The sequence below is a fragment of the Bicyclus anynana genome, chromosome 11 (genome assembly GCF_947172395.1).
Source record: "Bicyclus anynana chromosome 11, ilBicAnyn1.1, whole genome shotgun sequence".
NCBI classification, from domain to species: Eukaryota; Metazoa; Arthropoda; class Insecta; order Lepidoptera; family Nymphalidae; genus Bicyclus; species Bicyclus anynana.
The window spans coordinates 9989010-10277367 of NC_069093.1; the positions used below are offsets into that span (position 1 = coordinate 9989010).

Consider the following 288358-nt stretch of genomic DNA (forward strand, 5'->3'; position numbering starts at 1 on the left):
ATTGAGACACGTGATACTTAATTTTTTAAAATGCACACAACTGAAAAGTCGGACCGGATTCGAACCCACACTCTCCGGAATCGGAGGCAGAGGTCATATCCACTGGGTCATATAACGGCTCTATAAACAGTTTATTACCACCAAATTCAGTGTCAGAGGTCAAATTCACAGACGTTGCGTTTTATAAACTATGTAAAAGATCTATAAAATCGGCCACCTTTTCACTTTATAGCACATCGAGCGCCAAAAGTTCAGGTAGTAAAACTCGGCTCTTTCTTTATAGCATGGACCAGAACCGGGTCTACGAGCCATAAACTCCAGTGAAAGGCATCTAAGAAATCTGTCAAATCGTTAACCATGTCGTTACCGGTCTGTACTTGGTGAGTTTTACAAGACATTAAGAGCTTCCAAGCGGCAATTGATAAAGGACGTAATTGTTATCAATGAAACTGAAAATAAACAGCAATGGGGTTCGACCTTCGCGCTAGGTTACTGTTGTGCCCATTGCTAAGACAGTCTTTCCGACTAATTGGAGGGGAAAAGGAATGTTGGTCATACCTATTTAAAAACCTACCGACAAAGACGTACCGCCAAGCGATTTAGCGATCCGGTACGATGTCGTGTAGAAACCGAAAAGGGGTGTGGATTTTCATCCTCCTCCTAACAAGTTAGCCCGCTTCCATCTTAGACCGCATCATCACTTACCTTCAGGTGACAATGTAGTCAAGGGCTAACTTGTAAAAAATGAAAAAAAAAAGAAGATAATATATATTCTTCTTTATGATGTTTTTCCTTCACCGTTTGAGACACGTGACATTTGATTTCTAAAATGCACACAACTGAAAAGTTGAAGGTGCATGCCCCGGACCGGATTCGAACCCACACCCTCCGGAATCGGAGGCAGAAGTCTATTGGCCTAACCCCTTTCATTCTGAAAGGAGATTCAGCTCAGCAGTGAGCCGAATATGGGTTGCTAACAAAACAATTCTTTATGATAATCTGACAGGGTAGATAACATTACATTATTCTGTTATCTAGTTTTTATAAGTTCAATTCCCGCGTGAAAAAAAAATTGTTGTCATGCCCAAGCTTTTCGCTTAGTTGAAAAGGAAAGCGGAATAGTTTTCATATTTAAAAAAATACACAGCTAATATACTTTTTAACTTTTAAATGTTGATATGAAACTTTATTTGAAATCTAGCGACAAAATCTAGATTTGTGACAGTGAAAGATTAATAATATAATCCATAATCACTTAGTGCTTTACTCTCACTAATATACTTTCTCGTTACACAACCATTCAAAGGCTAAGTGGATGTATCAGTTTAGAAAGTAAATACTTTGATGCGCTAAACGGTATGATGGCAGCCTCCCACTGAGTTATTGAATAATATTTGTGGAGTTAATAGGCTGTATTAAACTAATAGAGCCTCCATTACATCTACACACTGTGCATATTTAATAATATTTAACAGTGCCAAGGGCATTATGCAAATATCCTACTAATAATATTATACACTTGAAAGTTTGTATGATTACTCTTTAACGTCAAAATTAGTAAACTGATTTGAATGAAATTTAAAACCAAAATAGATAATTCCCTGAATTAACACATAAGTTACTCTTTATCCCGAAAAAATCCATGGTTTCCCGAGATTTGCGTAAAACTGATGCGTATGAATGTTTGTTACTCTTTAGCGGTAGCGGTTAACTGAAATTTGTAATGGAGATAGATTATGACCTGAATAAATACACAGGCTAATTTTTATCCCGTAAAGATCGAATTACTTGAAGGTAAATACTTATTTTTTGCGCGTAACACCGCGGGGCGCAGCTAGTAGCTTATAGAACAATAGCCTGCAATAGATATATACTTGTACCTCATTTTATGAAGTACTAACGGACGCCCGTGACTTTGTCCGAGTGGAATTCAGTTTTTCACAAATCCCGTGTGCACCGTGGATTTTTCCGGGATGAAAACAATCGATTACAATTACAATAATACATGATGAAAATATACTTTGTTATGTCTATTTAATATTCAACTCTAATGAGCGCTGTGTTGTGATGAGTAATTGATTACTCATTCGTAACCTTTACACTTATTGCATAAAATTGTCGGCAATTCGCCCATCAATCACTGGCTGGGCCAGACACGAAATAACATGACCGTGACCATACCACGTAACGTAATGCATTTAAAAGCTTCGTGTTCAAAGCTTATTGCTATAACCTAACGTAAGCATAATTATGTGACCTACTGAATGTAAACATTTTAGTTGTTCAACGTACGTAGAGAGTATTTTGTCGGACTTGGGTGACGTTGTCGCATGGGTTCGTCGGCTTTTCGATGATGATAGCAAAATAAATAAATCATTAAATAATCATGAACAGGTTTGCTTATTGAGTATGCTTGTCGATCAGCATTGCTATTCTTTATTCCCTTCACCTTCATCTCTCCCTGTCTAACACGACAGAGAGCGATATATACAAATTAGCATGGAATTGGAACGTTTGCTTTGAGCGTGCTTATTCAGGAGCATACTTAAATAAAAATAGCATGCGTATTGCTAGCAAATGTAAACTGATGATAAGCATGCTCGTTTTTATCATGCTATTTTAGAGCATGTGTAACAACAGCCTTAACTGTCTCTTTACTCACTAACTCTGTTCTCATTCTCATTAACTGTGACAACTCTAACATACGGAACAAAAGTTACAACTATGCAAGAGCATTATAATGGATGTACAAGTCAAGCTACGAGACTTCGCACATCTTTAATAGACACGATGGTTGGATAATATAGACTTAGCTAAACCCACGGGGAAATATTCTTTATAGCGTAATTCGCATTCACTCGCGTAATGGTGCAAAGTAGCTTTCTCCCCCACGCCATTGTGCGTGGATATTAAATGTGCATTATAGTTATAGTGTTGAAGCTTTACGAGGGTGAGGTCGTGTCTCTAAAGCCTCGGACACACTGAGGCTTTTGCGCTTGATTTCATTGTAATTCTAAAGATGTGATTCTAATGGAGAACTTTCTGCCTCATTTGATAAAACCTAAGTTTTCTGACTTGAAGTTACTTTAAATTTGTGTTATCGTGTTTAATTGAAATCGAAAGAACAATGAACAAATAAAATTATCGATCTTAAAAGAATTTTATGTCGTCGTCGTTATCAACCCATATACGGCTCACTGCTGAGCTCGAGTCTCCTCTCAGAATGAGAGGGGTTAGGCCAATAGTCCACCACGCTGGCCCAATGCGGATTGGCAGAATTCACACACGCAGAGAATCAAGAAAATTCTCTGGTATGCAGGTTTCCTCACGAAGAAACTCAACAGTGTTGCTCTATTCAAAAAAATCATACAATATTATAATTTACAATTGATGACAACATTACAATTTCTTATAGATTTGCTTTCTGTGTGAAGGTGGAAGCTGATCCAACGGCTTCCAAGCATCTTTATCATTAAGGAACTCATCAGTGGTGTAGTAACCGCGACTAAGTAAATGTTTTTAACACATTGCTTAAAGCTATGCATGGCATGGCAGGTCCATCATAGTCTTGGGGATCTTGTTATATCTATTTACAGAGTATAGATGACATACATACAAATGCTTCACATTCTTGGAATTCCGAATACAAGCAGTTAGGTAGATATTAAAACGAAAAGAAACCGACAAAATACAGTAGTAAGGATGCATCATCGTTGGTTTTGTCTCGCATTAACCGGATTCTACTAATGTTGTTAAAGATGAGTCAATAAATATACCTAACAGCAAAATAATGGCCGTAATAAACTCCGTTCGACCTTGCCATCCACTCCCAAGCCGACACCGGTTATTCTCCACATAACAAACTTAATTCTTTATTGTAATCACTAAGGCATTTTATTCTTATTTCAGTTTCAATGCAAAACCTCAATAGCTCAATAGGAAAACGGTCGGACTCATCACCGAGGGGTGGTGGTTCAATCCCCACCCCGTTGGACTATTATCGTAGGTTGTTGGAGGGAAATGGAAATATTGGTCATATTTAAACGATATTAACAAACAATATCATTGACCCCTGGCTTATATTTAGGCTGGTGGGAGACTTCGGCCGTGGCTAGTTACCGCCTTACCGGTAAAAATGTACCGCCAAGCGATTTAGCGTTCCGGTACGATGTCGTGTAGAAACCGAAACAAGATGCGGATTTTCATCCAACTCCTAATAAGTTAGCTCGCTTCTATCTTAGACAGCAGCATTACATACCATCAGGTGAGATTGTAGTCAAAGGCTAATTTGTAAGGAATAAAAAATACCTCAAAGAAATGACATGTGCTTATAGAGATTTAACGTCATTCTTATTCAATATACTATAAATATTACTTTTTATAATGTTAAGCAAATTGCACCTGTAAGAAATTAAGAGGCACATTAACTCGTTAAAAATATAATGGTTTTTATTACACAATATTTTATATACTCGTACCTATCACAATTAATAAAAACATACTAACTGGCGTTTGGTGTAATCCTCCGAAAGACACTAACTTAGAAAATAACCTAGCATACAACGGAAAACTATCGCCTATCAACAAAGCAAGTTATCGATTAAGTTTTAAACAAAAACCAGAAATAAAGGTTCATTGTCTTTCGATATAGTTGAACCTATTCTGTGCTCTAAGACTTTATAATAGTGTCTGTGACAACAGTTATAAAAGTTGACCTACATTAATGTTAGCTAGTTTTTGTTTACCCTTATACAGTTAAAACCAGGTACTATTAGGCACTACACAAACGTAAAAGGAAAAGGAAATTCAATAACCGACAAAATACTGTTTATTGTAAGAGGTTAAATGTTTTTTTTATTTGAAACGTATGGGAACACAAGAAATTCTAATAAATTAGCACATTATTAAAATAATCATTAATAGCTTGACAATATTCTAAGCTTTAACGCCCTATAGCTCTAATAGCTATAGAATCTAAAATCCGGAAGTTGCTAGGTTCAATTACCGTTGTAATAATTAACGTATAACGGACATAATAATAAATTAATTTTTAAATAAATTAATAAATTAATTAAGTAAATTTCTATAATTATAGTGTATTATAGACAATGTAATTTAGTTATAAGATTATTTTCAAAATTTGCATGCTATTTTGTAGCAAATTGTATGCCAACATTTATATCAAGATCTGTGTTTAACAATTTGCAAATAAAAAATTATGAATTATGAATTATGAATTGTGTGTGATTATGTATTAATAGCCATGTCTTTTAAATATGACCGATAATCCGATTTCGAACTAGCCCGCTTCCATCTTAGATTGCATCATCACTTACCATCAGACGAGATTGTAGTCATGGGCTGACTTGTAAAGAATAAAAAAAAACCGGCCTCTTTACCTCTAAGCTATAGATGCTTAAATTATGAGTTTGAGTTTAATACAAAAATTGCCTACCTTGCTTGCTTGCATAGGATTCAATACTTACAATACCTTACAATAATGAATAATGACGCATCGGAAGGTTAGAAAATATTAAGTTTTACAAAAATAAAAACAAAATCTCATTGTTGTGTATAAGCCTTTTGAACATTTGCATTTTGCGCTGCAGTGTTATATAGTTGGTCGCCGCGCTTTTTTGGCATTTGACCAACTTGCCAAACACCAAAAAGTTCAACTAAATCGGCGTAGTTACAAGACCTTTTTGCCGTAATAATTGTTTGCATTCGTCACGGCACGGTCGTGCGGAAGAAAGTCGCACGTGAATCGTGGTAAGCTTCGCGTATAGACCGATAGCCTGTGATAGCCAGACCTATTTTATGAAGGCTTGTCAGCTTTCATCATTTAGGCTTAAAGTTTGTTAGCTTATGATTAGTTATACTCATTATCAACCCATATTCGGCTTACTGCTGAGCTCGAATCTCCTCTCAGAATGAGAGGGGTTAGGCCAATAGTCCACCACGCTGGCCCAATGCGCGTTAGTAGACTTCACACACGCAGAGAATTCAGAAAATTCTCTGATATGCAGGTTTCCTCACGATGTTTTTCTTTCACCGTTTGAGACACGTGATATTTAATTTCTTAAAATGCATGCCTCGGACCGGATTCGAACGTACACCCTCCGAATCCAAGCCCGAGGTCATATCCACTAGGCTATCACAGCGCGGAACATTGAGTGTCTAGTCTGGACTCTTGAAATCTGATATCTTCCAAAGCCACCACAGTCCAAACTGCATAAATGGTTTCTGTACTTACTTATAGTATGAGCATGACATTTTGTCAGCCTACATAAAATGTGGTATGTCAGGCAACTACAGGCTCTCGTTCCAGTAGAGAAAACGCAATAGCCGCGGTCAGTTACCAATATCCGTGTCAGTGGCACCCTTCCTTGGCAATAAAATTAGAACATTGATTTATTTCGATACTTTCAATAGCTTACGATGCTGACATTAAACTTTTAGGCCGGTCAAAGACGACAAAAAAATCGCTAAATTACCAAACGTGATGTAACTCTGATGTTTTAGTATTTGGTTTGATGTTTGGAATATCGTGTTAACGTGATGTTTGGAAGTCTCTACAAAAGGCCAATGTAATGCAGTGGACATTCATCGGCTGATATGATATAATAAAAAAAAATTAACCGACTTCAAATACGGACTTAACTAAAAAACGAAAAATAGCATACTATGTTTTTTATATAATATTGTGTTCTAATTGTTGATCAGTTTGAGGGCGGTGCTAAACCAGTGTTGTGTTAATTTAAGCCTAGATTAGAATTAATATCATTATGGAAAATCAATTGAAACGTAGTTATATCGAATAGATACCTAATTGCAATAAAACCATCACTTTCAAACTTTGGTAAAGTTTAAAATATTAGTGCAACCAACATCATCATCATCATCATCATCATCATATCAGCCGATGGACGTCCACTGCAGGACATAGGCCTTTTGTAGGGACTTCCAAACATCACGATACTGAGCCACCTGCATCCAGCGAATCCCTGCGACTCGCTTGATGTCGTCAGTCCACCTGGTGGGGGGTCGGCCAACACTGCGCTTACTAGTGCGTGGTCGCCATTCCATCACTCTGGGATCCCAACGTCCATCGGCTCTTCGAACTATGTGCCTAGGCTCGGAGAGCCTATAAATTAAAATATACAAATCATATAATAGTAATATTATTATCATTTGGGAACCGCAAAATTAATGAATCCCCAGAGGCTTTAAAAATCATTATCATTTGAATACAATAATTGTTATCAACCAGTTTTTAAAATGGTATTCATTAATTTAGTTTAATATAAACAAAATAATGAAAAGATTATTTTGTAAATTAACAAAAATAATTTCGTTAATTTACAGATCATAATGACAAATTCCGTTGCATACAATTAGCAATTATTACGAATAAATTAAATTATGTAACGAGTAAATAGTCAAAACGAGTATTTAGTGTTAATTAACGGTTATTTATTGGATATTTATTAATATTTACCAGATACTTAATAGGTGCAATATAAAATCCGATAAATCGCAATTAATTACGGTTATGTTCTATTTTTAAAAAACAGAGATTCGTAATTAAAAACATGTTCGTTCGCTTCCGGGAACAATCAGTTGTGAAGGTCAATCAAATTTATTAAGTTGAACGTCTACGTTCAATCTTTTGTAACGGTACACACAGAATTCCGGTACGCCTCCTAACGGTTTGTCCTGTCTCTAAATTCAAAATTCAAAATTCAAAATTCATTTATTTCAAGTAGGCTCAGTTTACAAGCACTTTTGACACGTCAGTTGACTATTTGTAAAGATTCTACCACCGGTTCGGAAGGCAGGTTCTGCTGAGAAGATACCGGCAAGAAACTCAACAGTTGCTCTTTTGAAAAAGTCATACAGTATTACAATTTACATTTGATAACAATTAAATTACAATTTCTTATAGTTTTATTTCCTGTGTGAAGGTGGAAGCTGATCCAATGGCCTCCAAGCACCTTTGTACCTTTGTTACCACGCTACTAAATTTTTATAAATTTACTAAGTCGAGGTTACTACACAATTGTTGAATGCCTAAATGAAAAACATGCCATTGGATCATCGCCCACCTTCACACACGAAATAAAAATAAAAGGAATTGTAATGATTTTAACCATTGTAAATTATAATAAAGTATTTTTTTTAAAGAGCAACTGCTGATTTTCTTGCCAGCTCTTCTCAGCAGAATCTGCCTTCCGAATAGGTGGTAGGTTTACAAATTGTCAAAACCTAACGTTTCAAAAGTGCTTTTATACTAAGTCTTCTTAAAATATTTTTTTTTTTTTAAACTTGCCGAAATAATAGGTAAATTATGAAAAGTTATGAAATTTTCTTAAAAACACCAGAGCTTACAGCAGAAAAGACCGAATAATTAGATGTTCATAAAAACCACGATCCGTTCCCCAATTACATAAACCTTAGCCGTCATTTTCACCGGGAAATTGCTATCCACCGCAAGCAGCCCTTATTTAGTGATAACGAAGAAAAGTGGAAACCATTTTTCGCGTATTAGCCCCCTCTGAGATGTTTCATCGAAATTATATACAGTTTATTTTTGGCTAGACCATAACTCAGCAACTTTGCAATCAATTCGTGTTGAAGGGAATACATGAGTATAATGACCACTCGGAAAAACACCAATTCTATATAATTATTATAAGCTATTTATTAAAAAATAGAATATTTGTTTTTTTTTAATATGACTAATATTTCCGTTCCCCTCCAACAGAAAAAACTGTATTAGGAGTGGGTACGACAAAGGTACAGCAAGCAGAGATCGAACCTATGACCTCGTGGCGTGAGTACGGCCCTTTTGCCGTGAGCTATTGGGGTTGGGGCTTTATCAATAACTTCGGTTGAGGAAGCTCTTTCTTCACACATTTTTTTCAAAACACACTATTTCTAGTTTTATTTATGCTTGCTTAGAAAAGCTCTTACTTTTGACGCAAAAATAAATTAAAACTAATAAAATTAATTAAATAAAAAATAATATTAAAACGAATAATACTTATACCGAGTAATTAAAATATGATTATAGGATTTCTACTCAATAATTAGAATTAATCTTAAAACTGTTTCTTAAATAATTTTAATATCATAATACATCTACTCGTATTATTTGGTGAGTGTCTTAGAAATATAATAATGTTAGTGACTGTATTTATTTAATTCAATTTAATTAAATGACAAGGAAAATAGACAAAAAGAGTGCGTAGCTAAATGTGCAGAATTTTTTCGAAATTCTTTGTTTCATCAGAGGAAATCTACGTAAACGCTACCTGCTTTTATCTAAATATATAAAGAAAAGAATTTTCAAAATCGGTCCATAAATGACGGATTTATCGCTGGACATACATAAAAAAAAACATCGTAGAACCTCCTCCTTTTTGGAAGTCGGTTAAAAAGTACTGTTTATTTATACTTTACTTTTTAAACACATAAATAATTAAAAGCATTGTTTGTTTAAGTTTGAAGGGTGTTGGGATAAGGTACTGTAATACAATTAAAATAATGTAAAATCAAGTTTTATTACAGTTATTAATTAATATTTAAGTAATTCCAAATGGATTGCTGGCATAATGCCACCCAAGCGTGCCCTTGTTGCATAAAATTATAATGGAATCTTCGTACTTAAGGTACATTCATATTTTCGTAACATTTGAACAAAAAACAAATATGTAGATATATAACTCATTCTTGGTATTACAATTTCATTAAGTAATAATTTCTGAACGTTTCATAGTGTTTTGTACCTCTGCAATGCAATTTAAAACATATTGAGGTTGAAATATTTAGGAGTACGGAGCGTGAAGAGTTTCTTAATAAAGACTTACGATTAATTGCTCACTCACATTTATATTCCACATTCTATAATAATTTAATGAATATACAAACTATACTAACAATACCCCCGCATTTCATATAAAGTTTCAACAATTAACTACCGGTTGCAAGAATTTAGCAAGAAAACTATAGAAGCGTTAATATTTAGAAATATTGAGTAAGTCACAGAAAGTGCTCTGAAAATAAAAATAAGAATAAAAAATTTTTGTAAATAAAATAATGTCATACATCGTTACTAAAAGTATAAATTAATTATATCACAATGTATTATGTCCTCAACATGCAATATTGTCTTGATCATGACTCAATTGTTTCATTATATCATTCGAGTGTTCCATTGTATTTTAATTAACAAGATAATTTACATTTTTTAAACTTGTAACAATAATAGGTCATGTTGATTGAATTGATTCAGTCGACTGCATAAAAATACATTCATCGAGTCAAAGCATCTGACTCATATAATGTATTCAATATCTATACGAAACTACAGTGACTGCACCGTCGCCTCCTGGCATTCATACATTATTATGCGACTAGACGACTAGAGTCTTGACGTCATGAAAAGTGATTGAAATTGACATCTTGTGTGCGCTTATTCACATATAGACTAGACTTATTCAATAATATAAAAACACAAAATAAATCAAATCAATTGGAAAATGTCATCTACCTAATGTTTGATACCCACCAGTAAGCATCGGAGGACATTTGTTATATGTCAACTAGCATACGTCAAAGATAATGAAGCCTGCAAGTGCTGTGAGGACCGTATTTTGTTTTCAGTTTTGAACTCAGAAAAAAATGCAGATTTCGATTATGCATGTTGCCAGGTTTGTTGGTTCATTCTTTTGTTATACCCTACCTCCTTCGGTGTCGAGGGTAAGGAGTGAGTGAAGTGGATCCGTATCAGTTTTATGAATTGTTTCGTTAATCCAATTTTTTATCACTATTTAAAAAACCACAAGAAAGTTAAAAACAAGCATTTTTTAAAAACGTATCACTTTGAAACTACTGGATGAATTCAACTGAACTTTGACAGGATTTGAATTCATGTTGGTCGAAGCTTTTCGCTATAAGACCGAAATTATTAACTGATAGAACTATCGGAACAATAATAGTTGAAACAATATTTATTATTACGAATCTAAGAGCTCGTGAACTTAAGTCAGACATTGCCGGCAGTTGATAACAAGCCATCCCTCATTGCATCGTGGTGAGTGTACCCTCCTCAACCTCTCAATAAAAAAGTGGGCTTTTTAAAATAGGCTGGTTATAATGAAAATGATGACCTATGGTTCCGAGACTTGGTCGCTAACTATGGGCCTCATAAGAAGGCTCAGAGTCACACAGCAGGCGATGGAACGAGCTACGTTAGGAGTATCTCTGTGTGATCGAATCAGAAATGAGAAGATCCGCAGAAGAACCAAAGTCACCGACATAGCGAAGCTGAAGTGGCAATGGGCGGGGCACATAGTTCGAAGAGCCGATGGACTTTGGGGTTCCAAAGTGCTGGCGACCCCGCACTAAAAAGCGAAGTGTTGGTCGACCGCCCACCAGGTGAACTGACGACATCAAGCGAGTTGCAGGGATTCGCTGGATGCAGGTGGCTCAGTATCGTGATATTTGGAAGCCCCCACAAGAGGTCTATATCCTGCAGTGGACGTCCATCGGCTGACATGATGATGATGATAATGAAAATGACTTTGTATAGGAAGCTTAGATATTACTTGATACTTGACGAATAAGAACATGTAACTTAAAACTTCGGTAGGTCGCTGCCGTTGGCCCCATAGAATTTCTGTAAGTGGACCTTAATAACCGAACCAAACTAAGTTAGAGAAATTTGGTTATATTCAAAGTTGTGTCATCGAATCCCATTAGACCGTCTTATAATTGAATCGTCGTATTCAACGTTCAATCAGTTATAGAATAGCCGCTGAATATTGTCAGTATGGCAACAAATGTGATTGATTAACGGAAAATTATTCCGCCTATACGATAATTGACTGCGGTCTACAGTTGCTTCCAAAATCATTTACATGCTTTTGATTTCTAATTGTAATCAACACGTCATATAATTGAAATTAAACTGTCTGTCTGAAAAGGAGATTTAAACCCACGTCTTACTAGTCACGGGCATAAGTTAGTTATTTCTGCATATCGTCTCCAAAGAGTTAAAAATCTTTTGTGGGTTTGGGTGTACTCTTCTATAACAAGATCCCCAAGACTGTGATGGACTTGCCAATGCACAACTTTAAGCAATGTGTTAAAAAACATTTACTTAGTCGAGGTTACTACACTATTGATGAGTTCCTTAACGACAAAGGTGCTTGGAGGCCATTGGATCAGCTTCCACCTTCACACAGGAAATAAAACTATAAGAAATTGTAATTTAATTGTTATCAAATGTAAATTGTAATACTGTATGCCTTTTTCAAAAGAGCAACTGTTGAGTTTCTTGCCGGTATCTTCTCAGCAGAACCTGCCTTCCGAACCGGTGGTAGAATCTTTACAAATAGTCATCTGACGTGTCAAAAGTGCTTGTAAACTGAGCCTACTTGAAATAAATGAATTTTGAATTTGAATTTGAATTTAATTTCAAAATAACTGTGTTTTCTCAAGTTCTGTCAACAACAGGATACGACATAAACAATTTTTTTTATTTTTAATTTTTTGTCTGTCTATCAGACTGTTGTCTGGGCTGCACTGATTTGAATGGGCATTTAACTCGAAAATATAAATAGGTTATCGAACAACACAACATAACAAAAAGAGTGTCGGTCACTATAACATTACAGAATCCTGTAAAAGGATGAAGTTGCATTTTCCTTTTCACACCAACTTGTATTAATTTGAGCTGTCATTCACAATTTCAGCCAAATCGGTTCTGTACTTGAAGCATAAAGGAGAAACAAACACACAAACTTTCATCTATAATTTTGTAACGAAGTTGTATAACATAGTAGTTACTATAACACAACTGAGTTCTATAAGAGTATGAAGTTACATTTTCCTTTTCGCAACAGCTTGGGTTAATTTGCGTTTAAAATTTCAGCCAAATTAATTTAATACTTGCAGCGTGAAGGACAAACAAACCCACACACACACAAACTTTCGTCTTTTTAAGTTTTGTAACGAGAGCCGTGATAGCCCAATCGATACGTATGTAGGTTCGAATCCGGTCCGGGGCATGCACCTCCAACTTTTCAGTTTTGTGCATTTTAAGAAATTAAATATCACGTGTCTCAAACGGTGAAGGAAAAACGTCGTGAGGAAACCTGCTTATCAGAGAATTTTCTTATTCTTTGCGTGTGTGAAGTCTGCCAATCCGCATTGGGCCAGCGTGGTGGAGACTATTGGCCTAACTCCTCTCATTGTGATAGGAGACTCGAGCTTATCAGTGAGCCGAATATAAGTTGTTTATGATGATGAACGAAGTTGTAACATAGTGGTCACTAAAACACAACTAAGTTCTATAAGAAGATTTTCCTTTTCGCAATAGCTAGTGTTAATTTGCGATATCATTTAAATATCAGCCAAATTAGTTTAATACTTGCAGCGTGAAGGACAAACAAACCCACACACAAACTTTCATCTTTATAAGTTTGTAACGAAGTTGTATAACGGAGTGGTCACTATAACACAACTGAATCCTATAAAAGGATGAAGTTACATTTTCCTTTTCGCACAGCTTGTGTAAGTTTGCGCTATCATTAATCTCATCGCAGCCGACTCACGCCGCGGGTTGTGTTGGGTACCGCCGGGGGTTAAACAGTTTTCCACTTTTCCGGAAAAAAAAACATAACAAAGAATTTCGATAACACCATATAAAGACATAACAGTTTTTAAGAAAGCCTTCGAGTTTTGAACCCAAATAGCGCAACGGCTAAAAGGTGAATTGGATTTTTTTCTATTACTATACTATCTATACTCTATACTAATATATAAAGCTGAAGAGTTTGTTTGTTTGATTAAACGCGCTAATCTCAGGAATTACTCATTGGATTTGAACAACTCTTTCAGTGTTAGATAGCCCATTTATCGAGGAAGGCCATAGGCTATATATTATCCCCGTATCCCCTACGGGAACGAGAACACCGCGGGTGAAACTACTTACTAGTTGTACTATATACAAGAAGAGTGCAAACCACAGTTGCTTTTTAAGTTGGGGAGAAAGAGAGGTATGAGAAAGAGACAATGGTAGTCACATTGTCATTTAATTTTATTTTTGGGAGAAAAAATAAAAATGGATATATAAATTGTTACAATATTGTTATATTTTGTATATATAAACCGGTGTCTAGTCGTGATAATTTTCTGAAAAGTTAGTAATAGATAGCAACATTTTGTATACTATTTGTCACAGTTAATGCACAAGTCGACTTTTTTTTTATTCTTTACAAGTTAGCCCTTGACTACAATCTCACCTGATGGTAAGTGATGATGCAGTCTAAGATGGAAGCGGACTAACTTGTTAACTTGTTAGGAGGAGGATGAAAATCCACACCCCTTTTCGGTTTCTACACGACATCGTACCGGAACGCTAAATCGCTTGGCGGTACGTCTTTGTCGGTAGGGTGGTAACTAGCCACGGCCGAAGCCTCCCACCAGCCAGACCTGGACCAATCAAGAAAATCCCAATCGGCCCAGCCGGGGATCGAACCCAGGCCCTCCGTTTTGTAAATCCACCGCGCATACCACTGCGCCACGGAGGCCGTCGAAACTTAAAATAAACAAGATGTTAACCGATTGTCAACTGTCACATTAAATAGCAGCTTTTATACAAGTATTTCCGTAGTCATTTAATGCTAATCATTTTAAATAATCAGCACTCAAAAACATCTTGCCTTTGTAGACGAATAAAACAACTCAGAATATAAAGAATTTGTTTGTTTAAGCTAAAGCCTCCGTCATTAATCTTATCTTACGAGCTAAGCTACGGAAGGTAAGGTGTTACCGGAAATCTTCTCCAGATTTTGTTCCCAAAGCCCGGCGCAGTCTATGGTAATTTATATTTCATTCATTTCACGGGCCCCGAAATTTTATTACTGCACCTTGCCAGATAAAAGGAAATACTCTCGCCAGAATTTATGGAATATTGTGATTTGATAGCTTAAAAAATATCATATTTTTGGAGTACATTTACACTACCGTTTTTACTTTTTGTATAATTATAATAAAATAATTGAAATCGAGTATTTGTACATCAATCAGTTTAGTATTTCATTGCCTGTCTGTCTGTTCGTTTAGGTATGCATAATTCAGAAACATTGACAATATATTCATATGATTTTCACAAGCAACTTAATTAAGCTAAGCCCAAACTTATTTATTATAACTTTACAAATAAAAACAGATTTGTGAGTCGCAAGTTTTCGCTCTTTTGTTCTTATAAGGATATATTAATTTATATCCTTATAAGAACAAAAAGATATATTAATTTAAGAGGATAGTAATTTAAGATAGATTAAGTTGTTTATTTTGTTTATTTTTTTTACAGAACCTAAGTTTTTAAATATTGTTAAAATTATGTCTTATTGGTACCTAAGAGAAATCAGATTTTAAAATCTCTCACTAAAATACTCTCCACTAGGCCTTACATTTTCTACGACCAATATCCGGTACTTATACGACTAAAAACCCCTCAGCCTAGTTTAAAAGTCGACCTTATCGTTATCTGATGTATCAGAAATGGTCTCAAATTCTCATGTTGGCAGGCACGTGTAACGTATATCGATTGTAATCGCTACCTCATTATTGAATACAATATACGATATGAATCAAAAAGTAATAAGCAAAAAATGCTATCACCTGCTTACAATTTCATCTGAAGTGGGCAACGCGAATAGGGATGTTACCATGTTTTATTTCGTATAAATCGTAATCTTCGACTTTTAAATCCTGTTTTCGACTTGGCGCTAGGTAATCAGTAATCGGTAATCGGTAATCAACCAAAACCTAACGGTTTAATTCTGATCTTCATTATGCAAACATGCATAGTTTTTTTTTTGTAGTTTTAACAAAGATATAGTGTATTATCATGTTTTCCTTTTAAACTTGATCGTAACACAATCTGATTTATTACACAATTGATAATAATATTTTAAAATTTATTTAATAGTTATAAGGATTAAAAAAAGCTTTTTCTTCATCATCTAACTATTATCACCTTCATGCCAGCTTCCTCGTCTATTGGAAAAGGGATTTGAAGATGCCACCACGCTGTTTTAATGTGGGTTAATTTAAGGTGATACTGATTCCGTTGAGATTACTATCAAATGTTTGAAATATTTACAGAAACTAATGATTCTAAACGGCACGGGAGGTTTATACCCCAGCATTCCAGCTCCGGGCTGTTACTGTGAATTTTTTAATAGAAAAAATGACAAAATTTAATATCCTGAACCAGAACTCGTACTCGATATAATTTTGGAATTTCAAGTACAATTTCACTAACAAACTGAAGAAAAATCTCTTAAATCCGACTACAATTCAAATGAATCTAATCTAATGATAACATCACTAGTCTGAAGCCGACAGCACTTGATTATATCTAAAGAGGGCGTACATTGGATATCGAATAAAAACAAATCACATTTCTTCATATGAAATAGAGCCTCAATAAAAGCGTGCTCATTGAAACATAATATTCCATACAGAACAACGGGATACGTTCCATGAATTTATATTTTAATTTGCACAAAGAATTTGGATTTATTAATTGGCAATTATTTTATTAATAAAAAATATATGGAAAGCCTATTATTTAGTGATATATGAAATGCCTCCACTGAATTTTAGTTCAATTTGAAAATAAAACGATTTATATCAGTGGATAACGTTATTTCAATCATACTTTTATTATTTACTATTTTGGTATTCAGTGTCGCCAGCTTTTTGCCACTAAAAATGATTTTTTTTTGCACTTATTTATTTTTATACAGTTTTTTGTTTAAATTTTATAACAAAACAACACGCGAACCATATTATTATACAAAATATTTATTTATTTTTGTGTGTGATGGATTTATTTGTATCGGTCTGTGCATGGATTGAATTAGTTTTCTATTTTTTATAAATTTATGGCATATGATAGGAATGATGATGATGACGATAGAATACTAAAACGTCTGCCGGTTCATAGTAAACTATTCATTTAAATATTCGTATTAATATAGGATTCTAAGCTTTACAGAATACTCTTAAACTAAATTGTCATCAGTTCAAGTCATAATGTTTTTACTTTGACTAAAATTAAAGTTACAGTCAAAGCTACCACACCGCATTCTGACAACTTTTATATTATGAATCTGTTGTAATTAACTTACCTCATTCAGCCTCTATCGGCCTCTGCGCAATAAAGGGGGATGTAAAATTATGGTAATTGAAGCCTTCGGTTAGGGCTGCGAGCTTATTCTTAAAGCAAACCCATCAACCACATTCCAGAACTACGCAAAGTTTCCGTTGATAGGTACCCATAATAATAATCAATTAAAGTTTATGATTCTGGTCTCAGACCTGCTATTATACATAGGACCTGCCTCGCTAGACGTTACTTTGCTGTCAAAGTCAAAGTATGATCAACGATCTAATGCGATTATAAAAACTGTCTCTGTGGTATCGATGTTTCATAGTTGTAATCGTCTTCGTCGGTTAAAGAGCTACAAGATTTGGGCTCTTAAAACCTGCTATCTTCTACAGTAGGAGCACAGACTGACAAACTTTCAGCATTCATTTCTATGAATGTCATTTCTATGAATTCATTTCCATGATTGTCATTTCTATGAATTCATTTCTATGTATAAATCAGGTGTATCTGTATCACAGGAATGAACTATGTCGATTAATCAAAGTCAGGTCACATAATTTGTATTAAAGATTCTTAGACATTATCGATAATCATTTTGCAATCGTTTAATATCTGACATTTAATACATAAGGGTTACCCAAGGTTCAATATTTGGTCCTTATCTATTACTAATATGTATATATGATTTAACAATATCTCATACGTATGTATGTGTAGTGGTAGCTAATAATGAAAATTTTTATAACACTACGCAAATAGATGTAGCAATAATGGATATTTCATGATATGAAAAATTGTAAGATGCTCCACTAATCAACGGTGTCGCTGACACTAAATAAAATCCATAAAATCGCGCAAAATTGATTACCAAACAAGACTTTGATTTACCAAAGCAAATCCAATCTTGTTTTGTAATCTTTACAAAGACAAAGCTTGCGATCACAATCTAAGCCATTGTATTTAAGATAAAATTTCATTTATATAAAAATTTTGGAAGAATTTTTTTAAACAAAATGGAAAAAGAAAATAATTAAAAAAGTCTACCAAGAATGTACCTAATCTTTTTGAGTTGTTAGTATTCATTATAATAAATGAATATTATTTTAGTACCTACTGTATGCTGAACGAAATAATGTTTCATTATCAAATGAAAATATAATTTGTAATGAAACAAACTATATTTTTGTTCCAAACCTAAGTACTGAAATTGTTTTACTCGTCATTTGAACTTTTTGAAGAAATGATCCTAAAAGAAACCTTTATCATACGCTATTCTAAAACACACATCGATATTGTTTTTAACAAAATAATGAGATCTCATTTAGAGCACAAATGTTATATAAAACGTGGTTACAAAATAAAAAGTTAAAAGCTCACATTAAAGTGAGCTAAGCGGCAATAAAACTGTTTTGCTGTTTTTAAAATCACGATGCGACGTAACAATGTAAGTTGAGCGGCGACCTAATGATATTTCATTTTTACATTTTTTGCTCATGAATACTTGAGCCGGCTCCCCCGTTTTGAGCCAAAATATATAGCTTGCTAAAAAGCAATTTGCATTCATCACTTCTATACCAATCTCTTTATGTTTTGAACAACTTTCGTTTTTATTTAAATGAATATTTACATAAAATATCGATTAGAAACTCAAATTTTCATTAGATTTATGAGTTTTAAATATTACTTATTGATAACCACTCACCGTAAAAGGAAGTAATCAGAGTCAAGCCTCAATAATCAAGACACAGTTTCATTACAAAACTGCGCTGATATCGAAACAAGTCCAAAGTAAGTTCAATTTCACTTTTCAGCTGGACCGTGCCACTTAGTCACCCGATTTAACACCCAAAGTAAAGTCCTTACACAATTCTGTTATCGCGAGTCAATCGTTCGGTTTCACTTTCTTTGGAGTATCGTAATCAGTCACGTATCGGAAATGGCTGCCGGCTCCCCAATTTCCGAGCGCGATGTTCGCAAAACTTCTGCCGAAGTGGAAATGCGCGAAACGGGGACGAGGACTCCCTACGGCGCGCTCGCCGCCCGACTGCCGAACAGCGACTGTTCGCTGTGATAACGACACTTCTTGCGAGTGAACCTGCGAAGCGAACCTCTGTATAGCGCACAAGCCTCTCTCTCGCCGCCCCGTCTACGCACCGAACCTATCTCTGCCGGGATCCGCTTAACCCGATCTCGACCCTTTGATCACCGGGACAAGACACAAACTCGATCACGACACGCTCGCTCGAACTCGTCTCGTTCACATCGCGTAACGAGTTTACGGTACGTAAATCGTAGTAAATTTGTTTTTCGGTCCGGCCACAGTAATCCAGTTCTTGACTCCGGGACTCAGAACGCTTTTTTCCGGTTCGTTTCCCGTTAAATAGAGCCTTCTTTTTGTGCGACCGCCGCCCGGCAACCTATGTAGGGAACTCGAAATAACCGCTATGGACAAGATGCCAACTTTCTAAACTAAACCTATAAGAGCACACTATTGGGACGGTGAATTACGTTATTTTTATTGGGAAGTCACAATAGTCCGAGCAGTAATAAAGCATTTAGATGATTGGACATTGTGGGCCGACGTGGTGTAATTTGATGTTTTTGCATGACTCGGTTGTCGCATATAATGGTTATTACAGTCGCGGTTGTGCCTTTGGTGTCAATTATCGGCCTGCGGTCGAAGCCTCACAGCGACGAACGTAAATTGGATACCAGTCACTCAGCTGGATTATACCTTGCGAAGGCTGTTGAGTATTATATAAGAAATGTAATGTGAACATATTTCCGTTTCTAAAAATATGTTTATAAATAGGTCACAAGTAAGATCGCAGTCGCTGGGAGATACAGAACAGTAGCAATGAAACTCGAACTATTCCCATAAGATATAGCGGTTGTACGTCGCGGATAACAAATATTGAAAACCGTAAACCCTTCTCCATCCCGTGACGATCCCGAACTGGGTCACCAAGCATGATCGTAAAGTAAAGGAATTTCCACATATAAGTAGAAATAGAAAGGAAAAAGGTCTGTTTTAGTGGCTATCATGAATACTTTGTTATGGCCTACATTAGACCCAGAAAGGTATCTGCCAATGCCTTATGGAGGCAACGTATTTACTCGTAGTTTTGAGATCAAATATTCATCTTATCGCAATGTCCAAATGGCCTATTAACTAATTTCATCTTGTCTGCCTATTAAAATGAACATCGCCATCAACATCCAAAAACCCCATTTAACAAAAATCACAATGTCAACTGAGCAATGTCTACCTGCTCTATGATATCCGCTAAGGTAGCCAGTAAGCAGCGGATGACATTTATTACCTGTCTTAGTCTTGATCAATTAGCATTATATGAATAAATAACACGAAATCAAGTGACTTAAGAATTAATAACAACAGCTAGTTAAGTTAGTAAATTGGCCTGCAGATCCTAAGAGCTAAAAATGACTTTATGTATTTACTAGCAGACAGCCCGCGGTTTCACCCTCGTAGTGAGCCTCGTAGAATACGTATACCCTACCCTGCCCTGTGTTACTATGTTTTTAATGGTAAAAATCGTGTTTGTGAGTTTACTGCTGTTTGATACTGATATTATCGCATTAACGTAAACGTGAATTTCTAAGGAATTGAAACAGCGCCATCTAGCGGCACTTCTGCACAACTGTTTAAATTCCATATAAATTCGCGTTTACGTCAACGCTATAGTAACAGTATGAAGATATTGAAAACTCCCACTATGCACTCAGTTCCTGAAAAATCTCATCGTCGTCTTGCTTTGTGGCCGATACGAAGCTTCTTTACTTCCGTTTAAAAGGATATTTTCTGTTAGAGTTTGTTCTAGAAGACCAGCAGACCACCCATACTGCAGACGAAAACATTTATTAAAGCGAAATCATCACTTGAGGAAAAATAGTAACTTGAGAAGGAAGCCAGTTGAGTGCATGTCGAGAGTCACACTCGACATTTTTTTTTACGTTGGTTTCCCACAGATAACCTCCAGAAATCCATTTGTATTACCCGTAAAGACGCGTTAAATATGGATCGGATACGGAACCTTCATATGAACGCGATTTTGTAGTAAGCTTAACTTTTTTGTATTTTTGTACACGATGCTTTTCCTTCACTGTTTGTGACACATGATATTTAATTTCTTGAAAAATTTTAATAAAAAAATACAACCGACTTTAAAATTATAAAAATGTGTTTACTAAACTAAAAAGTGAAAAATAACATCGTATGTGCTACCTTCTCAGTTTGCTCAGTGCGATCAGTTTGAAGGCGGTACCAAATGATGTGTTAATTAAAGCCGTTTCTGAAAGAATTGTCTGAAAATCCTAAATCTTTATGATTTAAACGGCTTGAATTAATACATCATTTTTTATGATCATCACTATAATTGAAATAATACACAACATACATAAAAAAAGATTCTGATAAATATGATAACCTCCTCCTTTTTTGAAGTCGGTTCAAAATGCACTTAACTAAAAAGTTGGAGGTGCATGCCCCGGACCGGATTCAAACCTGCGCCCTTCGAATCAAAGGCAGAGGTCATAACCACTGGGCCATCAATGATATTCTATATATATTTGAAGTCTGCCAATCCGCATTGGGTGGACTGTTAGCATAACCCCTCTCATTCTGAGAGGAGACTCGTGATCAACAATAAGCCGAATATGGGTTAATTCATGATTGATGTTAATGGGTTAGTTAATGATGATGATGATGATGATGATGATGATGATGATGCTGAAGAAAATTATTTACTGGAAATCATATTTTTTACTAGGTTAGCACTCGATATTGGAACCTTTGTTACAAAACTATTAAGTACCAAAAGTTTCTTGATCGTATCACCTCATCCCTCACTTCCTCAATTATAGTATAGCTATAGGGTATAGCTGACAGTACCCACTAATACTATTATCATCTACAACACCAATTAATTACTTTATAAATAACTATCTATGTTAATCCTTCGTAATTAAAAATCATTTAACACTCTTCCTTACTAGTGAAAGGCTTGTATTGGCCTATAGCCTAATGTGTTAGTTTAGAAGTCAAAATGTATGGAATTTCTATCCATATGAGCTCTCGAGATTTTATATAACAAAGGCTTCGGAATTAACTCATCGCTGTAAACACAGCCTTGCAAAAAGATATCGCTAGTGTCCTTAGAGACGTGACTAGTTCAAACCACTCTGAATTTGGTGACTTTGGGACCTAACAATATCGGTGCGAGACTCGTAACATTATAACTTCAAAAGTTCAATCTATAACAGTGTGATGCTATTTGTTAAAGATACTTCGAGCATACAATGTCACTTTGTAATAGTAGGGGAGCCCGGGGTGCAAAATTTGTAGTTACTAAAGCGTCATTGTCGATCAAAATCGATTAAATTTGGTAGATTAGATGATAGAAAGAATAATTGGTTATATAGTTTTTTCGCTTTCAGCGGTGGGGAAAAAAACTACAAACTATAAAGAAAATTTTTATTACTTCGGATAACAGAAATCATCAGAATAACACGAGCGATTATTCAGGCGATTAGTTTATTCAATATAAGTAAAAAATTAAGTGCGCTCGTGGCTCGTTAACAGAAATATAAGGGTTTTATTTTGTAACTTTAGAAACTTCCTATTTCTTTACGTTACGCTCAAATCATCAGATTTTGGAAATGCACAACTTTTAACTATCAACTTGCTTAGCTATCGATGTTCTGGTTGAGTATTTCTGAAGTTAGTTTTTTTTTGGTTGCCCTAAGGGCTCATACTTGGTGGAAGTACTCAACAACGTACAAGGTATACTCCCTTATGTTCATCTGCCGCGCATAAGTAACTCCAAAAATCCCCTCTTCGGCTCCCCTACTATATTGAAGTCAAACATGTAACTACAGAAGCAAAATTTTATAGACACGTAGGTTTTATTAACGATCGATTGAGTCTACATTGGTAACAAGATTCTTAGCAGCTTTTTACGCTATACCATTTTACAAACAGAAGTCTCGCGGTATCGCCATCGTGACGTCACTGTAGGAATCTATACTTCTATACTAATATTGTAAGCTGAAAAGTTTGTTTGTTTGAACGCGCTAATCGTAGGAACTACTGGTCCGATTTGAAAAATTCTTTCACTGTTAGATAGCCCATTTATCGATAAATTAACTCTATATAATATTATACCCGTATTCTTACTGGAACGGGAACCACGTGGATGAAACCGCGCGGCGTCATCTAGTACAGGGATAAAATGTAGCTTATTACACACAAAAATAACATACCTTTCTATTAATTTCAAAATCTGTTCAGCAGATTCAGAGATTACCGCCTACAACTGCACAAACTCTGAAACCTTTTTTATAATATTATACTTTTTTTGACTGAGACACAAATTTCATGTATTATTGCTGTAGGTAGTATGTTCAAAGCCTCAGAAAACAGCCAGACTTAAAGCAATACAAAAAAGATCATTTCCTAAATTGACTCAACAGGAAATCGACTTCCAGCGCTGCGTCTGGGAAGTCGTCAAGGCATAAAAGAAATAAAAAATTGTCGCAACTATACACATAAGTATTATATAGTAGGTACTTAGTAACTCAATTTAATATTAAATAGCCTAAAATACGATAAAGAAGTATTCAACTTATTAGTTCCATTCCAATTCATTATATTATTTACTAGCTGATGCCACGTGGTTTCACCCACGTGGTTCTCGTTCCCATAGGAATACTAGGATAATATATAGTTTATAGCCTTCGTCGATAAATGGACTATCAAACTCTGAAAGAATTTTTCAAATCCGATCACTAGTTCCTGAGATAAGCGCTTTCAAACAAACAAACTCTTCAGCTTTATAATATTAGTATATATAGGTATACAGAACAATAAAGTGTCTACAAATCTCACTGCATTTACAAAGAGGATTATGTAATTCGAAATGCAAGGTTTCAGTAGGAATAACTTAATTATTTACATTGTTATTTACTTAGGTTTCAGTACAACTTAGTTGCTTAGTATTCCGTTAATTTCACATTTAGGTAAATAGGTCTTTCTTTCTCTCATTGTAGTCCTTTAAAAAGTAAGTTACCCTGAAAAAGTAAAACTTTATCCAAGACACAAAAAGATAATCTATACTTATAATACCTCTGTAGAGAAAAGAGTCAATTCTGTACATGAATATATTTAATGTTTATTTCCAAAATAACTATCAGGGGGGGATTAGTGATCGATATTGATGCCAAAAATGCAATCAGTAAAATTTTTGTCTGTCTGTATGTTCGTTATAGAAACAAAAGTACTCGACGGATTTTAACGAAACTTGGTACAATTATTCATCATACTCCTGGGCAGGTTTTAGTATACTTTTCATCACGCTACGATCAATAGAAGCAGAGCAGTTAAGGCAATTGGGAAAACGGGAGAAATTACTCCATTTTTACAGCGATACTACTGTAAGGGCTGGATTAAAGAGGTCTAAGGGCGGACGAAGTCGCGGGCGTCCGCTAGTAGAAAATACGTTTAAATACGCTAACCAAATATCTCAGATAATTAAAAAAATGTAGAAAGAAACGAAAGAAAATAAGTTTATTCATTTTTAGTGTCACAAACAATACATCCTACCTAAGATATTATATGACTGTGACACCAAACAGAAAGGTTTTATCGCCCAGCATTAGCCGTTCATCGCAGAAAAGCGCCTAGCGCTGATTTTCAGCTGTGACCCGGGTGACGTCACTGTCAGTTACAACCTACTAATTAATATACTTTTAATACATTCAAGTAAAAAGATAATAAAAAAAATGTCGTGTTCAAGTATCATTAGATTCATTTGTGGAAGTGACTGTTATGAAGACCGGCCACGTTATAATATCCGGCCCCGTCCGACGCATTCACAGTAATACTGAGAAATTTATTGTTATTGTTGTCATCCTTGTCGACTCGCTGTGGTTTAGCACAAAACAAGGAGCAAGATCGCGTACTGAGGGCTTTATTGTTCTAATGGGGAATATAAAAATCCAAACAAACGGCACGCTTTTAAAATCATGTTGGCGCTGGTTTTAAAAGTGAATTTAAAAATAATATCCTATTATGTTCATTTGGAATTACTTTTATATTTAACCCCCGTCGTAAAAAAGGGGTGTTATGTGACGATGACTGTCTTTTTTTATTCTTTACAAGTTAGCCCTTGGCTAAAATCTCACCTGATGGTAAGTCTAAAATGGTAATCTAAAATGAAACTTGTTAGAGGACGAAAATCCACACCCCTTTCGGTTTCTTCACGACATCGTACTGGAAGTCGTGATAGCCCAGTGGATATGACCTCTGCCTCCGATTTCGGAGGGTGTGGGTTCGAATCCGGTACAGGGCATGGACCTCCAACTTTTCAGTTGTATGCATTTTAAGAAATTAAATATCACGTGTCTCAAACGGTGAAGGAAAACATCGTGAGGAAACCTGCATACCAGAGAATTATCTTAATTCTCTGCGTGTGTAAAGTCTGCCTATCCGCATTGGGCCAGCGTGGTGGACTATTGGCCTAACCCCTCTCATTCTGAGAGGAGACTCGAGCTCAGCAGTTAGCCGAATATGGGTAGATGACGACATCTTTGCCGGTAGGGTGGTAACTATAGCCACGGCCGAAGCCAGACCTGCACCAAATAGGAAAACCTCAGACACTCAGCCGGGGATCGAACCCAGGACCTCTGTCTTGTAAATCCACCGCACATACCACTGCGCCACGGAGGTCGTCTGTGTGCATCGTAGATTTTAAACGGATGGACCGATTCCGTTTTCTTTTTTATTTGATATTTACAGTGGTTCTTAGCTATGTTTGGTTAATATCGGTCCAGCAGTGTACGAGTGTATTTTCCAAAATGATGTTGGTAAAGCATGTTTGGCGTATGATAAGGTACTCGATTAAGTGCTTAACATGTGCCGATTATTACTTATCATAAAATGGCAATTAATTGATAACTTCAACCTGGATGCTGCAGACGCCCCCAGTTTCACCCACGTAGTTCCCTTTCCCATAAGAATACGGTGATAAAATAAAGCCTATACTTACAAATAACGTGCTTTCTAATAATAAAATAATTTTCAAAATCGGTCCACTAGATCCAGAGATTACCTACCCCCTGCAATATCACAAACTTTACCTCTTTTATATAAGTATACACTTTCAATCACTCGATTCAGCTCGTACTGACTCAACTTATTTAAAGCAAGACAAAAGGAACCATAAATGAACCAAAATGTTCGAGTCATGAAATTCAAATTTCAAAGCCAGAGACGAGAATTTTTAGGACAGTTGCTACAGACTTCAGAGGGTTTAGCGCGACGTTCATGAATCAATCAGTTCAGACATTTTCAATTTTCAAGCCCTTTTTCTTTTATTTACTTGGGTAATTGTATATAAGGTTAATACTTACTTATTATATAATCAAAATATTAATGTATATTACAAAACCGCAAGACTGCCAATCCGCATTGGGCCAGCGTGGTGGACTATTGGCCTAACCTCTCCAATTTTGAGAGGAGACTTGTGTTCAGTAGTGAGCCGAATAGGGGTTGATAATGATGATAATGATCATAAAACAAAAAAGCTCTTCAACCCGTCTGTCTGTCTGTTCGCGATAAACTCAAAGACCAATTAAACCAAGAAACGGATTTTTATGCGGTTCCCGCATAGAGATAATTAATTATAGAAGTTTTCGGTATAGGTATTCGGTATATGTTAAATTGATGTGTAAATTAGTTAAAACATGTTGGAAGTCTCGGAAAAAGTCAAGCCGCCTGGGAGCTTTCATTGAAAACGATGCAAAATCCCTTGGAGATATACCTACCTACTCGAAACAAAAACATGCAAGCATAGGATATTCCTCTTTTGTATATTTACAAAAACATCCCGCGATATATATCTTTTTACGGATATTTCAAATAAATAGGTATGTACTTATTTTAACATCGATTTTCTCGCGGATGAATTCGCATGTCTCTGCTAGTTTCTATGAAATTAAAATGTCATTAATTTTGTTGAAACTAGCAGATTATGGTAGGTAGAATTATGGTTTATGTGTTGGTGGGTAGTTATTTTTAAGTATATATAATGTATATTATTACTTATACACAACTACAGTTGTCCTAATAAGTTCCTAAGCCTAAGAAGAGATCGCTACTAAGCGATAAGGCCGCCTTTTGTATTCTACTTCTTCTTATGTTTCTGTTTTGCTTGTTTTTTTAAATTATTGTGGTGACCAAATAAAGAGTATTAAATAAAAAAATTAATTAGAATAGAAAGTTTTGCGTATGTTACATAAGTAAAATTTTATTTAAAACAATTTAATTAACATGAAAAAATAACATAACCGTGCCTAATGAGCGCAATTAAACTCTTATTGCATTATAATAATACGGAAAAGATTAACAAAAGCGATAGTCCAGCGAGTCAGGCAACAATATTATTGAAGAAGTCAATTCAATTTCTTTATTCAATAATCTTTTTACATTCAGCTTATTCGTGCTCACTTATTATTCTTGTACTCGTATCTTCCCATTTGAATTTTTAGGTAATTTTATCTAATGTAGATGTCGATTTCTATTTTCTAATCGACTGGAGAAGCCAAAATCAAGAGTAATAATTTTAGCAGTCATTAAGTACTCGTGATATTTAATTTCGTGTCTCAAACGGTGAAGGAAAAACATCGTGAGGAAACCTGCATACCAGAGAATTTTCTTAATTCTCTGCGTGTGTGGCAATAGTCGCAAATTTCGAGAATCCAAGGATTTTTTCGGGATAAAAAGTAACCTACGAGTATGTGTTCATCCAGAGTAAATATATTTCCATTCCAAATTTCAGCCAAATCGCTTCTGTAGTAGCGACGTTAAAGAGTAACAAATATTCAAACAAAAATCCACACAAACTTTCGCGTTTATAATATTAATAAGATGGAAAACTATTTACACGGGTAACGGGGTCGATCAACCCCGTACCGCATCCTATTTGCGGTGCGGCTACTAAAAACATACACTTACGGGGTCGAAAGACCACGAAGAGCCATATATATTGAAGCCAAATAACAGAAAAATCAGTGCCGCAGCGAACATGTTATTATTAGAAACCGTACCTAGTAGGTACGTAGACTTACGAGCCAATAAATAAACCGGCGATAGAGATTGATTAGTAGCATAGTAGCACTATACGCACATAATGAGCCTGCCCGGGAGGACCATCCACTTTTACGAGCCTGTTATTTTTTATGGTGACAGCAGTCTGCACGCCATGGACATGATTGGCGACAGTTTAATAAAGTTCAATGTGAATTTGGAAGCTCGGATAGGGTAACACGTGTTTCGTGATGGGGGCGCGTGGTTTAGCGGCGTTTTGACACCCTCTTTGGCGTAGGTGTTTCTGATTGGTCCTATATTCGATTCTTTTGTCAAAATAGGCTCGGATCGGGCAGGATTACTGCTTGTTATTTATTTTTAATATCTATTTTTGTTTTATTAGTCGCAAGAATTCGCTGGATGCAGGTGGCTCAGTATCGTGATGTTTGGAAGGCCTATGTCCTGCAGTGGACGTCCATCGGCTGATATGATGTTGACGATGATTTTTTGTGTATCAGGTATATACCTACGTATTAGTGTGTAATTATTCGTATTTATGTATATATCATTAATAAATAATACTTTATTTGCACACCACAAAGACAAAAACAAGTTAAATAAAAATATCATCAACAGAAGATTCATCAGCATACAAAAGACGGCCTTATCGCTAAGTAGAGATTTCTTTCAGGTGACCTATTCACTATTTTGGACATTATTAGCAAACTATTAAAATAACTGTTACTTATAAATTTACAATACTAATGATATCCACCAGTAGGTACTTACGAGTAGAATTTCTTTTTTTTTTTTTATAACTATGAGTTAGCCCTTGACTACAATTACACCTGACGGTAAATGAAGATGTAGTCTTAGATGGAAGCGGGCTAACTTGTTAGGAGGAGAATGAAAATCCACACCCCTTTCGGTTTCTACACGGCATCGTACCGGAACGCTAAATCGCTTGGCGGTACGTCTTTGCCGGTAGGGTGGTAACTAGCCACGGCCGAAGCCTCCCACCAGCCAGACCTGGACCAATTAAGAAAATCTCAATCTGCCCAGCAGGGGATCGAACCCAGGACCTCCGTTTTATAAATCTACCGTGCATTCCACTGCGCCACGGAGGCCGTCTATCTCAATTGCGTATATTATAATGTAAATAGATAATTATACAACTAGCTGACGCCGCGCGGTTTCACCCGCGTGGTTCCCGTTCCCTTAGTAATATGGAGAAAATATATAGCCTATAGCCTTCCGCTATAAATGGGCTATCTAACACTGAAAAAATTTTTCAAATCGGACCAGTAGTTCCTGAGATTAGTGCGTTCAATCATACAAATAAACAAACTCTTCATCTTTATAATATTATTATAGATATATTGTAACAGTGTTGTTAGAACAATAGACTTATAAATAATTGTTATTGCTAACATACTATGGTCATTTGTTTGTACAGGCTTACACACCTTTAAAAACTTTTAGAATAATGGCAGGAAAAACAATTTGGACATAATTTTCAAAGTAACAAACTATTATTAACTTGAGACATGTAGGTACCAACCTACCACTGCTAAGCACCCGTTTGTTGCAAGCATTTATGATAATGGTTAAGGAACCTACGGTACTTACACAATCAGAAAAAAAAACTCGATAAAATGAGGTAAGTCTGCATAATATCGTCGTCGTCGTCGTTATCAACCCATATACGGCTCACTGCTGAGTTCGAGTCTCCTCTCAAAATGAGAGGGGTCAGGCCAATAGTCCACCACGCAGGCCCAATGCGGATTGGCAGACTTCACACACGCAGAGAATTAAGAAATTCTCTGGTGTGCAGGTTTCCTCACGATGTTTTCCTTCACCGTTTGAGACACGTGATATTTAATTTCTTAAAATGCACATAACTAAAAAGTTGGAGGTGCATGCCCCGGACCAGATTCGAACCCATACCCTCCGGAATTCTCTCCGGAAAGGTCATATCCACTGGGCTATCACGGCTCTCATAATATCGCAGGCTCATAATAAAAGCTCGAAAGTCGCAACTGGATGTCAATTCGGGACCAAAACTTCGAACTGCGTAACATGTGTTCGGTGATGGGGATTCAAATTCGGAAACAATTTCACGTCTAAAAGCTTTGTGTGCGAGCTTTTGTTTTATTCATATTTTTTGACGATCAAATTGTAACGATTTGTTTTTATCAAGTTTTTATAAAGTATGCTCGTTGTTTTTGTATGTACCCCAGATCACAGATAATGTGGTTTTAAAAAGGACACATTTTTGTACAAGGATTTACTCTTTGAGTGTGTGTTTTATACATCGTTGCTTCATTTTATTACATTGTATGTACAATTAAGTCGCGATTTTATTGCAGTTTTCAGCAATAGATAGAGTGATTCAAATGAATAGTTATGTAGGTATATGTATAAAAGATACATGTACCTACATATTAATGAAAATATATTGGAGAATTAAAAAGCGTAAGCACAGGAACTGCCGGGCCGTACATTCCGTGTCGGTTGTTAGCGATCGACAGAACATCAAGCTATCCTGCCCCCCTAGCTAAATGGCACGTCGATTCTCTTTCTACGATCGCTAACGCTTCGAAAACTATATTAGTGTATGGGAATGACATTTGCTATCGACAGGTCACGTGATCAAGGTCTGTCATTCCCATACATTTTTTTTTAGTTTTCGAAGCGCTAGCGATCGTAGAAAGAGAATCGACGTGCCACTTGGCTAGGGGGGCTATAGTAAAGACTAATCACAATATTAGTATCTACCCTATAGAACCCGTGCGAAGCCGGGGCTATGGTTTTTAATAAATAGGCGAAAGGAAGGTATATTTCCTTAGCAACATTTTTATTTGCTTTAACGTCTATAAGAGATAGTAATCACAAAGATTTTCTGATGTTCTTGAAACCGTATTGTTATTGCGTTCTATCACCAAATACATCCAGCTAACGAGCGACGTTTTTCCTTTACCTTTTGAAACACGTGATATTTAATTTCTTAAAATGTTGAAAAGTTGGAGGCGCATGCCATGGACCGGATTCGAACCTACGCCCTATAATCTCTGGATCTACTTAACCGATTTTGAAATTTCTTTTACCAATAGAAAGCCACATAATTGATGAGTGTCAAAGGCTCATATTTTATCACGGGAACAAAAATTACGCATGTGAAACTGCGGGGCGTCGGCGAATCTACTATGTTAAGATTTACTAATCAAAGTAACCACAGAGTGTTAAAATCAAAATCAAAATCATTTATTTCAAGTAGGCTCAGTTTACAAGCAGTTTTGACACGTCAGTTGACTATTTGTAAAGATTCTACCACCGGTTCGGAAGGCAGGTTCTGCTGAGAAGAAACCAGCAAGAAACTCAACAGTTGCTCATTTTAAAAATCCTAAAGTATTATAATTTAAAATTGATGATAACATTACAATTTCTTATAGTTTTACTTTTTGTGTGAAGGTGGAAGCTGATCCAATGGCCTCCAAGAGCTTTTATCTTTAAGGAACTCATCAATGTTGTAGTAACCTCGAGTAAGTAAAGTAAAAATAGTTTTAGTGACGAGTTTTTTTAAAACAGAACCCTGAAATAGACATTTGAAAGTTCCCAGCCAGTCGCAATGGAGGGAAAACTTCCGTTTGGCACGAAATCTACTTCAATCGTAACATTTATGTTGGCCGGGTTATCAGGCCTCGACATGCACGTAACCTTCTGCCTAATGACAATGTAGTGGGTGTATATTCGAGCCTTTATTTTTTATGCCTCTGAAATCTGTATTTTTATTGTCAGGGAAAGTTTTGACGTCGGGCTTTTATCGGTTACCGATTAGCGTTGCGTTATTTCATCAGATAGATCCTTTTCAGTAAAAAGTTGAATAATAAAATATTATTTTATTGGTGTTTATGCGAATATGAATTGTTAAACTTTGTAGCACGCGAAGTTGTAGGGGGTAATCTGTGAATCTACTGAAACGATTTTGAAAATTATTTTACAAATAGTAAGCCAATTTATTTGTGACTATAATATGGCATGGAAACAGGAACTAAACCGATACGCCTCTGCTAGTATTTTATACGTATTTGCAAACAACTGAATGGATATTTGCCTATTCAGAATACTATACAATTTTTGTAAACAATTATTATTTTACGTGAATCATCAAATCCATCATACAAACTCTTACAAGCAAGCTTTGATCTCTTTTTTCTCAGGTTTATTAAAGAAAATTAGCCATGTTTTTTAATAAATATGCCAATTACTCTACTTTCTTTTTAACTATGTTAAGACATTATGCCAGGAGTACATAAGAACAACTATAAATGATAAGAACTTGGGACTTATTTATTCAACCGTTGAGCTATTGAAGTTTTTTTAATTTTTTTTTTTTTTTTCTGTACAAGTTAGCCCTTGACTACAATCTCACCTGATGGTAAGTGATGATGCAGTCTAAGATGGAAGCGGGCTAACTTGTTAGGAGGAGGATGAAAATCCACACTCCTTTCGGTTTCTACACGACATCGTACCGGAACGCTAAATCGCTTGGCGGTAAGTCTTTGTCGGTAGGGTGGTAACTAGCCACAGCCGAAGCCTCCCACCAGCCAGACCTGGACAAATTAAGAAAACCTCAATCAGCCCAGCCGGGGATCGAACCCAGGACCTCCGTCTTGTAAGTCCACTGCGCATACCACTGCGCCACGGAGACCGTCAAAATACCTCATTTTATTACCGTCATGCCAAGTAGGTCTACAAAACAAAGCCATACAAATTCGCTTATAAGTATTATTTTCGCCATTAAACAGGCGACAGTGGCCAGTGATCCCATTTTAAGCAATTAACCCAAATGTTTGCTTTTTTCCAGCTTCAGTTAAGCCGCGTTACGTAAGAGCGGCTGAAGGACAAAGCTTGTATTGTAGCGGCGAACAATGGCGTCGGCGATCATACCGTTCAATAGACGCCATGTTACGAGTATGCATTATTCATGTGGTGCAGACTTTTCCAAGAAATCCACAATTTCTCCGGCGAAAATACTGACTACCGACTGTTTATTTTACAATGGGTCTATCAACTTTTAATGGAGACTTCAATTTTGGTGCATATCATTTTTGTTAATTAGTTTATACATATCTTAAAACATACCTACTATACTTAAGCCTTTCTTGATGAGTACTGTTTACCAACAAACAAATTAAAAATGAGGGTATAAATCACTAGTCATTTCACACCTAATAGTTATTATAATTATTTTGTTCTTAAATTAATGACTATTGATTAATAAGCTTAGAACAATTAGATATGGTTATATATTTTATATAACATTTTACAAACAAACAATACATCATTTAAAATAAATAAGTTATGAAATTACATGCATTTTCTACCTTCATTTCTAATTTCTTTGTTGGTAAACAGCATTCATCAAGGCTGTATGTAGTATAGAGCTATTTTTGACCGAGTTTGTCTAGGGAAGTTAAAGTTATCATTAAGCGTATTTCTTAACCAAGTAAATACTTCTTAGGGCTTAAGTAAATTCCATTACCCATTGAAATTTAGTTTGAACTTTACTGCTAATTTATAACTAGTTTGAGGCGAAAATAATAAGTTATTGGCCTCGAAAACTGCCGTGCCTCATTGAGTACATAAGCCATCGATGTCGATCATTATACATCAAAAAATAATCATAACTGGAAACCTCCTGTTCTTGTGTTGGAATCGTTGGTTCTTGCGTTGGACTTCTGTAGATAATACAGATGGACCCGATGATACCCGTGACGCTGATAAATTAAAAAACCTTAGCCTAGTGAATATGACCTCTGCCTCCGACTCCGGAGGATGTGCGTTCGAATCCGGTCCGAAGCATGCAGCTCCAACTTTTCAGTTGTTTGCATTATATGAAATTACTAGCGGACCCGTCAAGCTTCGCTTTGACTTATGTGCACTTCGTCCCTATCCCTACACTACATTACTCAACCCCTACCCTTCCACTACCCTTACCCTACCCCTACTCTACCCCAACCCTACTCCTACCCCTACTTAAAACTCAAACGTTTATATGGGAAATAGAAAAGGGTTGATTTTATGATTTTCCCAGCAATTATTCTAATTTTTCTCACCTTTTAAACCTTCCCTATACCTCCACGAACATTTCAAGACCAAGATAAGATAAATCTGTTCAGCCGTTCTCGAGTTTTAGCGAGACTAACGAACAGCAATTCATTTATATATATATATAGATAGATATCACGTGTCTCAAACGGTGAAGGAATACCATCGTGAGGAAACCAGAGAATTTTCCAGAGGAGGCATACCAGAGAATTTTCTTAATTCTCTGCGTGTGTGAAGTCTGCCAATGCGCATTAGGCCAACGTGGTGGACTATTGGCCCTCTCATTCTAAGAGGAGACTCGTGGTCAGCAGTGAGCCGAATATGAGTTGATAATGGTTATGATGGTGAAGCTTAAAATGTGTATGATCCCGACGCATAATGCATCTTTTTCTACCATTTGAGTTTGAAAAGCAAGTGATTTTACTACTTCCAGACATGAAACCATAATTTAACTGGCATCTCTAGTAACACTACTCTCCCATTTCCCACAAAAGGACAGAGCGGGTTTATTTACAGACGTCTCTTAATTAGTTTCCGTAAACGCAATTTCATAAATCACGGCGTCCCGTCTTCTTATAAATATTTTTCTTAAAATACTCGTGTATCTTACAATTTTAGGTAAAATACTTCTAGAAAATTCTATTGAAATCATTTAGAAAAGAGAAGTACTAACATTGACCTCACAAGTAACATTTTCTACAAAAAAAAACTTCTTAATTAACATCAAAAACTTGCCATAAATAAAGCTACATTTATTTGAAAACATTTTTAAAAGTATAAGATGCTGGGAAAGAAAACAAAAATAAAGCTCGTGAATTTTAAATTATGGTAAGGGTTGTCAAAACAATTAGTGATCCACTCAATATTTTCGCCATTAATTTTTGGGAAGGGTTTGGGCAATTAGCTCAACAACGATTGGCGAAATGAAGGGTTCCCGTTTAAAGAACCTATAAGAAGAATAATTTGAATTCGTATTAAGATCGTGAAATGTAGCGTGATAAAAACTACTGAACCTTTTTCATCATAGAATACTTATTAGGGAGTTGTTGTTATTCAAAAAAGTTACAGTTTGAGATAGGAAAGACGGCGGAATTGGTAGCTTTATTTATGTCCTTTGGTAGTTACTCGTAGCACATGTTTTTACGTAGGTACATATAATAATTATATGTATACCTACACTACCTTATCACAGCATATCCACATTATGATAATATTCGTAGTCCGCAGCGTATCCACTACTTAATATCGCAATTGTATACGGCTCATACGTGATAGCCCAGTGAGACGTGAAAGCCCAGTGGATGTGACCTCTGCCTTCGATTCGGAGGGCGTAGGTTTGAAACCGGTCCGGGGCATACATCTGCAAAATTTCAGTCATGTACATTTTAAGAAATTAAATATCACGTGTCCCAAACGGTGAGGAAAAACATCCTGAGGAGACCTGCATACTTGAAAATTTTCTTAATTTTCTATGTGTGTAAAGTCTGTTAATCCGCATTGGGCCACCGTTGTGGACTATTGTCCTAACCCATCTCATTCTGAAAAGAGACTCGAGCTCAAGAGTGATCCGAATATGGGTTGATAATGATGAAGTCCCATGAATGTATTTAATACAATAATTAATAATATTTCAATAATTAATAATAATAACTGTTTAGTTAAAAAAAATCATTAGAAACTAGCAAACACCCCGCGGTTTTAACCGCGTAGTTCTCGTATTCCCATAATAGGTACAAAGATAAAATTTGCCTGTGTTACTCGCTGAAGATATAGGTATATACCTTTCTAATAAGGTTTGTTTTTAAATCGGTCGAGTAGTTTTAACTTATATTGTAACAAACAAACAAAAATCAAATGTTATCTCTTTGTAATTTTAGTTTAGGTAGATAAAACATTTAACTTATGATGTAACAGTTATTTGTCTGCGTAACTCTAAAGGATGGTGTAGGAAAAATTCTTCCATAAACAGGCCAGGCTGCACCGGGCAATTTTCCCGGAGCGGATATTATTAGGGGAAGATCCTCCCCTTCTTCCATGCAATTGTTATTTTGTCGCCCGACTTGCTTTTTGAACTCGCCGATCGATGACAAAATAATTCAGATAGTTGTTGGACAAGCCTACGAATAAATAACGCTGAGAGTGTAAGTTAAGTTGTATGTATGTATATACATGTTATGTATTTACATACATACAACTATTGTCTGTACGTATATACATATTATGTGGATGTAACTATATATTTTATACATTCGATGAACTCTAACATAAATACGAAGAATCATTGTTTACCAGATTTCCCATTTTTTTTACTTGTTGGATTTTTAACTATTTTAATTAAAAACTTAATATTTCTTTGCTACAATACGTTTGATCTTCAGCATAATACAAAACGATGGTATTGTGCTATAAGTACTAGCGGGCAACAGCGACTCCGTCCGCCAATAGACCTCCTAAATCCGGCCCTTTCGCAAAAACCGTTCTTAGCGGACCTCTACTATCTATAAACTACCTCCCTGCCAAATTTCATCTATGTACGTCAAGCGGTTTTCGAGATTTCGTGATTTCGCATTTATATATTCACGTTGGGAAAACGAAAAAAAGTAGAAATATTAAGTTTTTAAGTGATTTATATCTAATAACAGTCAGTTTTATCATCTAAAATGTATACTTAATTGAAAATTAAAGGTAAAGTGTGATAGTTCAAACCACATCGTCAGCTTTAGCGTATTCTGTGTTCTGTAGGCTCAAACGCTTAAAATTAGTAAGATACACATTTAGGCAAATATTTGGCAGTTATAAATTAACTAGCGAAAGCCCGCGACTACGTCCGCGTGGAATTCAGTTTTTCGCAAATCTCGCAAAAACCATGGATTTTTTCGGTATAAAAAGTAGCCTATGTGTTAATCCAGTGTGTCATCTATCTTTGTTTTAAATTTTATCAAATCGGTTCAGTAGTTGCGGCGTTAAAGAGTAACATACATCCATACAAACTTACGCGTTTATAATATTAGATGGATAGGATAGTAGCAAGCCGCACGCGTTGATGTCATTCTAGGTAGTTGTTTCTAAAATATAATGTTCTCCTACTTTATGTGAACATTTAGAAGTACGTAACTGAAAATTTAATAATATCAGTATTCTAAATAATACAGACAGCAGTCTGAGAAGCCCACAATAATACTGCGAGCGCACAATTTATGGGGACGTTGTCTTTCCTCCTCCCCAAACTTCACTCGCATGTTGCTTTTATTCCTGCCATAAAATTTAATCAATGTTCATTGTCTTGGAAATGTGACATCTTCACTTTTTAGCAACACGTATAATTTTTTTTTTAAATAAAGAAAATATTTAAATGAAATAATATACTGACATGTCATAAACATGGTTGTGGGTTAAAAGGAATGGCTCACAGTGGAAAAACCACAGAAGTTTAAATTCTATTTCTGTGGAAAAACTATAGATAACTAATCGCATCAATACTTCGCGAGGTTTGCAAGGAACACGTTGAACCTATGCACAGTGGCGTGCAAAGGGTTTCTAACCAGGGTAGACATTAAACGGACAAATTGTACAAAATAGAAAATTCCTTCTTCATTGCAGGTTCGCAATGAGTCCTCAGGATAAGTAATGCATTATTGCATCTATGAAGTGCATGCCACTGACAATGCACTACTTGCAGCCTTGAACTTTAGAAACAAATGTTAAACCTCTTTAGGCAGTAGGTAATTTCACTGAAAGTGGTTCATATACTTTTAACCGGAATACAGCAATAGCTTGACAAATATTAATAAAAAAATAATTAGTTTTACTTTATGATATGGCTACCAAAAATACTTAGAGTCATTACGGTGTCAACTTTAATGTTATAAGATGGTTTCTCTAACTAGGCTAAACAAACATTAATTGTCTTATTGAAGTAAACAAAATTATATTTCACAGTTATTTCGATCAACGCGAAAAATTCACTTGTGTAAAATTCGAAATTGAAATAGCTCTGTTTTGACAAAATTACAGGTATTGATTTCGAAAACAGTCATCAATAGAGTTCCGCAGAAGAATTATAATTATATTGCTAATTGCAATACCAACTTATTTCTGGTAGCCATAACTCTAAGTTATCGTTACCAAAAATACTTATGAGTCATTACAGCGTCAACTTTAATGTTAGATTTAAGAAGAATTGTCTTATTGAAGTACACATACATAATAATTATATTTCACAGTTATTTCGATCAACGACGAAAATTTCACTTGTGTAAAATTCGAAATTGAAATAGCTCTGTTGTGACAAAATTGACCAGCTATATTACAGGTATTGATTGCAAAAACAGTCGTCAATAGAGTTCCGCAGAAGAATTCTAATTTCCTTGCATAGGGAAAGGTTCAAATAATATTATACATTATTCCGTCTCCAGCGCGGGCTGAATAAGATTTCGTTATTGACTTAGTATTAGCAATTGTCCTTTTTACAGCAGTTTAGCTTAAAAATACTTAAGGCGCCCATTGGTGGAATAAAATACAAAATTGAAACATGACTGCTAATTATGTTTATTAATAATGTTTATTAATAATGCTGTTTATTAGATACAGTCATCGATTTCTTTTATCTGTTGACACCATTATTCAATTTTTAACTTTATGACGGCCTCCGTGGCGCAGTGGTGAGCGCGGTGGATTTACAAGACGGAGGTCCTGGGTTTGATCCCCAGGTGGGCCCATTGAGGTTTCCTTAATTGGTCCAGGTCTGGCTGGTGGAAGGCTTCGGCCGTGGCTAGTTACCACCCTACCGACAAAGACGTACCACTAAGCGATTTAGCGTTCCGGTACGATGTCGTGTAGAAACCGAAAGGAGTGTGGATTTCATCCTTCTCCTAACAAGTTAGCCCGCTTCCATCTTAGATTGCATCATCACTTACCATTGAGAGAGATTGTAGTCAAGGGCTAATTTGTAATGAATAAAAAAAAATCTAATTGTTCTAAGCTTATTAATCAAATTTATTTTCATTAATTTAAGTATAAGTTGATTTTTATTATTATTTGGTGTGAAATGACTAGTGATTTATAACCTCACTAGCTGACGCCGCGCGATTTCACCCGCGTGGTTCTTGTCCCCTTAAGAATATGGGAATAATATATAGCCTAAAGCCTTCCTCGGTAAATGAGCTATCTAACACTGAAAGATTTTTTCAAATGGGAACAGTAGTTCCTGAGATTACCGCGTTCAACCAAACAAACTCTTCAGCTTTATAATATTAGTATAGATTTTTAATTTGTTTGTTGGTAAACAGTACTCATCAAGAAAGACTGTAGTATAAGCAAATTAATTGCGATCCCCGGTGATTGTAGGAACCCATTAGGAACCCTAAAATGAATCTTGAACAAAACAAAGATAGCTTTCAGTTATTATTTGCTACTGGGGCCATTCACCCCAACGGCCTCCCTCCCTCTTACAGCCTAAACATATTTACATGGCTACTTGCTTTTTAGGGTTCCATACAAAGGGAGAGCAAATAAATTCTTTCGACGAGACATTGCTTGCTAAGGAACTGAATAATTTTTCAAATTTATAATAGGTACTGTAGTGTTTGCACACACTCTCTGGGTGATCGGTTGATCACTCGGGTTATCACATCCAGTTGGTTGAACACTGTATCTACTTAGTACCTCGTGGTACGTACTGCTGTAGCACCAAAGTGCAACTAACTCCCACTCTTGTCCGAGGCTTGAATTTATAGACTTATCTATTGACAGTCTAGGCTGTTGACATATACTACAGGTACCTATTACACAGTTACCTAAATGTTGTAACTATTTTACATTCCTATTATAAACTCCAGTTTTTAAAATACACAGTGACTAGTTATTATGTTTATATTTATATGTACCTACCTATAAGTACATATAATAGGAATAAGTGTTTATGTGAATTTCATAAAAATAATGGCTTGGTTAAGCTAAAAAGCTATGGCTATCTGGCTTACTTACGACATATTATTGGTTGTAGATACTTACCTAAGTTTTTGTACTTTATAGGTAGGCACATCAAAAATTCCGAGTTGAGTCATCACCATCATTATTATCAACCCATATTTGGCTCGAGTCTCCTCTCAGAATAAGAGTGGTTAGGTCATCACGCTGGCACAATGCGGGTTGGCAGACTTCACACACGCAGAGAATTAAGAAAATTCTCAGGTATGCAGGTTTCACGATGTTTTTCCTTCACCGTTTGAGACGCGTGATATTTAATTTCTAAAAACGCACTCAACTGAAAAGTTGGAGGTCCATGCCCTGGACCGGATTCGAACCTACACCCTCCGGAATCGGAGGCAGAGGTCATATCCAATTTAGGCAATCACGGCCGAGTGGAGTAAATAACTACTAATAAAAATAATAACAATCTATCATGTCGCGCAATCATATAGATACAACATAGTGAACAATGGCGTAACCCTTCTTATTTTTAAAAAAAACTCTGGTTCAGCTCCTTATTTAGTTTTTAATTGGCATATTATAACGTCTGCGAAATCGAGTTCCACAGCTCGAGACTATCCAAAAAGCAATCTACAGTATTGTCGTTACTACACTGTATTAGATTAGACATTATTCCCAAGGGACGGAAACTAAAACAAACTGAGAACAAAACCCTTGTCTGCTGAGTTAAAACTGTTTACTTCTCTCGTCTTAACAATATGACACAAAACTACACTTCAAGAACTACCTAACAGAAATTCAATTTGCAAATGGAAGGCTGGGAGAGTATTACTAACATTCGTTGTAATATGAGACAAGTATTTCTGATCACTAATTGAGTGGACCCCAATATTCTTTTATTATGTTGTCACAAGGGATATTCTGAAACACATCTTATACCGCGTAGTAGCATATATCTGTTGCGAACATTCGCATCAGCATCCGCAAATGCGGAAATTCCGCATAGATTCGGACATCGCGCGGCGATTGGCGCGTTCCGGTCGCACGTAACAATAACCAATGGGAGCGAAGAAAATAGTGACAAGTTTCGACACGTTCATTGGTGCATCATTTGTTTCTTGTGAATAAATCATTACGTGTTTGTTTCCACTGTGGACTACTTATCGTATAAATATATACATATTTAAAATGTTGTTATGATACAGTGATCATTGTGTGTACCTAAATAAAGAGTTTGATGTTTGATTTGATTACAATAAAAAATGTTAATAATTAAGTCACCATTGTTTTAATTATTCATTAATAGACTTTATTTACACAATTTATTAAACATTCGCATCCGCATTCGCATCCACGGATGTGAAAAAATCAGCATCCGCAACGTCCCTAATCTAAATATCATCCATCAACATAGAACTAGTAGGTAGATGAATAACGTAGAATAATTCAATAACGTGGCTTCAACTTACGAGATTCTATGTTCAAGTAAAAGTTCTATAGTAAATGTCTTTCTATCGTCAAACCAGCCCCTGTAACCAAGTGGCACGTCGATTCTCTTTCTACGATCGCAAACGCTTCGAAAACTAGAAAATGTATGGGAATGACAGATCTTGATCACGTGATCTGTCGATAGCAAATGTCATTCCCATACATTTTTTTAGTTTTCGAAGCGTTTGCGATCGTAAAAAGAGAACACGTCTCTGTAATGTAACGACACCTAAAACAACAGATTAAGTCCTTCATACACCTGTAACACTTCTTATTTATGTAACAGAAGACGTATTACAATCAATCACGTCGGATTTAATACGAGCATTAAACGCAAGATCATTAATTAGACAGATGTAATATTCCGAGAGCTAGTAACCATTTTTGAGTAAGTATTTAAGGCAAACTTATCATGTACGTCTTTTATACCACCCAACACAGAAGGGCATAGATAACAATTAAATAGAAAAAGCCTCTAGGATATTTTGGCAAACAATCTACAAGGATTATTTTCTACAAAAAAAAAATATTATTATAAAAACAAAAAACCCGACTGCCTAAGCGTAATGAACTGAAAATAGGAGTTGGAGTAAGGTAGGAGTAATCTGTTTTGATAATTTGTGTTAAAACAGTAACACGTACATACTTTATAATATATATATATATTTTTTATTTTTTTTGAAGTGGTCTTTTTACGACCTTTCATATGATACCCATATTGTTAGGATAAGATTAAAAAAGCTTACCCACACCCACCTATTTTTCATTTACAGGCGCCATTTTGAAATTTTATATAGCCTATGTCACTACCACATTTCTGACGAACTCAATGACACCCCAAATGTCAAAATCCGTCCACCCGTTTGGGCTGTAGGGCGTGCCAAAGAAATGGACATACATACACACATACATACGCTCGAAAAACATTACCCTCTCCAGTCTCCAGTTCTGTATTAGAGTGCTATAGTAAAGGTACCTAAGGACAAAGGACATCTCCATTCAACTCGCTTCAAATGCCTACCTAAAATCGTCCACCAGCTCTCAGACCATAACGGCACGGTACAGATGTTTCTCTTGCCCCAACCACTATGGGAAAGTGATTCGAGGTCTAAATTGCCATCTGAGCCGTGACTATCGCTCAGCTATCTCCGTGATGCGACGAACTACGAAGTTTCTTCATCCGTTTCGCAAGCCTCTCAAAGTTTATGCTTTAGGTTACTTCGGTTATAACGTTGTTAAATTCGAGTTGAATTGGAAATTTATCGCTTTTGGTATGTAAGTTGCTAAGCATTAGGAACTGCGATTAGTGGATGACCGCGGCTTTATTTGAGTGGATTTTAAATAGTATTTTTTTTTAATAATAATCTTTACGAGTCTGGGTTCTAGCCCTTTTAAAATAGTAAACTTTGTAACTACAAAGAGTAGACACAAGTTTTATGCCAATTAACAAATCCCGATAAGGTTTAATCGGATCGTCATAATGAAGGAAAATAATTATTGCACTCAAGGCTTTTTCTACAATACAAATAAAATATCGTATATAAAAATAGCATCATATTACATTGGTAATTTAATCAGCAATGTTTTACAATAATCAGATCTATCAATAATATTAATTACAGCGGCTACAGCATTGATTAAAGTGATTCAAGAAAGAAAAATTAAAAATATCCAAAAAAAAAATATAACTTGGTCAGCCTAAGGATATCTTCAAAACTATTCTAATTAGTTTTAATAATTAAGTTGTGTATCTGCCATTAGCGTTTTATCCATTGATAACGGGACACCCTGTACTATACATAAGTATTTAATATAAGTAAAAATCATTGAAGTAAACACAAAATTGAACATTTGTGCGCTCAGAGGAGTAGCTGAATTTGGATCACTTTTTACAGTGTTTTTTTAAGCACATAACATATATTTTAAAGCATAAAATCGTATGGATGAATCTAAAATTATTAATATATGTGAAATTAGAACTTTACATGTTGATATAATTATTATTCAGGAAAATATACCTGTTAGGTACAAGGAAAAATACGGTCAGCATTACAGATAAATGCAAAAACAATAATTTTCCTTGACTTCTAATCATACAAATGCATGCCCATAATCAAACACAGAGTCCTCGACTTCTCTAAGCGACGTTCGAAGTCTCTCTAGATTAGAATAATATGATGGGAAAAACAAAAGTTCTATACTAATAATATAAAGCTGAAGAGTTTGTTTGTTTGAACGCGCTAATCTCAGGAACTACTGGTCCAATATACAAATTCTCTCAATGTTAGATAGCCCATTTATCGAGGAAGGCTATAGGCTATATATTATCCCCCTATTCTTACGGGAACGGAAACCACGTGGGCGAAACCGTGCGGCGTCAGCTAGTCCTTCTATATTATTTGCTTACACGTGTTATATTAGGTACGATAGAGGTATTTACTTGCATAAATATGTAGTATTCGATCAAACAATAAAAATGTCATAAATAAAATTAAATTACGACTTCCTCTAATAAAATTGAAGCCGTAAAACTAAATTAGGGCGTAAACCGTAAAGCCGCGGTTTGACACGGATTGAAGAGATGCCGTACAATAATATCGTACAATATAATCCAATTTATAACATATAAGTAAACATACCCAAAATACACGCGCGTAAATTAGAACTAGAAACCGTAAAAGATTTAATTTGAGGTAAATACGGAGTTAACAAACCAGAAGCTGAAATAATTATGACGATTGGAAAGAGAAACCATTTACGAGTAATCTAGGTACGTACGAGTAGGTATTCGATGCAAAAACCATTTAAAAAATAATGAACTGTTGAAACAAAGGGATTTATTTTCAATAATGATATACCTACTTAAAAAACAATAACAATAAGTATTTAGTAACTAATTAGTATATTAAATACGCAGGCGAATACTGAGTAATTAATTGTTTGTTTAGATAAGTATAATATTTAACTCCAATATAATAAGTAAGAGCATTGAACTTTCTAAGTATATAGGTAAGTACTTAATAACAAAAAAATAAACATATTTCAACAAAAATATCCAACCTATTTAGATATTTCGTGCAAGAAAGTTTGCTGACCGCTAACTAATCAACAACAATAATTTCTGTTTGTTTTTCTTTGTTCTAGATACTGACGTGATTAACCTTCGACATGCGCGGTCAGCCGTCGTCCCGCCCCTCGTATCGTGCGGTCAGTCAATTACACGGCGTATGGGCAACACACGTTCAACTCATGCACTAGTTACTTGATGTAACATAACTTCGATACTTCAGTTGACGCGCATCGCTCGCTCTAATAGCGCGCATCGCAAAAAACAAGTGAAAATGGTTGCCATCCGTGCTACGTGCATCATACTCTGTTCGCTAGCGATTGTTAACGCAGACTTATTGAGCCCGCTCTCCGACGCCTTCATAGAAATCATCAACTCTAGACAATCGACATGGAAGGCCGGAAGAAACTTCCCGTTGGACATGTCTTTGCGTGCGATCAAGAAAATGATGGGCGCCATACCAGACAGTGACGTGTTGAACTTGCACAGCGTCTATCACGACCAGGATTTTATAGATAGCTTACCAGAAAGTTTCGATCCCAGAGACAAATGGCCGAGTTGTCCAACTTTAAACGAAATCCGAGACCAAGGATCCTGCGGGAGCTGCTGGGCGTTTGGAGCAGTCGAAGCAATGACTGATCGCTACTGTATCTACTCGAATGGTACGAAGCATTTCCACTTCTCCGCAGAAGATTTACTTAGTTGCTGTCCAGTTTGTGGCCTCGGATGCAACGGTGGGATGCCAACATTAGCTTGGGAGTATTGGAAACATTTCGGCATAGTATCAGGAGGGAGCTACAACTCTTCGCAAGGATGTTTACCTTACCAAATAGCACCGTGCGAACACCACGTGCCTGGAAACAGGATGCCGTGCAGCGGTGACACGGGCACACCAAAATGCTACAGAAAATGCCGCGACGGTTTTCCGTCCACGTACAAAGACGACAAAAAATACGGCAAACACGTGTTCAGCGTTAGAGGTGGAGAACAGCATATTAAGGCGGAACTCTTCAAAAATGGCCCCGTTGAAGGCGCATTCACAGTGTACGCCGATTTGTTAGCTTACAAAAGCGGTGTGTACAAACATGTGGCAGGCGACGAACTTGGCGGTCACGCTATCAAGATTATGGGCTGGGGGGTCGAGAATGGCAACAAATACTGGCTCATTGCGAACTCGTGGAACTCAGACTGGGGAGACAATGGCTTCTTCAAAATACTTCGCGGCGAAGATCACTGCGGCATAGAAAGTTCGATTGTTGCTGGCGAACCGTTATTATAGATTTTCTTTTGCAGGTACATTTATAACGAGTTAAATATATATTAAGTAACCAAAGTGTAACGTACTTTCATCGAATAGAACAAATAAGTTTATTTATTTTGTAGTTTTATTCAAAATATTAATGTCAATGACCTCCTTAAACCTACACCCGTGTCACAAATTCCGGAATCTGCTTGGAGGTTTTTTTCTGCCACACGATAGACCCGGCACCTGCAATGTGAATCCATGGAATGGTAGGATATTCGCCTCAGTCTGTACCTATTCGTCTAGTATTGGTAGGTACAATGTTTTTTTCTATTTTTTTTCTAATAGTATTCGTACCGTATAAGTACATCAAAATGTAATTCCTAAATAGGTTAGCCTTTGAATATAATATCACCTAATGGCAAGTGATGATGCAATCTGAAAGTTGGAAGCGGGCTAACTTGTTAAAGGGAGGATGAAAATCCACACCCCTTTTGGTTTCTGCACGACATCGTACCTACTGGAACGCTAATCGCTTGGCGTTACGCCTTTGCCGGTATGGTAGTAACTAGCCACGTGAAACCAAACTAGGTAGGTAGGTAAGTATATGTCCAGCTTTATTGTATTTATTTATTTTTATGTGCGTACTAGCCATCGCCCCGCGGTTTCACCCGCGTAGTTCCCGTTCCCGTAAGAATACATAGATAAAATATAGCCCAATTTTCAAAATCGGTTCAGTAAATTCAGAGACTACCCCCTACAAGTTACAACACTAAAAACTTGCTTACGAGTACCACTTTATAATATAGACTAGTAGTTCCTGAGATTAGCGCGTTCAATCAAACAAACAAACTCTTCAGCTTTATAATATTAGTATAGATTATGCACATTGCCTACGTACATAGTGATGTTATTTGTTATTTTAATAAAAATAAAATTTCCTTGTATTACTAATGGTTAATATTAATTAGAGTCACGGTAATACGTAGGTACCTATAGGTAGGTAGTAACAATGTCTAGTTACATATGATTGTATACGACGGAAGATCCCACTATCCCACGAAATGATGTTTTTCTTTCACGCTGAAACTACTGAACTAATTTTGCAGAAATTTCAAATTGGTCGTTCTCGCGGGATTTCGGTAAAACTTATTTCACGCAAAAAAGAAGAAAAGAAAGATAGGTAGATGAATATTATACACGGTCTATGTGACATATCGATCGATCCTAAGCGAAAATGATAAAATTTTAAACCGCTCACAAAATGTAAACTTTCCATATAAAACAGTCAACGACTAATCATTAAAGTTACTCGAAGATCCTTATTTATTGTCTGTGCTTAAAATTAAACAGCGAATCATTACGCCCCGCGGAGACCCAACGTCATAAAAGATGATGAGGCGATTTTCCACTAACGGACACGATACGATTTTTGACGAAATCCGTGGCGTACTGGTATGCGCGGTGGATTTACAAGACGGAGGTCCTGGCTTCGATCCCCAGCTGGGCCGGTTGAGGATTCTTAATTGTTCCAGGTCTGGCTGGTGGGAGGCTTTGGCCGTGGTTAGTTACCACCCTACCGACAAAGACGTACCTCCAAGCGATTCGAGTAAAAAACGTGGGATAGTTAATTAAGTTAGATAATGGTAAAATCTTTACCATAATATCACATCTTAGAATAATTAGTAGGATGAACATCCACACCCCTTTCAATTTCTACACGACATCGTACCGGAACGCTAAATCGCTTGGCAGTACGTCTTTGTCGGTAGGGTGGTAACTAGCCACGGCCGAAGCCTCCCACCAGCCAGACCTGGAACAATTAAGAAAACCTCAACCGGCCCAGCTGGGTATCGAATCCCAGGACTTCCGTCTTGTAAGTCCACACCACTGCGCCACGGAGGCCGTCAAAAACGTGGCTTTATCTACAGAATACGAAAAATGCGGTGGTTAATTTGATATGATTGATAAAGACCAATTTAGTGAATAGGCCAACTGGCCGTGTAATCGGCCGTTAAAATGTACTGATAACAATATCCTATTAAATATTTACAAAGCGGGAAACAGTACGAAAAAAATCGCTTGTTCCATCAAAACCTGTATGACTTGCATAATTAAAAAGAATCTCTCTGTGTATGTAATTCAGTGACAGCGTATTCATACCGCTGGGAGAGGCTCTTTGCCACAGTGCCGTGAGCGTGACCTACAATGCTGCTCTTATGGCGGTAGTTAGAACGTTGGCACACCTACGAGCGAGACCATAGCTGTTCGCATTGTATGACATATAAAACAAGCGAAAATGTTACCGTATGTGAGCAAAAACAACATAAAATAGGGATGATGACAGTTTTTTAAATTGTATACAAATTAAGAGTATGCTAATAGTAAAGCAATTTTGTAAAAGTAACAGGGTATCAGCGATCATTACTTTCAGAGCTACAGGGATTTAAAGGGTCAGATTTGCGGCGATGCCGCGGATCCCTGAAAAACGCCTCATACAAAATGGTACGAACTAATGACGTCGTAGGCCCTTAATGATCGTTAGATTTGTATGGGCATTTAAACAAAATTATTAATATTTTTGTTATTTCTGCGTTTATGTTTATAGTTCACATATTCAAAAATGTTACATTTAATGTAAGGAAGCTAAAACTGTATGAATTTTCATCTAATTACAATAAAAGATTTTTAATAGATTTTGAAATTTTATAATCTTATTTATTTTGCAAATATCCAAACAATCTTTGCTTTTTATATATAAATTAGTTAACTATGACCTTATTTACCCGAATGTATCATAAAAATCAATATATTCTAACCTAGTCATCATCCCCATTGCAAAAAGTCACAACTCAAAAAGTAAAAAAGAAGTATAACTGTTAGGTGTAAAGTGTAGCAAGTACCTACATAATTACTAAATTTTTTTTCGGATAGCATGGGTACGGTGACAGTCGCCTGTATGACGTTCATAATACGTACATAAACTTTGAAGAGAGAAACGAACTGTCGCCCGCACCATTCTACATGAAACGAACTGTAGCAGATACCAACTAACTACTGCCACAGTCACAGTGACTTTAGCTCTTTTCTTTATTTAATTCAAGCAGTTCATTTCAACGAAATTACGTTAAGAGTGTTGAATCCTGTTCATTAAAACATTGACAAAGATTGGACCTAATGTGAATAAAATGATGAGTAGGTATGGAAGTATTAACTATTAGTAAGTAAGTAAAGTATCTAAGTATTAAAAATTAACTAATGTTAGCCACTCACCATCCAATAAGTTCTCAAGCCTGCAGCGCTAACGGCAGGACATCCTATAAAACTCATCGTGCCATGCTCAATGCACATCGGGACCAACACGCGATTAGTTTATCGGATGTCTCGTCGATAGCGCTGCAGGCAAGTGAACTTATCAGATGGTGAGTGGCTAGCATAAGAATTTTTATTATGAATAGGTACCTATGGCATGACTACAGCCTAATACCTACCTACTAATTACAAGTTATGCACTATAGGCAAGCCAGTCCTCACCAGCGCCTACGGCGATAACGACATCGAATGGAGTGTGGGGGTTAGAAAGTTTTTACGGAAAGTCCTTAATTTTTCTAGATACATTTGTAAATGTAAAATGATAAGTGGAATATTTATTAGGTATGAGTTATAAAACTTGCAAAATAGAATGTGAAAGGGAAAGTTGACATAGATTTTTACGCGGACAGAGTCGCGGGTGTCCGCTAGTAGCTTATAAACTACGAACAAGCTAGCTTCGCTTCTGCATCGCATTCCATAGAACGATCTACTTACAAGTCATGGCAAAATTAAAGTGCTTCCGCCGCTGTGAAATCGACACGGTGTGCCAACGCTTAATACACTTTTCTGCATTTTGTATTTTGTTTTACATAGAACGTTTCTGGTCTTACGGTTGAATAATGTTAATTAATTTTTCAAGACAATCCAGTTTTGTGACGAACCTATAGGTATGATATAACGTGTCAATCAATAAGAAGGTAAATCAGGGTAGGGTTGTACCTGAGATTTTCTTAATTGGTGCAGGTCTGGCTGGTGGGAGGCTTCGGCCGTGGCTAGTTACCACCCTACCGGCAAAGACGTACCGCCAAGCGATTTAGCGTTCCGGTACGATGCCGTGGAGAAACCTGAAGGGGTATGGATTTTCATCCTCCTCCTAACAAGTTAGCCCGCTTCCATCTTAGATTGCATCATCACTTACCATCAGGTGAGATTGCAGTAAAGGGCTAACTTGTAAAAAAAAAAGTGTTTAAGGCCAGCTTTGGAAATCCGAATTTCTTCTACTAGAAAGTTTAACGTCGTCAGGAGCTACGTATCGAGGATGTGTTTCTATAAAACACACCCTACGAAATGTTATTTGTGTCACTAAATGTAGATGCAATATAAAACGTCTCTAGTCTACGTAAAATGTACCTAATAATGTCAAATTATACTTGACCAGCGGACGCCCGCGACTTCGTCCGCCCTTAGATTTTTCTTTAATCCAGCCCTTACAGTAGTATCGCTGTAAAAATGGAGTAAGTTTTCCGTTTTCCCAACATTTCCCTTCACTGCTCTGCTCCTATTGATCGTAGCGTGATGAAAAGTATACTATAACCTGCCCAGAAGTATGTAGAATCATTGTACCAAGTTTCATTAAAATCCGTCGAGTACATATTGATTCTAAAACGAACATCAGGCAACAACAGGCAGACGAAAATTTTACTGATTGTATTTTTTTGCATCAGTATCGATCACTAATCACCCCCTGATAGTTATTTTGGAAATATATTTCATGTACAGAATTGCACTCTACAGATTTATTTTAAGTATAGATTAACCAGTATATCTTCCCGATTTTAATATATTTTAAAATCAGCTATTGAGAAGTTGGGGGATTTGTTGAGACGTAATAAAAGAAATATTTCAAGTAACACTTTATTATAACTACCAATATTATACAAACGTTCTGTACTTTAGAGGCATGGAGACTTGTTTACGAGATAAAGAGGTCAAAGGTTCGTTTGTCCAGCTGATATACACATCACGTGTTTTAATAATATTTGTAGAATTTAAAATAATGTTATATGTATATCTAAATCCATATTTACAATATAATAATAATAATTGTTTCTCCCAAAATTAATGCTATATTAAGACTAGAAAATTATCAATGAAAAATTAATTAAATAATTCTTCCAATATCATATTAACCTTAAAAAAAATTTTGGTATTTTTTAAACTTCAAAATAATAACAATAAATCAATTTATTCACATTCCTTCAAATCATGGATTTGACAATCCAGAATTTGAAGGAATGTGAATGATAAAAACATCCTCAACTCTCTCTGCTTCTAATATACAGATATTATTATTATCGTTATAATATAATTATATTTCAGAACTAATTTATAAATATACAGTACATCTATTCAATAAACTATTATATTATCACAAAACATGACTGATCACTTTGTAAAATGTTTATATTTGCATCGTATGGGAATCGGTGTCAAATAAAAGTGATTTAATCAGAGTATTGGTCCAATTCTCATTTCGTCTAACAGAATAATAACTTTAAATAAAAAAAAACAATCTTACGGAGGCCGCCATATAAGATTTGTAATGACTTTTCTTAGCTAGTCATGTATTGTCATCAGAACTCAGAGCGTGTGCAAAATTTCATCTTAATCGAAGACCGGGAAGTGGGTCAAATTAAGATTCCAAAATTTTCTTACATACATAGTTACAAGTGAAGCTAATATAAAGCGTGTAAAAATGACAAACGATTGAAAAATTTGCAATTTTCAAAACTAATTTTAATAAAAAAAATCGTTTGACTCAACTGTTTTAGTTGAATAAAAAGTTTCTATATCACAATTCAAGATCACATACAAGATCAGATGTAAGATCGTAGTATAATACTTTTGATAGCATTCTTTAAAGGTTAAATAAAATTGATTTATAGGTTAAACAGAAAGCTACTATAACCAAAAAAATCCTTGCAAGTAATTAATTGTAGGAAGTCATCAATAACCCGCACTCCGAAACGAGAATTGGACTAAATCGAGATTATGATTAGGTAAACGAACGTAAAGAAAATCATTTATAGCTCATTTTGTCACTAACGCCAGCCACATACGATCATGTTTGCCGTCAAGTCTGCAGCGTGCTTAGGGATGTGAAAAATAAATAAAATATCAAAATGTGATTATGGCTATGGTTTTGATATTGTTTTTCACTTTCAAAGCACTGCCGAGTTGACGGTATATGTAACTTGTGTGACAAATAAAATATATTCTAATGCATTTGCTGCTAATGAATATGAAAAGATCTTAAACGATTTGCTCTGTTATCAAGTTTTTTTAAATCATCATCATAATACTTGATCTTGGTCCTTCACATATCTTGACCTTATTATAGTAACAAGTATACCATACTACATACGAGCAAATCATTTATATTATATAATTTGCAACTAACTACTAAGTAATTTCAAATAGCATTAAAACATTTTCACAATTTCAATAGGCTACTCGCCTGCTGTATAAAACTAAGAAGTTTTTTTGCATAAGGCAGTTTAGATGCCTAGAAACTCTAATCACATTTTTATTTGTGAAAATAATCTCGTAATTGTAATATTTTTATAAAACAAAATTGTATTTTTATCACGTCACCGCAAACGCCAATCATAGACTGTGACGTCATTCGCTACAAGGCACCGGTTTGTGATTGGCGCTTGCGGTGACGTGACATATCACATTACTGCAAACGCCAATCACGCTGTTATCTCTATGAATGACGACACTTGCTAATGTGTTGTGTTTCGGCGGCAAAAATTTTACGTAGATATTTTTTAATTTATATTGAATTTTTTACTGGTTATTATTGACGGGACAAAATGAAATATAGCTTATAATACTTCCATAATTCAGTTTAAACATTGTTTACAAAAGAGGCAAGTAGCCTATTGTTCTGTAAGAGAGTTTAAATTTGGTAAAATAAAGTAAGTATAGACTAAAACATTCAACATGATACAAAGTAATGCCCAGAATAGCTCATCAAAAGGGGGTAGTTAGTTATTTTTTAGCTGCTATTCGTGCCCCCATCAGTCCAGGTGCGGTAACACCTTTTATATAAGTTAATTACATAAAAACAAACAAAAGATAAATATATTTATAATCTTATAATGAAACAAGAAATGCGTTAATAAGGCGCAGCACATACGTAAACATGAGAAATAACAGCCGACAAACAAAAATTAGTGAGATTTTATTTTAGTTATCACTTCAATAGGCCATAGACAAAAATAGAAAAAATAATAAAAAATATTAAACTGACATAATTTACGTTAGACGCTTCAAAATTTCATTACCAATTTCCAGATCATTGTCATTTTATATACAGAAAAATTATTCCGCAACTCACAAAAAACTACACACGCGTCTGATCCATAGACAAGCAAATAATATTCTATCAATGTTCCATAGTATTATGCAGAAGAAATCAGTATCTGTGTCCAATTGCCGTGTCGGTAACGAAAGTGTCCACGTGTGCACAGTGCCTTATATCACCGTCACGTGTCAGTCTAGAATAAAGCTGGATTTATATTTGTCTGACGTGTCGTGTCGTGACGCTTCAGAACAGAATCGGTATCATACATTTTGTATGGTAACGTGTCGTTTACACTTATGTGTTGTGACATGTCATGATGGCTTCTGACGCGTCGCATGCAAAATGTATAAAACCGATTCTGTTCTGATGCGTCACAACACGACACGTCAGACAAATGAAAAATCCGCCTTTAAGCTTATTTACATAATACCTAAAATAAAGCTTCGTTTTAATTACACATGCATGATAAAGATGTCCTATAGCATACTATACCTAATTTACTGGGACAGATACAAACAGAGATCGCTAATTGTAATTTTGATTTACTTACAATTTCATTACAAACTTCGGCTCTACAAAATTAAATGTTTTAAACAGTTATTTATGTATGTGTGCACAAAGATGCGAATTCAAAAATTAATCGAAAGTACAAAAACTCCAAATTTGCACATCCAGTAGGTATATTTTTACGTGCACACTTATAAATAGTAACTATAATTTGGCCGTTCAATTTTACAATCTACATACTAAATAATAACATTCATATCTTTTAAATCCTTCAATATAAGTAATACTATTATTTTCCGCGCAATTAAAAAAGTTAATTCAAAATAGCGGTTACAGAATGTGTTACGTCATTTATTTGCGTATGTAAAGTTTGTGTTCATGCCCACACATAGATACAATATAAATAAAAAAATTACTACATAATTTCCTTTGATAGTAAACGTTTCGAACAAATTAAAATAATATTTCTATACATTATAAATGATAGATGACGTGATTGGCTATGATGCTTAATGTCAGCCACAGACGATCAAGTACGCCAACATGCCTGCAGCGCCAAAGCCTTGATAGCCGAGAAAAGTGATCGTGTGTTGGTCGCGATGTGCATGTCGTCAGGCACATCGCGATCGAATGGTGAGTGGCTAGCATTAAGCAATTTTACAAAAATCTTCATACACAAATAAGCGTTAACTTAGACTGGTATCTAAAAAGGCGCCTGAAATAATTACTATGTTGCTGATATAAGAATAACAATATTTTTTTTATTATATACATAATCTACTGATGACAAAAAAATCTTAAGGATAAAGGAAATTGCCCACCGGCCCATACAACATCGGCCTAGGGAACCCAGGTATACCCCCGTATAAAAGTACATAGAGATGATAATATGATGTATAGATAAGGATCTGGTTATTTAATTGGCTTATTAAAAGTATGTCTCTTGAAGAAAAATGAAAGTTTCTTGAAAGAATGTTTGCCGATGTACCAAAGCGGCAAAGTAACATTTGAAGCTGTACAATGTTTTTTGTATTATTTTTTCTGTTACCAACAAGAAAACAAACAAACTAATCAAAAGTCTTCAAAAAAAATCATGAAACTCAGACTGTCAACGATCTTAGCCTGTCCTCGTTGTAGACAAATTAAAGATGAATTAAAAATGTCATAAAGTGTTATAGCAAACTTTTTTTTGATAATGTTATGAATTCATTATTAAAGTAAAATTATCAAAATTTTTTTTTAGATATAAGTAAATTGCCGGGTGGTTAGGGAAGGCATAGCCCGGGGACGGGCTTTCCCCTTTATACGCTTGCGCTAAGTGCTAAATGTAATAATGTAGGAACTACGATGAGGAGATGGACTTAATAATAAATAATAGCTGCTATTGTGAAAGTGTGTGAAACAATTAAACTTTGTTGAAAAGGAAGTAAAAAAAATAATGGTCAAAGTAAACAGTATTAACACGTTCGCTGCGGTACGAGGTCAATTGACCTCGTACGTCTAGTGACTTCAAAAGATACGAGGTCGATGGGCCTCGTACCTCACCTCACAGTTTTAGTATGAGGTCAAAAAACCTCGTACCGCAAATCAAGCAAAAAATTAAAATAAATCTCATTATCAGGTAATATTGGAATGATTTCATTACGTTAATCAAGATTATTTAATTGTTATGTGGCTATACATATTTACACTAAAGATAAATCTACATACCATAACATACCAAGACATATCTGACCCTAAAATAATTTATTTTTGGAGTTTACTCCTTAAGAATTGATTTTTCATATATAGCCCCCGATATGAAAAAAATATAGACAGTAAAATTCGATGAACGAATGACAGCGTTACGTTTATGTGCGCAACCTATTCTGCGCACCTTTCACCGTGCAAGCAGTTGGCAGGCGCGCACGCCGCGGCCTGCTGCTCCTAGATTGCGCACCTTTCACTTTACAGGTGTAGGTATCGAGACATACATATACCTATTTAGACAGTGGATCTGAAAGAGTAAACTCCATTCGTGCGTCAGAGCTGGAACACTTTTTTTAATTTATCTGTCTGTCTGTATCTTTGTTCACACTATTTCCAAGGTTCTTAATTAATTTTCAAGCGCTTCTACAGGTAAATTAAGCTTACCTTGTAATAATATATTTAAGCATTATTTCATTGAGATCGGACATGTGGAAAAAGCCATTGTTGTATTAGAGCTTAGCCCTATTACGGTTCGTTTCATGAAAGATGGTGCGGGTTACAGTCGTTTCACTCATGAAAGTTTGACACGATTCACGATAATAGTACGTATTATGAATGTCATACAGGCGACTGTCACTGTGCCCATGCTATTTTGAAAAACACTTTAGTGCGTTGTGTTCCGTGTGCCTAGTGAGAGTTTTCAATATTTTCATACTGTTACTATCGCGTAGACGTAAACACAAATTTATATGGAATTGAAACAATTGTTCAATTCCTTAGAAATTCGCGTTTACGTTAACGTGATAGTAACAGTATCAAACTGCCACTAGGCCCTCTGTTGGGACGTCAACGCTGCGTCGTTTTCCATATATCTTAGATGACATGCCACATTAAAGCGTTGCTTCATCGCAGCGATATTTCATTTATTTCATAGTGTTTCATTTATTCCGATATATTGTTGAGACTGACAGGTCGTAATCTATTGCGTTGCGAAGACGCTACGCAACGCAGTAATGAGGCATCTTCCTTAGACAGAATTGCACGTGAAGTCACGGACAAAATCTAGTTATACATGTTTCATTTACAGTAATAAATTAAATAAATATTAAATATTGTCAAACATAAAGAGAAACTTTTTAGCGTTATTTATTTACTTTAGATATAAAAGATATTTATGTTCCATGCTAATCTTCTAGTCCGCTCTGAAGTTGCAACAAGCCCAACTGGGCAGGTAAATAACCCCGTTCAGAGCGGATTAGAAGTTTGGCGCGATTTATACCTACATAGAAAAGTACATTCATAGTTATAGCATAGCATAATAGGCTAGTTGACACTTTTTTCAAAAGGGTCTTAAATTATTCATTATCGTTCTACTAGATTGAAAACATATATCTTGAGACATAAAAATTGAATACATAAAAAAAATAATTTTTAAATATTTTTTTAGTTTGATTTTTAAGACAGAACGTTATCAGCCATGATGGTCTATATTTTGTCTATGTCATGACGTCACACTAAAGCTAAACTTATTGGACGTGCGTTAATTTGCCGTTTATACCTCTAATGACGAAGTAACATCGAGACGTCACAAAATGAACGACAACGTTTTTGACGCATGGAAAAATTTTAAAAAATACATATTTTTTTAAATTAACTTTTTTATGAAACCCTTAACTTATACTAATTAATATTTCGGACCCTTATTCCAAGTACTATACGAAATGAAATGAGCCAACTACCCTATTAATGACGTGGTTTATTTTGTAAGTGGTTAGTAACTATACGCCGCGCCCCGGTTTCTTACGACTGGAAGCCATGACTTGTAATTAAACAAATTCCCACTTTTGCGAATCGCCAAGCAACTTAGGATTTCGTAAGACATATACACCATAGAATATATGTAAAACTATATCATACTTATGTCATATAGTCGTATCGAGTGTCCGAAGTGAGTGGTTCGGTGTCGTCGCGATGTGTAAAGTTCACAGCATTCCGAAAACTGTCCCTGAGACGTTCGGTGAACGTTTTGTAATCCAGGTTCAGTTGCTGACCGAAATCGAAGTCCGCCACTTCGATTGTGTGCCTGAAAAACAAATCAGACATTGAACACAACAAGAATGGACCTTGCGGAAATTCATTATGAATACGGAGAATAGATAAATCAATTCATGATCATCATCATCATATCAGCCGATGGACACTGCAGGACACAGGCCTTTTGTAGGGACTTCCAAACATCACGATACTGAGCCACCTGCATCCAGCGAATCCCTGCGGCTCGCTTGATGTCATGAGTACGGGGTCATTAGAGCACTTTGGGACCCCAACGTCCATCGGCTCTTCGAACTATGTGCCCCGACCATTGCCACTTCAGCTTCGCAACTCGTTGAGCTATGTCGGTGACTTTGGTTTTTCTGCGGATCTCCTCATTTCTGATTCGATCACGCAGATATACCTGTTCCTAACATAGCTCGTTCCATCGCCCGCTGTGTGAGTTTGAGCTTTCTTATGAGGCCCATAGTTAGCGACCAAGTCTCGGAACCATATGTCATCACTGGCAATACGCACTGTTCGAAGACTTTTGTCTTCACACTGAGGAATTTAGGACGAATCGATGTCGCGAAGTTTCCCAAATGCAGCCCAGCCGAGTTGGATTCGGCGGTTTACCTCCTTCTCGAAATTGGACCTACCTAACTGGATCATGTCTTAGGTATATGTATTCGTCTACAATTTCGAGTGCAGCGTTCTCAAATATAAATAAATCAATTACTATAGAGAAATCAATTACTCCCAAGTTAAATAACATAAAATTGAAAATTTTGAAAAACCCCCGAGGTCATGAAATTATTAATTAGACTCTCGATCAAGGGGTAAATTATCTCTCAAATGAAAATTGCATAGAATATTTACATTACAATAACATCCTTCTTTTGCAGACTGCAGTCGAGTTAATTATTGTTTAACCAATTTAAACAATAATTTTGATAAATGAAACTAACAATTTTGTTATGTAATTAAATGAGTACTGAGGAAAATAAATAACAAACCTAATAATATTGTTATTGCAATTAAGGAAACAGCTTCGAGGAAATAAAAATAAACGGGCCGGAAATTCGTTACACCTGGTTATTAACATTTTTATAAATTCATGTGAATATCTTAATAAATTACGTGTTAAGCTTAGGGGTAGGGTAGGGTAGGAGAGGGTAGGGTAGTTATTTAAAAAAAAACAAAGAAGCCACATACCTCGAGCGATGCTGATAGTAAGCGATGCCAAATACCACAAGGGTGACGGCGACGAGGCAGAAAGCAACAGGTACCACGATGACTGACAGCTGTGCGTGGACCAATGCTGCAAAATATATAAAAATATTGGGATTACACATGTATACTGTTGTTGATCATGACTAATAACTATCTATCATATCGTATTAGTTATTAGTAGACATCTATCAAATCTTATTTGTTATTAGTAGACTAGTTATCATTTTCTTATTCTTAGTTCTCAAACTTTCAAACATGGCTAGTAAAAGAAAATCACTGTGTATTGACGAAAAAGTTTTACTCATACATTTTGCTTCTCTCTATTTAACGACAACTCTCTATAACGCCATAAAATGTACAGTCCCTTTAGTGTCGTTATATAGAGTTTACATTGTATTGTTGTTTTGTATTTTGGAGGCAAGAAGTTCTATAAGTGAAGAAAGACGATGGTTATGGCCTAAGTTACTCCTTGTAACATTAGTTATCTGCCAGTGGTAGTTCCGTCCAAATCAGACCAGCTATTTCAAAGATAGGCAGAACAAACATGTGATGATGACACTAATATGTCGGTTGGACCTATTCTAATGACTGTATACACTACTTAAGAAGTGACAGGAAAGCAAAAAATTCTGACGTTGACTCGTCCTATAGTAAAATGTAGCCTATACCAGACAAATAGACAGACACAAGTTTCAACAAAATATAAATTAATATTTAAAGACCTTTAGGTATAATTTTCTTGACCAATAATTCAACTGTCAAAGCAAAATTGGCCAGTTTTTAAGTGAAATTGTCTACATGATTGTACAATTCCTATACGGAAATTGTAAGGTAACCTGACGGACTTTAATAATAATGACCTTACTGCTATTTTGCTGATATTTCATATTATTCTGACATTTTACCTATACTATTTCGACTTTTTTAATTTAATTTTTGATTTTTGTTTTTATGTTTTTCTTAATATGGGTGTATGCCTGAAATAAACGAATTTTATTTATTTTTTTATTATTGTGCGTCCTTATATTATAAGAGGTCAATGGTTTTACCTACCTTTATAAATGTTAATAGTTGCTCTAGACACAGTCCTCCCGATGTCATTCTCTAGCACAACGACTACAGTGTGCTGGTCGCTGTCAGAGAAGTAGTGCACAAGTGGGAACATGTTCGACACAGTCGTTGTTTTCATTGTGCACGTCTCGTTGCCAGTCACGTTGTACTGGCCCGGTATGTACAGTGCACAATAGTCGAATGGCGGCGAGCCGGTGTACTTCACTTGCAGTTTTAATAGATCGCCATGTTGGAGCCAGTTCAGGCCCGATATGTTGAGAGATGATATGGGTTCTGAAAATAAGGTGATCACCAATGATAATTTTATACTATAGATCGGTTTCCTCCCTACAAAATCACCGCATTAAAGTGATCCGTATAATATCCGATCCGATAAAAGTAAAAAGTACAAATATTGGATTATATTATCATGAATAGTCACGTGACTATTTTTTTGTATTCCTGACAATAAACCTATTCATTTGATATCCATATTATGGGGGTATATTTCAAACAGCCAGTCTGCCATCTTGGGGAGGCCGCCATATTGGATTTCTAATGACGTTTCTTAGCTAGTCATGTATTGTCATCAGAACTCAGAGCGTGTGCAAAATTTCATCCTACACGAAGACCGGGAAGTTGGTCAAATTTAGATTCCAAGATTTATCTATGCTACATAGATAGTGATTGTGGAGGCCGCCATATTGGATTTGTAATGACGTTTCTTAGTTAGTCATGTATTGTCATCAGAACTCAGAGCGTGTGCAAAATTTCATCCTACACGAAAACCGGCAAGTGGGTAAAATTAAGATTCCAAGATTTTCTTACATACATTGTTACAAGTGAAGCTAATATAAAGCGTGTTAATAAGGATCTCCTGAAGAGAAAAAGGCATATTGTAGGTCAAGAAAAGCATAGTATTAAAATCAATTTACCTCTCACACTAATACTTTGTTGGTAATGTCCGTATGTATAGGTTTCCCCAATGGGCACGATGCTCGAATTCTGGCATATAAAGTCTTTGATTGCGGTATTCTTCTTCAAGGTTTTGTTCGATGCTGCTCTTTTCACTACACTATGCGGTTCACTGGTGGTCACATTATCTTTCGCTGCTGTTGTTGTTGTTGTTGGAGCACTTGTCGTTGGTTTGGGCGTTGTTGTTGTAGTCGATGTTGTTGTCGTGGTAGTGGTGGTTGTCGTTGTTGTTGTGGTCGTGGTTGTTGTTGTAGTCGTCGTGATCGGCGGCAGCGGTTGATTATTAGCAACAACCAACGCATCGATATAGTGGTCAGTCATTACATCTGGATACGTGTAGTTCAATGAGTAATCACTCGTTTGGTCTACGTACATACAATCAATGAACCAATATGTAATTATTATTGAGGAATTTTGTTTTAGAAACTCGATCTCGTTGTCCGGAAGTTTTACGTAATGGTGCACAGGTTTATTGACTGCTACAAATCTGTTGGGCCGGTCCAAATTATTCTGGTTGAGCACTAAATTACCATTCAGGGAATCTGTAAAAAATAAAAAAAAATCAACGACTAATTACTGTAAAAGTTGGCCTTTGTCTACTATCTCACTTGATGGTAAGTGATGATGCAATCTAAGATGGAAGTGGTTATTAGGAGCAGGATGAATATCCACATCATTTCGGATTCTACACGAAATCGTACCAGTACCAAAGGTACACCTTTGTCGGTGAGGTGGTAAATAGCCACGGCCGAAGCCTCCCACTAGACCAATTAAGAAAACCTCAATTGGCCCCCTCAGTCTCGTAAATCCACCGCGCATAGCACTGCGCCACGGAGGCCGTCAGAAATATGATTATGAGGTATGAGCGATAGCAACAGCCAGATGGGGATGATGACTAAGTTTGAATATATTGATTTTTATGATACAATCGTGTAAATAAGGTCAATGTTAACTAATTTACACATACAAGGCAAAGATTGACTGGATATTTGCAAAATAAACAAGATTATAAAATTTCAAATCTATTAAAAATCTTTTATCGTAATTAAATGAAAATTCATACATTTTTAGCTTCCTGACATTAAATATGGCATTTATTAATATATGAATTATAAACATACACGCACAAATAACAAAGATATTAGTAATTTTGTTTGAACGCCCATACCAATCTAACGATCATTATGTACCTACGACGTCATTAATTTGTACCATTTTGTATGGGGCGTTTTTCAGGGATCCGTGGAAGTGCCGCAAATCTGACCCTTTAAATTCCTATAGCTGTGAAAGTAGTGATCGTAGATACCCTGTTACTTTTACAATATTGCTTTACTATTAGCATACTCTTAATTTATATACAATTTAAAAACTATCTTCATCCCTTTGGACTGTGGTGGAGGTATGTCTGACGATCGCATGCTTTCGTTCAACATCATATGTTATTAACATGTCATCATCAACAACCCATATTCGGCTCACTATTGAGCACGAGTCTCCTCTCAGAATTAAGGCCTAAACCACGTCTTACTACTAAGGCCAAGTCCACCACGCTGCCCCAATGTGCAGACTACGCACACGTAGAAAATTATTATGTGTTATTAACATGTATTTATGTGTTATTCAATAACCTTTCCAACAGAGCGCAATTAACATGAACATTATGTTCTACTGCAATTTAACAGTCAATTTCACACATATGTTCCATTTACATAATTTATATTATGAATTCAAAGAACCGGTCTGGCCATTTTCAATAACAAATGAGAAAAGTGAAAAACAATATATGTACATGTTGAAAATTTTGCAGATATGTTTATTAAACTGGAATTGGTATCGTGTATTCAGTGCAATATTTCTATAGTGGCACAGATGAGTTGAGCCATGATAGCCCAGTTAAAATGACCTCTGCCTTCGATTCAGAGAGCGTAAGTTCGAATCCAGTCCGCGGCACGCACCTCCAACTTTTCAGATATGTGCATTTTAACAAATTAAATATCATGTGTCTTAAATGGTGAAAGTAAAAAGTCATGAGGAAACCTAAAAATTTTCTCAATTCTCTTTGTATGTGAAGTCTGCCATTGGGCCAGCGTGGTGGACTATTTGCCCCTCTCATCCTGAGAGGAGACTCATGCTCATCAGTGAGCCATATATGCATTGTTGTTGTTGTTGTTGTTGTTGTTGTTGTTGATGATGATGATGACAGTTGTGAAGCTTCATGTAGCTATCATTATACCATACCCTTCAAAGCGCGACGCAGCAATGCTGCTTGGTGGCAAAATGGAATGGCATAACTTCTCCAGACATGCTCTGGCAGAAATAACAACATTCACTTACTATTAGTTTAGTAGTATTTCAAGTAGGCTTGATTCATCAGAAATTATAATGAGTCAATGTGACTATAAATTTCTTCTTTAAGTTAATATACAAAATTCTTTAAATCTTTAAGTTAATATACAAAATTGGTGAAATGATGAAAATGCAAATAATCTGATCTCTATATATATCAATGTTTTACCTGTTAATTCAAAGACAGTGCTTGCAGTTGTTACCAAGTACCAAATGCCATAAAAACTCTTCATTAGGTTTACTTTCACAGTGTAGTTCTGAGCTTCGTACAGATCTTTATGGTATTCCACTACCCAATGCGATATGTTTGAGCTTTCAATAAACTGCAAATAAAATATAACAATGTTATATATAAAAAATTAGAAGGATGTGTGTGTATGTGTACTTATGTAGTAACAATATTCCTTGCCAAATGTGTTTTTTCACAGAATTTTCTTTTTAATACAGAACACATCTGCTTGTAGTCATTTTACTGATTGCAGATAGACCCAGAAAAAAAAATGTGTTTTTTGTAGCATAAACTAGCTGCAGCTGAATTTTTTTATGATCATCATCATCATTAACAGCCGATGGACATCCACTGCTGGACATAGGCCTCTTGCATGGACTTCCAAACAAATGGTCTCGAACCGCCAGCATCCAGCGGCTCTCTGCAATCCGCTAAAAGTCCTTGGCGCACCTAGTGGAGAGTCGACCAACACTGCACTTTCCGGTGCGGGTCGCCATTCCAGCACCTTGGAACCCCAACTTCCATTGGCTCTTCGAACTATGCGGCCTGCCCTTTGTCACATCACATCAGTTTTGTAACTCGCTGAGCTATGTCAGTGACTTTGGTTCTTCTGCGGATCTCCTCATTTTTGATTTGATCACAAAGAGAAACTTCAAACATAGCTTGCTTTTATTTATACCTCCACAAGTTGTGGATATAAAAGAGTCTTGAAAGACAGACAACAAAATAATATATAATAAGGGTTCTTTTTTTTTCCTTTTGAGGTACAGAACCCCATTGACATAAATATAATCGACAGGAAATGTGCTACTGTATATTCAAGTCTGATTAACACATTGCCTTTTTTATATTTAAGCAATTAATGTATCTATTGTACCACAATACAATAGGAGCATAAACAATCGGTATGATTTAAAAATACATAATTATTATACTCCTAGGATAAGTCATCATAAGAAACATATACTTATCATATGACTTAAATACATACATGATATATATATTAAGTCTACAACTTAAGTAGTTTATCAAGTAGTTTTATTATTGTGTTTTCTGTGTTAATGACACAGAAAACACAATAATAAAATTATAGATATTTTTAGAAACTAGATGTACTTATATAGGAAATAACTTGATAAACTTATGCATTATTTCCTGCCTGTAAAAATGAACCTATTCAAAACAAGCACAAGCGATACATATTGATATATATATATTTATCTTGCAAAACAAATCCACAACTTGAAGTTGCAAACTCTAAAGGGTCCAAACAACATACTAAAAAAATCGGAGGTGTATTTACTGTTTGTTGATTATATGAATTTATTGTCAAATTAGACTGGCCTACAACTAGATAGATAACATTTATTTTAATATTGGTTGAATGCACTTTAAATAGAGCTGTCCATCCTACCTTTCACAATCTAATATCCTGAAAATGTACACAGGATACATTTGTTGGTTGATTACAAATAGAAACTATGTCAGTCAGGTGTTTCAGTGTTTTTTTAATTCAAAATTAATGCTTACATTGTTGTTATTTTTGACTACATCTTTTCTTTAGTGAAAGGTGTCATTAAAATAAATGAAGACTCTTTGTTTGTTGCCCCACCTCAATATTTAATAACATCTCTCAACCTAAAGATACTCTCTTTTCATAGTGTAGATTAGTAGGTATAAATATAGACTACATATTTAAATATATCTTTACATAAAATAAAACAAATTTACTTCCCATGTTAGTATGCTTAGATATTTTTGTGTTTTTAAACTACATTACTACAATAACTATTACATACATAAATCTATATTAATTTTATAAAAAGGTAAAATTTGTGGTATAGTAGGGAGTAATCTCTGGATCTACTGAACTGATTTTGAAAATTCTTTTACCACTATGCCATGTTTTTTTATCATCATGTGCTATATTATATACACCTTATTCTCAGGGGAACGGGAACTATGCAGTGGAACTGTGGGGAACTTGCATAATTACAATTGATTTAGTCTTTAATTATAAATAATAATGATTAAAAAGTATCAAACTTGTTACTAACAAATCATATCAATACATTAAAATACCTCAGCAGTATGTTGTGGCTGGGCATCATCCCAGTAGACAAACTTCAAGTTCTCTCCATTAAAACCAGTGACTACAGCTGTGAATGTTACATTGGATCCTCGCACCGCTGGGCCATTGCTTGTGAGTGACAATTTTAAGCCGGAAACTTCTAAAAAAAAAAGCATATAGTTAAATTCATGATACATATAATTAATCTGTATATTGAAAATAAATAGCAAATGTAAGTAAATGTTCTCATTTAACTGTAAACACTTTAACCACCCCTGTGCAGGATAACAATGACATCATCATGCAGGGCACCGTACCGGTTTTGACACCAACCCCAATGTGGATAGCGAACACTTTGCATCATGCACGGGGCTACCATCTGGATGTTACACTACCCTTGCGCAGAATAGAGAGCTATCCCAGTCCACCCCGGGCCATTGGATTGACACAGTTGACATCAAAACACTTTAAAGAGTCTGAATTCCATGAACCACACCTATTATAAAAGTAATTTAAACCTTAATATCTGCACAGTTTGGAATCAACATAAAGGTATAACTTTAATTCCCACCTGTTGAAATACCCCACTCCTACCAGACTATACATTTTGTAATATACAGTGAAGACTTGATTAAGAAAATAAATTGTAGGTAATTGGTTGCTAATGGGCAGCACTGTGAACTATGCTTGCAGTTCTGTGCGTGAGTGAATCAGAAATGAGGAAACACAGAAAACAATCAAAGTACCAACAAAACTCAAAGAGTTTTAGGACTGAAGTGATGTTCCTACAGGAGGTAGGTTAGTTAGGTTGGTAGGTTAGTTAGGCAGTGGGCTTCTGCTTATTTATTAGTATGAAAAAAATTATTTTGACCTGTGCATGTATATTGTGCCATTAAACGAAACTTGTAGATAATTATTATTTTAATTGTAATAATAGACTTAGCAGGTTTTGCTGCAGCTATATTGTTGTGCTTCTTATCTATACTAATATTATAAAGCTGAAGAGTTTGTTTGTTTGATTGAACGTGCTAATCTCAGGAACTCCAATTTGAAAAATTATTTCAGTGTTAGATAGCCCATTTATCGAGGAAGGCTATAGGCTACATATTATTCCCATATTCCGACAGGAACGGGAACCATGAGGGTGAAACCGCGAGGCGTCACCTAGTTATTTCATATATCTATTCAGCCATTTCTTAAAACATTTAGTGATTTTGCACATCCTCAGGCAAATTATTTCACAGTTTAACTACTCTATTAATGAGGAGGAGTTTGAGAGGTTTAAAGGAAGCATCTGAGTCTCATATTGTAGCCTCTCAACTTAAGAGTTGCATTTTCAAGTGAATATTTCTTTAAATATACTTTTATAAAGCAATACTAGTACATTGAAGATTTGTTCAGCCACATTCTTTCAATGGTGGTGGTGGTGGAGGCTCCAGAGTGAGGAACCTCCTCACAAGTTCTGTTGTCTCAAGAATAATATATTACCTTCTGTATCTGACCCTTGATCTAGCAGTTAAGCAAAAGCTTCCTATGGTGTTGGTTGAAGCTTTTCACTATAAGATTATTGACTGAAACAACCATCGGAACAATAATGGTTGAATCAACATTCCACATTGCAGTATCTCTTGTGAGCAAGTTCAGTGAGTATTCCGATACTTTTTCCTTTTCAGCTTTAACTAGGTTATCATCATGTGGAACAATAATATCAACAATTATTGCACAGCGCACTGACCGTTAGACGAGCACATATCCAATCTATTGGCAATAACATACCTGTCAATGATAACCGTTCAACCCCACTAGATGGAATATTTAATCATTTCAGGGTCAGGGTGCGCAGAAAAACTTTACCAAGTTTATGTCTGCACCTTTTAATTTTATCTTTGTAAATATTATATATAACTAAATAAAATAAAATAAAAAAATTGTTTCTTCACATTGAACAGGCGCTGAAACTTTATTATTTATTTGTAAAAATATTTCTAAGTTAGAATCCTACATTACCCCCCAATGAACACAGGCTATATTTTATACCAGTATTTCTATTAGACCGTGAATTAGGCGGGTGAAAACGCTAGTCTGCTAGTCTTAAATATTTTGGTACCTGCTTTCGTGTGGAACAATTGCACTAAATACTTTATTTGGCGTCTATAATCAGTGTCTCAAACGCTGGGATGTTATAGCTTTACGATATACGTGAAATGCTGGGATGTTGTTGATGTGTACGATAAAAAGTGAATAAATGTATGTGGAATGTTAACCACGAATCAATGCAGTTCTTTAAATTGAAAATCACGATCGATATATTTTGTCCTTGTGATTACTAAGATCTCAATTATTGGTATGCTTAAACTGCTTACATATGTTTACGTTCTAACTTACCTTTATCAAAAATAAATATAAAACAAAGCGATAGTAAAAATCGAGCCATGTTTTAACTTTGCGAAAATCCTTCTTTAGAAAAATATATACACAACACGAAAAACTAAATATCAGTAAAAAGTAATTAATCGTATAAATTACTGCCACACTTCTTCACTAAACAATTTGCGTTTAAATTATTTGGGAATTTATCAGTACAACATTTTGCGTCATCATTTTGTTATTTTCTAAGGTACAGACTACAGAGCAAGGAACATATTTACTCAGGATCTGTCATTCAGTGTCTGTCTCGTCTCATAGACATAGAGTCTTAGACCATTAATAACAGGACTTGGCTCGCTAACCGTTACCCCTCTGGCAAAGATCAAAAATCTTTGATCTAATGCGTTTATAAGAACTGTTGCTATAGAATCGATGTTTCATTGTTGTAATCGTTTTCGTCGTGTAAGGAGCTCCCTAAAAATGCCGGTTTGTGTAGTTAAATGGCATAAAAAACGGCCAAAAACTTGTAGTTTAGTAAAAGATGGAGTAATGTTTCATTTGAAAGTATTTAAACGTTAATTTTATCAAATTTTTAATAAAAACAATTTATAAAAAGAATCGATTCTTTTGACGAAACAGCCAAACATCGATCAGTAATCGAATATTCTATGTATTTAATCTGTGGATAGTCTAAGCAATGTCACAGTAAATATATATACAAGCAGTAGTTTGACTTCATACTAGAGGTAGAAACGCGAGCTATACCTACGCACCTCGAACTCAGGGCGTGCGTGGGGTGCAGACAGTCACGACTGTGCCGCAGTGACGAACGCACGGTGCATTGGATTTATTAATTATGACGACTAGGAAAAATAGCTTCGCAAATGGTGGGCTATTATGTTTATTAAGTTTGTTTAACATCTTGTATTCTAAAAGTATTAACAAAAAAATATATATAAAAAAATGCTTAAATAATAAAATTGTGTAAATAGGTAAATGACGCGGTGATATAATATTATTAAAAAATTATTTATTATTATTAATATATTACTTGTATAGAAAAAATATTGTATAATCAAATAACTACCTAATGGAAGTCTATATTTTTTAGCTTTATCTTTTTTAGGGTTCCGTAGTCCACAAGGAACCCTTATAGTTTCGTCATGTCCGTCTGTCCGTCCGCAGCGCACTGTTTAGCGCAGTGGCTATTAATACTAGAAAGCTGTAAATTAGCATGAATATGTAATATATAAATTTAAACAAAGTCGTACAATAAAATCTTGAAAAATATTTTTTTTGGGGTCTCCCACTACATGTAAAGTGGGGATGAATTTTTGTCTTGTTTTTTTATTTCACAGTGTGGTGTTTGAAAGTTGTAAGGGGCCATTAACATATTTTGATTTAGGGATCCGTTTGTAAAATATTAAGCTTTTAAGAGCTAATTTTTATTAGAGTCAAGTGTCCCCAGCCTCTACCGGCTAAATGGTTATTCATAGGCTATTAAGCCTATTAGTTAACGCCTAAAAAGCAATTGCTATTTATCGAAAAATAGTCGACCAACTTAAAAAACGTAATCGAAAACTGCATACTAATTCCGTTGTTAGTTAAAAAAGATAAAGTTGTCAGTACGATTACTCAGAGTCTGTTAAAACTAGAAAGATGAGATTTAGTAAGAGTATGTATTTAATATACGTCTATAAAGTGGTAAAAAGATAATTAAAAAAAATTTTTTTGGGGTTTCTTCCCTACATGCCAAGTCAGGATGAATTTTTTATCGTCTATTCTATAGTGTGGGGTATCGTTATCGGTATTTTTGTGCATTACATAAGGGATTAAAGGGCTAACATAATCTACGGAACCCTACACTGCGTGTGGCCCGACACGCACTTGACCGGTTTTTTATTATTTAGTCAAGTAGTGTGGAGGTAATACTTAGATGGAATCACCAAAATAAACATATGAATACGACCTATCCTTCAAGGTCATTGATTAGTATCAGCCTTGTTTAAATCTACCAATCAAAAAACAACACGCATTTTATTGTACACTTCCTATTTTACTACAATTTTCAAAATATTTTATTTGTTTACATAAAGAAAGTATATTTACAACCAAATATTAAAAAACCGGTCAAGTGCGTGTCGGGCCACGCGCAGTGTAGTGTTATGTTTTTCTCATTTTCAAAGCCTTTATTATTCCTTACATTATTACATTAAACAAGTTTTTCAATTAATAAGGGTAACAGTTTTAATTTTTTTTTCCATGTTAGTATATTGTTAGTGTATCTGTTTTAAGTTTAGTATGTTAGTGAGTTAGTTTTATTTCTAATTAATAAAATCTATTTAACTAGTAAGTTGAAATTGAAATTGAGGTATAGCTCGCGTTTCGATCTCTAGTATGAAGTCAAACTACTGCTTGCATATTTACTATGACATTGCTTAGACTATCCACAGATTTAATACATAGAATATTCGATTACTGATCGATGTTTGGCTGTTTCGTCAAAAGAATCGATTCTTTTTATAAATTGTTCTTATTAAAAATTTGATAAAATTAAGGTTTAAATACTTTCAAATGAAACGTTACTCCATCTTTTACTAAACTACAAGTTTTTGGCCGTTTTTTATGCCATTTAACTACACAAACCGGCATTTTTAGGAAGCTCCTTACACGACGAAAACGATTACAACAATGAAACATCGATTCTGTAGCAACAGTTTTTATAAACGCATTCGATCATAGATTTTTGATCTTTGCCAGAGGGGTAACGGTTAGCGAACCACATCCAGTTATTAATGGTCTAAGCATACAACTTTCTCTATTGCCTCCTTTTTTTTATTTGTCAAATCAAATTGTCACTTTGACGTTTGTGCTTGTCTCATGTCTGCTTGTGCTTGTCAGTCTGTGGATAAGAAAAAGTTATTTGCGCTCTCACCTGCTAAAGTTTTTATAATTCCAAACAATTATTTAGTAACTATGTTTACATTGTGAATATATAGTACTTAATTGTGCCGTCTTATAAAATTATCTTGATTAAAAAATGGCTACCGTTTTCGATAGTCCTTTCATTCGACAACGTTTGCATCGTCTGCGGCATCGTGATTTTGACTTGGATGAAGATCAAAGATTTGGCCGATGCGATTGTACGAGCTATTCATATTTTGTACTTTCCATGGTCTTATTTTCTGTCGGGACAGTTATAACAGTTTTGGCACTGGGCGACGCTGATGGATACATTTTGAGTAATTTAGGGCACATGTGGCTAGTGGGCCCTATATTTATATGTTCTGGAATGATGGTGGCCGTGAAAAGTATGTTATATTTACGAAGGAAAAGTGTTATACAGATGCTTCTTCATCAGCGAGCAATAATAAGGGTGAGTTGTAGATATTTATTTACTGAAGGAGAATGTTATAATGCAGCCTGAGTTAATTTTCGCAAATGTTTATTCTTTAGATTAGGTTGCCTTAACCCAAATTGAAATTTAGTTTATCAAGTCTTAGTATAAATAACTTAATGGAAATAACGATGTTTAATTTAATGAAGTAGCTGATATGTTACCTGTGAAAAATCAATAAATCTCCCAGGCTAACTCAATTTTCCATGATATCTAAATAGTAGTAAGTAACAGAAATACAATATAAAAATAGTAATGGAATTTATTTAGTGGCTCTACTTTATTATCATAATTAACAACTTTAGAAAGTTAATTGAACTAGTAATAATTGGACTGAATGACTTGTTTATTGTAATAAGGTGCTCATTTATAACATTATAACATTTATACCTGCTGATCAGTATGAAGGCGGTGCTTAGCCGGTGTTGTCTTAAATTAAGCCATTTCTGACAGGACCACATGAAACTGTCTGCAAAATGTAAATCTGTAAGATATTCTCACATGGCTTGAATTAATACATCACCGGCTTAGCACCGCCTTCATACTGATCAGCAGGTAGAACATATTATGATGTTATTTTTCGCTTTTTAGTTTAGTGGGTACGTTTTTAGGTTTTGAAGTCGGTTGTATTTTTTTATTAAAATTTTTATTATTTTTCCATTTTTAGTGTAAAATTTCATCTCAAACGAATACATCAGACCCCTCATGACAGTCACAACCCATCTAAGTAGAAAGTTCTCAGCAATACGAATTAATCAAGTCCAAACACAAGGTAGTTACTGTAAACTGTTAAGGAGTTCCTTTAATTGACCTTGGTCTTCATCATCAGACCCCTAAATGACAGTCACAACCTATCTGTGTGGAAAGTTCTCATTAATACAAATTAATCAAGCCCAAACACAAGGTAACTGCTGTAAATCGCCGAGGAGTTCCCTTGTCTGTTTTATGGCTCCATCATCAGATCGATTTTAAACCTTCATGAAATTGTAGTGCTTAAAAGTACTAAATGGAAAAGTTTACGAACACAGTAGACTACCATATAATTTTCGAAAGTTTCCTTCAATTTCTCCAGGATTCCATCATCAGAACTTGACATGATGGCAATGGGACCAAATGGGGACTATACCGTTTCAAACAAAAGAATTTTTGAAATCGGTCCAGGAGTCTTTGAGTAATCGGTGTACATACATAAAAAAAAAAAAAAAAAAAATACCGACCGAATTGAGGACCTCCTCCTTTTTGAAGTCGGTTAAAAATGTTCTCAAGTACTCAGTGACATGCACAAGGTGTTTAACTAGGGTAGGCTCTATACATACAATTTTCACAAAATGGAAAATTCCTCCTCCAATACATGTTCACAATGAATCCTTATGGTATGCATTGTGTATGCATCTATGAAGTGCACGCCATTGCATATGCTTTATTTACTTTAAAATAAAATGTGAATATTGCCAATTAGTCTTTCTTCAGTATAATTAAAAAGATAACAGACCACTACTGAAACATAAAAACTATAGCTATGGTATCTGCTGGAACATTCATCATCATATCATCTGATGGACGTCCACTGCAGAACATAGACCTTTTGTAGGGACTTCCAAACATAACAATCCTGAATCCCTGCTACTCACTTGATGTTGTCAATGCACTTGGTGGGGGTCGACCAACATTGCTTTCTAATGCAAGGTCCCTATTCTATTCATTCACCTAAAGACCCCAACGTCCATCGGCTCTTCAAACAGTGCCCCGCCCATTGCCATTTCAGCTTTGTGACTCATTGAGCTATGTCTGTGACTTGCTAGAACATTATATGCTTACAAATTAAATTGAACTTGGCTTAAATATTCAATTCTAAAGGAGTATACTACATTTACAGTAGTAACCTTGTCACGCCCATTGAAATGGATGGACGCTTCATCAAACATTCAGAACAAAACATATATTAACATATATATTTTGGATTTTACTGAACATAATTTAGTTCATGACCTTCCTGTATTGAAACCTTGAAGATTACACGAATGTGGCCACTTATACCAACAGAATTGACAAACACATTTTGCTATGAATTTTTTTTTGTTTTAAGTATTTTCTCCGTAGCTGCACAATTAAGGGGATCAATTCAAATCTGAAACATCCAAGATTCTATCTCAGCAGGTTTAACTAGCACTATTCCTCAAAGCCTGTTAGACATAGCACAGGCTTTGAGCCTTGATTAGAGGGAAGGGGATATTAGTCATGTTTAAATTAAAAATGGCTAGTATTCTTATGTTAAAAAAAACAAATAAACAAACAGGATAATGTAAAACATAAACAAGATTAATATATGTATATATTATGGTTCTTTCTAGACAATTTATATAAGAGTTTCCTGTCTCAAGACCTTGAAGATTACACATATAAAGTACCAGCAGATATAACCAGTAGTTTTACACTTGTAAATAGTTGTACAAAAATGGACTTGCTAATGAGAGGATAACACCTTATGACTAATGCTGTTATTATAACTGTTCACTTTCCCGTTTGTTTATTCAATCTGTTATTTGTCATAGTTTAAAAATATATAAATGACATTTAAATGGGTTAGTAATATCTATATAGTTTAGTAAAATCTATATGCTTATGAAATAAAAATTTTCAGTACATTTTGATGAAAATTGTGATGGAAAGATGCACATAAAATTTGATACAGTCAAACTTTAGATGGAGAAGCAGTGGTTAGAGCTATTATTTGTACTAATATTTTAAAGAGGAAAGATTTGTTTGTTTGCATTGAGTAGGCTCCGAAACTACTGAACTGATATCAAAAATCCTGTCACTGTTGGGAAGTGACACTTATCACCATATTCATAAAGAAATGGGAATTGTGGGTGAAACTGTGCGGCGTTTCATATAAAAGCATTAAAATTACATTGATTAAAATAAACATTATGTAAATAGTATCATGTAATATTAGTACTAAAAATTGTAATGATACTATTTTTTTATTTCACTATCTAAAAAATAATTTCAAGTACATCTTATAAAGTAAGAAGGTATTGTCCCTGTACAAATCAGATAAAATGTACTGCTATGTTGGTTTTTTCAAAGCTTTTAACATTTCATGTTAAAACCCAGTTGGGTGTATTGGGTTGAGTGTAGGCCATGCTTCTTTTAAGTTATCCACTCAATAGACTGAATCATAACATGGCACTGGGTGCAATAGAGTAGTTGACTCATATCAAATTTAATATAAACAATATTAATTTCGTGTAGTACATGGAATATGGATCTGTAATATATCAATATCAATTCATAAAAGTTAAGGATTTTTTAATAAAACTTAATTTAAATATCACATATTTTTTTCAAATTTTCCAAACATTAATAACACTGTCAACCATTTTGTAACGTCACACACGCACACACTAACGTCAAACTAATTGTTAGTTAATATTTTTGTTAAACGCTCCATTTGTATGGGATTTATTGTAGTGATGTCATGAAATAGTTTAAACATGGACTGTCATGGCCGACAGGCGTTTTAGCTTGTATTGTCCAAAACATACTTAAAAACTAAAATTTTCATGTAATCACGTCTCAAAAAAATATGAAAATATAATTTTCAGTCTATTAGAACAATAATAAACTATTTAAGACCATTTAAATAAGTGTCAACTAGCCTATTGCAGTCAAGTGGTGACACAGAAAAAATTATGATTGACATAAAATATGTTTAAGGCTAAAATGAAATTTATAGTATGTACAAAGGTTAAATTTAAATTACACATACTTTATTGCAGGACATGGCTAGCGTTCAAGCTGAACAATCATACAGTGGCCAAGTGCCTCGGACAGCATCCAGCGCTACATTACCTCCTTCATATGATGCACTTATATCAAGTACTTCAGCAAAACCTCAACCGTCCAGTTCAGAACCTCCGCCCCCAACATACGATGAAGCTATGTACCTCATTGATGACGGCAAATATAATTTAGAAAATAAAGGTACCAACAGCGCCAAGGAGGAAACTAGTGAGCAGACAAATTCTAACAATGATGTTAGTAAACCATGAAAATATTTGCCTATATTAGCTGTGCGAGTGAATCTTAATACTTCCCTTTGTACTTATATATTCTATATTACGCATAGTCAACACATTAATTAGTATTCTCAGATGTGCCTAAACTATTGACTTGTTGGCAATATTGTTAATGGTGTCTTTAATTTATATTTATAAGGTAATTATAATAAGCACAACTATAGGTTACATAGTACTTGTGATTTAACACTTCATTTTGACTGACTTTTGTCAATCTTGTCTCTATAAAAGTGTGTTTAATGCATTAATTATAAGTTATTTAATAAGATTTAACTTAATTTCTTTTAGGGATTAATTTTCGAATATACTTTCTCATAGGTACAGAATACAGTTTAAGGTTTGATTTGTATTTGATGAAAAATAAATCATTAGATTAATGAATTGCTGAACATATGCCTTATAGCACTAGAACTTAAACTTGCTAGAATTTAGCTAGTTCTTCTGTGTAATGTATCATAATGATGTAATTTCCAGAAATTTAGTGCCTTTTGCATCAACTTATTTGATCATTTTACATCTCATCAACCAGTGTCAATGTATGTAACAATTCATTTTAATAATGTATAGAATGAAAACTGTCTTAGATGCATTTTATTAATATTTTAAGGTGATAGTGAAGACAAAGGACATCATAATAATTGTTCCATTATGTGCAATTAATTTTGCATTTGCATTTGTATACAGTCTTTGTTTTCAAGATATATTAATATGTCATACAACTGTATATACATATAGGTTCCTATGTGTGCAAAATATCAGTGATATATTAGGTCAAGTCCTTCTGTGTACTTATATACCTTAAGCTAGAAGATAGCAACAGCTGATACTACTATATATCAGTAGAAAATTGTATACTGTAACTATTATTAGTTCTGATGGCTTACTCCATTGTCTGCATTTAACTTTTTTTTATAGAGCAGTTAACTATATTTTCTTCTTCAAATACTTAAATATATTGTTTTGTAAGAAAGTAGTGGTGAATCAGTCAAGCACTATTGAGCTATTAACACTCTAAAAATGTTTGACCCACTTCCAAAAAGGGCTTTCATTATTCATAAATATAAGTTTATTTTAATTAATTTTGCGATGAATTACTGTTAAATAATATTTACAACAGTAAGTGCAAGTTTACAACATTCAAAACCATTTATGGCAACATTATTTAGATTTTAGAACAATGTACTGGTAATATTGACAGTAATCAAAAGTCCTGGCTAAATGACTGTCTTATCAAAAACGTCATTATAACACATTTACAATGTAAAATAAAATTTTAAGTTTTCTAGCCATACAAAAATATATTATGTTCAAAAACTTGCATAATACACCATCTTATCAAAAACATGAAATTGACACATAAAATTATAATAATATCAGTCATTATACTTTTTAAATACACTATTTGCATATTTATAATTACATTGAGAATTAAAATAAGTAATGCATATTCAAAGAATTTTTTTAAATTTAAACTTACTCAAGGTGTTTGTCATATTACTGAACTAGTTAAATAAAAGTTGATTTAAAAAATATGCCAGATGAGTTTCCTGATAGAAATAGAAAAGATGCTACAAACTTAATTTTCTATCACACAATGAATTTTGCTAAATGTAATGTACCCAAAAAAATTTATGTCAAACATGCGTGGTAAACTTTCTCCTTTTGAGGATAAAGATAACTAATAATCCACTAAACAATTTTTGAAACTAATCTGGCAAATTCTATCATATTTTATGTGATCTTTTATATTTCATTATTATTAAACAGCTTTTGCTATCTTCAGACATTTATGTACCATTAAATATTTTTAAGTGATATAAACTTAAAGTACCAGTTAATTAATTATTAACATATGGTGATTGGAATATGCACTTAATGATTGTAAAGACTGAAGCATTTACACTTTACATTGTTGGCAATTTATAAGGAACATTACATTTATTGTATATAATGTTGATCTGAGTCGATATATTACTTCAAAGTAGATTTAAACTATTTTTATTTTTTTTTTCAATCCTAATTTCTTTTTATAGCATGTAGACTAGTCTTTATATTTATTCAGGGTCTTTTACATTGATTTATATTATATTTGGCTAATATATTATTGTGGTGACTGCAATTAATTGAAAGTTTCTGTCAATCTTATAATATTAGGATATTTTTCCATATATATTTATTAATTAATAATTTTGTAATATTTCATTGCCATGCCTTTTAGTGATTTGTTTCAGAAAGTCAATAGATATTCTGTGAATAAAGCAGTCGTGCAGTCATCATTATAGTAGCCAACAGTGGCGTAGCGTGCCTTGAAGAGGCCCTGTATCAAAATTAGTTGGTGGGGCCCAATAGCGGCAAATCACAAAAATTATTTTTTTTCTCCAGGAAGCACCAGATTAAGTGAGATTGTGGATTAAATTTCCCAAATTTTTGCTGATATACTTAAGGGGCCCCTGTAGTCCGGGGGCCCTGTATCATTGCTATGGCGGTAGCTACGCCCCTGGTAGCCAACAGTGATGTATACATGTTACTTCCATGGTAGCCAAGAATACTTGGTGTGAATATAAGTAAAACATGTTCTCCAAGTGATACTCGTAAGTCATCAGGCTGCTTGATTGATGATTTACTTGAACAAGTGTAAGAGGCTTTATAATTTTTAAGTAGTGTTTTTATTAATATTTTAAAATATCCTATACCAAGATACATGCTTTGAATATATATTATATAAAATAATTTTATATTGGATTTTAGTAAAATGTTAAATTACATTTTAATTTTGAATACTAATATTTGGTAGTGTAACTTGAAATTTTTTTTAGCTTAGTCTATTTAAAGTATACACATAGATTAATTATTGTTTCGCAATCTCCATGTTCCCTCAAATAAAACAGTTTCTTTCTGATTATTTTGTTTTATTAGCATTCAGGTCAGTCTGCCAAAGTATTTTCCTCGAAAACATACATTAGTCAACTGAGGCCATTGAACAATAAATATATCTGCAAACCATTGTAATATCTTTCCAGATAATGATAGTGTTCGAACCCTGCAAAAGCTTTCTATGAAAACTATTCTGCAATCCAGTACAAAAATGCATCTAAGCAGGAATGCAACCAAGCAAATAGGTACACATGTGCCAGGGCCATTACAAAATATAATATCTGGTTTGAATTTACAGATAATTGGTATAGTATAGATGGTTGCATATAATGTTGTAAACACTGATGAGACATATGATTGCTTGACATTCCGACTCCTTGGAATTCTGTAAATCTGGTACTCAGTTGAATCTCTTTCTTGTTCACGTATTTTTACTTCACTACTGACATCATTCATTGCCATGATGTATAATCGTGGTGCATACTTTTCCGCATCTAAATGTGACACAATCCTTAATAATTCTGTGGTGTGACCACCCGATCCGATGCAGTAAACAGTTTTCAAACTGTTATTTTCGCTATTTAAATTGCATATTCCTCTAAATATATTGTAAAGGAGGTACATCACTCGAGCGGTTATCGTTAAAATAAAGAAGGCACTAAGCATTAATGCTAATTCCATAATGTACATTTTGAATTAACTTATTTATCATAACCTAGTCTAATGAAAACAAAACGTGCACATAACCCAAAAAAAATAATAATTCTCTCTGTTCTTGTTGTGAACAAACCAAAGGAACAAACACAAATAAACTTTCAAATTTACTTTTTATTAAACTAAAAAATTAAAAATCAAAATTCAAATAGCCTCTATTGACATTGAATGAGATGAGCTACAAATACAATCACAGATCACTATGCTTAAACAATAAATAATAAGTTCAACTCGTGCAGATTAACTTGACACCTGGCTCGAATGAAGTTTCTGTGTTTGTTTGGTAGCCAAGTGTCAAATTAATGCGCACAAATTTGAATTACTTATTAGCTGTTGAAAATCAATGTTTATATTATTTTTTTTAAATATCTGACCGGGTTGTACTGTTTTGGGTTCTAGCTTATTTGAAGATTCTATTCCTCCGATCCGACATCTCTGACCTTAGACCATTTAAATAATAGAACCTGCCTCGCTAACCGTTACCCCTCTGGCAAAGATCAAAAATCTATGATCTAACGCGTTTATAAAAACGGTTGCTATAGAATCGATGTTTTATTGTTGTAATCATTTTCGCCGTGTAAAGAGCTCCCTAAAAATGCCGGTTTGTGTAGTTAAATGGCATAAAAACGGCCAAAAACTTGTAGTTTAGTAAAAGATGAAGTAACGTTTAATTTGAAACTATAGAGGATAAAGTATTAACTCGACTAAACTATTTATTAACTTATACTTTACTACTACTAAATTTTTGGTGTTCAAACACGCAAAATTTTACGCTACTCGACTAAATTGCTAAAGTAGTCCGAACAAGCCTTTATAAGATGGCTCAGATCAATTACGAATAGACCAGTATCGCACCCAAATACACTAACAAATTATTATCCGTTGAACTTTCCGGGGACGACGAAACTCAACATTGAAAATATTTAACACAAATAAATATATTCTGTATCCTTACACTTCACCACACTAAAATTGATTAGCAATTATTTTATAGACAGACTAACAAATACATCACTAGGCTATACACAAAACATTCGATTACTTAATCGATGTTTTGCTGTTCTGACTACAGTATTATGTCTTTATTTTATTATTGTTTTTATTACAAATTTAATATAATTAACTTAGAAATACTTGCAAATTAAACGTAACTTTATCTTTAAGTAAACTAGAAATTGTTGACCGTTTTTTTATGACATTTACTATACAAATCAGAATTTTTAGGAAGCTCTATACACGACTAAAACGATTACAACAATGAAACATCGATTCTAAAGCAATTGTTTTTATAAACGCGTTAGATCGTTTATTCTTGATCTTTGACTTATCCTCCGACTATCTATCGAGTCAGGTCCTTTTGTGATTGGTTTGAGGGGGTAATGGCTATTACACAAACTCTTGACACACGTATGCACATGCACTACGAACTAGTCGAATTCGAATTTATGATGTTGTCTTGAACACCGTCACTGTTAATTAATTATTAATCTGTAATCAAAATCAAATCAAATCAATCAATACCTACAGGCTACAAATGTCAAATATTTAAAAATGGTCAATTTTCATTTTGTATTGATTTTCAAATTAAGAATATGAAAACTAATGATATTGCTGTGGAGTTTATGTTTAGGATGTACTTATAAATTTTATATTAATTTGGTGAAAACAAATAAACATTAACGTAAATACGATACGTAGCAAACATGAAGATTTTAAGTGCTATCGGCTTTAGCGTTTTCCAATTATTTTCTTTCTTTTTTGTCATTGCGTATTTCTTCGGAATACTAAACAATTATTTTAGTGATAAAAACAATTACTGTATAATGACTTACATGTTTGAATATCCCCAGTTTGTGGTAAGTCCATTAAATTCTTTAGCGAAATTTTCATTATTACCTATTTATTTTATCTAAATCTTATTTTTTAATCGTTATTTGAAAGGTATGATGTATAATTTTAGCGAATATCTGTTGAAGAAAATAAGGAGTTTCCGCAGTATGGCCTGTATGCTTACAGTGAAGGAAGATTCACAGAGAGATCCAGGAAGATGTGGTAAGATATTTTATTTTAAGACAATGCGATTTTTATTTATGAACATGTTGCATACAGCCATACCTAGGACCACCATAAATCTTAGCGTTGCTCTACAAACTTTGAGTAGCGAACTATTTATTTCGTCCACTCTAGGATAGTTGCATATGTTACCACTAACCACCCCCATCAACCAAGCTATATATATATATATAGATAATAGCAACCTCTAATGGTCATTATTTGATTGATTATCTGTTAGTAGTCCCTTCAGTATAGGTTAAATGAATGTTTTACTTATAAGATGTAGAACAATCACTAGTCATAACTCTTCTTCTGTAGGCCTAACATTTGAACCTACCCTTGTTAAACATCTTGTGCATATAGTAGGAACATAGATCAAGAAACTTTTAGCAATGAGGTATGTATGGCTGCCGTAGGCTGACAATAAGATCAGTTTTTGACTTGAACTCATAAAGACAATTGTTGGTGGGATATATTGATAAGTGGATTTATTTTTAAAGGTTTGATGGCATACCCGTACTGTTTCTACCTGGCAACTCAGGCAGCCACATGCAAGTTCGATCAATAGCCTCTGTGGCTTTGAGAAAGGCCATATCCCAAGAATATGACTATCACTTTGATTATTTTACAAGTAAGTTTTTAGAATGAAAAGATAAAGATAACTTATTAAACAATGATAAACATTAGATTAAGATTTTTTAGAAATCATTTTTTTACCTATACTTTAGCTAGATAAGTAAAATTTGCAATGCAAAAATGATTTTACATTGTACAGATGTGTTTTCTATCTCTTATAAATCCTAATTTTTAATTATTGGTTTGGGTCAATTTTAATTAGGTTGTTGTTTATATGTACATTAATTATTACTATATTTATTCAAATAAGTTGAATACACTGTTCCCTTTAAGGTTAGCATAATGCTACTGTATGTGTGACTGTGTACAATGTACATACTACTGTATTTGATATATCTCTTGAACTTTTAAAAACGTTTTGTGTTTTGTGAAGTCTATAGGTTCAGTTGTGTATTTTTTATAATTTTTTTTTAATTGAAATTTACAACTTCATTCCAGGCCTGCACTTGTAAGCGTAAATATAAAATTATTCAAAGCTATACTAGCTTTACTTTAGTTTGTAGGCACTGACTTCTTTATGAGGACAATGTTTGTAGTAGGCAGGTATTTGATCTAGGCATTAGCTCTTATAATGTAGAGCTTCTACGTATTGGTGACTTTATTGCTAGTTCAGTATATTTTTCCCTGCCAGCTTGTCAATAGAAACCACACACATTGGTGGTAGATTCATAACATATGCTGAATCGTTAGCCCTCATTCACACGATAGTTTTTTTCAACAGACGTTAAAAAAGCTTTCAAATATAGTATGAAGTAAAATAAAGGTCTATTTCTAACACCCAAAATTTAAAATGCAATACTACTCGAAAAAAAGTGTAGTGTTTTAAGAACACTGTTGTAAGAAAATATACTTGTTGTATTTGAATGTTTTTTTCAGGTCCGTTAAAAAAATTCTCGTGCAAATGAGGGCTTATGCTTACAGATGCATAATATTTATAATAATTAATATTTTTTTGAAAATTTCAATTACTTAAATATTTGAGTTTTTTTCAGTCAATTACAATGAAGAATTATCAGGATTGTATGGAGGAGTTCTTGACAGCCAAACACAATTTGCTTCAGCATGTATCAAAAAAATCCTAAGCCTCTACAAAAATAATAAATACACTAAAAGTGTACCTACATCTATTATACTGATTGGACACTCCATGGTTAGTATTTTTTGTTCTCACACTATACAGGCTGCTGAGGAGTATTAATAAAAGTTTTTGGAAAAATACAATTTCATGTGCAATATCTACCCGAGCAGGATGGAGAGTCTTTGCTTGTGCAAACATATTTGTACGACGAGAATAAACCTGCTGTATAATTCTGCTAACATTTTTTGTAGAAGAATATCCGTTACAACCTTATTCAAATGTAATAAAAAAATAAAACAGTTTTGTAGAGCAGAAAGAGCTCTATCGAATAAATAAAAACTTCACTTTGTAAAGCAGTAAAAGCGTTGTAAAACTAAAGGAGCTACCTATTAGATTATTATTATCAATTTTTTTTTAGGGCGGACTCATAGCTAAACGTCTTTTAGCTTACCCAAGCACAATCAATGTAACCAGTGTGGCGATAACCCTGGCAGCGCCATTAGAAGCTCCGGTAGTGAACTTCGATGCAATTGTTAACGATTATTACATACTGACCGAATTGGCGTGGCAAAGAGAGATACATCAACACGAGGAGATAAAAGAGACCAAGTTTTTGATCAGTATTGGCAGTGGACCTCGCGATCTTTTGATTCCCGCCGGACTGACGTCATCGAACGACAGTTACATCAGTGCTTTGGTATTTTTTAATTTTTTTTTTACTGTAATAACTGATTGAAGAAGTAATTGTAAAACACCGCCTCTGAAAGTGCAACATTTTGCAGTTTTCAAAATCCCGTGTCAGAAACCTACTCGTAATATGTCAATTTCTTTTATTCCAACAATGTTTGACCTTCCTCTCCTCTTGTATCCTTCCACTTACAATTTTATCATTCCTATGGTAATATGACTATAATTTGAAGGCAAACTGTCTAAAGTATTTTTCAGATAGCATGGGTACGGTGACATTTGTTTTATGACGTTCATAATATGTACTATTATCGTTAATCGCGGCAAACTTAAAAGAGCCAAACGAACTGTCACAGTACCCATGCTATCTGGAAAACACTATACTAGAATTTTCTTTTATTCTTCACAAGTTAGCTCTTTACTTCAATCTCACCCTTCATAAGGCCTAGCTGTGGATTGAACCCAGGACCTTCTTGTAAATCGACTGCGCCACGGAGGCCGTCAAGTGAATAAAAGAACTTTAACATTGCTTAATCTATAGTCGTACTAAAACTGGTCGAATTCTTTACCTACATATACCTATTCGCAATTTGAGATTTTACGTATACCATTTGTAACATCAAACGTTACCGTGGCATAACGGACGCCAGCGCCATCTAGAATGTATATTTATAATACCAATTGTGTACATTCTGAACATTGAAGATATTTTGAAAATTTTTGTTGGTGGACTATATAATCGATACTGAAGCTAAAAATATTTTTTTTCGATTTTTTGTCTGTCTGTCTTTGTTTTTTTGTTATTCGGGCATCACATTGAAACTACTGAATGAATTCAAATGAAACTTGGCACGGTTGAAGACCATAATACGGAGAAGGTTATAGGATACATTTTATTGCGAATATAAAATGAGAAGGGGGTGAAATAGGGGTTGAAAGTTTGTAATGAAAGACTTTCCCTTCAGTTTTAAAAATTTGTTTTAAAAAACACACATAAAATAAAATACGAAATATAATGTAAATCAAAATTTTTTTAAATTCAACTCCTAAAGTGGTGAAATAGGGCTTGAAAGTTTACATTGATTTCCACGCGGACGAAGTCGCGGGCGTCCGCTAGTATTTAATACAATATTACGATCTTTACAGACAACATCCATACCAGGCGTGTGGGTATCACCAGACCACGTCAGCATTGTGTGGTGCAAACAGCTCGTGATGGTCATCAATCGGTTTCTCTTCGATATAGTCGACCCGTTGCTTGAACAAGTAACAGAGAACAGTTTGCTGATTGGCGCAAAGGCCAGACAATACTTTGAGGTACGTCAAATTATTTCTTAATAGCAAACGCCGCAAAGAAAAAAAAATCTTGCCGTCATAGCCCAGTGGATATGACCTCTGCCTCCCAACTCCGGAGGGTGTGAGTTCGAATCCAGTCCGGGGCATGCACTGTGCATTTTAAGAAATTAAATATTGCATGTCTCAAACAGTGAAGGAAAACATCGTGAGGAAACCTGCGTACCTGAGAATTTTCTTAATTCTCTGAGTGTGTGAAGTCTGCAAATCCGCATTGGGCCAACGTGGTGGACTATTGGTTAAACCCCTCTCATTCTGAGAGGAGACTCGAGCTCAGCAGTGAGCCGAATATGGGTTGATGACGACGACATTCCACCTGGTGGGGGGTCTACCAACACTGCGCTTTGTATTGAGGGGTCGCGATTTCTGCACCTTTGGGACCTCAACGTTCTTCGGCTCTTCGAAGTATGTGCCTCGCCCATTGCCACTTCAGCTTCGCGACTCGTTGAGCTATGTCTGTGACTTTAGTTCTTCTGCGGATCTCCTTATTTCTGATTCGATCACGCAGAGACTCCGAGCTTAGTTCGTTTCATCGTCCTTTTAAGAAATCCTTAACTTTTTTTTTTTTTTATTCTTTACAAGTCAGCCCTTGACTACAATCTCACCTGATTGTAAGTGATGATGCAGTCTAAGATGGAAGCGGGCTAACTTGTTAGGAGGAGGATGAAAATCCACACCCCTTTCGGTTTCTACACGGCATCGTACCGGAACGCTAAATCGCTTGGCGGTACGTCTTTGCCGGTAGGGTGGTAACTAGCCACGGCCGAAGCCTCCCACCAGCCAGACCTAGACAAATTAAGAAAATCTCAATCTGCCCAGCCGGGGATCGAACCCAGGACCTCCGTCTTATAAATCCACCGCGCATACCACTGCGCCACGGAGGCCGTCAAAAAATTTTAATTTTAGATATTAATTATAAATTTTAGATATTAATTGATATCGATATATTTCGGACCCTTATTCCATGTACTACACTAAATTAAAATTTAATATGAGTCAACTACCCTATTCCTATGGTTTCAGGCAAATCGGTCAATGATTATCAATCCAAGAATAAAACGCAACAATGTGACGATGCAAGCAGACGCGTTTTGGTACGAAGACAACAGACGTATTTATCAAATATCACGTCCTGAGATTGACAGGTACTCTATCTATGCTATGTTTCTTATCAAATTTCGTTTTACAACTTTAGACACGCAATACGATGATTAATCGTTATCTCCAGCATAGTAAAGATTAAGACTATTGGGCTAACCTTGAGTACAATATCTCCAAGTATAAACAATGTGTAAAAGCAAATAATTACGCTTTTTTTTGGAGTTTCCTTAAGAATCGATTTTTCATTAACATATAGATCCTGGTATGAAACAAATATGGGCTGTAAAATTCAATGAACAAATGACAGCGTTACGTGTAACCTATTATGCGCACCTTTCACGGTGCGCTGTTAGTAGAAGAACCAAATAGAAAAATCCTTTATCCATTTGATTAACGGATGAAAAGTGTTTTATATCTTTACTACGTTAAAAAATGCATTGCAAGTAGGATGCTTAAAAATCTCCTGGCAAAATTAGTATTAACCGTCGTTAACTATCATTAATGATAGTTTGGCCAGGAGTTTTTAAGGCAACCCACTCGCAACAGGAACCCACGGCCGTGAAAGCAGGGTCACCAGTATTATACGCTACTTTACAATCTATAGCTACAATACAATTGCTCATCCCAGCTTATCGAGTAAATATTTGTACAACCTACATTTTGTATTTCTTATCTGGGAACCACCTAAATTGCTAATACTGATAAGGTGATTTTGTAGATAAATGATTATTTCGGGGCATATTGTCTAGAGGAGATCGCTTTTAGAATTTTACTTTAATTGTTTTTGTGTTACGCTTCTTTTTTTCTTTTTTTTATTTTTATTCTTTACAAGTTAGCCCTTGACTACAATCTCACCTGATGGTAAGTGATGATGCAGTCTAAGATGGAAGCGGGCTAACTTGTTAGGAGGAGGATGGAAATCCACACCCCTTTCGGTTTCTACATTCGGCATCATACCGGAACGCTAAATCAAATAATAAATATTTGTGTATACTGTAAGTAGGTACATTAGTTATTTACATATGTATGTAGGTACCACCTTGTTCACTTAATAAGTCTATCTCAAATGGTTTCCACATACTCGAAATATTTTTGAACAACTTATCAAATGATAACCCACATCATAAAAACATAATTAGGTATCCCCCCTGGCGGTATGTTTTGGCTGGTGGAGTGGTAACCAGTCACAGCCGAAACCTCCCACCAGCCAGACTTGGACCAATTAAAGTACCCCCGCTGAGCCGACTATCTCAATCGTCTCAGCCGGCGATCGAACCCAGTACCTCCGTCTAGTAAATCCACCGCGCATCCCACTGCGCCACGAAGTCCGTCCAAATTTCGTATTAAGCCACAGGGACATATAACCATTACTAAACTATCATTTAGTATATATTATAAAAGGAATCCATATTTACTACGGAACCCTAAAAAGATCTTAAAAATGGAAAATACGTATTTATTCATTAAATATATGACGTTATTTATAACAGTACTAAAAAACAGTAACAGTATTTTTTTTTGAAAATAGCAGTGCATTGCTCTACTGGGACCGAACGATTATCACTGACAGGTATATTGTAGCCAATAGACCTGATATAGTGCTAATCGATCGGTCAGTGCGTCGTGCAATAATTGTTGATATTACTGTTCCACATGACGATAATCTGGTTAAAGCCGAAAAGGAAAAAGTATCAAAATACTTGGACCTTGCTCACGAGATTACCGCCATGTGGAATGTTGAGTCAACTATTATTGTTCCGATAGTTGTTTCAGTCAATGGTCTTATAGCGAAAAGCTTCGACCAACACCTTAAGAAGCTTTCGCTTAACTGTTGGATCAAGAGTCGGATACAAAAGGCAGTGATTCTTGAGACGGCGCGTATTGTGAGGAGGTTCCTCACTCTGGAGCCCTGACCACCGGTTGCTTGGACACTCAAATGTCCCGCAGCGGGAGGGTGAATTTTTTTTTATAAATTTTTAATAATGTTTTGTGTTTTATACTTATATTGTTGAAAATTTAAAAAAAAAGAAGTAATTAATAAATGAGAGACAATAAGCTACAGTACTAAAATAAATGCCATGCAATACATTATTTGAATGTGTCTGGATAAATGCCAGCGCTAATTGCATTACTTACTTACCGCATATTATCATAAACTCGTAATCTACGTAAATATAGCCACTATTACGATGTTTTTGTATTTTTTTTGCATTGCGTTATTATACTGATAGCAGCAGATAAAGTTTGACATTCACCTATTAATTTATCACTAGTGCGATAGTAATATAAATTGTTCAATTTTAATGTAACAATTGCCTACCGCGTAAATTGGATTAAAATCTTATTTATATTACCTACTAGAGGATAGTCCGGGATCCGTAGAGTATTTATTACAACTGATTACTATCAAGTTAATTTTTCCTGAGTAGCTTCATCTCGATGAGACGATCAACTTTTTTATTTACGAAAATTATTGATTCTGGTAGCTAACTGAGTTACCATTAAATAACAAAATCTGAGCGTCGGAACGAGATAATGACCAGTTAGAAGGGAACGGGAATGTTTGAAGATATGGCAAATATTTAAAAAAAATTACACGTCTTAAGTTGGATTCCGTCATAGGCTGTAGATGGTGCAGAATAACTAATAAGAAGACATACATACAAACCTTTACAAATAGGATCTCCTACAAATTGGCTAATTAAAAAAACCCATAATATTTTAATTTTTCCAAAATAACTCACATATGTATTTTTTTTTCTTTTCAGAACAACTCATTTAATGATAAGATTAGTCAGTTTTCCACAAAATAGATTCGTAGCCGTGGAAACTGTCAATGTTCAAGATCAAGACTGGATTTTTGGATGCAATGCGAAAAACGTTCATAATTCCTATAGATATTGGTAAGTATGCAATGACGAGTATCCTTACTTATCCCACCAATAGTACGGGTTATATGTATAAATTTTATAAAAAAATATAGGACGTAATTTAACGTCATATTCTAATCTCTAAAAAAAAAATTACCGAGAAAATCACTATGTGTTTGGTATCAAATGAAAATGTTTTCCTTCACCGCTTGAGACACGTGATATTTAATTTCTTAAAATGCACACAAGTGAAAAGTTGTAGGTGCATGCCCCAGACCGGATTCGAACCCACACCCTCCGGAATTGGAGGCAGAGGTCATATCCACTGGGCTATCACGTCTTTCGAAATTGTATTTACTTGGTTATATTTCAGCAAGGAAGCGATCTCGCTGAGCGAGCTAAGCCGCTGGACCGGCTCGATCCCAGAGTTCGGCAAGAGGAAGCTGGCCACTGTAAATCTGCACAAACTGACGGACCAACGTCCCGATTGGACGCACGTCATTGTTAGAGTATCGCCGACCAACAAACCGGTATGTTTGTTACTTTGTAAAAAAACATGCCGATGATAAGTTTACGAAAAAATGGATGCAACTTGATTGGTTTGTACATATTACCGTTAAATTGTAAAATACGTTAGTTTATATACGTTATATATATATAACATACCGAAAAATAACACGTTAAATTGTAATCAGTATGTTCAGTTCACAATATATCGATAGATTACAATATTGCGGGTGAGATTATAAACTAACGTATTGTACAATTTAACGGTGACATACACACTAACAAAGTGTTAGTAGCTGTAATGAGAGAACGTAAAAAGTACTTCCGAGAACGTATAGTGCGACATAAAAGAGGAGAAGTTAACAAAAGTGGAACTTAAAAACTCGGGTTTATAAATCACAGTTCCCGCGATGTTTGAAAAACAGAATTTCACGCGAACGGAGTCGCCGGCGTTTGCTAGTGATTATATAAACGACAAAAATCTTGGAGGTGAAATGTATAACATGACTGGCTACTTATGTACCTATTGTTAAATGGTGATAAACTAAAAATAAACCTGGCTAAGTTTATTGTCTCTTCTCGGACCAAGGCGCGTTTGGTAACCTCGTAATTTTAGTTTGAAGTTTTCGTCTAATTATTAACACCATTACTTTATATAACCTGACGTTTCGAAAATGCTTGTAAACTAAGCCTAATTGAAATAAATGAATATTGACTATTTCATAGCACGATCTAGAATGACCGAGAGTGAATGAATCGGTCTGTTACAAACAAGTTTTAGATAAAGGAAGAAAGAAAAACACGTTTATTTCTTCGAAATTATGCTACACATCTCAATATCTCCAGTACACCAGGTCATCCAGGACAATACCCTGCGATGTGTGGTATAAACCAGAAAATGGCCCCAGCTCAGCATAAAGCTACGTCTAGCGCTGATTTTCAGCTGGAACCACATATAGTAATAAGTTACTGTTTCAGGTAACATTGAACGTTGACATAAACGATCACGCATCAAGACAAATAAATGTGCAACTACCTTCAGACTATTCATTCGGCAAACAGATGATTATAACTGAAACTGAAGCCAATAGTTTGTATTACGAGCTGCTTTTGCCCGATTTCGGTGCCATTCATCAAGCCTATTTGCTGTATGTGGAGCCTACTGCGAGTTGCCAAGCCACATCGTACCATGCTTCTGCTGAACTGCACGTCCCTTGGGCAAAGAATCACGAATACTATCATTATTTCACGTAAGTCAAGCCGATTATTATACTAGCTGACGCCGCGCGATTTCACCCGCGTGGTTCCCGTTCCTGTAGGAATACAGGGATAATATATAGCCTATAGCCTTCCTCGATAAATGGGCTATCTAACACTGAAAGAATTTTTCAAATCGGACCAGTAGTTCCAGAGATTAGCGCGTTCAATCAAACAAACAAACTTTTCAGATTTATAATATTATAGTATAGATGAGATACTGTTATAGTTAAGTCCTAATTTGATTGAATTTAATTGAAAAAATACAAGTATTTTTACAGTTATAGGTCAGACTCAGTTGAGAGCCGTTATAGCCCAGTGGACATGACCTCTGCCTCTGATTCCGGAGGGTGTGGGTCAGAATCCGGTCTGGGGCTTGCACCTCCAACTTTTCAGTTGAAAGAATTTTTCAAATCGGGTCAGTAGTTCCTGAGATAAGCGCGTTCAACCAAACATACAAACTCTTCAGCTTTTAGTATTAGTATAGATATCGAAATATCTTTTTGTGCAGGCATTTGAAGAAATCTCCAATGAAGCTACGCTTGTATAAGAGCAATCCGAACATACTTAGAGGCATAGAATCAGACGAAAAAGTTAAGATTACGCTTTTATTGGATCCACAGTGCACATTCAGTATTAGGTGAGCAATTTCAACATCATTATTTTATTAAAAATAAATAATAGGTAAGAACGGTTACCATTTTGTACCAACAACACATTTTGTAACAACAACATACAAAATGGTATTGTTGGTAATAAATGGGGATGATGACTAGGTTTGAATATATTGATTTTTATGATACATTCGGGTAAATAGGGTCAATGTTAACTAATTTATACATAAAAAGCAAAGATTGTCTGGATATTTGCAAAATAAATGAGATTATAAAATTTCAAAATCTATTAAAAATATTTTATCGTAATTAGATGAAAATTCATACAGTTTTAGCTTCCTTACATTAAATGTGACATTTTTTAATATATGAACTATAAGCATAAACGCACAAATAACAAAGATATTAGTAATTTTTTTTGAACGCGCATACAAATCTAACGATCATTACATTGGCTATGACGTCATTAGTTCGAGCCATTTTGTATGGGGCGTTTTTCAGGGATCCGCGGCAGCGCTGCAAATCTGACCCTTTAAATCCCTGTAGCTCCGAAAGTAATGATCGCAGATACCCTGTTCCTTTTACAAAATTGCTTTACTATTAGTATACTCTTAATTTATATACAATTTAAAAAAGTGTCATCATCCCTATTGTTGTATCAAATTGGTGTTTTACAGGGTCCTTTATGTTCACGTTAAAATAATATGTGCTCAGACGAATAAGATCGGGACCTGACTCGCTATAGCTTGGCAACTTCGTTCTTAACACTCCCGATAATCCGCACGGGTCGGGGGACGTGTAGCGATGAATGAAAAACCCACGACTGAGGCACCTCACTTCCCCAAATCGTCAGATTATCGAAATGCGCGGTTTTTAGCTATCAACCTTTAGGTTTTAGTTATCTTAATCTGACGTGCTGGTTGAGTATTTCTGAAGTTAGTTTTTTTTTTGGTTGCCCTAAACGTGCCCACCAATATTAAGGGCTCATACTTGGTGGAGGTACTGAACAACGCGCAAGGTGTCCTCCCTTATGTTCATCTGCCGCGCTCGAGTAACTGCAAAAATCCCCTCTTCGGCTCCCCTACTATATATAGCTAGTAATAGATCTACAAGTTAGCAGGTTATAGTTTTCCTTCTCTCCCTAACGCCATACGCGAAGCGAGAAAGAAGTTATCGTTGCTTATTTGAACCTTATTTCCTTAGATATAAGGTCGATATTATTTGACTCATTTTCCCTTCAACAGTATATCGACTTCATGGTACCTTCGGATCGCCCAGCTTTCACGTAACTACACTCCAGTACTGGTACCGTACGTGGCTGCTATAATACTGTTGGTATTGAGGACTAACATACTGAAGTTAAAGGACAACAAGGATTGTATCTCTATACACAGCGCGTTGATGAGCGAGGGGGTTAAACCGTATTATGCTGTTGTGTTTGGAAGATTAACCACTATGGTGTTGATGTGAGTAAAATCAAATCAAAAATCATTTATTTCAAGTGGGCTCAGTTTACAAGCACTTTTGACACGTCAGTTGACTATTTTTAAAGATAGGCAGGTTCTGCTGAGAAGAAACCGACAAGAAACTCAACAGTTGCTCTTTAAAAAAAAAAGATACAGTATTATAAATTACAATTTATGACAACATTACAATTTCTTAGTTATACTTTTTGTGTGAAGGTGGAAGCTGATCCAATGGCCTCCAAGCGCTTTTATCTTTAAGGAACTCATCAATGTTGTAGTAACCTCGAGCCTTGAATCTCGTCAAATGTTATAATACTATGCACAGAATAAAGAATGATACAGAATTAGTCTTTACAAATAACGCGGTGTGAAGGTGGATAGCCAAAAATAGTTAATTTAAAAAAGTTTAAAACTAAAATTTTGCAAAATCTCTGTCAGTCAACAATCTAACTTTTCTGTCAGGAAATCCTTTCGTCAGAACTATTGGAAGAATAAATTAATTTCGGGTTCGCTTATCCATCCTCATTGTACTGTGTAATCCCGAAAATTTGATGTCTTTAAAAAACCTAATTCTCCATATGGCAACTATGATAAAACTAATAACAAGCTTCTATTATGAGGGTTTAACATTGACCTTTTATAATAAAAGGACGTATATCATGAAGAAAATTTCACTTAAAAACGTGCCAATTTTGCTTTGACAGTTTTAGAATTGTTGGTAAAGGAAATTATACCTAAAGGCCTTTAAATATAGTCTAATTTTCTATGAAATCCCAAGCAGAGCAAATTCAACCTTAAGCATTGAGTTTAAGGCTGAATTTACAAATGCGACTACTTGAATTGAGTGCCAAGAAGTTGTGTTTGGAACTCATTGAGTGGGGGGGGGGGGGTTTGCGTTTTTTGGTCGCTGATTGTGCATCCACTTCTTAATAGGAGATCGATGGGGTTTAAAAACTAATATTTCATTGAAATGTTTGCAGGTCTGTACCTTTATTTGCGTACATCTTTGTGAATGCGAGCTCACAGAACATGGAACTGCAATACTTTGCACGCTCCATGTTAGTGTTGCCAGCGTATATGACAGCTTTGGGCATTTTGAACGTTGCCGCGTTGGCTGTGCTCGCAGTGATGGTGTTTTGGTCGCAGTTGGCACATCGGCTACTGTTCAGGTAATACATGTGTTTTTAACTTTTTTACCCGACTGCGTCAGAAGGAGGGTGTTTCTTGAGCATATGATATGTATGTCCATTTCTTTGGATGCATTTTGACATATGCGGTGTCATTGAATTCATCAGTATTGTGGTAGTGACATAGGCTATATACATTTTCAAAATGGCGCCCGTAAACGTTAAAAGGTGGTGGTGGGTTTGATCTTTTTTCTTACGCTAACAATATGGGTATCAAATGAAAGGTCGTGAAAAGACAATTAAAAGAGAAAAACAAGTATCACAATATCTATATAAAATTGGAGAGACGTTATAGCCCAGTGGATATGGCCTCTGCCTTTGATTCTGGAGTGTGTAGGTTCGAATCCAGTATGGGGCATGCACTTTTCAGTTATGTGCATTTTAAGGAATTAAAAAATGTCTCAAAAGGTGAAAGAAAAACACTTGAGGAAACCTGCATACCTGAGAATTTTCTTAATTCTCACAGGACCTGCCCAGGATTATGAAGAATAATTGTAATAAGTTTCATTAAAATCCGTCGAGTAGTTTTTGTTTCTTTAACGAACATACGGACAGACAAAAAATTTACTGATTGCATTTTTGCCATCAGTATCGATCACTAATCACCCCCTGATAGTTATTTTGGAAATATATTTAATGTACAGAATTGAACTCTCTACAGATTTATTATAAGTATAGACATGTTTTAGGATCGTATGGCGCGGAGGCCCGGGCCTAGCTGAAAGGATGGCCTCCGGCCTACAGAAAGTCCCCATGCTGACGAGTGCCACATTAGTGTGCGCGGTGCCTTTGTCCTGTGGAGCAGCCTCCTTAGCCGCCGGCGCCGCTTTCTACGCTTTTCTGGTAACATATTCCTTTATTTTCGACCAAAATTCAGTCCAGTCCATGCTGGTATGCTGTAAGAACATATCTTATACAGGGTGCTCGGGAGTATTTCCTAATAACTGTAGGTTTATATTAAAAATTAAAATGAATATTTTCGGAGTAAAAAATATTTATTTTGTAAATAGAATAATCCTAAATTGTGTCTCTAATATATTAAGACCTAGCAAACTTATTCATTGATAAATATCATGAAGTAGCTTACTAGTGAAGTGCGGAGTGCCAGTTGCAATATCTCGTCGATATCGACAGTCTTACCACTACGATTACGTATTTTAAAATGCAAGGATAGATAAAGGCGTATGTTACATGGATAGTCGGAATTATTTGAATTACTTTGTATGAAAACACAAAAAGTTTTATTTTTAGTTAAAAAAGTTAGTTATGCATTTCGGCTCCTATAGGTGGACTTGTTAACATGAAGTAATAACATCAACATGAAGTAACGAAAAATAATCCCCAGCATCCTGTATAAGCGAGTAAAAATTATTTGTCGCCGATAGCTTTCTTAGCGAGACTTGGTCGCTAACTATGGGCCTCATAAGAAGGCTTAGAGTCACACAGCGGGCGATGGAACGAGCTATGTTAGGAGGTCTGCGTAATCGTATCAGAAATGAGGAGATCCGCAGAAGAACCAAAGTCACCGACATAGCTCAACGAGTTGCGAAGCTGAAGTGGCAATGGGCGCGGCACATAGTTCGAAGAGTCGATGGACGTTGGGGTCCCAAGGTGCTGGAATGGCGACCCCGCACTAGTAAGCGCAGTGTTGGCCGACTCCCCACCAGGTGGACTGACGACATCAAGCGAGTCGCAGGGATTCGCTGGATGCAGGTGGCTCAGTATCGTGATGTTTGGAAGTCCCTACAAAAGGCCTATGTCCTGCAGTGGACGTCCATCGGCTGATATGATGATGATGATGATGAGCTTTCTTGCGATTGGTTGGTTGTGTCAAGTAGCCACTTGACAGTTTTCGGAAAAATATTAATATCTCTTCTTCATCTATTGAAAATTGGAGGTTAACAATCATTAAGGCTGGTCATGGAGCAGGTCATATTTGGAGTTTCCATACAAAAAAATAAATATTTACAATTAAGACTCCTTGACAGCAGAATTATAGGTCCAAACCAAGTTAACATTTTACGCCGCAACTATTTACTCGCTGGCACCAGTTCCATCGATTATGAGCGAGCATACGTCCGGACGTCCTGCCTGGGACGCGATAGTCACGCACAAAAGCTGCTAAGGATACGACCGGTCGTATCGCTGTACATAGAGTGGTTAATGTATAACCAACATAATATTTCATATTAGTTTATCGTTACAACTGTGAATTAGCCATTTATGTAACTATTGTTATAACTATTGTTGCAGCTTTCTAAAATGTATGAAGAATATCTCGAAGACTACGTCTACCGGTTGGGATCTAGACTGGCGTGCAGAATTTTTAAAATGTTTATATCAAAGAAAAATACTCCCAAAACTGAGGTGAATGCCTCTGTGGAATCAACTTCGGAAAATGTGAATGTTCGAACAAATGGCGATAATAATGGTTGGTAACACTATTATTTCAGTACTAGCAATATGACTTCGTCCGCGTGAAATTTAGTTTTTCACAAATCCCTCGGGAACCACGGATTTTTTCGGAATAAAAAATAGCCTTTGTGTTAATCTATCCCGCAATCAATTTTCAGGTGATTCGGTTTAGTAGCCGAAGCGTGAAAGAGTAACAAACATTTATACCATCAAAACCATCCGGATTTCGCGGGAATCCCGGGAATCCATGAATTTTTTCGGGATAATAAGCCTATGTGGTAATTCAGAGTAAAATCTATTTCCATTCCAAATTGCAGTCAAATCGCTTCAGTAGTAGCGGCGTTAAAAAGTAACAAACATCTAAACATACATCCATACAAACTTTCGCGTTTATAATATTTGTAAGATTAATAAGTACGAGATCCGGAGACTCTGGTCAGAGATTTTCTCTAAATTCAAAATTTCCAAATTCATTTAATTTAAGTAGGCTCAGTTGTTGACTATTTGTAAAGATTCTATCACCGGTTCAGAAGGCAGGTTCTGAAGGCTGAGAAAAAACCGGCAAGAAACTCAACAGTTGGGTTTAAAAAAAAAATTAAAAATCTCTGTCAATGACCTTGGCACCCGGCGAATATATGGAATGCTAAAAATGCTCATCTCTCATGCTTGCATCATTAAGCTGTATTTTATTTCAGAAAACATTAATGAAATAGACACAGGCGAAACATCTGAGGAGGCAAGAGTCTCCAATAAACCGGAAGAACCTAAGGACGAAAGTGACAAAAAAGAAACAAAATCCAATAGTGACGAGAACTTGAATAACATTAACTTTCACATGTCGTTATTCTTTATGTGGTTGATTGTGACGATCGTTAATGTACCGGCATTGTTGACGTGGGCGCATAATTTCAAGTAAGTTATTTATTGTTCCTCGATTACAGGTGGTATTAACATTAAGTATTTATGTAATTGTAGAGGGGAGGTAACAGTGTTGGTATAAATAAGAGCGTATTTGACGACTTGAGCTCAGTTGTTTGTTATGCAGCATAGACACCGTCACGCTGCCAGCCGCGTTAGTAATTTTGTGCAATAATGTTTTGTGTTATAATTATTGATAATGTTTTGTGTCGTAATTATGGTTTATCATAAATTGTTTGGTTTCTAAATGGATCCCTTACACCTACTCCCAAAGTCACAAGTCCTGGAACCTGCTTAAAGTGTTTCCACAAAATAATGGTACAATCACTGTCGCTGCTACCCGTCACACTTTATCCACTCTCATACAATAAAAATTCATCATTATCAGTCGATGGAAGTCCACTGCTTGCTTGGGGCTTTCTGTTACTCTCTGATGTCATCGGTCTATCTATTGGGAGGTCGACCTATTTACCCGACTTCGTCAGAAGGAGGGACATGTGAACACAGAATAGGTTGCGCACAAAAAGTTAACGCTGTCATTCGTTCATCGAATTTTACTGTGCATATTTTTTCATGCCGGGGGCTATATATGAAAAATCGATTCTTAAGAGGTAAACTCCAAAAATATATTAATATTGATGATTTTTACAGATACAGCATCATATTAAAACCAGATACGTCCTACTTAATTGGGATTGTTATGTCTGCCTGCTCTGCGGTTATATGGCAAATGAATGGCCCTAGAAAAAATTTGTAAGTTATGAGTTGTATTTATAGTAATAGCTTGAAATTAATACTTGACTGAATTGCGTTTCTCGCCTATTTTGATTGCTAAAAAACAGAGTTGGTTTAATATTATGTATACACTATACATTTTACAAAATATTTGTGTATTTAATTAATAATATTAACATAAATTTTCAGGAGGAATTACGATTCCGTATCAACATTACTATTTTCAATGGCAGTGCTGATTCTAGCCTTGGGGCCGTATACGTTGTTTATTGTCAACTATGGTATAGCGTTTATATTCCTGGTCATAACAGTACAGCAGTTGTATGACATTGAAGAACCTGTCAACGAAGTTAATCCTGACTATCTGAATGATGATGTTGATGAAGCTAGCAGCAATCTACCCGGTGTGAATATAGCTGACGAAGACAATGAAAATGAAAATGAAGATGATGATTTTTTGTTAAACGATGAACTCAACGGTGAAGGTCCTGATGACTATGATGTATGTGACGAGAACAAAATGGCTTATTTATTGAGAAGCATTAGGGAAAAATTTGGTTTTGATGAAGTTAATTAAATTAATCATCAAATCCAAAAATTATGGAGTGTAACTAAATAAGGTTGTATTGATGTTACAAGTATATGCGTACATTAGTGATATGTCAGATATCCATCTGTATCGGATATCTGAGGCAGAAGAAAGTTCTGTATCCATTTACTTTTTGATAGATCTTAAACGGGTATTTTAGCTTAATAATTTCGTTATACATTTTGTAAACTTGTCTACCACAACACAAATTTTTTAAAAAACAAAACATTGTCTATGCTGTATCCATCAATCTCTTATTAACAAGTGGATGCACAATCAGCAACCAAAAAACGTCCCCACTCAATGAGTGCCAAACACATTCTTGGCACTCAATCAAAGTAGTCACATTTGCAAATTCAACCATAACCTCAATACTTAGTCTCGTACTCTAGTTAATTTGCTCAAGTAAAAAAACTGATTTCTTTTTATCATTCATGAGGTAAGTAATATTTATAGAATTTTGAAGTTTATCTTGAAAAGATATGCAGAATAGTCTACCGGAAACTAATTTTGTAGAGCATCTCAATTACGAACAGACAAGGTGATGCTTTGTTATAGCAGTTGTCCACACAAAATGCAAGCATGATGTGAGCTATCTGCTCTTTCTATAAACTGTAATATGTATCAAAATTTGGCAGTAAGGGGTCACCTGGCAAGTTTGCAAGCTGAGAGCAGTGTTAATGTGAGGACAGTAACAAAGTTGTCATTTGTCATCAAAGTATTAGATTCAACACACATTCGACCATAGACACCAATGGTCATTAAAAATGTTTGCAGTACCACTTTTTACACTGAATTGTATGGATATTATCTAAATGTCTATTAATACTCCAATTTAAATACATTATATAGAATTTAAGCCAAATAAATGTCTGTTAATCTGGTAATTACTTATTGTAGGTACTTCATGGTAGATTTGTAAAATAAGATATTTTTGTTGTTCCACTTTCAACATTATGTACTAAAGTTTTCATTACCATTTGCAAGTCGAGTGTGGTGGTAATGTGGTGTGTGAATGTGGCAGTAACAGAGTTCGCCATTTGCCATCACAGTATTAGATTCAACACACATTTGACCGTAGACACCAATGGACATCAAAAATGTTTACAGTACCACCTTTTACAATCAATGTATTGTATGTATATTAATCTAAATGTCTATTAATACTCCAATTTAAAGATATTATATGGTATTTAAGCCAAATAAATGTCTATTAATCTGGTAATTACAGGTCGTGTGAATTAACTTGACACCTGGCTCTAATAATGTTTGTACCGTGCTTGTTTGGTGGCCATATGTCAAGTTAATACACACAAGTTATACTTATTGTACTTTAAGGTAGATTTTTAAAATAAGATATTATTGTTTCTGAGCTTTCAAAACTATGAATGTAAAAATTTTGTTTTTTTTATTTATATTAAGTCTGGTCCTCACATATTTCAAATCCCAAGGTTGCCTGGATGAAATCTCTATAAAGTGTAAAGTACAGCTTTTCTATATCAATCAATCTCCTATTAAAAAGTGGATGCACAATCAGCGATCAAAAACATTTCCACTCAATAAGTGCCAAACATAACTTCTTGGCACTCAATTCAAATAGTCGCCTTTGCAAATTCAACCTTAAACTTGAATTTGCTCAGAATTTAGGATTTTATTGAATATTGGACTATATTTGAAGGCCTTTAGGTATAATTTTCTTTACCAATAATTCTTAATCTATCAAAGCAAAATTGGCCAGTTTTTAAGTGAAATTTTCTAGATGATTGTGCATCCTTTTATTAAAAGAGGTCAATGACTTTATCACTTAACAATCTTATGAGAAAATTGATTGAAGATTAACTTAGAAGATTGTACAAGATAATCTTCTTGGTGTATCAATTGTGGGCCTTTGGTATTTTGCCAGCCCTGCCATGCTATGATTATTCCCGTTTATTAACATGATTTGCAGTGTTTATATAATACACTTCTGTGTACCAAAATCTATTTAAGTATGTTTAGTTCTATATGCCAGATGATGATTCTAATTATTAATGTTTACAACAAAACAGACTCAATAGTAAAATTTGATAAGATTTGTTAATTTACCTTTTATTATGAATGCATTGTCTTATTTTCTAATCAGATATTAATGAATGTATAACATAATAAATGTCTAATCTAGTCACAATAAATGTAACTAGGTATTATAAACATATGCATTATCGAATAAAATTTGAAGTATAGAGAAAACTTGATGTTAGTAGCTCAGAATACAGAAAACACCAGAAACCATGTTCGGCCATCATTATAAAAGACACGTTTTATCTAAAAATTGTACATCACGCAACACAGCCTACACAGAGTGACCTGATGGCTTCATTTCTATGTGCAATCACACTTTCTGGGAGATTTCTGTATTTATGAGGTTAGTAGTAAGGTAAAGCCTAAATTGTGTCTATGTACACTATATACTTTGATATGGAAGTTTAAACAATGTATTTTTGTTTATTAATTTATTGAATAAAACAATTTTACCTTAAAAGTCTATTTATTTTCAATAATAGTAAGATAAATGAGATACCGCCACGTCATAAATGCACAAATCTATTTCTTCTTTTTGCTTGAAGTCTTCTCTTCGGGATTCCTTGGGTTTTGCCAATTCAGAGGATTTCTCCGATACATTGGCCACGGTGGTAGGGTTAATATAGCAGCCAGTATGAATCCAGCACCCAAAATATAAACCGATTGGGAAAATTGTTGTACTATGTAGCCCCAAATGAAACCGACGATGCTAAATAATGTTATAATTGCTCTGTACAATTTCTCTGCTTTTGCTTGACCGACGTAGTCTATGTGAGTTGGAATGGAAGTGAAGAAATCCATATTTATTAGTTAAAAGTTAAATGCTGTTTGAAATTATTTTGTTTTGAGTCTCCAATTTTGTAAAAATAAATGACAATTGAAATTCATTGACAACTTGTCACCTGTAAAGACACGTCAACGCGAAACTAAAAATATAAGACGAAACTAACTTGCTCTATGGACGTAACTAAAGACAATATAGAATTACGCTTGTGCACTGCAATCATTTAATCTCTTTACCCTTATGCCTACTGCTTAAATAGTTCGGACTACTTTAGTATTTTAATCGAATTCGAACGATTTTTGGGCGGTAAATCAAAAAATAGATAATGTTACTATGTACGCAAAATCATTTGAAACTTCGTTACATTATAGCTTTTATTTATTCTATAGAAGCAGTTTTTATTTAACACGTTAAATCGTTGATCTTGTACTCTAACAGAGGGGTAACGTCTTACAAGACAGGGTCTTATATTAATTGGTCTCAGTTTTACCCGATTATTAAGAAGCCGGGATGAAGGGTTGTGATTTCGGTCTATCAAATAACCAAATATTATTATTAAATCTTTCTATGATTATATTGGTCTATCTTTTAGAAATATGTTTCGACTTTAAATAATACTATAATTGAAGATTTATTTTGTAGCAACACTTTTAAAAATACATTTACATTTTCCGTCCCCCTCACCTCACCCGTCACGTCAGTCGATTGTCAACATTCAGAACGATCAGACTCATTAGGTTAATTTTTAAAAGAAACTATTTTTGTTTATTAAAAAGTACAACAAATTTTAAATTATAATAATAAAATGTCAACCTTAAAACAAGTTCCTCTAACATGCGGTGGCCATACTAGACCTGTAGTGCACTTGGATTTTAGTGACGTTACAAAGGATGGATATTTTTTGATTTCGGCCTGCAAAGGTAAGTTTTGGTAATCACATATTATTTTTCACCGGGGTGTCCTTTTCCCTTGGCCTACTTTTCTATAGGTGTCTGACAAATATATTTTGGCGTAATTATTTAGGTTTCGTTTGACAGATGGTAAGTGCCATGGAATATTGGAAAGGCCTTCACTTTTCTTATTTTAGTAAATCGCTAAGCTCGGTTAGCCTGCGGCTTTCATGACCTTCTCTTTCCGGACATATAGGAAGTACCTTGAGTTCCTTTGCTGTGTTTCCTCGCGCCTTGTTTACCTTGGTGGATATAGTGTTTGTCGTATTTCTTTAGTCTCAAGTTGCATTAATTACTGTAAATGCTATGTAATATCTAGTGTCGCGTTTATTTCTTTCGTCCAGGCTTGTTGACATTTCACTGATACAGTCTGGGTCACCTTGTGCAGCCTCAAGGTGTGAGAGTACTTGACATTAATGTTTACCTCATAGAATGTTAAGTAAACATTGCTTACTTTCATTGTTTCTTACAAGGAAAACCTTTTATATTTTTGTAACAGTGTAATTGTAATTTCCTTGTGTTACTGCAATCAATTGAGTCTTTCCGCTTTAATGTCCTTAAAGCAAGGGCATTCATGTTTAAAAAGACTTCTTGTTAAATATTCTTAGATTATATTACAACCATTTACAATATGTACATTATGATGAACTGTGAACTTAATTGGAAAAGCAACAAAAAACCTGACTGTCCCAAACATTTTAATTCTTAAGTTTCCAGTTTAGTCAGTGATAGTCTTATTTTACTTTAATTTTAAAACATTGCCCTAAATCTTTTTCTAAATATAAATATCTAGTTGACGCCGCGCGGTTTTACCTGCGTGGATTCCAATACTGTAGGAATATGGGAATAATATATAGCCTTCCTCAATAAATGGGCTATCTAACACTGAAAGAATTTTCCAAATCGGACCAGTAGTTCCTGAGATTAGCGCAAACAAACAAACTCTTCAGCTTTATAATATTAGTATGGATTTAACTTCAAATCTTTTAATAGGTAAACTGGGTAACTTCCTCTCATCTGGGATCCTAAATATTTGATTTTTTTCTAGTAACTTTTAATTTTATTCATTAAATTTTAGAAATATTAGTAATATTTCAACTAAACTGGAAACATTCATTGTAAGGGTGAATGTGCCAAAGTAATAGTAAGAATAGGTAAATGTAGATCATTGTTATTAATGTAGGTCAGCTAAGGGATACATACATAATGCTTGAAGAATTTCCATTTTAATAAGATTATGTTTACTGAATTAGGTATAATACTTAAAGCTGATTACAAGTTTCACCATATTTTTATGTTTGATTATTGGAATGTCATTTTAATTATGTTTAATGTGTTAGACTCATATGCTTTACATAAAGAAAACATTCTTAAAGAATAAAGACACTATGTAAATTGTATATTTACTATCAGATTCAAATTAAAATTAGTGTTTAATTTAATATTGAGCCTCAATAACTCAACATTAAGAGCAGACAGACTCATCACTGAGGGGTGGTGGTTCGATCCCCGCCCCGTTGGTCTATTCTCTTACCCACTCCTAATACAGTCTTTCCCGTCTAGTCGGAGGGGAATGGGAATATTGGTCATATTAACAAATATGGCAAATATTCTTTTATAAAAGAAAAATAAATCTCAGGATCCATTAAACCAGTTTTGAAAATGCTTTACCACTAGAAGGCCACCTTATTTTTGAGTGTCACAGGCTATATATTATGCCTGTTTTCTCAAGGGAATGGGAACTATGTGGGATTTTTAATAATCTTATTTATTTTACAAACCTCTTTGTTTTTCATATATTAGTTAGTTAAAATTGACCTTGTTTACCCGAACATTTCTCAAAAAATAATTTATTTATTTATTTATTTATTTATTTATTTATTTATTTAATATATTCAGACCTATACTACAGCCTTTCTTGATCAGTACTGTTTACCAACAAAGAAATTAGAAATGATGGTAAAAAACGCATGTCATTTAATAACTTATTTATTTTAAATTGTGTATAGTTTGTTTATAAAATGTTATATAAAATATATTAGCCATATCTCATTGTTCTAAACTTATTAATCAAATTTATGTTCATTGATTTAAAAACAAGTTAATTATAATTATTATTAAGTGTGCAATGACTAGTGACTTATACCCTCATTTTTTATTTGTTTGTTGGTAAACTGAACTCATCAAGAAAGGCTGTAGTATAGTCATCAACCCCTCTGTTCCAAAAAGATAGTTGTACCTATACTTTTCTTTTGAGATCGAAATTAATATAGGTAGGAAATAAAAAGAAATAATATTTAATTGTTTTTCACAAAAGTCACATTTATATAGAAGCAACTTGTTAAGTAAACTTTATTGTGTTGCATAATCTATCTTTGTTATCCTTTCTAATATCTAAACAATAACAATACTTGTTTTAAAACATATGACTCTTTATGTAATTTCTATTAAAAGTTAACTTGAACTAAATGAGAAAATCTTGAGATTTAAGTTATAAATGAGAAACTCATCATAAAACTGATTTGCATAGATTCAATTAGTGGAACCAAATGTTGAGAATCTCACACAATGGATGGGGTTTTTATTCAGGACTTTTATGTTTTTGGTAATTGTTTTTGAGTAAAACACAAAAATAATTCAAAAATACAGACATATTAGGAGTCAAATACAGTATTGGCAGACCCTATACTTTTATAGTCTGGCAAGTTTGTTGATGACACTCCCATGATATGCGGGCGACGGGGAGAAAGACTGCGCGACTGTGGAATCGTGCGGGCGGGGAAGTGAGGTGCATCAGTCGTGGGTTTTTTGTTCATCGCTACACACCCCCTGGCCCGCGCGAGTGTGGAATCGTGCGTGCGGGGCAGTGAGGTGCATCAATCGTGGGTTTTTCATTTATCGTTACACACCCCCTGGCCCGCGCGAGTGTGGAATCGTGCGTGCGGGGAAGTGAGGTGCATCAGTCGTGGGTTATTCATTCATCGCTACACACCCCTGGCCCGCGCGGATCATCGGGAGTGTTACGAACGAAGTTGCCTAGCTATACTATAATTTTCCAATGTGGTTATCAAAAGTTGTTTTATGGCTTAAACAACATAATAAGTTTATCCTTGTCATATTTTGTCATATTCTTATTTAATTTAACATAAATAAATTTTCTTATAGCAATAAATACATATTTATATTTGTACACAATATAATCAGTGTTGATTCAACACTGCTATATTTCTTGTTCCCATTATTCATGATAACCTTGCCAAGTAACCAATTGCCTTCACTATGTCAAAGTCACAGCCTATACATATAATGAATAATATTATCATGTTGTTTATATTGTTAAGTGTGAATTGTATTGTGGGGAAATTAAGAATAAAAAAATATGAATTAGTGTAAGTATTTCAGCTTTGTGATCATCAATCTTCTATTAAAATTAGATGCACAATCAGGAACCGAAATACGACCCCACTCAATTAGTGCCAAACACGACTTCTTGGCACTCAATTCGAGTAGTCGCATTTGTAAATTCAACCTTAAACTTAATCCTTAAGGTTGAATGTGCTTTGAATTTGAGATTTTATTGAATATTGGACTATATTTAAAAGTTTTTAGTTAGGTATAATTTTCTTTACCAATAAAATTGTTATTTGTATGTTGTACTTTCGAAATTGAACTTATATGCTGATTAAATTTAAAACAAATGCACTGTTCAACAAATGTGATTTGTTACATCATATACATTACTAGCGGACGCCCGCGATTTCGTCCACTTGAAAATCGATGTAAACTTTTAACTTCACCCATTTCTATTTATATTTTCGCATGTTTTATAAGAACACTTCCCTGCCAAATTTTAAGTTTGTAGAACAAACAATGAAGGACTTTTATGCAAACTTGCGAGATCCTCGACCTCTTTAATCCGGCCCTATCGCTAAATCCGTTCATAGCGGATACCTACTAACTAGAGACTACCTCCCTTCCAAATTTCGTCTTTGTGTGTCACGTGGTTATCGAGATTTCGTGATAAATAAACCTTTCGCATTTATATATTAAAATTTCAATGTTGTTCATGTATTAAAATTGTTTTTATGACAATAAGGGTATGTAGAGTATTCTTTTTTTTTAAAAGGAACCCCCTTATTTTTTGGAAATCTTACTGTTGGTAAAAAACAACCAAGTTCCCAATTCCATGCAAAATGATATACATCATCATCATCATTATCAACCCATATTTGGCTGACTGCTGAGCTTGAGTTTCCTTCCCCTTCCCATTCTCAGAATGAGAAGGGTTAGGCCAATAGTCCACAGTGCTGGACCAGTGCGGATTGGCAGACTTCATACTCGCAGAAAACTAAGAAAATTCTCTGGTATGCAGATATTAAATAATATTCATATTTAAATAAATTATTAATTGCAGATGGCAAACCCATGTTGCGGCAAGGTGAGACTGGAGACTGGATTGGAACTTTTGAAGGTCACAAAGGTGCTGTATGGGGTGTAGCTTTAACACAAAACGCCAACTTAGCGGCCAGTGGAGCAGCAGATTTCACAGGTACACAATGTCTTCTTAATTTTTTTAACCGACTTCAAAAAGGAGGAGGTTCTCAATTCGGTCGGTTTTTTTTTTTTTTTTTTTTTTTTTTTTTTTTATGTACACCGATTACTCAAAGACGCGTAGACCGATTTCCTTTTTTTGTTTGAAACGGTATAGTCCCCATTTGGTCCCATTGCCATCATGACAAGATCTGAAATCCTGGAGAAATTGAGGGGAACTTTTGAAAATTATATGGGTGTCTAGTGTGTTCGTGAACTTTTCCATTTAGTGCCTTTAAGAAATACAAAATTATGAAGGTTTAAAATCGATCAGATGATGGAGTCATAAATAGACGAGGGAACTCCTTGGCGATTTACAGCAGTTACCTTGTGTTTGGGCTTGATTAATTTGTCTTAATGAGAACTTTCCACATAAATAGGTTGTGACTGTCATTTAGGGGTTTCGTGATGAAGACCAAGGACAATTAAGGGAACTCCTTAACAGTTAACAGTAACTACCTTGTGTTTGGCCTTGATTAATTCGTATTGCTGAGAACTTTCTACCTAGATGAGTTGTGTCTGTTATTAGGGGTCTGATGATGAAGACCAAGGTCAATGAAGGGAACCCCTTGACGGTTTACGGTAGCTACCTTGTGCTTGGGCTTGATTAATTTGTATTGCTGAGAATTTTGTACCAAGATGGGTTGTGACTGTCATTAGGGGTTTGATGTATTCGTTTGAGATGAAATTTTACACTAAAAATTGAAAAATAATAAAAATTTTAATAAGAAAAATACAACCGACTTCAAAACCTAAAAACGTACCCACTAAACTAAAAAGCGAAAAATAACATCATAATATGTTCTACCTGCTGATCAGTATGAAGTCGGTGCTTATCCGGTGTTGTCTTAATTTAAGCCATTTCTGACAGGACCACATGAAACAACATTGTCTGCAAAATCTAAATCTATAAGATATGCTCACATGGCTTGAATTAATACATCACCGGCTTAGCACCGCCTTCATACTGATCAGCAGGTAGAACATATTATGATGTTATTTTTCGCTTTTTAGTTTAGTGGGTACGTTTTTAGGTTTTGAAGTCGGTTGTATTTTTTTTATTAAAATTTTTATTATTCTAATAAAAAGTTAGCCTGGAAGAAATCGCTAGCAAGCAATAAGGCCCCCTTTTGTGTTATAGGTCTTATATATTATTTTTCTGTTACCTATGAAACAACAAAACATAAAAAAGAACCACTAAATACGTAAGTTTTATTTTAAAATACACTTTGAAGTAGAGTTACCCACATTTTATGAAAAAAAAAAAAAAAAGTGATTACAAAAAATAAATAATTCACAACATTTGTCAGGACAACTTAATTAACAAATCAAACTGTAACCAAAATGAGACCCTAGAATGGCAGAGAATGACCTTGAGTGAAGTCTCGTTGTGTGTAGGGTTAAAGGCGCATTTGACTGTAAACAAACACTCCCCTTTTCCACTCAAGTCACTCTCCCCGCCTATCCCAAGTAATCCATGTAGAATTACACAACAAGAGATGTGGACGGCTCGAACGCCACGACCAATCTATGGCCACGAGCACACTGTAGCCGTCAGTACCGCAAGTCGTTGCAACGCGGCGATAACACTATTATCATCCGTTAAAGGGATCGCTATACGTTTCCAGTGACCTTGTATATCATAAAATCAGCTGTCTTAGTACCCATGATATACGCATAGTTGGGGCTAAGTAGTAATGTGTATTGTTTAATTAAATTTATAAATTTGCAGCGAAACTGTGGGACGCGAGGTTCGGCGAAGTGGTGCACACGTTCGAGCACGAGCACATCGTGAAGAGCGTCAACTTCAACTTTGACGACACCCTGCTGCTGACGGCCAGCAACGAGAAGATCATACGGGTCTTCGATCTGAACAAGCCGGACGCGGGCCGTGAGTCTTTGCGGAAATCAATACGATAGAGAATAAAGTAGATGTCCGAAATTTAACCCACTTTTGAGAACGATACAGAAATGAACAATGTACTAAAAATCTTGTATATTTTACTCAATTAGAATCTTAGTTGAAATAATATTCGCCAACAGGGAAAATAAACTAATTTCATTTTTTCACACTGATCGACTCTTTGATGCGTATTTCACTGATTGTCAGTTGTCTTTACAAACGCGCGCTGTCGATGTTAGAGTCAATCAATTAATGCTATGTCATTGTCAAATATATTTCGATAAAATGAGTAAAGTAATAAAGTATTGTGAAATCCTTATTAAAACTGTCGCCTGTCAGTTAGATCATAGAAAATCATACAATGATTTTTATATGAAGGGGATATGAATTATTGCCCACCTATAACTGATTAAACAAACATAGATTTCTTTGAAAATTGGCCTCAATTGCAATTAAGGAGAACTCTCCTTAATTGTTCTAATTTATGGTCATTTTACAGCTCTGTATCATTCGTATAATTTGGACCTAATTTTCATCGATTTTTAACGTTACAGAACTATGAAGTGAAAATCGAGATAACACATTATTATTTGTAAAATATACCAAAAAATGTCTGATGTATTTTAAATATTCAAAACACGTGACGTCACAAATATCAAAGGACACTTCTATTGGTTGGCGGAACTTGTTAACGTGAAAATTATGTCAGTTTTCGAACAGACCTATTGTTGACTGAACCAAATGTTTGACTATCATTGCATTTACCAGAGATTCTACAAACTTTTTATTAATCCTAAAATTTATAATTTGAACAAATAATATTATTATAATTACCGCTTCATAATATCATAGTATTATTGATATATTAACTTATAACAAATGTTCCAGCTGTGGACAAAATAGCCGCGCACACGAACAGCATACGGCACGCCGTGTTCCTAAACAAATCGCGCATCGTCAGTGTCAGCGACGACCTCACCATGCGCGTGTGGGACCGCTCCAGCGGACAGGTGACGTCATTTGTACACAATTCAACATTGACACAATATTTTTTTAAAGTAAAACGTCGTTACGCACGTTGGGCTTGGGCTCTGTGTTACGAAAAATGTAATCGAAATGACATACACAGCGCCATCTGTAGTAACTTTAGTAAACTACGACACAACACAAGTAAGCCCAGCGCCAAATCCGTTTAGTCTTAACGGCTTAATTGTGAACTAATAAGTACTCTTTGAGAAAGTTTGTGAAGTAAAGCAATTCTTATACGAGAGATGGCGCTACTAACCGTAACAATTTTTTAAGTTTCTCTTTTATGTAGGTATTATTTTATTTTTGATAGAAATTTAACTTCATCGTGTGGTCTAAAGCTCACTCATTTTTTTATCTCAATAACAAAGACAATAATGGTTCAGTATAATTTATTTGCAAGAAACACTACATTTTAGATACAAAGATGTTCCTACGTAATAAGTAACAATGCTCACCATTAATTCATTGTTCATTGATCCATTCTATAAAGTTCTAATGAAATCGTAATGTAAATGTATCTTGAAACTATGTAGAATATAATTATAATACAAAATCCAAATCCGACTGTCATTCATGACTCAGTCAATTTTAAAATACGACATTTAACAATGGACCACTACAAGTGTGATATCTTGTAATAACTCAAAAACTTAGGAGTAGGAGAGTGAGCTTCTCAAGAGAATCGCAACTTGGACATTGTGATCGTCTCCTAACATACATACCGAAGAAACATATTGTTAAAATTTTAGTATTAAACTTGTTTTTTTATTTATTTCAGGAAGTACGAAAGGTAGAATTCACTTCGATCCCAAATAGTTTAGAACTGTCCAGAGATGGAGCTGTATTGACTGTAGCCCACGGTAAGTTATATAATATATAATATGCAACAAGAACAAAACTAAAATCAACCTGAACACAGTTTAAGACACAGCTTGTCCGTTCCAGGCACAACCGTGTCGTTCTACGCGTCGGACACGATGCGCAAGATGCGCGAGTTCTCCGTGCCCACCAAGTGCTACTCCGCGTCGCTGGCGCCCAGCCGCGCCACCTTCGTCTGCGGCGGCGAGGACCTCAAAGTGTACAAGTTTGACTACAACACTGGCACCGAACTCGGTAAGATATATGTTTGTGTCCAGGCACAGGCACAACCGTGTCGTTCTACGCGTCGGACACGATGCGCAAGATGCGCGAGTTCTCCGTGCCCACCAAGTGCTACTCCGCGTCGCTGGCGCCCAGCCGCGCCACCTTCGTCTGCGGCGGCGAGGACCTCAAAGTGTACAAGTTTGACTACAACACTGGCACCGAACTCGGTAAGATATATGTTTGTGTCCAGACACAGGCACAACCGTGTCGTTCTACGCGTCGGACACGATGCGCAAGATGCGCGAGTTCCCCGCGATTTAAAATGTGGTAATATCTGTGTTACTGAAAACAATTGTTAATTGTAAAGAATAAACAACTGGCGGCCTCCGTGGCGCATTGTTATGCGCGGTGGATTTACTTGGGTTCGATCCTCGGCTGGGCAGATTCGGCCGTGACTAGTTACCACCCTACCGGCAAAGACGTACCGCCTAGCGATTTAGCGTTCCTGTACGATGTCGTGTAGAAACCGAAAGGAGTGTGGATTTTCATACTCTTCCTAACAAGTTAGCCCGTTTCCATCTTAGACCGCATCATCGCTTACCATCAGGTGAGATTGTAGTCAAGGGCTAACTAGTAAAGAAAAAAAAACTTTCAACTTATAAGTAAGGAAATTAAAAGAGTTTGTTAGTGTGCTATATTTTTACGCTATAGATTTGTTCGTTCAGGACAAACCCAAAGCTGGCTTTGGAACTAAAAATGATAGGTAAGCTACCCGTGCGTAGGATGACATGGTATATATAATTTGCAGAGTCAAACAAGGGTCACTTCGGGCCCGTGCACTGCGTGCGGTGGTCGCCGGACGGCGAGCTGTACGCCACGGGGTCGGAGGACGGCACGGTGCGGCTGTGGCAGGCGGTGCCGGGCCGCGTGTACGGGCTGTGGCGCCGCAGCAGCGACCACCAGCCCATCGCCAACGGGTTCAAGGAGGTGGCCGCCAACTGACCCGCCCCAGACCTATCCGTGAGTACTTTATGACGTAGTTCATAGTTTTGAAGAACTTCTTTATAACACATTTGCTCGTAAAGTATCGCTTATTTCACCAATTTCAATATAGCAATGTATTATTACGCACATATGCCGTAATGTAATATGAAACCTTTGTCATCCGTCTAAAAACGAACGATGCTTTTTTAAATCTTGTCAAAGACTGTGTCAGAAAAGTGCTTAACATTTTATGAATAAAATTACCTTTGTGAGATAAAGTATATTAAAAAGACATTTAATTCTTTCGTTTTAATAATTTTGACAATAAATGTCAATCATATATCTGTATCAGAAACACAAAAATATTAATTTACTTTATTATTAATACTGTTTTTGGTGAATTTGCCTAAAAAAAAAAACGCACGCACTTCGCTATCTGTGCAAAAATGACAAGCATGTCAAGATGTCATTATATGGAAAAAATAGGCTAAGATCATTCATTTTCAGAAAGTGTGTTAAAAGTGTGTTTCATCGCAAATGTGTTTTAAAACGTCGTATGACATACGTGCACTTTGATAATTACAGCCTCTGCTTCCTTACTATAGCTCTCGCCTGTGGCTCGAGCTGCAATATGCCTCGGCTGTAATTTTAAACTTACCGCACTTATATCATAATGTGCTATTACGCATGCTGGATATGGGGATTGGGGAGTAAGTTAATAAATGCGTTACGAAAAATGTAACCGGGCGAGGCTTTTAAGATGCGTGCTGCTGTCTACAGGCGTAGTGCAACAGTGTTTGTTATTTTAAACTACCAGGAGATGGCGTTCTTAGAGAACTTTGAAACAATCCCTTTTTTTCAACTCCAAGAATCTGTTGCGATGCAGTTATGCCTGAGACTCATAGATGGCGCTTTATTTTTTTATTTTTACTTCAGTTGTGTAGTCACACTCGTAACCTTGTCGGACAATTTACAAGGGGAAAGGTGGCTTGAAAAATCGCCCAACCATCATCGTTCACTTCATTTAGTTCTGTCCGTCATGCACGATACATTGAACAGATCAAAATTTTAAACTTTTGTATTTAAATTTTATCTTAATCTAACATTGAGGTCGCAAACTTTTTTTCTTAATTGTACTAAAAAATTATATTACTCTGTTATCCCTAAGGTAATTTCTTCTTTGTTTATGGATCATTTATTTATAATTTTAAAAAAGTTTCAGTAGTATGGTTATGAATATACATTTTGTTTCTGGGCCCCAGGACAAATACTCCTTCTTGGTTCTTCAATAATTGTAAAAAAAAAACAAAAAAGTGTTGAAAATTAATGTAACTTATAAATATAATTTTTTCAATTTATTTCTTTAATATTTACATTGCGCGATTTCTCTCTCTCGTTTAATCTTTCTCACTATAGCTCTCTCCCACCTCTCACTCCATAGCACTGTGCGTGATACGACGTTCGCTTTGTCTCACTTTTTCTCTCAATCTTTCTCACTTGCTTGCTCCCTACTCTCACTCCACGGCTAGTTGCTTCATGCTACGTTCGCCCTGTCTTACTCTCTCTCAATCGGTCTCGATCGCTCTCTCTCTCTTTTTCGACACTTCCGTTGCATACCGGCGTGACGTTACATTTGGAAATTTTTTTTCCTTCATGCGCCTAAAGAAGTTTTACTTCAAAAAATATTGTGGTTTACCAACATGTAGTATTATTGTTTCAGAGTGATGAGGAGGATAATGTGCAATCAAAATCGATCGCTTGGTGTTGATACCGCGCGCCGTCGCGAAGATAGCAGCCACCAAGTCGTTTGATGTACATACAACACGCCGAAGTGCGGGACGAACTAAATATCGAGACTTTTTACATTATGTCCAGTGTTTGTGTTGTTTATTTTTTACCGCGAGACCTTTTTTATACTCAAAACGTTGAAATGTAATGTATTTATTGTATAAAAGAAACTGAATAGACTTGATAATTTTATGGAACAAAATAAATTTGTAAATACTTTGTGGATTTTGATTTGGTCTGTCTCGTGTCCAGCGGTTAGCCATGTGGTTTTAGATCACGAAGTCTTGGCTTTAGCCATGTGGCACTTCGATTCTCTTTCTACAAACGCTAACACTCCGATAAGTAACAATGTATGGGAATTATAGATCAGAGGGCCTAGTGGCAGTTTGATACTGTGACGATCACGTTATCGTAAACGCGAATTTCTAAGGAATTGAAACAGCGCCATCTAGTGGCACTACTGCACAACTGTTTCAATTCCATATAAATTCGCGTTTACGTTAACGCGATAGTAACAGTATAAAAACATACAAACTCCCACTAGGCACACCGATCGACAACTTGATCATGTGACCTGTCCATAGTGATGGACGTATGGATTCCCATACTTTTTTTTTATTTTTGAAGCGTTACCGTTTGTAGAAAGAGAATCGATGTGGCTACATGCCCTGGTTTCGAGTACTGGGTTGAGCTGAAAATACTGAGTTTTATTAAGAATTTTCAGTAAAAATAGTGGGGAAGTTGGTTTTTCTACACCGTGTCTTGGCGACCACATTAAGATGTCGGTTCCGCTCAATATGACTGAGATAAGGGTATATAATAGGGTAGTTGACTCATATAAAATTAAATATAAACAATATTAATATCGTATAGAACATAGACTAAGGGTCCGAAATATGTATATCGATATTAATTAATACAAATTAAAAAAAACTCAATTTGAAAATTGTGTATTTTTCAATTCTTTCGATGATCAAAAACGCTGTCGTCCATATTGTGACGTCACGATGTTACTTGATGTCACTAAAGGAATAAACGTCAATCTAAGGCATGTCCAATTTGATTTTTTAAATTGGTTTGGTCTGGCAAGTGGAAATAAAACTACAATAACTGGACTATTCGTGATTTTATTTACTATAGTAACTTAAGTACTTGTTAGTAAAAAAATAATTCTACTTAATTATATTTAATTAACATTAACATTAAGCCAATATTTTACAAAAAATAATTTACAAACATAACTAGGGACGTAATTAGGCAGTGAATTGTTTATCGACAAAAAACTTACAAAAAATACATGCATCCGTCTGGTTGTACATATAATGGTAACATGGAATGGTAAATTCGGTTTAAAATAAAATTATAGATTTCTAACATCGTTTTTAAATATCTATCTGTAATCGACTACGGCTAACTTTTATTAACTTTCTGTTAGATTACTCGTAGATCTATTTTAGAACACTGTTAGTAGGCTGTATACGGTTATGGTTATGGACCTAGTCATTGTATTCTTAAAATATTTTGTATCATTTCAATTAAAGCTTAAGATGGCCATAAATGCGCAATTTGTTAAACAGTATTTGTATTTTTTTTTAATGTTGATAAGTGTATATCGTTTCTCTATGAGATTGTTTCTACGTAACATAATGTTATATTAGTTGTTGATATTTCCTTTAATTCTATCTTTGACTTAGCTGTACAACTGAATCTCTGGGTAACGCGTAAACATTCAAAAAGGTACCTTATCTATTACATTTATTTATTATATGTTTATACTAGTAGTATTATCTAATAATTTGTTTTTTAAATTATTTTAAATTAAGTTTCATATCAAGGATATGATCGATGTTTTTATTTATACCTACTATGATTCTTTAAAGTATATTTGTTTATGTAAGTAAAAAATAATAAATAAATTTCATTTAAGAGTCAACAGTTCATATTAGCACCATTGATTTTAAATACAAATAGAATGACAAAAAAATTCCCCAAGTAACGATATTAGCATGGGTTTTTTTGTAATTTTTATATGTTTCGCTAAAACCTTAACACATCACTGGTTTTGTTGACTTATTACTAGACACATTGTCACGATTGTTATATTTACTATTCACGCACACGCACTTCATCGACACACATCTCAATAGTGAGAGACAAACCATTCATATTTGTTAAGTTCATCAATATTAATCAATATTATCAATATCAATATAACGGTAGTGTAGCACCACACTATAAAGCCTTTAATATTATTTAGTATGAGTATATCTCTTTGTTTTGATTTAGACAACTGACAAGGAATATTTGATGGTAATTTTTCATGGTTAGTGTTATTTAGATTTATCTAGGTGTATTACAATACAATTTGTAAGATATTTTAAAACGATTGGAATTTTAGAACAAAAGGGGTTTTGTTTCCGGATTTGAAACAACGTCATCAACGAAAATGATGCGGGCACTTGTACTCTTAAGTTTTTATCACTTGTCTCCATCACTCATACGGAGGATATGTTGCTGTCTCGCTCATATGGCAATAAGTGAAGTAATATTTTGTCCTAGGCCTACCTACCTACATAATATTTTATTTTAAAAGCCTACTATATAATTAAATTTGTAAAAATCTGATTGGAATATCTGAACAAACAAATAGATTGGTTTGTCTCTCGATTTCATATAATCACCAGTACCTACAGTTATCTAATCTTTTATTTCTATCACTTGTATGAGGATAGATTGCTGTCTCGCTCACTTTGCGATAAAGGGCATGATGTACGGAAACTTAGAGTAGATGTTGCACTTGTTGCACTCTTTAGTCTATATCACTTGTCTCAATCATTGTATGACAGATAGATTGTTGTTTCGCTCACTCGGCGACAAATGGCATGAGGTGCGAGAACTTAAGCCCATTAACAGACGTTGCTCAACTCAAGAGCACTTACACGAGTGCAGTGTTGATTTTAGTAAAAATAAATACCACAATTTCGACCTCAAGTTGCTTGAACTTCAACTTCGAAATTGAGAAACGTCTGTTAATGCAGGCTAAGTTGATGTTGCACTTTTGAGTCTATAATAGTTTATATCACTGTCTCTATCGCTCGTATGGAGGATAGATATCTGTCTCGCTCATTTAGCGATGAATGGCGTAAGGTCTGGGAACTTGAAGTTGATGTTCTGTCGTCTTGGAGCGCGTTGTTGTGCGGGCGCGGCGCCGCACTGCGCCGTGCAGACGTCGTCACGTAGAACGGCTTCACGCGGCCATTCGCGCCATAACTGTGCGCAGTCTGTTATGCGTAGTGATGCACATTGCGCCTGTGGAACGTATATTAATATTGTTTACAGTTCTTCTGTAAACTCCTGAATAGCAGAGCGATAAAGGGTCCGGACTTATCACCGATAAAAGTATATAGCAATATGCGTAGAGATGCACATTGCGCCTGTGGAACGTATATTAATATTATTTAAAGTTATTCTGTAAACGGTAAATGGTTCGGAGTCATCACCGATAAAAGATATGGCAAATATTCTATAAAAAACCATCCAGTTTAAATGTAGATTCAGAATGATATTATATTTTCGACTCCTGGGTCGGGCTAAGAAACAATTAGCTTCTCTTTGTTCCTGGAAATTCCACCGGTAGTCAAAGTCCAAAAAGTCTTTCATTTATTAGGCACTAGGTACATTAGGTTACGATGGTTCTAAACTGCCTTAGTCTGAGAAGAGTAGGTACACAATAAATTCTGCCAGAAGTATTTTTTTGTTTATATTATAAGACTATTAACGCTCTTCAAAGCTCGGCTTAAAGGAGAGGTGATTATGGAGCTCAATAACTCTCTCAATATTTAACAGGACTTGGGTTAACAGGACTTAAGTTAACAGGGCTTGGGTTAACAGAATAGACAAACCACTGGATCAATAGCTAGTAGTATCAGCCGTGGTTTTTGTACTTACCCCTTCAGTAGAACAGATACAGGAGGTGCAAGGCGACGGGAAGGCCGACTCGCCGAGCGGCACGTTGCGGGCAGCGATGAGACAACCCTGGGTGGAGCTCTCCCGCCATGCTGACAAGTCTATCTTGGGCAGAGACGAGCATGGCACGCGGGGATTCCTGAGAAAGTGGACACACTCATGAAATATGACATTTATCACACAGATAAAACACATTTAAAATTTTAGTGCCGGTTGCACCACCTACTGATACGTTTTTGATAGTCTAACCGTATGTTTTGTCACTTTTATACTTTATGTGAAATGACAAAGACAATAGTAAACTTACAAGAAATTGCTGGGCAAATCGAAGGAGGCGCGTTGGATATCGGTGGCCACGTCGAAGTTGTCGCACAGAATCTTCGACAGTGTCGTCTTACGAATCTCCGACAGCTGCTGTTCTGTGAAACGCGCCGCTCTGTTGTCGTTTTCGTACCTGGTATTTGTAAAACAGAATTAATACGTTATTTTTATAGTTATAGCTAGCTGACCCAGCAAACGTTATTTTGTCTTATAAAATAAAAAATAGAAACCTGTTCTCAGACCTATCGAATAAACATACAAATTAAACTTCATCAACATCGGCCATCAGCCATTTCGAAGAAGTAACTAACATTGTGACAAGTAAATTTTATATAGATGTGCATAATAATAGATTGATTGACTAGAGTAGATGACCCTCCTGACGGTACGTCGAAAACCATAGCTTCTATACAGAGTAAAATGTTCGCATAGTTCTATTATAGTGTTATCCTGTGTCAATAAGCGTGAGGTGGAGATGTTAAGCCTTGTCGATCTTCAGACTGGAAAACAGTAATGCTGTGTGGCGACAGAAATAAACCAGTAAAGACACAAATATCTCGACTACTATTAACACCTAACCACATCTTTTACGTTTTACAATTAGGTACGAACTTACCATCACCACCACCATATGTATTTGTGTTTTAAAGTAAACCTTAAAAATATTTAAGTAGGTATAATGGTTTTAATGATTGTTCAATTACCAGAAGCGATCACATTTCCTGAGCTGCCTGAATTGTATAGCGATAATGCAGGCAAAAGTTGGCCCCACGAGACCTCCTTGCAGCGGCCGCTCGCTCATACCGCCCGGGAATAGGTCGATGTCGTCGACCGTCGCGTATATTCTCTTGAATCTGGTGAAAGTTAAATGGTTTAGGATTAGGTTCTTTTTCTTTATGGGATAATCAATTGTCAATTTGAGAGAATAGAGAAAGAGTAAAGAGTTCTTAAATTGAATATAAATCTATTCAATTTAAGAACTCTTTTATGGAATTTTGCTTAATCGGTAGTCTGTAGATATCTATAGCATAATAATAAGAAGCTCTAACGAGAATAAAGAAAATGAAGCAAAATTCGGAGTAATGTGGAGTATGAATGAAAAATTATAGTAAAAGAAAAAAAGCGATAAAATTAACAAATCAAAGGAAGTCTTAACGAAGTAACGAAATAAAAGAAGGCAGAAATCGTGGAAATGAACGGAAGAGCATAAGTTGAATAAGATTTGAAAACTAAAACAATTTTATATTAAAGTCGTTAATTTAATGTTCACCGTCACATAAACATCGAGGCAATCCAGCTACTCGACTTTACGAATACAGTGAGAAGACCTAAACGGACCAAACCATTTGAGTTAGTGTTTAATAGTGATAGTGTAGTGATAGTACAATGTAAAGTGATACATGGAAGATCATGTGAACAAAGTGACAAGAGATTAAGTTATTGGACATTATCTTAGTATAATAATTATAAGAGTTTTGGATAAAGTTACTAATTACAACAGAAAAAAAAATATTAGCAGAACAGTTAGGTGAGGTAAACTGTTGCGCTCCGCGTTGTCCGCTTACCTAGCAATAACTTCATCAGGTATTTCCCTAGCCAAGTCATCGAAAGTAGTAGCCCTCTTTAGGTTGCAAAGTGCTCTGTAGTTATTATAGCTTGGGACACCGTGGTCTCTCGCCCTTTGTACGTTTAGAGCTACCAAATCAATGCCGGAGAAAGGTATTTTGCGATCTTCGAAAAGATGATTTGTAACTTCGCCAGTGATGAATTGATCGAGTGTTTCCATGGGCGTGGATGAAAGGCCTCGTATAAGTTCGTCTACCATTGGTGGATGCTGAAAAAAGGTAAGGTTTAATTTCATAGATACCTATTTGAAATCAGTGAAATTAAAATTAAAATTAAAAGTTAAAAGATTAAATTTAAAGAGCGTATTACGTATGGATACTATTTGTGGAAAAATGCTTAGGTTATAATGTTATGGTGTACAAATAGGCATATTTGTATGTGAAACTACCTTCAGTTTCAGTTCAGGTTTATTGGTAAACGGGTCACATTCCTCCTTTGGTATCACACATAATTAAACAATGCGTGCGTCGTTTAGTGTACTCTTGCCTTATTTCTGTATCCAGGGAAATACTCCTGAGTTAAAGTACCTATATTTAGACCTATTTTGATTAAAATGTGGATAAGGAAAATTATGAGACATTATTCGGTATCATCTAAAATATAAGTACGAATGCTAACAGAAGTGTATAATAAGTAGGTACTTACGTTCATGAACATGTCAGGTCTGAAGAATCCGTCTCTAAGAAGAATTGGTGGGTCGACTGGTTGATAGTTCGGTGACAGACGAGGTAGATGCGGCCTCAGTAGTGAATGACCAAACCTAAAGGCCGCAGCTGCGAATTCCGTTACAATGGCTGGGTTGCAGGTTGGAGAGTATTCTTTGTAGTAGCCTGAAGGATATATAAAAATGCCTATTAACAGTGTTTATTCTTGAGAAATACTTAAAATGACGAAGACGAGTATATGGACCAAGCAATCTTAACATAAACTTCTAAATATCCATTAAAATATAGATGATGATCTTAGCTTGAAATATATATAAAAATGTCTCTTGACAGTGTTTTTTTTGAGAAATACTTATAATGACCAAGACAAGTAAATGGACCAAGCAACCCTTACATTGTCTTCTGAATATCCAGTAAGATATATATGATAATCTGATGGAGAATTTGAGCCATTCGTGACATTGAATTATAGTACGAATAGTAGTATCAGATAACGGTGAAAGATTTAGGGAAATACTTTTTCATAAAATTAAATGGGCAGATTTGAAGCCATATTTCATGTTTTTAACCGACTTCAAAAAGGAGGAGGTTTTCAATTCGTTCGGTATTTTTTTTATTTTTAATTTCAGAGTATTTTTAATAAAGAATCGATCTACTCCTACAAAGTATCACGTCATCACCTGTAAACCTGTAAAGGTTAACCTTTGCTTTTTGGAATTGCTGACTTTTACAAAAGTGTGTAATAAATAGCATAAACTTCGAAGCTATTTATAAATTACCAGAAGGCAAAAGCTTGAGTCCGTATAGGTTGACGGCGTTCCAGGACAGCAACCTAGGCAGGAACTCGTTGTAGATGACATGCGTCAACTGTGCGGCGACGATGCGGCGCGCGTGCTCGAACAGCAGGTCGGCGTCCCAGTGCGGGTTGACTCCTCGCAAGCCTTCCACCACGCGGTTGTGCTCGCGGAGGAAGATTGTGTGGATGGCAGTTAGACCAGGTTGTTCAGATGCTCTGCCGTCACCTATAGAAAATATAGAAGGTATAGTCCATTTTGTACATTGACCGCCGCGTGATGCATCCACGGCCGACTGATTTTTTCCAGTGTGTCGGTGTGTTTATACATTACTCGCGGACGCGACTTCATCCGCGTGAAACCCTAACTCTACCCTACCATACCCCTTCTCAACCCTACCCCTACCGTACTCCTTCCCTACCTCTAATTTACCTCTAACCTTGAAAAAATAGGGTAGGTGTACTACCCTACTTTTTCAAATAGGCCTAAGATACACACCGCGATATATTATCTCAGATGGCACTGCGACTACTCTTACGTTATTGGTCGACATTTTGTCTTTTCTCTTCACGAAATAATATGGTTGACACATGCTAAGCCTAAATCAATGAATGTACCTACTGAATAAAGAGTTAATCAAATAGTCGCTTTGGGAACATTCGTTCCAAAAACTGACTATTTAATTGATATTAACCTATAAACCTAACGAAAAAAGGTCTCCCAGTCGAGTCCCTCAAACTCTGTGTTCTGTTTAGTTTGGTCGTCTAGTTTGGGAGGAAAAAAGTTAAATAAATCTAATAGATCTAATTTTCCATGATGAGTTTCTCTTCTCAAAGGATTTAGAATTGTTTGATGCTTTTGATTGACATTATCACAATGTTTCTTTCAGTAATTGTTTCAAGAAATTACCAGCAATGAAACAGAATCCACTGGCTGCTTTGCACTCAGGATGGCTGTCGGAGCGCGGCAACAGATCCCTGCCGTTCAGCGGGTTGGCGGTGGCGTTGAGGCGGCCGTTGAAGCCGCGCAGCTTGCGCACGATGCACGGGTTCTCTCCGTAGATGACTGATGCGTCGATGAATGCTGTGTTTTGGTTGACTTGCTCACGAGGTCCTGGAAATGAAGTGATGTGACCATTGAGTCTTCATCATTCATCATCATCATTTACAGCCGATGGACGTCCATTTGTCAGACAAAGGCCTCTTGCATGGACTTCCAAACAAAACGGTCTCGAGCCGCCAGCATCCAGCGGCCTTATTATGTTCGTCATTACTATTCAGATTTCTAAAGCTTGTTATAATAGCGGATGAAAATAACTGTGACGTTCTATATCAACTACAGCATCATAACTGCTCACGTTATATATGCTGGTAAATTCAAAGTTCTATTTACAAGGTTTGAAATTTTTATATGCTCCTGAATTCTTGATGTACATGAATCTCCAGAAACATATTTATAAGTGAAGAATATTCAAATATTTTCAACAAAGAGATTGTAATGTCTATGCTGTTTTAGCGGACTTTAAAATTGGATTAATTCTGTTGACTTGTTCTTTTTGGTCTTAATATTAAATAAATCTCAATGTCTATTTAGAATTAGAAGGTTCCTACCTAACTGCTGTTGTCCAGGTAAACTTCGCATGAAGGGGAAGCACAGTCTTTCGCCTGATGTGATGTTGACTTCAGGATAGTAGTGGTCTCCGCGAGGCACTGGGAATGGATTGCATTCAGGGTGCACGGTTCTCGGCGAGTCACATGACCGACAATCGGGAATTGATTCGTGGAAACCTGCGGAAATTAAAGTTATGATTTGAAATAACTGTGACAAAAGACAAAACGAATTACCGTATTCAAAAACTTAATATGCAAACATCGTTTAATTTGACTGCAACATTAAGGTTAATTCCATACCGACAATTTTCTGTACTTATTTCTTTAGTTTTACTGTTTCTACTAATATAATTGTTTAATTATACTATCATCACCACTACTTTCTTAAGTCATCAGATTGTTTTTAGTTTACCTTTGTGAATTGGGGTCATAGTCAATTCGTGGTCGAGAAATTGTGCGAACTGCATGACCATCAAAGTATAGCGGGTGTGCAGATTGGAGATGTCTGGGTGAATTACTGTAGACACTATACGCGGAGACGGCAGAGGAGTTCCGGTCACTGAGTTGATGCGAGGACGGCTCACACCTGGAAACATGATTAAACTCAGGTATAGTTAGGTTAGGTAGGCTTAGGTTTTGGGTTCGGAGACTTCATTACCATTATACCTACCTTTATTTCACATCGATGATAATGCTCCTAAAATGTAGCTAATAAGAAACAGTGTGATTAAACACAATTATTATGACATCCTGCCTAATTTTGTACCTTGATATATAATTTCAGATTAGACACCTCAATAAAAAATACTCATACTCATAGCTAACTTATGGACTTCATCCAAGTTTACAATTTATAGTAAAGGCATACAATAGCATCACATACTTCTAACTAGCAAAAGAATGAATACAAGGCAGAGATGCAGCTATCTCTATAAATTTGTACCTACCTAAGCTCTGGTTATACATAAAATAGCATCACATACTTCTAACTAGCAAAAGATTGAATACAAGGTAGAGCTATCTATATAAATTTAATAATGATGAATGAATCTCCAAATACTTCGCAACTCACCATCTTCATAAACCGGAGGAAGCAATCTTGCAAAGGTGGTCAAACTTTTTCCCAAATTAGGATTTCTCAGATTATTGCAGAAGCCGGTGTAAGTTCTGAATGGATTGTCAGGATCGCAGTTGCCATTATCGTCACACTGTGGCTCAATGACCGGACCAAGTTGGTCCTGACCGAGGAAACTGCTGACGTCAACAGATTGTAAGGAATCCACGAAGTCGTTTGCTGAACCGAAGCCGAGGGAATCGCTGAAGATTTGACGCTTGCGACGACGCCTGTAAGCGTAACAAGTATTTGTGCTATTATTCTATTCATAAGCAAAGTAAATATCATGATACTTTAAATGAGCAAATATAATAAGTTTATTAGCCAATTTTAACGATTGCACTACATGGTCAGGCCTTTCACCTTATAAGAGAGGGAAAACCCACCAAAATGCTCTAATGTGGGTTTGCTGACCAAAGTAAATATCATCACCTCTAACAGCCTCAAAATATACATATAATTTATGCTTCATTAATTTGGAATTTTTGCTTACCCGTTAACAGAGTTGAGTAACTCGTTAGTGGCAAACTCAAAGAATAGTGAAGTGTTGGCGAGTTTCAGCGCATACTTGTTCGCTTTTGAGAATGACGCTGCAGTACCTACTGGTGACTTGGGGTCAGCTCCTCCATCTAGAAACATGAAACATTAATGCTTTATATAGTCAGTAATGATATTGTCTATCATTTATTTATTACTTCTTTTTTTTTTAATTTTTAACAATATAAGTATAAAATACAAAACATTATTAAAAATTTATAAAAAAAATTCACCCTCCCGCTGCGGGACATTTGAGTGCCCAAGCAACCGGTGGTCAGGGTTCCAGAGTGAGGAACCTCCTCACAATACGCGCCGTCTCAAGAATCACTGCCTTGTGTAATATTATTATCTACTAACTAGTAAGAAATTACATGTAAACTGATAATTGTTATTCATATATAGTTATTTATAGCTTAATTGGCAGTGTTTGACGGATTTCTGTTACCCTTAAATAGTTAAAATATCTCTGGGAAAATCATCTAAAAACCGGTTTCAAAATTTTCATATATACCTATTTGGAGAGATGAATTTGTAAATCGGTCGGTCAAAATAAGACAAAGGTGGTCGTGATGGAATTCATAACAATATTTAAGTTGGATTTTGTAAAACATTTATCTAAAGATATTGGCTTATTTTAAGGAAGGATTACTTATAATTATCATCGTTTTTATTTAAATGCTTATAATTCGCTCTTCTAACGAGCACAGCCTATTGAATGCATTCTTTCCTGAGAACACTGAATTGCGGTAAATTTACCAAAAGTGCCTGATCACAAAGCTGGTCTGTCCTTTAAATAGTCCGGAGGTTAGGAATGTATTAAAATTTATTAATATTTTGTCCTTACGTGCTTCCCATAACATATATTCGAGTTTCTTTCTATCAGCCATTTCTTGCTTCGCCTTTTGTAATGCAGCGGAAAGCATGTCTTGAGAGAGTCGCTCGGCGGCTTTGGCTCCGGTTTCGTCGCGCCACGCTGACAACTCCAGGCTGCTGTGCTGAGAGCACTGTTGAGCTGCGTTCCTCGAGAAAGAAGCAATGATTAAGATGAGTATTAAATATAACAAATATCAAAAAGGTACAAAAGATATAAAACTCATTTACCTAGGTATAGGTACTCTGATTAATCTAGTTAGTGACAATCTAATTTACATCTCTGACCTCTAAGATTCGTGCGGTAGATGTATGTATTCTAAAAAGGCAATCGTATTATGAATAATGCAAAGAAAAATAGACTTGCCCATATCTTTAAGACGTTCCTTTATGTTAAAAAGATGTTTTAGAAAATCAAAATAATCTTATAATTTAAATAAATAAATCACCTATCGCCTTTTTTGGTCAGACTCAGTGGCCACTGGGTGATCATAAAACTGACCAAGTTTTATGATCGCCTAGTGTCAATAACGATTATTGTATCTAAAAATCATCTTTGACACAGCTTTGTAGGTAAACTTTCAAAATTTCAATGAAATTGGGTTTGGTCCCTAAAAATACTTACAAGTATGGATCTTCCTTAACGAAGGCTTTAGGTTGGATACGGCCGAGAGTTTCATCAGCAGCACACAGCAGGCCGGCGAGAGACACTTTCCTAATAGCTCCTAGTTGTTCAGGAGCGAACGAGGATGGAGGAATATCGTTTTCGTACCAGAACCTAGGAAAAGACAATTCATAATATTATTTGCTAATAAGCAAATTGTTAAAAGTAACAGTGTAAAGATTATTCGATTTCATGATTGTAACTATTCTTCAATCATTTATTTATAAAATGCATTTTTTTCCTGCAATTCAGAGTTTGATTGAATATTCACTTAAAAAATATTATCATTATTTCAGCCCATTTAAATAGCTTACCAAAGGGGCCAGTCTTCTATTATAGGAGAGCTGATTTAAGGCTATTCTTTTATTTTTATTTATTAAGAATCGATCTAATTAAGGCTTCAGAAAAACCATAGCAACAAATCTAGTAGTAGCCTGTATAAAATAAAAATAATAGTAACCTCTATGAGATCATAGGTAAGATTTGAGATATTTTATTTACGCTATAAACATAACCAAGACATGCAGTCCGCTGAAGCATGTGACATGAACAGGGTTTTGTGAAAACATGCTATAGTCTGGCAAGTTCGTTGATAACACTCCCATGATATGCGGGCGACGGGCGGAAAGACTGCGCGGGTGTGAAACCGTGCGGGGAAGTGACGTGCATGTCATGCGCGCACAACGGGAGTGTTACGAACGAAGTTGCCAAGCTATAGTGTAGCAGGCTCACATAAACAAGTATCTGAAAAATGTTGCTGGAATATTCGTAACTCAACTTCAAGTTTACCTGTCACTCTTTTTCAAATTTGCGAATTGCAGTGCCATCACGCAAGCCAAAGTAGATCCGATGACTGCGCCGGTGGCGGGCTTCTCGATAGCACCAGCGACCATTAGCTCGATGTCTTCAGCATTTCTGACAAATAATAAAGATACTTTAGAATTAACTTCGATTAGTTTCGATTAGTTTCGAATAGTAAATCTTTCTAATATTGTTTTTGTTGTATTTGAAGGTCGTGTTAATATGAAGTTGAGCACTGTTTTGATGTGTTTTTGACGTGGTGACGTCAACGTAATTCGATGGAGCCGGCTGCACACTCGAAAAAAGATGACGTCATGCGTCGTTTCGTCGCTCTAAAGTTGCCAACTTTTTTTACGAGAAATAAAGTATATTCTGGTCTATGAAGATGATTAAACAGTATTTTAGAAAAACGAACATTTTCTTTTGAAAAGTGCATCATCATTATTTTCTTATGACGTTGTCACGTTCAACTATCGTTAGTAAACCGACTAGAGACAACCGATTTTTTTATTTAGAAATCGATTATCTAACATAAATTACGAAATTAAATATCATTTTCTGATTATAAAATATATTTTAGATGATTTCAGTCACAATAACTTATTAATAACTCTATTGGATGTAACAAATGAGTATCCACACTGTTACTATACTTTACCTGTACATGTCAGCTAACATTTCCTGATGTGTTCTATCAAAACCGAGCTTATCGAAGTCGGCGTAAGACTTCACATTGGCCATGGGGTCGCAAGTACGGAGCACTTTCAAATATGAGGGTAGTCCGTGGTCGCGCGCGCGGTTGAGGTCCCATTGTGATGACGATGGGAACCTGGACACTTGGTGAGCGTTTGTTTTAACCAGATCTTGAAGAGTTACTGTTGTGTTTAACTGAAATGAATAACAGAACAATTATTTATTTGTACAGTATAAATTAAAAGTATAGATTGTAAACTTAGTCATTTAATGTTGCCATCAACCATAAAACGTTTCGTTTTTTAGTTAATTAAAAAGTATTTAGTTCTCTTTTGTAGGTTAGCCTTTATTTTGTTTTCTGGTAAAAATAATTTAGCCGGACAAGAAAAAAAAAGAAATCTGTATTGAGGGTGCTACAAATATCTACTTTTACCTATTTTAGATCTTTTTACATGATTATTTAAATAAATTATTCTTACCAATTTTTCATTCATCATGGCGTTGAAAATTGGGGCAACGGAGACCAACTCGGCGTACGCGCCGGCTCGGTTAGTGCTGGAGTATCCGCGCCAGAATCCCAGTGAGGTCAACTTCAGTTCCGCTTTCGCCATGCCCACCTGAAAATTAAACATTAGTATTTGGATAATTACAGAAGTTGTATACAAGAATTAAAGTAGTCATATTTTTGATAGAGGTCAGCTACGTCTGCGGAAAGCTCTCAAAAATTTCAATTATTAGTTTCATTTTAAATTTCAATATTTAGTTTGAAAATAAACCTACTTAAGTATCTACATAATTCAGCTTTTAAGACTCAAGTCAAATAAAATCAAATTTTCTATATATAAATATTTTATATATATTTCCTATATTAAAATAATCCAGCGAGCGCGTACTCAGTTAAATAGTTCGTTTGTTTGTTGTCAAGTAGACTTAGTTTACAAGCATTTTAAAACGTCAAATTTGTCTACTTATAGACGTCGGTACAGAAGGCTCTCGGTGAATTGGTTCTGATGAGATATTTTGTCCTTACTAGTTAAGCTTCTATTATAATATCATCACGCCTCATTTTCACAGGAGTAGGCATAGACCATGCCATTTCAATTGCTTGATATTTCCCTTGATTTCCCACTATCAACAAATCTTTCATGCAAGTTTGACAGCTCAAGGTATTCTTGACCTGCCCTTTATTATAGGAATATCCTGGATTTATTCCAGGAATGTTCGACGCGGTGTTCCCCTTCCAATATTTTTATTCTCCTTCGCCTTAGATAGTCTCCTTTCATTTACGCCAATTATCTAATACCTTTCTCGATTTAGTCACTATATTTTTGTTAGTTGTACAAAAGCTAAGTTTACGAAGAATAAATTAAACTTAGTTACCTCTCCCAACAAAACTGGTAAGAACTCATTGTAAGTAATGTGTTGGATGAGAGCGGCCATTGCTCTGCGAGCCTCCAAGAACAACGCGTTGTCTTCCCAGAAGGGATTCATTGAGTACAGCTGACCCGCTATACGGTTGTGTTCGGCCACCAGAGTTCTGTACAGAGGAGCAGTGGGACTGCCGTCGTTGCATCTGTGAAAAGAGGAACATTAAGTTAAACGAATGTTTACACTCAGGAAAGTTACTTAAACAAAAATGACGTTCTTCTGCGCAGGTACAATTGTAAGCGAAAGTGTTAGACGCTCCGTAGTTGCCCAGTACATTAAAGATGAGTACGCGGTTGGAATGGCATCAACTTGTTGTACGGTTACTCGCCGTAAGTCACTATTTTTTTTATTTTTTTTTATTTTTTTTTTATTCTTTACAAGTTAGCCCTTGACTACAATCTCACCTGATGGTAAGTGATGATGAAGTCTAAGATGGAAGCGGGCTAACTTGTCAAGGAGGAGGATGAAAATCCACACCCCTTTCGGTTTCTACACGGCATCGTACCGGAACGATAAATCGCTTGGCGGTACGTCTTTGCCGGTAGGATGGTAACTAGCCACGGCCGAAGCCTTCCACCAGCACTTATTGTTTGCGAACTTAATACCTATTGTCGTACCCACTCCTAATACAATCTTTCTCGACTAGTTGGAGGGGAGTGGGAATATTGATCTTATTTAGGTGATATTGCAAATATTCTTTTAAAAAAAAATTACTTGATATGACTAATGATAGCTAGACCTTCCACAATTTATTAAAGCTGAAAGGTTGCCAGCTCATCCTTTCTACTCTTAAGTAAGTACCATACCATTAGGTAAGTAAGAAATGTAAGCATGGAGTTTGGACCGTTGTGACTTTTGTGAGTTAGCAGGTTTGTCACAGTATAAAACCTTTTACTGTTTTTTAAATCTTTTTTACAAGATGTCTCATGTATGTACATGATGTCATGATGTATGTGATGATGTACCTTACCTAAAGATCCTTAAATGAAGTTTACTGCGAATTTTTTGAAAGAATGGGTTATCTTTCTCTCTCTAACCTAGGACCTCATGATTCGAAGGTCTATAGGCTAACCACTAGATTAAAGAAATAGGATCATTAATCTAAAATTCGCCAAGGAGCGATAAATCGTGACTAAGTATTTTATCCATTCTGTGGGCATGCTATGCTTTCCATTGATTCAGATCGAAGTTTATAGCGATGCGAGCCATGCGAAGGTTGTATTGCTTTTGTTTTGCATACAATCCATTTCTGTGGCACGATGGTATTCACTCTGTTGTGTAGGCTTTAAATCACATTGGCTTTGCTTAAAAAAATGTTTAATCATGTCTTAGACACTTTTTTATTTTCACACATATTGCTCCAATGTGATTTTACTAGATATCTGAAATCTGGAGTAGGTGTTAAGGTATAGTATAATTTGAAAAAAGCATTCCGCTTTTTTTAAATTAATTGAAATGAAAAACCTATACTGGCAATTGGTACGACGATAGCACAAACGGCTATAAATTGGAATCGAACCTAAGACATCTCGCATCTCTAACCCCTCTAAACCCTATTCTGTAACGATGTTTTATAACTTGACAGTGTGATGCGAGCTTCGTGTTCTATTAATGGCCGTTTTCAATAACCTACCCAAGATTACGGATAGATAACTATCTTCGATTATCAGTAACAGTCAAACTATCTTTACATAGTCAAACTATCTGTTAGTAGGTTATTGAAAAGCAGATAAGAACATAAAGATAGATTTTCTTAACTTTAGTAAGCGAAATGGCCGATAGATAGGTTATTGAAAACGGCCGCTATAGTACACAGAGACCAGATAGATTGAAACGGATCCGAGAATCACTACCGAGTTATGAAACATCGATCAAGAATAGCGCGCCACGTCTAGAGTTATTGAAACTTGTTATGTTTGAATGAAAAGAATTGGGTTTTAAACTCGAATACTTGATGATATAGATTATTGAAACCTGCTTTATCTTTAAACCCACCACGTTCCAAACTCCATAGTTGCCTATCATTCTTATACCTATGTTTGGAGCATAAGCTTACTTTATGCATTTTTCTTTTTAAAAGCAAATTTTTTTTCAATTAATGAGGATGGTCTGGCCACACCGGCTCTTAGTCCTCTATCGTGATGAGATAGTATTAATGAATTGGACAGGTGTAAGTTAATTTCGTTTATTTAAAATTTCAGATTACCTACTTGCCTATTCACCTAATACGTCAATCTTTTGTTATTCGTATTTCAGAAAAAAATTAATTGCAACTACTTATTCGTAGATGTGAAAGTTCTCACGTAGATTAAATTAGGTATAATATTTATATATGATTTGAATCAGAATTATTTTGTGTAAGTATACATAGTAGACAACATGGTTAACTAATTCGGCTATGGACTATAGATGATGGTGCCCAGAGTAGGTTCGAGGCTTGGGTCAAGCCAACAATACGAGTATAAATATTTGGGTGTTTTTTTAATAGGTATAAGTTTCAATAGCAGCTAGATAAGGTTATGGCTTCACCTAATCTCTATCCGGTCATGTCTGTCTAATCTTTGAGAGTTGGTAATTATGAGTGCACCCGTGTTTAAGCAAACACTTAGAATATGTTCTTCGTAAGTGTCTAGACTTAACCTAAGGTTTGGCATGTCATCATCATTAGGTGCCTTCTTCCAGCTGAAGTTTGGCGATCATGTGTATTAAACTCTTCCGGTCTTTTGCAATATTTTTAAGCTGTGCGTATGTTAACTTGGTCCACTCTTTGATATCATCTATCCACTTTCTCCGCTGTCTTCCTGGAGCACGGTTTCCGGGTATCTACCTTTTAGAATCAACCTAGGAAACTCATAGAGGGATCCCCTTTGCAGATGTCCGCGTGGCATGCAGGATAATTTTAAATTATTTTGAGGAAATTCTAAATAGGTGTTTTAGTGAAAAACTTAGGGTATCTACAGTGATATGTATTTAATAGATGAAATAATGCACTGTTTTGAGGACGCGGTATGAGACCAGATTGAAAAACGAATTAATTTCGTACAATTTATGCAAAAATAATGCCTACCGTAGCTAAAATCCTTGTGTACGTCACTGGGTACCTATAAAGGATGCTCGAAAATATTAATTTCAGCACACATGTTTGTAATAATTCGTAATTTGGTAAAAAAAACGAGTTATGGGAAATACTCCCGAGTACCCTGTATAGTGACGATCGTGTTCTACGAAATGTACCTAATTCTAGTTTACTCAAGTCATCGTAAAGTCGTGTTCAGCGAAGGTATTATATCATTGTTTGTCATGATTTCTTGAGATGTGAAGCCGATAGTTCACGGCCGTTTGAACAAAGACTACATATTTGAGGTCTACGCTTAAAATACATTCCTTTATCCGAATAAATTACAAGTTTTTTATCCGAAGAAGTAGGTAATCCTAATGATAAACATTATGAACATTTTTAATTTTTCAAGTATATACACTCCGAATAAAATGACGCCAGTATGGGTTTTAGGTATTTATCTATACTAATATAATAAAGATTTGATTGTTTGTTAGTATTGGATAGGCTCCGAAACTAATGAACCGATTTGAAAAATTCTTTCACTGTTGGGAAGCTAGACTATCCCCGGGTGCTATATTTTATCCTCGTATTCCTATGGAAATGTTAATAGCTAGTTCTGCTAGTATAGTAATAAGTCTGATGGTAAGTGGAACACCATCACAATAAACATAGCAAGAACATTCTCAAGAGATACTGACGACCTTTCAGGCGCAGTTGGTAGTGCTGTGGTTCTCAACAGAGATGTCCTGTTTCGACTCCCAGATCGGGTAAATTAAGGATTATATATTTTCTAAATTGACTAAGGTCTGGTCTGGTGTTAGGCAATAGGCATCAGTCTTGGCTAGTTACCCTACCGGCATGGAAGTACCGCACAAACGATTTAGCGTGCCGTCACAGCGTAGAAATCTTCAGAGGTATCAGTAAAATGAACCTGTTACAAATAAGCCCGCTTCCATCTTATTCACTTAACATCTGGTAAGATTGCATCCTTGTCATTGAATAAAAAAATTGACTCTACAGTCTAAATGCTACTTCAGATAGTTTAACCTCCTACCTACATTTGTACCACTCATAGTAGGGTAATATACAAAAACAAAAAATACCTCTGGTATAAACAAAAAATATCTCTGGCAGGCAGGAGGTTACCTATATGTAAACTCACTTGCGACAAGAGCCGACGTCCATTTTCCCCGCGTCATACAATCGAAGCGAGCGGAGTTCCTTTTCCGAGCTGCCGTACAGAGCTGACCCGTCTAACACTGACGTTGCCATGTTCATCTGCTCTCTGTGATCTGTGGACATATTTGATAATATCGTGAATTCAGAATAATACTCGTATGATATTCATAATAAGATTAGGTTAGGTTTAGGTTTTCTTCTTTTATTCACTTGAAAAATTCTAGTCTTTGTGTCAGAGTTCGTCCGGGAAACTAAAACAGTCAAACTTGTTTTTGCCGCCAAGCATTATCCCTATGTTCGGGTCTGAAAAAGTGAAAAGTATCGATATCAATGTAGTTACAAGCCCTTCTGGCTATAGGTACATAGACGTAAGATATATTTTTGCATGCCCTGCGAAGCGTTACTCGGATAAAGAATAGTTTTCCTCTTATCACCACGTGCAATCATTCACCTTCCTCGTACTCTATTACTATAAAAAATATTTACTATTGTAAATTAAAGGGCGGCTTGTAAACAGACATCAATATCGATGATTATTTTATCTATTATGTGTTTAAATAACTTAGATTGTTTAATAAGCGACTATAATGCACATTTTGCATGCAAGATTATGCACATTTTTGTATAATATATCCTTGATCTAAATTATACAAAACTTATTTTAGAAGGTATACATAATTTTGATAAATGTAAACTGTAAACGGAAGGAAATCTATTATTTTTTACTTGCTGAGACTCAGTATATAGTTTTTAAGTAATGGGTTTGTTACAGGGTAGTTTAGTTTGGTAAGTAATGGGGTTGTTATAGGTAGCTAGTAGATGTTATTCATCATGAACGAATATGGAATTACCATGTTATCATGGTAATTCCATATTAGTTCCTCGAGCACTTCCGTAGTTTCCGGCAAACTATTTTAATGTATGCACATAGATAACGCAATCTAAGGCTGTTTTGCATTATCAATAAGCAATGAAAACAGGAAATTAAACAAACCCACCATAGAGCGTGTTTGTTTGTTTTACATTTCCTATAACAACATTTCAAACCAGCATTAACCATAAGAATGTAAAAAAGTGTTCACTTAATAAATATTATGGACATGTACAATGATCGTAATTTTTTTTTTTTTTTTTTAAAAAAACAACATACATGAACTTTGTATCGTCCCACAAGAGTAGAGAACTCGGTGATTTTTTTTAAAAAAAATTCTTTATAAAGATTTTCTTACTTTTGTCTATTATTAAACGTTTTTGTTTTGTATTAAACAATTACTGTGATATTTTCTATACTTACAGATATGGGATTAAAATTTTCAAAAACTTTCAACGCTCATATCTAAAAATTGATTTCCGAGTTAATGACTTTTCGCTACACACATACTGGTACCTACCTGCTACATTAGGATTGAACAAAATTGTGTATCTAATACACAAAAGATTATGCTAGTCAGTTGAGTAGCTACTTCTTAATTTTTATAAGTCGCTTAGTTTAATCAATCAATAATAGAAATATCTGTAAAAAAAATAACTTTTGAAACTTACCAAAACCGCAGTTGTCAATGTTTCTCGTAGGCGCTGACCGCATATATTCGCAAAATGATCCCTCGCAGTTCTGAAATACGTAAAAATATATACATTTTTTATAATATTTTATTATTATACCTAAATTAGACAGTGGGTAACGCTCAGTATTTGAAACACGAATGTGTTATGTGTAACCTAAACTAATTTTTTTTTACAAAAAAAAAGCAGGGCTAGTTCTATCTAAAGTTTATAAGAACACTAACTGATGCCGCGCGGTTTCACTTGCGTGGTTCCCGTTCCCGTAGGAATCTCGTAGGGATATTATATAGCTTATAGCCTTCCTCGATAAATGGGCTAACTAACACTGGATGAATTTTTCAAATCGGTACAGTAGTTCCTGAGATTAGCGCGTTCAACCAACCAAACAAACAAACTCTTCAGCTTTATAATATTAGTATAGATAATATATACCTACTCGTAAAACATTTATACCTACTCGTAAGTAGGCGACAGCGTTTCAGTTGGTAGATTTAAGATTTATCTATTCACAAACCCTGGTTGCTTACAAAAAATAAAAGCCATACTTCAACCGAATAACATTTTAAATAACAAAACCGTATTTTTACTGTCTATTTTTAAATAATTTATTCTTTATTTCTTCCTATTTAATACGATCACGTAGTATCTAACAAGTATACAATATTTTTAGGCAACAAATATGAATGTAAAATTACATTTTGCAATGATATTTATTGTCATTTAAAGTGTTCGCTCTAAAAGTTAATGTAATAATTTGGTAATAGTGGAAACGTTAAAATGATACAACCAAATATTACAAAACTATTTGTTAGGACATAACGGAACTGGACTAGCTAATAGCAGTTGATTTCTTAAAAAAACGTAACAAATTTTTAGCGACACGACAACTTTTAATAATTTAATTTATTTGGAAATAACTTAACTGAACTGAAAAAACTTTCGTAACAAATGTCTGGCGGCTCATTTCCGAAAGCAGGCCTATACAACAAAGATTGGTTTAATAAAAAATAACCACAAAGCTTTACCCACGTTGAACGCACTGTTCTATAATAACAGAAAAAGATGAAAAGTAAAATACTGTGAAAATTTGGTCGGTACATAGATTAAGCAGCATTACAAATAAGTATGTTAATAATCAACACTTTGATTATCTCATATCTATCTGTGTCACACCAATACGCAGATATTTTATCAAAATACCCTCCAACTCCAATATCAGAAAACGACATTTTAAAGATGCTTAAGGTGTCAGAGGAAAACCAACGTTGAGGGGTTGGGTGTGACCAAGATTTCTCAGGTTTATTTTTAGGAAAAAAAAACAAAAAATATATTTTTACGCATTGCAGATGCGTTGTATCTGAGTTCTAATACCCTCTTCTTACTTCTCTTCTTCTATATTTAAGCCTGCAGACTAATTCACTAATTTACGACGACATTACGACGTATGTAAGTTGACATATTAAACGATGTTCAGTTCATCTAACAAATGTCATCCGGTGGCTACTAACAACCTTTCGTGAATATCGTACATTATATATGACATTTCTCAGTGATTTGATGTTTATTTTAAAAGGTTGTTAACACAGACCAAATTACTGAATCATGACCAAAGAACAATAATGATGATGATCATATAAATTAAAGTTGCGTGTCTTATGTTCGTAACATGATTCCCTGCATTCTGTAAAGTTACAGCGATGTAACATCGCTCATCTCCATGGCAACTAAGTTATTAGTGACATTTTATTTTTGGCATCCCTTAGAAATAAAGTTCAAATTCTAATAAAACTTGTTACAGGCGATATTACATCGATGAGTATAAAATAGCGGAATCACACCCCTGAGATAATTAGATACTCGTAATATTTTTTAGTAATCTACACCTACTATACAAAATATAAGAAAAAAAAAACAGGATAATAATTATTGAAACATCTAAATGCAGAAATAATTAGCGATTCTGAATGATGATGAGAGTAACTAACGACACGTTGGCGCATTACATTGAAGCTCAAAAGTAACCAGAATAGATGAATCAAATGAATTAGAGTTAAAGACGTAGAGATAAACCAACTTTCACATAACAAATGAATTGTAAAGACGTGCCTAATGGTCGTTTATCATTGTGTAATGTTCTTAAAAGCTTTGACAAATATGCAAACACTTCCCGGTTTGAGGCTGGTTTTCTACTAAAGCGATTTTTTATTGCATTGGTTACAAACAAAGAGATGCCTCGACAGCTTAATGCAAGCCGAGAAACCCTTTGCAATTCAAATCTTAAACATATCATACTAATATTATAAACTCGAAAGTTTGTGTGTAAGTATGTGTGTTTGTTCCTCTTTTACGCTGCGGCTACTGGAGCGATTTGGCTGAAATTTGGAATGGAAATAGATTTCACTCGTGGTTATTACATAGGCTGCTTTTCATTCTGGAAAAATCCATGGTTCCACGCGGACGAAGTCGCGGGCTTCAGCTAGTTTTATCATAAGTTGCAACCGTTAATCTGAACTATAGCAACCACATGTTCTTGTAATCTTAAAAGCTCAAAATCCACCGTCCAAGGTTGGTTGCAGAAATGAGTTTGATAGTAGTCCACTCTGGGTGAACTAGTGATAAAACAATGAGGAAGTAAAGGAATGTAATGTAGCTAAAATTTACAAATCGAACTAAAGGTTTTGTTGAAGCAAAAGTCTTAGAGACCTCATCCCCAAAAGAGCAAAAAATTACAGTACCTAACTGAGAAAATGAAATGATTTATACTACAGCCTTTCTTGATGAGTACTGTTTACCAACAAACAAATTAAAAATGAGGGTATAAATCACTAGTCATTCCACGCCTAATAATCATTATAATTAACTTCTTCTTAAATTAATGAAAATAAATTTGATTAATAAGCTTAGAACAATTAAATATTGGTAATATATTTTATACAACATTTTATAAACAAACCATACATAATTCAAAACAAATAAGTTATGAAATGACATGCGTTTTCTACCTTCATTTCTAATTTCTTTGTTGGTAAACAGTACCTACTCATCAGGAAAGGCTGTAGTATAGATAGTACGTATTCAAAGATATCAATCTAAGATACAGTAACAGTAGTCATCATCACACCGTAGAGAAATATGGAAATTCTCAGGTATGCAGGTTTCCTCCGATGTTTTTCCTTCACCGTTTGAGACACGTGATATTTACTTTCTTAAAATGCACATAACTGAAAAGTTCAAATTCTCTATTTAATAGTTACAATAACAATAACACAGTACAGTCAGGTACAGTAACAGTACCGAAAAAGATTTAACAAAATTCTAAAATTAGATTAACAAGGGCCCTCACGGATTACATTTCAATCACATTTCCCAAGGAAACAGTAATCATCCAATCAGCCGTTAGCGTGAAACTTATATTTCCTGCATTCGAACGGTATTAGGTGTCAGCTGATTATGACATGGGAGGGGTGCGGTATCAGGAACTACGTTACGTCACAGCTTTCACTGACGATAAGTTGTAACCTTTCCTCACGTGACCCGCGAACTATCACGAACTACGCTTACGAAATTGTTTGTTTTCATCTTTTTTTGGTGATAACTTAGTGTACTCGTAAGCGCATGACGAGGTTGCACCATTATTTTTTGACGTGACAACGTCTTATGCATGCCATTGACGATCTATTATTCTCACGCGTCTGCAGCACCCACGACTATAAATGATCGTGTATTGGTAGCTGCGTGCATGACGGCTCGACTTATAAAACGTCGAAAGCTGCCGTTTGCTGCAGAAACGTGAGAATAATTGATTGTCAATGGGTGACTTTATAATTCGATGGAGCCTGCACACTCGAAAAAAGATGACGTTCAAAATTTTCTTTTGAAAAATGCAACCATTCCATCAGTGTTTTCTGACGTTGTCACGTTCAACTATCGTCAGTAAACCGACTTTACAGACAGATGATGTAGTGTATGATTAATATAAAATATTAAAGATTAATGTATGTGAGGGTATTACAATAAATGATCAGTATTGAACTAACAAGTGGCGTTTCATTACATGGTGGCAGCGGTGGGAGTTATTTAATTAGTTTTTAGAAGTTTGAGGCAGTGAATTATTGAAATAAGTGAAGATTTACGTTAATGCAAGTTCGGATAACGTTAAAATGGAGCACGCTCGCCCACCGGCTGAGTTAAACATCGATGGCAGTCCAGCCGCGCGAGCGGACGCGTGGACAAAATGGTGGAAGCAATTCGAAATCTTTTTAAAAGCATCGGGGACGATTAAGGAACCACTAGATGTACAAGCCAGCTTGTTAGTGAATCTCATCGGGCCAGAGGGTTATGAGATATTTTCGACCTTCACGTATGGTAAAGAGGAAAGTGCAGAGGACTTGAAATGTCTTAAAAGTAAATTTGATACACACTTTGGAACAAAGAAAACTAATGTTACAATGTTACGGTTTAAATTTTTTACGAGAAATCAATGCGAGGGTGAGCCGATAGGAAAATATGTTACCGCGCTCAGATTGCTCAGTCAAGATTGCAAGTTTGAGCATCTCACAGACGACTTAATCAAAGATCGCATAGTATGTGGCATTTCTAACAACGTCGTTCGGGATCGTCTACTGAGGACTGATGATCTAAATCTCACGAAGACTATGCAAATCTGTGAGGCCGATGAGATATCGAGGCATGAGAGTAAGCAAATAGAAGAGGCGAGTTCGAGCGTTCGTGTGGACGGAGTGGCCGGGCGCGGCCAGACCGGCCGGAGTCGGGACCGCGGCGGAGTGCCGGCGGCGAGGCGCGCGCGCGGCTGGTGGCGCGGCGCCGCCCCCGGGTCTCGTGCGCGGAGCCGCGCGCCAAGGGGCCCGCGCGTGTCAGCGTTGTGGTAGTGAGTTTTGTGAAGTGCAATGGTGTCCAGCGGTTCACGCGACCTGTTACACCTGCAGGGGCAGGGGTCATTTTTCAAGGGTATGTAGAATGCCAGGGAAGAGGGTGCACAACCTAAGTGAGGGTATTGAATCGGAAGGGTCTGATGATGAATTAATCTTTGTGAATGTGATAGGTAACTGTGAAAGTGATAGGAAAAGGTCGAAGGAATGGACAGATTTATTGGAGTTTGGTAATGGTAAGCAGTTAAAGTTTAAGTTAGATACCGGTTCGATGTTGAACATATTGTCTAAATTAGATTATTTGAATCTAGGTCTTAGTTACAAAAAGTTGAGCCCTTACACTGGGCGAGTGCACTCTTATACCGGCAACATTGTGCCGATAATAGGACAATGTAACCTATCGGTTAAATATAAAGAAGTGTTTTATAATCTGAAGTTCGTAGTCTGTAACATGCAATGTCAAAATATATTAGGATTGAGTGCTTGTGTAAAACTGGGCTTAATACAAAGAATAGATAACTTAGATATAGACAATAGTTATTCAGATTTATTTTCAGGGATCGGGTTGTACTTTCGGTGGACGCCAGCGCGGAGGCCCTCGGCGCGGTGTTACTGCAGTCGGGGCGCCCGGTCGAGTTCGCGTCCCTCACGCTCACTGAGACGCAGCGTCGGTACGCACAAATAGAAAAAGAAATGTTAGCAATTGTGTTTGCGTGTGAACGGTTTCATCAATATATTTTAGGGCGACGCGACGTGACCATACAGAGTGACCATAAACCGCTAGAATCGATAGTTAAAAAATCGTTATCTTCCGTTCCGGCTAGATTACAGCGTATGATGCTTAGACTGCAGAGGTATGATTTTAAGGTCGTATATACTCCTGGAAAATATATGTATATTGCAGATACTTTATCTAGGGCCCCGTTACCGGAATGCATGTACGAAAAGTTAAATGAAAATATTGAAGCACAAACTTGTTTTATGATTAGTAATCTGCACTTTAGTGATAAAAAATTGAGTTTAGTTAAAGAAAATGTAGCTAATGATGACGAATGTCGAGACTTAGTGAAATATATAGTAAACGGTTGGCCTAAAAATAAATACGAAGTGAAAGTTAATCTTAGGATATTTTGGTCGTATCGGGAAAGTCTACAGTATGTAGATGGATTAATAATTAAGGACTATTTATTATATATACCGGCAGCACTACGGCACGAGATGTTAGAAAGGATTCACGAGGGTCACCTAGGCATCGACCGCTGCAAGCGGCGCGCGCGCCAGGTGATGTTCTGGGTAGGCATGTCCCGCGACATCGAGCACGCCGTCCGCGCGTGCGCCACGTGCGAGCGGTACGCGCCCGCGCCGCGCCGGGAGCCGATGTTGCCGCACGCCATTCCCGACGTGCCGTGGCTCAAGGTAGGCTCAGATATATTTGAGTATAGAAAAAAGAATTTCCTTATCCTAGTAGACTATTTTTCGAACTTCGTTGAAGTTAATGAATTGACGTCGGTGAATAGTAATTCGGTGATAAGGGCTATGAAGGAGCAATTTGCTAGATACGGAATTCCCAATGAATTGATCACAGATAATGCAACAGTTTACTGCTCGAAGGAATTTCGAACTTTTCTTAGTACATGGGATATTAAGCACGTGACGTCTTCACCTTTGTATGCCCAGAGTAATGGTAAAAGTGAGCGCAGCGTCCGTACGGTAAAAAATTTAATAAAGAAAAGTTTCGATTCGGGAAAAGATTATTACATAGGATTATTAAACCTTAGGACTACACCGCGGGAAAACATAGACTCCCCAGCGCAGATCCTTATGGGTAGGAGGTTAAATACGCGGCTGCCAACACATCATAAATTGTTTAATGATATTGTCGATCGTAAAAAGAATCACGATGCCGTGTTAGACCAACAACATAAACAAAAAATTTATTATGATAGTCGTGCTGCGAAACATCTTCGACCTCTGCGTGTTGACGATAAAGTGGTGATCATAGACGGTAAGAATCGAAAGAGTGCAAAAATTGTTCAGCCGGCCGCGGAACCCAGGTCGTATATCGTAGAGGATCAAGTCAAACGTAGATATCGACGTAATCGGCGTCATTTAGTGTGTAGGCAAAATATAAAAGAGGGCCAAGAACAGTACGAGCGGGCGACAGACGGGAGATTCGCTGAGAGCGATTTAACTGGAGCGAGTACAAGCGGTACCGGGGCGGTTAAATCTGAAACGGCTCCGACAAATATTCAAACTCATGATGTGGATACTAGGTCTGCGGAACACTCCGGGGACTCGAAAGATGGTTCAATACATACGCGTCCGTTAACTCGTACAAGGAGACAGGCTCGATTGAATGCGCAAAATAAAAATACAGCCTGTTAGGTATTTATTACACTTGAGTTTACGCTTCATATAGGTATTTTATGTTTAGTTGCATGGTTTATTTATAGTAAGTACTAGAATGTCGGTCAAAAAAAAAAAAAAAAATGTGAATGTAAAAGAGAATTATGGAAAATTGTAATCTAAATTATTATATTATATGCATGTAAAGAACTATTGAAATGAAAATGTATTGTTGTATACGGGGTATTTTTAAAATAAATATTGTATTTTTTTTTATCACTACCTATACTTATATTCCTAATCCTAGATTATGATTATAATAAGTATTGATTTAATAATGTTTAGATGTATTATGATTCCTTTTCTATTAAATATTATAAGAAGGAAGGAAAATAATTAATATGATATTGTAATTGTTGTAAATGGATAAATGTTTGTCTTTCATTGAAAAGGGGAAAGATGTAGTGTATGATTAATATAAAATATTAAAGATTAATGTATGTGAGGGTATTACAATAAATGATCAGTATTGAACTAACAAGTGGCGTTTCATTACAGATGATTTCTGTTTGTTACCCGACTGGTAAAGAAGGTAATATTCTTTATTACCTCATATCTTCCATACCGCTGAACGGATTTACGTTATTAAGATACCGTTACATTTGTCTTAATAACCCAAGTGCTCTTAGATAGGTGATGTTAAAAAAAAAACCAAAACGACTACTGTGAGACGCTATAGAGTAGAGATAAAAAATATTTTTTTCGAATACTTGTTGCGATATAGGTATCAAATTCAAGGGCTCATCAAGAGGGTTTCGAAATGGCATATCATGATCATATTAATAAAACCTACAATTAGAAAAACGGTATATTAATCGCTATACATAATACGCGAGGCGGATGACTAGGTGCGAGCAAGTTCGGCAATCGGGTTTTTTTTATTATTTAATTCTTTACTTGTTTTATCTGCTGTATATTTACCTACGTAGTTACCTTGAAGAAGAAGTCGAGTATTGTAGTTTTGAAGCAACGAAATACGAGTAGATGATCGGAATTAGAAACGACCTTCACCCATCTGCTTAATTGAAGAAAAGCGTTTTGTATAAAAATTAGGATCTTAAAATAATATGTTGCGACTAGGTTGCCTAAAAACACCTGGCCAAACTGTCATTAATGATAATGGTTAAGAATAGTTTGACCAAGATATTTTTGGCTCTACTTGCAATAACATTAACACTTTTAATCCATTAAACATATGGCCAAACGTTTCTAATACGCATCCTAAACTATAAGATCGTGCTGGGAAAGTATTGGCCACAGTTTCATTTGGTTACCATCCAGTAGAATGTGATTAAGTAGGGTTTTATTAAACCCTACTTCATTGCATTAATTAAATAAATAAATTAATAAGTACGTTAATTAAAACCTCTAAGCCTTCCGGTTCTATTACATAACAGAATGTAGACCTCATTAAACGATATTCTAAGGATATTATTTGTATCTCAGAGTGCATTCTATCAGATAATATCAAAGTAATCGTGTGTTTAAAATAAAAAAATATATAATGTTAGATTAAAGTGCATTCCGTAGGCATATCTTATTACATCGGCAACTATAGCTTGGCAAGTTTGTTGGTGACATTCTCATGATATGCAGGCGACGGGGGGACGGGAGTGTTACGAACTAATTTGCCAAGCTATACCTATACCTTCCTAAGCGATGGCGCTTCATGGAAGTAATAATAGGTAAATTTGATTGCACAATTATAATTTAGGTATGGTGAATTATAATTATATTTTGCCTTAGTATACAGATGGGTGAAGGTCACTCGTAACAATTATGTTTAACAACGTGTAATTGACTCCAACATCTCGGCCAAGTTCAAGTAAAAATCAAAGTCTTCGCATCATTAGACGCATGATTGCAGCGCGTGCGATGCGTTACGAGTTACGACATCGCTCGTCTCCCATTCATTTTGACTTGTGTTATAGTGTTACCATGACTTTAAGATGATTTAAGCGACAAATGATATATCTTATATTATAATAGCCGACGTTGCGCGGTTTTTCCCGCGTGGTTCCCGTTCCCGTGGGAATACGGGGATAATATATAGCATATAGCCTTTCTTGATAAATGGGCTATTTAACACTGAAATAATTTTTCAAATCGGACCAGTAGATCCTGAGATTAACACATTCAAACAAACAAACTCTTCAGCTTTATAATATTATTAGTTTAGATAATAACAGACGATTCACAGTCCACACCCTTTATGGTTTCTACACGACATCGTACTGGAACGCTAAATCGCTTGGCAGTACGTCTCTGCCGGTTTCTAATATAAGAAGGGAGCCCTTGTCCTGGAAATACGTTGCTAAAAATGAAAATTGTCGCTTTATGGGGTTGTAGCTCTGAAAGTAATGATCGCAGATACCTTGTTACTTCTACGAAATTGCTTTACTATTAACATACTTTTAATTTACATACAACTAGCGGACGCCCGCGACTTCGTCCGCGTGGAATTTAGTTTTTCACAATCCCTTGGGAACCATAGATATTTCCGGGATAAAAAGTAGCATATGTGTTAATTCAGACTATAATCTATCTCTACTTCAAATTTTAGGTGATTCGGTTCAGTAGCGGAGGCATTAAAGAGTATCAAACATCGATACCACAAAATTATCAGGTTTGGCAAGTCTCGGAAATTCGTGGATTTTTTCGGAATAAAAAGTAGCCTATGTGTTAATTTAGAGTAAGATCTATTTCCATTCCAAATTTCAGCCAAATCGGTTCAGTAGTTGCAGCGTTAAAGAGTAACAAACATCCAAACATCCATACAAACTAATATTAGATTTAAAAAACTGTCATCATCCCTAGTATTCTACAGGGATGTCCAGAAATATTCGGGTTAAGTATGGTTTACGTATATCAACAAAAACTACATCCGTCGTCCTTCGCATCACTGCGCATGCTGTGAATGCCCACACGACAAGTAATTGATTACGGCGGCTTAATAATAGAGGACTTGGAGTTGGTGATTGTACTTATTGTCTGAGTTCTTGACGTCGCGTGACCTAGCCGTGAACTACGCTCGGCTTCGAATTCATAATCGCTGTAATTATACTAAAGCCAAATTCGATGTGGTATGTTTGTCAACAAATTAAAAATAAGGATATTAATAATTTGAAATCTAATTGAAAAAAACTGATTGTGTTAAATAAAATTTGTAGAGAAAACACCGGATAAAGACTGCCTCGTTAGTCCAGTTATTAGCTTATGTAGCTTCGGATCGTGAGGTCTCGGATTCGAATCCTTGATGGGGTTATAAAATTAATGCTTTTCTTTCCTTTTAGAAATACTCAGAGCTTTTTAGAGATGAGAAGGAGTCGTCGGTCGCGATCATTATCATTAACATTTGATAGTCATCATCATCATTTTCAGCCGATTAACTTCCACTGCTGGACATAGGCCTCTTGCATGGACTTCCAGGCATAACGGTCTCAAGCCGCCAGCCGGCGCTGTATCCAGCTTCTCCTGCTTCTCGCTTTTTTAGATGATCGGTGATTATTCAAAACATACCCTACTGCCAACCTAAGCAAGTGGTGGGTCTAATTATCCCCTCTCCTATAAAGAGGGAGGTCTGGCCATGTGGTTAAACAGTAAACACACAGACATATAATTTTGAAAAATCGTCCCTAAATTAGCCTTAGTCCACTAATAGATATTTTAAAGAGGTAGTGGTGTTGTCTCTACTATACCGATTTAGAAAATTATTTTACTGCTAGGGGGACACGTTATTTGTGACTGTAAAGCTATATTGTATTCCCGTATTTTCACGGGAACAGAAAGTATGTGGATGAAACCGCGGGAAGTCTGCTATTTTCATAAAAATAATTGATAGCGCGCTAAATTATTATTAGGAATACCTATTATATAGTTATTTTTATTGGAAAAATTATACTAATTAATGACAATATTTATATATCATATTTTTTATTATATTATATTTTATTTTTATTATATTTAATTATACTAATTAATGACAGATGGGCATCACTGACTCACAAACTTTAGCTTTGGTTTACATTTACCTTGTTTCCGTTAGCAGTGGCTATTAGGTCGTCCATCACAAACTGTCCCCAGGCGGCCAACATGCTGGTGACGTAGTCGTGCTCTGAGGGTTGAGCCAGTTGAGCCACCGCCTGCACCGCCAGCGCTGGCTCCGGCACTCGGGGGGGTGACATTGGCTGTGACACACCTGGTGACAAATATGGTCTATTGTAAAATGTGCGATAGCTATATGTAGGAGGTTATATTGTAGCGTGTAGACTAGGATTAATTAAACGTGTAAGTTAGCTGTTAGTGAATGTAATAATGGCGTAGTCTTATGTAAACAATATGGTACAGACACGCATTTCGCTGTCGAGTGTAGATCCATGTAATAAAGTCGATCAGTAAACCTCCTAAAGTGAACACGCTTTTTATTTAAATGCCATCTAACTGTAACGACATATTATAACCGGCAAAGTGGTAACCCCGATGGCAAAATATATTGGACAAGCTGACATTAGAAGTGGATTAAAAGGGATAAACAAATATTGAATAAAAGCCCAAGTCTCACAATTCCCTCGAAAAATGTAAAAAAAACCTCAAATGGCAGAGAATAGCTTTAAACAGTGCCCGAGGCTTGTGTCTCTGGGTGTAGGTGTAAGGTTGATATCAAAAGTGGATTAAAAGTGATAAATAAATATTGAATGAAAGTCTAAGTCTCACAATTCCCACGAAGAAAATAACCAATAAAACCTTATGTAGCAGGGAATAACTATAAACAGTGCACAAAGTTCGTGTCTCTGGGTGCAGGTGTAAGAGTTCCCTTGATACCGCAATGAACACTCAAATTCGCTGCTTGAATTTCTTTTTTATAAAAAAAGAATATTTGCCATATCTTTTAAATATGACCAATATTCCGATTCCCCTCTAACTAATCGGGATAGACTGTATTAGAAGTGGGTACGACAATAGACCAACAGGGCGGGGATCGAACCGCCACCTCTCGGTGATGAGTCTGACCGCTCTTACCGTTAGCTATTGAATTATTCTTCCCGCTTAACTCTCGCGCTGATATATATTTTAATTTAATTTTAACGTACATAGCAATATACATGGCAATTTATATTTAATAGCAGACACCACGGGGTTTCCCACGCGTAGTTTCAATTCTCCTGGGAATATAGGGATTAGATATAGCCTAAGTTACTCGAGGAAGATGCAGCTTTCTAAATGTGATAGAACTTTTAAAATCAGGTGAGTAGTTTTCGAGTTAAATCGTAACAATCATACCTTTACATAATATTAGTTTACACTTTAAATTATACATGACAAGACATGGATGCGTAGCATAAGTATTGTCAAAAGTATAATTTGTTACGCCAATCATATTATGATGAATTTTACATTTTTAAAAAGTCTAAAGAAAAAATTGATTACCAACAGACTACCAATAATTCAAAATTGACAACATTAGATATCATTGAATATTAATTATTCTTGATAACTTACTGAAGTTACAAAATAGCCAATATAGTTCAAGACTTTCAACTGCTCTACATATTTCTAAACAGGTACGTGCCTATAATATGGAAATTGTATTCAAGTAGATCGACTATTGGCTACTACTTTCAGCTGAGTTATTTATTAATTTTAATAGCTTCAATTATAACTAATTAAAAGTAATCTGATGTTATCTGGTCACACTCAATAATATTATTCTGTCTGTCTGAGATAATATTATTTAAGTGCATTTAGCAGTTTAAATGGGCGTTCTGTTAGTTTATTTCTATAACTAAATTCGTAATAATATTTAATTAGAAGTTAATCTAATAATAAACAAATTCAATCTTAATAGCGTCACGGTTAATGGGCTGGTCTGAGAGGTCCAGGTTCGATCCCCGGCCGTAGGACTATAGGTCTACTAACTTCTAAAATAAGCATTTTAGAACTTAGTAGACTCTTTAATAGTCAAGAGGAATATTGTGTCAATTTTTAATTAAATATAATTAAAAATAAAAAAAAAACGAAATGTAAACAATAATTTTGAAAAAAAATACAGTGCCAATTTATTGGCTGACAACACAAAATTAGTTTTCCAAGCCATTTTTTTAGAAAATTGTTTTTAAGTCGTACCTTTCTTTTTTTTTAATTTTTCCTTTATACACTAGCAAAAGTCATTGATCATATTATATACAGCCTTTTCACTTAGAGTGGAGGTAAAAATAATTATTATTGTTTTGTTTTTTCTGTTTGTAGGACCTATTATTAAAACAGAAATGAGAAGTTGGTAAAATATCATACTGCTGATATCTAAATGTATCGATCGATGACGAGACCTTTTTAAGTACTATCTCTGAAAAAAGCGTCTATCTTCCAAGTTAATGTTTAACAAGTGATATGATAAGCTTTTTAATAAATTAATAGTTTTATCCCTTTTGAAACCAGAATGACAATGTTCTTGTTATTCGACGTTAATGGGAAAACAAATACCTAGCTATTTTACTGTAGGTTTGTAGTCAGACGAAGGCATGTTTGGAACCCTCATAGCTTCATAATGTAAGTTTACGATCACTTATCACAACTAACTTCTAATAAAATTTAAATAGCACGTTTGAAATGTCTTGACCTAAGCCGAAAAACTGGTTTTACTAGTTTGTTATCTATTTAAAGAATAAAAATTATTGTGTTTCTAAAAACATATTTTTATTATTTTCAATCGATTGCAGTACAATAATATCAATTCATTCAATTTCCATTCTTATAGTGGACACAGGTACTTATGAATTTATTAATCTATGCTTACTAATATTATAAAGATATTTGTGAGTTTGTGAGATTGTAGGGGGTTAATTTCTGAATCTTCTACACCGATTTGTAAAATACTTTTACCGGTATAAAGCCACATTATTTGTGAGTATCAAAGGCTATATTTTATCCCCGTATTCCCATGTGAGCGAGAACTACGCGGCTAAAACCACGGGGCGTCAGCTAGTGATAAATAAACACCTTGCCATAGTATTGCGCTCTCAAGAATTCGGTAAAATATATAAGATATGCAAATATAGTGTAGTAAGATAAAAAGTGAAAGTGAAAATAAGTGTAGAAAAGCTCACATCGTGAGTTTCATAACCATTTAGCCTGATTTCATTGGCACCAGGTCAAGGTCATCTGATCACAAATTAGCGATGTTAATATACAAAAGATGTATAATATGTATTATTTAATATTAAGAATTGAACAATGTCTTCTCGTTTAAATAAAGTATTTAATAATAAATGTAGTATGCTACTCTGATAACAAGAAGGTTGGAGTATTCTGAAGTAAATATTGGTTGAATGGTTCTAATTGAGACCTTTATTCATGCTAAAAGAGATATGCAGCAAAGAGGGCTTGGAAAGGAGAAAGCAATTAATTGTCTGTAGCTAATAATTGGGCTATTCCGTAACGATGTTTTATCTCTACATAAGTACGTAATTTTTTTTCCCAAATATCAATTAACAATAATTTAATGAAAATTAATTATCCTAGTCATAGGTATGCGTAAAAATTAGTTTTAAGCAAATTCTAGAGCTGTGATAGCCCAGTGGATATGACCTCTGCCTCCGATTCCGGAGGGTGTGGGTTCGAATCCGGTCCGGGGCATGCACCTCCAACTTTTCAGTTGTGTGCATTTTAAGAAATTAAATATCACGTGTCTCAATCGGTGAAGGAAAACATCGTGAGGAAACCTGCATACCAGAGAATTATCTTAATTCTCTGCGTGTGTGAAGTCTGCCAATCCGCATTGGGCCAGCGTGGTAGACTATTGGCCTAACCCCTCTCATTCTGAGAGGAGACTCGAGCTCAGCAGTGAGCCGAATATGGGTTGATGACGACGACGACGAAATTCTAGATGAGCGTAGTAATTCTGCAGGGGGATTTTAAACGATAGACTTCTATTGCTATTCGATTATGTTCTACAATCACTTACATAATTTCCTTGAAAATCGCTTTTGCAATTATTGTTCTTCTATAACTACAATAGTTTGATTGTTCAGAAATTTACTCACATTCATTAAAACGTACGTTGAAATCGTTGATTTTAATTGATATCAAAACAATTACTTTACGTAACCTATAGCGTGACAATTTTTCCCTACTCGTTCCAAATTGATGTGTGAATATCCTTAGACTATCAGTATAGTAATTACTCTAATTATTTTAAAAGTGTGGAGGACAATTTTCAAAATGAAAGATTTATTTTTTTATTTATTTATATAAGACATCATCAGTTTTACCAATGTGAACTTGCCCTATATATTAATTTACTCTTTGACTTGACTGTCTCGTCCTAATATAAAATCATTTTGATGTTTTTAATACAATGACAAGATTTTTGATTTAAATCTTTGGCCAGTCAGATCATCGTCACATTATAAAAACAGAGATCTATTTTTCTAAAATCTTCTTGTTATTAGGTGTTCTGTTACCGTCGGGCGTATCGGCGTGTTGTTATTAGGTGTTCTGTTACAGTCGGGCGTATCGGCGTGTTGTTATTAGGTGTTCTGTTACCGTCGGCCGTATCGGCGTGTTGTTATTAGGTGTTCTGTTATCGTCGGGCGTATCGGCGTGTTGTTATTAGGTGTTCTGTTACCGTCGGGCGTATCGGCGTGTTGTTATTAGGTGTTCTGTTACCGTCGGGCGTATCGGCGTGTTGTTATTAGGTGTTCTGTTACCGTCGGCGTAGTTCGGAGGCAGCAGCCGTATGAACACGTCGCCGCGCCGGCCCCATGGACGGTGTCGCACGTTGTTGCACTCCCCGCTGGCGCTGCGGTATTTGCTGGGAGGACACGGCGTGTTGCTGATGTCATCCTCCTCGGAGCTACAATTGTATCTGTAGACAATATATATATATTGATTTAACTTGATTTTCAGAACGATCATCAAGATCACTATAAAAAAGTCAGTGCACATTGAACATACTCGCCCACATGAGTCCCCAGACTGTATAATCGTTTAAAAGAGAGCTATATTTTGAGATATTCATATGTAGGTAATTCAAAAATTTTGGGAATAGCAGACGGAATAGGCAGATGGTCCATCTGCCTTCGACGTTATCTTTTTTCAAGTTGCATACTTGAAAAAAGATAACGTCGAAGGCAGATCTCTCCAGGGATCTCTCGAGGCTCCATCGAATTATAAGACGTTGTCACGTCAAAAAGTAATACTTACACATCATTGGCTCCTAGTAGAAACCTCCTCTCAGCAGTCAGCGCTTCGCTAACGGCTCGTCTCAAGTCGCTAGGAACTGCTTGTATATTGCTGTCTTCTATTTTGTTCTTCTGCGCCTGTGTCTGTAGGGACACAATCGCCAGAAGCCATAGACTTCGTCTTATTCTGTAACAAGGAAAAAAAATGGTTCAATAGTGTCATCTCAATAACTAGCGTAGCTTAAACTCAGATCATAATCATAGGTTTATTTTTAAATTTAATTCATTGGACTATACAATTTAGAAACTACGAAAATTATATCCATTCCGAATACAGGTTGTTTGACAAATAAAAATTCGTGGTTTGATAAATTAAGAAAATATTGTCGTATCCATTTTCGCGTTTTTCTTAATTAGCATTTAAGTTTTCGCGTTATGCAAGAGATAATAATTTTATACAGTAAAACGTTGAAGTACTTAACTCACCAACAGTGAATTACCAAATTTACCAAATTTTAAATTATAATCTGTCTATACTTATAATAAATCTGTAGAGAGGTCAATTCTGTACATGAAATATATTTCCAAAATAACTATCAGGGGGTGATTAGTGATCGATACTGATGCCAAAAACGCAATCAGTATAAATTTTATATGTCTGTATGTTAGTTATAGAAACAAAAACAACTCGACGGATTTTAACGAAACTTGGTACAATTATTCATCATACTCCTGGGCTGGTATACTTTTCATCACGCTACGATCAATAGAAGCAGAGCAGTCAAGGGAAACGTTGGTAAAACGGGAGAAGTTACTCCATTTTTACAGCATTACTACTGTAAGGGCTGGACTAAAGATGTCTAAAGGCGGACGAAGTCGCGGGCTTTGTCTCTATAAATTAAACAATTTTAATTACAAGCAATTTATGCGTGTGTTTTAGTAGTGTTAATGAATGTAAATGTAATGCTATAAAAGGTAGCGTTGTAGATGAATGACCGGCAAGATTGAAAGTATTCGACCGCAGAACCTTGATTTAAAATTTCCTAGTTCAAAGCCGACTGACCTACGCCTTCGCAAGTTTGTGTGTAAATGTGTATGTACGTTTGTTAGTACTTAACCCCGCAACTACTGAACCGACGTCCCAAGGGAACCTACTCGTAGTTACCTGTCTTTATGCAACTATGTAAAATGCAACATACCTAAAAAGATTCGATTTAAAATATTAAAAACATTATCAATTTTCTTCATCATTGACAACTCATACTTGGCTCACTGTTGAGCACGAGTCTCCTCTCAGAATAAGCGGGGTTAGGCCTTATTCCACCACGCTGCCCAAATGCGGATTGGTAGACTTCAGACACGTAGAGAATTAGAAAAGAATCAGGTATGCAGGTGTCCTCACGATGTTTTGACTTCACCGTTTGAGACACGTGATATTTAATTTCTTAAAGTACACACAACTGAAAAGTTAGAGGTGCATGCTCCAGACCGGATTCGAACTTACGCCCTCTGAATAATTTTCTTACTAACGCATAAATTACTAAGTATTACAAGTTTTAAAACAAAATCAAATTATTAGTTTGGTCAAGTGCATGAGACATAGATAATAAGTATTAAAGTGATTGGACAAACCGCCATCAATGAAGTCATAGACACACAATCACTTGCAGTCAGATTAATCAAGTGACAGGTTTGGGCCCAGGAAGTGATTAGGTAAATACCGGTTTGGTTGCACGCTGTCCCGCCCACACCATGCCAAAACATGTCACTTCGACCAGAAATTATTGAACCGTTTTAATCTTGGAGAATTTAATTATACAGAATACAATATTATAAAGCTTTCAGTTAGACAAACCATTGCAAAAGTCTCTCCTATAGAACACCGCCCTTACCAGTGTGGTGTCGCCATTTTAGCACTAGGGATGATGACAGTTTTTTAAATTGTATATAAATTAAAAGTATGCTAATAGTAAAGCAATTTTGTCAAAGTAACAGGGTATCTGTGATCATTATTTTCGGAGTTACAGGGATTTAAATGGTCAGATTTGCGGCGCTGCCACGAAACCCTGAGAAACGCCCTGTAATAAATGGTACGATTTAATGACGTCGTAGGTGCATAATGATCGTTAGATTTGTATGGGCGGTCAAACAAAATTACTAATATCTTTGTTATTTGTGCGTTTAAGTTTTTAGTTTATAATTGAAAAATGTCACATTCAAACTGTATGAATTTTCATCTAATTACGATAAAAGATTTCTAATAGATTTTGAAATTTTATAATCTTATTTATTTTGCAAATATCCAGACAATCTTTGCTTTTATGTACAAATTAGTTAGCATTGACCTTATTTACCAGAATAAATCATAAAAATCAATATAAAACCTAGTCATCATCCCTATTGACACCCAACGTCCATTAGCTCTTCGAAGTTTGTGGCCCGCCCATTGGCTCTACCGCTTCGAAACTAGTTGAGTCTAGTATGACTGCGTTAAGTTGGTAACTTACACAGAGATACTCCGAGCATAGTTCGCTTCGCTCCACTCCATCGCCCGTTGAATGATTCTGAGCTTTGTTTTAAGGCCAATAGTAGCGACCAATCCGATCCATAGGTCACTACTCATACTCATGTGTCATTACATCATGGAAACACGCACTGTTTAAAGACTTTTGCCTTCTGATGAATTTGGCCTATTAGAAAACTGGTGCTACCTACTTTTAAAGTACCATATTTTCAAACGTGTAATTATTTTATTACAATGCGTACAGTCAAATAACAAGGTTATACGGTAGTCTCATAATTATTTAGACACGTTGTAGAAAGTAAAAAACAATCGGTGTATGGGAAAATGTCTAATTTGCACAACAATTCGTTCGAACAAGCACATCGTTTAGAAATCTACTTGACTATTCTTCAATGTTTTTTTTTAAATATTACCAACGTGTGTTTTGACCTGCTAGCCGCTCTAGTGTCTTATTTGTCTGTACGCTTAATAGACTTTTTTAAATGGTCTTAAATGGTTCATTATCGTTCTACTAGATTGAAAAAAAAAAACATATTTTTTGAGACGTATGAAATGAAAAACATGTTTGTGTGATGTCATACAATTTTTATTTTTTTGACAATACGAACCAAAACTCCTGTCGGCCATGACGGTCTATATTTCAACTGTTTCATGACGTCACTACAATAAATCCCTTACAAACGGAGCTTTTGACAAATATTAACAATTACTTTGACGTTTAGTACATCAAGTAGTGTCACAAAATGGACGACAGCGTTTTTGATGTTTGGGAAATTTAAAAAAACATTTTAATTAAGTTTTATAAGAAATCCTTTACTTTTATTAATTGATATTGATATATTTCGACAACTTATTCCATGTACTACAATATTGTTTATATTAAATTTGATATGAGCCAACTACCCTATTGTTCAAAAAACTGTTAAATATTTTTCGCCTATAAAATATTTTTGAATTTAAACATTTTTCAGACAGTAATTTTTGTTATTGTTTTGGGTGTTCAAAATATACTAAGAAAAAAAAAAAAAAAAAGGTTTTTAGTACAACTTAAAACAGCCTTGAAGGCCAATAGACCACTTGTAAGCCTCGACATTCGCAATGTCAAACTCAAACTACAACTTTCATACAGTCACGTAAAACACAATACTATTTTTAACTACAACTGTCGCTAATGATATAATATCCGCTATTAAACAAGAACGAAGTATATTTTGGTATACTATTTACTCAATTATAATTATAAGAGGTTTTTGGTGCCTATATTTAGTTTACAGTATGGCTTGGAGCTCGGGCACAGCCTGTCACTCCAATATTGAAATACTCCAGAGATACCAGAACCTAGTATTCTGCACAATACTAAACGCCCCCCTGGTTCACCAAAACAGCAGACATGCATGAATATCTTGATATGCCAACAGTCAAGGAAGAAATAACAAAAAATGCCATGAAACACAAAAGCAGACTGCAAGAACACACAAATCATCATCATCATCATCATTTCAGCCGATGGACGTCCACTGCAGGACAAAGGCCTTTTGTAGAGACTTCCAAACATCACGATACTGAGCCACCTGCATCCAGCGAATCCTTGCGACTCGCTTGATGTCGTCAGTCCATCTGGTCGACCAACACTGCGGTTACTAGTGCGGGGTTGCCATTCCAGCACTTTGGGACCCCAACGTCCATCGGCTCTTCGAACTATGTGCCCCGCCCATTGCCACTTCAGCTTCGCAACTTGTTGAGCTATGTCGGTGACTTTGGTTCTTCGGTTTCTCCGATCATTTCTGATTCGATCACGCAGAGATACTCCTAACATGGCTCGTTCCATTGCTCGCTGAGTGACTCTGAGCCTTCTTATGAGGCCCATAGTTAGCGACCAAGAACACATAAATAGTATTGCCAAATTGCTAATCACGTCTGTTAAGATCAAAAGGCTAAAGCGATCCACTGTGGATGAATTGTGGTGGACAGTAATACCCTAAAAAAGTACCACAACATGAAGATTCGCTTAATGGAGTGGACCTTTAACTTAAAACAATCTCTGCTATGAAAAATTCAGTTTGTAGTCAAGCGACTGATCAGTGATAGTTGTAACTGAACACAAAAAAAAATATTTAGTTTACACGGATTTTGTAAACGTCAGGTTTGTAATAGTGATGATGACTAGGTTTGAATATATTGACTTTTATGATTCATTCGGGTAAATAAGATCAATGTTAACTAATTTATACATTAAAAGTAAAGATTGACTGGATATTTGCAAAATAAGAATATAAGATTATAAAATTTCGAAATCTATTAAAAGTCTTACAGTTCTAGCTTCCTTACATCAAATATGACATTTTTTAATATGTGAACTATACACATAAACGCACAAATAACAAAGATATTAGTAACTTTATTTGACCGCCCTTACAAATCTAACGATCATTATGGACCTACGACGTCATTAAATCGTACCATTTTGTATGGGACGTTTTTCAGAAATTCTGAAATTCTGAATTTTTTTTAAATCCCTGTAATTTTGTCGCCGCCTTTTATCCCTGTAGCTCCGAAAGTAATGACCGCAGATACCCGGTTACTTTTACAAAATTGCTTTACTATTAGCATACTCTTAATTTATATACAATTTAAAAAACTGTCATCATCCCTATTATGCCTACAGTGGAATCCACTTCCGGTTTGAAAGGTAGAATCTACCTAGAAGAGCTACCGAGAAGAATCCCTATTATATTATACTGACGCCCGCGACTTCGTTCGTGTGGAATTCAGATTTTCACAAATCCCACGGGAACTATGGACTTTTCCGGGATGAAAGTAGCCTATGTGTTTATCCATAGTAAAATCTATTTTCATCCCAAATTTCAGCCAAATCGCTTCAATGGCCGTAGCACAAAGGAGAGGCAAACATACACACTTACACACCAACTTTCGCCTTTATAATATTAGTACGATAAACTATTTCTACTTTGTCTTAAAATTTAAACTAGTAGAGTACACAATAAATTGTAATTAGGAAAGAAAAAGTAAGTAATCATACAATTTCAAAGTTACATCTCTATTGATATTTAAATTTTTGAACTCATTCATTATTTATAAACACTTAGGAAGTTCAACGAACCGTTTAATATACTTTTAGTTACAGATACTAACATTCAACAGTTTTATTTGGTTGTATCACGCTCGGTTGTGACCTGAATTACTTATATTGTAGTGCCAATGTCAGTTAAGCAATTAAAATATTAATAAATGCCTTTAAAGCTTTTACTTTGATGTAAGAGGAAAGTATTCTTCATTAATAAGGCTAATTAATTTAAGTACATAACGATCAAAGAAAGTGGATATCATAAAATATATGATCCACTGTCAGACCATTGAACTAACGTTCTGAGATTTTATCTATTCATCGAATTTAGCTTAACTAATGCCCTGCCCAGTGGATATGACCTTTGCCTCTGAGGGGCATGCGCCTCCAACTTTTCAGTTGTGTGCATTTTAAGAAATTAAATATCACGTGTCTCAATCGGTGAAGGAAAACATCGTGAGGAAACCTGCATACCAGAGAATTATCTTCCTTCTCTGCATGTGTGAAGTCTGCCAATCCGCATTCGGCCAGCGTGGTGGACTATTGGCCTAACACCTCTCATTCTGAGAGGAGACTCGAGCTCAGCAGTGAGCCGAATATGGGTTGATGACGAAAGCTTTCATAGCTTTGTGAAATTTAATTCAAGCACAAGAATTGAAAATTAACTTCTGAAAGTTTTGTTGGAAAGCCATCATAGCATATGTCACCAAGTTTATTAAAACTAAACCTACTTGAAATAAACGAATTTGAATCGTAGTAGCAAGGTCTTTGGCGTGACTCTTGATTTTAATTTCGTAGATATATCTGTCACAGTTGAAGCTAAAGTGTGTCAAACGTTTCTATATCGGCTACTTCTAAGATTCGTATTCAAATACGTAATATTATGAAGTAATGATACAGCGTTTGTACGACAGTGTTAAAATTCTAGGTCGAAGTCAAGTGGAATCTAGGATGTTTGAAACTGCCTATTGTTTGCTCGGGAAGGTTACGAAAACTTCACACAAAATTGCACCTTAAAACACACACAAATCATTACAAGTACCTACTTTGCGTAAGGGACGTATACGGTTGATTTGCTCTTAAGTATTTCAAATCTTAACAAATGCCATTACAGAAGAATAGTGACTTTTTTTCTTTTATAAAGTAGCGGACTCGATAGATATTGTATTGTCCTAAACTTTGGCGAATTCGTATTTCATATAAACGTAGTGACGTTGCTATAAACCAGGTTCAATTGTATTTCAAAATATCCAGACAGACAGACAGATAAATTTGTTGTGACTCAATATTAACAACAAATTTCATCCGAATCGATCGAGCCGCTTGGGAAAATTCAGTGTCAGTGGGAAGTCCTGCAGTGCATGAAGATGATGTTATAAATATATAAAAATATAAGATTGAGACCTTTGCCTATGTTGTGTTCATGATGCATGATCCTATCCTATATTAAGTTCATCGCTTTATAGGCGGATGTTAAATGCTACATTGTAGTCAGGGGCTATAAATAAATCTTTATCGATGATTACAGTAGGTAGCCTCTACAATTTATTACTACCTTACCATTTTAATTGTTATGTGTTTAAATAACTTTATCTTATTTTCATGGAAACGTATATCAACTTGAAGACGTTTTTCTAGACACAGGTATTTCTGTTTAGTTAGGTACTTAGGTTTCTATGTGAATGGATACAAATTTTATTGCGAAATAGTTGAAGGATGGATTGATAACTTTAGTACAAAACTACACATCACGATTCGAATATTTACGAACCTCCATTATGCTTTATTAAACAAAGCATTGTATATAGTAGCTTTACTAGCATCAAAAGGCGATGAAATTTCTATAGATATAATTTACCAAAGGCAATAAAAAAAGGCAAAGGCATAAAATCTCCTTCTTTTATGTTAAGTAAATATTTTCCCTTTTTCTACAGGTAGGTATGTGGTACAGCATATCGGGTAATACATTGTTATACTCATTTATAGGTCTTGTTAAAAAAAACAAAATTAATAGGAAAATTACTATAATTTAAAAATAATTCAGAGATTTAGAGCCCGATCTCAATTTGCCTCAGGCGTCAAAAACAAGTGGAAGTCACGTGAGGATGACCTCACAAGCCGGACATTGCACGACCTCTGAGGCGGAATACCTAGTTGTCTATACCTATTTGAGTATTCGTAGATCTTAGATCGCTGACGAAAATTTACAATATTATCGCACACTGATATAGATCAGGGTGACTTTCCCATCTACAAGTTGACGAATCGAGTAAATATCCTAGGTATCATATAAAACCCCTAGCCTACAGTAAAACCTCGTTATGGATATATTTTTCAAAGCGACCATGCGCCCTTCACGGACTTTAATCTATTGATTTAACTAAAAATATATAAATAAAAGAACTTCTTCATAATATATACATAGATATACTATAAGCAAAGAATTACTTACTGGCAAACATACAATTGGTATTATGTTCACCGATAAAGCTTAAAAGTATAAGTTGTTTAAATATGCTTAAACATAATCACTATTTAGATTCTAGATCTAATATAAGTATACGTATACCCTGTGTTATGGCTGATTTTATCGTAAACATGTATATACCTTCTACATATAAATATATATAAACATAAATAAAATATATATTTTCATTAGTGTGTATAACATACAATATTAGTACACATTTATAATACATTTATTTGATGTATAAAATACCCCATCTGAAATAATAGCCTCTCGAAAATATTGTCTGTTGTTAGAACATAAGCGGTGAATGGTAAGACTTTCATTGAATTATGTGATTATAGTTCTAGAATCCACGTTCTCCTAATCCTTCTGAGATCTAGGGTATTTATATTCCCTTTCGAATTCAAAAGCTTACTAAATTTAAACGATTATTTAACCTATTACTAATATTATAAGGAGGCATAGTTTGTGGAATTGTAGGGGGTAATATCTGGATCTACTAAAGCGATTTAGAAAATTCTCTTACAAATAGAAAGAAATTTTATTTGCTAGGCTATTTTCATCCCTGTATTCTCACGGTAACAGGAACTACGCGTGTGAAACCGATAGGCGTCTGTTTTTTTTTTTTTTTGAGTATATATGTATATGCTATGTACCAATCGTTTATTAGAACATTGCATATATTAGAACGTAGAGTATATAACTACGCAATACACTCAAAACAGTAAAATTAACATTTAGTACCATCATTTAGATGCAATTTCGCAAACATTAGCTTGATAGTTTCAGAAATATAGTAATTAGGTAAGTATGCGTGAAGAACCTGCACGCAGAACGGCTAAAAATTATGGAATGAATGATTAGCGTTTGTATTATATTCTCACACAAATCATAGTTGTCAATTTGTTTATTCCTTTGTTGTACCGACTCGTTAGTACTTATATGAGAATTGGGACTATATCTATACTAATATTATAAAGAGGAAAACTTTGTTTGTATGTTTGTATGTTATTTTGATTGTAATGAATAGGCTCAAAAACTACTGGACCGATTTTAAAAATTCTTTTACCATTCGAAAGCCACATTATCCACAAGTAACATAGGCTAAATTTTATTTTGGAAAAAAATAGGGTTCCGTAAGATATTTGGGTTTTTCGGACACAAGGTGTAAAAAATGAACCAGAAAAGTAGGGTAGGAGTAGAGTAGGGGTAGGGTTACGCTAGGGGTAGGATAGGGGTAGGATAGGGGTAGTTGAAAGTTTACATCGGGTTTCACGCGGACGAAGTCGCGGGCGTCGGCTAGTTAACAATAAACAAAATGTACGAATAAATGAAAATGTTTAGAGGATAATAAGAACACATATGTTGGTCGTCTAAACATTTAAATTTATATATATATATAAATAAAATCACCATAATATTATATTATAATGAAATGGTAATTTATTAATAATATCATCATCATTTGATGGTACGAAATGGTATTTTAGGAAGTTATATTTAAAATATGGCTTAGCAAAAGTAACTTTTCCCATTGATATGAAAAATGGTGAATCGTTTAGAAACCGCAAAAAAAGATGAAATTATAACCTCCTCCTTTTTGGAAGTCGGTTAAAAAGAAAAAGCAAACTAGGTCGATTAGTTTCAGAATCATAATGCTTTGTTAATTCTAATAATGTATTTTTAGCTAATATATTAAATATCACGTGTCTCAATCGGTGAAGGAAAAGATCGTGAGGAAACCTGCATAGCAGAGAATTATCTTAATTCTCTTCGTGTGTGGAGTCTGCCAATCCGCATTGGGCCAGTGTGGTGGACTATTGGCCTAACCCCTCTCATTCTGAGAGGAGACTCGAGCTCAGCAGTGAGCCGAATATGGGTTGATGACGACGACGACGATTTTTAGCTAACGTGGAAGATTGAATAAAAAACAAAAATAGAAAGATGCTAATTTTAATAACATAATTGAGAAGATTCGATTAATAAAATGAAAACCCTAACGCTTGTAATTTTAGCTATATAAGTATTGAGACTGCGAGTTTTTGTCGATAGTGAAGATCTATCAATTTTTTCCCATACAAAGTACTCTACAATTACGTATACAATGCCGTTGAAAATGTTCTCCACGGAAACCGGTGATAATTATTGATCTGTCATGGTTGATTAACCCACCAATTACGGTCTTGGCTCAGCGTCTATCGGCGGTATAACCCGACCGTGTCAAATTGAATGTTAAGAACAACGGAGTGAATATTCCATCTGGTACTCTTGTCTGGGCTGATTAATGTGGCGGGACTTGGTGTGGCAACGTAAGGACTTGCGAAAACCCACCGGTGCGGAGAAAACATTACCTAATACAAGATCTATTCTATTCTGGCTTCAAACAAAGGTGTTGTTAGTGTTAGGTACTCGTTAATTCATGTTTATTGAGTTACCTATTTGATAGCGAGATTATTAATTTCGTTCTCTATTCTGATCCAAGAATTTACTTTAGTAGCCGATGCCCCGCGATTTGTTCTGCACTAGCGGACGCCCGCGACTTCGTCCGCGTGGAATTTAGTTTTTCACATATCCCGCGGGAACCATGCATTTTTTCGGGATGAAAAGCAGCGTATGTGTTAATCCGGAGTAAAATCTATTTCCATTCCAAATTTCAGCCAAATCGCTTCAGTAGCCGCAGCGTAAAAGAGGAACAAACATACTTACACACTTACACACTTCCACACTTACACACAAACTTTCGCCTTTATTATATTAGTCTGATGGTTTCCATTTCCTTGAGTATATAGGGATAAAACATAGTCTTTTGACACTCAGAAATGACGTGGCTTTAGTGGTTAAATGAATTTTCAAATTCAGTGCAGTAAAACCAGAGATTACACCCTACAACACTACAAAGTTTAAGTTTAAGTCTTTAGAATATTAAGTATTAATAAAACGAGTAGTTTCTATGTATTAGAAACGTTAGAGTTTCAACCTTGATGTCCATAGTAGGTATCACAGATAAATATTTAAAAAAAAATACTCTTAGATGTAGCTTCAGAGTGTTTACCAAGACGAATGAGCCGAAAAATGGGGGTTTAATTCGCTTAGTTCTTAAGTGTCATCTACATTAGGATTATTGTTTTGACGGCCTCCGTGGCGCAGTGGTATATGCAGTGGAGTTATAAGTTAGAGGTCCTGGGGTCTTTAGCAACTTGCATCTAGCGGCTCCCCGATACCAGCTTGATGTCATCGGTCCATCTAGGTGAGAGTCTCTCATCTAGTCAACACAGCGCTTTGTGGAGCCGACGTTCCACCACTTTGGGACTCCAACGTCCTTTGGATCTTTAAAACATGTGCCACAGAGCCATTTAGGTATAAATCAAAACCAAATTTATGCTATATTTAGTATCGTTTTGTTATCTAAGTCAGTGTAAATTTCGAATTTACCTATATCGCTCTTTGTTTACAGTATGATATTAGACAGAGAGCTAGAGACATGACTACAGGGCTGGAGTTACTTAAGTTAACTAAAAACTCAACATTGCATAAAGTTCTCTGTCCCAACATAGCACTATTGTTCTTTTTGTGTGTTTTTAATTATATTACTTATGTTTGTCTTCAAAATATGACGTCTAACAGAAAGCGTGCCTACAAGGTAATTTCCGTTCTTTTGTTATTGTTTCCATCGGTTTTTTATCTGTAGTTTCAATTGAATAGTTAATACCTAAGATGGGTTGATTGCTCCTTACTTGTAACATGTACCTACTAGTTCTTTATTTACAAAGACAAGTAAGATTATTATGTATTGTGTATGTAATGGATGAACAGTTAGTACTCTATTATGACGGTTGCATAATATGTGTATTAAAAAACCGAGCTAACTGCATAATTCATAAAACGAAACCAAAATGATTGAGGTTTACATTTAACCCAAGAGTTTTAACATTAATTTATGTATTGTTTCCACCAAAACCACAAACAAAAGACCCCAAATGAAAACAACAAAGAAATTATATACTTATTATATATTATAATTCCAAAATTCAATTTCCTACCAATAATAATTAATCAAATGTAGCTTAACGGGTCATGGTTATGAGATATTTTAGGTTATGTAAAGCTTACTATGTACTTTGTACGTGTCTTCACTACATAAAATAATATGTATATCATCTCCATCTACTGAAATAATTAAATGGATATAGGAAAAAAAACCGATTTTAGTATCGGTCGTGACATAGTTTAATTGTATGGGCGTTTTTGATCCACGGCAGCTCCGAAAATATGTGCCTGTGTGAATAAATAAAGTAGTAAAGGAAGGAAAGGAGTATCTAATAAATAGAAATAGAATAGGAGGTAATATATCGCAGAACAAGACTGCTCTAATACTTTTAACATGTAAAATTAAAAGATTGATTATTGTACATTCTATCCTAACCTTAGTTTAATTTTAATAAGTGAATTCAATTGAAATTTAAATTGAAATCTGTGATATTGAACAATCTATATCTATCTTTACTTATAATAAACGTAGACAAATTCTATACATTACTTCGCAAATATGTAAAACTTATACCATTTGTAACACCAAACGTTACCGTGGCATAACGTACTACTAGCGCCATCTAGAACTTATAATAAAACTGTAACAGGTCAAATTCTGTACATTCTGTACATTGAAGTTATTTTGAATTTTTGTTGGGGGGCATTATATAATCGATACTGAAGCTAATAATATTTTTTTTAGATTTTTTGTCTGTCTGTCTGTCTATCTGTCCGTGTTTTTTTTTATTCGGGCATCACGCTGAAACTACTGAATGAATTCAAATGAAACTTGGCACGGTTTAAGATCATAATACGGAAAAGGTTATAGGATACTATAACTATGATTTTATTATGAAAATAAAATGAAAAGGGGATGAAATAGGGGTTGAAAGTTTGTATGGAAAGTCCTTCATTTTTAGAGTTACAGTTTTAAATTTGTTCATAGATCATAAAAAAATACAAAATACAATGTGATTCAAAAAATTTTACAACCCCCAAAGTGTCGAAATAGGGCTTGAAAGTTTACATTGATTTTCACGCGGACGAAGTCGCGGGCGTCTGCTAGTTATTCATATAAGAGTAACACTATGTAGCTTTCTTAATAGATTCTATTTCAGTGATTCACTAGAATGTTATATTAATATACCAACTAATTGCAGTAATTAATATGATTTATGATTTCCAGAGAAGGGATGCCGACTTTATATTATTGATATTAAAATCACTTGCAATAATCATAATTATTATTACGCTAAAGTATTTGTATGATGTAGCCTCCTGATCCATATTCATGAGTTTTGACTTCTTGATTTACACACTACGACATCTGTTTGCGACTTCGCCTACGAGCCTTAAGGTTGTATGTGTTAGTATAATTGAACTTTTGAACTTGAAACAATAATGAATAGTGGGATTTAAGGTCACTGGTGCAATAGAAAATAGTATTACCTCAGAAAAACCTTCCCTAATGACAATTTAGTTCTATTTCCGGGTTTCGGGAAACTTTCTTCATGGGCTTTGGGGTTAGAACTTTATGATAGCTGACGCCGCGCGGTTTCACCCGCGTGGTTCCCGTTCCCGTAGGAATACGGGGATAATATATAGCCTATAGCCTTCTTCGATAAATGGGCTATCTAACACTGAAAGAATTTTTCAAATCGGGGCAGTAGTTCCTGAGATTAGCGCGTTCAATCAAACAAACAAACAAACTCTTCAGCTTTATAATATTAGTATAGATTGCCATATACATTCCTTCATTATTATTTTATCATAAACCTATTTTTACCTATTTTTATGGAACCATTCCTTTCTTTATTATATTCCAAAGCGGGTTCATTGGGTTAAAATAACGACTCCTATCTGACAACTAGCTTTGATAATACCTACTATCGATTTATTATAAAAGTAGTAGTACCCACATAGAAGTAGTTTGGTGGGTATAAGCTCCATATCATTTCATCTATAAGAACCTGGCCTTGTAGGTAAAAAGGCCTAGTGGGCCAAATGATAATGATGGTTCTTTAAAATTAAATTAATAAATAAATAACAATTGAATTGTGCTGCACAATGTTTACGAAAATTTTAATATACATTTTTCGTCGACTATTTTTGGTGCTCGAGAGTGTATCAGTATATTTAAGCCGAGCACATCTGGCCTTCAAATAAAATACCAAGTTACTTTAAGTACGTATAATTATTTCAGTTCGATCAGTCTACTTCCTTGAACTAACAAATTGTCTTCCGTATTTCTCATGGCAGCGATATGTGTATAATGGTTTTAGAGCCATTCATTTTTATTGTCGATACGATGAAGATATGCATTGAACAACAAGAACTGATTTTTTATTTCAAAACTACTTCCTCTATTTCAAGGATGCCATTGGAATAAAAATGGAGCTTCGATTATAAGTTGCATCTATAATTAAATAAACAAAAGATGCTTTTTGTTTATTTTAGTTTTTCTCCACGGCACGGGGGTGTACCATCATCAAATTACCAGCTCTAGGGCGAGAATCTTTTGAAAATTTGTTAGAAGAAATAAAACTCAATATCTTAAATATCCCGACCCAGGATATGAATACAGTACTTCGTCATCCGAAACGTCCAGATCACCTATACAACATGGGTATATTCAAGTCAAGAGTGAATAGGCATCTTCTAGGCAAGCGCGTTCCACCATAGGCTGCATCATCGCTTACTGTCAAGCATGATTGCAGCCAAGCGCTCGTCTATATGTATCATGTAAAAAAAAACTACATGGGCTGAAATTATAGTGGAAAAACGAGGCAGTTTATTTTAATTTAATCAAATATATACTATCGTCTGGCCCTCCTAACCGTTTTTGTTTGTCATTGGGATAGGTCGGGACAATGGGCCGAAGACATCAAACGGGTAACAACGCTGGATGCTTGCGGCTCAAGATCGTGGGAAGTCTTTACAAGAGCTATATACAGCAGTGGATGTTCATTGGCTGATAACTCAGACCAATTACCTTTGGACTTGTATTACACTCAAATTCACTAACAAAAGTGTAGTTTTTTGAGGGGGATGAGGTAAACTCAAACATCAAAAACATTTAACATAACAAAATATTTAACACACAAATATATTCTGTGGCCTTACACTATGCACAACTATTAATTGAAATTGTAACACACACACGTGTAATTTTAACACAGTGAAGCATCGATTCTGTAGATGCAGTTTATATAAACAAGTTAGATCGTGATCATATAGTTTTGACAGAGGGGTAACGTCTATCGAGGCAGGTCCTATGGTAATTTGTCTGAGACTGATAATGATGTCAATTTAGTAAACAGTAAATACTACCTATACCTATCTATAAAAAAAATAATACTAGCCAATCTTCGACACCCGACTTATGCGTTTTGAGTAACAATTTGACCCGAATGGAGTATTATTTTTTCTAAGCCGACAGTAATTATTTATAATACGACATTCATCTCATGAATCATAAGAGTAAGCTCTTTGTTTCTTTGCTAATACAAATTGGAATGTCGTGAGTTATTTTATTACGTAACGTTGCATAAGTTGAGGAATGTTTGAGGTTATTTGTTAGATTTCAAGTTTTAGGCTAATCGTCCGTACAGCCTTCGTAGGTATGAGGTCAAAAGTATCAAAGTAAATTAACTTCAAAATGGCAATAGCTGATTACCTAACATTTAAGATGGTAAAGAAATATTGACGAGTTATATTCAAGACTAGCGGACGCCCGCGATTTCGTCAGCGTGAAATTCAGTTTTTCAAAAATCCACCACCACCACCAACCACGTGTTTTTTCGAGATAAAAAATATCCTTTTTGTCTCTCTGTTACCTATCTACCAGTGAAAGTCTCGGTAAAATCAGTTCAGCCGTTTCAGAGAGTAGCCCGGACAAATAGACTGAAAGTTAAAATAATTATAAAAGCTTCATTATGTGTTGGTATCATGTAAATAACTATAAGTACCTACTTGATAAACAGTAGTATTTTGAAATCACAGACAGACATTTCAGTTTTATTTATATGTATGGAAGATAAAGGAATTTTGACGTGATGGTACGATAATTCAGCGTCGATAATTTCAACGCATGCTAATGTTGCGTTTATAATTTGAGCACACATTTTCGTAGTGATTGTTATTTGCTTCTTTTGTCCTTGTCGATTTCGAAAAGGTTTTCTGGAGTTACATAGTCACAATATTTAAAGGTGCTTACAAATTGCTTTTTTTGTATATAACTGCGATCTCATGTGATGTTAAGTGATCATGCAATCTAAGATGTAAGCAGCTTACTTGGAAGAGTATACAAATATATGATCCATACTTCCGGTGGTTTCTATTTAACATCGTACTAGAACGTTAAATCGCTTGGCGGTACGTTTTTGCCAGTAGGCTGTTAACTAGCCACGGCCTATTCCTACCAGACCAGATTTGAGCCTATTTAGAAATTATAAAATCTCAAACTAACCCGAGCCATCGAACCCACTACCTCACTGTTGAGAACAAAAACACATGGCTTTATTTCGCTTAATACTGCGAATACTCACCCAAAAATCGAATGGGAAAAATATTTTAAAAGAAACATCTTTGCTTTCCTATTTTTTCGATTCAAACTTCAGACTAAGTAGGTACATAAAAACTTGTATCGTACCCAAATTCACAAACAAAATTGTCTGTAATTTTTAAGGAAAATGAGCTTAAATTAGGTATATCTACATATATCTTATACTAAACTAGAAGTAGTTGACCGTTTTTTACACTATTCGAAGCAATTATATAATAAAAAGGTATTTTTACGGAGCTCTATAACCGACGAACACGATTACAACTATGAAACATCGATTCTATAGAGACATTCTGACGGCCTCCGTGGCGCAGTGGTATGCGCGGTGGATTTACAAGATGGAGGTCCTGGGTTCGATCCCCGGCTGGGCCGATTTAGGTTTTCTTAATTGGTCCAGGTCTGGCCGCCGCCCGTGCCGCCAAGCGATTTAGCGTTCCGGAACGATGCCGTATATAAACCGAAATGGGTGTGGATTTTCATCCTTGTCCTAACAAGTTAGCCTATTTCCAACTAGGATTGCGTCATCACTTACTATCAGTCAAGGGCTAACTTGTAAAGAACAAAAAAAGCCAGTTTTTATAATCGCATTAGATCATTGATAATATACTTTGACAGAAAAGTACCGTCTAGCAAGGCAGGTCTTTATGTAATTAGTCTGAGATACAAACATACCTACAAACAATCTTTACAATCAATTTACATATATATTCTCGTACATGTAACGCATGCAATGATATAATTCACGTAATGATCTATTATACTTCATGTATAATATGTGCCTACCTTGTTTTAGAATCGCTTACATGTTACCAGTATAGATATTGATGCAATAATGTATACCTATTGACTCAAATCCGAGAGGGTTTGGGTTCGGTTTTGCATGTTAGACTACATAGTAAGCAATAGTACTAGATTATATTACTAAGAGGCCGTACAGAGTACTTTAGTATTTTTAACCGACTTCCAAAAAGGAGGAGGTTCTACGTTCGACTGTATGTATGTTTTTTCGTCGAGTACGAATGATTTTTGGGCGGTAAATCCAAGTAAAGTAAAAGTAGTCCGAAGTAGGCCTTACAGATAAAATAATATTGGTTAAATTGAGACATAGTGTAAAGGTACGAATATATTACGATAATGGGGATGATGATTAGGTTTGAATATATTGATTTTTATGAGACATTCGGGTAAATAGGTCACTATTAAGTAATTAATATGTAAAAAACAAAGATTGTCTGGATGTTTGCAAAATAAATAAGATTTTAAAATTTCATTAGGTGAAAATTAAAACATTTATAGCCTCGTTTATTAAACGTGATTTTTTTTAAATATATGAACATACATACATGATATTGTTTGAACGCCCATGTAAATCTAACGATCATTATTATCAACGACGTCATTAATTCGTGCCATTTTGTATGGAGCGTTTTTGAGGGATCCGTGGCAGCGTCGCAAATTACCCTTTAAATCCCTGTAGCTCCGAAAGTAATGGTCGCAGATATCCTGTTACTTTTACAAAATTGCTTTACAAGCTACTCCTAATTTATATACAATTTTAAAAACCGTCATCATCCCAAACGCTGCCCAAACCCTTGGAGATATAACAAAAAAATGCACGGTGGAATATTTTCGTCGTTTTTAGATCTACAAAAATCCGCGATGTCTCAATTTTTAGGATATCTTAAAATGGTCACGTACAATGAAAGTTTTCTTAGAAGATCTGAATTCGCGATAAATTTTATTTAGATTTAATTTGATGGATTTTCTAGCGGGCAGTGTCGCGAGCGGAGCTAGGTAGGTATTCCATTGTAAAAATATTGTAAATCAGTTGTTTGTATTATGATTACATCGGATTAAATCAAACGAAGCAGCGTGATATTGTGTAATAGTAAAGGAAGGAAGAATATGTACATTGTACAGTTATGCGGTAATGAATCACGCGGTGTTACCTAACCCGGTTCATACATATGGTCGCGGTCAATACGCACTCAATTCGTATTATGTTATGTATTATGTATTTACATACTTATCTGTAGCTGTAAGAATGAAATGTAGCCGATTATCCTACTAGTATTATAAACGCGAAAGTTTATATGGATGTTTGGATGTTTGTTACTCTTTAACGCCGCTACTATTGAAGCGATTTGGCAGAAATTTGGAATGGAAATAGATTTTACTCTTCTTCTTTAAAAAAAAAAAAATTATGGTTCCCGAGGGATTTGTAAAAACTAAATTCCACGCGGACGAAGTTGCGGGCGTCCGCTAGTCTTTTATAAAAACGACAATTGACAAAATAGTAACATGTTTAAAATCAAATTTTAGATTTTAATGTGCGAGGCCTAATGTGTCCCAGAGTATCATATACGAAGAAGTAGATAGAAACCGAGTTATAAAGAATTTTCGCTAAGAATGTTAGAAAAAAGTTTATACAAAGAGAATAGAGATAGAGGACTCTCATAATGAAGTTTTAAAATTTAAAAAGTAATTTGTTTTTAACCAGACGTAAAACGACGGGTTCGTTCGAATTAAGCGTTTTTTTTTTTGTTAACGCATGACGATTAATGGAGATGGGTTTTTTAGAATTTAAACTATCCTCAGTATTATTTAGATTACATTTGCCGTGAGCACAACACATTGCAAGAACCTATTCATGACTAAGGGCCCCGTATGGGTTCGAAACTAGTCGGGCGTATTGTGACGTTACACGTGACCTTTTTTTTATAATGGAAATAAATTGGTTAATTCATGTTTGTCGGGCGACTTTATATTTTTTTTTATTATAAGTTAATATTACGAGTAAGTTTGTGCCAATGTTTGTTCATGTCATCAACGAAAGCGATTCCGGTTCGGGCGATAGCAGTACTCACCGGCTCGTAAATGAAATCGAAAACACATTATGTAAGCGGAAAGCAAAGGTCCCGCGTTGCGTGTGTTACTCATGTAGGTAATTGTCGTTTGAGGAGAAATGACAGCTCGGAAAATCCTTTAGAAGAAAGAAAAATCACACATCACAATATCTCCAATACACATAGGACAATAGCCTGCGATGTGTGGCATAACCCAGAAAATAGCAGCTCAGCATGCTACATAACCTTTTAAAATAGGGCATGTAGCGCTAATTTTCAGCTGGAACCACAGATTGGGTCACATCTTACTGGAACATGTAAAAGGAATGAAGCTGGCATGTCTCTCAATAAGTTCAAAGTTTTTATTAAACGCAAGCTTATAGGAAAGTCTTATTATTGTGTTAATGATTATATAAACGATAAAAAAGCTGTTGAACTGCACTATATGATTGTGTACTTAGTTCTAGTATAAGTTTGTAAAGCGGTGGTAAACAGAAATAATAAACCTTAATAAAAGTATGAAAGTATTTCACGTACCTACTGTAGATTGAATACCCAATAGTAAAGTACCTTTTTATTGACGCTACCGCAAAAATATGCAAGAACTGATGACAACTGCTTTTCAGTGCTGAAAATGCGAATGACGTCACAGCACAGGTCAATTGCATTAAACACGAATGACCTTGGTTTGTCAATTGCTGCCCACAAACAAACTTGATTTAGTTTATTAAGTTTCCAAACTTTAAATGAAACAAAAAAGAGTTTTATTCTGCACTTGGTCAGCGTATTGCTTGTAGGCTAAGTTTTATTCAACGACTAGTAAGTCCTTGACTTCAGTTCAGCCTCACCTTAGAATGTTACATTTCAGTCAGTAATATACAAAGTTAATGCATTAACTAGGGAGGATTAGAATATGACGAATATCTCTAACTGGTTAGAGCATTAGACCCGGCATCATACTGGAACCACCAAGCCATGTCTTGGCTTACAACTTACCTAGTCAAAGCGAAGGGACCTAAAACAAGACTACACCAAAATAATAAGTTTGGTACATGTTCAATCATTGGTAATGTTATAGTTATTGATTTTGATATACATTCATTATTAACTATAGCTGACGTTACCCTACATATGATAGTCTATTTATATAGTCTATAAATAGTCTTCATAACCGCAGACTATCTGTAGTAAAGACTTTAGGTAGCATTGCATATCTTTTCATCGGTGCAAAATGGAGAATACCTCCTCCAATTCAGTTTCGTGACTCTCAGTATGGCAGTGCACTTCGGCATCTATGAAGTGCAAGGCACTGACTACAGGTAGACTAAAAGTCTACAGGTACGTCACTTGTACCTTGCAACCTTCTTAGTTTCTGTTATACAAAATATTAATTAAATTACAATTAAAACTTTTATTAAGGCTATTGGACTAATAGCATGTTTTGCATTGAGACATTCAATATGGTAATCCGATGACGATTTGGGACCAAGTCAGCGTGGAAAGTAAAAATAAAGTCACGCAAAGTCCATTCAGTGTCGTCTGTTGTTATGCAATAACCTATTTGACGAATCGAAGATGGTTTCTGACGCGTGCTCGTTGTTTTAATGGCGACCTGCATTACAATTTAGTTATTGCGTCATTTTACTGTGTGACCCGATTTCTGAAGCTTTATGACTGCCTACCTAATCCATAGTAACATTATGAATGCCAAAGTAAGCATCTGTTTAACCGTCTGTTACTTTTTCCACGGCTAAAGAACTGTACCTTAGGAATAGGATTAGAGCAAAGAATAGGTTACTTTTATCCCGGAAAAATCCATGATTTTCGTGGGATTTGTAAAAAACAGAATGTCACACGAACAGACTAGCGTTTATTATAAATAAGTATACCTATAGCTTTTAAAGTAGTTTTGTCTGTTACGTTATTTCTTTTTTTGCACTTGTTTTTTATTTTACTTGAAGTAAAGTTGCAGTTTAAAAGTACTTTCACACTAATAGCATTTTTAGCATAAAGTCGACAAGTCAGTGTTGTCAGATACTCCTGACCCTGCTACAGAATGAGGTGCCCCAAAAATGTTATTAAAGGTTCAGACGATAACGTAACTGCAGAAAATGCCTTGTAGCCAACTCAATCAACCTTCAAAACGTCTAGGCCGATAAAGAAGAGGACTCCTATTTTTACGACACGCAGGTGTGACTTCGAATTATACCAGGCAATCATGGGGCAAAAAGGGCTGATAAAATGGGTATGTCGTGAAAGGGTAACAGACAGACAGACTTACATTTTCGAAATTTATGTTTTTTTTTTTTTTTTTAAAAAAAAGAATATTTGCTATATCTTTTATAATATGACCAATATTCCCCTCCAACTAGTCGGGAGAGAGGCAACGGGGCGAGGATCGAACCACCACCATTCGGTGATGAGTCCGACCGCGCTTACCGTTGAGCTATTGAGGCTATAAATTAATAAAATTGTGGATAAACTCGACGTGACCACGCCGTCAAGTGAATATGTTGACGGAGAAATATTCTGAAGTAGAATATTTTGGCAGAAATATATCTTTCCGGCATCAGTGTTAAGCGAATTAAAGCAATGTTTTACAGCTATTCTAGTATGGTTTTCGAACATAATATTTAATTTGTATAAAGTGAACTCGGCCTTTGTTTTTATTTTTAAAACATTTCTAATTGAAAGCCTATAAAAACGCGGATCTGTATCAAGGCTGTTCGATTTAGTAGGTATCTATTTTGTAATTCGTTTCGTACTTTACTTGTTTTATATTGCCTAGCAAGAAATTCAAGGAAAATTGTTTGTCTCAACCAAATTTTAAAATTGATTCAACTTTATGAAATCGTTTATTTTTAGTCACTGTCGGAAACAGCGTTCATTTTGTTTTGCCAATTGCTGCGATCACATCACATCCATTTATATAGTAAAAAACCTTTCTTGATCAGTTGCAATGCCTTAGTTTGTGTCCGAAATGACCTGGGATCTTTAATGCAATGGATGTTCGGCTCAATATACAATTTTCTAAATTGGTTTAGTTCTGGACTGGCCTTTGGCAAATACATCATGCTAAATGGTAAGTTTTCGGTGTGTGAGTGTGTGTGTACCTATCGTGCGTGTATGCGTGTGTGTGTGTATTACGATGATACTGTAGTCCATATGATCTACAATGTTAATTCTCTGACTTCGAATACTGTAGTGAGTCCACATAGCAGTATGAGCATATAAATAAACACACATAGCATTCACAAAGGCGGTGCCATAATTGGCATATGCCTATAATTAAAATATTACAACTATATATCAAATATGTTGATATGTTGATAAATAAATGTGATATATTACACCATTCGTATCAGGATTCTAAGATCACATGCACTTATAACCAGGAGGTAATCTAATGTTATTATTAAACAGTACAGTGTATGTTTAGTCCACTAACTACTCCATCAATACAAACATCCGCGTAATGGTGAGCGTCCACTGATCCGCATCGTACGAATCACACGAATCTGGACTCTACGCCACGATAAAAGTCCCTCAGCTAAAACCTGAACTAAAATTGACAGGACCATAAACAAAAGTTAATAAGACCGCCGTTACCAAATTACAATGAGCGCCATTAATACATTAGCGCCGCGTCAAGGGGCTTGTTTCGTGGCGCGGAGTTTATCGTAAAATAAAAAATCCGTTATGCGATGAGTCCGATACTTAAGATGCAGATATGTGGACGCATATCTTAATACGGATGTAATATTTCTAGTTATGATTAGTAATGTTAATGCTTTAGTATTAGTGACAAAAAGTGCAATGCCTTTATGGTCTTAACCTTTACAATCATGGTCGGCATTTTATTATTCATTCTTAGATACAGAGAAGAAGCCATCATAGGATATGATTGGGGCGTATGGATGACGCAAACTTGCACGTCATTGCAAGTGTTGGTTGTACACTCAATTTTGGCTATCGTTTCTACATTTTTGGTCAATTACTCTGATTTTTTTGATTCAGTTATTCTTCCTTTACAAATTTTATAAACAACTGAAATAGATACAAGTAACTGAACCACTGTGACTGGAATAAGGTTGAATATACTGAGTTTGTAAGGAGGAGGTAAGGTAAGGATACTGAGTTGCTGCAATGAAGAGCAGTGATAGCCCAATGCAAGATATAGCAAAGGAAGGCTTTTACTGAAAAATTCTCGTTTTTTTTTATTCTTTACAAGTTAGCCCTTGACTACAATCTCACCTAATGGTAAGTGATGATGCCTAAGATGGAAGCGGGCTAACTTGTTAGAAGGACGATGAATATCCACACCCCTTTCGGTTTCTACATCGTACCGGAACGGTAAATCGCTTGACAGTACATCTTTGCCGGTAGAATCGTCCGGAATCTGACGGATTCTTAGATGAAAGAAAAGATGAGTATTTTAGACACAAGACTCGTCGACGTCGTCCAAGCTTAGCGTAGCTTGTTTGTTATCGCAAATGTTAGGAGTAATGTTGGACAATTTTAATGTTAATTTTGACTCGGTATCAGTTATCAAGCCACCATTACGTCAATCTTGTCGCGAACCCCCTGCCTTCAAATGGTGAACCCGCGTACCCTATTTTAAGAAACCCTGCTACATAGGCTAACTACTAGATTTACTTAATAGTTCAAATTAATATCATTAATTGCTCAAATACCAACATCTCGAGATGTGTTACGCAAGACGCAGCGATGAGGAAGGCGATGTGCACACTGCATTATTAACCTGCATAATGTAATCGTTTATTCAAATGAACAGGATAAACCGCCGAGGATGTAGGTAATAAACCAGATGGATTATTATCCTCAATGTATTATTTTTATCTTGTTAAGTGAGAATGTATGATGCGATGGCCCAATATGATACTGAATACTTGAGGCCATAAATGATTTAGATGCATGATGCACTTTCGAAAATTATGCACTGTAATATCTAGAGTGGGTCGGACCTTACAATACAGAATGATTGCATCAAACGACTTATGCTTCCGCTGGATGCTGGCGGCTCGAGCTCGTGATTTTTTTTTTTTAAAAGAATATTTGCCATATATTTTATAATATAGCCAATATTCCTATTCCAAATAGTCGGGAAAGACTGTGCTAGGAGTGGGTACGACAATAGACCAACGGGGCGGGGAACACCACCCCTCGGTGATGAGTCCGACCGCCCTTACCGTTGAACTATTGAGGCTTTAAAAGTCTTTACAGGAGGACTTTGTCAGCAGTGTCCATCGATTGTGATGATTAAGATGATGATATCTTCAATGGGAAACCATTAAAATACATAATATTATCTATGTCAAACGATTATGCATCATGATGAGTCAGAATCAGAATTTGTTAAATTGATAAATTCAGAAAGATTTGATTACCTTCTATGAGCTAGTTGTTATTTAAGATAATTTATGAAAATATAGCCAATGGACATTTCAGTCTCAAGGTGCTGGGATGGCGACCCTACAACTGAAAGCGCAGTGTTATTGACCTCCCACTAGGTAGGTCGATATCAAGTAGGTTGCAGGTTGCCTATGGATGCTAGCGGCTAACAACTGTGTTTTTTGGAAACCCTTGAGATCTCTCAAGGGTTTCCAAAATTACTGAACTCAAGCATCTGCCTGGGTTCAGTAATGCTGATAATGATGATGATAATGACGATGTAAATCTAAATATCTGGATAATCGTTAGACGTAGCAACAGAGTTAAAATTAAACAGGGAGGTAGTTTATAGTTAGTAGACGGACGGACGGACGGATTTTGTAAGAGGGTCGGATCAGAGAGGTCTAAGGGCGGACGAAGTCGCGGGCGTCCGCTATTTTATGTTGTTGTCAAGGAAATTCACAAACAAAGTTTATTAAATAGTTTTCTGATAAGCTGTTGATATATTATGGGAAACCATTATTAGATGTATTATGTATTATTTCTATGTAGTCTATCTAGTAGTGTTTCTATGTATTATGCACAATTATAAATTCAATTTCCCATAAAATATGACATCATATCTTCATGTTATGCAGATAAGTCATAAAACAAAAAATGATGCGTTCGGGTTTTCTTCAACAATATTTTCTTGTTATTACCGGATCTTTAAATGTAAAATTTTCCTTATTTCAATTACTAATAACTGGAATTTCCTTAAAAATAAAAATGTTTTTAACAGTAGCCAATTTTCAATGACATAAGTAATTCTGAGCTCACGTGCATTATAATCAAAGAATAATATATGTTTTCTATCGGTATTATAATAGTTTGGTATTTACTCCCTACAAAAATTGCCCTGTAAATGTATCTACCCGTAATATCATCTAAGCGCAATGATTTAGCTAATACACCTGCACTGTAAATAATTTTTATTCAAAGTCAATTAGGCTTAGTTCACAAGCACTTTCGAACGTCAGATAATAACAATGATTGGTCGAAAACTTAAAATTAAAGTTATCAGGGTTCCAAGTTAGCCTTGGTCCAAGAAGAGCCCATAACAGATTCAGCCAGTGTTTATTTTTTGTATATCACTAGGTAATTTTGTAAGAAGTTATTTACCAATGAAATTATGTAGAGTTTGACTACTGAAAATTGAGACTGAAATAGCCCGGCATATTTAAATTTTTAAAAACGCTTAAGTATGTTTATTAAAAAAACACATATGTGTGAAACATATCCAACTTACTTATTACCCATATAAAAATATCTGCAAGTATCAAACTGTGTTATCCAAATATTTGCACTATAACTTTGGGAATGCCCTTATTTTTTTTAATGATTCAGTCTCTATTGTCAGTACCAAACTCTAACTAAGTTATTAGCGAAATGTCTAATGCAAATAATTATGAAGTTTTTTTGCAGAATATTGGAGTAAATTAATGCACATGCGTTTCATTATAAACATTTAATTGTTAGGGGAGTCATGGAATGTTTTGTCAAACATTTAATCGTAAAAAACAAAATGCAATGTCTATCAGATTCAAGTCTCGTGCATATTATAAAAATATTCTAATACTAATATCATATTTTTATATTGTATCGTTTAAGATAATGACACAGGTCATTATTTAAAAGGGGTATTTTGAAATATTACATTTAACCTCGACCTGAAAACAGTACATCACATAGGCATTTATTTAAATTACGTTTGACTTGGACATATAACTACTTTTGTAAACAAGTGCCAAGTATAAAACTAAGGTGACATTAGTTATCGTATACCTATTTTGTTTGAACTTAATTTTGTAAAGGTCATTGATACAACTAGTGCTATGAAAGAACTTAAAATACTTGGTCTTTCTGAACAAGTTAATGTAATAATTTAAATAAATTAATATTTATTTCTTATCAAATAAAAATTATAGTTTCAGTTTCTTAAACGATCATAACTGATTCGATTGTCTCCAAGAATTCCATCTATCTACCTATTTAAATAAAATAGATTGACTTGGCAAGCGTTCTAAGCAATCTTATTGAATATATTATGTATTAAATTGTAAGATATATTGTGAAGGTATTCATGCGATAGCCAAGTCAATCCATGTTACTTAAAAATAAAACATTTGTAATATTGACATGGTCAGTATAAGTTGTTGTTAGGTTAGCTAATCACGTAATAACTTGAGACAGAAGATCTCTTCCGACTATAGTATTTCCGAATAAAGTAATCGACTTGGTATTACATGGATCTCACAACTTTTTACAATAGAACAACTGAGTTGCGAGGGTTGCTATATTTTACAAGTGTTGTTTTTGATAGCTTATTCTATTAAAGTATATAAAATTAAGTCACTGTTTGTAATTTTAAATTAAAAGCTTTTCAGTAATTGTATACACGGAGTCAATATTTTAAAGCAAATAGGTGTCATACGCAATATTTAATACTTTTAACAATTTTTTGTCAACAAACATTGCCGCTATGAACAGCACATGTCCGGTTTGGTGATATAATCGCTGCTTAGCATCTGTTATGTGGAATTACTATTATGCTGTAATGTCTTTACATAATCTTAGAAGAAAACTGGATAGCATTTCAACGTTCTATTTCAACTAATTGGCAAACACCAAAGTAAAAAGCTCAATAATTTGAAAAAAAAAAGCATTTTTATTTTATCAATGTTTTGGTAAAGCTTTTAATTTATAGCTATCAAAATATTTTTATTCGATCAAAGATTAAAAAGAACATCGCGTGAATTTTTTTTAATTTATGTCAATGTACAAAATGGTTTCGTCATTGTTTTAATAAGGTACTCGTAACTTAACTAAAGCGATAACAAAAAGCACGTTCCATTACTAACACTTAAAGTTATTTACAAAATAACTTTAAATTTAATATGATTTTCAGTTTTTTTTTTAAATTTCGAAAATATATTCTTTTCATGTATATCACATTTTTTTGAAAAATCTTTGTTGTAACACGTTTAAGTTATCTCTAATGAAAATTCAAATAATTGTTTCTAATATTAATTAAGGTAAAAATACACAATAGAGAAATGTAATACAATATAAATTAAGTCGTGTATATGTTAGGAAGAGCTTCAAAGATTTTGAACTCATTTAATGTGTGTAACTTAAGCATAAATATAAATCTACTATGACATTATTATAAGTATGCCAAAAAGTATTAGTCAATACAATTTGACAAGGACCTTTATTTGAAATCAACTTTTCAACTCTTACTTACTGTGTCTGAAATAAAATGAATATTTATTTAGAAGGTTACAATCTCGAGGTCGATTGCTTTCCGCGGCTGCTTTAACTCAATTGTTAAATATCCAAGTATTTTCAAACGTGCATGTTTAAGTTTCGAAACACTAATTAGTATACTAACATGATAGCACGAGTGCCTAAAGCTTAATACAGTTGAACTTACCGCTGGCATTGTCCTACTTTTGTAAACGTGAGGATACTAAACAACAGTTTTATAATCCATAAAATTTATTGTATACGCTTAATTAACCTGTTATAGCAAATATGGCGGATTTACAAATTTGCCCTCAGTAAGCTGTTAAGTTTTTACCGCCCGCACTGACCTCTGAAATTCGATAGGTCAATTCGCAATCAATACAATTATCTACAATTTTTGTTAATAAAATTGCAACTTTTGATACTAAAATACACACTGTTGGGCTAAAATAATATTAAAACTATCTCGTATAGTCACATTTTCAAGCCTTGTTTTATTTTACTTCTGTAAGACGAAACATTTTGTATAAAATCTGCCGCCATGGGCTCCATGTTAACCTATCCAGCCTATTTATTGACAAATGCACCACTAATAAATATATTTTATTTAATAACTTACATTTTTATCGATCCCATATTGTCACAAATATCAAAACTTATTAGTCACTCAAAAAAAATCATAGACAAAACAAAACACGTCTATCTGGGATAAATCACTTTTCGTGTCGACGTTCTAATTTTGAATTTCGCGACCGAAGCGAGCGCGCGCCGTTCGACGGAACGTGCTGACTCGCTGACTGCCGCGGAGTGAGGCTGGATGCAGAGCTTCCTTCGCCTACTGCCAAGAGAAAGTTAGTTATCAAACTTGGCGGTTACGTTTGGTGATGACGATCTTCCCCGATTGCGTGTACGGTGACAAATATTTTAGCGTCCCAATACGCTACTGACACGGTGAACGGGCGTTTGAGTCCTACTTTGATCGCTTGTTTATTATTCTAAACAAGCTTTACTATAGCCAAACTCAATGTATAATGTTTAACAACAAACACATTAAAATTAATATAAATAGCTGGTCTTTTTCACATAATCATAATTTTAATTAACTTGTTCTTAAAATAATAACAACAAAGATTAAAAAGCTTAGAATAATTGTATATCTATTAAATAACATTTAATAAAAAAAATACATAATCCTATCTTATATTATAAGAAGATGTTTGTATGGATGTTTGCTTGGATGTTTGTTACTCTTTAACACCACTGCATTATCGGTATGTACGTAAATTAAATGTAAATGAGGTAATCATGTGATCTTGGTCGTTGTAGTAATTGAAAGGGATATAAAAGGATGGCTGCTTATTTAACTTGTAAATGTAAAACGTCGGCATAGTCGACTACTAAGCGGACAATTATGTGGCTCTACTCATTTAGTTATCTATACGCGTAAATGCCAGTTCAACTGGATCCAAGACAAGACAATGAGTAAAGTTCATTAATACATAATATATCTTAAATTGAAAAAGTTTAAAAGAAAGTTAAATAATGTGACAATAAGTATACCCTATAAATCTAAAATATGTCTTCTTTTAAAAAGTTTAATCGACAATCTTTATTGTTTGTCGCAATTCTAGAAAACAATAATGTATTACGAGACATGCTGTTAGTTGAATAGATTTTTTAGTAATTCTCAAAGCATATGCCTTGACAATTACTAATAATTATTAAGTACGAACGAAGTAAGTTTATAAAATGGTGGTGGAGAATAAACTAAAAATAAACCTTAGCTTGTTGTTGTGTTGTTGTGCGCTTTTCTCGGACCGAGGCGCGTTTGGAACCCTCGTAACTTTAATTTTAAGTTAACTTCGACTTTATTACCACCATTAAATCATGACATAACTTGACTTCTTATCAAAAGTGCTTGTAAACTAAGCCTAATTCAAATAAATGAAATTTGAATTTGATTATTAGGTATTGTAGATTGAAATTTACGACTCAGTCGAAATATAACTAAGTTATTAAAGTTTTTGACTTAGATAATCTTTAATAATGTCTTAGTTGTAATAAGTCGGGACACGTTACAGAGTTTTACTGCCATCGTGAGGTAGAGCACGTAAGCCAAAGACTTTCAAATCCTTGTATAAAATGTTTAATACAATATACTTACAGTTAGTAATATAGGTTAAGCGTGGTAGTTAGGATTGTTGTGGCTCAATGAGTCGTGTGGTTTGTTTACGCCGTGACAGTACCATGATGTAAAGTATTATGATGAAACACTTTATTTGTTAACAAAAATCGGCACAAAATGTTTATTAGGACCGAACTTACGATGTGTTCCAACTATGCCAGAAACGCGCAAGCCAAAGCGGAGGTGTTGAGACACGTGTGACTTTAATTCTAATAAAAAAACAGCGACATAATTGAAATAAAGTGTAATAAATAAATTTCCAGAAACTATAAAGTTTTTCTTTGTTTTTTTTTTCAGCAGTCGGCAACGATGGTCGTAAAATTCGTTTCTACAGATTTAGCTAAAGACCAAAAAGATTTGGTACCACTAGGAGAGGTGGCTAATTTATTGCCAACCTACCTTACCTGCTGATTATATTAATGCTATGTTGTGTTTTCTCAACCTTAAGGTTTTATACCTTTTCCACCACTCTCGTTTATTTCATCAATAGGCACCTTAGTAATAAAGACAGTAGTGGACTGGTACCTAGGATTTCATCATCATATTCATCATCATCATTATCATCATTATCATCATTAATAGCCGATGGACGTTCACTGCTGGACGAAAGCCTCTAGCACGGACTTCCAAACACGATCTCGAGCTGTCAGAATCCAGCGTCAAATAAGACTAATCGAATAATATGTTTTACTTTACATTACATTATCTACGTTACATTTTTCAAGTTATTTAATTTCTTTTGAAGTACAGGACGTTCATAAATCTGCATTTCAACACATTACATAATTGCATAACAAAACATTCCTTAACGAACAATTGTACATATATCACTTACCAGTATTTCCATGCGTGTTCACCATTCAGTCTTAACTTAACCCGCGAAAGTGAAAGCTGACCACTCACAATCGAATAATATTTAACCCATGTGTTACGCAATGGGCGATCAACTTAATAGCCGTTCTTTCTCCGACCAAAGTTTTTGACTCATAAAAGATAAGGTCCGTAATTTGTATCATTAAGTTTTAATTGATATATGTTAATATGTTCATCTGAATGTTAAATAGACTGGTCAACAAAAAAAAGTTTAATTAAAAAAAAAATGAAAATTTTTTTTGACGTCGTTTCGAAGTAATTTACATACTCATAATAATTATAATTTACTACTTATAAATCTAAACATGCGGTGAGGCTGGATTTCTTAATGGATTGGGGCGATGGTCTGGAATGTCGAGGTTCGATTTCCGGGTTATCTTTTCTGATTTTGTGTAGTTGTGTGTGTTTTAAAAAAAATAATTTGAAACCGAATGTTAATTTGAATCAATTTATTATTGGATTGCACAAAATGTTTCTATATTACTACTTCGTCTAGACTACTACGTCTTTTAATTACCACCAATATTCTCTCCCAATAAGCTGAAAGTCTAAAGACAGAGCACCATGATAAACCAGCAGGGATCGAACCCAGAACCTATGGGCACTTTGGTTCAAACCTGGAACTTTTTATTCAGCAGCCAAAAAGTTACTTATACACTCGAACTATAACCATAAATGAACATTCCTTACATACAAATATTTAAGAACGACTAAAAAGTTGTATGAATACGCTTAGTTGATAGACTTGACGGCCTCCGTGGCGCAGTGGTATGCACGTTGGATTTACAAGACGGAGGTCCTGGGTTCGATCCCCGGCTGGGCAGATTGAGATTTTCTTAATTTGTCCAGGTCTGGCTGGTGGGAGGCTTCGGCCGTGGCTAGTTACCACCCTACCGGCAAAGACGTACCGCCAAGCGATTTAGCGATCCGGTACCATGCCGTGTAAAAACCGAAAGGGGTGTGGATTTTCATCCTCCTCCTAACAAGTTAGCCATCCATCTTAGACTGCATCATCACTTACCATCAGGTGAGATTGGGCTAACTTGTAAAGAATAAAAAAAAAACTTCAAGTTAATCAGTAGGTAATCAACAGCAAAGCAGCAGGAAATAATATGATGTTATTTAGTTTTAGTTTAGTCGGTCGGTCTAATTTTATCTATACTAATATTATAAAGCTGAAGAGTTTGTTTGTTTGTTTGTTTGATTGAACGCGCTAATCTCAGGAACTACTGGTCCGATTTGAAAAATTCTTTCAGTGTTAGATAGCCCATTTATCGAGGAAGACTGTAGAATATATATATTCCCCATACTCCTACGGGAACGGGAACTATGCGGGTGAAACCGCGCGGCGTCAGCTAGTTGTTAAAATAAAGGTAATCATCTTCAATAACGAACACAAAATTATCTTTTAGTTCCGCAATCAATGGGTAACTTTAATATAATTTGAACGAACCTCGAGGCAATTTCAGATTTTGAAGACATTCAAAATTCATGTTTCTTTACTTTATTTTAGCTTTTTATTCTTCATTGTAACTTATTTTTGTGTTGAATAGCCTATTAATTGAGAAACGAAGAGTTTGTTTGTTTGTTTGTTTCATTGAACGCGCTAAGCTCAGGAACTACTGATCCGATTTGAAAAATTGTTTCAGTGTTAGACAGCCTATTTATCGAGGAAGGCTCTAGGCTGTATATTATCCCGGTATTGCTACAGGAACGGGAACTACGCGGGTGAAACCACGCGGCGGCAACTAGTGCAGTTCTAATAAAAGGGTAGCCATAGCTAGATACCCAATCTTTGCTGCAAGGAACTGCTTGTAATAGATAATTTTTCGAACTTTTTGACGACTTCCATGGCGCGCGCGCTGGATTTACAAGACGGAGGTCCTGGGTTCAATCCCCGGCTGGGCCGATTGAGATTTTCTTAATTGGGCGATTTAGCGATCCGGTACGATGTCGTGTAGAAACCAAAAGGAGTGTGGATTTCATCCTACTCCTAAAAGTTTACCCGCTTCCATCTTAGATTGCATCATTGAATTGCATCTAAATGATTGTAATCAAGGGCTAACCTGTAGAGAATAAAAAAAAGAACTAATAACAAAACGACTTATTATTGTTGAAACAAACAATAAATATGTATTTAAATCGGTAAGCCAATAACGACCTAGCTCAACATAAGATTTAACATTCGTTCGTCATCAACCTATATTCGGCTCACTGCTGAGCTCGAGTCTCCTCTCAGAATGAAAGGGGTTAGGCCAATTAGTCCACCACGCTGGCTGGATTGGCAGACTTCACACACGCCAGAATTAAGATAATTCTCTGGTATGCAGGTTACCTCGCGATGTTTTCCTTCACCGTTTGAGACACGTGATATTTAATTTCTTAAAATGCACACAACTGAAAGTTGGAGGTGCATACCCCGGACCGGATTCGAACCCACACCCTCCGGAATCGGAGGTCATATCCACTGGGCTATCAGTCTATTAGATTTAACATTACGAGTAAGTAATTTTCACAAAACAACTATATTTGGTTGAATCCAAATATTGACCAAAATTTCACTTTCAACTGTACTCAATGAGTTGCAGCCATATTCAGAAATTAGTTAAGCTTTCTTACGGACCGTTTGCAAAGGAATGCTAAGCTGGCACTTTTCTTCATAAATATTGTGAATGTTTAAATATTTCCTTGTGAGCTGAATAGCTATAGAAAGGTCTAAAGCAAATCCATTTTTAACCGACTTCCAAAAAGGAGGAGGTTCTACGTTCGGCTGTATGTATGTTTTTTTTTTTTTTTTTTTTTTTTTTTTTTTTTTTTATGTATGTCCAGCGATAATTCCGTCAATTATGGACCGATTTTAAAAATTCTTTTTTTGTTTTGTAGGGTTTACTTCCAGAGTGGTCCCATTTTTTTCATGTCAGGATCTGATGATGGCATCCTGGAGAAATTGAGGGGAACTCTCGAAAGTTGTAGAGACGGCTAGTACGTTTGTTAGTATTTCCATAAGGTATTTTAAACCACTACAACTTTATGAAGGTTTGGAGTTGGTCTGATGATGGAGCCGAAACACAGACGATGGAACTCGTCAAGGATTTACAGCACTCACCTTTTGTTTGGGCTTGATTAATTTGTATTGATGAGTACTTTCCACCTATATGGGTTGTGACTGTATTAAGGGTCTGGTTATGAAGACGAGGGACAGTGAAGAGAACTCCTCGACGGTTCACAGTAGCTACCTTGTGTTTAGACTTGATAAATTTGTATTGATGAGAACTTACCACCTAGATGGATTGTGACTGTATTAAGGGTCTGATGATGAAGACGAGGGACAGTGAAGAGAACTCCTCGACGGTTCACAGTAGCTACCTTGTGTTTGGACTTGATAAATTTGTATTGATGAAAACTTTCCACCTAGATGGATTGCGACTGTATTAAAGGTCTGGTGATGAAGACGAGGGACAGTGAAGAGAACTCCTCGACGGTTCACAGTAGCTACCTTGTGTTTGGACTTGATAAATTTGTATTGATGAGAACTTACCACCTAGATGGATTGTGACTGTATTAAGGGTCTGATGATGAAGACGAGGGACAGTGAAGAGAACTCCTCGACGGTTCACAGTAGCTACCTTGTGTTTGGACTTGATAAATTTGTATTGATGAGAACTAGAAGGATTGTGACTGTATTAAGGGTCTGGTGATGAAGACGAGGGACAGTGAAGAGAACTCCTCGACGGAGATAGGTTGTGACTGTACACACGCAGTGGGTATGCTAACACTAAAAATAAAAAAATAAAAATTTTAATAAAAAAAATTTAACCGACTTCCAACTCAAAAATTAACCTAAACTAAAAAGCAAAAAATAACATCTTACCTATGTGCTACCTTCTGATCAATTTGAAGGCGGTGCCAATTCAGTGTCATGTTTTAATTAAAGCCGTTTCTGAAAGAACCACAAAAATTTTGTAACTTAAACGGCTTGAATTAAAACATCACTGGCTTGGCACCGCCTTCAAATTGATCAGAAGGTAGCACATAGGTAAGATGTTATTTTTTGCTTTTTAGTTTAGGTTAATTTTTGAGTTGGAAGTCGGTTAAATTTTTTTTATTAAAATTTTTATTTTTTTACATTATATAGGCGAGCGCTTGGCTGCAATCATGCTTAACATTAAGCGATGATGCAGCCTATGGTGGAACGCGCTTGCCTAGAAGATGCCTATTCACTCTTGACTTGATACCCATGTTGTAGGTGGTAGGGAAAACGGAAGCTGGAAGGGCATTCCATATCTTCGCAGTGCGGATCAGGAATGAAGAACCAAAACGCTTCGTACGTGTTTAAGGGACATAAACTACGTAAGGATGCAGATCTCTGACCATTTAGACTTATCGTTGCATAATACAGTATATTTTACAGTATGTCCTAGGCTAGGTATTTACTAGTCTATTATATATTTTTTTCCCATTAGTTAGTATAGGGTTCGCTGTCACTTGGAAATTTTAACAAGGGTTCGTGAAGCCGAAAGTTTGAGAAACCCTGTTATATAGTGACCGTTGTATCCCCTTATTTTTACCCGACTACCGAAGCTAAAAGGATTGGTTACGGATGATTTTGTTTTTAATTAAAATAAAACCAACTCGTTAAATTTATCATGAGTAACTTATGGATTGTAAAAATAAAGGATATAATTAAATATTTATTTGTTTATGATCCAAAAATATAATTGGATCGGAGGCAGCAAAAATTGATTTAGTAATTAGTTATGCAGGAATTTGTTTGGTGCTTTATAAATTATATTGCTACTTTTTGGAAGCTGGCTTTGTAATTATTCTTCGATTGTTATTTATTTTTTAAGATCTTTGTGGTAAACTGCGATGCTTGTTATGCTATATTAAATCCAGAATGGATTCGATATTCGTTGGCAGTGATTTATAATTTTATAATTTCGGTTAATTTTGGTAAGTTGTCTTTTTGAAACTAATCAGGGTTGAATAAATTACAACCCTCACAAATTGACGATCTTCTTTCATAGATTACATTGTCATATTTTATGAACATAACATAAAACAGTCAAACTTACTTATCGATAAAAAAATCTATAGTTAATAAGTAAGTGAAAAAGTATCTTTATTCTGCATGATCGCAGTAATTCAAACTGCATAAAATAAATTTGGATATATGGTTTTATATTAGTGAATTATTACAAAAACCTAATGTTCTTTTTTGTGCCATTTCTTTGTTAGAAAAATCTAGATAAAATATTGTGCTATTAAACGGTTTTGTTTTTGTTTTGTTTTTCGTAGATCAAGAATATCAGGAAAATATGTAAAAAAATATTTATAGTATATTAGTAGTCACATGCTGCACGTGAATTGTTGATTTTTATTATTTTCATACTAAACGAAGTATCCTTGACAAGTTAGCACCCGGCTGTAGGTTACATACACATATTGTAGGTTACAGTTATTTGAGTTGCCATGAAATTGTTTTGTACTTAGCCAAATAAAACATTTTATTAATATCAAAAAAAAATATTTAATGGTATCGTCAAGTAGTGTGAATAAATGTAATATTAGTGATAAGTGCGAGTGTGGTCTTAATTTTTCAGCAACATAAGTAACTGGAAACATACCATTAAAAGAGCCAAATAAAAGGCATAATCGATGGAAATCACTTTCACAGCTTTCTGATTTACATAGACAGCAAATGTTTAATAGAATAAATATAGAGTAGGACACAAGAGGAAAGGAAGGCCAAAAGGTTAGAAGGTGTAAAGGAGGACATGTATGTATAGGGAGTGGATGATGACTTCACGATTAGTAGAGGCGAATGGAAGTTCATCATCATCATCATATCAGCCGATGAATTTTGTAGGTACTTCAAAACATCCACGATCCTGAGCCGCCTGCATACAGCTAATCCTTGCAACTGGCTTGATGTCGTCAGTCCACCTGGTGGGGGGGGGGGGGGGGAACCAACACTGTGCTTTCTAGTTCCTGGTCGCCATTGTAGCACCTTGAGACCCCAACGTCCATCGTCTCTTTGAACTGCTCCGCCTATTGAAACTTCAGCTTCGCGACTGATTCATCTATGTCAGTGATTTTGGTTCTTCTGCGGTTTTTGATTCGATCACTCAGAGATACTCCTAACATAGCTCGTTGCATTCCTGTGTGACTCGGAACCTTCTTATGAGGCCCATAGTTAGCGCAGCGGCCAAGGCATTATGTAACGTAATATTATAGGTAGATATTAAGTAATACATGATAATACATTGGCTATTTATAGGAATCGCCGGCCGTTAGTAACATAATATACAAAACAGGAAGAGTTTGAGTCACAAGATATCACGTGGCCAGTGAAAGGAGCCAAGGCGTATCTCCGAGCAAAGCCCGGTTTTATAAGCTGTATTACGCACTATACATTACAACTTTGCATAATCGATAAAAAGAATAAGACCGGGATTATCTGTTTTTCCGGAAAAACTATGATGTAAGGCAACATAATACGGGAAACAATGTCTGAGATTAAATATTAGGGTTTCGAAAGTACGTAGTACAAAAACGAAACCCTTATAATATAACTCGCGCACATTTTAATGTATGTCTGTTTTCTCCGAATGTACCGCAGAAATTTGGTACACATATCAATTCTTGTGACCCATAGGTACAAGACGTACGTGAATAGGTGAGAATATGGGACTTAAACAGACAATAGTACGTAGGCATTTTGTCTGGAAAGTCGAAACTAATATTGTAACCAAAATTTACCGAACCGATTTTAAAAATGCTTCCACTATACGTACGGTCAAGCGATTTAGCGTTCCTTTATGATGTCGTGTAGAAATCGAAAGAGGTGTGGATTTTCATCCCACACGAGTTAGCCCGCTTCCATTTTAGATTGCTTGCTTGTCACTTACCATCAGGTACATGTTAGCCCAATCTACTTCTAATTCTTGAATTAAAAAAGCTATATCTTCAGCGAGTAACATAGTCTATATTATTACACCATATTACTACAGAAACGGGAGCTATGGATAAAACTGCGGGGCGCAAGCTTAGCTTAACTTAGCCCGCAAGCGCTTAGTCAATAGATTAAGTGTCGAATGGTGATGAAGGTTTGGGGTGATGTTTAATACCATTTATTAAAGGTAACTGTAAATATTTAAACATATTGTTAATATTTAACGGATTTACGGAAATTACTTAGAAAAACAAAAATAAAATTACCTACCTATTATTATTTATTACCTACATATTTACTAAATACGTATATGTATCTTATGACGTATTATAAGAAACTTTTTGAGTGATTATTTTGAGATTAACAATACTCAATGTAGAGAGGTCATATAGCCAAGGATATGCATAAAGCTCGTGACTCCATCTTGGTTCTTAATTGATTTAAAGATATATGGCAAGGGTTTGTGGTTTTACCTATCATAGTTATGCTATTTAGTGTGAACACGAACTTTATGACTACAACTTGTTAACCGACTTCCTAAAAGGAGGAGGTTGTTCGGCTGTGTGTATGTTTTAATTTGTACTAAGATGAGACTATTATGAGGAGAGAAAAATAATTTTTCTAATAGGACGGTTGAGGTTTAGGTTACAAAATATGTTTGCTTCCAACAGTGGATTGTTAATAACATACGAGTAAGTAATTATTCCAAGATTTGAAAGTGATGATGATAAAAATATTTTTTTTTCTATCTCTAATGTATTTTACAATTGATAGGTACTATAAATTACAAAATGTATTCTATTGGTACATTTAAGACCAAAAACGTCCAATATACGTATGAAGCAAAATAAATAGCTTGAAAAATAAATCAAGAGAGCTTTCGTCTACGTCTTTCCTCATTCAATGCTACCAATAGAGTGCGAGTGTCGAGAGGCCAATTTGCCACGCTTTGCTAAGATGTGGCTATGGGCTATGGGTCCGTCTAGACATCTCTTGTTGCTATGGGCAAACCAATGACGTCACAGTGAACACCTGCACTGATTTCTTAAAAATCAGAGAGACAAAACATCCCAGAAGCTACTGACGTCACATCAGAATTAACACATACTTGTATCTCTCTATTTTTTGTTGCTATTGATTGCTAATGATAATTTTATACTATAGATCGGTTACGTCCCTACAAAATCACCGCAAAAAGTGATTTGAATAATAGGCTACAACACTAAGCACACACATGCACAATTTTGTCTTTACTTCCATTATTTATTTATGTTAATATAGTTTTTACACTTCCTGAACAAGTGAACACACAACTCGATATTGTAGACGATATTTAGGTTTTATTTGTTTAAATAACGTTCGTTGTTGACCACAAATAACAATGAGTTGTGAATAAATTTCCTCTTTTGAGCGCCTCATTTTTCATGCGTTAGTTACACATCTAACAGTATTTAATATTATGATGCGCTAATAACAAATCTAACAGTATTTAACATCATTGGCTATGCGATTGAGACATTGCTATAAGTAGACATATTATAATCGATTACTGTAATTAAAAATACAATCTCTCTCTCTCTCTCTAATAGGTTTACAAAAAAAGTTATTTTTTCCATTAAGTACTTCACTATCTCACTTAAAAAGTACAGCTGTAGTGCAAAACAAATTTAAGTGCGATTAATTTTATTGGACAACCTTGTCACTGCCTTTTTTTGTTTGCCCTTACATTCTCCTATGTTGTCGCTTTCATCATGGCATTCACTAGCCATCGTTCCGGGTTCGTCAACCCGGATCGTTAATGTCCTTTAAGCTAGCGGCTACTTGTTTCTTGTTTGATGTTCCCAAAACCACAGGACACTGTAAGTTTAGATAACATCTTACGAAACTGTCGGACGCTATAAAATTATGAATATTATTTTTATGCGCAGAGAGGTACTCGTATATCTAGATTTACTAACTACTGTGCTAGTATAGTGGCTTAAGCTTATATTATCTTAGGTGAAAATAATGTCGTCTTGTGGTTTAAAAGAGCACCATGAAGAAGGTAAGGTAGTGGACATAGGTACATATAATTATGCACCTATGTAATATAAAGTTATTTTTCTGATTTCGAAGATAAGCTCCCTTGTATTCACACACGTACTCAACGGTAATCATCACCGAAAGGAAGGCAATCACGAGCAAACGTTTGAGTTTTTCTTAAGTGGTCCAGGTCTGGCTGGTGGGAGGCTTCGGCTGTGGCTAGTTATCACTCTACCGACAAAGACTTACCGCCAAGCAATTCAGCGTTCCGATATGATGTCGTGTAGAAACGCGTGTGGATTTTCATCCTCCTTCTAACAAGTTAGCACGCTTCCATGTTAGATTGCATCATCACTTACCATCAGGTGAGGTTGTAGTCAAGGATAAAAAAAAACTTGTAAAGAATAAAAAAAACACATACCTTTTGGATGCCGCAGTCCTGCCTAGCTGCCAGACATCTTCCTCGCTAGGATACCTTGACAATGGCTTCATAGACTCTTGCACTGGGGCCTCGATAATAACAAGTTGTTGTATGGGCAGTGGGCACACCAAGAGAAGTCTGAGAAGTGTAGAATTGCATGTACCACCGCGTGGTCTCCGGGTATTTGGTCCAATCACAACTACCCACAAAATGGTGATTAATCTAAGTACGAATCAAGTTTATGGAACTATCGAGAATAAATAATAATTGGAATAGCGATATTTACGATCATCATTGACACGACACGCCTTTTTATGTTGTTTAGTGCTCATCTTCTTTTACATTTTTTTTCATTACTACTTTTTTGTACTGAATCATTTGCCTAGCTGGTCCAATAGTCAACACAAGGTCTTGGATTCGAGTCCTAGATCCTTTCTTCTAAGAAATTTGAGTTAAAATCAAAGAAGCTATCAATCTCTATCAGATGTTAATATCATTAATCATCATCATTAAGTGCCTTCTTCCAACTGAAGTTTGGCGGTCATGTGTAGAAAACTCTTCTGGTCTTTTACAATATTTTCAAGCTGTGTGTATGTTGACTTGGTCCACTCTTTGACATCATCTATCCACTTTCTCGCTGTCTTCCTGGAACACGTTTTATTATCATTAATAACATCTTTTAAATTTTCTACTTCTGTGTCCGTAGGTACAAAAGTTTTCAACAATCACGTGAATTTTACTAGAATGAACAGAATGTCATCACAAGCAAACAAGTTATATAAAAAGACCATTTTATAATTTAGTCTACCAAACCACAGGTGACCAAACTGTAAGTAGTAGGTATAAAACAGCAATAATGAGATATAAATGCCGCCCACATTTTTGTTACTAAGCTGCTTAAATGTTGAAAAAAGGTTATAGACAAAATATCGAGAAAATATAGAATGACAACAATAAAGCTACTGTTACACATGCTCATTTCAAGCACTATTGATCAGTTGCTACTTATTAGCATGTAAAAAATAAAAACTTACTTTAAATCTATATTTTAAATCTGACAGTCTAACTATAATATGTAATAATAAAAAAAATTGTGTAGTACTACAAAAACTAGAATATCTATAAGTTACTGTCCGTCCTGTAACCGACAAAAGTGACCATTATTTACAAATAACTAGTTTTTCATGTTTTTTTCTGTTTTCTTGCAAAACTTGATTGTTGATTATACCTATCCCAAAATATGTCCATAATTATTATTGCCAACACGTGATGATTAAGACTTTATATCTTTTCTCAAGTTATTAGTGTTTCTAAGTTCTCAATATTTTTGCAAAAATAGATATCATTAATAGTAATCAACTTCTCTGTTCTGATTTAATTCGATTAAAAAAATACTAGTTTGGCTCACGTCGCGTTGTAAGAAACAGCTCATGAGTAAGGGCCCCGTATGGTTTCTAAACTAGTCGGGCATACTCCAACGTTGTGTCACGTGAGTTTTAGCCGTGTTGTTCAAATTAGTTTCTTAATAATAATAATGAAATAATGAAGTATATATTCTTAGATCCTAAAAATGTATTTAACAAATATTATGTCTATTAATTAAATATTGTTTACTTATAATAGCACTTTCATAATGTAAATAAAAAAGTTAAGACAAAAGATTTAAACTATGTCTTAAAATAAAATAATGTTTACTTTTTCTGGATTTATCACTTGCGCTTCGGTTGCATTATTTGTTTGCAGTAAAAGCCTCTTGAGAAACGAATTTATTGCATCACCTACATACTTACACTACGTACTATATACATATGTATACAAGTAACCTATTTAATTTTTTCATGTTATAAAAATAAAAAATGTATATAAGTATCAATAGTTCGCTCATGTTTTAAATGTTGAATAACATAGTCTAAAATTAAACCTTGAAATACAAGAAACAAAATCTTCATAAAAAGAAGTTAGATTGTTTACCGACACGTATTGTTGCGATCGATGACCGATATGAATACTAATAGATGCCGAAATTCCTAAACTTTTTCTGCAACTTAACCTGTTGCAACTATTATAGTCTAAGATCCGGCATAAGAAATATATATCGTCATCTATTAATTATTAGTGACTTGCGGACGCCCGCGACTTCGTCCGCCCTTAGACCTCTTTAATCCAGCTCTTACAGTAGTATCGCTGTGAAAATGGAGTAACTTCACCCGTTTTCCTAATATTTCCTTTCACTGCTCTGCTCCAATTGATCGTAGCGTGATGAAAGTACTCTACAACCTGTCCAGGAGTATGAAAAAAAAATTGTATCAAGTTTAGTTAAAATCCGTCGAGTAGTTTTTGTTTCTATAACGAACATACAGACAGATAGATTTTTAAATTTAAATGCAATTTTACTGATTGCATTTTTGGCATCAGTATCGATCACTAATTATCCCCTGATAGTTATTTTGGAAATATATTTCATGTACAGAATTGACCTCTCTACAGATTTATTACAAGTATAGATAAGTGTAGATACATAAGAAATAAATGGTAGGTAATATTCACAGTAACCCATTATAATAGGTTGTTTAATTAAATTGCGGCCAGACACAGTTTGCATTCAAAATCTATACCATGAAGTAGACCAAAAATAACTTGATACAATTACATTAAGCATAAAATAAGCTTTCATTTGACATAAAAGACAACTAAATAACTGATGATGGTATATAAATAACATCACCCAAATGTTTATATCTGGAAACCCCGCAGTTACAGTTTTCAATTCTGTTGGGTATATTCTTTTAACTAGTGTACAATTTTTAAATAACCAATGAGGGAAGTATATTAAATAAATTTAATAAAAAAATTATCATTTAAAACTATCCGGCCGCAATTTTATTTGGTAACAGATTTATAATGTGTAAATGTGAATATTTTCTGTCATTTATTTTTTTTATCTCAAATAGAACAGATGAGGGTATATATTTTTATGCCGGATCTTGTACTATTAACGAGTCATGTGATTTATATTGTATCATAGAATAAGGTCCAGTGCACAGATATCAGAACTGTCAATAGGCATTGAGAGAGTTAGTCAATAACGCTATTGCCTCCCCAAACGACGAAATTCAGCAAAGAATCGTGGTTTCATCTGTCTGAATAGAGTTGAAAAAAAAATCACTAAAAAGCATTCAAGTGTTAAATGAGATTGGTGGTTATGAAAAAAGTTGTAATAAGCGTAATAACCTGATCGGCTGAAAAGTACATTTGATTGATTGTTAACCTTAATTGTTTATATTATTGAATTTTTAGTCTCATACATTTTCTATAAATATTAATTAGTTTGAGAGTCGCGACCAAATCTTTGTGGTTTTATTGACGCTGAAAATTCGCCAGCCCTTGTCATAGATAAGCAAGAGTAGGGGCATAATTTCCCATGATATCCTGAGGAAGATATAATAGTCATTATATATTTCAGGTTTAGTGGTAGTGGTGGTAGGTACTTTAAAACCTTCTACGCTATGACTATCCAAACTTCAGTTGTCTACCATACTTACGTGTAAATGAATCAGTAATAATTTCCTCAAAAATTTTGATTGACTTAATTTGCTACACTTTTTCTTAGGCATTATTGTGTTGTGTAGTTGTGACAAACAAGTAATTAAAACTGATTTATGTTTGAGTGCAAGTTCATCTTTCTTATCTTCCCTTTTAAGACTAGACTTTTTAAATCCTAGATTATCTAAGCCAGACTTTCGTGAGCTGATAAAAGTTCAAATTTGTCAGTTAACTCGGCCGTTTAAGGGTCCTTCAAATCAACTACCTCCTGTAACCTCCATGGTCTACAGTTGCACGTCATTCTTACTGTTAACTATGATAGGAGCATGACCTGACAAACTTTACGTTTTGACGAAATTTATTGCCAGGGAGTATGATGTATGAGTAAAATAAATGAATTAATAATATGACGTTCCAACACAGATGCGTGTAATTAGTTGATATATTTTTTATATTTCATAGTTAGATCAGTAGATTTTTTAATGAGTTATTTTGAATGGAAAATACAGTCAATACTTATGAGAAGAAAGTTAATTAGTGCAATCGTAAATGCTAATTACTCGTATGTTCTTGTCACCTTAAGAGGCTGCTGTTTTGTTTTTGCCCTGATTGTAGCACGTTTTTGATGCGATAAAAAATGGAAACGGTATATAATTAGGATAGTGTGTCTAAGGTCAAAAGAAGAATCATGAATTCGTGAATTAGTGTAAACCAATGTTCCGAGATAATAATGTCTCGTACTACTTAGTATTTTCTATACAATTTGCCCATCTTACACGTATTCGTTATCAACCCCTTATTCGGCTCTCTGCTGAGCTCAAGTCTCCTCTTAGAATGAGAGGGGTTAGGCCAATAGTCCACCACGCTGGTCCAATGCGAATTGGCAAACTTCTTACACGCAGAGAATTAGGAAAAATCTCTGGTATGCAGGTTTCCTCACGATGTTCCTTCACCGTTTGAGACACATGATATTTAATTTCTTGAAATCCACACAACTGAAAAGTTAGAGGTGCCCTGGACCGAATTCGAACCCACACCCGCCAGAATCAGAGGCAGAGGTCATATCCACTGGGATAACACAGCTCTCTCACTCTCTTGCACGTATTAAGTACTGCTAAAAAACACCAATTTCATCCAATTTTCTCATCTCTCAAGCTATACACGTTTGACTGGTATGTGAACAAATCCTAACTTACCGGTTCCCTGGTGCTCACAAAGTGTTACGTAAACACCAAACCCACGAGGTTCAAAGTAACTGCAATGTTTTACAAGTCACATGACTATGCAAATGGGTGTGATAAAATTACCGGACAGACCAACCAAGACACCAATTAAGTGATGCAGTCGAGTAGCCAAGTAGGTTTATTATGTTATTAATTTAAATACATCATTGCTAGTTTTAAGAGGATTAAGAATGCACTTCTGTAGATTGTTAATGATGGATGATCGGCTTGGTTTGTTACATGCATAATAGTAGTACAATTACATATTATGCATATAATACAGATGTGATTTCTTTACTACTTTACCATCCTACTAATATTAAAAACGTGAAAGTTTGTATGGATGTTAGGATGTATGTTTCTTTGGATGTTTGTTACTATTTAACGCCGCTACTACTGAAGCGATTTGATTGAAATTGGTATTGTGATATATTATAGCCTAGATTAACACATTGGCTACTTTTTATCCCTGAAAAATCTTCCCGTTCCCGCGTGGAATTTAGTTTATGAAAAACTAAATTCCATTTCCACGCGAAGGATAGAGATGAGTTCAAGAAACTGACTGCCATCCATCGCTAGTCGGAGAGGCACCCTAAGAAGAAGAAGAAGAAGATAAAAAATGTAAACTATTTCAAGTAGGATTTTATACAGGCATCACTTTGAAGCCAAGTCTGTCAGACTCTACTCTACCACTGGTTCGGAAAACAGATTGTTCCGAGAAAAATCGGCAGGAATTTCAGCAATTGAATTTGCAATAAAAGGAAAAAACCGACGAAAACGTAATTCATTGTCATTATTGAGTTTTTCCGTTTATGGTAATAAAAATATACGGACTATTTATTAATAAAAAAAAACATGTGCGTCTCGGTAGGCTCGACAGAAATGATAACTTAAACCTGCTGCCGTATGGAGACAGACAGAGTGGCGCCGTAACGCGTTACGTTTACCCTCCCATAAGAAGTCTTTTTTTCAATTAATATGTTATTCTGAAGTACAGAATGAGCCGGGGCATTTGCTTAAAAATACCAATTTTCCGATCCCGTGCTGAATTAATCGGAAAAATATGTGCTCAATAACTCTTAGCCCGAACTAGCACTGCATGATCGAAAGTCACATTTAAGCTAATTACTGGACCGACGTGACACTTTGTGGAAAATCTTTCAAAACGCTAAGGAAAATCTTGTATAAAAGTGCAAAGTAGATGGTTGACAATACATTAGAGTATCCTCATAATTGGGATCAGTTGCGAGAATTTGCAGTCTTTCCGATGCCATTACCACTGGTATTATTTTATGGTTTAGCTGGAAATAAGAACATTCATATGCATTTTAGTCAATAATTATATTGGAACGTTTCCTTATAACATTTTCCTTTAATTAAAACTGTAGCAAAAAATTAAGACCAAAAAAAAGAATTGAAGATTCATTTAACGTGTTTTTAAATACAAAATAATATATATTTAAATATGCGATAAAAAATGTAATTGTCTGTAATGTAAATGTAATAAGATAAAATGAATGAAAAAAATTAAATAATGCATTTTAAATTATTAAAATAAGTGATCCTTTTTTACTTTTTGAAATTATAAAAATAAATATTTGAAACAACGAGCTTATCTGTGTAATAAGTGGTATAATCTTACAAAAATCAAATATAATTTGTTTATAATAACAACCTAAAGGATAATGTTTAAATTTACGGATCTCATCACATACTCAAGCGTTTAAAAACAAAAAGAAAAAAATCCTAGTAATACTTATGTTGATTGCAAAATTACAACTCTTATTAACATAAGATAAGAGTTGTAATTTTGCCATTATCAATAAGTGCATAACAAAATATTCACTGGCAAACACTGAAGTTATAATGACTTAAGTATCGCAAATATTTGTGTACAAAACCGCATCTGCCCTTTAGACGTAGTGGGGAGCGCGTAGGTATGTAAAATGGTAGGAGAAAGTAGCTTCCGCAAATGCAACGAAGGAGCATGTGACTTCGCTCATGTGACTGCGGGCAACCACACAATGCTACGCACACACCCCACACATCACTAAAAACTGCACAAACCACGCACTGAAATCTCGCACCTAATCGTACATTTACAGAGGTCATAATGCCATGTGTACAATTATTTGGTGAATAATTACGATACGTGTATCCGATTGCGAAAACTATACGTAAACTGGGGTAACGTTACGTTCGCGTTACGTGGTATTTTGTATTTCTAACATGTGCTTTATTGACATACAAAACGGTTTCACAATACTAATTAACGTGTTTACATTCATGTGAAATAAGATAGCTCGAGTGCGTTTATGGCTTTTATTTGAGATTTCCCAATAATGGAACATGCTTTTACTTTGATAATCCTGTTTAAGTTAGAAATCCACATACTTATCTAGTAAATGTACATGCAAAACTGTGTGTTTTGCATGTACCATTTACTGAACTATCAAAGTCGTTCAGAGGTTTTCCATAACACCATAAAGAAACAAGAAGATACCAATAACCTATCGAGTTAGATCTCTTTAAACAATCATCCTTATAAGTATCTCAAAGTTATTTTGCTTAATACTCGTTGCTACTCGTTAAAAGACCAACTCAAAAATTAAAAACTTTGTTTTTTTCTTGAATTCAATTTCTACTTTTTGAACTATCACTTCACTCCTCACATCCCACTCTTCATCACTTCACTCCTCACATCCCACTCTTCATCATTAACAACCCATATTCGGCTCACTATTGAGCACGAGTCTGATCTCGGAATGAGAAGGGTTAGGCTAATTAGTCCACCACGCTGTCCCAATGCGGATTCGCAGACTTCACACATGCAGAGAATTAAGAAAATTCTCAGATATGCAGGTTCTCCTTCACCGTTTGAGACACGTGATATTTACTTTCTTAAAATGCATATAACAGAAAAGTTAGAGGTGCATGCCCTAAAACGGATTTGAACATATGACGTCATAATCGAAGGCAGAGGTCATATCCACTGGGCTATCAAGGCTCTATTCCAGCCCACTCTTATCACAGGTTAATGTGGAGAAGAAAGGAATTGCTCAAATTCAACGACAAAATAGTGGACGACATAGTGTTCTACTTAATAAAGTTATTTCATTACACATTACAAGACTAAGTATATCTAAATCAAAGGTGTATAAGATAAAAGGCTTAAGATTTAATACAACAACATTTTATGTATAATGTCACCAAATAATACACGTATTATTAGGAGAGAATAATAAATTTTATATAACGATTTAAAAAAATAAATAAAATTATTGTTATATTGTTTATTTTATATTATCAGTATTTCATTATATTTGCCATTTGTTACATTCAATTTTTACTACAAACCGATATAGTATTCGCCTAATCTAAGTACATAGTAATAACTGTATATACGTAATCGCCCACTTAGTTTTTTGTTTAACAACAATTGATGCGGGTGTATCGTCACATACAACTATATTATAGTGTTTATTTACCTTGATAAATATAATAACACTATGATTCCACAAAGAAAAAGTATGTAAAATAATATTTGATATCGTAGTGATAAAGACTTCAACGCGTACCAAAGAAAGATAACGTTTTTGTAAAAGAGTTCAACGCGCTCTGATAATTTAAAATCCGAATATTATTTCTAATAGTCGATGAATTATTCAGTTTTATCTGAATTCATTAATCACAATTAAAATCTACATACATGATAAATTTTAACATCTAACATTTGTTTAGCGTCAAATTTGCAAATGATCTTTGATGTAGCTATTTATCAGTATTTTGATACTGAACTACGCTGTACAAATGTACGATAGATGTATCTTACATATTGTTAAACTCTAACATGTGTTATAATTAAGATGTTAAACGTAGTGTGCATTTTTATTAGGTACCTATTAGCAGACACGCATGACTTTCACAAATCCCGCGGGTACCATGGAATTTTGGGGACAAAAAGAAGAATAACATGTTGCTTAATAATCTTTTCAATCTTATTATGAAAGTTCCATTGAAATTGATTCAGCTGTTCCATATATTACAACAACCCCCGAACAAACAGACAGAAAAAGTTAAAAAATAGTTCATTTGTGTTTCGTATCGTACAAATAACTACACAACATAGTTATTTTGAAACCAAACAGACAATTTGATTTTATTTATATGCATTGATTATTTATTCATACTTTTTTGCAAGGAATATACTCGTATATAAATTGGATGTGAATTTGGAGAAAACAATTATGCTAAAGACTGTACCTTTAAGGTTGATCCGGCTTGCTTTGCACGTGCAAGGTTCCTTCGACATTAACATCTCATGACTTAACTTATTATACTTGTGCTATAGATACATAGTAACTTATAAGTACTCTCTGTGGTTATCGCTGATAAAAATAGATTAACTGTATTGTTGGTTAACGGTTAGATATTTCAACTATGGGTCCTAAGATCCCAGTTTTGAGTGTAAAATGTTATGAACTTTCGGTCTACAAATTCTCAATAACTAAACTTTTGGTGATTATCCCACCAGGTGACTGACGTTATCAAGCGATGATGATGATGAAACATTAGCTAGTATCACCACATTACAAACAATATTTAGTAGTAGTAGAACTATTTATACCAGAGTTTTTCGGGGTAGTACGACATTGTTTAACTTGTGCAAAATAATGTAAAATAATGGTTTCTATTGGGACTTTCAAACAAAACGGTCTCGAGCCGCCAGCATTATGAATATTATTTATTTCATATTTTTTTTCCTAAAAATATTTTTTTTTTCCTAAGGTCAATAACGTTGACCTATAATAATCAAACCATTAATAAGAATTGTATTAGTGAGAATAAAGCATGGAAAAATAAGACAGAATATTCCTACATCATTAGATAGGGAATTTCCAGAACTATTTCTATATAATCATATCGGAAAACCCGGAGATCTTGGCATCCCTGTACAATACGAAATAAGGCACGAAGATCCGTTAAATTGTTCAAGGTAAACCCACATGAGTCCATCCAGGATATTATTACTCGTTATGGTTTCTTGGTACACAAACGTCTTGTTTCAAAGATCAAATATTCAACACTCATAGTTGGTAAGACTACTTCTACTACAAAGCATTTCTTTGTTGTATGTAAAGTTAAGTAAATAATGAATTTATATTCACATGTCAAGTGTCTTTTTTATTTTTATTAGATGAAGGGATACTACATACTTGTATTATAAACGTGAAAGTTTGTATGGATGTTTGTTACCTTTGATGCAAAAACTACTAAATAAATTGAAATAATATTTAGAATGGAGATAGATATTTTAAGCTATTTTTATTCTGCAAATATCCACGCTTTCCGCAAGAATGGTAGGAAACAGAATTTCACATGGACGAAGTTGCGGGCATAAGCTAGTCCACAATAATGTAGACTCTATTCCGAAACTTGCCACTTCTGTAATTATCTGCATAGAATTAATTTATTCCCCACTAATATGATTATTGCCCACTTCTGTACTGAACACAGAACATGAAGTACTTAAGCTTTCTCATATCCGAACTTGGTCTCTTTTTCGCGTGTGGTTTGCTATTGACAATAATAAATTATCAGACGTTCGCTATGATTTTGTTATTCGCTTACACATAATATTTATTGTGTAAATAAAAAAAGCCTCAATAAACTTAGAAGATGACCTTAATTAGTATTTAAGTGCCAATTGTTTTATAAAACAACAAACAAGTGGACGGATCTAGGAACCCACAGATTTTAGCACAAAAAAACCTTTAGTCCACTATATGAATAATATTACGGTAATTAGTGTACTAAAATGATCTGTAATTACATAGAAATAAGAGTCACATGGATATTCGTCTGGTGTATGGCAACAGCTTAAAGCTCGTATCGTCTGCAAATGTCAAGGCTGTCATTGTCTCGCCGTCACATGACCAAGTCACATGAGTGGACGCTATGTGCCGTTTTGTTCCATTTGAGCGCCTCTCTTTTGTTTTTGTATTTTTAATTACGAGATTACAGTTGGATGGGCATATTGCACAAATGTTCTTGTTATTTGTAACTGTGTTTTTTATGAACAAAGGGTTAAGACGCTTGGCTAATTGTTTTTTGTGGAAACTGCGTAATTGCATTTAAATTTTTTTTTTTCATTTATTATCTCAATCTTGCAATTTTTACATTTAGGTATAATACGAATCAAAATGATCATTCTAATATATATAGTTTTTTATTTATTTTATATGCCCGTGACAGGAGACTCGAGCTCAGCAGTGAGCCGAATATGGGTTGATAATGATGATGACGGTTGAAGTCTGGTATCACGAGTATCTATCATATTTATTGCAAAGCGTTTCCCATGTTAACTTTAGGTAACTTTTCCAAAAAATCAGGACGACAATTTTTAATTTCCTTGGAACTTCAACATCCACTTGAAGTCCTGCGAAGGTATGACAATATAGACAAAATATTCGCACATAATAGATAAATGACCGACTGACTGAAAACGCTGACGGCCTCCGTGGCGCAGTGGTATGCGCGGTGGATTTACAAAACGGAGGTTCTGGGTTCGATCCCCGGCTGGGTAGATTGAGATTTTCTTAATTAGTCCAGGTCTGGCTGGTGGGAGGCTTCGGCCGTGGCTAGTTACCACCCTACCGACAAAGACGTACCGCCAAGCGATTTAGCGTTCCGGTACGAGAAACCAAAAGGGGTGTGGATTTTCATCCTCCTCCTAACAAGTTAGCCCGCTTCCATCTAAGACTGCACCATCACTTCCCATCAGGTGAGATTGTAGTCAAGGGCTAACTTGTAAAGAATAAAAAAAAAAACATTATAAGCAGTACGAACCGAGTAGATCAATATGGAACACGCCAACGTTACTAACCAATATTTTACGTTGTTCCGATTACTCCGAACGGCCGTCACATTCCGACTCCCCGATGCGAGATTAGCACACATCCTTGTTGTTACGTGAGCTGTCATTGTTTTGCGATGAGTAGTTCACTAGTTGTGCTATAGATCCGTTAAACTTCCACACGTACGATAGGAAATATGAATTTAATTATCCATTTAGATTTAATTAATGTTCTATTTTATATTCGTCATTATCTACAAAAGTCGCTGTGTTCAAAAAACATTATAATTATTTACTTAGGTATTTAGGAACAGGTTCCTTTTACATGTTTAGATTATTTTATTTTATAAATAGTTTTATTAATATTTAATATAACTAACATAAGTGCGTACGCAAGTTTGTGTTTTGGAATTCTCTTTGTTTGTCTTTCACGTTTTAACTTCTCAAATGTAAAATTCGATAGATATTTACATATTATTTTTATACAGAACTTTTATTTCTCCCAAAAATATTTTTCTTTGATTGTCATCTGGTTTTAAAATTCACTGACAATATTGGCGCGCGAGTGTTAAATAAATAAAACCACCATTATTAGCGTAAACTGAACAGAATCGCCACACGACATTGTGAATACGTACAGGTAAAAGAAACAATATAAAAACAAAGAGAAAATAGAATCTGTCCGAAGCGAAGAAGAACGAAAGCTTAAAACTGGCTACTCGTACTGTGCTTATAAACAAGGTTCAGGAAGGTGGCAATGAGATGGGACGTTTTGATGTAAATTTTCGGGAATTTAATTTTTTCTTGAATTTGAATTAAAACATAATGGATTAAAATTAATAAAGTTCTAATAATAGTTTGTTATTGTCAATAAATAAATTACTAAAGCGCCATCTAGTTCAAATGTTCCGTACTTTTAAACTGTTAGTGAGTAAACGTACAAGTGGAAAGTCGATTTTCTGCGTAGCTTCTCCTATACTATGAAGTAGTTTTCGTAACACACGGTAGATGGCAATCTTGTCAATAAACTTGTGTTACATTTGTAGATCAAAATGAAAAGAATAGGTTAGGTAAGAGAGATCTTTTGGGAGAGTAAGTTTTACTTTAAAAGTAAACTACTGGGATTCTAAAAAAAGTGATAGGTGAAGTTATCCTAATATCGCAGGGTAGACAGGAGCAGGGCACCAATGATTTTTTAAAAAGAGTAATAGGGCGGGTAATATACTCAATATTACCCGCCCTTTTATACAGAACTTGTCTTCTGAACCAGTGGTAGATTTTTCTTTTTTTTATTCTTTACAAGTTAGCCCATGACTACAATCTCACCTGATGGTAAGTGATGATGCAATCTAAGATGGAAGCGGGCCAACTTGTTAGGAGGATGGGAATCCACACCCCTTTCGGTTTCTACATGACATCTTATCAGAACGCTAAATTGTTTTGCGGTACGCCTTTGCTGGTAGGGTGGTAATTAGTCACGGCCAAAGCCTCCCACCAGCCAGACCTAGACCAATTAAAAACAAAACAATCGGCCTGGCCGGCGATCGAACGGGTAGTCCTTAAAATAGTCAAACTGGACTCAAAAGTGCTTGTAAAATAAAATTAATTTTAATTTTGATTTCCAAATTTACAGGGAATGCTGCAAGAGAGCCTTGCGAAGCAACACATATTAAGTTCTCAGTTTTATAGTTGGGTAATTTTAAATTACCACTTAACATTAGTAATATACTTTTTACTTTATTCATCAGCATAAAAAATAGTCTCCTAAAGGTATATTTAATTTCTAGTAGGTAGAATTGCCAGTGATTGTTTCAAACAACAAAAGGAAGTCCGTAGCTTAGTTCCCACACTTGGTCATGGAATACAGACTTGATATTACGCTGCCATAAAAACCTAGTAACCTCCTAATTAGTAAGTAACGTGACAGTAATGCTTCAAACGTTGGCGACGGAGAAAATCGCTGAGCTTATTTGTACAACGCTTGGTTTACTAACTGAACTAGACTCTATGCAAATCAGGAAAATCAGGGAACTTTACTTCTTGTTAGATACTAAGCTTTTGTTGAGACTTCATCATCATCACCAACAGCGACCAGCAGGCTGTCCTGTTTTCCAAGTCTATAAAGTCGAGTAAATAAAATGACAATTAGAACTTTCAGTTTTTCACGGGTTTATAGAATTCCTCCGTTCAAACTAGCAATTACGTAATATCAAATAAGCTTCCAGAATCATATAAAACTATGCCCCTAATAAAGTTTAAGCGAATAATCTTCTCCATTTTAAATAATAAGAATTATTATAGTGTTGACGAGTACATGAATGACATGAAATTTTGTAATGTATAAATATTGACGTTTTATAATTGTAGGTATAATAAATTATTGTAAAATTCTGTAAATATTTGCACGCTGATATATCAGTAAATTGTGTTGGAATTTTTTATCTATAGTGTAAGAACCATTGTAACCCACAGTTTCAGCAAATAAATTATTATTATTATTATTATTTGTTAATAATAATAATAATAATAATATAAAACATCGTTTTATTTTAGTTTTACTAAGATAATATGTACCTACGCCTAAATTACGAACTAAACCCTCTTTGACAGTTAGTAAAAAATATTAAAGTACCCATTAAAATAAATTGAACGGAATTACGTTTGAACACTTGAGAAATAATACCTACTTACAATGAGAAAATTAAGCTAATAAGTTACAACTTTTCTCAACAAATTTTCTCTTATGTAGTAACAATATTATCATTCCGCTGTTGAAAAAATCTCACAAACAGCAATCCTACAGTAAATCCAAATAAATACTTACTGTAGTGCTTAATGTACTAGTACATCGTAATAAGAAGAATTGCCAATTTGCCATATTGAATTTTAACGCATATGACGAAGATGATATGGACTGTGTTGCCAGTAAAAAGTTGGTCATAATTATGAATAATCGGTTGCTTTTACATAAATAACTTGTAAGCTCCAAATACTCTCTCCTATAAGGAGACCTTTCTCCTATTTTGACCTATTAAGCTAAAGAAAGAAAAATATGTCAATCTTTTCCATTCGTCTCTATCACTCGTCAACTAATCATCCACTCCTTTTACACACATGTCCTCTTTCACACAATCTAACCACCTCTTTAGCCTTCCTCTCCTCTTATGTCCTTCCACTTGCAAATTCAACATTTTTCTAGTAATATGACTTTCCTCCCTACGCATTACATTTCCATACCAAGCTAACCTTCTACTCCTCAATTTTTCTGTCACTGGCGCCACCTTAAGACTTCCTCTTATATACTCTTTCTGCTGATAATGATGATGATGATGATGATAATGATGATGACATATATAAAAGTAGTATTTTTCAGATTTACGAAAGAGTGTTCCTTACTTACTTCAGTATACTAGGACCAGTATTGGACACACATGCACAGTTATCTACTAGTGTGTGTGTTGTCCTTGCGCGTGGAGGCCCGCAGGCGGAAGTGAGAAGGCTCGAAAGAAAGTACTCACAACCGGTCGTTAGTGGGCCACTGGCAGGTCCGCGCCACAGCGTAAGCATACAGTATAACAGGAACAAGTTGTACCGTATCTGTATACAGGATGTCCCGTAAATATCAGGACATACTTTATAGGGTGATAGCTGACATCAAGACCTGCTAAAATAACTGCTAATATATGTTAGTCGAAATTTTACTGCTTTTGAGTTATATTGAATTATGTAAAAAATACAAAAACCCTATCTTCAGTGCAGTTTAGTCGTGTGCTGAAAATTACTTATGCGCTGATTTTATACTTGCTAATTATTTTTGAATAGCCAATTAGACTTTGGTTTTTTCTTATACAAAGTGAGTTTTTTCCAAAAAACGGGCCTAATTATTTTTTTTATGTTTAGCGATTTTTATTGCATCTACTTTTAACGGTCACGTTGAAAAAAAATGTACTAGGCAAAGTTGTACATCTAACTTAAAAACATGCTCATTTCATAAGGGTTCTAAAGATTCTGATAAAGACATTAGTACATTATTTTAAACACTTTGTCCCATTTGCTATTTTAGTTCCGAAAGTAACGTAAAACTGCAACTCTAAAAATGAAGGACTTTCTATACAAACTTTAAACCCCTATTTCACCCCCTTCTCTTTTTTTTAGGGTCAAAAAGTACCCTATGTTTTGCTCCAAGGCCCAATTAACCATTATACTAAAATTCATCTAGATCAGTTCAGTCGTTGAGCCGTGAAAAGGTGATAGATAGACAGACAGACAGACTTACTTTCGCATTTATAATCAGATTGATACACTAATTTTGAAATGTAATACGTGAAATATTTATATAAGTGAATAAATATCATCATTATTGATGCCGACTTTTGGACGTTTTAAACATACATCCAAACACCACAGTCCCTGAAAAATACTCATATTTTAACCAAACCTCCATCTAAATTACTCTTCACACACACAGTCAGTCAGTCACAGAATACATTTGAGCGAACTCCGATGTGTTTTTTGACTGACTTCGTTTTTTCTACTACTACTACTGATTTACTATTAAAGCTACACTGTGACTATGGAAGTCTGGATCCAGCCCTCGGCCCCGTTAGTTCACGTAGCAGACATCAAGGTCGCATGATAAACGATATCAGGCATGTTTGTATTAGGCCTCAGGTGGGTGAGATACATTGCACTCTAGCCTTGGAGCTCATGTCCCGCACTGACTTATGGGGAGCCCATTATGCTAAAAGTGTACTTACTCGAGCGTCACAGGGATTTAGTAGATTATAGATAAAAGAATACCTACACTATTTTCGCTTTATAATTTAAATTATTTACTTGAATGTATAGTCTAGTCAATAGAGCATTTTCCTTCGAAGTCCTCAAGAACAGCTCAGATATTTGTTTTTCCATTAACATAGTGAATAGCAGGACTACTTAACATGCTCGGAGGGACGTCTGTAACACCATCAACTTCACAAATTTGAGCTAAAAAAAGAAAATTTATAGAAATAAAGAAAATTTCAGTATTACCTACCTAACCCGACCCATTATTCGGGTCTAAAGGCAGTCTTTAATTATTGGCAGTGAAATTAGAAGCACATGTCATTTGGGGTTATCAACCTAAAGTATATAGGTGTTAACTGTTAAGTCTAAATACTTATCCAAGGAGTATCTGCTTGAATGGTACAGTTCATAAAATTACACGTACTATGACGCTGAACGTAATATAAATGTTAAGTCGACAAATGCAGTTCAACACATAAGTATCTGTAACATGTTTGTAGAGTGCGATATCAGCTAAAAAGTTTCACACAATATTTATGTTTACAAAAATAAAGATTGTCTTACAAAATACAAATCCTTCAATTACGTATAATATTGTCCTTACATAACCATTGCAAGTAAGTTTGGTCATTAAACCAATAATGTATCCGAACGTATTAAAAAGTGAAAACGCGCTTATGAAGTCAACAACGGCGCATTGATTTCAACTTTCGAAATTTTGTTTGAGATTTTATGTTAATTTTTGGTTTGACCGTTTCAAAACTTTAGACGGAACATGGCTTGCAAAACGATTTCTTCGTAGAGTAATTTCAGTGTTACTTTTCCCTTGTAACTCGATTACTTAACGAATTAAAGATATTGAATTTAAGCAATGCATAATATTCAAATGAATAATGAGGATAGACAATAAATTAATCATCATCTTATCAGCCGATGGAAGTTTTGTGGGTGTACTTCCAAAAATCACGATCCTCCATTATTCTCTAACGATGTTTCGTATAACTCACAAGTGCGAGTTTCGAATTTACCGCTATCTTTCTCATTCTATAGTATCGTGTTAAACAGAGAGAGATAGAGGTGAATTCGAAACTCGCACTTGCGAGTTGTAACAATATCATTACAGCAACAATAGCCTCGCTAAGCCGTCTGCATCCAGCGAATCCCTGCGACCTGGTGAAGGGGCGACCAACACTGCGCTTTCTAGTGCGGAGTCACCATTCCAGCACCTTAGGACCCAACGTCCATCGGATTTTCGAAATATGTGCCCCGCCCATTGCCACTTCAGCTTTGAGACTCGTTGAGCTATGTCGGTGACTACGGGTATCCTCATTTCTGATTCTATCACACTGAGATACACCGAGCATAGCTCGTTCCATCGATCGATGTGTGACTCTGATCCTTCTTATGAGGCTCTTGTAGACAATAAACTACGTTTGATATATTTAAAATGCATCAAAAGAACTAAATTGTCATTTTCAGACGATCCTCTTCCACTGCTGAAAGAAGCTATTTCATCACCTTGGAACCCTAAGGTCCATCAGTTCTTCGAACTATGTACATAAATACAATATATAGAAAAAGAACATACTTACATATATTTTGAAAGTCGGTTAAAAACTGATCACTTAATTCACCACAAAATACAAGAATTCGGATTTGCTAAAGAAACGACAGTTATTTAGAGCAAAAATTGCCAGTTCCAGTATCTAGCAAAGTTTTTCAAAGCTACGCTGTTCTGAGTAGGTTAAGTTCAACTTACGATCGTAAAAAAATCTTTTATTCATTATAAACTTGTTTTAAAAAAAGAGAAACCGTAGAGGTAAATAGAAAATCTAGTAGTGCACATAAATAAGAAGTAGTTAGTACACTATATAACTGCCTCGTAAGACACCAGGTTATGCGGCTTGGAATCATGAAGTTCTGAGTTCGATTACTAAATCAGGCTTGTATATTGCATATTGAGCTTCTCCCTTCTAAGAATCTTTTAGGATTTTTTTCAGTAGCTGACCGGAGTTGAGAAGTTCGTGATTGTCAATCTGCATTACAGCAGCGTGGTGGGTCTAAGCTCCAAACCAATAAAGAGATAGGCTTTAGTGACTTGTTATAAAAGACACAAAAAAACAAAGCGTTGAGGTGTTAAAGTTAAAATTATGTACGGAGAGCCATGATAGCCCAGTGGATATGACTTCTGCCTCCGATTCCGGAGGGTGTGGGTTCGAATCCGGTCCGGGACATGCACTTCCATATTTTCAGTTGTGTGCATATTAAGAAATTAAATATCACGTGTCTCAAACGGTAAAGGTGAAGGTAAAACATATCGTGAGGAAACCTGTATATCAGAGAATTTTCTTAATTATCTGCGTGTGTGAAGTCTGCCAATCCGAATTGGGCCAGTGTGGTGGAGTACTGGCTTAACCACTCTCATTCTGAGAGGAGACTCGAGCTCAGCAGTGAGCCGAATATAGGTTGATAATGAATGAATGAATGAATCTACGTAGGTAAACAATGTACAACAGTTTTCGTGTAAGAACATAGCAATTATAGATTACAGTTAGCGTGGCCACTGTTGCTGGTTCATTCGCCGTTGATACATGATGTGATGTTGACATAACACATTACACTACATATAACTTGTAACTGTACTCAGATAATGCTTTTAAAGCTTTGCGTCCATCTAAATGTATGCTATCAGAATCATCTAAATGTTCCGTGAACGCAATAAATACTTATGATTCCCGTTCCTACAGATATCGCATTTCCAAATTATACGTTTGCTTCTCTATTTTATATGGTTGAATAAGATGGTTTACGATGCAAGCATTGTAAATATGGAGATAGTTTGAAATCTCGAGTCTCGAAAAAGTTCGTCTCAAACGTTTAAGTTTTTTAAAGAGCTAAGGTTTTAAGGAATTTGCATTTAGAATATATATTTAGAAGGTACTAAGTTGATCGTAGATGGCAAGATACTTAGAAAACACGCACCAGGAAGAAAGCGGCGGTAATGGATTGACGATATTAATAACTGAACTAAGCGTAGGTTATATACTTTCAGTTTATAAAGATTTTACTGAACCACAACATTTTTCTCTACCTGATTGTAAACTTTTAAGAAGTCGATATATTTTAAAGATGATAATTTTGTATTGTAAGTTTTTGTAATGTCCATGCACAAATAAATCTAATGCATTGGTTGAAGTATGAAGTATTTTAAGGAGTAAAACTATAATAATAAAAGTAGCAAACTGTATTGATATTAACTCCTCAAAGATGCGGTGAATGCTCGCCCTAAGAGCAAACAGTTTGAAACTAAAATATAGCGAGAACTGGCGTGGAAACGAGTTTAAATATTGCTAAGTAAAGCCAGAAGAGTAATAGTTACCGTTATTTATACAACAATGTATTTACTACGTATAAAATGGTTCTTTACCGTGCATGAAAATTTATTTTTTCCAGCGGTGTCTAGTGGGTAAAACTTCGGCCTATTTTTCTTTGATCGTCGGATATTAGGGACACACGAGCAGAGAACGGGGAGTGTCTATCGATCGTCAAGGAATTCCTTAACCCTACATCCTGTAATCACAAGTTCAGGACTCTACTCGGATTTCTTCTCTCTACCACGCGATGAACCCGGCACCCGCATGGTGAATCCCTGGAATGCTAAGATATTCGTCTCTCTAGATACAAGGTGTAGGAATGGCGATGGCGACCCGGCGACTCCACTTATAGACTGATCACATCAAGCTATAGTAGAAGTTGCTAAATGCAGGCGGCTCATTGGTGGTTGGAAGTTCCAAAAAGTCAAGGTGCTGCAATGGACATCTATCGACTTGAGATAATGACTATTATTCAGAGAGAAGAGGAGTGCCTTGTAGTGGCCAGATTAGTTGTTCACGACGTTATCTTAACCAATACATTCTCGACTGGAATAGAGATGATGACAGTTTTTAAATTAAGAGTATGTTAATAGTAAAGCAATTTTCTAAAAGTAACAGGATATCTGCGATCACTATTTTCGGAGCTACAGAGATTTAAAGGGTCAGATTTGCGCCTGCCATGGATCTCTGTAAAACGCCCATACAAAATGGCACGATTTGCTTAACGTTAGATTTCCATGAGCGTTTAAACAAAATAACAAATATCTTTGTTCTCATTGAAGATACGAGTAACAACCTGAGTAGATATTTAATCAAACTTAAGAAGTCTTGGGTTTGATCTACATCATTTCGACTTTTTATCTATCGATATTTCAACGCTTTCAGAATTGTATGTTTTAAGCACAAAAGTCTACCATCATTATAAAGTTATATTCCTTGTAAGCATCGTTAGTAAAGATTAAAACTAAATCCTCCGCACCATTGTCATACGTAACAACAAAATTTAACAAACATTCAAAAGTCAATGAATAAACAAAGTATTAAAGCGCTTAAAACGCAAACAACTTTCATTTAATATCCGCATAGAAAGAAATGAGTAAATTTGAAAACTGGAATTTTTACTTCGAGCGAATTCTTCAGTTACGTAAGACGGATGTCATCTGTGGCTTTCTTTAACGAAACGGGCTTTTTATTGTAGTTTTTTCTTAGAAAACTTGCTAAGGAAAACACACATAAAAAGAAATCCTGCAAATAGTTATCATTATCATTATCAGCCGATGGACGTTCATTGCTGGACATAGGCCTCTTGCATAGACTTCTAAACACATCGGTCTCGAGCCACCAGCATCCAGCGACTCCCTGTAACTCGCTTGATGTCCTCAGTCCACCTAGTGGGGGGGTCGACCAATTACGCTTTCTGGTGCTCGCCATTCTTTGGGACCTCAAAGTCCAACGGCTCTTCGAACTATGTACCCTGCCTATTGCTACTTTAGATTCGCGACTCGCTGAGTTACATAGCTCAGCCGCAGCTACGTAGTATATCACCTCATTCCTGATTCGATCTCGCACAGAAACTCCAAGCATAGCATCGTTCCAACGCTCCCTGAGTGAGATCGAGCCTTCTTATGAGGGCCACAGTCGGCAATCAAGTCTCGGATCCGTAAGTCATCACTGGAAACACGCACTGTTGGAAAACTTTTGTCTTCAGGCACTAAGGATTTTTTTCATGTAAAGATGTCACGGAGTTTCCCGAATGCTGCCCAGCCGATCTGGATACGACTGTTCATCTCTTTTTCGAAATTGGACCTATCATCATTATCAGCAAATTGAAAAGGCAACTACAGGCCAGGCCTTCCTTTCGTATAGGCGAATCCCTGTCCCCTATTAGTCATTTAATTCTCAGCCCGGAGTCGGGAAGTTGGTTGTTTTACAACCCCGTGCCTCTTAGAGCACGTTAACCCGTCGGTCCCACTCATTATTATTAACATCTGATAATAAATTTAACATTATCACCCTAAGCCTACCAACCAGCATAAGAGCAGTCTGGTGGGTATAAGCTCTATGTCTTATATTCGTATTCCTGCCAGAAGGGACGCCTGCCCTGTAAATAGGCCGTTAAAGATCACGAATTATTTTATTGCCATTTTATAAATTTTCCTCTAACACAATGTTACCAGGATCGTTTAGTTGTGTGAGTGTTAGACAAAGTCGGTGCAAGAGAAAGTCATCGAGGTCCATTCACAAGGCGCATACAAATATTTGATGCCGCCTCCAATACCGAAAACGGGTTTAGACATTTCTTGCTGTGGGCGGCTTTGATATCAACCTGTTCACAATTATAATGATTAAGTTTTACAATTTATTAATATCACGATTACTTTGTAATGAACTTTGAATAATAAAGCCTCGAAAGCCTCAATATCTCAGCTGTAAAGAGACTAGGCCTGTAGCCATGCGGCACGTCGATTCTCTTCCTACAAACGTTAACGCTTCCAAAATTTAAAAATGGGAATGACAGATCCGATCGACAACTTGATCACGTGACCTGTCGATAGTGAATGTCATTCCCATACATTGTTAAATTTTCGAAGAGATATGGTTTGTAGACAGAGAATGGACTCATCACTGAGAGGTCGTGGTTCGATCCCCGCTGACTGGCCTATTGTCACACTCCTAACACAGTCTTTTTCAACTACTTCAAGATGAACGAGAATATATAGGTCATATTTAAAAGATATAGCAAATTTTTTTTTATGAAAAAAAAAATTTCAATGTCCACGGGAATCAAGTAACGTGTATCTGCATCTTTGGTCGAAGGTAGTAGCACTTTTAGTGGATAGAGCTCTTCTATCGCTTGCTTATTTCTGGCGTCAAGCAGAATTGCCAAATACCGGTCTGAAGGGAATAGTTGACGGTGTAATAAGAGGCACATGCACAGGCACAGTTTCTCAATGCAAAGTTGGCGTGAGGAGCGGATCGGAGAAGAGTGGGACAATTTGGTTATGGGCAACTTGATGGAAAAGGTAAGGCTTTAATGAGAAACTTCTTCAGGAAGCCGCCACAGAGGAAATGGACCTGTAACCCTTGAGATTGTTGTTTCTTTGGAAGTCTAAGCAAAAGGCCCATGTCCATCAGTGGACGTCCATCGGCTGCCAATGATGATGCACAGGCAAAATTGCATGATTTTTTTTAATCGGGTCATCATAATAATATCTTGCTTCTTCTACAAAACAAATAAAACATTATTCATAAAAATAGTAAGTACTACATTACACTGATAATTAAATCCGTAATATTGAACAAAAAACGGATCATTAAATTCTGAATTACAGCAGCTGTAGCATGGAAAAAACTGATTGAAGACAGAATATTTATAAAAATTCGAAACAAAAGTTATAACATAAAATTAGTTGTAGATAATTAAGTGGTGTATCTCTCACTTGGGTTTGATTCATTAGTTACGGGGCATATAACTATTTATATTAACAGTAGTAATATAAGAAAGTGTTTATCTTCATAGTATAGGAATCTATTTTTAAAATAAATTAATTGTTTTTATTAATAACATACTCGTTAATGCGAACTTAGCTAGGTGCTCGTAGACTTATAGCTCTTTTTTATTTTTATTCTACGAATTTATGGGAAGTAGTCACTTCTGTGGTTTGAAAAGAAAGTACCTATGTAATAAAATGTCACGTAGTCAAAGAACAATATCAATTTTTTGAAGTATGTCGTAAAGTTAACTTAAGTAGGTATTAATGAGATAAAAAATTAATGGTACCTACTATGCTACAGCTTAAAGAGCCATTTATTAACGCTATACGCGTAACTATTAATAACGTTACAAACAACACACTCTCGTACTGGGTAGAGGAGGTAATATTTTCTAATCTATTGCCTTCGAATTTAAGTTACGTTACCAATTACACTATAGACGCGTTTACATACATAACCTTAAGTGAAAGTATGGGGCTGGTCCCCACATACTAATGATAAAACCGTTTAAAGATTCCGAAACCACACGCCACCGCACTTTTCTCCAACTAGACATGCCCAGTCGGCAAATAAGTTGAATAAATTAGTCAAACGAACTTAACCTACCCCTCTTCGAGTTGCAAAGATGAGACAACAAACAGATGTGTCACGTCACTTCTTGTGATGTTCATATGTATTTCTTTGTCGACTCTGTACATCAATACCTAACGAGCACTTAACTCTACATCTACAAGAACATCTTGTTGTTAGTCTGCAGAAAGAATTGTGGGTTTAGTGATAAAATAAAAACAAGGGATCTTGTTTGTGTACAATTTCAAATGTAGTTTACGTTGGTGAATAAATTCGTAAGCCCAACTGAAAGGCCTTTTTGAAAGATCAACTTTGTTAGTTTGAAGCGTTAGCGAGTTAAGCACCAGTTTTAACGTAAAGATATCTGCGAGTATCTTAGAAGTCAACAATTTCTTAAAGATTGTAATATTTGTACGTCTGTTGGAAGACCAAATAAAGAAAAAGAAAAAAAAAGCATTGCAACCTACTAATATATAAATTAAAACTAAGAATTACACAGTATATTAAATTTAAATTTATAATAGTAGTTGTTCTTTTCATATTAAAGACGGGATCTCACGTTTAAGTACCGTAGGTACCGTAACATTAATAATATGTAGACTGGTTGTCCGGTACGCAAATATTTTTAGTTAAATCTTTGTGATGAATGGACGGTGAAAGTCTACGCGGTCGCTGATCTATGGCCGGCCCGGCTACCATCACTACTTTCCTTCCCCGCGTGTGTGACGTAACTCTATAAAAGAGAGTGTTGTGAAGACGCCGCTGCTATACCGTTTCCGATCGCCTGCCTCGGTCATAGCGTCCCGAACAACGATATACAAGGACGCGGGCGGAACCTCTTCCGCAAGAGCCCTAAGGACTCGACAGTGAAACCAAAAAGGTGAAGTGCATATAGGACATCAGTGCAGTGTTGTGCCAGTGCTGTGACGTGATAGCAACAGTGTCTGCGATAGTGGCTGGGGGGCACTGTCGCCGTCGCAGTGGTTTGAACGGCGTTGATTAAAGGCCTCTGTTTGTTTCAGATACGAGATGAGGTCGTTGTTATTCTTAGCGGCTGTGTGCTGCTTAGTGTTGTCGGCTTACGCGAGCCCTATCTCGCGGCCTGAGGAGTCAGAGGTGAAGGAAGTGGCGAGGCAAGCGGCTCCCGCTGCTGCTGCCGCACCAGCCGCCTCAGATGACGATGACGATGACGATGACGATGATGACGACGATGATGATGTTGACCTCGGTGACCCATTAGCAGGTAGATAAGAATCAATTAGTACAATTTACGTCAGTGTACCTGTAGATCATGCTATCTTCGACTCTACTTAGAAGAATAAGATGATATATAGTTTCCAGTTGAACTTCAAATTACAACACCCGTTTAAAACAAGTAATAAAATAAATAAACAAAACCATTCACTAAAGATATTATGAATGATACGGTAACAAACCAACTGATAGAAAACAATATTATTCATTTTTATTTTTAAAGAATATAAGCTATTATTTCGAAAAATAGTATTGGAATCGAACTTGACCTCTAGGTTCCACAACCCATTCCACAACCGTGAAGTTATTGAGATATTGTTTAGTCTCGGAACTCTAAATTAGGTCTACCGAAAGCCTTAATTATGTTTAAGTTAACCAATAGAACATAAACATCATCAGTAACTTCTGATATAGTAAAAAGTACCTAATTTTATTTATTGTTAATCGACAATAACAGTTATAATTTTTTTAGGACACAAGGAAATAAATGTATAAAACTGGGTAAATCTCGTCAAAGTTGATAATTATATTACCGCTAAACTGTAAAACATTAAGTCAACTAAAACTTGAATGATGTTCCATCCAAACGGAATGCTTAAAGCTTTGTATTTCTGTCTTTATTTATAAACATCATACGTAATAAAAGCAGTTTCAGAAGTATAGTTATAGTATTTATGGATGAAATGCAAGCGTTTTCTAAACACCATGATCCATAAGACATAAATAGAACTCTATTACGATCATTGATTGATGGTGGTCGTAAACGTTGTGATAGAGTTATAAATCTTTTGAATATTGACTCATATAAATACCATTATTAGCACCTTTTATGATGTGATCTATCTTGTGAATAATTATTTAGAAAGTATTTGAAGTTGTATTTTTAAATAAAGTGTTTATGAATGAATGAAATGGTTCGATAACATTCAATGAATTATTAACGAGGGCAAAGGCAAGCATTAACTTTGGTCGGAAGACACAATATTTTTGTAATTAATCTAATAGTAATAATAGGTCAGGATTAACAAATTGCTAATTATCGATTAGAAATCGGCAATTAACTACGTCCCTTTTTTAAAATTTAAGGAAAGTTTGAACCAAAAATCATTGCCAATATATTTCCAATAAAAATTTGAATACAAAGTGTTACAAGTCATCGATATAAATTCCATTCAATCAGGACACGAACCAACGGAATGTGAACACAGCGTGACAGGTGCTCTCATTAGTTAATTAATTCAAACAGAAATACTTATCTTGAGAAATTCAAGCCACCGTGCTTTCTACAGTCGAAAGACTCAGGACGTCACGCACCACAGAACAGACTACGATTAACTGTTCCGATATTTCATATGCGCTAAAGCTGAATAAAGTGGATGAGCTCTACATCCCGACATTAAACTGCATGATGATTTAATATGACTAAGTTTCACATGGATTATAATAATGGACGAAATAAAAAATAATACCAATTCAATGTGTGTTTGAAAATTTTAGAAAAGCAATGTTTTGATAACCCCTTTTTCTAACAATGAGTGAATCTAGTATTTGTAAAATATTTAAATGTGTATTATAAAACTTTTGTGTCTTTAGACTGATATTTATAATTCCTGTTGTTACAGATGACGATGACGACGATGAGGAAGAAGACGATGAAGAAGAAGCAGACGATGATGAGGATGATGATTACTTAGAGAGGTTCTTCGATGATATCTTAGGAGGTAAGACATGGCAAGGTCTTTCAAAACAATTGAATGGCAAGAATAATAGTTTTTGAAGTACTTGTATTTTTTTCATCTGACTGAAAAAGGAGAAGGTTCTCAATTTGCTTGGAATTTTATAAAATCATGTTTCTCTTTTTGTATAGGCGAAGATGATGATGACGATGACGACGACTCAACAGGCGTACAATCAGTCGTAGCTTCAGCAGACACCGTTGCAGCTGCACCAGCGCCTGCTCCTGTAGCAGCTGTAGAAGAGGCCGCCGCAGCCTCAGAAGAAGTAGAGGCAGTTGAGGGAGAAGCCGCCGCAGAAGGCGAAGAGCCAGAAGCGGGACAAAAAGAACCCGCCAGTGCAGAAATCGAGGCCCCCATATCCGGCAACTCTGAAGTAGCAGCTGCAGCTGAAAGCGACGATGACGAAGAGGAGGATGACGACATCACTGACGCACTCGACCCCGAGGATGATGATGACGACGAAGAGGAGGAAGAGGATGACGACGATGACGATGATGACTTATCTGACGCACTCGGCAGAAACAAACAAGCACGTGAGTCCAGAAAATTAAAGGCGGCCTACGCGAAAAAGAGTGGAAAAAAAACCAGCCACATCAAAGTAAAGAAAACCAAAGCGACGTTCGGTGCCAGCCCAGTCGTCGAACACAAAAAGTTTAGATAGTCTGAAGTTCCCGGGAATCGGGCGAACCGTGCCCCCACATCCACCTGAGAGACCCCACGGTCCCCTCCTTTAGTTTAGCTATTTATTGACTATTTATTTATTCTATTTATTTTATTTATTAAGTGATGTGTGCTCGATGAATGAATGCGTAAGTATGAAATTAGTATGTTGAAATTAAATTAATGTCTAGATCATGTCACACCAAATCAGTGGCAATTTTTGAAATAAACTTGTTTGTTCTAATTTTTGTGTAAAATTTATTATACTTTCATAATATGACCTACGTTGTGATTTGTGCGTATAAATAAAAATAAATTCTAGGAAATAGATTTCATATGTATCGGTCAGAAATCTAATTCATTTTGTCAAATAACAGTGACATTATCTAGTACTTAATTTAATTTTATACGTTGTAAAAACAATAAAAATATACTAGTCAAAAATCTTATATTTATATGCAATTTATATCCCTCTTCGAACCTATTACTGATATAATCTATAGTATATTTTAACAATATCATATTCAGCTTTTATCTATTTACTTACGAGTAATATAATTCTATATTTCTGCAGTAACAAGAATATCGAATTTAAATCTATGTAATTAGCTTTTTGACCGATTTATGTAATGTATATTTTAACGCACAATCATAACTGATCCTTTATCCTAAATCCCATCTAACATCTATGTACTATCAGATGAATTTACAAAAGATCGAAAGAACTAGTCAAGATTCGTTTAGAGATAGTGGCAAGTGGCGGCCGATACCAATCTAGAAATCCTGTACACATTGATTAGAAAACGAGCACTGCATTCTAAAGACTGTTAAGGAGCAACTAGTTTGAAAGATGTATGTTAGGGGGTCGGGGATCGCTTCTGCCGTCCGCTTACTTTCCCATCCGGAGTTAGTTCAATGAACCCACCAGATTTCTTCTCCAACCTTGACACTTTCTTTAACCTTGCTCGTCTCTAGTACAGAAAATCGACCTTGACAGAACGTACAACTGTTTCGATAGCCTATAGAAAGTAAACTGAATTAATATTTACTCTCACTGTGACGAAATCACGTCAAAATTTGCGTGATAACGTCCGGCCAAGTGAAAACGAGATAATGAGATGCGAAAAGAGAAATTTTTACGTGTTTGTCGTCGAGAAATTCTGGGAGAGTCGCGAGGAGTCATATTCGACCTGAATGAAACTCGTTTGTTACCGGTAACAACTTAAGCAATTTGTAGCTTGATCTCAATTTCCTTTCATGGGAAAGAAATTTATATCCCTCTTTTATAAATACATAGAAGTGCTATTCTATATAAATATGAAACATTTGAAATATACAAAAAGTTCAACATATGATAATTGAAGGAAAATTTAATATATGATTCGGTATAGGTTAAGGTACATTGTTCAATGACAAAACGTGTATTGGTTTTAAAATTTGATCCATAATTCGATTTCTTCTAATGTACACGACTCGGCACGCAGTTTCTTTTACGTGTAGAAAATAGAAAATCCACCGTTGACTGGTCCTATTAATTGGTATCGTCTATTAGAATTCAAACGGCTTGTAGATACAGAAACAGTTAGCCGTTGGCGTGCCCACTTGACGTGAGGTGAATTAGATGTGTGGTATGAATTATTAGCCCGACGCATATCCAATTATAATAGTTAAGTATTTACGTAGGTGCGTGATAGATTACAGATGTAATGAGTGGATTCGTTTGTTTGGGCATACCGTTTTTAGGAAAATGATTGCCTATTAAATTTCGCCGACGATGAATTATTTATTAATTGATTTCATTAAGTACTACTTTATTAGTAGATTTGTTTTATTGAGTAATTTATATGAGTTAGAATTTGTACTGATTTATCAATATCGAAATTATTTAAGTTTTTAGGTGGTACTTTTAAATAGGTTTCACACAAATATATCTAGTAATCTTTTAATAATTTGAATTTGAATACTGTATCAGAGGTCATAATTTATACTAATATTAAAAAGCAGAAGAGTTTGTTTGTTTGAACGCACTAATCTCAGGAACTACGGGTTCGAATTAAAAAATATTTCAGTGTTGGATAGCTCACTAATTAAGGAAGGCATATACAATATATTATTACGATAACTTTTGAGCGAAACTACGAGGCAAAGCCAGTTAGTAATATTAAAAGCTGTCGAAAGTCCTGGAAATATCGAAGAATAAAATATGTAGTAAAGAGGATATTTTCCTCAATACTACTACTAGAAAGTCAGTTTATAAATAGTTTGTATGTTTATAAATGCCATAAAACTTCTTGTCTGATAAAATAATTAAGTAGCAGATCACCAGCGAACTTTAGGTGAACAATTTTATTTTAATTAATACAGGTGCTTTGGCGGACGAACCAGTAAAGAAACCGCCGGTCCCTGCGATCTACATAGTTAAATATAACAGATTTGTGGACAACATTCTCGAAAAAATGAATGATATATTGAGGCGATCCTACGATCCTGTTAACGTCAAACTGCAGCCTATTGATGCAAGCAAAAAGACAACAAAGCCGAAGAAGAACCAAAAGAAATCGAACAAAAGGTAAGAAACTAATTTGAGATAATGTAGTCACACAGAAAGCATTAGAATTTAAATATTCATCAAAGTCTTTCACGATTTATGGCAATAATACAATTTCAGGAAATCCTCTAACAAAAAGAAGAATGCCGCTCGTGGAGGAGTTTCAGAGAAGAAGGAAAACGAAAGCATCCCAGAAAAAGTTGTAGAAAATAATAATGTTGACGAAAAGTTAAAAAATGAGGAACTCAACAAAATCATACCCGAGCAAGAAGTAACTGAATCCAGAGCTTCGAAAGCGAAACCAACAACTAAAGCAAAAACAACAACCGCAAAACCAAAACCAGCTAAAGCCACATCTAAACCGAAGCCTAAACCACCGACAAAGACCACTACAAAGAAACCAGCCAATAAAAACAAAATAAAGACTGCTGAAAAGAGCAAACCACGTGCTAAAGGTACACTGTATGGATTGTCTTCTTTGAGAAGGAGTGGCGATGTTGCAGTTAACATATTGAGTGATCACACAACAGTGAAGAGCAACTTTGCAGTTGGCCCTCTTATATTAAGAGTGGAAAAGGAGGTAAGCAAATTGCTCATAAAACAGTTTAAGAGTACCCCATGTTAATACAGGTCAAATCTTTTATCTCAAATTTTTGGCGCATTCCTACTACAAACATTCAAACTTTAAAAATCAATATTAGTAACTTAAAAATAGTCATGTATATTTTGTTAAGACATGGGTATATTTTAAGATATTTTCTTTGTGTATTTCTGCAATAATTATTTCAAATGTCCAGGTTGGGCGAGGTGCGAAGAAAGAAATCAAATCGGCCACAGCGACCACTGCTGAAATGATGGGAAAGATTACACTACGTGTTAACAATGACGGAGTGGCCACTTTGCATTCCATTAAAGTGTTACAGCCTAAACAGGTCAGTAACACTAGCGTCGAATACTCGTAATTCATGGTATTGCTAGTCATTGTCAATTTTTAAACTTTTATCGCAGTATGAAAGAGTAATTAATAATATTAAATTCGTGCCATTATTGTAATTAATTATGTCATATAATATGGCGTACCTCAGGGTTCTCTATGTAGGTCTTAATATTTGCATGTAATGTAAATGTACTATGTCAGCCGGTGATACTAGTCAATGATATAAATGTTAGGTACAAATAAAGTTATAAATATATCCTTTAGAACTTGCAATATTTACACAATCTATATACTTAAAGATAAGTCAAAAACCGTTTGACGTAGAAAATTTAAAATTGGCAAGGAGGTAGTTTAAAGTTAGTAGACGTCCGCTAAAAACAGATTTAACGAAAAGACCGGATTAAGGAGGTCTAAGGGCGGACGAGGCCGCGAATACTAGTACTTATATAAAGAAAAGATATGTCATAACAGTAGGTACAATAATAGCTAAAATAATATTATAGTAGTAGATTTTGTATGATACGTACCTAGTAAAGTTGTGTTTGGTTCTAGGTGCGTGTGGACAGCAACCATGAGAGAACGCGTGAGTTGGTCTGGCAACGTAGTGCACGCATCGCCCATGTCGTATCAGAGAAACTGAGGTCCGCGTCCAAACCAATGTTCCTCCAGCAGCCTGTAGTCAGGCAATAAATTTGAACATCAAAAAGCCTCAATAGCTCAACGACAAAGGGAATCAACCGAGAGGATGTAGTTTGATCCCTGCTCGCTTGACTATTGTCGTACCCATTCCTAAAAGACTTATTCTTTTATGTAAAAAAAATTACAAAGAAATGAGCTAACTTTGTTGTTAAACTTACCGAATTCGTTAGGCTGTTTATCATCTAATTTATCACATCACACAAAAGCTCGAGAAAACGATATTTCTATAGTTAAGGACCGGACTCAATTAAACGAGATCTTGGGTACTTTACTAGAGTCCTGGTCGTTTACTTTATTTAGTGATGGGATATTTGATCAAGTATAAAGGTCAACACAGAGATTAAAATTGTTTGGTAGAAATGGGTAAATATTGGAAAATAATAATTGGAGACTGTGTTGATTTGTCTATTTCAATTAATTAATTATGTATTTACTATTAAAACATTCATGCTGAATTTACATGTCCCTTTGGAATTTTGCTTACTGTTATAGACAAATCGACAAAAATACGTTTTAGTAGGTACATACATAAGTAAAGTAGGGATTATATGGTGCGATTTTATAGATGCTAAGTTATAAGATACTCATGATGGAATAGTCAGAAAGTGCATTTATTATTGTAACTTAATGGTGCTATTTATTAATATATTATTCAATGAATTACATATAAATTATAATTTAGATTGTATTAAAAAAAAAAGAAAATATAATATACCTATTGAGTTTTATTTTAATTTTCCTTTCTTTTAATCGCAATTCAGAATGGTGGTTAAATATTTGACATATTGTAAAAAAAAATAGACATTAAATTTTTAAAAGTGAGATTTATTTTCTTCAAAAGAAAAGTCATGATTTATTGCACGTAAAATAAACAAAGATAAAAAACACATTTGGTAATATACTTACTTAAAACACTCATTAGGCAGTAAAATACATATAAGAGATATAACACCCATATGCACAGCATAAAACTAAAACATTAGGTCTTTATACAGGGTGTCCCGTAATTAATGGATAAAACGTAAATGGAAGTTAGACCATCTAATTATCTAAAAATCAAATCTCCAAAATGTAAACAGCTATAGCATTGAAAAAACTGATTCAAGAAAGAAGAATTTGAAAAATCTGCTATAAAAAAACACTAGGGTTTTTTGAAAAACTATTCAAATTAGTTTTAGATAATTAATTAGGTTGTGTATGTATATTTAGGTATTATTTATTAGTTGCGGGACAGCCTGTATACACTGTAGCGTGCACTGGGTTTACAATCAAAGAAAGCTCTAGTTTGCTAATGTACAATGAACCAATCAGATTATTGAGATAAAGAAACAGCACGTCATATTTGCAACAATCTGATTGGTTGATACAATGTCAGATTGGTCACTTATATTTTCATGTATGTACTGCTGTTGCATTGACCAAAAGGTCACCACACCACGTTAAAAGAGCATTCACATTTAACGTAAAGTTAGCATCAATTAAGCATGGAAACTAGTGACGTAGCGTGCCTTGCAGGGGCCCCGTATACAAAATTAGTTGAGGGGCCTAAACAAATGGTAAAAAAACAAACCGATCAACTTGAGAACCTTTCGCGAGAAAATTCGCACAAATGAAACAAAACTGCTTGCTTAAAAAAATAAATATATGAAAGTAACTTAAACTATATAGGATATTTCCAACTTTTGGACGCACGCTTGGGTAACTCAGGAATAAAAGATTGCTTTTTCGATTTTTTTTTAAAAAGCAATCTTGACAGGAATAAAAGCCTTTTGTCATTTCTGAAGTAAAACTCTATAAGCAGTTTTTTATAAGTTTTTTTCGTGACCACATTCAGTGTAATTGTGGATTACATTTTACTAATTTTTGCTTTCACACGTGTGGGGCCCTGTAGTCCGGGGACACCGTATCATTGATACGCCTGATAGCTACGCCTGAAAACGAGTTATTTATTGTTCACATTGAGCTGACAATAATAATTATAATTCATCAATTTATTAATTCTTTTTTTAAAATTTTTAACAATGTCAATATAAATATAAACTACAAAACACTATTAAAATATTATAAAAAAAATCTACCCTCCCGCTGCGGGACATTTGAGTGCCCAAGCAACCGGTGGTCAGGGCTCCAGAGTGAGGAACCTCCTCACAATACGCGCCGTCTCAAGAATCACTGCCTTTTGTATCCGACTCTTGATCCAACAGTTAAGCGAAAGCTTCATAAGGTGTTGGTCGAAGCTTTTCGCTATAAGACCATTCATTTTATATTATACATCAGGTATGAACGTTCTATTCATAACACCTAGAGGTCAACGCACACCTGATGAGGCGTACGATAGAGCATTCGTTATTGCCAATAATCAAACATTTATTATTAACACTGCTGGCGATGAAATAAAGTCGAAATTTTCCGATTGTACATTTGCTGTAGCCTTTATGGAAAAGCTTGTGTGATAAGTTTCGAAAATGGTATGTGTTGGATATTAAGGTGTTTACATTCAGTCAGATTTAAGTAACTACCAAACCAATTATAAAATAATTATAAAGGAAAATAATTCAATATAGTTATATCTTGATTCTTTCACCGTAACTTAGTTAAGTTAAATATCTAAAACTTAGAAATAAAATATCTGTACAAATATATTTAGTACTCTTCAAACAGTAGCAAATGATCGAATTGAACATTCACAGACAGTTCCTACAAATTTCATGAAACTAGCACAATTTTTGGTGTGCTAACAATATACAGGGTGCTCGGGAGTAAGCCCATAACTCTTAGAGTTAATATTCTTTAAGGAAAATTAATTAAATATGTCTAAGGAACATGTGATCTAAAATGAATATTTTCGGAGTAAAGAATATTTCTTTTCTAAATAGACCTTAAATTGTGTCCCTTACTCGTATATCGCATCCTTATATTATGACCTAGCCAAACTTATTCATTGATGAATATCATGAAGTAGTTTACATGTGAAGTGCGGAGTGCTAGTTGCAATATCTCGTCGATATCGACAATCTTACCACTACGATTAGGTATTTCAATTTTTTTATTGTAAAAAAGGAATGTATATATTACGGCTCCTATATGTGGACATGTTAACCACCATGTAACCTTGATGTTATGGGAAATACTCCACAACACCCTGTATATTTCAAATATATAATCAAATAACTTTAACTTATCTTCTATACAATAAAAAATATTCGAACCGCCTTCAATATGATACAATTTATCAATGTCCAGCATTGACAAACTCGCCGACAGTTGGAGTCAAGTTATATAGTAATTAAAAAGTGACTGGGAATGATATATTGCGTTTATTCATAGACAACATAGACAAATACAAGCAAATTATATGCACTGGGTATATGACAACAAAACAGAATTTAATGGCAGTATGTTTAGTAGACATATAGGAAATTTACCAACTAACTGTTGTTAGTAATTCTCAAGTCACGTGATTTCTTATTCACTATTTATTTAATGATAACTAATTAAAATTAAGGTTATAGGTAGAAACTAACAATGAAACCCTTCGTCGATATTATAGAGTAAGTAGATATTGTGATTTTTGTTAACAATGGGCTTTACGGAATACGAAAAATGCGTTTTGGTATGGATTTCATGTTATAGCTTGGCAACTTCGTTCATAACACTCCCGATAGTCCGCGCCGGGGGGCGTGTAGCGATGAATAAAAACCCTCACTTCCCCGCAAACACGATTTCATACCCGCGCAGTCTTTTCCCCGTCGCCCGCATATGATGGGAGGATCATCAATGAACTTATATCTAGGATATGCAGCGCTTTTAGGTGTCTATGTAATAGTATATACGACTGATTTCACAATCATCATCATCAGGCCATCATTATTATAATAATTATTATGTACGGTTTCCCCACCAAATACACCAAAAATCATTCTAACGTTATGCAATACATTCGTTTCACGAATTATTTTAGAAATAAGTACGTTTATTTATAGGAACTTTACATCTCATTATACGAACTGGTTAGCATAAAAATGATCCTAAGTATGAATGTCTACGAGGTAAAATGGTAGGTAACGTTAGTTTGTCATTTCGTGTTCTGGTAAATATAAATCACTTAAGTGTCTATAATGGTAACCGTTAACATATCCCCATCGTATGTATCGGAGGCATCGCATCACATGGATCGTAGTATATCAATATTATAGAAAGCCATACAAGTCCGTCCACTGATCTGCATTGTACGGATCGCACGAGTCTACCGTAAAATTATAAAACCCATTTTATGCGATTCATCAGATACGTAAGATGCGGATATGTGGACGCATACCATAATATGTATACACATAATGGCAATTTTTCATTATTCTATGGATTAACATAATATTCGAGTTAGAAGAGACACATTAAAAGTTTTGTTACTTTAATCTAAAAAATGTTGATCTTTTACTTAACTGTAAAGTTTTGTTACAACGATATCAGTACCAAATTCAGTCTCCTATTCTTAACATTAAAACGTTAAAAAATTCTATACCTTCCCAGGGTAGATCTATGAACAAATTTATCATACAAAAAATCATAGACATTTTTATTAATATTTATAAAATGCCTTCTGACACAGGTCTAATAGTAACCAGACTTTTCACAAGTAATGTAAACAAATAAATTATCATTTCACTGGTAAATAGAAAGGGAAAATTATAATAATATTCACCAACTGTTCATGTTAAAAGTATATAATCGTTATTGACGTACCCAATTACCCATGTATTACTATATTTACGAATAAGGAAATCAATAAGGAAGTAGTTAAGTGACATGCATCTTTTTATAGAAAAGTCATAAATAAAAAAAAAAAGAATAAAAAATGCACCCGGGTCTGTAAAATTCAAAACACAAGAGGTTACTTCAATTTTAAAAAAGAAAGTCTGCTGGTAGGCATCGACCGTGGCTATAGCTTGGCAACATCGTTCGTAGCACTCCCGATGGTCCGCGCACGCCGGAAGGGGCGTAGCGATGCCCCGCGCGCAAGACTTCCTTCCCTCCACCCCCCGTCGCCTGCATATCATGGCAGTGTCATCAACAAAGTTTCCAAGCTATAGTTAGTTAGCAGAATCGAAATCGCAGTCAATAAATAGCCTATGACTTATCATTGAATAAAAAAATCTAACGTCATATCCGTCTCAGGCTACTATTTCCTACAATAGTTTTTAAGTATCAAGATCTAGTGCCCAAAACAATTTCAACATATTATAAGATATCATTAGTCACAGTTGTAGGAGTATCATAGGGCATATTATTTCATATTCGTTTTCAGGGAAGATTGCATGATATTACTTAAAAAAAAAATCGGTTGTCTGTAAAGTCGGTTTTCTGACGATAGTTGAACGTGACAACGTCATAAGAAAATACTGATGGAATGGTTGCATTTTTCAAAAGAAAATGTTCATTTTTCTAAAATACTGTTTTATAATCTTCATAGACCAGAATATACTTTATTTCTTGTAAAAAAAGTTGGCAACCCTAGAGCGAGGGAGCGACGCATTACGTCATCCTTTTTCGAGTGTGCAGCCGGCTCCATCGAATATAAGACGCGTCAAAATTATGTTTGGAATGTGGATTCTAAATTTTTTTTACAAAATTATGATTAATTCATCTTTATAACAACAATCACTATGCATTGACAGCGCCGGCCCGAAGTAAATTTTAGAATGGAGCGAGATCCAATTATGGCGCCTCTCCCGTTTCCTCTAGGCTCCTAATAATAATTTCAAGTACCAATTGTGAGTCCAAAGTATGTATGGAACGCGAAGATCTCGACCATACTCTGCAGTGACCAATTGAAAATCAGGTGCAATACAGATTACGGTCGACTAGGAGTTTTAGGATTTTAATAGTAGGTAATAGAATATCGATAACTTTTAAAATCATACTCCCATATAGACAATTGAAAAAAAAAGATATTTCTTTTATTGTTTTATACCATATTAGGCGCCCCCTAGGATTTCGCGCCTGGAGCGCCTGCTCCGTTCGCCGTATGGACGAGCCGGCCCTGTGCATTGATATGATACGATATAGTGTCTATCGGCAGTACAAATATCTTAATAATAACTTAACCTATCTGAATAATGTCACGTGTCTGTCGCTTCCTTTGTCGAGCTCTTTCGACGACCACTGGGCGTGGTCAGTAGAGGTGCAATGGTTCTGTCGTCGGCTATGACGACTTCTATGGCGTCTTCGTCGACTTGACTTAGAGTGTTGTATGGTGGTGGAGGGGTCGCACGCTTTCCTTCACCGTTTAGCACTGGTAAAGCTATTTGACCTGTGAGTTCTAAAAAAGGAATATTGCGTATTCATTATTCATAGTTATTTTTTGATACTAGCTAAATCCTACTTAGTTGCGAAGCTGAAGTGGCAATGGGCGGGCACATAGATGATGATGATGAAATCCTACTTCCTAATAATATTATTAACGCGAAAGTTTGTATGGATGTTTGTTACACTTTAACGCCGCTACTACTGAAGCGATTTGGCTGAAATTTGGTAAGGAAATAAATTTTACTCTGGATTGACACATAGGCTACTTTTTATTCCGAAAAAATCCATGGTTTGCCGAGATTTGCGAAAACTGATGATTTTGATGACATGAATGTTTGTTACTCTTTCACGCCTCGACTACTGAACCGAATTAGCTGAAATTTGGTATTGAGATATATTATAGCATGGATTAACACATAGGCTACTTTTTATCCCGGAAAAATCCATGATTTCCGAGGGATTTAAGAAAAACTAAATTTCACGCGGACGAAGTCAATTTCGTGAATTCCTTAGATTTGTAAGGGGGTCAAACAAAATTACAAATATTTTTGTTATTATTGGAGTTTACTCCTTCAGAATCGATTTTTATATATAGCCCCCGGTATGAAAAAAATATGAACAGTAAAATTCGATGAACGAATGACAGCGTTACGTTTTTTGTACGCAACCTATTCTGCGCACCTTTCACTTTTCAGGCGTTAGTATTAAGATGTACATAGTGTATGCTGCGGGGCAACATACACCTATTTAGACCGTCGATCAGAAAGAGTAAACTCCATTCGTGCGTCGGAGTTGGAACACACTTTTTTATTTATGGGTTTATGGTTATTAATTATACTTCATTATCCTAATCTAATAACGTTATAGAACTTTTGGATGTTTTAGGAATTTTAACCTTATTTAATTTACAAACATCCCAACAATCTTTGGTTTTTAGGTATTCATTTTGTCTTAATTCTTCCTACAGTCTCACAAAAATCAGTGTTTCAAATATCCCAACAACTACCCTATTATATACCCTACGTAACGATGACGTCGTCAACTTCGCATCTCGCGGCAACCTTTAGTTCCACGGTCCAAGCAACTGGGTCGGAATATCAACAAAATAAAGTCGTCGTTTTATCGTGATACTTACCGAGAGGCGTGCGCAGAGATTTTAACTAGGGTAGGTATGAACATATTATGCAAAGTGGAAAATTCCTCAGGGTAGGCAGTGTATTGTGGCAACAATGAAGTGTAACCGTAAAAGACATGCTTATGTAACATCTGAGGGCCTAGTGGCAGTTTGATACTGTTACTGTCACGTAACTTAAACGCGAATTTCTAAGGCATTGAAACAGCGCCATCTAGTGGCACTACTGTACAACTGTTTCAATTTCTATTATATGTCACTGACCTTGTAAAGTAGCCTCGAGGCCCTGGATTTTTGTCCGAGAGGAGATGACCTGCCTGCTGTGATATGTCACTGACCTTGTAAAGTGGTGTCCAGTTCCGCGGCAGACATGACCACGACCACGCCGGAGCCGGCGCCACTGAACACGGACGCCACGTTGCTTCTGGGAGACAACAACACTAGCGGTTGTCCGCGCGACGACAGTGTGTTGGACAACGCACAGATGCCCTTGGCAGCAGTGAAATCCGCTCCTGGTTATGTAATGAAATCAAATCAAATATTAGATTGTTATACAAGGGGCTAAAAAGACCCATTATGTACGAGGTACTTTTAGGGCACAAGTCATAAGGCGAGGGCCGGTAAATAGAAACCGATTTTATAATGGTCACACAACGTCCACAAGTGCCCAACACACAACGTCCACAAGTGCGTGACTCCACTCAAGGTTCCATTCTCTTTGCCATTCTAGGGTCTTATTTCGGTTACAGTTTGATTTGTTAATTAAGTTATCCTGACAAATGTTGTGAACCTTTGTTCGACATTAGTCTTCTTATTTTTGTAATCCACTTCTGTGCTAAAAGTACTGAATTTTATTTTCTTGCAATCGTAGTAAAATGTATAGTGAAAAACGCGGGGCTAAGGGGCTAAACCGATTTTAAACTCGGTCCTTGCCTTACTCGTGCTCTAAAAATACCTCTTATATAATCGGTCTCTTTTTTGTATAACACTCCTACTATTATTTCAATTAGGTTTAGTTTACAAACACTAAAGACCGTTTAAAAAATGCGTCAACTAGCATTTTATAAATGCTTTCAACTCTTCATAAAATACAAAATTTACCTAGCACATATCTGCAGTCAATCACCACAGGCATGCTGCAACCACCTTGTTTCTTGGCAGCGCGAGTCACGTATTGCCGTATGTATTCCACGCCGGGGAAGTAAAGGCTGTTGCCCACCGTTATCATCAAATAACTGGACCCTGTGTTATTCTGAAACAAAATATTTGATTAGTAGGTATTAATTTAGGTATATTTAACCTCATTATCAGCCGATGGACGTCCACTGCTGGACATAGGCCTCTTGCCTGGACTTCCAAACAAAACGGTCTCGAGCCACCAGCATCCAGCGGCTCCCTGCAACCCGCCCGATGTCTTCGGTTCACCTAGTGGGGGTCGACCAACACTGCGCTTTCTGGGTCGCCAGCACCTTGGGACCCCAACGTCCATCGGCTCTTCGAACTATGTGGCCTGTATTATAACTATGTAACCTATGATGATATAAATAAAAAAAAAATGATTCTCAGTATTTCCTTGATTAAGAAATTATAAACTTTATATTTTATTTCAATATCTCATAAACTTTTAATAAATAGACTTTAAGAAAAAATAAGTTTTTTCCAATATTTTAGTTGTGAAAATATAATAACAGTAGGTACTTAATGATGATCATGAAAAAATATCACTATCAATAAATTATACATTTTATTGGGTGGTTTCGTTACTTAATTGTTGTTAATTAAAATGAGATTTTAACATAAAATACTTGCTTATTAGCATATTATTTAAAAAAGGTACAACGAACTTACGTAACACCTGACGTTTTGTTAATTGCTCTACTTATTTGTATATGTATGCCTTACTCTAAACGGATAAAACAAGGAGTAGCTAAGTATAATTCCTTGTTATGAGACTCATCATCATCCTATTTAAATCACCCACTAGTATGCCATGCCCACCATCTATACTATAGAAAAGACTGTTTGGAGCCCCAAGTCGAGGAGCGTTATTTTAAAATTTATATAATTGCCGGGAAAACCATAAAAACAATCCTTTTCCCATACAAACGTTTAAGAGTTTGTTAATATTTCTAGATGTGTGGTTTATAACTTCTTAATTATCAAGATAGCAGTAATCAGCTCTATTGTTGGATAGTGTTGCAAGCAACCATGACATTACATGCGCGACTAATATGTTTATTGCAGTTATTTGCAATACTGCATCGGTCGCGACCTTGTATCTTATGTACAGGTCTACAATAACAAATTTTCACACGCCGTGTCTGTCTGATAAAGATGAAATCAAAACTATAAATCGGATTTTAATGAAATGATTGGTTACATTCACAACGACCGTGTTGTTAAAAATTGACCTACGTAAAAGAAAAAAAAATAACTGTGTTTGCTTAAGGGTAGTAGATTTAATTTTATATCAACAGATACTAAGGCAAACTTGGACCTAATGCATTCAGATTTTTCTTACTTATTGTGTAAGTATGTAGGCTTATTAAAGAGCGCCGCATATCAACTTAGGAAATATTCGGCGCAGAGTCCCGGACTTGTTACCGATGAGTGTAGGATTAAGGACATCTTTGAAATTTAATTAACACTCTCCTACTCCGCTCGTTTTGTTCTCCTTAGCTAAATTAATTCATTAGGCAGGGAGTTTTTAAATTTTTAGACGGCCTCCGTGGCACAGCGGTATACGCGATGGATTCACAAGACGGAGGTCCTGGATTCTATCGGGTCGATTGAGGTTTTCTTAATTGATTCAGGTTGGCTGGTGGGAAGCTTCGGCCGTAGCTAGTTACTATCCTGCCGACAAAGACGTACCGCCAACCAAAAGGAGTGTGAATGTTCATCGTACTCCTTACAAGTTAGCCTGAGTTAGATTGCATCATCACTTACCATCAGGCGAAGTTGTAGTCAACGGCTAAGTTGTAATGAATAATAACTTTAAGTAGTTAAAAAAAACTAAAAAACACGCTTTAGCACGCACTGATATTTACAAATATTGGATTTAAGTCACGAGACTATTTATATCCATATCACGGGGGTGTATTACACAATTGTATACAAATTTACAAAATTGTATACAAAGAGCCAATAGGCCATCTAGGAGAGGCCGCCATATTGGATTTGTAATGACGTCTTAGCAAGTCATGTATTGTCATCAGAACTCAAGAGCGTGTGCAAAATTTCGTCCTAATCGAAGACAGGAGTGGGTCAAATTAAGATTCCAAGAATTTCTTATATGCATAGTTACAAGTGAAGGTAATATAAAGCGTGTAATAAAAAAAAATAAACAAATCATATTCACCGAAACAATTTCAGCGTTCATCTGTGGTCTTGCGCTGGGGTACAACAGTAGTACGACATTCAGTAGCACCCCTGCCACTATACCCAGCTCCACCCCCACTATGAGGCACAGGGCGAATGTGGCAAATGCTGGCACGAGGTCCGCGCGACGAGAGCGCCACATAGGTTTCACCACCTGGAAAATTATCATAACACTAGCAGACGCCACGCGGTTTCACCCGCGTAGTATCCGTTCCCGTAGGAATACGGGAATATACAGGGTGTCCCAAAATTAATGGATAATATATTGGTAATTTAATCTGCAATGTATAACAAAAATCAGATTTTTTAAATCTTAATTACAACAGCTAGAGCATTGAAAAAACTGATTCAAGAAAGAAAAATACCTTGTATACATGTTTAGGTTTTCTTGTATTGACAAACTTCAAATTAACATAGACAGATATGCGAGCAAGAAAGAACGGTATGACGATTTGTAGTCAAATTCGGTCATAGTATAAATAAAATTAAAACAGTATAAAAGATTTTTTTGTACTGTTTTGTGAATCCGGATTCTTTTTTATAGATCGTGATCTATTAATAACTAACTGTTATTTTGCATAATCATGCCAATTTTACACTCAAAACTTAGTAGAAAAAATCTGATATAAAACTCAGCATTCAAGAATTCAAATAAATAATGAACAAAACATAAAAAAAATCATTAATCACGCGAAGCGAACAAAAAATTTAGTAACTCCAACTAAATAATATTTTTCACTAGTTTTCAGTTTGTTAAAACATTTGTTTTAAAGATTCAAAAATTCTTAATAATGAATACCACTTGGTGAATAATAAACTGTCCAGACACTAGCCGGTGCGACTACGACACTTGAGGTCCAGGGTTCGACTCCTCGGTCGGTGGTAGACCTACCTCAATACGGAGTCATTCAAACCTAGAGCCGCACTGTAAGAATAAAATTCCAAGTTTTTTAAAAAAAATTGGTACAGGGTCTAAAACACCCCGTACCGCACGACTGGAACATACAGATTAACCAGTGCAGTATTAGTGTTAATAGATAATAGAATTTTTGATACGTTGTAAACAGGGGTGTAGCTACCGCCGTATCAGCCGTACCAATGATACGGGGCCCCTGGACTATAGGGGTCCCTTATTTGTGAAAGCTAAAGTTAGTAAAATGTAGGTAGTCCACAATTTCTTTTTTTTTCCTGAGTTAAGCGTGCGCCCAAAAGTTCGAAACATCCTACATAGGTCAAGTCACTATTATATTTAATTTAAGCCAGCATTTTTGTTTCTTTTGTGAGAAATCTTTACCCTTCATTTGGGGCCCCCAACTAATTTTGATACAGGGCCCCTCCAAGGCACGCTACGCCACTGGTTTTATATTATTGAATTTTTAACCTTTCAAGTTTTTAACACCAATAACTCGTTTAAATTCACAGTTACTTCAAAACCAGATAAAAGTTTAATGACCTCATTAAAATGTAACTTGTATAGTTGTAAATTAAGTAAATAATTATATTTGATATACCTATAAACACTCCTATAGATATGTTAAATCCAATGAAACTTGATATCTACCTAATAGATCTCAGTTCATATATCAATGACTATTACTAATATTTTTTTATAAAAACAAAAAAAATGTTCAATTTTAAATAAACATTGAAAATTAAAATGAATTGAAAAAAAGAAATGAAATGAAGGTCTTCTTTTAAGTAAATACTTGTGTCAGAAGGTCTCACAGACATTATGTTCTTACCGAATCTTTTTACTTTCACTTATATTGTAATTTGGGTTTTTTTACACATTTATATTTTTAAATAGTACTACAGCTAGAAAGACGACTAAACTATAGGACGATGAAACTATTTTTGCCAAATAATTTCTTTCATAGAAAAATTTCGATTAAAACATGGTGAGTATGGGTAGGAGGGTAAAAAATGATTTATGACCTATTTTTTACCTATCAACCATACAAAAAATCAAAATTTAAAATTAAATTAAAAAAATAGTCGTACCGGTTTAAACGAATGCGATCACAAACATTTGATTGTTTATATACTTATAGGTATATTATGATAGACGTATGATATACATATAACATACGTGGCCAGTGACTCATATGAAATTCTCACACAAGTGTTTCCCACTTACCGATAGTAATAAAAACGTCACTCGCTGATAACAGTAATTAGATCAATTAATACTGAAAACAAGAAAGACTGCAACTACTTACTGTGTACTATTAATTAGGTACTTCGGCCTTGTTGAAACTTAGTTCAAAATTATTTAAAAAATATATATTTTTTTAAATATTTGGTTTTTTCGTAAACATTTTCAAGTTGTTGTAGAGCGTTCAAATATTTTTCAAGGTACAATGTAGTCTAGCAAATATAACAGTAATTAATTTAGGGTCAGGTGTAGGTGTAGGGAAGAAGTAAGAGAACATAAGGGGCTGTAGCAAAGTGTCACGTCGATCTACAAACGCTAACGCTGCCAAAACTAGAAAAATGTATGGGAATGACAGATCCGATCGATAACTTGATCACGTGACCTGTCAATAGCAAATGTTTTCCCCAAACATTTTTGTAATTTTCGAAGAGTTAGCGTTTGTAGACAGAGAATCGACTTGGCTACAGGCCCTTTATTTTTGAGTTATCTATTGAATGATCTTAAGTAGGTACAATCAAAATGACGATAGTGTAAATGACTCACCTCATACTCGATCATGAATATCACAGCGCATATAACTACTGCGGCTAGCGAAGCCTTCGGGATGTAGTAAAAGTATGGAGTGAGTAGACTTAATGCTAACAGAACTAAAATACCTGAAAAAAAAAAAGTTTTTATTCAAAAAACGCTGCTATTTTGTTTATTAGATAGCTGGAGAAACAGTCTAAGATGGTAAGGATATAATACCTAGGATCGGGATAGTTTATGCTATTATAGCCGACTGGTTCATCATCATTGACAACCCATATTCGGCTTACTATTGAGCACGAGTCTCCTCTCAGAATGCCTTTCTTTCTTGGTGATAGTTAGGCCTTAGTGCACCACGATGGCAAAATGTCGATTGGCAGACTTCACACATAAGAATTGAGAAAATTCTCAGGTTTCCTCACGATGTTTTTCCTTCACCGTTTGACGTGATATTTAAATTCTTGAAATGCACCGTATTAGAACCTTCGCCCTTTGAATCAAAGGCAGAGGTCATATCCACTAGGCTATCACGTCTCTCTATTTATTATTTAGATGCAGGCAATACTTTGCGGAAGTTCTGTAGAAACAATGGGTCATTGATTAATTTTGGATTTTTTGAAACCGACAAATCTAAGCTATGTCACGCCACGTTGACCCGATAAACTATTAGACAGTATAAATCCACTTGACAATAGTCCATTGTAGAGTCAACATTTGACGTTGTTGCTCCGGTTTAGGAGTGGCGCTTGGATTTGCCATTTCTTGTGAAAGACTATAGAGCCATTATAATTTATAGCAGCTAATATAGTAATTACAGGAAACCTGCATACCAGAGAATTTTCTCAATTCTCTGCGTGTGTGAAGTCTGCCAATCCGCATTGGGCAAGCGTGGTGGACTATTGGTCCAACAACTCTCATTTTCAGCTCAGCAGTGAGCCGATTATGGGTTGATAATGATGATGATGAATTTAGTAAACATTCGTCGTTTTATTTGCGGTAGGTATACAAATTACCGATTAGAAATCAAATTATATCAAGAAACATATTAATAAGAAATAAGACAAAACGACTGCGTTTTATACACAACTAAAGTAAAACTTCATTAGCTCTCCCTCTCAACCTTCACCTTGCCCTGTTACAATTTTCGTAATTCCCAAGTAAAGCGAGCTTTGATGATTTACCCGTAAAAATGCTGCCCAATTGTGTGGCGACCCCGCTCGCGTGGTTGACGGCGCTGCGAGAGAACGAGCCCGTGATAGGCATCGCACTGACGAACGAGCCGAGGATGTTGGCGAACGACAGCGTTATCAGCTCTTGGGTTGCGTCCACGGAGTCACCGCTTGCTGTAATTAATAATAAAATGGAATGGAGTACTGCATTCACCGTATATATCAGCGAAATCAGGTCTATGGACTAGTCGTCGCTAGATGTGTCCATTGGTAATGAATCGATGACGCTAATAAAGTTGTAAACTGTGCGAACCGTCGCAGTGTCGTTTCTCTGTATGTTTGCACAGTAACTCCACAATCTTATATGAGGGTGGCCGCTCACTGACAATTTATAGTTGGCCGATAGTTGGATTTGTTTGGACGATTTAGTTGTACAGATGTGCGGGCCATACAACGCTATACCTGTTCTATAATCGGCCAACTAAATGTTGTAAGTGACCGGGGGCTCTAAAAGTCTTTAATTTTTTTTTTTCATAATAGTCTTTTACTTCTGAGGATGTCTAATTGTGGAATAATTTGCCGTCTCTTGTTCGTGCCAACAATTCACTTGCCATCTTTAGGTGTTGTTTGAAAATATATTAGTTGACGTTGTAACTAAAAAACTATTACTACGAAATTCCAATGATAAGAAGTACTTTATATATTTTTGAAATACGTGAACCTCAGAATTGTTGTAAATAAAGTATCAACTATAAGCAAATTCGTTAACTCAATAACAACTATACCCTTTACTAATACAAATCCCAAATATGTCACAATATACCATCTGGAGTTTCAATCAAATACAACGTACAAACAGTAGGTCGAAGCCGTAACGTAATTTATCGGTAAATGATCAAACACAATATACGTACCGAAAGCTTTAGCGATCGCCACATTGCCCAGTACCCCGATAATTGGCACGAGTACTATCGATGAGCCCAAGTCGGAGCACATCTCGACAAACGTCACATTTCTGCCTTCCAATTGTGTACCGAACGGCGGCAGAGACCACGATGGGAGTCCTTCTCTGAAATAAAGCCCTTTGTTTAATAAAGGTAGCTCGGTGATCAATACATGTAATAAAATTTTGTCTGTCTGTTTATCCGGGCTAACGTATGGATCGGCTGAACCATTTAATGGGACTGTCACTGGAAGATAGCGGAGGTATTGAGTAAGATATAGACTACTTTTTCATCCTAAAAAATCCATGGATCCCGCTAGATGTGTAAAAAACTGAAGTCCACTTGGACGAAATGCGGGCGTTCGCTGGGTTTACAGTACGATACAGTAGAAATTATAAATTCTTGAGAGCTAATTTCAGCATACCTTACTTACTTACTACATTTTTCTTATCTGATAAATTGTACTTTATTATATAGCGTTAGTTTCTCGCCAGAAGTTTCATACAAAAACATACAGTTAATTATACACCGGCAACAAACAAGTACACACAACTATTATATGCCGGTAATGGAAAAACAAAAAAATATAACAAGTTATGATATTAACATAAAATATTTTAATAATAACTAATGTGTTTATTCATTGGACCATAAAGCCTGGTGGTTTCGATTCTTATTTGTAATTATAATAATTTCATAATCCGAGAATTGCAATGCATTTTATGTAAAGGCAAAACTGCAGAATATATAGAAATCTATCTTTTTTTATCAAGTAGTTAGTAATGTTTTTGTATCATAATAACTTAAAAATACGAGTAATGGGTATTTTATGTAAATTTTCACGTAAAACTGCAGAATTAAAAGTAATCGATATATTTTTCATCACGTAGGTATAACCTAGTTAAAAATGTTTTCGTTTCATAATAACAAAAATACGTGTTATGGGCATTTTATGTAGGTACATATTTACGTGAAATTTTATTACTATCTAAAGTAATCCATATTAATCATAATATCTAAAAGTTATTATGATTATAGTAATTATGATGCATTAGAGACGAATATCTTAGCATTACATAGATTCACAGTGCACGTGCCGGGTCCATCCGCGTGATTGAGAGAAATCTGTGAGCAGAGTCCTGGACTTGTGACTACAGGATGTAGGGTTAAGGAATTCTTTGACCTTGAATAAATTAACACTCCCCACCTCACGTTGTTGCCTGCCTAGCCAAATTTGGTAAGATCCTATTAGAGCAGCTTTGGATACTCGTTTTTTATGGAACTGTTTTACGTAAAACTGCAGAAAAGGACTAAAGTGATCGATATTTTTTATTGAGTATTCTCTATTATGGGTCGAGTAGTTAAAAATGTTTTTGTTTCATAATAACTAAAAATTACGCATAATAGGTATTTGTAAATTTTACGTAAAGCTCAAAATATATCGATTTCTTATTATTCTAATATAGTAAGTAATCGAAATTTTTTATAGAAATGGAAAATGTTTTGTATTCTCGACTGATGTAACCCAACGCGGAACGCGGTTGCATGCAATAATGGCTATTCAATTTGCTTTTGATCAATCAAAGCCAATTCTACCATTGGTTAGGTCGAAACGTTTCGGACAGATCGGTGGTTTAATATACCTACTCGTACTATACAAAAACTGTATTTTTCATTAGAAATATATTTATTTTTTAGCATCAAATTGCTTATGTAATTATTTCTCGACAATAAATAATGTCTAAAGAATAAATTAAAAAAGTAATAGGTACTTAATTTAATTTGGGTGGCTTAATATAAAATTGGGTTCTTTCTTCTTCTTATTCTTCTTTTTATTTAATGACGGTTAAACTTGAACCAATATATCGACTACTAGTAGACGCCCGCGACTTTGTCCGCGTGAAATTCAGTTTTTCACAAATCCCGCGGGAACCATGGATTTTTCCGGGATGAAAAGTAATCCAGTGTGTTCATCTAGAGTAAAGTTTATATCCAATCTAAATTTCAGTCAAATCGCTTCAGTAGTAGCGGCGTTAAAGAGTAACAAACATCTATACAAACTTTCGCTTAATATTAGTAGGAAGTAGGTTAGTACTGGCGCAGTGGGTAATATGCCATGGTTAACAACAGATAAAAACTCAAATTGCCTTGAAACTAAATAACAAAAAACCGTGCGTGACGGGCCATGTGGACTGTAGGGTTCCGCAGTTTTCAACGACATCTCAGACGAAGGGATAAAGGAGTAAAAAATCATCCCCTCTTTACAGGAAAGGTAACCTAAAAAAAATACTTTTTAAGACTTTATTTTACGACTTTATCGGCGTTACTAATGTACATAGTCATACAAATTTACAGTTTTCTGGTACTAGTAGTGTCCGAGCTAATGCGGACAGATGGACATGGCGAAACTATAACTATAACTCTTTTTTGCCTACGGAACCCTAAAAACTAAAAACCCTAAAAACAGCATAAATATGATTGTTGCAGGGACACCATTATTTAAATGCATAAAATAATGCATATTAAGTAATGATAACCTCCCACACATCCCATTGGAATCAGTAAGTTTCTAAAAAAACTCGCGGTTCTACAAACACACTAGAGTGAATTTATTGAAATTGGTTAAAAGAGTCAGAACAATTGAATGACAGTTACTCACTTTACAGTGCCGGTGAGCTTGAAGGGTGATTTTGTATGGATATCCCACGTGTAGGCGATCACGGAGCACAGTACCACGATGATAGCATTACGCGATGTGGACAATAACCATAGGGTCTTCTTTAGTCCTTTCTGGTTTTGCGGCAAGTTGACATCTTTTATTTTCTGTAAATAATGTTTCGTACGTTATTGATGACTAGCGGACGCCCGCGACTTCGTCCGCGTAGAACTCTGGTTTTCACAAATCCCGTGGGAACTATGGATTTTTCCGGGATGAAAAGTAGCCTATGTGTTAATCCAGAGTAAAATCCATTTCCACTCCATATTCCAGCTTAATCGCTTTAGTATCCACAGCGTAAATGAAGGACAAATATCCACAAACTTTGGCCTTAATAATATTAGTGTGATTCAGTAAAAGTGGATAAGGTTGGTTTTTAGTTTTAAGGTGTAGTTGGTAGTAATGTGGATATTAACAGAGAGGTCCTGGGTTCGATTCTCAGCTCGGGTCATTTTAGGATTTTCTAAATTGGCTCCTCAAGCGAGTCGCAGGGATTCGCTGGATGCAGGACAGTATCGTGTTGTTTGGAAGTCCCTACAAAAGGCCTTTGCCCTGCAGTGGACGTCCATCGTCTGATGTGATGATGATGATGAAATCGTTTTATAATGCACAGCAACATTTTTAGAAAGTTTTTAAAAGTTTGTTTGTTAAAAACAAACTATTGTCGAACTTTCAATAACGACATGGCATCTTTACATCGAACCTACTTAAGGGTATTTGATCGTAAAGTATTGTTTTAATAACATTAACTTTATTACGCCCTTTGTATATATATAAGGGCCCAAACGCGTTACAGTAAACCACACTACCCGAGGATCACGCAATACACGCGAACCAGCAATTAATATCTACATTACGATATGATGTACCGAAAAGTATACTTAAATTATTTAATAATTCGAATGTTTCACGTTTAAGTAGGATCTGTTATGGAAATGTTTCATTTAATTGGTTATTTTGAGGAAGTTCATTATCAAGAGTTAATAATTGATTTAAAAACTGTACTAAGCTGTTATAGCCAAACATACAGTGCCCGCCACGAGATATTGTTTGTGAAGTTAGCAACAAATGACTGTGCTATGAATCAATAACGGTACAAACGACGCGGGCGCGCATCTATACTCATTCCGCAGCTAACTTCACTGACATAAAGATCCGTGGCGAGCACTATACTACATTTTATGAAGGCTGATTATGCTTTTGCCATTTATGGCAGGACTCCAGAGATCTGCGTACGTTTCGGACGCACCGCATCAAACGGATTGTAGTATTCTTTGTATAGAAAATCATACAAGTGTACATACATCAGTTTGCTCAGTGCGATAAGTTTGAAGGCGGTACCAAGTTAGTAATGTAATAAATCAAGTCGTTTAAATCATAAAGATTTAGGATTTTTAGACAGTTCTTTCAGAAATGGCTTTAATTAACACAGCACTACCTTGGTACCGCCTTCAAACTGATCGCACTGAGCAAACTGAGAAAGTAGATGATGATACACATATGATGTTATTTTTCGCTTTTTACTTTAGTAAAAACATTTTTATAATTAAAAAAAAAAGTCGGTTGAATTTTTTTATTGCAATTTTTTCCAATTCCCGTAGAAACCTACCAAAGCTATCACGGTCCAAACTTCATATTTGGCTTCCGACTGTATCTGACTTTGTCGATGTCGACGACATAGTTGCAACTGGCACTCTACACTTCACTAATTAGCTACTTCGTGATATTTGTTACCTCATAACTTCGTCATTTATTATCTAATTTTAAAAATTCATATTTTTAGTTTGAAAGAGTATACTTCCACATTGGTCTCATTTAATTTTCATGAAAATTGATTCAGTAATTTTCTGTTAAAATGAAAATAACGAAATTGCCCGTACTGTGGCGCTGCCAAGCTGTAATTAAAACGTCACTGGCTTGGCACCGCCTTCAAAGTGATCAGAAGGTAGCACATACGATGTTATTTTTCGCTTTTTAGTTTATTTTTATGATTTTGCAGCCGGTTAAATTTTTTTCTTAAAAATATTTTATTTTAGAACACATGTTCCTTGGACATATTCAATTAATTTTCCTTAAAAAATATAATCTTAGAATTATGGGAAATACTCCCGAGCACCCTGTATATGTATAACGTATCTATTATAAAATATCATTAACGATAGGTAATAAAAATAAAGCGAATGATAACTGCTGTTGAAGAACTGATGTAACTTAAAAAGTGAAAGGTTTTCCGAGAATCACTTACCCTCATTATAAGCAGTATGACTATACACGTGACGCCCAGCGTACTATCCGCTATAGTGGCATTTGGTAGATTCACCACTACCTGAAACAATCTTTCTAAGTCATCGATCGTAGATCGTTAGATGGGCCCCGAAGCGTCGCGGTATTGTCATTGGTTTCGCAAATACTTACGAATGAAAAGTAACAACTTTCTCATTATTCGTGTTGCGGCTTGTGATTTTACACTTCCAAAATGATCATGAAGGCATAATTAAGGGATTAAACAAGAAAAAAAAAACATTAAATATTTTTTAAGTCACAGCATGCGCTTGTTGCATACCTACTAAGTTAAGATGTGCGTGCACCTCTTTGAGTAATGACATAACATTGTGCGTTCTTTAATATGGAGGGGCCCATCTAACGATTTATATCGATGTTCTAAGTTTTAATTGGGACAACGCCAACGTCCATATAGGCTTCTCGTATTATAATCTTCAACATAATTCTCCGCAGTCAAGCGTTTAAACCATGGGAATATAAAAAGTATAGAAGTTAATATTAATAGTAGTTAATAAAAAGCATAGTTCGAAGAGCTGATGGACATTAAAAACGGACGTATAAAATTATTTATAATAATATAATAAATAGCACAGAAAGACATAATGTGAGTGATATATAAAATAAGTATTATAGATATTACCTTTTTCACATTGTCCATAAATCCTTTGGATCTAAATTGGAGTCCAAATAATCCTTTTAGCTGTGAAACGGCGATTATGACTGACGTCGCTGACGTGAACCCAACAGTCACTGGTACCGATATGAAATCTATGAGGACACCTATTGAACAAAATAACTTGATTTTGTCAAACGATCGCTTACAGAGAAATCCTATTATACTGTAAAGGATACCCAATACCTACATATACAGCATGATCGGGAATATTTCCCATAACTTGTAGTTCCGAACTGCATAACTAATTTTTTTTAACTAAAAAAACACTTCTTATGTTTTCATACAAAGTGATTCAAATAATTCCGACTATCCCATGTAACACACGCCTTTAGGTAAAATAAAAACTAAAGGTTTCTCTACGTCATTATTATAAGGATGCGTATAAGGAACACATTTTAAGATCAATTTACAAAAGAAATATTATTTACTCCAGAAATATTCATTTTAGAACATGTTCCTTGGACATACTTAAATTTTCCTTAAAGAATATACCCTACAGTTACGGAAAATACTCCCGAGCACCCTGTATATCTTTTTATACTTTAACACAATGAAATATATCAACTCACACATCGTAACTTTATAGGATATAAGATTGGCAAGTAGGTCGCAGCTCTCAAACATGCACAGAAAGACAAACTTACCCAAGTGCAATATTCCCATAGCAAGCTGAACTACGCCGGTTAGGAAGCACAGTAGGACGGCGTAGTCGAAGTTTCGACCCTGTATTTGCTCATATGTCATGAGGGCCAACAGAGCAGTGGGGCCCAATGTGATGTCTTTGCATGAACCAAATATTGCGTAGACAAAACATCCCATGAACGACGAGTACAGGCCGTACTAGAACAAATAACCCAACTTTAGAGACATTTCAGTTCATGTCTGCCTTGGAAATTATGGCTTTTCGTTTTCATTTTGTATTTTATCGTAAAATATTTATTTTTTTGACGTGACAACGTCTTATAATATGATGAAGCCGGCTGCACACTCGAAAGAAGATGACGTCATACGTCGTTCCCTCGCTCTAGGGTTGCCAACTTTTTTTACAAGAAATAAAGTATATTCTGGTCTATGAAGTTATTAAACGGTATTTTAGAAAAACGAACATTTTCTTTTGAAAAATGCAACCAATCCATCAGTATTTTCTTATGACGTTGTCACGTTCAACTATCGTCAGTAAACCGACTTTACAGACAACCGATTTTTTTGACAAAAATTAAGGTCCTACATTTGACCGGTGCACAAAAATTTATTAAAATTAATAAGAGGTTTAGACGGAAACGTTACAAAGAGACGAGACAAAATTGAATAGTTAGGCCAACTTATACTAAACGTATTTATTTTGGGCTACAATTATTAACAATTAAACAATTCACCATTATCATCATCATTATCAACCCGTACTTGACTCACTGCTGAGCACAAGTCTCCTCTGAGGATGAGAGGTGTTATTCCAATAGTCCACCACGCGGATTGGCTGACTTCACACACGCAGAGATTTAATAAAATTCTTTGGTATGCAGGTTTCCTTACGACGTTTTTTATTCACCGTTTGATACACGTGATATTTAATTTCTTAAACAAGTTAAAAGTTGGAGGTGCAGGCCCCGGACGGGATTGGAACCCACACCCTCCGGAATCGGAAGCAGAGGCCATATCCACTGGGCTATCATGCTATTTATAAAAAGTTGACATTGACGCGGTCAGAAACGCAATTTCTGAGCGGCCGGATTTTATTATCACAATTGATCACGTGCTTTTACTTTTCCTTGGAACAAAGATGACAATAAATTACCACCGAGACTGGAACAAATTTTATATTGTAATTAAAATTATTTCCAATATTAGCTTTTTACTGTCGGTTTTCTTGGTGTTGTTTAAGGACGTTTTAAAACAATCGAAATTATCGAGCCGGTGTTTGCACAAGTGTCATAATTGCAGTATTGTTCGTTGTTCGTTTCCGTAATAAACGCGAGAAATTGCGACTTGTAAGATATTACGATAAAGGTTATGGTAACTTAAGGGATCTTAGTTTACCTTATTTCTGACACTTATAATAAATATATAATATTTTATTTAATTTGCTATCACCCGTGGCTTCGCCTGCGTATATCCCTTCTATAAAACCGGAATATCCAACCATGCATTGTTTTGTTATATCTCAATGTGATTAGGTTAGGTTAGGTATGAAATGAACTCTCGTTAAATGAGAACTTAACTTTCTTGCAATTATTGTTAGCATTACCCATCTTATAGGTAACCTAACTTTTATTATAAGTATTGGATAGAAGCAGGCGTTACTTTGCGAAAGTTCATCATGAATATATATTATTTTATTTATTTTGCTATCATCCACGAAAAGCCGACGAACCCATGCGACAACGTCACCCAGGTCCGACAAAATACTCTCTACGTACGTTTCACCCCGAAACCGGAGCATCCTCAGGAGATGTTGACTCTACAACGTGCAATTGCAATTGCACGGATGACGTTATTCCGGTTTTATTGAAGGGATATACGCAGGCGAAGCCGCGGGTGATTGCTAGTTAAAATTCATTGATTGAACACAGTTTCAAATTTAAATAGCGTTTAGTTTTATTGCCCATACATGTATTTCGTATTTACGTTTTTATACATTTTTGACATTTTATTACTGCCGCATCTCCCCGATCTTCGGTAATAATTTTCCCAGAGGGAAATCCTTTTTTATCTGTTTGATGTGAGGCCGTAAATATTTTTTTACTTACTGCTGTTTTCGATTTTCAAGGCACATCTGTCTGCGAAATTTCATCCTGATAGGTTATAAACTCTAGGGAAAAGAAAGCATTGGGACGAACGAAGTGGATTAAAGGTTCCACTTTTACGACTTGACACACAAGCGCGGAAATCCAGTATAGTAAAAGTAAATTCCCCTTTACTATGTTCACGGTTTATTGAAATCAAGTCATTTCCTCGGGTTTGGGATGTGGTTTTATGTTAATACGAAACTATGTGTATGCAGATAGAACGTATAAAGTCGAATTCAATCTTAGTACCTAACTTTCAAGTAGTAGACAACGGTGAAAGATTACGGAACTAATTATAAAAGAAACAAGAAATATAGCGAAGCGAATTGTTAACCAATCTCTTATAATAAGTGATCATATTAATATTAAGATTTAAGATACATCCTAGAAGTGATGTTACTCATAAACAAAACTTTATCGAAAATATCTCAATATCAGTGTCCATAATAATATTCAAATACATTGATAATCCGATTTTATTTATAAACCGAACTAAACGAAAAGTATTATCAGAGTCGGATCGGAGTATATCGTCCACAATAACGTTAAGAAAGTCATACACGCTAAATCGATTTTATTTTTAAGACAATCTATTAAGTCAGCCACTGACGATCATGTAAGCTCACATGCCTGCAGCGCTAACGGCTGGACAGCCGATAAAACTGATCGTATGTTGGTAATATAACATAATGGTGATCGTAACATACAGTCAGTTTTATCGCTGCAGGCATGTGAGATTACTTGATTGTCAGTGGCTGACATTAGGTATCCTAGTTAGTGTCTACAATAATATAAAGATAGTTATCGCGGATTGGGAAAGATACAGTTTAACACTTTTTAAATTCTTAATACGTGATATGTTGTAGTTTTGTGGTATGTAGAGTAAACCTGTGTTTTTGGGGCGACTGGTATGATCCTATGAATTTTAATCAGATACTTGAAAAATTCGCGAGTTCTATAGACACTTGTGGCAGCGGCCGCATATTTTTACACACAAAACGTTAGTTTTAGTCCTCATTCGCACCAGAGTTTTTTAACGTACGTTAAAGAAGTGTTCAAATATAGTATGAAGTAAAATGCAACACTGCTCGGAAAAAAGCGTCGTGTTGTAAAAACGCTGCCGTATGAACATATATTTGGGATTGCATTTGTTGTATTTGAACGCTTATTTAACGTCCGTTAAAAAAGCTCACGTGCGTATGAGGGCTTAGCGTTCTATGTTCTTTTAAAGAACTAAGATATCGAACTAAGGACCTACTCTGTAACTGAAGGAGCCAATCTAATAAGCTAATAAAAATATGAATTGATTTAACTCTAACAGGTACTCTTTAGGTTATTATGAATTGATTTGACTCTAACAGGTACTCTTTAGGGCCTTTCACATCTGATAAGTGCCGGTTTCTTCTCAACAGGACCTGCCTTCCGAACCGGTGGTAGAATCTTTACAAATAATCAACTGACGTGTCAAAAGTGCTTGTAAACTGAACCTACTCGAAATAAATGATTTTTGATTTGATAAGTGTTTGATAGCCTATTTTTGGCTGGTGGAAGGCTTCGGCCGTGGCTAGTTACCACCCTACCGACAAGCCAAACGATTTAGCGTTCCGGTACGATGTCGTGTAGAAACCAAAAAAAGGGTGTGGATTTTCATCCTCCTGCTAACAAGTTAGTCCGCTTCCATCGTGCTCTATCACTTACCATTAGACATTAGGTGAGATTGTAGTCATAAGCTAACTTACAAAAAATACAACTTTTGTCTTTGTTATTTGACATCCGTGATTAGCAGAAGGTGGCGAAACGGAACGTTATGGCACTCGTCCACTGATCCGCATCGTACGTATCGAACGCATCGCATCAAACGGATTTTAGTGTACATTGTATAGAAAGTCATACAAATGTGTCCACTGATGTAGAGATATAATCTACCGTAAAATTAAAAATCCGTTAATGCGATGCGTCGAATACGTACGGATAAGTGGACACGTTTAATCTACTATCATTTTCAATAACTGAATAAAGTAAACTCAAGCATACTATACATTTTCATAATAAGCACCTTTATTACGTCACAGGACTTAAACCAATCCTAATAGTTTAAATCCCAGGACGGTTTAATAAGCGAATACTATAGAAAATGTATTCAGATTGCATAATTTCTTATCGTAAGCCGAGATAATAATTAAGGATCATTCTCTATACCTGTGGGTGCAATCCGGCTAGAGTAGCGTAAGCCAGCGCCTGTGGTATGACCGTAAGTCCTACTGTAATTCCCGCTATAAAATCCGCCAAAGCCTTTTCCGAATTGTACTCTGGTAATGTTTTTATGATCGGCAATCTCTTGTACAAGAAACTCGTGTACCATTTTTGCTTCTTGTAGCGTTTCTTGGACGGCGACGACATTTTATTACCTGTGAAACAAATTATTTATTTTTAATTATTTCAATCTATTAACAATACCCATGCATTATCATCGTCATCAAAAATTTATAATATAGACAGAGCTCATTTTCTCTCCTATAAGATAGGGATTGGAGTTTAGAACGACCATGCAATGAGTGTTTGCAGTTGCAACAATACCTGTTAAGCATTCCAAACTTGGCGACCGCGGTCCTTTAGATTAATGATAATGACGGGAACCATCAGTTTTACTTGCTTACTGAGGCTTGGGTATGAGTTTGAGGCATGGCATACAACACCAGCTTTCGAAATTGGATTTTTTTTTAGTAGGTAAGCATCAGAAAACCATAATATTATATAACACAATCCAGGATCCTTTGCCATATAAGCTTACAACTGTACTAACGAAGTAAAGTGGAGAGTTTACGGCACACTTTATTAAGTGGATAGGGTTAATTAAGACTCTATAATTAACTTAAAAGTACAGTAAGCCTTTCTATCCGAAATATTATGTTCAGCCAAATGTTTGTAATTATTTTTCTGTAAAACAAAATGCGTAAATACTGAAAATCACTATGTAGATGTGTATAAAGACTATGTGTCGCCGCACACGGGCCACACGCGACAGCCACAAACACCGCCACAAGAAGCAAGAAGGGGCCACAAAGTAGCTAAAGCGCGCGACAGCCACTTGTGGCCGGTGGTCGGTGGCTGCTACTTTTTTAACCCAGTATACGAGAACATGCAGTATCATAATCGCCAACCGAAACACGCTACAATCGTCAAAACACCGCAACACGCCACTCGCGCGATTATGATACTGCATGTATCATAATCGCGTTTTGTGTGGCGTTTAGTGGCCGGTGCGGGCCACAAGAAGCGAGAAGCGACGATTGTAGCGTGTGGCGGCTACCGGCGTCAACCGAGTGTCCATATAAAATGTATGAAAACTACAGGAAATATGCCGGTAGCAGCATTTGGTGGTGGTGCTCGGTGGCCCGTGTGCGGGAGCTCTATAATAATTTGTGAATATTAATATTTTAGCAAAAACAAAACATTAAACTGCATGCTCGAATATGACAAAGTTCGCATACTCATCACTTATTTACGCTTTGGCTGGTGTACTTTTATTTTGATATGAACGAGCGCGTTGCAAATAAGTTGGGAAACTAACTAACTGTTAATTTATACAATAAACACAACGTCAGGACGAAACTTTGGGAATAACAACGACCAGCGCAACCATAACAAATCATAATTTGTTATTATGTCCTACATAACCGCTATGGAGGCAGCTTTGGATATACAATGAAATAACAGTATTATCAAAACAAAAATATTTTGAAAATGTAAAATTCAAATGTGTTTAAATATCATGTAGGTAGGTACTTAACCTTAGTTCAGAAGTTTACAAGTTTACTAATTATTCTTGCAGTTCGTTTGAAATTGCTATATCAAGCATATTGTTTACTAGCTAGATAAGTTAAATTCATTTATTTAACCGACTTCAAAAAGGAGGTGGCTCTTAAGTTGAAGACGCCTGAACCGATTTGAAAAAATCGTTTTTTGTTTTAAAGGGTATACTTCCCATGTGATCATATCAGGATTTGATCATGAAAACCTGGAGAAAACGAGGGGAACTTTATACGTTTAGACTACCTACGTTTGATGTCCCATCAGTTGTCCCATATTATCTCACCCTTTAGTATAAGCTTTGCTACTAAATCATCATCATCCTCATCATATCAGCCGATGGACGTCCACTGCAGGACATAGGCCTTTTGTAGTGACTTCCAAACATCACGATACTGTGCCGCTTGCATCCAGCGAATCCCTACGACTCGCTTAATGTCGTCAGGCCACCTTGTGTGGAGTCGCCATTCCAGCACCTTGAGACCCCAACGTACATCGGCTCTTCGAACTATGTGCCCCGCTCATTGCCATTTCAGCTTCGCGACTCGTTGAGCTATGTAAGTGATTTTTGTTCTTCTGCGGATCTTCTCATTTCTGATTGGATCATGCAGAGATACGTGTGTGTACTGCGTGACTCTAGGCCTTCTTACTCTCTACTACTTCTCGCTACTAATTAATGAAGGCGAAATAATAGCAAATACTGCAAGTGAGAAATAGTAATGCATGAGGAGTACGAGAAAAGGGGGAAGGTTAACAGATGACTAAAAATCCTTTGCCAATATTTAAGCGATACTCATATTTTTCCATATTTTCTGGTAAGTTAACGCAGATGAAATCGCAGGGGTTGGCTAGTAGATCATAATAGAACCCATGTTAGAACCGGACACATTAGATTTGGTACGAATTTAGGTATAATTACGTACATGGCGACTATTTTAGGCCAATTTGGGCCGAAAATGGCGACAACGACGGATGTAGGCCTCCCCCTGATAAAAGATAAAGCGCCTCTGCAGAGAATATTGGGGCGGTTAATTTAATTTAAGACCCTTTGCGTCATACACTTCCCATTTCCTAATAAACGCGACGCGTACGTTAAGCTTCGCATACGAAAAACAAAGGGCTGAAAGTAGTTGTTACGTAATAGGGACAATATAGTCTTAGATCCAAATTAAAAGCGACCTTCACCCATCTGTTTATTAAATGGAAATTTACAAACTAGAGGACATCCGCAATTTCGTCCGCTTTTTATTCAACTTTTGACAAATTCCATGGGATGGATGGACCCTGGATTTTTGGGATAAAAGGAGTCAATGTTATTCTAGTGTATTTTCTATCTCTATTCCAAGACAAACTCAAACAAATCTAAGATAAATTCAAAATAGTAATTTTTGCGTGAAAGAGTAATAAACCACAAAATAAATCTATACATCCCTTACAAACCTTTGCGTTTATTATTTACGTACTCTGTGGTGGGAGTAGGGTGGGTAGTATGTTAAAAAATACATTGCGTTAAAAAATTCTGGCCAAACTATCATTGATAATAAATAATAATAATTAATAATAGTTTTTTGTTTGACCAGGATTGTTTTAGGCAACCGAAATATTTTTAACCGAAATATTTTTAATTTTGAGTACAGGGATAAAAGAATTTTTAAAATCGGTTTAGAAGATTCAGAGCTTACAGCCTACAACACCGTAAACTTTTCTTCTTCACAATATTAGTATAGATAACGTACCTACTATTACATTTAGAGATGGGTGAAAGTCGTTTCTAATTCAGATCTTCATACATGTGAAGATCTTATACGTATTATTGTTTGTGTAACACTCTACGTCACCGTACGTAAAGTAGCTACTCTATTTGCGAATGTGGAGGGAATAATAAATGAAAGGGTTCAAAGGGTTGCGTGGACGATAATATCTTTCATTTCCCTTTTATGCATAAAATACGAACCAGTCTATTCTGTAAATCACCGAGGTAATCATATGATTACTGCGGCATATGGCGGGCTTGATTGGAAAATGGATTTCGCGTTTGACTACGATGAATTAAAACATAACGGACCTAAGTTAGGGAGCAATATCAAAGAGATATCATGTTTTAATTAACTGGTGCGTTACATACAATCTTGCGAACTTAATTAATTAAGTAACGAGTTTTTTATCTGCGCATTGACATAAAAACATAATTATAATTATCAATAATGTTACTGTAAACAAACATTTAATTGTCTAAATAGCAAAGTACTTAGGGTTAACTGATATAACATCTTAAGATAATGTATAATTTACCTAAATATTTATTCAATAATAGATGACACGCTTTGAAGTCTAACGCCGCCTCCAGATAATGGGCAAAGCCACTTGTTGGCTACGAGTGGGCCTAATGCCCACGCTGGCCAATACATTGAATTTCATACATTCAGGTGTTTCGAAACGACCACAATGTTGACTAGCATAAAGAGGTCCGTCCACATCTCCTGTTGTGTAATTCTTTATGGGTTAGTGACTTGAGTGGAAAAGGGGAGTGTTTGTTAACAGTCGAAGGCGCCTTTAACCCTACACACATTGTTCACAAGTGCGTGACTTCACTCAAGGTAATTCTCTGCCATTCTAGGGTTTTATTTTGTTACAGTTTGATTTGTTAATTAAGTTGTCCTGACAAATGTTGTGAATCATAACCTAACCTTTGTTCGACATTAGTTTTCTTATTTTTGTAATCTGAGCCTGCTAAAAACATCTTATGCAGACTACCAAAACTTCAGTTTATAGCCCGCGAGGTATAACAATAAATAATTTGTCATCATCATACATAAGGAGATTGGACCCTAATCGTTTACTACCGAGTACCGAACAAAAAGTTGGGCAAACTAACCAATCGATGTAGTGGTAAACACGATCCTGATGGACCTGATAAAAAGGAGCGCTTTGTTACGCGACAGTACATCGAGCTAATAAACCTACCAGACAATGTGCTTCCAGTACTTTGTTACAGCGGGCTCCAGGTCAATTATGCGCCAATGGACTGAGGATTTTTATTAAGTTTTGAGTAGGTGTCGTCTCAGAAATTGATAATAATTTGTCATCATTATCAGGTGGACCCAAATCGTTCACTGGCAGTACGTCTATTGAGTACCGAGCAAAAAGTTGGGCAAACTAACCAATCGATGTAGTGTTGAACACGATGCTGATATTAGGAACCGATATAAAGGCGCGCTTTGTTGCGCGACAGTACATCGAGCTAATAAACCCACCAGACAATGTGCTTCCAGCTCTTTGTTACAGCGGGCTCCAGGTCAATTATGCGCCAATGGGTCGGAGGATTTTTACTAAGCTTTAAGGATCGTCTTAGAAATTGATAATAATTTGTCATCATCAATCAGAATGCCCCAAATCGTTTACTGTCAATACGTCTATCCACTACCGAGCAAAAAGTTGGGCAAACTAACCAATCGATGTAGTGTTGAAACTGATGCCGATGGAGCCGATAATAAGGCGCGCTTTGTTCGACAGTACATCGAGTTAATAAACCCACCAGACAATGTGTTTCCAACTCTTTGTTACAGCGGGCTCCAGGTCAATTATGCGCGATTGGACTGAGGATTTTCATTAACTCTGTGTTTGCAGAATTGACATTTAAAGTCCACAACACAGAGATATAGGCAATTGTTGTCTAGTTAATGCGGCAATTACAAACCGGCAAATGAGACTGCATTATTATGGACTGCGGAATACGGCGGAAGTATTTACGTATTAAACAGTATAATATCAAAGTTTCTGCGTTATTGCTGGAATATTCTAATGGATTGTACATTAGTCATCACGGTTATAGACTTTTATGTTACCAGAATAGTTAGGTTTTTTGTCGATCAATTTATTGATGAGTCACAATCTCATTGATTCTATAAATAGCGTTTTACATAAAAAAACATAATGTTAGTTCAATACATATAATTTGTCACTAAGAAATATAAACTGGATTTTTCGGTGTTTTTAAATAACGAGTTATTGTAAAACTAGCTGACGCCGCGCGGTTTCACCTGCGTGGTTCCCGTTCCCGTAGGAATACGGGAATAATATATAGCCTATAGCCTTCCTCGATAAATAGGCTATCTAACACTGAACCAGTACGGACCAGTAGTTTCTCAGATTAGCGCGTTCAATTAAACAAACAAACAAACTCTTCAGCTTCATATATTAGTATAGATATAGATATAGATAACGTCATGAAAGATAAGATATCAACAATAAAGGAAATTGCATTTTTCGGTACTCTACAAATTGATATAGTTAAAATAGTATAATTATTATATGACTATTAAGTGCACTTACGAGATACAAAATGAGTGACTAAACACGAATATATTCCTTACTTCCAAGATAAACATACTTCTGAATACTTCATTAACAATGTAAACGTTATTTTAACATTACTATTATAATTTGTATAATGTCAAACGTGTCTTGAATCATTAAATATTTACATTTGAAACTATTGTATATTTAAGTACTAAATAAGTTTATTGAACTTTTTGTGTGTAAATACTTATAAGTTTTGCAGGATGACCGAAGATATTACAAGTGCACTGCAGTTTCAAGATACGAATTTCGATGTCTAAGTTACTTAAGCCAGCCACACACGGTCAAGTATACAGTCATGTCCCCAACTCGCTTAGGGATATGGGAAGTGAAAAAAATGTGTGTCACACGAATGGAGTTTTCTTTCAGATCGACTGTCTAAATAGGTGTATGTTGTCCCACATCATATATTATGTACGTCTAAGTACTCACGCCTGAAAAGTACAACCGAAAGGAAAGCGCAACCGAGGAGCAGCAGGCCGATACGTGCGTGCTCGCATGTGCACCACCGCCATGTGCTGTTCGCGGCAGCGCACGGTGAAAGGTGCGCAGAATAGATACAAACCAACTTTCTTTGTAACTGTATGTGGCCTTATTATTGTTTATTTTATATTTTTTGTACATATTTTGTTAAAACGCTGTTAGTTACAAATAAATAAATAGATTGCGCACTAAAACGCAACGCTGTCGTTCGTTTCTTGTCGTTCAAAATTCGTTCATCGAATTTTACTGTCTATATTTTTTTCATACCGGGGTCATATTTATGAAAAATCGAGTCTTAAGGAATAAACTCCAAAAATATCGAAACCATAACACTATTTCGATTTTTTTTTCGCAACCCTACCGACGCAAACTTGATAATATATTTTACTGTATGAGGCGTTATATAGTAACGAAAAGCAAACCGATGAGGTAAGAAAACATTCGCAAGAACGTCGTTTCGTCGTTATGCTCGGCATAAGTGGAAGCTCTTCCCTAATCTCAACGTAAGTTAATTCGTTACGAAAACATCATGGCAATTGCTGCAAAAACAAAGTTGCGGTACAGTCGAAATCACTAAAGTGAAATAACTAGTGGCACGCGAGCTGAATAGGCAGTAATTGATGCAACGCACATTGTTCAGTGTCATATTGAAGCTTGTTAATGGTCATTGATGTAGCAAATTAAGCTACACATATTTTGCTATACTAGATATCCTTTTATGTGTGCGTGCACTTATGAGTATTATGTAACTGCTTCTTTGGTCTAGTGGTTAGCTTGTGGCTTTAGATCGCGAGGTTCTGGGGTCGATCCCTGGATGGGCTACAAATAGTGAGAAATTTTCAGCCCGTGGTTGGGAAGTTGGTCTTGTCACCCTCATGCCTCAAGAAGCACGTTAAGTATAGTGAGTAATCTGTCAATGTTTAATCACTTGGCTATGCTTTAAATCAAATAACTAACCTAACTAATATTTGTATTCTTTTATCGTAAATCCATTGTATGCCGATAACATGAATTCGTTTAATCCACATTCATGTAAATTCTGTTATCTCAAAGGCTCGTGCGCTAACAATAAAAATATAACCTTGACAAATAAATAGAATAGTCAACATAACGGACCCACTTCACTTTGACTATTTGTTTACATCTGTTTCAAAACCGAGATAATTTACATTGTGTGAACCGCGGTTTTTAACCTTGATTGAATGATAAGCGGTATAATAAATAAAAGTAATTATAATAAACCTGAAGAGTTTGTTTGTTTGTTTGATTGAACGCGCTAATTTCAGGAACTACTGGTCCGATACGAAAAATTCTTTCACTGTTAGATAGCCCATTATCCCGTTCCCGTATTCTTACGGGAACGGGAACCACGTGGGTGAAACTGCGCAACGTCAGCTAGTACAGCATAAAAATGTCATCATTATCAGCCGATAGTCTTCCTCTGCTGGACATATACCTTTTGTAAGAACGTCGAGCAAGTCGCAGGTATTCGCTAATTGCAGGCGGCTCAGGATCGTAATGTTTGGAAGTCCCTACAAAAGGCCTATGTCCTGCAGTGGACGTCTATCGTCTGAGATGATGATGATGATGTTTATGAAGGACTTCCAATAACCGCAGTCCTAGCTGCTTGTATCCAGTGGCTCCCTGTAACCTGCTTGATGTCATCAGTCCATCATTGGAGGTCCATCGCAACTTCGAATATCACTTTCAGCTATTTATTACTGTTGCTTAATTAATAGTTTATACAACTTAACAAATTGCGTGGCACATTATTTCGTTCTGACGCTCAGAATTTTTTATTTCCTGGTAAACTCAGTTAAAAATATCACGTGTCTCAAACGGTGATGGAAAACATCGTGAGGAAACCTGCATACCTACTAGAGAATTTTCTTAATTCTCTGCGTGTGTGAAGTCTGCCAATCCGCATTGGCCCAGCCTGGTGGACTATTGGCCTAACCCCTCTCATTTTGAGAGGAGACTCGAGCTCAGCAGTGAGTCGAATATGGGTTGATAATGATGACGATGATGAAACTCAGTTAGCTACTAGAATTAAGAATTTTCGTAAATAAATAAGTTGACGTACGTCTCATCGGGATGAAGCTACTCACGAAAAATTAAGTTGATAGTAATCAGTTGTAAAAAATGTTATACGGATCCCTGACTAATATTATAAAATCATAATATACTGCGACTTAGTACTCTTATTTTATAGAACTAGATTGCAAACTAGAATTCCAAGCGATTGTCACGAATATAACCGTGATCTTAATAAAACAATTATTACTGCGTTTTATTCGTTGACATTCTCGTAATGAAGTCTGTAATTAATGGACCCAGAGCCTGTGGTAGTCCGACCTGCCTCATTTTATAAAAGTTGAAAGTTTGTCAAAGTCAATATCTTCCCTACTTAATACTAGGTAACTAGCGGGAAGTTAAAAATGTTTCGTATTTATACGGTCAAGAGTCTGAACACTAGAAACCTTTTTTAAAATCAGAATAGCGTTTGACTACAATCATGAATGGTGAAAAGCAACGATGAGGCCTAGATGAAAGCACCTAGAAGATGCCAACTCACTCTTGCCTTGAAGGTGCACAAATCATCTGTTATCAAACACAGAAGCCGGGTACGGTAAAGAGTATTCCACATTTTCGCTGTTCTTATTAGAACTGTCCATGTAAAACGTTTCGTGCGAGTCGACTGGAAACAACAAAAGGATGTCACTTATCTCAGCATCTGTTCTGTGGTAGAAATGCTCCCAAACTGCTATGGTTCAAACTCTTACCTTACTTACCTATCGTAAAAGCATATTATGACAAACATTCAACCTATATAAAATATGGTGAAGGTCTGGCTACACAGGCTATCGTTCTATAAGTGACGGTCGAACTTATAATTCAGAAAACGGTTCAAAATAAAATAATTTAATAGCTGTAAATTTACATTTACAATTATTACAAGTTTAATAGATTTTGCGTCGATATAACGTCGTACAACTGTAAAACCTATATGTAAAAATTTATTTAATATTTAAAAGAAATATCTATATATGGTTATTGGTTAGATTTTTTTTTTGTATGGTTTAGAATTTTTTCACTGCCCACATTCCTAAGAGTACTGCAGATTTGAAGATATATAGCTTAGGTGATACTTCTCTAATGTTAATGCTTTTGTTTTTTGGTAAATAAATGAAAAAAAAAAAAAATGCGGTTAATTGTGTATTCGTAATTTGTTATACGTATTTGTAATACAAAACACGTAATTCAGTAGATATGATTTAGAAAGTTTTTTTTGAAGTGCATTGAACGTTGTATTTAATCACTAAGTAATTAACATTAAATGCCAATTAAAAAATTCATGGCTGTTTTAAATATCTGTAAGTATTTTAGATAACCAAACGTGAAGTAAAATAAATAAGTTATTGTTTGTACTTTTTTGCAATTAAGATAGTAATGCATTTATTTACATGAAATATATAATATATAGCTGACGCCGCGCGGATTCACCCGCGTGGTTCTCGTTCCCGAAGAAATACGGGGATAATACATAGCCTACGCCTTCCTCGATCAATGGGCTATCTAACACTTAAAGAATTTTTCAAATCGGACGAGCAGTTTCCGAGATTAGCGCGTTCAAGAAAACAAACTCTTCAGCTTTATAATATTAGTACAGATATAGAGGCAATAAGGCAATTATGATATGCTATTTTTCAGATTTCCATTACTTTCTTATGAGTCTTTCAAATTACTGTACAGTTAAAACTGACACACACGTACGATTTAACTGAATAGTTCGAATGTTCAGCTAAAAAATTTTAATAAAAAAAATTCAACCGACTTCCAACTCAAAATATAACTTTAACTAAAAAGCAAAAAATAACATCCTACCTATGTGCTACCTTCTGATCAGTTGGAAGGCGGTGCCAAGCCAGTGATGTTTTAATTAAATACGTTTAAACTACAAAGTTTCTGTTGTTATTCCAGAAACAGCTTTAATTAAAACACGACAATGGCTTGGCACCGCCTTCAAACTGATCAGAAGGTAGCACATAGGTAGGATGTTATTTTTTGCTTTTTAGTTAAAGTTATATTTTGAGTTGGAAGTCGGTTGAATTTTTTTTATTAAAATTTTTATTTTTTTATTTTTAGTATTAGCATACCCACTGCGTGTGTACAGTCACAACCTATCTAAGTGGAAAGTTCTTATCAATTCAAAATTATCAAGTCCAAACACAAGGTAGCTACTGTGAGCCGTCGAGGAGTTCTCTTCACTGTGCTTCGTCTTCATCACCAGACCCTTAATACAGTCGCAATCCATCTAGGTGGAAAGTTCTCATCAATACACATTTATCAAGTCCAAACACAAGGTAGCTACTGTGAACCGTCGAGGAGTTCTCTTCACTGTCCCTCGTCTCCATCACCAGACCCTTAATACAGTCACAATCCGTCTAGGTGGTAAGTTCTCATCAATACAAATTTATCAAGTCCAAACACACGGTAGCTACTGTGAACCGTCGAGGAGTTCTCTTCACTGTCCCTCGTCTTCATCACCAGACCCTTAATACAGTCACAATCCGTCTAGGTGGTAAGTTCTCATCAATACAAATTTATCAAGTCCAAACACAAGGTAGCTACTGTGAACCGTCGAGGAGTTCTCTTCACTGTCCCTCGTCTTCATCACCAGACCCTTAATACAGTCACAACCCATATAGGTGGAAAGTACTCATCAATACAAATTAATCAAGCCCAAACAAAAGGTGACTGCTGTAAATCCTTGACGAGTTCCATCGTTTGTGTTTCGGCTCCATCATCAGACCAACTCCAAACGTTCATAAAATTGTAGTGGTTTAAAATACCTTATGGAAACACTAACAAACGTACTAGCCGTCTCTACAACTTTCGAAAGTTCCCCTCAATTTCTCCAGGATGCCATCATCAGATCCTGACATGAAAAAAATGGGACCACCCTGGAAGTAAACCCTACAAAACAAAAAAGAATTTTCAAAATCGGTCCATAATTGACGGAATTATCGCTGGACATACATAAAAAAAAAAAAAAAAAAAAACATACATACAGCCGAACGTAGAACCTCCTCCTTTTTGGAAGTCGGTTAAAAATGAAACTGTACATCTGTAGCACGGGTTACATTTGAATAAGTGAAAAGTAAAGTTCTAACGAAACTTAGACACTGAGCTTGCCCATACAATGCAGCATAAGCCCACACTCGCACGAGCGATTTTTTAACGGGCGTTAAAATGCGTTCAAATATAGTATGATGTCTATATTTTTTTTTTGTGGCAAAAACTGAGTTAGGGCCTCTTTCTAGGTTATGCCACTTATTGCAAGGCATTTCTCTTTTATTGCTCCACTGTTTGCGTGGACAATTAAGCTATGTCATAATCATCACCATTATTAACCCATATTCGGCTCACTGCTGAGCTCGAGTCTCCTCTCAGAATGAGAGGGGTTAGGCCAATAGTCCACCACGCTGGCCCAATGCGAATTGGCAGACTACACACACGCAGAGAATTGAGAAAATTCTCTGTTATGCAGGTTTCCTCACGATGTTTTCCTTCACCGTTTGAGACACGTGATATTTAATTTCTTAAAATGCAACACAACTGAAAAGTTGGAGATGCCCCGGACCGGATTCAAACCCACACCCTCCGGAAAGGGAGGCAGAGGTATCACGGCTACCTTCATTACATACTAAGTAAATAATGATGTTTATTTCGTAGCAAGTGTAATGTCTTATTGATGTCTCTAATAAGCCTCAACAGCAAATAAGCGCCGAACAAAAAATATTTTAGCAAGAACAAATTGCTGGCAACGCGGCGCGTCGATTACGAGCCAACGATTTGTTACATGAAATGCCAGCTCGACACGTTATTACTTATTAGCTATGTCGTGTTGAAGGATTTCTTACATTAAGCCAACACCTCTAATATATTACTCTAAAACATATAAAAAATACAACCAACTTCAAACCTAAAAACCCACTGAACTAAAAAGCGTAAATTAACATGATACTATTATTATGTTCTACCTGCTGATCAGTATGAAGGCGGTGATGTATTAGGTAATTCAAGCTATGCAAGAATGTTATAAGGATTTGGGTTTTTAGACAGTGCTGTTGCATGTGGTCCTGTCAGAAACGGCTTAGCACCGCCTTTCAATTGTTGCAATTAAAATAAAGTCTGCAAAAAGGAATATATCCAGGTGTTTTATTCTGTTGATTATACATTCAACTCTAAGTATTCCAAACTGAATTGAAGTACCCACTCATATCTCTTTACAGACCTTCAGTTTTAACTGTACAGTTTCATGTAATTAGAAATAACTGTCCAGTTTTACCTTCACAAACTCGGACGTTTTATCTGAACAGTTCGACTGTACAGTTAGGTATAACTGCACAAAACTGCAGGTCTATAGCCCGCACAACAACTGATCCGAATGTGACAGGACTTTCAGTAAAATAAAGGGGATACCACTGGTGATGATGATTATAATTAGTAACTTAGACTAATTTTTATTTCGATATTCGTTCAGGAACGAGGCCTACATTAGCGAATCCTGCGGGGCACGGCTAGTAATAAGTAAACTTAGAGGCATTCATTATTTTTTTATGAAGTTTAAAGTAGCATTATCAGAATTATCCGAATTTTTGTGCACAATACCATTTATACTTTTAAGTAAAATGAACAAAATCCGCACGCCGAATACAAAATACAAGTTATCTCGATTGATAAAGTTCCAGTTTCCAATCACGAAATAATTTACCAGGAATTCCAGGGGACTAATTCGGGGGAATGAGAAATTGCCCTCTCCGACCTATGCGAGATCGAGCCTATCGGTGTCGATGATGGTGCACATCTGCAGGGGTGAGGGGTCGAGCCTGACTTTTTCTATAACAAATTACGGTATATACATAAACGACCACACTAGCGACATTTCTGTCGTCTTATATTTTACGCACCGTATTATTGATACACCTGTCGATGCCGATTATGGTGCATATTTTCAGGGGTCGCTCCTGATTTTTTCCAAAACAATTGCGGTATGTGCGTATAAGATCACACTAGCAACATTTCTGTCGTCTTATATTTTACGTACCGTATTATTCGTCGAGCCTTTCGATGTCCATTATGGTGCACATTTTCAGGGGTCACTCTTGGCTTTTTCTATAACAATTACGGTATGTGCCCCACACTAGCTGCGTTTCTGACGTCTTTGATTTTTATACTTCTTATTTCGTATACACTTGTGATTTACTAAGCACAATGTGGGTAAGTCCACAGAATTTTTGTTTTTCTAACTTTGCCAGTATTGAAAAACTTGAGGTTTTAAGCATTGATGTAGAAACGGTCTTGCGCTGGACATATTATAATAATGTGGGTTTTCAACAGTGAAAAGGAGTATCTAGATTTCACTTACGCGTCATCAACCCATATTCGGCTCACTGCTGAGCTCGAGTCTCTTCTCAGAATGAGAGGGGTAAGGCCAATAGTCCACCACGCTGGCCCAATGCGGATTGGCAGACTTCACATACGCAGATAATTAAGATAATTCTCTGGTATGCAGGTTTCCTCACGATGTTTTCCTTCACCGATAGAGACACGTGATATTTAATTTCTTAAAATGCACACAACTGAAATGTTGGAGGTGCATGCCCCGGACCGGATTCGAACCCACGACCTCCGAAATCGGAGGCAGAGGTTATATCCACTGGGCTATCACGGCTTCCGATTTCACTTGATATGTACAAGATAAAATAACAAAACATAAGGACCAAATTAGAAACTTCTCGTTTTGGTATTAAATTTAAATTTCTGTGAGATAATAGTGATAATAAAATTTTTTAATCATTAACTTGAATCTAAGAGCGCTTGTATACTTCCGTTTTTTCCACCGGAAATCGGACCAGTTTCGCGGTGATGTATGGTTTATATTGACCGGACCGATGTCCGGTGCATGTATACACATTCATTATAAGACATACACCACCGCGAATCCGGTAAAAACACGGTCAGATCTCCGGTGAAAGAAAAACGGAAGTCTACAGGCGCTCTAAAGCTACAAGTGTCAAGAATCGTTGAGTGATCGTGAATCCTGAAAGTGCAGTTTTGGGCATTCCTCAAAAGTCCAGACGTATCAACATTTTGTCGACCGACATGTCTTCAGTGTGTGTTCGTCGTCTGAGACCCTTGATAGTCCGCCGACTACAAGTCACCGATACATCAAACAGGCGTCGCGTGGCACGGCACGTACTACGTTCATCAATTCGGGCCGTCCGATCCCCGATCCGTCAACGTTATCGGAACCCAGCGCCGGGCATTAAGTGAACAACAAAATTAATTTCAAGTGACGATCAAGATAAATCACAATCGTTATTAAGCGACAACATTTTTAAAAGCCATTTATTATAACGCCTTGGAAATAATATCAAGAATTTTTATACAGATTCGTAAAGAATCGTGTATTCAGTGCATTTATGCATCTATGAAGTGCACACACTACATTTAACAACAATTACAATTATAGATTAAGTAGCGGACGCCCGCGACTTCGTCCACTCTTGGACCTCCTTATTCAGACTCTCGAAAATCCGTTTTTAGCGGATGTCTACATACGAGTAAGAAATACATCCCTGCTAAATTTTCTTTTTGTACGTCAAACGGTTTTTGATATTTCGTAATGACCTTTTTGCTTTTATTTAAAGATAAAAATCGCAAATAGAACCAAAACACGTCCAGGCACTTATTTTTCCGATTTTTCTTTATGGTGTAGAGACGTGGACTATTCACGCTAGAGAAAGACAAAGAATTGATGCGTAAGAGATGTGGTGTTGGAAGCGAATGTTACGTAAACCGTGGACTGTTAAACGTACAAATGTATCAACTCTTTCACAGCTTCAAATTAAACCACGTCTCTCAAACATCTGTCTGCAGCTAATCCTCAGTTATTTTGGACATATAACACGTCGTGGTAACGACATCTTGGAAAAAATATTGTGGTGGGAAATGTTGAAGGCAAACGGCCACGAGGAAGATCTTCAACCCGGTGGTCGGATCTTCTCAAAGAAACAGGAGCCCGCACCTTTTACGGTAAATGGCCAGCGACCGTACTCGATGGAGAAGCATTGTTTACCAAAAGGTGACTCGCCAAGATGGTCACGATCCTCAGTCATGAGGGACTGACTGGAGAGAGATATAAAAATAACTCTATTTATCCGTGAAAACCATATGAAAATCCGCACACCATTTTTTGAGATAAGTTCAAACAAACATGAATTGACCAGGCGACTTTGAGTTTCAATATGTATGGTACTGCTACAGTAATATAGTTGGAGTCCTTTGGGTGTTGGAGATATTCAATCACATTGCAAATTAACGTTCGTGACTGGCTATGACAGTGCCTGGCTTTGAGCCAGTGAAGTAATACGGTAAGCCAAGATTAGTGCTTAGGTATCCCATATAACTGCGCAGGACGAGAATTAATTAGCGAATAACTGCTGCATAAGCCGTCGGGGCATCTTATCACGGCATTCACAGCGAATTACGCTCATAACAATATAGTTACTCAGCCGTGGAGTTATGGATACAGGAAAGTGGACAAGTGTTTGTAACGCGGCTAAATGGGCCTAAACCAGGGGTCCTATAACTGATTTTTGGGCCCCTTTTTTGAAATGATCAGACTACCGACCCTCGTTTTTTTTATTCATTTAAATTGTTCCATTAAATTGAGCGTAGGTAGGTTTTTACTGTACAGTTTTACCTTATCGGCATTTCAATCAAAATCGTTAAAGAAATCGTAGTTTTCAGATTTGCCTGCAAACGGACAATTTAACTAGACAGTTCGACTGTCTGTAGTCCGCATAGCCTATAACACTAAAAAGAGTGTAGTGATGGTCTTTGAGGCAGAGGGTAAAACATCTAAAAATCTAACCCTTCCACCTATCTCGCTGAATCGCGTAGCATTAGAGAGAGTGAATAAAGTCAAGTACCTCGGACACATGTTGACCCCTGACCTTAGAGACGACACTGACATCGAGAGAGAACGGAGAGCGTTATCAGTAAGAGCAAATATGCTGGCTCACAGGTTTGCGCGGTGTTCATATGCCGTTAAAATTACGTTGTTCAGAGCATACTGCACTAGTTTCTACACGTGCAGCCTGTGGGCCAAATACTCTCAAAAATCTTATAACGCTCTCCGTGTACAATATAACAACGCATTCAGGGTGCTGATGGGGTTGCCCCGCTTTTGTAGCGCATCGGGGATGTTCGCGGATGCGCGTGTTGACTGTTTTTTACGCCACAATGCGCAAACGTTGTGGATCCTTGGTGCGCAGGGTGCGGGGCGGCACCAACAGCATTCTAGCAATGATTGCGAGCAGGTTGGACTGTAAATATGTGAATGCTGTTCCATGTCAAATGGATTGGAGCGGCAGTGACACACATATTACGAGTACTAGAAATAGAATAAGTTATATTACTATACTTAAGTAGTTTATAAGTTACTAACACATTGTATTTTTACTAACATAACTATGAGCCTATTGAAGTTTGAAATAAAAGTATTATTATTATTGTTATTATTATTATTATAACACGTTTAACGAAGTACGAACTTAAGGAAGATTATAGAAAGCTGATATCTATACTAATAAAAAAGTGATGTTTGTGAGGTTGTAGGGGATCTGCCGAAACGATTTTGAAATAGTACATTATGATTTAAGTAAGTGCGGTAAGTTGAAAATTACAGTTTATCCTCGAAGACACTTTATGTAGCAGCCCAGAGATGGGACAACTCGGGTACGTCAGAGTTAGAGAGTCTGTTAATATCGAGGGGATTCTTCCTGAGCAAAAAAGTGATAACTTAAAACTGCTGCCATATGCGTGAGAAAAAGGGAAGGGAGCGGTGGCGTAACGCGTAACAAACCGGTTTATACTCCCATAAGAAGTTATCACTTCAATATTATTACCCTAAGACCGCCAACCCGCACTGAAACAGCGTGGCGAGTGTAAACTCCAAATCCCGTCTTCTATTTAAGTAGGTAACTAATACCCAAGTAATAGAAGTATAAGTATATAATAATACCTAAGTATAAGAGCCTTGCAGTTTGCCATTAAAATAAGCCAAAGATAATGAATGTTATGTAAACTCTATATTGTCGTGATGGCAGTATGTATACAGATGGATGTTATTGTCGATTCAGTTGAATAGATTGATTGTAAAGAATGCCCTTGAAAGGTTTGAAGCTTAAAAACTTGCTAGTGTCATACGTTGCATGTTACACAGACTAATAAGAATTCAAACAAATATCTATTTTTTTTTGTGACTCTACTGCTATTAGGAAGACAAAATCACGCTAACATAAATGTTAAATATTCCATTTTTAAATTCTATACAGTTTCGAAAATTATAAAATGAATAATAGGAGTAGGTATAAGTTAATTGCTTCATATTTCTAATTTTATGTATTATTAACATAAAATTAGAAATATGAACCAAGTACATTGAAAACCTTAAAATATAATCAAATTATTAAGAGAACAAAAATTATTTATTGTGTATACTTCCAGGTCTAATAATTATGTAATGCTGTTGGATCGTCTTATGGAAGGAGATGTTCGAAATTGGGCCTATTTTTGAAAATAATACAGAAATGAAAAATGTAGAATAAAAACTATGCATATTTTACAAGATTACTCCATTAGAATCTTAGCCAAAATAATATACGCCAAAAGGGAAAATAAGCTGTTTTCATTATTTTTACACCAATCTAGCTTTGAGAATGCCTATCATAGTGATTTATTATGATGTGTGTTTCACTGATTGTCAGTTGTCTTTGCAAACACGGGCTGTCAATGTCAAAGTCAATCAATTAATGAGATGTCACTGTCAAATGTAATATTAGCTCAATTTGATTAGATGTGTCAAGATAATGTCAATTCCTTAATAAAACTGTCTGGGATACAAATTATTGCCCACCTGTAACAAGTAATTTAACTGATTAGGCAAATATAGATTTCTTTGAAAATGGGCCTCATATGTTCTCCTTAATTGTCCTAATTACTGGCTAATTAACAGCTCTGTATCAATAGTATAATTTGGGCCCAAGTTTGTATGGTGACTGGGTTTCTTCTTTGTGATCAGCAGCATACATAAATTAATACATCCTTTTGATCATAACCTTTTTGTTTATTCATTTAAACAATTTTTTTATTAGATACTAGCGGACCTAATCAAACTTCGCTTTGAGTTATGTGCACTTCTTCTCTATCCCTACTCTACACTACTCTACCCCTACCCTATCCCTACTCTACCTCCATCTCTACAAACATTTCAAGCCCAAGATAAGATAAATCCATTCAGCCGTTCTTGAGTTTTAGCGACACTAATGAACAGCAATTCATATTAATATATATAGATAGGTGACATTGTAGCAAATTGTAAGCTATAAAACAAAATAAACACATAGACAAGTGGCTGTAAGGAGTCGAGTGTGCATGATCTGAGAAATGCATTCTTTTCACAGTTTTGAACTGAGAAAAGCATGCATATTATGATTCTGGGTGTTTGGCAGCAGCATTGCTTTGTTTAATAATATAATCAGTTGATTTCTTATCAAGAGAGATGCTTGGAGGCAATTGAACTGGATTTTAGCTTATAAATTGAACTAAAGGTACATAAAAAACACATTTCATTCTTACAAAGCATTACACAGATATTATATAGATTTTTCTTAGCAGTTAATTGCAATATGTTGAAATATTGAAATAATTTTCTGATTAATTCCTGACCTGAAAAATACTTAATGGAAATCCCATTCCTTTTCTAATCATACCTATGTTATTGTAAAATTGAATTGTCATGTTGTAATCATTCAATTAGACAGACCTGTTTACTTATTGGAGCATAAATATCAAATGTAACTGAAACATGATTTTGTTTGACTTTTGTGTTTAGAATTCAAATGCGCCCGCTGAGATATTCTCTAACTCAGTTGCTTTAGGGAAATGAAAGCCATTGAACTCCTTTCTAGAGTGAATTCAGAAACAAAGTAGTGAATAACAGCTAGCAGTATTGACATTCAAAAAGATTAATCAACTGAAAGTTTACTCAAAAATAGTTACCGAACCATCATTTTAGCAAATTTATTATCTTGTGTCTCAAATAGTGAAGGAAAAACATTGCTAGAAAAGCTGCATAACTGAGAATTTTCTTAATTCTCTGTGTATGAAGTCCACCAATCCGCATTGGGCCAGCATGGTGGACTATTGGCCTTACCCCTCTCAGTCTGAGAGAAGACTCGAGCTCAGTAGTGAGCCGAATATGGGTTGATAATATTCAATGAATCAACCCTACGGGCCAATACTTAAGTATAAGCAAGAGATTTAGCATTACAGTCTGAGGTGCAACAAACTAGTACCAAAATAAGCCTGCATCTTAAACTGCATTGTCATTTAACATCTGTTGAGATAAAAGACTGAATTTGTGATGGAATAAAGCTAAATAAAATAAAATAAAATTAATCTTTACCTTGAAAAATTACAAAAATAACTATATTCTAATAATCTTGGTAGCTACATTTAATTCCATCTTCATTTGTAGTTTCATATAACATTTTATTTTAATTATGTAAGAACATTACTCATAATAAAATAAAGTATTTTAAATTCTTAGGAATGCAAAATAACAGGTAAGTACTTATTTTACATTTAAATATACTTAATAAAAAATATTATGGTATGATATTTAATAAAATCTAGTTAGAATTTAATTACTTGTAAGCCATTACAAGTGTTACACATATGGTGTTACACACATACATAGAAAATCATTCCATTTTTAAATTTTGATCAATAAATATGAGGTAAATATTAGGTATTTTATATTTATAGCTGTTTTATACAAAACATTTAGATTTACAACAAATAAATCATCTCCAAATATAAACAATATGTTAGTTTCATAAATATCGCTAAGGTAATAAAAATAAGGAACTGCATCCCAACATAGTCATGCATTGGTACTAGTTTCTAAGCAGACAATAATTTTTCAGTTAGTAAAGGTTCGTCTTATTAACTTTTAATTAAAGATTATTGAAGTTAGTAAATAAAAAAGTGTTTACCAGGCTCTGTTGAAGTGTGAGATTTTTCTTTCTCTTTGAAGTACCACGTAAGGAGAGGTATTTTGATTCGTTTCACACTACATAACCACAGTGACCGTCATAAGTTAATAAGTAATGCTAGCCGAAAGATTCATATTTATTCACACGTTTAACCGAACATAAATAATGAAATAAACTGGCTGTTCTGGGTTTAAAAAACATCGAGAAAATTGTCTCGAACTCAAAGTCTCAAAGTTCGTTCACATCACATTGACTTACGTCAAAATATTGTGCTGTCAGAATGATAGTTGACAAGTAATCAAATTTTTTTTCTTTATCATTTCCCGTAGGGAAAAGACTAAAGTATTACACCGTACAGCCACGTCTTATAGTAATCTAATCTTTGCTTCACAAACACACTCAAATAATTTAAACTCCACACCTTATATACATAGATAATTAAGGTGTCGAAGCTCCACACACACTCGTCGGCTCGCCGAACTTACAGCTGTCGGAGGATTGTCATTGACGGTTATTGAGAAATTGAGAAATTAATATTGACCGTTATTGTAGTCAATACCGATTAACGATTCTCAGGCGCAAGTATTTATTTAATAATACGGAAGTAATAAAAAGCGTTAGCTTTAGCGGTTTCCATGTTCTCTATACTTATATTATTTAAAATGATTCAATGCAAGTATTTTACTGAATGTCAACAAAAGGAGATCGGTCACGTCGACAGTCGTGTTTAGAAATGATCCATGGTTTTATTGATAGCTAGCTATAATAGTTTGAGGCTAACTAAAAGCGAATTTGATATTTGCAAGTTTGACAATTTTGAATTAAAACTGATCTTGTATATTACTTAAATAGACCTTTTATTTTAATTTACATTAATATTGCATTTAATTCACGTGCGTTTTTACACAAGTACCTACAGCCAGACAAGTTGTTACATAAATAGACATGCTAAAATACAATCTTGTATCTATTTTCATCCGACGAAAGATAGAGAGAAGGATACCAATTTGACGTGTATATAATATATTTTTTTATGTTTAGGAACACTTATAACTTTTATTGATTACGTAGTCCGATTTTGAATTTTTTTTATTGGAATTATTCTTATTTCGAATTAGGTCACATACAAATTTGGAAAGAATAATTTTAAGTGACCCTGCACCTGCTTCAAAGTGAGCTCTAAGTAGATAATGTGATTTTTCCCATTTTAGTATCGTATAATCAATATCTTGCTCTCCAATAGGATGCAAGGCGATGAAGTCCTGGGTTCAATCTCGACCCGCTGAACTGAACTACTTTTACCTTTATATTTTATTATCGTGTTCACTTTTTGCCCTTTCATTTGCACATTTTGCCGTTTCCGGAGAACAACATTGTAATTGCAAAAAGCTAATTATTCAGGAAAAATAAAAAAATGGAATTTTTGCGATTGTTGGGAAAGTAATGGACTTAGATAGAAGTGTGAAAACTCGAATGAAAATTATTTTTATAGCTTTTGTTAAACTTAATTGACAAAAGCCTAGATAAATAATAAAACCATAAATTAAAAATGATATTGAAAATAAATCATCATTGTATTTTCAATTTCATATTATAATGTCCATTATCATTTTATTCGCCGTACAGTCTAACAGGAATCCAATATTGTATTCTGCACCGCTTTTAGTGCAAGTGCAAATGATGATGAATTACGCGCACAGACCGGAAGATTTTGAACGAGAGTAAAATAGAAACTGATTTTATTATAATCAAGTCTTTTTGAGTACCGGAAAACAATTGTATGGTTGTTTAACGTACTAAGAAGTAGAAATATACCAATAAATATATTACCATTTTATTCTCATAACTTCATGCAAGTGACTATATCTTGGAATACTATTGTAATATTTTGTAACTTCGTTAATAACTGCATAAAGATTATGAAAAAAATTGAGAAGATGTTTTAATACCTATAGATCCCAAAAATGAAATAATACTAAAACAAGTTTAGTGTAATGGCAGTTACCATTTTATTCTCTGGGAACAGTAATTTGCTGGTGGGAGGGCAAAGTGGAGTACCTATTGGTAATGTTTCAAAGTCATATGAAATATTTGAATAATATATTGTATAGTACAGGTACGTACTAGGTAAATAAATAATATCTTGTTAGATCCTAGTTTGGAAACAGAATATTCTTTTATGATATTTTACCTACGAGTAAGCCTACAGAATATGTATTCATTATACCTATCTAACGGATAAAACATTAATTTATTGGAGCGAGTAGGTTGGCACGTAGGTAGGACGTAGTGTAATATTTCCCGAGATTTCGTACCTTGTAATATTAATGCTCACGTCTCCGTATCTTTCTTCCAACGCGCTTACATACACCTATCTACTAGCTACTATCAGTCGAAAATTGAAACGCCTGTCACGTTTTCACCTAAAGCAGTGTACTTACATACTGCAGCGGAAATTTGGATAGGAAACGATTTTATAGAGACACCTGACTACTTTGTGGGATTTATCGCTTTGATAATAACAACTTGTTTTTTAAATATTTATCTGAGGTGTTTCTACAGTTATTTAATTCTTCTTTATTTACATTAGCAACTACTCGCATTCAAAAGGGTACATATTCTTTATATATCTATAGAAGTTAATAAAAAAAATTGTGAGCGAATTCCTCACTTTATTAATGGGTTTCAACAACTACAGGTAGGTAGCTAACAGAATGTTTCTTCCACCCACATATATAAATTTTGTAATAGTTTCCGTGATATTTCAATTAATTTAATTATGTTTATCTATGAGGCGGATGATTAAAACTCTATACAGCGTGTTTACTCAAAAGCTGCAGTGTCCTGCTACTGCAAATGACCACAGGTGACGGAAATTAATTAATTTAGACGTAATCGGTGATCGTTATTCTCGAAATTCTTAGTGAAAAAAAAGTAATCTAACCATTCGCTGCCCGCGAGTATTTTATCGAAAAGCCCGTCTGCGTTAAAGAAGCCGACAGTCAGGGAATGCGGTTTTAATCTACCGTTGTGAGCTATTTAAAAAATCTTTATATTCCTCTATCGCGCGGAGCATGATACTGTGCTCGCCTATTGCCCTTAGTTTACTTTATATTTTTTACATGTCACGTAACGCATACGGGCGACCGGTCGTCCATTTAGGAGTCAAGTGAGTAATTTAGAAGAGTAAATTAGTTAGTAAATTACTCAGCCCTTAAGAACTGTAGGTCTGTTTCATTGCGCTATAAGTTAAAATAGGTACCTACGTCTTTCACAAACAAACAGGTTCCACGAACTCTTATCTCCCTAAAGTAACTTGGTAGATTTAGATATAAATACATTGAAATTAATTATTCCAGGGACTCATTAAAATATCTGGCAGTAAAGGTAATAAGGGTTCTACATTAAAAAAAAAACAAAAGTTATTCTCTGTTTGTTCATGTCCACTTCAGCTGTTCGACTCGTTAGGGTAGTTACGATTATGTTGGTGATTTTGGTTCGTCTGCAGATCTCCTCATCTATACTAATATTAGAGGTAAAGTCTGTGGTATTGTGGGGGTTAATCTATGGATCTACTAAACCGATTTTGAAAATTCTTTTAAAAATAGAAATTCAGATTTTTGTAAGTGTCGTAGGCTATATTTAATCCGGGTAAACGTCCGTTTATATCTACAGACACAGTGCGTCTCAGACAAGTAGCGTGGCAGACACCCACAGACACCGTCTATTCATACCGAACAGCAGGTAGCTAGAGACACATATAGATCTTTTCATGAAAGAAGTTCCCCAGATGCGTCGCTAATATCTAATGGCGCTCATTGTCATTTGGTAATGGCGGTCTTATTGTCGTTTGTGTAAGGTGCTGTAAATTTTAGTTCAGGTTTTATGAAAAGGACTCTACAGACATGAACTGCACTGATTAAATATTCTTTCCGCGAATATTGGTCGGGCCGGGCCCGTGGCGGTCAACGTCTGCGTCTGTCTGAAACACTGTATAAAAGAATATTATTATGTCTGCCATGGCACGCGTCTGGCACGCTGAATGTCTGTAGATATAAACGGACCTTTAGTCGGGTGAAACCGCGGAGAATCGGCTAGTATTTCGATCACGCAGACATGAGTTTTCCTATAAGGAAGACCTCATAAAAATAAAAATATAAACGGTTGATTACTTCCAAATAATCCACTGTTTGCTCTTTGTTCTAATCCGGTCACCTTTGAGACATGAATTTACCTGGACGTAATTTGTTAAGGTAAAGTCAATATTCACGCATGGTCGTGCCTTTGAGGAGTTCTTCTGAGACGATCATCTGAACGATTCCAACCTATTTACGGTCCAAGAAACTTGCGTATTTCGGTTCTATTTGTTTACTATTCCTTGCCGGATTCATTGTGGTCCGAGCTTTATTTTGTTTGTATTTAGCCGACTTCACCAGCTTGCGTTGGCCATAAAGTGAAACGGGGTTAATACTTGTTCACCCTATTTCGTACCTACCCGTGATTTATCCGTGTAGGCAATAGCTCATAAAATTTCATGCAGTGTATCTAATATGTGCCGTGTTTTTCTATTATTTTTATATACCAGTAGGTAACATACCTGATTTACTTTTATTAAACACATAAGTAGTATGTACCTATATATTTTATTAATAATAGTAAGTATTAATATGAGTCAATATTAATAATGGTTAATAATGGTGACTACCACTAAACAGAAAACGCTTAACTAGGTACCTAAGTAGATGTAAGTACCTACTACCTATAAATACAAAACTTTATCTGTTTCTTAATTAATTTTATTTTTAATAATAATTAATTATCATATATAAATTCCATTCTTTACAATATGAACGGTATTGACCTCAGCAGCATAGTTAAGTTATTAATTTATTTAAATTTAGTTTTTATTCTATATTTCATATTTCATCAATCTCGGATCAACTATGTTCCTGTTGAGGTATCTTCTTGTTTATAAGAGTAAGTAGGTACAACAGCCGTAATATCTTTCTAGGCGCTTTATTTAGCTTCACTTGTAACTATGTATGTAAGAAAATCATGGAATCTTAATTTGACCCACTTCCCGATCTTCGATTAGGGACTAAATTTTGCACACGCTCTAAGTTCTGATGAAAATACATGACTAGCTAAGAAACGTCATTACAAATCCAATATGGCGGCCTTCCCAAGATGGCGGACTGGCTGTTTGAAATCCACCCTTCGTGCCTTTTTAGCGCGTGCTAGCAAGCGTGTTTTTTAGTTTATTTAACTACTAGCGGACGCCCGCGACTTCGTCCGCGTGAAAGTCGTTGTAAACTTTCAACTACCCCTATCCTACCCTACCCTACCCTACCTCTACCCTATCCTATCCCAACCCTACCCCTACCCTACCACTACCCTACCCCTACCCTACCCTACCCTACCCTACCCTACCCTACCCTACCCCTACCCTACCCCTACCCTACCCTACCCTACTCATTAAGGCTGCACTTCTTTATTAATTCCCCCCCCCCCTCCCGCGAGTCGCATCGAGCGCGGCAACCGTTACACAAAAATAATCCATATAGCATGAATTAGTATTCACGCGCGATGGCTTAGCGTATTTCTTGTATAACTTTGGTGTTTCTTTACCGATTTTTATGATTCTTTTTTTATTGAATAGGTAATAATGTTAACTTTTTTAGTTAGGAATGAGTGATGAGTGTTATAAACATAAGAGTAGACAAATATAATTAGAAAGCTCCGAACTGCTCAGCTATCGGGAGTTACACGTGTTATTGTGAGTCAACCATAAAAGATAGACATATATATGCTGTTGTGTTTTTATAGATAATTTTAAGGAGAACATTTCCGTCATACATGATTTCCATGTAGCTTTAACCATTAAGGCTGTACACGCGACGGAAGCTTAAAAAATTGAGTAACTTCTCCCGTTTTCTCAACATTTCTCTTCACTGCTCTGCTCCTATTGATTGTAGCGTAATGAAAAGTATACTATAACCTGCCCAGGAGTATGTAGAATAACTGTACCTGTACTGTAAGTTTCGTTAAAATCCGTCCAGTAGTTTTTGTTTCTATAAAGAACATACAGACAGACAGACAGACAGACAGACAGACAAAAATTTTACTGATTGCATTTTTGGCATCAGTATCGATCACTAATCACCCCCTGATAGTTATTTTTAAAATATATTTCATGTACAGAATTGACCTCTCTACAGATTTATTATACCTAAGTATAGATTTAGACATGTCAGACTGTAAGGTTTTCGCTTAAGAAAGGGATCTTAAGCGAAAACCTTACAGTATAACAAAGTGTAGTGTGACAATACTCTGATGAGCGGGAATGGAACCCTTACTTAACACTTCATTGATTTTAAGCCGGTAACTAGTGAGACTTATACGAGTATGGTAATGAACTGAAAATTAAAACAAAATGTTTAGTTACGGGATGATTTATTAATTTAATCACTGCCCTTTCGTGACATCATTAATTCAAGATCCTTTTGTTCGTGCGCTCCTGAAACAATATAAAAACTGTTATCATATAAATCTAAAAAAAATAAAAAGTCTACGGTGAAACAAAAACAAAAGGTCCTGTCTGAACCGAAAACTGTAGGTCAAAACATATACGTAATAATATATGTGAGTACATATGTATGTGGTCAAAGTGTCAAAGGAGATAAATCATGGGCAGCCGTTGTGCGCATAACTCTTCGGACCACTTGACATTAGCAAGGGCTTGTTCCCTAACACGGATGTGGGGTAACTGGAACCGCTAAGATGTACCTACTTCTATGCTCTTGGTAGACACTTGTAACTACCTATTATTAAAACGTATTCGGTGGTAGAGACATGAATTTCCTATTTACACGTATCCACGTATATTGAGGACGTGATAGTCCAGTAAAAATGAAGCCTGCCTTAGATTCGGAGGGCGTAGGTTCAAATCCGGTCTGTTTGGTTTTTTTTATTTACGAGTACCTACTTATTTTATGATTAGCGGAAATACAGGCCTCCACTGTGGATTTACAAAACGGAGGTCCTGGGTTCGATCCCCGGCTGGGCCAATTGAGATTTTCTTAGAGGCCTCAGCCGTGGCTAGTTACCCCCCTACCCACAAAGACGTACCGCCAAGCGATTTAGTGTTCCGGTACGATGTCGTGTACAAAACAAAAAGGGATGTGGATTTCATCCTCCTCCAAACAAGTTAGCCCGCTTCCATCTTAGACTGCATCATCACTTACCATCAGGTGAGATTTAGTCATGGGCTAACTTGCTTAATAATAATAATAATAAAAAAAATATATGGGATTAGATAGAGATCCATGTAATCTAAAATTAGAATAAATTATTCTAATTTTAGATTACATGGATATTACATATATATTATATTCTTATTTCATAAACTATACCTTACCTAGAAGAACATTAATATAAAAGTACCTATTCTAATTTACATTTTACATAAAATATACTCAGAGGCACAATTATCCGCCCACTTTAATATACCACGTCATTTTAAAGTGGGCGGATAATTGTGCTTCTGAGTATATATTTTTTTGAAAAAAATTATTGTAACAAAATTATATCTTTGTACCAAAATGTATTTTAATAAGATCAACAGCCAACGTGAATAACATACAGACATTATTTCATAACATTACTTACTGTTGATGTGTATTTTCTTAAATTTCTTAAAAAATATGTAAAGAAATAAGTTTGCCTATTGTTACTGCCTCTTCAGTCAAGCTACAGTAATTTTTATTTCTCACTTTGAGGCGAAGGTACAACGAAGTGCTGAAATCATTCTAGTTTTAGCGTAACTAGGGTGAGAAAAAGATAAGATTGTCTTTTACACGTCGCAGCTTGTTCCTTTGAAAACGCTTTTCTTCCTGCCTGAATAAAATGTAAGAGAGGGTCGTAAAGTTGGTGTCCGACGTCGCTATGTACCTGTGAGATGTTAGAGCAATTTCAGCCCGTAATAAAAGGAAATAGCTTTTGAATATAAGATTTAGTGTTTTACTAACCATTCCTCTTGGTCTTTTGCGTCAAAAATTGTGTCTACACATCAAGTATCATACGCGCAAGAAACTCGGACCCGGTCAAGCTTCGCTTTGACTCATTCCCTACACCGATCCTATTCTACTCCCACCCTACACCTACCCTACCCTACCTTTACCTACCGAAGCCACCCTTACCCAACCCTACCCCTACCCTACACCTACCCCACCCCTACCCTACCCTACCCTAAACTTTTTCACTAACACTTAAACTTTAAGGTATGATATTAAAGTTTAAATTGTCTAAAAAAAATTTATTGATATTTTTGTTGATATTTTTAATTGCGTAGTAAGTTTTGCTTGCGATGTTGCCAAATTAAAATTTTGTTTATAGATCGTACTATTTTTGTGAACACTTTTTTTTTTATTCTTTACAAGTTAGCCCTTGACTACAATCTCACCTGATGGTAAGTGATGATGCAGTTTAAGATGGAAGCGGGCTAACTTGTTAAGAGGAGGATGAAAATCCACACCCCTTTCGGTTTCTACACGGCATCGTACCGGAACGCTAAATCGCTTGGCGGTACGTCTTATGAACACGTACCTATGCCTCGTGTTTTAATTAAAACATTCGAAATTAAATCATTTAACCAAAGGGTTTATTAGCCTTTTCAATAATAATAATCTGAGCCCCTTTCCCGAGCTCGAGATTGCCGAGAGGTTATCAGTAGGGCCAAAATTAATTCACGCTTGCCTTGTCGACCCTTCCCGACACAACGTAAGCGACCTTATGCAAAAATGTTTAATGACGCATTTTAATATTTTTTTTGTAAATTTATAACTAGAATTACGAATTTTTTTTTTGCCATATGTTTTATAATATGACCAATATTCCCATTCCCCTCCAACTAGTCGGGAAAGACTGTGCTAGGAGTGGGTACGACAATAGACCAACGGGGCGGGGATCGAACCACCACCCTTCGGTGATGAGTCCGACCGCTCTTACCGTTGAGCTATTGAGGCTTCAACAAATATATAAGGTTGTTGAAAAAAGAACAAGAAAGAGGGTAGATCGGTTCTGCCCCTAACAGCTGATGTCTACTTCGCATCTCGCAAACTTCAGTCCCTTCGTGACCACGATCCATGCAACTGGGTCGATATAGTGACATTAAAAATCTCGTCGTTTTATCGTGGTATGTACCCGTTTAAATAATATTCGTAATGAATAACAACGAAATAAGTTTAAATTCGTTAGTTTATAACTGGAATATTTAAAAAAGATTCTGTATTTACGTATGTGTATCTACCTAAATTAGTTATTTTCCGCCTAGCCTATTATGTAAGCGGAATAAAAGAGTAATGAGAATGCATCTAAACCTTTTGTTTGCGCTGGACTTCATTTTCATTAGAAAGTAGAAACAATGTTTATGGTTGGAAAATTGTTTATTTTATTGTAAGACTGAATGTACCACATTTTATGTGAGAATCATGTTTTATGGAGAGAGTTATGTGAATTGTTTATTTTTTTAAATGTTTTAAGTTTTAACTGTCGTGTCCATTTTATTATATTTAGAGATTTTCACGGTATTATAATAAAACAGGCCAAATTCTGTAAGTACATTGAAAATATTTTGCAAATTTTAGATAGATAGGCACCGGATGAAATAGGTATATTACCTATAATCTCAAGTTTGACCAGTTAGCATTAAATAAGTAGTGAATACGAAATCACGTGACTAACGAATTACTTACAATTATTGGTAAGTTTTTGTAGGTCCGCTAACATAGGTACGTCAAAGTTAGTAAATTGTCCTGCTGGTCTTTGTCATTAACATCTAACAGTGTTCGTAATAAACATTATCAGATTAAGGCCACCAACCCGCTTTGGACCAGCCTGGTGGGTGAACGCTCTATATCCATATTCCCTCTAGGAGGGAGGTCGGGCCCTGTTGTGGGCTGTTAGTATATGCTGTAAATGATGAAAACAAGAATCTTACTTATAGCTTGGCGAATTCGTTCGTAACACTCCAGATGGATCAGGTGGGGGATAGCGATGCCCCGCGCGCACCACTTCATACCCGCGCAGTCCTCCCTCTGCCCTGCGCGCACGACTTCATACCCGCTCAGTCTTCCCTCTGCCCCGCGCGCACAACTTCGTACCCGCGCATTCCTTTTCCCCCGTCCGCCCGTCCGCCCGCATATCATGGGAGTGTCATCAACGAACTTACTGAGCTATAGTATCTATTCTAAAACACAAGTAGAGCTTACTTCCGAAGCTTGTCCGAAGTCACGGCAAATTATGTCAATTCATTTTCAGAGCGGAACCTTAAAACTTAATGTTTTATTTATTCTTATTATTTTGTTTATGATTTCTTATTCAGGTCAGATGCGTTAAGAAAGGGAAGGAGTTTTACTGTTTCCCATAGCTTATTGTCATAGGAAATCAAAGAAAATAAATAACCGAAGCTCAAGGAATTGAATGTTGAATAATGGAATGGAGTTAGGAGTTATGTAAGGAATAAAAAAAACTTTGTGAGCGGAAAACGGGCGAGAATATTTTTGTTGTGTAATAGGTACTTTGATTTAAGAAAGTTTCTTAAGCGGATTTTGTATATGTACTTTAACTTCGAACTTATAGTAATAGGTATTATTTATTCTATTTGTTCTGTTGTGAAACTATAGGTACACATAATAAAATAGTATGAAATTATACATATATTAAAGTAAATATGTGGTTCAACTTTTTTACTTTTGTGTCAAGTTAGCCCTTAACTGCGATCTCACTTGATGGTAATGCATCAGGTGGGATAATCATATAGTCGCATAATGCATGATGCAGTTTAAGATGGGTGTGCGTTTACTTGGAACAGGTACAAGTTTCTGTTTATTCCACCTTAACCTCTGAGTTTTGGGGGACTAAATATACTAATAGTTACAACAACAAATCTAACGCATCCAAATGCAAAATGCGAAATATCCAAAATTAAATAATTAATAGACAATTTATGTATATGGCATCAAAGCCAATTCAAATATTCACATTTTGCGCTTTTACCTACTGAGATACAAATGGGATAAAAATATATTACTTAGGTATATAATATATACCTATGTAGGTATACTTAATTTAAAATATGTAAAATTATTATTTTCCAAATATACGATATACTTAGTTCTATTTTAATTTAAGTAATAGGTATAATGATGAATATTCTTATATGTATACAAAAACTTATTATGTAAGTTTTACACTGCATTCCGAAACGGTTACGGATAAAACTAGTTTGAGCCAGTTCTCCCATCTGCCAGGGCAATATGGTCGGCAAAGTCTAGATATAAAATTTTATCTACTTTTCAAAATCGCTCCTAATACACTTAATATAAGCAAAACATCCAAAATGTAAATGGAATGAGCCATAAACGAAGTGGGAGGCGTTCAAATTGGTCCATTTATAGCAGACGTTATAGATGTTTATGCATACTAACGGACGGGTAGAAAGCTTTTCCATTATTATGTCAAGATCTACTCTCTACACAGTAACGATAAAAAGGCGTAGAATACTGATGGCTCACGGATATACGACATACATTGAATGTTACTAGTTTTATATAAACGTTATTAAACTACCTGGCGTAAAAAGAGTGACTAAGATTTTTTGTTTCTTTTTTATTTTAAAGAATATTAATTACCATATCTTTATTTATTTTAAATATGACCAATTGGGCGTGAAATTGGGGATGGAGATGGAGCGGTATATATATCTTGAAATGATGTATCATTACAAAACTGTAAGTTACATGAAAATCATTGTAGAAAAGTTATGGTAGATAAAAATATACTGATAGAATATTCGTAGAGACTTCGTAGAGACTCTAGTCAGTGTTTCAAAATTTATAATTTATATATTTTTAAAGATGATGATGCTTTTGAGGACAGTGTGTTACTTTGCCACTTCAAGGAAGTTACTAGGAAGTTACTAGTAATAGACATAATAGTTATAATATATTTAAATACTTATGTTAAAATAAATGTCAGGGACAGGTCATTGTTAATGATATGTGTGTGCCATGCAAAAAAAACTGGTGATTCTAGATGACCCCGCAAAAATGTAATAACCTACATAACCTACAACTAAAGCAGTGTGTAAGACAGGAAAGCTTTCACATCATAATAATAATAATAAATAATTTTTAATTTAATAGGATTCTAAAGATGTAACATATTAGTATATTATTTTTAAACGTAGCAGTAATATATGATTGGGACCATCCCATTAAGTTTGCAGTATTACTACTGTTACTTGTGACGGCAACAAATGATGATGAAGAGGATTTTTACAGGTGCTCTGCAACCCCTCGATCTACTAAGACTACGCGGAACTTTTATCCTAGTAACTGTAAGCATGTGTGTTTAATCGAAGCATGTTCGTAACCCTAACTTGGTATCGTTAATTGCACATACCCTGAAAGCTCGCGATCAAAACTATAACTAGTCATAATAAAATCCCATTTTAATGTTAATACTTACATAACTTAATTTAAAAGCTTTTACTCACATAAAATTTTTTTTTTCTACGTCCGACCTCAATAAAATCTGGTCTACATATTTTATTATTTAGATATAGGTATATGGGCTCTCCAGGTGTTCAGCATTATATGCCTATTTGAATAGCCCAGCTTGTATGAGCTCGCCATTAGAGCAGCGTGATGAAGTGATATGGTCTAGCCATGTGTAGTCTATTCTAAAAGGTGGACTTTATGGACTTGTGGACTTTGTGTGACTTTGTGGACTTTATGGAAAGGTGGAATTTATGCTGTTTGAAAATCTGTTTAGAATTAAAATCGCTGACACCTCGCTGTTTCATCCGCTTAGTTTCCGTTCCCTTAAGAATACGTGGATAAAATATAGCTTTTGACATTTACAAATAACGTGGCTTTCTAGTGGTAAATGAATTTTCAAAATCGGTTCAGTAGGTCCAAAGACTACGACACCACAAACTTTACCTCTTGATAATATTATCGAGAGATAAAGTATTGTGATATAATCTCACGATCACCGTATGCTTGCATAAAAATGTCACGTAATTTTCTTACCGGTTATTTTTGATACTGCATTTTTATCCCAGTAAGCTAAGTTCATCGTCCCCTAAATCCGAAAACAAGTTGATATCCGATGACGCAGACCTGCCTTCCTGGTTCACTTCATTTATGTATTTCAAGTTAGATATAAAATTCTTCAAATGTTTATTGTAGTCCACTTTGTTTTTGTACTCTTTATGGTAATCTTTTACGAATTTCTCAAATAACTTCGGTGCATCTTTTAGATTGTATACGGGAGGTTTCTCATCCAGTGACCTTCCTTCGTCATATTCATCGCTGTAGTCATAATCTTCTTCTTGCTTCAAACATTGCACTGTATTGACAATGATACATATTGCTGCTATTTTTATTAAGTTGTTCATTTTATTTATTCACGCACTGGTTCGTCTGAGGTTTTGGATGAGTCTGATTTAAATTATTATTCTATCGCACGGCCTCGAGGGAACTAGTTTGTTGCGGAACAAAGTTCAAACGCCCGGTGTTACGAGTATATCGAGAAATAAATAAATATGTCTAATAGATTGAGAGCGTGTGATGGCCAGATCATCTTCATTTTTTTTATAAGCTAAAAGTTTAGCTGCCCGTGCTCCTATCATTATGAAAGTAAAGTAGGCAACTATAGAGTTAAGATGGTGGTTGGGAGGGAGCCGGTTTCAAGGAACCGGACCGTATTCGGCATCATCATCATTATCAACCCATATTCGGCTCAATGCTGAGCTCGAGTCTTATCTCAGAATGAGGAGGGTTATGCTAATTATAGTTCACCACGCTGACCCAATGCGAATTGACAGACGCACGCACACGCGGAAAATTAAGAAAATTCTCTGGCATGCAGGTTTCCTCGCGATGTTTTTCCTTCACCGTTTGAGACACGTGATATTTATTTTCTAAAAATGCACACAACTGAAAAGTTGGTTGGTTGGATTAGAACCCACAATTCCGGATTCGAAGACAAAGATCATATCCACTGGGCTATCACATCTTCGTTGTTTTCGGCATACGTAATTATGATAAATTGTATCTCCAGGGGTGCTAACATGCGACCAAGTGAAGAGAAATAGACAAAATGTCATCCATTGGCGGCGGAGTTATCCCAGTCTCATCTCTTTCATTCTTAGCAAATGCAATGAAAGAGCGGTATTTCCGATTGCATCACCATGGGTTGAAACTTGTCTATTCACGAGATTATCTCGTCGCTTGCCTGTTAGCACTACACTCGTAGTTGTCAGTTACTTAGATTCGTGGGAACCGTTTGATGGGTATACCCTAACGGTTAGGGTATACCCATCGAACGGTTCCCATTGAATCATTCAATGAGTTAGGGCATAACCCATTGAATCCACCACCACAACTACTGGGATAGGTAACTTGGCAACCTATCGGATATGGGTCTATACCATTAGGTTGCCAGGTAGGAGCATAAATAAGTGACATTCTTTCAGCTTTTATATAACGACGACGGTCTGACCATCACAAGCTATTTACTAGACCATAATAAAAAATCCATTATTGACATCGGATTGAGTTTTTTGTGTCTCAAATGTGAAGGTTCAATGAGGCCATATTAATGTGTTTTTATTATCTGATCTATTATTATTTATTTACATTTTTATGTAGCCATATGAGAATATTATAAATTGTTTCAATTTAAATTAAATAAATAGCATTTTTATAAGTTAAAAGTAGTTCAATAATTGCAACAAGTATGGATGGTATTCCACAGGCAAAAGATTAGGAATAGGAAGAAATAAACAATGTTCGTATATTATGTGTCTATTATATGTTTCTTTCGTAACTAAAACTGCCTCATTGGTCCCGTGGTAGTTTGGCTACAGTGTGGTCCAAGATTCGGTTTTCGGGTCTGAGCAAGAAAACAATAACTTACTGAGATTTTTCTTTCTGTGATAGCCCAGTGGTTATGACCTCTGCCTCCGATTCCGGAGGGTGTGCCTTCGAATCCGACCCGGGGCATGCGACTTTTCAGTTGTGTGCATTAAATATCAAGTGTCTCAAACGGCGAAGGAAAAACATCGTGAGGAAACCTGCATACCAGAGAATTTTCTTATTTCTCTGTGTATGTGAAGTCTGGCAATCCGTATTGGGCCAGCGTGGTGGACTAAGGCCTAACCCCTCTCATTCTGAGAGGAGACTCGAGCTCAGATGATTAATCATTCAAAAAAATATCATTCTTTCTTGTCAGGAAACAACAAATGCCGGAAATAGGTACCTTTATATTCTTTCATGCCGCAGTTAAGATAAAAAAACACTTTTTACTTAGCAAAATTAAAATTCATAAATACTTAAAAATATACAAGTTTACTCACAATCTTTTCGTAAATTTTATCTCGACTTGACACAGTTGTACAGAAGTAATGGGTGGCTTATTATAAGTTACAAAGGGATTACTTTTTTAATTTCGGCGATTCAGAGCTGTGAAGGCCCAGTGGCGACAGATAAGAAAACAACAAAAGGTTTATCTGGAGGCACGTAGGCACTGCGCAAAGCCTTTCGTCGCGGAGCTCGCCTTGGCGCGAGCTTATCTAACAAGATACCTGAAATGGGTACCTACGGGAAGGTAACTGGAAACATAGCGCGATGCCCTCAGAGGGGCGGGTGATAAGAGATAGCGCCTGCGACTACACACCTGTGATGTTGCTGCGAAAGTTTTGTAAGGGTTATGCGGAGACTTGCTTTAGAAGTAAGAGAAATACGTTGATGAGGTCTCTATACTCTATGAGGTTATTTAAAGTGCAGGATATTTTAGATAATGTAGGAGGACCTCTTGAGTATTTCGACGGCCTCCATAGTGCAGTGGTGTGCGCGGTGGATTTACAAAACGGAGGTCCTGGGCTCGATCCCCGGCTGGGCCGATCGAGATTTTCTTAATTGGTCTAGGTCTGCGTGGTGGGAGGCTTCGGCCGTGGCTAGTTACCACCCTACCGGCAAAGACGTACCGCCAAGCGATTTAGCGTTCCGGTACGATGACGTGTAGAAACAGAAAGGGGTGTGTGTGGATTTTCATCCTCCTTCTAACAAGTTAGCCCGTTTCCATGTTAGACTGAATCATCACTTATCTCAATCATCAGGTGAGATTGTAGTCAAGGGCTAACTTGTAAAGAATAAAAAAAAAAGTATTCTACTTCAGTTTAAAATTTGTAGTTTAATAAGTGACTCTACATTGGTAATGTTGCTATGAAACTATTATAAAAGTTAGAGTTATAAGGAAATTAGTCGTTGTAAGGTAATAAAAATATTTATATTTAATTATGAATTATAAAACCCAGTGAGAGCCGTGTAGCCAAGTGGATATGACCTCTACCTCCGATTCCGGAGGGTGTGAGCTCGAATCCGGTCTGGGGCATGCACCTCCGACTTTTCAGTTGTGTGCATTTTAAGAAATTTAATATCACGTGTCTCAAATGGTGAAGGAAAAACATCGTGAGGAAACCTGCACAACGGAGAATTTTCTTAATTCTCTGCGTGTGTGAAGTCCAAGTGTGCCAATCCGCATTGGGCCAGCGTGGACTAATGGCCTAACCCCTCTCATTTTGAGGTATAAAATATATAATTGTATGTTAAGAAAAGTACATGACATATTTTGGAAAGTTTTAACATGATTAACCTAATGCTCTTACCTCATAATTTACAATCCCACAGCATAACATAGAAGGTTTTTTTTTAATACCTCTGCCATTGATAGCACTAAAGTTTTAATTAACTTATTCTACCTTGAAATTAATAGTCAGCAGCCTGGAGTTGTCGTCGAATGTCGGCATTTGTGGTAGTTACTGGAATTGTCTTACCCTGATATTACCTTAGCACGTCCCTGATGTAGTACACAAGACACAAGCAAAAATACAGTGTTCCAACTATCATAAAAGTTCGAGTCTACGAAACATAGTAAATGTAGGTAACTGCACAATTTATACAACTTGTAATTTGACCTCAAAATAAATAATTTATTTCGGGGAATCTAAAAAGACATTTTCGGTTTTATCGCTCACTCGGGACAGTGAGCCTTCGGAAGGAAAGAGCGACTGTATCTGTCCATTTTTTATAACATCAAAATAAAACTTACATTACCTACTTCAATACATCAGTTAAACATAACATAGAATTGCCGTGACGTAATATTTTCTTTTGCACAGTTTTTATGTGACCTAACCTAACCTAACACCCTAAATAAGGAGCACATTATTTGGATTGCCTTAATTATAATTAATAACAGTTTGACGGCCCACTTCTGGACCCACGACTCCCTCCTCCAGAGGTGATATGAATTGTACAGGATCCGGCATAATAAATATCCTCATCTGTTATTTAATTATGATGAAAAATAAATGATAGAAAATATTTACACTGACACATTGCACATAGGTTGCCTAGTTAATCAATAAATGAAATGAACGAATTAATAAAATGAAAATACTCTTTATTGTACACCATAAAGAAACATACGATATAGAAAAATAATGAAAAAAAAAGAAATGCACAATAGGTGGCATTATCGCTAAAAAACGATCTCTTCCAGGCAACCTAACGAAGTAACTAATAGTAAAAATTATAAAGATATAGGCTAGGGTGTACAGAAGTAATATAATATATATAAGGAAGTAACATTCACGCATAAAATAAGAAAATAGTTAAATATATAAAAAAAACTTAGAAATATTCAACATATATAATATACAATACGATACATATGCCATATAATACATATTAAATGATTATTATTTTTTAATTTATTTAATCTCCTTCCTGTTATCGCCAAGTTGCAACGACTTGCGGTACGGACGGCTTCAGTGTGCTCGTGCTCGTGGCGTTCGAGCCGTCCACATCTCTTATTGTGTAATTCTTTATGGGTTACTTAGGATAGGCGGGCAAAGTGACTTTAGTAGAAAAGGGGAGTGTTTGTTAATAGTCAAAGGATCCTTAA

General features: G+C 35.5%; 11 protein-coding genes across 16 annotated transcripts in view; 5 read left to right on the forward strand and 6 right to left on the reverse strand.

Annotated features, from left to right (window-relative positions):
* LOC112048186 (uncharacterized) overlaps positions 1–19273 on the reverse strand; it is a 307618-nt gene extending 288345 nt beyond the window's left edge. Inside the window, exon 1 of one of the 2 annotated variants that reach the window (XM_024085626.2) lies at positions 18894–19273. The gene's annotated coding sequence lies outside the window, so the exon portion shown is untranslated. The remainder of the gene's footprint in view (positions 1–18893) is intronic. The other variant, XM_024085624.2, reaches the window with a different exon arrangement.
* Positions 19274–45043: 25770 nt separating this feature from the next.
* Positions 45044–46267, forward strand: LOC112048184 (cathepsin B). The gene has a single exon (XM_024085620.2). The coding sequence runs from the start codon at positions 45167–45169 to the stop codon at positions 46169–46171; it is 1005 nt and encodes a 334-aa protein (XP_023941388.2). The 5' UTR covers positions 45044–45166; the 3' UTR covers positions 46172–46267.
* Positions 46268–51068: 4801 nt separating this feature from the next.
* LOC112056508 (uncharacterized) lies at positions 51069–68327 on the reverse strand. 2 transcript variants are annotated; one of them, XM_052884212.1, is made up of 7 exons: positions 68057–68327; positions 65683–65828; positions 63541–63694; positions 60986–61567; positions 60054–60344; positions 58983–59088; positions 51069–57819 (listed from the first exon to the last, which is right to left on the reverse strand). In XM_052884212.1, the coding sequence occupies exons 1-7, from the start codon at positions 68103–68105 to the stop codon at positions 57654–57656; spliced, it is 1494 nt and encodes a 497-aa protein (XP_052740172.1). In that variant the 5' UTR covers positions 68106–68327; the 3' UTR covers positions 51069–57653. The 2 variants fall into 2 exon arrangements, with proteins under 2 accessions (XP_052740172.1, XP_023952716.2); XM_024096948.2 differs by having other exon boundaries at positions 65683–65831; positions 68057–68321.
* A 2589-nt stretch (positions 68328–70916) lies between these two features.
* Positions 70917–78416, forward strand: LOC112056507 (uncharacterized). The gene is made up of 2 exons (XM_024096947.2): positions 70917–71414; positions 75218–78416. Exons 1-2 carry the CDS (start codon positions 71079–71081, stop codon positions 75488–75490), a joined length of 609 nt encoding a protein of 202 aa, XP_023952715.1. The 5' UTR covers positions 70917–71078; the 3' UTR covers positions 75491–78416.
* Positions 78165–79356, reverse strand: LOC112056506 (UDP-N-acetylglucosamine transferase subunit ALG14 homolog). Its single transcript, XM_024096946.2, has one exon. The coding sequence runs from the start codon at positions 79079–79081 to the stop codon at positions 78437–78439; it is 645 nt and encodes a 214-aa protein (XP_023952714.1). The 5' UTR covers positions 79082–79356; the 3' UTR covers positions 78165–78436.
* A 1196-nt stretch (positions 79357–80552) lies between these two features.
* On the forward strand, positions 80553–101094 carry LOC112056503 (GPI inositol-deacylase). 2 transcript variants are annotated; one of them, XM_052884398.1, is made up of 18 exons: positions 80553–80961; positions 81066–81157; positions 81661–81791; positions 82789–82946; positions 83293–83571; positions 84708–84878; positions 85938–86059; positions 88784–88918; positions 89259–89415; positions 90371–90642; positions 91161–91289; positions 92508–92729; positions 93710–93898; positions 94606–94759; positions 96170–96347; positions 97027–97243; positions 97901–98002; positions 98174–101094. In XM_052884398.1, exons 1-18 carry the CDS (start codon positions 80809–80811, stop codon positions 98559–98561), a joined length of 3249 nt encoding a protein of 1082 aa, XP_052740358.1. In that variant the 5' UTR covers positions 80553–80808; the 3' UTR covers positions 98562–101094. The 2 variants fall into 2 exon arrangements, with proteins under 2 accessions (XP_052740358.1, XP_052740359.1); XM_052884399.1 differs by lacking the exon at positions 81661–81791 and having other exon boundaries at positions 80821–80961.
* On the reverse strand, positions 101082–101435 carry LOC112056505 (signal peptidase complex subunit 1). Its single transcript, XM_052884401.1, has one exon. The coding sequence runs from the start codon at positions 101433–101435 to the stop codon at positions 101157–101159; it is 279 nt and encodes a 92-aa protein (XP_052740361.1). The 3' UTR covers positions 101082–101156.
* A 674-nt stretch (positions 101436–102109) lies between these two features.
* Positions 102110–113964, forward strand: LOC112056504 (serine-threonine kinase receptor-associated protein). Of its 2 annotated transcripts, none has more exons than XM_024096944.2 (8): positions 102110–102338; positions 106783–106917; positions 108691–108849; positions 109750–109871; positions 110669–110750; positions 110836–111003; positions 111782–111993; positions 113678–113964. In XM_024096944.2, exons 1-7 carry the CDS (start codon positions 102224–102226, stop codon positions 111973–111975), a joined length of 975 nt encoding a protein of 324 aa, XP_023952712.1. In that variant the 5' UTR covers positions 102110–102223; the 3' UTR covers positions 111976–111993; positions 113678–113964. The 2 variants fall into 2 exon arrangements, with proteins under 2 accessions (XP_023952712.1, XP_052740360.1); XM_052884400.1 differs by having other exon boundaries at positions 102111–102338; positions 110836–111200.
* An 890-nt stretch (positions 113965–114854) lies between these two features.
* On the reverse strand, positions 114855–180149 carry LOC112056193 (heme peroxidase 2). 2 transcript variants are annotated; one of them, XM_052884396.1, is made up of 24 exons: positions 179949–180149; positions 151134–151298; positions 150638–150795; positions 145964–146130; positions 134617–134686; positions 133058–133187; positions 128787–128979; positions 127886–128023; positions 127372–127601; positions 126702–126827; positions 125874–126026; positions 125223–125398; positions 124335–124470; positions 123800–124071; positions 123140–123313; positions 122728–122904; positions 122027–122230; positions 121103–121345; positions 120304–120488; positions 119598–119866; positions 118737–118886; positions 118019–118165; positions 117694–117850; positions 114855–117054 (listed from the first exon to the last, which is right to left on the reverse strand). In XM_052884396.1, the coding sequence occupies exons 1-24, from the start codon at positions 179963–179965 to the stop codon at positions 116869–116871; spliced, it is 4023 nt and encodes a 1340-aa protein (XP_052740356.1). In that variant the 5' UTR covers positions 179966–180149; the 3' UTR covers positions 114855–116868. The 2 variants fall into 2 exon arrangements, with proteins under 2 accessions (XP_052740356.1, XP_052740357.1); XM_052884397.1 differs by having other exon boundaries at positions 117042–117179.
* Positions 180150–216351: 36202 nt separating this feature from the next.
* LOC112055880 (germ cell nuclear acidic protein-like) lies at positions 216352–224179 on the forward strand. Its single transcript, XM_052884403.1, has 8 exons — positions 216352–216511; positions 216654–216874; positions 218508–218606; positions 218753–219154; positions 221646–221850; positions 221950–222409; positions 222627–222761; positions 223319–224179. The coding sequence occupies exons 2-8, from the start codon at positions 216661–216663 to the stop codon at positions 223454–223456; spliced, it is 1653 nt and encodes a 550-aa protein (XP_052740363.1). The 5' UTR covers positions 216352–216511; positions 216654–216660; the 3' UTR covers positions 223457–224179.
* Positions 224180–224269: 90 nt separating this feature from the next.
* Positions 224270–270580, reverse strand: LOC112055878 (sodium-independent sulfate anion transporter). The gene is made up of 13 exons (XM_052884402.1): positions 270323–270580; positions 249738–249946; positions 245397–245592; positions 244717–244856; positions 244039–244119; positions 241737–241900; positions 239048–239202; positions 238146–238307; positions 236980–237092; positions 234262–234435; positions 232005–232155; positions 231242–231415; positions 224270–229784 (listed from the first exon to the last, which is right to left on the reverse strand). The coding sequence occupies exons 2-13, from the start codon at positions 249936–249938 to the stop codon at positions 229585–229587; spliced, it is 1911 nt and encodes a 636-aa protein (XP_052740362.1). The 5' UTR covers positions 249939–249946; positions 270323–270580; the 3' UTR covers positions 224270–229584.
* Positions 270581–288358: the final 17778 nt, after the last annotated feature.

Excerpts from the sequence above, each read along its gene's own strand:
- LOC112055880 (XM_052884403.1), top strand. The coding sequence starts at position 216,661 with ATGAGGTCGTTGTTATTCTTAGCGGCTGTGTGCTGCTTAGTGTTGTCG. Across the intron at positions 222,410-222,626 it reads TATTAAGAGTGGAAAAGGAG|GTTGGGCGAGGTGCGAAGAA; the intron begins GTAAGCAAATTG and ends TCAAATGTCCAG. Across the intron at positions 222,762-223,318 it reads AAGTGTTACAGCCTAAACAG|GTGCGTGTGGACAGCAACCA; the intron begins GTCAGTAACACT and ends GTTTGGTTCTAG.
- LOC112056508 (XM_024096948.2), bottom strand. The coding sequence starts at position 68,105 with ATGGCTCGATTTTTACTATCGCTTTGTTTTATATTTATTTTTGATAAA. Across the intron at positions 65,832-68,056 it reads TATATTTATTTTTGATAAAG|AAGTTTCCGGCTTAAAATTG; the intron begins GTAAGTTAGAAC and ends TTTTTTTTTTAG. Across the intron at positions 63,695-65,682 it reads AGCCACAACATACTGCTGAG|TTTATTGAAAGCTCAAACAT; the intron begins GTATTTTAATGT and ends TTTTATTTGCAG.
- LOC112056193 (XM_052884396.1), bottom strand. Across the intron at positions 127,602-127,885 it reads CCATGATGAATGAAAAATTG|TTAAACACAACAGTAACTCT; the intron begins GTAAGAATAATT and ends TATTCATTTCAG. Across the intron at positions 126,828-127,371 it reads ATGTTAGCTGACATGTACAG|AAATGCTGAAGACATCGAGC; the intron begins GTAAAGTATAGT and ends ATTATTTGTCAG.
- LOC112056506 (XM_024096946.2), bottom strand. The coding sequence starts at position 79,081 with ATGTACATTATGGAATTAGCATTAATGCTTAGTGCCTTCTTTATTTTA.
- LOC112056503 (XM_052884398.1), top strand. The coding sequence starts at position 80,809 with ATGAAGATTTTAAGTGCTATCGGCTTTAGCGTTTTCCAATTATTTTCT. Across the intron at positions 81,158-81,660 it reads GAGAGATCCAGGAAGATGTG|GTTTGATGGCATACCCGTAC; the intron begins GTAAGATATTTT and ends TTATTTTTAAAG. Across the intron at positions 96,348-97,026 it reads AACAAATGGCGATAATAATG|AAAACATTAATGAAATAGAC; the intron begins GTTGGTAACACT and ends ATTTTATTTCAG.
- LOC112056504 (XM_052884400.1), top strand. The coding sequence starts at position 102,224 with ATGTCAACCTTAAAACAAGTTCCTCTAACATGCGGTGGCCATACTAGA. Across the intron at positions 102,339-106,782 it reads TTTGATTTCGGCCTGCAAAG|ATGGCAAACCCATGTTGCGG; the intron begins GTAAGTTTTGGT and ends TATTAATTGCAG. Across the intron at positions 108,850-109,749 it reads GAACAAGCCGGACGCGGGCC|CTGTGGACAAAATAGCCGCG; the intron begins GTGAGTCTTTGC and ends CAAATGTTCCAG.
- LOC112048184 (XM_024085620.2), top strand. The coding sequence starts at position 45,167 with ATGGTTGCCATCCGTGCTACGTGCATCATACTCTGTTCGCTAGCGATT.
- LOC112056507 (XM_024096947.2), top strand. The coding sequence starts at position 71,079 with ATGGCTACCGTTTTCGATAGTCCTTTCATTCGACAACGTTTGCATCGT. Across the intron at positions 71,415-75,217 it reads ATCAGCGAGCAATAATAAGG|GACATGGCTAGCGTTCAAGC; the intron begins GTGAGTTGTAGA and ends ACTTTATTGCAG.
- LOC112055878 (XM_052884402.1), bottom strand. The coding sequence starts at position 249,938 with ATGTCGTCGCCGTCCAAGAAACGCTACAAGAAGCAAAAATGGTACACG. Across the intron at positions 238,308-239,047 it reads GGCGATCGCTAAAGCTTTCG|CAAGCGGTGACTCCGTGGAC; the intron begins GTACGTATATTG and ends TATTAATTACAG. Across the intron at positions 231,416-232,004 it reads TGACTGCAGATATGTGCTAG|GAGCGGATTTCACTGCTGCC; the intron begins GTAAATTTTGTA and ends TTACATAACCAG.
- LOC112056505 (XM_052884401.1), bottom strand. The coding sequence starts at position 101,435 with ATGGATTTCTTCACTTCCATTCCAACTCACATAGACTACGTCGGTCAA.